The sequence below is a fragment of the Lycorma delicatula genome, chromosome 4 (genome assembly GCF_047948215.1).
Source record: "Lycorma delicatula isolate Av1 chromosome 4, ASM4794821v1, whole genome shotgun sequence".
NCBI lineage: Eukaryota > Metazoa > Arthropoda > Insecta > Hemiptera > Fulgoridae > Lycorma > Lycorma delicatula.
This window is the reverse complement of record NC_134458.1, coordinates 171,122,580-171,410,937: the sequence shown is the minus strand read 5'-3', so window position 1 is coordinate 171,410,937 and position 288,358 is coordinate 171,122,580. Positions and strand designations below refer to the sequence as shown.

At 29.3% G+C, this 288,358-nt stretch overlaps 2 protein-coding genes and 2 long non-coding RNA genes across 5 annotated transcripts; 3 read left to right on the top strand and 1 right to left on the bottom strand.

Annotated features, from left to right (window-relative positions):
- The first annotated feature begins 61,579 nt into the window (after nucleotides 1-61,579).
- Nucleotides 61,580-258,831, top strand: tnc (tenectin). The gene is made up of 10 exons (XM_075364703.1): nucleotides 61,580-62,300; nucleotides 185,152-185,316; nucleotides 230,632-230,694; nucleotides 234,218-234,427; nucleotides 235,066-235,187; nucleotides 237,587-237,734; nucleotides 239,015-239,296; nucleotides 242,181-244,133; nucleotides 246,854-250,550; nucleotides 255,813-258,831. Exons 2-10 carry the CDS (start codon nucleotides 185,181-185,183, stop codon nucleotides 255,910-255,912), a joined length of 6,711 nt encoding a protein of 2,236 aa, XP_075220818.1. The 5' UTR covers nucleotides 61,580-62,300; nucleotides 185,152-185,180; the 3' UTR covers nucleotides 255,913-258,831.
- Nucleotides 258,832-269,137: 10,306 nt separating this feature from the next.
- Nucleotides 269,138-273,560, bottom strand: LOC142324072 (essential MCU regulator, mitochondrial-like). 2 transcript variants are annotated; one of them, XR_012756209.1, is made up of 2 exons: nucleotides 273,078-273,560; nucleotides 269,138-269,689 (listed from the first exon to the last, which is right to left on the bottom strand). XR_012756209.1 is itself a non-coding variant. In XM_075364701.1 (2 exons), exon 1 carries the CDS (start codon nucleotides 273,438-273,440, stop codon nucleotides 273,165-273,167), a length of 276 nt encoding a protein of 91 aa, XP_075220816.1. In that variant the 5' UTR covers nucleotides 273,441-273,549; the 3' UTR covers nucleotides 269,138-269,689; nucleotides 273,139-273,164. The 2 variants fall into 2 exon arrangements, 1 of the variants encoding a protein (XP_075220816.1); XM_075364701.1 differs by having other exon boundaries at nucleotides 273,139-273,549.
- Nucleotides 273,561-273,569: 9 nt separating this feature from the next.
- On the top strand, nucleotides 273,570-275,002 carry LOC142324075 (uncharacterized). The gene is made up of 2 exons (XR_012756210.1): nucleotides 273,570-273,744; nucleotides 274,762-275,002. It is a non-coding gene; the product is annotated as an uncharacterized LOC142324075 (long non-coding RNA).
- A 5,618-nt stretch (nucleotides 275,003-280,620) lies between these two features.
- On the top strand, nucleotides 280,621-287,623 carry LOC142322977 (uncharacterized). Its single transcript, XR_012755985.1, has 2 exons — nucleotides 280,621-280,883; nucleotides 287,383-287,623. It is a non-coding gene; the product is annotated as an uncharacterized LOC142322977 (long non-coding RNA).
- The last annotated feature ends 735 nt before the right edge of the window (nucleotides 287,624-288,358 follow it).

Here is a 288,358-nt window from a genome sequence, read left to right as displayed (position 1 = left end):
CTTAAAACTTTGAGCGTGCACGTGACATGGTTTTCTTAGACAGACGTGTAACTATCGATGAAGCGGCATATAGTCTGCAAATTAGTCACGGTTCTGCCTACGAAATCATCCACAACAGACTTGGGTTTCATAAATTCTGTGCAAGATGGGTCCCAAAACAACTCACACAGTCGCATAAACAAACGCGCTTGGACATCTGCCAAAAACATTTGGATCGCTATGGTAACGAACGGGACATCTTCTTAGATAGAATCATCGCTGGTGACGAAACTGACGCAGGAAAACTGACGCTTACGGTTTTCTGGGACTCACAAGGCCCAGTACTAGAACATTATGAAGAAAGGAGCACGAGAATAAACAGTGCGCGTTACAGTGAGATGCTTACTGCCAAGCTGAAGCCTGCAATTCGAAGCAAACGCCGAAGACTGCTGTCGAAAAGTGTGGTGTTGTTGCACGATAATGCCCGGCCACATCATGCTGCCCACACTGCTGAAACGCTCCAGAAACTCAACTTTGAAGTACTGGCTCATCCTCCGTATAGTCCTGATCTTGCTCCTTCTGACTACCACTTGTTTGGTCCACTCAAAGAGGCATTAAGGGCCCATCGATATACCTCGGACGAAATAGTGAAAGAAGCGGTGTATTCCTGCCTCGCAGCTCAACCGAAAACCTTCTTTTACGAGGGCATCAGGAAGCTTGTGCAACGATGGACCAAGTGCGTTGAAATGCAAGGGGACTATGTTGAAAAATGATGCACATGTAAGTTTCCTATTTGTATTGCAATGAAATTTATAACTATATCGCGGATAATAATTGACTTACCCTCGTATGTATGTATATATATATATATATATATATATATATATATATATATATATATATATATATATGGCCTATGACTCTCCCGGTAATGTAGGGATTCCAACACTGGGTCATACATGTAAATCGGTTCAACCGTTGAGCTGCTACATTGAAACATTAAAAAAATTAATAAAAAAAGCCCTGTAACTGTGTTGCCAGCTATTTTTTATTTTCTTTAATTTTTTTTTAATATCTCCTTTATTAAATTTCTGTTTAATGTTTGTTCGTGAAATAGGAAAATTAATGATCGATTAATTAATGAAAGATTATCTTTTTTTATACAAAGTTTTAAAAAAGTATGGTAACACTTCTAAAATGAAGACCTTTTAAGATGTTAAAGATAAAAAAATGAAATTTAGCAAATGTTTTTTGTACATCATCTCATCAGTACATCTTATCATACTTTCAAGCTCCAATGAGGAGCAGCTTAAAAAGTTTTAACAGAAAGGGTAAGTTGTGATAAATCAATTTAAGGGCGTATAAAAAAATGACGTAAAACTTTTCGTGCCACGACAACACTTATCAAAATGGCCTTTCCCGGAACGCGGCTTTTGCCGTATGACGGGAAAATCCTACAACTGTGCTGTCAGCTTTTTCTCAAATCATTCAGTTCAAACCCAGCTGACACTTGTGATAGAGGCTCACAAGTTCATTTCATAAATTAAATTCATTAAAGTTTTTGCTTCAACCGGAAAAGCTCCACTATTACATACATATATATATAGCCTATGACACGCCCGGTAAACGTAAGAATTCCGACGCGGGGTCGTACACCTAAATCGGTTTAGCCGTTGAGCTGCTATTGTGGAACAAACAAATACATACATACACTCTAAATATATTCCACTATCTTTTGGGCAGTTTTGTAAAAAATGGAATTATGAATCAAAATATATGTCTACATTATTTTACATCGAAATTATCTATGTGTAAAGCCAAAGTTTGTTTGTCTGTTTGTTTGTATGTTCTGGCAACCGATCGATTGCTTTCAAATTTGAAGGATACAGTCGTGTTATCCCAGGGAAGATTTTAAGATATTAGCCCTAGCTTCCTTGGGGTGAAGTTGTGAATTAAAGATATTCATTAAAAAAGAAAAAAGATTAATCCTTTTTCTTCATTATTATACCACAAGATATTATGGTGTGAAGCCATAAATATGGATTAACATTTTTTGTTAGAAAATTAGTTAGCAGTAGGATTCCATAAAAAACTTAGTCTTAGGTATTCCTAAGCGAATTCATGAAGTTATTAAAGATATGGGCTATTTTTAAATTCAAAAGATAACTCAATGAAGAGGAAATTTCATTATGAATTTTTTTCTTCTTATATGACCTCTAAAATAATTCTTAAATAAATTGATAAAAATAGTTTTAAAAAAAGTTTATAACTGTTTCATTTACAGCAGTAAAATTTATAAGTAAAACTTACAAAACCATATAATAATTTTTTTTTTGGTAATAGGCATGTTTTTAAAGTTAGGTCCGTTTTGAGTTTGCCACCTATATAAGCGATGTAAACAAATGGCGCTTGCGTAGCTGTTATTTAAATCAATATTAAGCTCGTAGGGACACAATAGTTCGTCATTTTGTTTATAGTTGTTTATATCCATTTTTATAAGCTACATCTATTTAATGCAACAATTCTTGATCCTGTCAAGGTGAAAAACGAGGATTAATCTAATTTTTGATTGCAAAAATTTGATGGCCTATCTCTGTGGCAGAAAGGTAGCACCTTGACCTTTTATCCGGAGGTCCCGGGTTCAAATCCCGGTCAGGCGTGATATTTCCCATACGCTACAAGCTTCGAGCTTCTGTTGTGAATTAATTCATCAAGCTCTAAAAAAAAACCATTTCTGCGACTCAAATACACAAGCAAATTTGTAACGTTTAAGGGCCGAATATTATGAGTAAAGCTAAACTAAGTTAGTGGTGCCGATCATTTCAAAAATGAATTGCTTAATCGCTGTTATCGGAGATGAAACCTGGATTTCTTATTCGAATGTCGAGATAAAGGAGCAGTCGATTTTATTGCGGCATTCATCATCCCGTAGACCGATGAAGTTCAAATAAAAACGTTCGGTTAATAAGCTTATAGTTACGTTTTTTTTTGGGGGGGGGACGAAAAGGGTGTCTTATTTGTCGAATTTAGTGATTGCGAGACTACTGTGAATTCCAATACGTATTGCAAAACGTTAGAAAATCTTAGAAGAGTTATTAAAAACAAACGACTTGGGATGCTACCCCGCGAGATTTTATTTTATGCGTGACAATGCTTCACCACATACGGCAAAACAAACTGAGGCGATTGGAAAGTTTCAATGGAAAATCTTTAATCATCCACGGTGTACTTAACTCCCAGAAATTATTTTATTTTTCTTCACCTTGCATCACAAAGGTTTGATGATGACAACGAATTGAAAAATGGCGTTACTGCGTGGCTTAAATCGCTGGTGGAGGAATTTCTTGAAGAAAGAATGAAGCAGCTAGTGAAATGCTACGAAAAATATGCTGGAAGTTGAAGGCAACTACGTAGAAATGTAGTTTTTAGGCGTAAGTAATAAATTTTATTCGTATTTTTCAGATTTGTTTTTATTTCAAAAAGGACCTTAAAAAACACGCTATAATAATGAGAGGTACATGAGTTTAAAGCAGTTAACTTTTTGGTTATACGAAATTCAGTTACCATAATTATAGGGCAACAGAAGTATCTTTCTACACAATTTTTTTTTCTTGTTTAACCTCCGGGACCACCGTTAGGAACTGCTTCAGAGGATGAGATTGATGATTTGTAGCGTGTGTGAAAAATGCCATGCCTGACTGGAATTCAAACCCGGAACCTCCGGATGAATGCCCGAGACGCTACCGCGCCACAGAGGCCGGCTTCTACACAATCTTACATTACAATAAATCTAAAATGTAATAAATAATAAATTAATTAAACCAGGTTGATAAATTTAGAAGGATGGTTAATGAAAAACAACTAATTACTAACTAATCTCAGTAAGTCAGTGTAGTGTCAATTGATTAATTGAAATCTGTTTTAACCGATTATTAATATTACATTCATTCGATTGATTTAAAACTGATTTTAGTTTTAACGATTAAAGTAAATAACATGAAGCAATAATAATAAATACCTGGCATTATTTGATAAAATCGAAATTTACTTTTTTATTGATGTGTAAAATTGGTTAATAATTTACATACTTATCGATTATATTAAATTCGAATGCTAATGAAAAAGAGCAGACATTTTTTCCCATACTAATAGAACGTAGTAGTCGTTACCGTGTTTAAAAACAAGGAGAACGTTGGTAAAGAAGAGTATCGGCCACGAACTGGCCAAGAGTATCACGACATCCATGAACATTAGCCACTGTCAATTAAACGAAGGAGGGTATGTAGACACCTTAGACCGATAAAACACAAGAGCAGCTGCACCTTTCTTAGCTTACAGTAATGATATATATATATATATATGCATATGAGATTTTAGTTTCATTCGGTACATTTACTGCTGTTCCTATAAACAATTTAAACAACTATTATTATTATTATTGTTATTATTTGGGGTTTATTATTTGTAGGGTTAATAAATTTGCTTAAGTAAAATTTTCTCTAAATTTAACACCTCCTTTATTAAAGGCTAAAATGAAATAAGAGAAAGAAGATTTTCAAAAACTTTTCTGCAACCGGGGTCTATAATTTAAAAAAAAAAATTGCAGACATTTCTAGAATAGCTCTATGTATTCAATATAAAATTTCAAAAGTTTTTTGAAAAATATTTAAATCGAAGGGGGATAAAGTAAAAGGACAAAAAAACATATTTCAATTTTAAGAGGATTTTTTTGAAAAAAAAGTTTTTTTTTTCTTATTTATATATGCATTGTAGGTGAAAAATATGCTTTTTGAATAAAGTATTCTCTAAAATGTCTCTGAAGAAAATCGAAACTGATTTTTTCGCGTTAAAAAAAAACAATTTCCCTATTAAAAAGTTTTGAAAAGAGTAATACGATTACTATTCCATACAAAGAAATATTTGGGACTAATTTGAAGAAAATTGGGTCGGTCAATCCAGAGATATAGGTCCAAAAACAATGTGACACACGTATACACATACATAAATATGTTCTGTTTTTGTTTTTTTTTTTGGTTTAGATGAACTAATTCAACCCTAAAACGTAAAGAGTTTTCTAAAAAATCTATACCCAATTTTTGACACGATCACCATAATTTCCCTTTTAAGTACTTTCTGGAAAAGTAATTAATCGCTGTGATCGATTTTTTTTTAATTTAATTTAAATTTATCTCTTTGATAAAGCAGAAAACAATTTCTACCCTCAATATATCTTATTCAAAGAAAATAATAACCAAAATGTTCAAGTATACGGTGTAATAAAAAAAACCCAAACTTCTGAAAAAGATAAAAAATATTGAGCACCTATATAACATCTAATTTAGAGAAAAATGATAAAATGGATTAAATTCGACAGGTTAACAGTTATGTATAAATAAAGCTTTCAGCGGTGGGAACTTTTTGATAATCTGAATAATAGGCACTAATAAAGTTAACTTAAAATACAACTTCTTAAAAAATAAAGTACATTCATATCATTAAATTAAAAAAAAACTCAACTATTTTTACTACCAGTTTCACGATAATAAATAAATTCGTGTCTGAGATACAAACACACATTTCTGTGTGTATTATTTGACGTAACTGTAAAAATATCAGCACACAAATTAATCGGCTCCATTAAGAAAAAAAGAATAAAGAAACCACGGGTTACCAGAAAAATATTTGAAGAAATGGAACACCAAAGAAAATACAAGTAAAAAAGGATGAAGAAGGCTCTATAGAAAATTTAACTTTGAATTAAGAAGAATTACAAAACAAGCAAACGAGAGATAGTTTGCTGATGAATGCTCAGATATAAAAGATTAACAATGTTTAGTATTAATTAAAGTTAAAACAGTAATATAAGTGATAAGTGGAGGAAGAGTATATGGATACTACAAAAATTATCAGTAGAAATGGCAAAGTGTTATACAAAGAAAAATATAATTGAAACGTGAAAGTAATAGTTAGACAAATGCCGATTTAACATGGTGAATAGAAGATCAATTTGAAATGGAACTGGAAAAGAAGCAATCTGGAAATCGAAAGTTATATAAGGGATGAAATAAATAAAGAATGAAAACCTGTACGATAAAAATATCAATAAAAATAGTTAAATGCCTTAATGAAGAAAGATTAGAAAAGATTGTGAAATTAATGCGACCTACAATAGTGCGATGTGGTCAGAAGAAAGACTATTTTAAAACAGCCATGATACCAATTCCCAAAAAGCATTGTGCAGTAAAGTATCAAGATTCCAGAATAATTGTTTAATTTCGCATTCATCAAAGATTCTTCTGCTAATTCTAAACAAAAAACTTAATAAAGAAGTGGAGGAAACTGTTATAGAAGAACAATATGAATCCAGGAAAGAGCCCTTGCTTTCCTGATGGAATGAGGGATACATTTCATTATGAAAGAATAAGGGTCATCATGAAGGATTAGAAATACACTTAGACTAGCAGGAAGTAATGATGAGAGGTGCATACAAAGAGGTAGAGGAGTAAGTTTATGATTAATAGATATGGAAAAAGCATTCGACCGTATAAAATGTGATGGGCACTGGTTTTATCCGTTTCGGTTCTTAAATTAACAAAAATTGAAGTACTAACAACATTCAAACTTTTATTTAAAATGTATTTTACCATAAAAAAAAATTAATTATATAGAAGAGGTTCATATTTTTTTACTTTCCTGAGAGCTCATGCTTTCTAGCCACTCGCAGTTAATAAAAATTAAAACATTGCAATATTTGAATATTATATTTTTTTTTAAAAGAATGTTTTATATCTCCTGAAGAAAATTAAAAAACATAAAGTTGCCCAAGAGGTTGAGTCTTCCTTGCCTTCCATGGCTCTCTAACTCCTTTCAATTCAAAATTTAATTGAAAAATGGAGCTTAAAACCTTTTTTTCATCAAAGTAAAATCTTTATAATATTACATTTCTTAATCCAGGTTGCTCATCCAGGTATTCTTAAGGTTTTTAACATTTAAAGCAAAGGCGGTAAAGGGTTGCATAACTCTCCTTGTTTCGCTCTTGACACATCTTATTTCAAATACATCACTGGGATTTTAAGTAATAAGTTATTATTTTTACTTAAAATCGATCAAATAAATTATTAAATAAATATTAATAGGAAACAATTTTATAAATCGGTTTCTGCAGTGTTCCTAGATTCTAGCAATATTTCACTAAATGTTAGCGAAAGTACAAATGTTACCTTACATAAAAATTAATAATCCGTTATATATTTCTCTTATAAGTAAATATTTTAATTAAATCTCCAGCATTAATATAAAACCTGTTTAATAATCATGAAAAAACTAAAACATATGAAAATCTAACCTGCTTGTATATAAGGGTGCAAACTAAAAATTATCCAGGCTGAGAAGTTTATGCCTGTTATAATCTTTCCGTTCTGCTTAAAAATTTCAATCACGTCGCAACTGTTCATCGATCGATTTGAATAATGATGTCGTTTGTTTGTTGTACATAATAAAAGATTTAATAATTTATCTAATAAAAAATTATTTGATAAAACTAATATTTCCGACGATATTATCGATTCAAAATTTTAATGGCCGGCATTTAAGAATTTTCAAAGGTAAAATCTTGGAACTTATTTATTTTCTAGAAAATATTGTCGTGTATAGATATACCAAGCTTTATTAATATATCTCAATCCGTTCAGATATACATTTTATTGAATACATTTTTATTGAAAAAATTAAAAATGGCGGACAGAGGGAAAATAAAGCGAGATACGGCATTTATCAACATGAACTTTATTGATTACACTGATAAACATAATTTTTGTTTCCTAACATGCGATATATGATTTTAATCTGCTTTGTGATGCTAAAAACGAATATGCACTCAGATTATTTCTATCAACCACCGATTTTTAAAAATGTTTAAATTTTAATTAAAGGGTTTTTTTTTCATTTTTCAACATATAGTTAGCATTTTAATCTCCTATACTGTATTTTGTTAGCTCATTTTTTATTGTTTAACTTTGTTAACGTAATCTGCATGCTGTAAATAAACAATACTAAACAAAGAATTAAATCATATCATAATCACATATTATGACATCATATCTAAAACTGAAGAGTGAATCTTCATGGACAAGATTAATCATGCCTGTGCAGGTCAAAACATGTAGCTGAAAACAGAGCTGTGTTGTTTGTATTAAGCACTGGATTTAGGAATGAATTAATTTTGTTCAGTCTTATTGCTGTCTTCAGTTTGTTAACAGTGCAGTGTCATAATGCCTCGAAATTGTGTAAATGATGTGGATGCCTTTTGTTATGTATGTGGTGAGTTTATAGTAAAGTCAAATAGAAAAAGCATTACCCCTTTAATTAAAAAAAACATATCATCTGTACTTTCAGTGTAAAATTGCTGATCAGGATAAGACTAATGATCAGGATATAGTATGTAATAATTGTTCAGTATATTTAAGAGGATGGCTGAAAGGTAGACGGAAAGCTTTGCCATTTGGTGTACCTATGGTTTGGCGTGAAACAAAGGATCACGTAACCGATTGTTACTTTTGTTAAACAAGTGTATCTGGAATTTCTAAAAAATATAAACACTGTAAAATATTCTTCATTGCAATCTGCAATCAGGCCTGAACCTCCCAGTGAAATTATTCTAGTTCCTGGCTCACTTGTGAATGTATGTTTCGAAAGTAGAGATGAAGAATCAGGCAGTACTGAAGAAGACAACATTGATTTTGATTTTGAATTATCTTCTAACAAGCCACATCTTGTGTTACGAGATGAATTAAATGACTTGGTTAGGGATTTAAATTTATCAAAAAATCAAGCTGAATTGTTAGGATCAATACTGTAAAGTTGGAATTTACTTCAAAAATATACAAATATTTCGGGCTTTCGAAGCCGACAAAAGGAACTTTCTCAGTACTTTATTGACGAAAATAATTTGGTTTATTGCACAAATATTGCACTTAGGACAAGTTCATAAACTTTAGGATTGGCGCCTTTTCATAGATTCGTCCAGTATAGTTTAAAAATGTTTCTACTACACAACGGTAACAAATATCCTTCAATACCAATCGCTTATTGTATTCATTTTAAAGAGACATACGATGTGATGAAAGACTTTCTTGAAAAAATAAATTATAAAAAACATAGCTGAAACATATGTGGTGATTTTAAAGTTATAGCTATTTTGTTAGGCATGCAGTTAAGCTATACTAAGAGCATGTGTTTTCTTTGCGAATGGGACAGCCGAGCTAGGGATAAACATTATGTTACAAAAGAGTGGAAGAAACGAACAAACAACTTAACTACAAACGGGAAAAATATTATCTGTGAGCCCTTAGTTGAATCTAAAAAAATATTTTTACTCCCTCTCCACATCAAGCTAGAACAAATGAAAAATTTTGTAAATCAATGAAGAAGGATAATCCCGGATTTTTGTACATCAGGCAGAAATTTCCAAAGTGAAGGAAAAACTAAAGAAGGAATATTTGATGATCTTCAAATAAGAGAGTTGGTCAGAGATGATGTATTTGACTCGATGTTAAATTATGTAGAAAGTGCAGCTTGGGCTTCATTTAAAGACGTTTGCAAAATTTTTCTTGGCAAACAAAACTCCGCCAATTACCACGATATTGTTAATCAACTTCATACAGAGCTATGTGATGTAATATGTCTTTGAAAATACATTTCCTCCACTCACATTTGAATTTTTTCTGAACATTGGAGATGTAACTGACAAACACGGTGAACGTTTCCACCAAGACATTTCGGTGATGGAAAGCCGCTATAAAGGGAAATGGAATACTAACACGCTAGCCGATTACTGTTGGACATTAATTCGGGATATGCCTGAGGCTATTTATAAAAAAAAGCATCAGCGAAATCATTCTAACACTGGTATGGCCATGCACAATTATAAATTTTACAGTAATTAACTATATTTTCCCTTAATTTTTTTTCGAAGAGTAATTTATTTAAAACTAAGGGTAATAAAAAAATTGTGTTTACAGATGTGTACTGAAAGCAAAAAAGCAATTCAAGAGATGGCATCACACTTTTAACATTAAAAAATGTATTTTTTGTTTATCAGTGTTATTTGATATTCTGTCCCTTAAGTCTGGCTGACATCTCCTAGAAAATTCTGTATAAATATTCTGTGGGTGGAAGGGAATAGAGCACAGACAAAGAAGTGAGGTAGGAAATTTGTCCACGATCGTTTTTGCTTATTTTGCTGTCCTGAATCAGTCCCTTAAGTTTGGTGAAAATACTTCGCGGTGAAAAAATGTACACCGTGATGCTCCCTTAACGGACTGGGTCGAAAATCAGGCCAACTAGTGTTGGCCTGATGTACATCAGGCCATATATCGTATACAGTAAAAAATTCAAAATGCCGAATTTTATGAAAATTCCAATTTTTTTTGGCTTTTTCCAAATTGTAAACGTGAATTGTCGAAATTTTCTATTGGTACTGCCTTTTTCATGTCTTAGGTTTCTTAAAAACAACCTAATCTAGACAAGCCAATAAGAATTTTATTTTATTTTTAAATTATTTTTTTCTTACTAATTAAGAGCAGTATTAGTTTTGACAATTTGTACGGAATGTTAATTGTGAACCGTGGTTCTTATATGCAGATATATAAAAGATAAGATCCTAATGGAGTTGTTATTTCCCCTTTGGACGCCTCCTCAGATGAAAGATAGGAGAATGCCCATCGCATGTGATAATTAGTAGAGAGAGGACTTTGCGTGCTGAAGGGATGAGTCTGCAGCTCGGCGGTGAACAAATAAAAACACGCTGTGAATGTAACTATTTGGGAGTGGCGATAAGTAAAGAATGAAATACCTCGCAGAAAATACCACATCGAATAATTCAAGCGAAACAAGAAATAAATACAAAACGAAAGATTAGAAATCTAATTGAGAGACTAATAATATGAAACAGAAACTTGTGAAATGACAAACGCAGGTAAGCGAAGAATCGGAGCATTAAAAATGGATTTTCTCAGACGAAGTTGTCAGGGCTATCGACTGGAGCATATCATTAATTAAGATATAAAAAGACGAATAGGAGGAACTGATAAGATTCTGGATGAAATTGAACTTAACATTTTACAGATGCGGATTTAGGTTCCGATGGAGAAAAAGAGAACGGCTAGCAAGGTAGACGATGTTGAGGAAATGGGATCTTAACGGAGATGATTGTCAAGGTAGAAGAGTCTGGGGTTTAAAATTCAGAAAACAGCACAGTAGTTGTATAAATATTTCAAACGCACAAAAATAATAATAAATAAAAAATACAAAGTTTTTACCATAGTTATGGGAGGACATTCCCGTACCTAAAATTTTCAAATGATCTTCACAGCGTATAAATTGAAATTACAAACATTTTATTTTATTTCAAAAGTAAAATTTAAAGCTACGACTGCATCATCCAGAAAACAATACCACCCTCCTGGAAATATGGTAAATTCATAGTTGAACTATGAAAAAAGATCCACCAATCCTCCTTATCTTGAGCCAATTCGACCCAATCTCCGACTTAAACCCGACTTCCCCCAGATTATACCTAATATTATCTTCTCAACGTCGTCTAAATCTATCCAAATATCTCATCCCATTAAGTCTCCCTACTAAAATCCTAGCAGCTACTTTTAGTTTACCATAGCGCATCGTGTCCCGCCCAGCGATCTCAACGATTTTTAATTATCTAAATACATCTGGACTCGAATATAATCTATGCAGTTCAAAGTTATGGTGTTTACTGTTCATTACTGTACATTCGTCAGTTAAAGAACCAAATATATTTCTTTGGATTTAATTTACAAAAAATCTAAATTTCGTTTCATCTGCTAACCTCAACTATATTAAATTATTAAAAAATAATATAATTTAATATTCAAGAAGCTCTTATTTATTTGTTTATTTTATTTTATTTAGAATAAAAATTCGTTCTACTTTGTTATTGCTGTTTTCATTAGTGTTATTGATGATGATTAAAATGCAGTTTTTTCCTAAATTAGAATTATTTTTTTTAAATTTATACGAAACATTTAATATTACTTTAATGAATTATCATTTCCAATTAATTTTTATTAAAATAATTTAATTATCAGTTTATTGGATCAAAATAAATAGATTTTAATAAAAATAAGTTATATTTTTTTTTTTTTTTAATGCTCTTTTATAAGATAAGATGAGTAGGAAGGCATCCTAGTTATTTATTTCTTTGTTACGACTAATTAAAATTAATATTGAGGTTGTTAGTATACTTTAATATAAAAGGAATTAAAATAAAACGAATCTTACAATTATTATACCAGCGATATTAACCAATTTATTTTCTGTATATATTCATAAAATCGAAATCTCAATTAACACTGAATTTTAGCCTATCAAACAACAGTAGATAGTTAATTAATAATTTTAAATATAACGTTATAATAATTAATTGAGGTTGGTTACATTATAAACTATTTATTAGTTTACTTTTGGTATTCAAATTAAAACTTCAGTATTTCTTCTTTTTTACTTCCTTGTACGAAGTAAAGGAAGTATTGTGATCGGGAAAAATTTTGGTTTTCAGATTTCAACGGAAATATCCATTTTGACCACCCGGAATCCATTTTGACTAGTTTCGGCGTGACTAAAAAAATATTTATATAAAAAGGAAGATAAAATTCCGGTTGAAATTTTGAAGTAGTTTTTCATAAAAGTTTTTTTAAAATTTCTCTCCAGAGAATAAATCTTTTTCTTTTTAATTTAGAATAATTTACAATAAAATGCATTCCTATTGAAAATATACTCGAATATAAATATAAAAATAATACAAATATACATACGAATTTTATCAGTTTTTCGAAACAAGACTGTTATAGTTTGTTTTTTTTTTGTTTTTTTTTTTTTTTAATTTCATTGTGGTGGCACGACTTCTGGTATATTTTTTGAACAGTAACGTATTACTGAGTTTTTTCTCTTGTCGCTTCCCATGAACTCTCAATGAAAACAACCAAGTATTGAGGTACTTGCGATCATACCACGTTGTTTTTTTTTATTTCTCTATTCGCGGTGCCGTACATTTGCATTATATGTTGTGTATGAGTAGCAATCGGTTAAGTGCATGAAATTGTACGCATGATTGACCGTTTGCTGATCGTAACCGTAGCTTCTAAAACTGGAGTTTGCGGGCACGCCACCAATCTGAATTAATAATAAGGCCTATTTCGAAATATTCCTTTATTGCGCTCTTAATACATCACTCACTTAATCGTGTATTTTTACAAAGAATATAATTTCTCTTTAGATTCTCCTGAAAACTGTTGGGTAAGAACCCGTCTTCATATTTTTCTTTTATCTTGTCCGGGTGAACAATTTTTTTTTTTATTCCCTTACTTTTTTAATGATACTCGTACTAAGACCAAAATATGAATTTTATGACAGCACATTGACCAATTCAAAGATTTTTCATAACTCATATCGATTTGTACCACATTCTTTGCTTCAGCAATTCAGGAAAAGAAGAACTGTTATGATGAGCTTTCGACGAACGAATTTTCTATTCTTCGGCGACAATTTTTGTTTTTGGATTCCTATTCAAAATGGGTACCGATTGAAGTATATCATGTTTATTGGATGATTATTTTTAAACGTGTTTTGTTAAGGTAGTATACCAATTTTTGGGGGAAAAAATACGCGATCATATCCTTTTTACTAATCTGTATCTTTGGTCTTCTTTTACACAGCTAAAAGCCTCATTCCGTGTGATAGATAAGTACCAACAAGTACCATCAATCAGCGTTAACGTAAAATCGTTCTGCAAGTTTTGTCACAATCAGGCTTGCCGTTTTTCTGTAATGTGTAGAAAATATTTTAATTAAAAAAACAAAAAATAATATAACAGTGAATCAGAATTATTATTTTTATTTTTTTTTTAATTGAAAAATCGAGGTCGTATACCGATCTTACGAATAATGAACGCAAATTAAATTATTTTCCAGAATTTATTTTTAAATTAAGAATAAATATTTCCTTTTGTAGCAGAAGTAACTGGAATCGGCTTAGTATGAAATGAATAATTTCCTTTGATAACGGAGTTAATATGTTACCCCATTAAAAGTACGGCTACACTATTTCCGGTTGTCATAAATAAATCACTTCGTTAAATATTATACTAACTAATTGACAGCTTAATTATAAATAACCTATAGGGGTCAAGTATTCCTTTTTGGTAATATCGTTTTAAAATCGTTCGACTGAATTCTTTAGTCGACTCACGGCAGGATAACTAATTTTTACGTTTACATAAAATTATGTAACTTGAAAATAAATTTGTTTTTCTATTTAAATAATAATAAATAATTTTTGGTATGTTTACTTTTACATAACGGTACTTAAATTTAGAATATTTATTTTATAAAAATAAAACTTAACTTTAAGATGAAAACTGAAATCTTCTTTAAACAAAAAGAAATAAAAATGAAAGAAATGTTTTAGAGAAAATTCAACTACTACATGTCTTTATAGGTATCTGTCAAGAAACAAAAGAAAAATCTCCGCTTGCATATTCACTGCAATTTCTAGATTTTAACATCCTTTTTTTAACAGCTATAACTTTGTGATTCTTCATTTCTTTTTATTCAGCATTTCTTATTTAATCTCAAAAATTTTGAGATTACTTTTCTTTATTAAGAATTTTAAATTATATTCTTTAAATATTTTAACCTTTGCTATCCTGTACAGTTTGGTTTTGTCTTCCATTATTACTAAATTAACTATTGTAGGTACTTAAATATATTTCAAACCGAATCTTGCTCCAACTGGAGATACAACAAATGTCAAAATGTTCAAAAAACTCCGATACGCAAATTTTGATCGAATAAGCGTACCTTTTCTTATATCGTTTACTTTATTAGCTATACAATAAACTATGTAGCCGGGAAATTAAAACAATAAACACAAAAATTATAAGAATTAGTGTACGTATTTCTATGACAGTTATCAGTCGGTTATGTCCGGTGATCCTGGTAAAGTGCTTACAATTCTGAACATTTTTATTTTTAATTTGTTAGAAGTTGGATTATAAATCCAATATTGTATGAATAATATCTCAGTTGATGAAAAAAATAGATATGCATTACTGAATTCTTATAAAAAAAATTAATTCTACATTCTAACAAGTCTTTAGAAAATAAAAATTCTGCCCACAAATTTTATGAAATTCTGAGTTTCCTTGAAAATATTCTTTTTTCTACGGCTGTATTATAGTTTGAATTACGCGGCTGAAACCTATGTTATAATAAGGGTCATTGTGTAACAGATTTTAATTATGATATATGATACAGGTGTTCAACCGATCAAAAGCCTACTCTTTTCAACCACTGACCGATCAGAAGCGAGTATTGTTTAATGTATCAGTTTTTTATTTATTTTGATTTTAATCCGATTCATCATTTAACAAGCAGAGGTTAATTTGAAAGTACACCGATAGGTAATTAAGTTTCTATATTACACTGTTTGTCCTTTTGTTAATTATGTCGGATTCTAAAGAAGAAATGAATTTAACACCGATCGATATTAAAGAAAGGCAGAATTTATGACTAACAGTTATAACCTATTGCCACAGAAATGTATTGTTTAATGTATTTTTTGAAAAAAATATATATATATTCCATAAACAATAAATGTATTCTATCAGTGATTTAAATGAATAAGTCCAGTATTTTTTCAACCGTAGAAAAAATACGGTATGCAAATTTTTATAACGGCCATTAATGCACTTCTGCAAAGTTTACGACACTCGCCAAGGCTCGTTTCATAACTTACTTCTCACTTGTGTATTAATATCTGTCATTATAGGTTCGTTGTATAATCTACTAATGTAGTTGAAATTAAATAAAAGAATTTCATATGTCACTTTATATTCGCTGGAAATCTTTCGACAAATAAATGATTTGAAGGACTATACGTTAAAATTTAATATCTATTCAGCATCCTGTCGCAGATTGAATTACAATCTGAACTGTAAAATTTGTATTCAAATTTTCCGATACAAAATGTTTTCTTGAACTTGTTTAGGCTTCATATTTATTTTTCCAAGTAAGAATACTTCAATTAATAAATAAATAATTAATTAAGTAAAATACGCAAGATATTTAATAGGAAAGATGTTAAATTTTAATCTCTATGTAATCGATGAGAAAATTGAACGATATCGTTGCCAGCTTTTATTAATAATAGTATACGGCCAAAATGTCTGCTTATAAGAAATATGTTGTCGTTATTTAAATACATCAATATTTATTAATTAATAAATTATAAGTTATATAAAATAGCCCAAGCTATTAAAATTACCTTCATTCCGCCTCTCTCTGTCTCTGTTTTTAAATTATGAATCCCCCACCGAACTGTCATCGTTTATCAAAACACCCATTCTGTATAGGCATTGTAGGCATTGGAGGGTTTGAGTAGGAAGGGTATCGCGGACGCACTATATTACAGTGCACATCACCGCCGATAATAGAAAGGGAGTGGTGCTGCTTTGTGACCTTTGTCTGTCGTCCTACCCCTACGTCAGGAAAATGATTTTATCGGCTGAAAGGGTGACTCGCTATGTCACTGACGCTGAGTACAATTAGCAAAAAGGAAAGGGGTGGCTCATATTATATACTGTAGCCTATATGGATTTTGTAAAATTACCATCCTAAAGAACCCTTCTATATCTATTCCCTTGTCTGTTTTACTGTCACACTCCAGTAGTAATTCATCTTTTCTCGCTTATGGTCTCTGATATTATAATTTTAAATTATAAAATAATCTTTATACATATTTAATCAGAATTCGCTTTAATTATTAAGACGAAAACTGCACGACCCGTTAGTCCTCACACCACATCTTATTACCCCAAATGTATTTTTTTTTTTTTTTGCTTTTAGTAAAAAATATATTTTTTACAAAAATTATTTCAAATTTTATTTTCTCTACTTTTCGTCTTACTGAAATCGTTCACTAAAACTTCATCCACAACAAAAAATGTAAAAATGTAAAATGTAAAAAAAATGTAAATCACAAAAATATTTCCCCACAATTCAGGTTAAGACCCCCATTTTAAAATAATTTAAATCTTACTGAAAAAAAATGATATGCTATAATTCTCATCTCTTGGAAATATTTTGATGAAATACTAAGATTGTAAATAAAAAGAAAATTACCAAGATAAAATTACTACTAGTTTTTATTCTCTAGGCTATATTTTTTTTAAAGTAAATTGCATCCGGACCAAAATAATATAATTGTTTTTGCGAAAAGAAGGTAGCTCACTGGTAAAATAAATGAATCTTTATACCATTCGGTACATATAATAATACCATTATATAATACATTATAGAAATCGTGTCAGAAATAGGTAAATCATGAAGTAGATATGCTACTTCATTATTTAAAAAAACAACTGCTCTTTTACCTGGATGGATCAAAGAAACCACAGTAAGAACTTGATCAGAGCGACTTGAATTCGTTAATGAAAATTATTTGAATTCATTATTATATAAACTTTTAATGGAATGTTAAAAATTTAGTTTTTAATTATTATTTATTTATTTGCTTTTTTTAATAAGTATTATTCAAAAATTTGTCGAAAGAATAATATTGTTTCTGTAAAAGAAAATACTTCAATGGTATTTTAAGTTAATAGGTAGTACATTTATTACAAACAGCAATGGAATCATAATAATGCCCATCCTCGTAAGCCGAAGTATTCTATTCAGTTTTGCGAAAACAATTCTGTAGTCTAGTTTGTTATAGATGGTTTTGTTATTTTTTAAAGAATAAGTGGCCATTTTTTTTTTTTTTTTAGCAATGATTGTAGTTCATAAGTATAACTACACGGATAAATTAACATTTGTAATTTTCTAAATATTGGAAAATAGTTTATGTGAGGAAATAGTTGACATTGCAAAGATTGCAATTGTGTAAATTGGTCTAGTTAAAATAGATTTAATCTTCAAGTCGATTTATCGTTCTGCGCAATCTCATGTAAATAGTAAAACAAAAAAGATCAAGATAGTTGGCACAAATTAAGTAAAAACCCTCTATTAATGTAAAAAATCCTTCCCTATAGTTTTACTTGAACCGCAAAAATAACATTAAATTTTAACGATTAAAAATATATTAAATTGTTTACAATAATTTATTTACTTGCTTATAATATTTTAAGACAAGCACAGCGATGATTCTACACGTATCAGGTTCCACCATTCATAGATATGCGAGACCATGCTCGATCGTAAAAATACGTAGATGATGGTATTACTTTAAAGTAGCATTTCTCAACCTGGAGAAACGCTTGGAAGGCGTTTCTCAACACATGCTACACCACGTGGATGGGGGTCACAAAATTAGCCTACAATTTTACACGTAAACAATATATTGAAGATTTATAATAAATTTATTTAATAAATTTCATTATAATGAAATCATTATATATATGCATATAAATATATATTGGTTAACTGGCATTTCTCCCGCCACCACCCCATTCGGTCGCCCTAGAGCATAGACCAAATGTCAGTGACAAGATACGGCTACTGTGCCACTAAAACAGTTTAGCGACCTCGTTACCTAAACGCTCCTAGTGAACTACCTATCAGCGTGAACGGATTAAGCAGGGTGCTATTCACCACCCGCTTATGTGTCCCAACCGCTCACTTTTTAAACTAAATCTAGATCAGGGAGGCGCACCCCTTGTTACTAATTACTAAAAGTCATTAAAGTTAATAATAAAAGACAGCAATTTAGGCTGTCACGCCTCGGTCGCTGTATGCCAGCTAGTGCCTGTCCACCGTTTAAAGCGCTTGGAGCTTGTATCTGGCTGGTGGCCAGCCATTATCTCAGGAAAAACTTCCCACAGCGGCGCTATAGGAATCAGTATAACCCAGATTAATTTAAAAAACTCTAGCGATGACGGTTGAACTTCGCAACCTCATCGAGGAACTCCCACACGGTCCGACAATGCGGCTCTCGCCACACTGACTAGCCGCTTATGAGCGGCCAGTTTTCCCCGTGACCTCTAAGTTCCATGGTGACCCGGTCTCTGACCCCCCCCCCCCCCCAAGAGCAGGGCAGTCGAACATATGCTCGTTCAACTGGACCTCCCCGCAGACACACAACTCATCAGCCGCTAGGCGAAACCGAAACAGATATTGCTTCAAATCCACATGGTTGGTGAGCACTTGGGCCCCCGCTGCCCTTAAAAATGAATTCGTGGCATACCATCCCCCAGATCCTGTATAAACCTATACTAGGATCTTCCCTTGGTCGTGGTGTGCCATTCAAGCTGCCAGGCTTCCATCGCGAGGCTCCATAGCCTCTTCTGCTAGCGGGAAACGGGCAACTGAACGAAATTTAGATCCGGTGCATTGTGATCGCCGTTCCGCTCCGGTTCTAGCACGGCTCGAAACCGTATCTCAAATGCCTCGGCTTCCCGACCTCTTCGCAATTTCCACATTGCTGCCCGAACTTTCACCACTAAATCGATTGGGAGAGGCTTTCCCAATACGGTGGTAGCTTCGTAGGAGGTTGTTTTAAAAACACCAGTGCATACTATCAAGGCTCTGCGCTGGGCACTCCTTAAATTTTGAAGCAGTGCTCTATTTCTATCCAACCTATGCGCCCAAATTGGCGCCGCGCATGCGAACATGCTCTCGAAGACACCTCGGTACACCAAGTACATTTGACGGCCCGACAGCCCGTAATCCTTCCGAGCAATCCTTCTAAGTTTATGCATCACAGAGATGGCGTCCGCCGCAACTTGCTTAATGTGGTTACTAAAAGCAACTTGTCATCAAACATCACCTAGGTACTTATGAACCCTTACTCGGCTGATTACACACCCTTTATACTTAATATGGGGGTTACGACTGCTTGATAATTTGTCTGTACCCTTCAGCATAAACTTCGTCTTGGGCACAGAATTCTTTAAATTTTGCATGTCCATCCAGCCCTCGGCGGTTGACAAAGCCGCCTGCACCCTATTCTTTAGCTGCGGTCGTGAATTACTACCACGAACTAAAAGGAGACAGTCATCGACGAAAGCCTGAGCCGTGACCCCTTCTGGGAATATCAACCCCAGAAATCCATCAAACACCAGGTTCCACAGCAGGGGACCGAGAACGTAACCCTGCGGGCTCCCCCTGGTGACGGATTTTCCACAACAAGGTGCGCATCCTTAAACAGAGCCGTGCGGTTAGACAAGTAGTCTCTTACCACGGCCTGCAGGGCTTCGGAAATATTGCGGCATTCCAATTCATAGAGGACAGAACTCCAACACAAGGAAGGAAATGCTGTCTCTATGTCAATAAAAATTGCCAAAACGTATTTCCAGTCGGCGCTTTCCACCTCGGCAAGAGCATTTAAGATGCAGTCCTCGGTGCCAACCCCTTTCATGAAGCCATATTGGCCTCGATTTAGAAAACAGTTCATATCGATGCTTTCCCAGAGCCGTTCCACAACCAGCTTTTCCAGCAACTTTCCGAGGACCGGCAAGAGGCTGATGGGCCGATAACTGCTGACCTCACCAGGATCCTTTCCAGGTTTTAAGAGCACCCTCACCAAAGCCACCTTCCAGCAAGTCGGAAAGCAGCCCCAGCTTAGGCACCCCGAGAACAGTCTGCCAAGCGGCTCTCTTATGACAGGCAGCAGATGGTAAAAAATATCCGGGTCAAGTTGGTAAATCCCGGTGCTTTCTTCAATGCCATTCGAGAAACCACTCGGTCTATATCTTCGGGTTCCACGGTCCGAACGCCAGGGAATGGTGTTTCATCCGCCCTAACGCCGATTTCCACTTCACCCTCCGGAGCATCTGGAAACAGAGTCTCCAGGAACGCCTGGTAGGTCGCCACAGATGTTAATGTGTGGTCACGACCACCAAACCCGCACCGAACTCTGGACAACACGTGCAATGGCTTCAGTTTATAACAAGTCTTTGCGAGCTGCCACGCATCGCGTTGCAACTCGCGCACGGAGTCCTTCCAAAACTTGAGTTTGGCTTCCTTGATGGCGTGAACGTATTCATTACGGGCACGCTGGTCGATCCGAAGACGCTTAGCGCGCACGTGGTTAACGATGGTCCCCGTTAGGGGGCAGCGCTGGTACCTTATCCTCGCGAACCTCACTCTTGCGCGCAGCACGCTGTCAGAGGACCACCATTTCTTACCGGGCCACCGTCTGCGTTCCACAGACGCCCCCCCGGAAGATGGGATCATGACGGCTCCAGGTACGCTAAGATCAGCGGACTGGCTGTTTATGATCGGTCCATCCATTAGCCTAGGCCGCCGTAGGACCACATCACAGCCAGTCTTGATGGCCCGGCCGATTTGCTCCGCCATCAATTCCACCTCCTCACTACTCTCCATGCGCCACTGTAATCCCTGTAAGGCAGCATCACATACACGCCTCAGCCTGTGTCGATCCAGGCCCCTTAGGTTACAGCGACCTGAATCTGGTGCTCTTAGATCGCCTCCGTAAGCAATATCATAGGTTATAAGCCTATGATCGCTCACACTGGCCTCAGCCCAGACAGTCCAACTACTTGTCTTTCGAAGCAAGTCGCCCATCACCAAGGTGACGTCTGTATAAGTTTCCCCCAGTTCGCTGGAGAAAGTTGGCAGCTGCTCCGCATCATTAATCAAGTAGAGGTTTCTGGCTTCTGCAAACTGTTCGAGACCAGCGCCTCTGGGGTCTGTGAGTGGTGAAGCCCAGGTGGTAGACTTGGCGTTAGTGTCCAGAGCAATCAACACTCTGGTGCCCGGGAGAACGTCCAGAATCCTACCCAACTTCGCCAGCAAGTAATCGATACTCCATCCAAGCTGGAAGTATCCTGACACCAGTACGACATCGAGCGTACCCCTCGTGATCCGCATGACGGTGAATTGCTCGTCAGACCACTGGGGCATCCAGAAGACACCCAAAGAGTCAGAGCCCACCACGATCGCAGAGAGATCCCCCACGAGAATGAATCACTTTCACCCCGTGGAAGCCGACCACCCTATCCGCGACCGCGGACGGCTCCTAGACCAAGAGGACCTCGAGGTCGTACTCCTCAAGGAGCCTCATGGCCTCACTCGTGGCCGCCCGGGAATGGTGCAGGTTTAGCTGCCAGGCGCTACACGTATCAGGTTCCACCATTCATAGATATTCGAGACCAAGCTCGATCGTAAAAATACGTAGATTAAGGTATTACTTTAAAGTAGCATTTCTCAACCTGGAGAAACGCTTGGAAGGCGTTTCTCAACACATATCATCCCTACACCACGTGGACGGGGCCTACAATTTTCCTCAGGGGTCGGTTCTCGGACCGACCCCTGAGGAACACCCCTGTCAACCGCCAACTCAATCACACCGCCGTCCACCTCACATGAATCTTCTGTCTGCAAGATACGAACAAATAATTCCCACTAAATATTGTGGTATGCGAAATCCCTGTAACGCACGCCTGATCGCAACATGGATTACATTATTAAACGGATTACGCACATCAAGTGCGACCAAGACGCACATCCTCTGTTTGCAGTACTTGCGACTCGCAATGGTGCTCTCAGCTAAGCTCCTTCCTTCGCAACAGCGTCTAAAGCAGATCTGCCGGTTCTGAAGCCGAATTGATTGCCGTAGAGTCGTTGTTGTATTATTCTATCAAATATCTTCTCTGACGTATCAATCACTGACAACGGACGGTAGGACGACGGGAGCGCCAAATCCCTACCCGACTTCTGCATCAAGACGGGGCGCTGCCGCCTCCACCTCGCAGGAAAATCGCCCTCGCTCAAACATGCATTATATACACCTAAGAGTATGTCAAGCTCAGCTACAATCGCCGCTTTGACAACCGCATTTATTAGGCGGTCAGGACCAGGAGCCATCTCCAAGGGAACTCGCTGTACGGCTGCCTTAAGTTCCTCCACTGCGAACATCGACATTGTTCCCACATCCATATTTTCACGCTACAGTACAACATCACCAACGGGAAAAAGCTTCTCGATTATTCTTACTGCCTCTGAGGCATCACGAGTAACTGGAGACCTCGCTTTCAGTACCTTCTTGACTAACAAACTGTATGGTTTCCCTCCCAGGGATCCTCCTCTATCTTTTGAAGTAAGCACTTCCAACATTCTCTCTTCCTAGCTTTAATCATACTGGACAGTTCCTTCTTCTATGCCTTGTATACATCCATATATATTAACCTAGCTTAGCTGTAGTGCATCCTCATAGACGCCCGACTAGACGATAAGCACTCCCTACGTTTATGCGCGATTTTAAGCGTCCACCAGTAAATTGGCGGTGGCCTCTTCTGATATATTTTCTAGGGAGCTTCCTCTCACACGCACTCATCAACGAGTCAGCTAAACAATCGGATTTTTTCCTAGCGTTACGTGCCTTGTGTACCATCCGAAAATTTAGGCTTTCGACAAAGGCAGTCAAAGTCTCTGCCTTTAATACTCCAGCCTAACAAAGCAGACGTATCACCTTCGCCATATCCCAATTCGGCTATCCTCATGGTTATCGCCGAGTGCTCGCTAGCGTTATACCCGTCTTAGACCCGCCAGTTTCGTATTCTAGGCGCCAACGATGAAGTTGCAAAGTTCACACCAATGACCGAGCCAGATGCTTCCCTTCTGTAAGTGAATTCACATCCAACCTTGAAGTACACCATATTAAGTTGAACGCTGATCTCCATCAGGAGGCTGCCTCTATTGTCTGTCTAGCAGACACCTGTTTTCCTCCCCTCACATTCTAAAATCTTCCGTACGTACATAGACGGACCCTGTTCATATATCTCGACCTGCAGTTCACCCAAATCTCCTCCGTTGTTCGACTTGACTTGTAAAAAGATGTCAATCAACGACTGTCAGGTCAAAATCAGCTCCCGTATCCACCTATGCAGCATGAAAAATATTCGTTACCGGAGTTTCTCCTCCGTCTCCTCCAATAAGCCTCGCCACCATCCTTGCAGACAGAACATTACCGGCCCTAACACCCGAGCCGCTCAGCAACCACGCAACCCGTGGGTGCCTTGCGGCCAGACTATCACTCAGCTTGCTCTCAGCTGCCTCCTTAATGTCTATCAGTGCAAGAGTATTCAAGGCTCCCTCCCGCCTGTCTGGTAACCCAATTTTAGTATTTCTTTATGCCTCCTTGGGCGAGTTTTTCTTTATAAACTTAACAAGAGTGCACGCCATTATCAAGCCCGTCAATTATTGGGCATTCTGTATCCCTCATAGTCTGTGTGAAAGTTTCTGCAGTAGGCCACCTCTCTACAGATGTAAGAGTTGAAGCATCCACTAGCTTTCTCAATTCTTTCACAGTTACCGTTAGATCGGCCTCAACGTCTTTTGTGGCCCGCTTAACATTCTTTTAGACATGACACCTCAGTTCAAGTGACAAGCGTTCCAACTTTCTCATCACATCTTTCAACTCATGAAGTATCTCCCTCTTCCTCGGTCGAGGATTGGCAGATCTGCCGTGGCCTCTTGACGCCTTTTCTGGAGTCCGCATCCGGTCTATGAGCCACCGGGGATAACCCTTCGACCACAGGGTCCACCGTCGACACACCATGCTCAGCCTGGGTCCCACAAACTCCTTGCAAAACAACCTTTTTCTCTAACTCAGTATCCATCCGCTTATTGGCAGCTTCCTCCACACCAGAAGTGCGGACCGTAAAACTTCTTGTGGAAATGACTCACCCGCCTCGTTCCGAGTAAAATAGTAAAATATCCTGAAGGAATTGTTAAAAGAAGGAAGGGTAGTAGATTTATGATGCAGGAAAGGGATTTCTTTATAAATCAGGTAGGACTTAGAAAAATTTCCAAGTCCACATTAACAAAAATCTCAAGAAATTTTCTAAATCGAAAGTATAAACAATCTGTGTCAAAAGCTGTTTGGAATTAATGAACAGCTGATCTCTATGCGCGAGAGTAATTACTTGCGCGCCAATCCACCTAGGTTAACCTTCTTTCTTTTTCCTGTTTAGTCTCCGGTAATTACCGTTCAGATAATACTTCAGAGGATGAATGAGGTTGATAAGTATGAGTTTAAATGAAGTGTAGTCTTGTACAGTCTCAGTTCGACCATTCCTGAGATGTGTGGTTAACTGAAGTCCAACCACCAACGAACTCCAGTATCCACGATCTAGTATTCAAATCAGTGTAAAAATAACTGACTTTCTTAGAACTTGAACGCTGGAACTCTCGACTTCCAAATCAGCTGATATGGGAGACGCGTTCACCACTAGACCAACCCGGTAGGTTCTACCTAGGTTTACCTAAAATTGTTGACCAACACAATATGGCGACCGATTCCGGCCGACTCGGCTAAAATACCGCCAACTTATAAGAGCTGGCCTTAACTTATATCTAATATACTTCAGTAATGACGTCACGTTACTGGTCGTGTCTTGTTACTAACCCTATTATATTAATTTACATTTGAAAACACCACAAATATTTTTTTTAAAAATCAATTGATAATACCAGTACACAAACCTGCAATAACAATGATTACCAAATATTAATTTTAACACCAAGAGAGCACTACTCCTTCCACGAGTTCTAATGAAGTCCTGTAATAGGTCACCCTCTAGTGAAGAAAAATTCAAATAAAATTAAATTTGTCCGTTTTCCATCAGCCAAAAATTATTAGACACGTCCATTAATCAACCATCCCCTGTTTTCAACCGTCCGTGCCGTTAATTAAAAAAACCAACCAAAAAGCCTGTTAATCGCAAAGCGATTATTTAGGGAAAGCGCCTCACCAAGAAGTGGAAAGAATTTCCGGACGTGTCCTACAGGTAAACATAAGGAAACAAGTTTATATGAACACAAGTCATACAAACCTTTTGTTTTCGAATTATAGCAGGCGGAAAATTTCACTCTGATTTCTGCTCCAAGGATAAAATGAAGCTCTTCTGAAATTCTTGAAAGTTAAATTATTGGTAAATTTGATGGCTTTTCTTCTTAAAAAGTGAGTAAAACCGGTCCTAAAGTTGTATCTCCACAGATTTTTTTTTTTTTGGTAAGATTGTTGTTAAACACACTATATTATTGTTGGAGTTGGTAACATAATTTTTTAGATATGACGGGGAATAACTTCGTTAAAATTTCTAGTAAACGCATAAAATTCTTCAACAAAGTTTGTAAAAAATTTAATTATAATAGAATTTATATAAGTAATGTCAACTAAACATGAAAAAGTTAAGAAATTTAAAATTAATTAAAAACAAAACAGACCAAAACGTGGTAAAAAAATTCTCTATTATAATTTTAAACCAAAACAAGAATCATTTCAATAATGTTAAATAATTAGAAACAAAATCAATTATTAAATGTAAATAAATAAAAATGTTTAACAGAATAAATACTAAAAGAATTTTTCCTAAGATAAAAATTAGTTAAAATTTGTTATATAAATTTAATTAATCGACTGTAAAAATATAATTTAATTCTAAAAGGTTGATTTAGTGAAATTTTAACAACCAATTATTATAATTAAATATTGATTTATTTATAAGTCAATTGATTACTTGTAATCAGACTCCAGTAATAGTTACCTATCAAATAAATAAATAGTTATGAATAGTTAACTATCAAATAAATAAATTTAAGTTAGACTTAACAGTACGTAAAGAGTAGACGATCGAAGATTTGTAGGTTTCAAGATGCAAAGATAAATTATGTTACCAAGGGCAACGCCAGCATCTACTATTCGACCTCATGTTTTTAGAATTCATCCCTCAGCCGGAAACGAAGTCAGGGGAAAAGTTTTTCCCCTGAAGCTAGAAGGGTAGAATCGCGATAGCTTATTAATTGAATTTTGAGTGAAAACTGAACTGAGGCAGTAAAAAGCACTACGCTCAATTTTCGCCATCTTATAACGTACCATCTTATACCTTATGTTGAATTTAGGCAATATTGATAATCTTATAACCTTGTTATAAAATGAAAACCTTATATTTAGATTATTAAGGTGGTATTTTAAAATTATTTAATTTTATCAGATAAAGTTGTTTATCATATAGATTATGGTTATTTATAAATTAAAATTAAAAAAATATTTATTTAGACATACTGTCCCATGAAGAAACGGAGAAACTTTCAGGACATGTTCTGCTGGTGAAAATAATGATAAACATAAGTCTGGAAACGCATTGTTTTCAAGTTCTCAATTGCAGCTAGCGAAAGATTTCGCCCGTATTTCAGCTCTTCTAAAGAAAAGAAACCCTACTGTGATTTTTGGGACCCAAATTAAGGAGTAAAGTTTGCGGTTTCTTATGTAATTTGAGCCGGGGAAATAGATAAACCAGGTCCCAGAACTATAACTCCAGTAGGTTTTAAGATATCCGATGTAAAACATGTAATCTGGTGTCGAAAAACAAGTTTTTTTTAGGTTTGCAGTACAATCGCTTTGTTAAATGATTAATAATTGCGGATGATTTAGTAGCAAGACTTGTAGAGAATCTCATTGTGAAAAAAATTTAATGTAATTACAGCCAATAAAAATTAAATAGGAACTTTTAAAAATCGGGTTTTTTGAAGCCAAACAGACGGAAAATAAACAGAAAATCGTATTATTCTAATACGATTAACTCTTTTTCTGAAGCAAGATACAGCAAAAATATATATATGTATATGTATATATATATATATATATATATATATATATATATATATATATATATATATATATATTTATATATATATATATATATATATTTAAAGTAATTTTTTGTGAAGTGGAGAGTATTAAATAAAAAAATTTCGTAATTTATGATCTTGATAAAAAAATTCAAGAAGAATTTCTTGTAAAGAAACGTTTTTTGCTAAAGTGTCCCAATAAACATTTGAAATTCTATTAGGCAAAAACAATCCCATCAGTTTTTCCAATTTTAGCGGAAATCTGTTTCATTTTCCCCCCAGAAGGTCTACCAAATTTGAAGAAAATCAGTCAACGGAGTCCAGATTTATCAGACCAAATATTGCCAACGTACATGTATCCATCCGACAAAAAGAATAGATTTTTTGGACTTGGAAGCATTAGAATAATATATTTTTCACAGATTATTTACAATTTATTTAAATTTATTTTTTGTTATTTTTTTTTAAATTACTCCTTATGGTACAAAACTTGAAGAAAAAAACAGTTTTGTTTAGATATTTTTTTTGACCGATCAAAAAATATGGGTCTCGTACTCGATCGCCCGCTTGATCGTGCGTTAAGCTTCGCGGCTACACCACTCTGCCGACCTTACAAGCAAAATTTATTCTATGTAAATTGTGAAATTCCATTAGTTTAATTAGTGCCGACCGTCGCCGCTAGTACCGCCACACCCATGCGAATTAAATACGGTATGCGTACGCGTTTTGTTAGAATCACTGAAATAAAGGAATAAGTATTAAATAAAGGAAAAAGTATTACATTTAAATAAAATGATAAATATATTAAATTATGTTGTGTATGTAAGCCGTGCATCAGAAACAATCCACACAGTTGTAGGAGTTTCTCGGAACGCCGCGTGACGAGAAAATCCTACTACAGTGTTGTCAACTTTTTTTTAAATAAGTTTTTTAATGTAGCTGTTAACACAAAATCTACAAAATCATTTATTCTTATAATTCAAAAAAATGTAAATTTGGTAAAAGGAATATCGTACTTATAGAATTAAGAAAAATTAGTCAGTCATTACGCTTATACTAAGAATACCTGTTTGTAAATGAAAAAAGTATTTGTTAATTGGACTAAAAATCTTTAATTTGATTATTACCTAAGGAAAGTTATTGAATCGATTTCTAAAGTCTGAGTAAATTGTTAAACAAACTATTTATAGGTTATTGAGGGTTATGGTAAATTACTATTTTATAAAAAATACACAGGAGACTTCCTTCACAAAGCCCCAGAGGAAAAAGTCAAATAATATAAGATCACGTAATCTAGGCGGTCAATTGATATCTTTGTTTTGTGAGGTAATCCGATCTGGAAATTTCTCTGTCAATAATGCAATCATTTGGCTGCTCATAGCGTTATTCAGCTAGAAATAGACATAGGTCACGTTCATTTCGTCCAATTTAGGCCACATAAAGGCAGTTGGTAACGTTCACCAGTGCTTCCCACTGATTATAACTGCAAAATCTTGAAACAATTCGCCCCTATCATAAAATTTGTTCAAAAGCCACACCAAAACGTCACTTGTTGAGAATAGTGACAATGTCTGACAATTACTGTACGGTTTACGTATCCCCATACGCAGCAGTTCTGTTTATTTACGAGCCCATTCAGTTGGAAATAGACTTCCTCTCAACGGATAATTTTTTTTTAATAAAATCAGTGTTACCTGCATATATTTCTAATTTTTAATATCTTCGACATCGAGTATGGTCTCAAGCCTGCAATTGTTGCATCATTTGAAAACTGATTTATAAGCATATAATTAAAGACTTTTATGCAAAACGCGACATTGACAAATCTTTGATTTAGCAAATCTTGTTTTTCAGCCACGGCAGTAATATTTTCAGCAGATCTGACCCTACATTGACGGACTGGCATCTTTAAATTAGTAATGCCAATATTCTGAAACCAGCAATTAGTATTAAAATTGTATACTAGATGCTGTTTCATTACGATAAAAAATAACATGAACTCTACGTACTGTCTCCATGAAATTTTTATCATATTTGTTGTGGATTTCACAATTCTCCCTCTTGATAAAGAGTATATCGTCCCGTTTTCACCTTGTGTTGTTTTTACCTAAATTTTTTTTAATAAATAAGAGCTGTATATGTAATCATAAAAAATACTACGTAATTCAAAATGACACCTCTTAATGGAAAACCTGTTATTTTTAGAATTAAAAATTTTTTAAAAATATTTTCAAAGTGGTTGTGTACGGTGCTTTCTTAAAATGAGTTCTGTGCTTGTGTTTGTATCACCTATCATTTATCTTCTTCATATTCATGATATATACATATAACAAACGCCCGCGCACGCGCGAACACACACACACACAAACAAACAAACAGACAGATCTTTGTTTCATCAATCCCTAAAATTACTTTTTATTAGTCAGGTACGAGACGTATCATAATTCTCTATGATCGGTTGGGACAGGAAGGAGATCCGTTGGTGTTTATATTACCTTTCCGCTAATTTAAACTCTATAAATACAGATATGTACTTGTGTGTGTATTTTGTGCAAAACCGGAATTGTAATTTCATATAAAACGTTTAAGGTGGTCAAGTGAATATCAAACTGTAGAATGTTGTCCATTCCTTAATTGATGGGTCGCGCTCCAGCACCTAACAACCGGTTTCCCCGGGAAGTGATTTGGACAAGAAAAACATACCATTCCGCTAAGCACCGTATTTCATTGCTCTAAAGCGTTAAAAGTATTAAAAACATAAATAATTTGATATTTGTCTTACATGTTTCCCTTAAAAGATTAGCGTCTTTTATAAATCTTTACTGTCTTACTACCACCAAACGTCTTTAAATTTCCTTATAATTATCATACGGAAACCGTGAAATATATGATATATGTATAACTTTCCTTTACAGAAATTATTCTGTAGTCCTTTTATTAAAAAGGACTACTTTTATAACGTAGAGAAACTGTTATTTCCAATAAATATTGTGTTCGTAAGCGGTCAAGGTCAAGGTTGGAGTGTTATTAAATCTATATCAAACTTGCACTGAAGTTCAGAGACCAGTTTTAAAACCCCCCGTAACGGACGTAATTCATACATGACAAAATTTACATAACTGTAATTTTTATTACTATTTCCCAAAACATAAATCGTTTTTCATACCGTTGATAATGAATATATACTGTCAAAAAAAAAAAATTATTTCCGTTAAATTCATTTGTTTTTTCATACTTTTTATCAACGAATCTAATAATCAAATCGGTTATCGAAGTTAAAACTGACGTGTGTCGGGCGTTTCTGGTCTAACACCGAATCTGTTTCACAAAATATTTTAAGTAACTTCTGTGTAACGCTTTTCACTGGTGCTTTCTTTTAAAATTTTTCCCTTAAGTTTCGCCTACACACAACATGAGATTTTATCTCTATATAAGTTTCCATCACGAATGTGATGGAAAATTTTCTTGTTTCTTAAACAAGAAAATGTTCTTAAAGAAGATGTCCTAAGAACATGAATGTTCTTAAACATTCAATCGGATTTTATCAAACATCATCACACGATTACGCAACCTTGTTCAAAAACCAATGCTCGACACAGATTGACGATAATCAAATGTGCAGGCAATAAACAGTCCTCCCCACACCAACATCAACAGTCTTACCAACATCTTCCACATTATTTTATCCGTATCACACCAATGTATATATTTTAACAAAAATATGCATTTAGTTAATAAACTACTGATTGTTGGGGCCTCTTTTAAGTTGAACACTCTATATATGTAGAAGAACCCTATGCAGGGAAAAATTTCAAGAGTTTTTATTTTTTTTATTTCAAGAGTTTTTATTGATGCTAGTTAAGATGTTCTTTGAATTGTTTTCTAAATCGAAATGCCACATAACCCGACAAAAACCGATTTTTTTTTTTCTTTTATAAAGGAATAGATCTATTGAAAAAAGGTAGTTTGAGAGAGACAGATCTCTCTGTAGATGAAGAATACCTTTCGTATCTTTTATGCAAATAGTAAAAGGATTTATTGTAAACTACGGGAACGACTGTTATTTATCTTCACCGCTTGAGAACCATTTAATCTTTTATATATTTTTGATGTGACTTCTTCCCTTATGAATATACAACACAAAACAGTTTTATACACGTAAAATGAGAAGATCTTTGGGAGATCATCTGTAAAAACGCTCAGCACGATTAACAAACCAAACTGCAACTTCTGTGGGTTCAGCCACTGATAGCTTTCTAATTATGAAATGTGAAGAAATGACAGAATTATCATGGTCACTAACGGACGAAGAAGTGAAGTCATTATTTTGGGGGTCTAGCCATCTCCAATTTTTTTATTTACAAGGATCGAGTGCTTAGTATAAACTATGATTATTTTATTTAGTTCGGCAGCATGAGAAATAAATTAAAAATATTTAAAATTTCGACAATCAAGGATCTCGTATGAAGTTGTTTTTGTGTAGGAGGAATTAATTGTTAATTCTAGTACAAATAGTGTTGTCGGTAAGAAGAGATAATTATTATTCTGCAATTATTTATTGAAAATATTGAATATTCTTTCGGTGTAAATTACATGCGACTAAAAGAAAGAAAAACATATAAATAGATATGGCAAGTGGCGCTGTCCCGTTGCAACCAGCAGTCATGCTCATCCTCTTGCAGTAAGGTTATGAAGTACTGGATAATTTCTTGATAGACGGCAGCATCGACAGTTCTTTCAAAAAATAAGAGTTATATTATTCGCCGCAACCACTCAAAAACTCTGACAAAAATCCTATTATATAAAGATTTTTGTCAGAGAAGTTTTTTTTAAAGAAGTTATAAAATCCTCAATTGTGTGGGTAAGTTTGTAAACGCCAAAACTTAACAATCTTACGGTACGACAACATGTGAAGACTACGGATCAGCACCCTGAAGAATGGAGAATAAAGTAGGTAAAATGACAATTGCTAACCGCCAGATTTAATAACTAATTTCGTACATATCACATTTAAATAAAAAATGAACAGATAATTATAGAAAAATTATATGTTAAAACTATATAATAATTAATTTTTATCTGCGTTCTCAAAATAGTGTTACTTTATAGAATATTCTTACAAGTTTAAATATAAGTGTTAAAAATATTATATCTATTCTAGTTAAACATAGTGCTTACCACATTTTTATATTCAATTATACATCTCATTATTTATAAACAGCAAATATATACTTTTACATTAGTGAACATTTATGTATATTAATATTTGTTCTTGCTTTCATGGCCTCAAAACTAAAATTATTCAGCTAGTTTCCATATCTATTGCTGTAGTTGAATTGTAAACAAGTTTAAGAGACATAAAATATTTACCTATATTTTAAAAATAGTTTCAGAGTATTATACAAATAAATAAATAAATGATATATTTTGTAGCAAGAATTTGGTAAAAAATATCTTCAAGTATATAATTTCTTGAAATTCAAAAAAATAAATTAAAATGAAGATCTTATTCTTGAATCATTAGTCATTTAACTGGTTTGATGTTACTCTTCATCCTTTCTATTCTGTGCTAATCTTTTAATTTTATAATAATTTACGGTGTCATTTACTTGCAAACCTTTATCTTCCACAGTTTTTATCCACTAACCAATTTTAACCAAACTTGGCTGCTTTAATTTATTACTTATCAGTAGTTACTTCATCTCTTTAAAGGATTTTGCCACTTCTCTCCCCCCTTCTATTCGTCGTAAGAAATTTTCATTTCGTATTTTATCTATCCATTAATTTTCAACATTCTCTTGTAACGCCATATTTTGAAGCACATTATTCTTTTCCTTTCAGCTTTTTTTACTGTCCATGTTCGGCTACCATATAGCGCTACACTTCGCCCAAATAACTTTAAGGAACTCTTGGTAATTATTAGATACTGGCAGCCTACGTTTATCCAGAATACTCTCTTTCCTTATGCTAGTCATCTTTTTTGATGTTTTCATTACTTCATCCATCCGTTGTAATTCCATCCTTAAGTAACAAAATTTTATAACTTCTTGTATATTACTTTTATTTATCTTAATTTTTCAGTATCCCTCAATCAATCCCATTTCATTAACTTTGTGTAAACTTATTAACTCCGCTTAAAAAAAAGAATCCGTATAAGAAAATAATATGTATGGAGAAGAAAATCCGCAGAGAAATACAATACGAATAAACTAGTTTTACCTAGAAAATATTTTTGAAGTACGTTTCAGGATATATAAAAGTCCAATCCAAATTTATTTGGGTAACTGGGAGATACTTTTACGTAAAATAGGAAAAGCATGTTACCTATCGAAGACTTTTAATCGATTGATGAAATTTTAAATAATAAAAATTTTTCTAATATTTTTTTTGAAAAATTCCTCAGTGATTATTATTATTATTTTTTTAAAAATTTAAACAGTGGCTGAAAAATAATAACAACTGTAGAATGTTAAATTAAGTCGCTGATGATGGACACAAAGATGATTGAAAACGTTTTGGTCGATCAAAGTTTAGAAAAGTGTTTAAATATAGATGCTTAGTAGTTCTATCTCTATTGTATTAATTCTATCTCTAAATTAATAGTTCTATCTCTATTGTCCCTGCTAATAATACAATTAGGGGATAGTCACCAATCCAACAATTCATCCTCAACCTGGGTGTCAGCTGTGGTTCCTAAATGTTGACAAGCAATAAGTTTTTAAAAAAAATACCGTTCTATTTATAAAAATAAATACTTTGTAGAAAAACCTACAGGCTCTTAAAAGCAAAGAAAACAAGGATAAAAATGATGGATGTTAAAAGAAGCCAGATAAAGATGGAAAAATTAAATATAAAACTTCACTCAAAGGGGTATCTCAAGTTTCCTAAAGGTAGTAAGCGCATGACATCTCGTCCATAATCCCTCAGAAGATCTATTGGGAAAACCATTTGAGGTAAGACTCGGACTTCCATAAGGAAAATCTTTGCCCATCCCCGGTACAGCGTAGGTAGTATTCAGCTTAACTGATTAATTTGTTGACTAAATCTGCATTGGAGGTATATTAATCTACATACAAACCTGTTCTATTTTTACCGGGTGTTTGAGAATTATCTGATCTTTGATGTTTTATTAGAAAAAAAGTGATAATTTTTTTTAATGAATGTTTTGGCTCTCTTTAATAGGTAACTCGAAGTTTCCATCGGCAAATACTAAATAGCGCTGTGATTGCATACGTAACCGCATAGGTCAGTCGCCATTAATCCACAGTTGAAAGCACAATGTTTAGAGAGGTTTATTGAAACAAAATCAGACACACAAGTTCGAAGCAATTTTAGAACTCGGTATAACTTAGAGCCACCCTCTAGAACAAGTATTCATTCATGGTATGATAAATTTAAAGAAACTGGCAGTGTTGAACGTATAAAGGGTGCAGGCACGCCTACAACACCAGATGAAAAAATGGAGATCTTTCGTTAGTCTTTTGTTCGCAGCCCTGTGAAGTCGACTCGGCGTGCAGCGAACGAGTTAAATCTTTCGCGATCTACCGTTCACTTTGTTTTGAAGAAACGATTCAAATTGCGTCCTTAAAAATTACAAAATTATTCAGCTTATTACACACAAGATCACACTGCCAGAAAGGAATTTGCTGTGGAAATGACTGAAAGAATTGAGAATGATGATTGTTACCTTAACAAAGTTGTTTTCTCAGATATTTCACCTATCTAGAAAAGTAAACGTTCGAATATGGAGATCAAGATCAGAGAAACCACATATTACACTTGACCGTTTTAGAGATAGCCCAAAAATTAATGTTTCGTGTGGATTGCTTTCTCGAATGTGTGATTGGACCATTTTCTTTGCGGAAACAGTAGTTAAGTTAACGCGAATATCTATCTGGACTTGTTAGAAGAGTTTGTTTACCCTCAGAATTAAGAGTTACAACCCGAAATCAAATTTCAAAAAGATGGATAGCCACTACATTAGGGTTTATTAGTGTGCGAATTCCTCAACACAATCCCAAATCGCTGGATCGGACGTGATATACCGATCGCTTGGCCACTTCGATCACCGGATATAACTTCACGTAATGTTTTCCTACGAGGTTTCATCCAGGATAATTTATACAGAACTCGTATAGTGAATATTGTTGACCTTAAGCAGAGGATTGTTAATGCATTCGAACTCATAAATGTGGATATGTTACGACGAACATGGCATGAAATCGATTACCGGTTGGATATTTTGAGAATTACTAATGGTGCATACATTGAATATTTTTGATATTTTTTTTTTTAATTTCAGTTTTAATGTTTCTAAATTCATACAACCCGTTTTTGTATCTTATTGATTAATTATTTACTCCATCAATGTCAAAGTTGTTCAGATGATTCTTGGACACCCGGTATGTTAAAATTATAATACTTGTACCATAGACATATACTTATTATTTTTAAGTAAAATTATACCTTTTATTTTATATCACAAAGACTTATTTTTGAAACAATTTAACTAGTATGAAGGCGCGTGAACAGTTAATTTTCTAGTAAATATAAAATAGATAACTTACAGATATACTGTGAAGAATTATCTATACTTACTTTGCTAACTAATTCTTGTATAAATTTCTGAATTAATCATTGAATTCGAGATTCCGTCTTTTTTATAGTGGACAAAAGTTCATGTGACTAAAGAATCCGTTATCGGGAGGTTTCACTTTACATGATAACGGATAATTTGATCAACTGTTTGTAGGTATAATTATATTATATTTTTACAGCTAGTTTATCATTTTACCTTTATATCCTACTCTATTAGTTACTAAAATAAAACAGAAGAGGTCCAGACAACCGACAATCTAGTAGGCCAAAGTTATAATTATTTTCAGTTATGTTTATTTCCAGTTTTTTTTTTAGGCCTATAAATTCTACGTTTCCCACCCCTTCTGTTTCTTTTTAAAATCCGTTTCCTTTTTGGATATTACAGTGAACCCGGTAATTTCTCACGAGGTCATCGCTACTTATATTTTCCCGCCTTATTACTCTTGTTTACTGAACAATGAAGATAAACAACTGATAAACAATCGAATGTTATATATACAGTCGCTAAAGTAATTACACATAACCTTAAATTTAATAATAAATTATTAATTTAAATAATAAATATTTATTTTGCTTACATATATTCGCGTCTGAAATATAACATTTTTCAGAAATTCTAAACTAGTTATCAAGATACAAAATGGTTTGTCAGCTCATTGCTCGGGGTCCATTAGTATGAAATATGTAGATCAATATTTAGAAAATTAAAAATGTTAACTTATACTTGTGATTATAAATGTTAAATCTTTGCCAAAAATAATAGCTGCTTACTCTTAAAATATAACAATATCTACGTCACTTTTAAATAAAAACTGTTTTTGTGCAGCTCAATACAACATTTCGTCTTACTAATAAGGTCCTTTATTACGCTTCCGTTGATATTTTTAATAAATTATCGAATCATTTAAAAAATCATCCTACCAATTTAGTTGAAATATAATTAAAAGTTTTATTTTTTTTAGAAACAATTTTATTTTATCGGTGAATTTATAGGTAACACTAATTAAAAAATATATTTTAAAAAACCTTGAATTTTATTGCATCTCGATTTATGTGTTTACATTCGCGCGAGTAAATATGTGCTCAAATAATTTTTATTAATGCCTTGTAAATATAAATTATTTTTTTCTAATTTTTTATATTTTGTATCTTCTTGTATTTATTTTGATATTATTTCATTAGTTTATATTTTAAATAATATGGATTTTAATCACATCTATTATTATTTTATAATATGTTTTTCACAGAGTTTAATTTACAAGCGGTTTCAATTTACTGGAACCATAAGTAAATTTGAATATAAAAAAATTACATGCAGAGAAGAGTTTCTATTGAAATCCCTCAAAGAACGGTATTTTTATACATATGTATGCATATGAATACATATCTTATACAGTTTACATAAATACATAATGACTCCAAATTGCGTGGCAATTACTCAGGAGATGGTTCTATAACCAAAAATAAGAAAAAATTACATATAAACATAGGTCAAAAAACGGTTCCTTAGCAAGTTTCAGCTCACAATACATTCAACCTTGCTTTCTGTTCCCTCCGTGAAATTAAACCGTACTAAAATTCGTGGGGTACAAATTGAGAAGTAAATTTGGTATTTCTTTATGGGTTTTGATCTAAGAAATTGAATAAAAGTGGTTCCAGACCTCTATATTACTTAGGTTTTAAAAAGAAAGGGGTAAAATACGAAAAAGTTTGTCGGAAAATACACTTTTTTAGGTTTGGAATAAAATAGCTTTGTTAATTTACCAAATAACAAATAAAATTTTCTAGTTAACTTTGTAGAAATTTAATTCTGAGAAAATTGATGTAAATATCGTCTATTAAAATTAAACAAACATTTGAGAAGTTCGACTTTAATTATAAAAAAACATACAAACTGGATCGGAAAAGTGATACGATTTTAAAAAGAACGATTTCATCAATGTTTGAATAATATAATGTAAATGAAGAAAAATAGAAAACTTATTAATAAGAGAGAAAAATTAATAGAAATTAGGTTTAAAAAAATTAAAATCACACACTTTTTGGTTTTTTTCTAAAAATTATTAAATATCAATATGGTTATTTGAAAAATTTGCAAACATCTATTCAAAGTAGTTGCTCAATGTGACCGCCATTCTATTCAAAGCAGTTGCTCAATGTGACCGCCATTCTATTCAATGCATAGTTCAGCTTAGAGTATCCATGCTAGCCGGGAATTAGTATCATTATTACTCCCAATTGCAGCTCTATCTTCTATTATACGCTGTCTCAATTTTCTTGTGTGCCAGTACGAACGGGATAGACTAACGACTTCATCCGATCCCAAAGGAAAAGGTCCACTGCCGTGAGATCAAGAGATCGATGTGGCCACTTCATTAGTCCGTTTCGACCAATCCGTTGCTTACTAAATGTATTATTTAAATGATTCACCATGTCACGAGAGTAGTATGCGGGTGCGCCATCATTGAAAAATTACACCTACACTCTATCTGTAAGTGGAATATCTTCCAAGAGATCCATCCAGATTCAAGAGTTCCAAATTTGCTTGCAAAAAATTCACGTACCGCTCTCCACTGAACCTTGGCGGTAATAAAAGAGAACCTATGAGATTATCACCAAGAAAACAACACCACACATTAAACAGAAAAATACTTTGGAAATGACTTGTAGTAGTCTCATGGGAATTTTCTTCTGCCCAAGTGTAAACATTTCGATAATTTATAATGTCATTTCTTGAAAAACAGGATTCATCAGAATTAGAATATTACTTAGGAAATCAGAATGATGTTCACATTTTCTAATTAAACATCGACAGAATTTCATCCGTTTATCAAAATCAGGTGCTAATAACTATTGTACATGTGTTTTATGGAATGGGTATAATTAATTGTTGCTCCCGTAACGTTTGCCACACATTTCATTGCGAAAGATGAAAACGATGTGACAACTTTCTGGTGCTTGAGGTGTGAGATACTTGTACCGTATTCAATATTGCTTCTTCATCGTTGGCGACCAGCATCGAATCGTTGTGGTTTAAGCATACCTGTTTCTCGAACTCGCTTCTCCAAAGCTTGAAATGTTTCCGGTACTCTTCGAGCTGGATAATTTTCCCGGTATTCACTCACAGCCAACCCATTTTTATTTAATTTATCATACATTAACAATATGCCCGTCAACTCTCCAGATGAAAACAAATCTGTTGTATCACACATTGTGAATGACTGACCGAACAATAACAGCAAAAACACCGCTCAAATGAAAATTCAAATGCTAGACACTAAACTTAATTATTGATTAGCTGTTATTGTCAACTTGTACACAATAACAATTTTTATTATGTTTTAGAAGGATGACTTTCAAATTTATTTTTACAATTTTAGCATTTGTATGTAAACTGCTCTTTAACATCGTATCACTTTCCGATCCAATTTATGTGTTTTGTCTCTAATTGAAGTTGAACTTCTCAAATTGTGTTTAATTTTAATAGACGTTACAAACATCAATTTTCTCAAAATGAAATTCTCTACAAAATTAACAAGACATTTTTATTGGGAAATTAACAAAGTTATTTTATTCCAAATTTAAAAAGTGTATTTTCCGACAAAGCTTCTTCGTGTTTTACCACGTTTGATCTTAAAACCCAAGTGATAAAAACCACTTTTATTCAATCTCTAAGAGCAAACCCCATAAGGAAGCAACAAATTTACCCGTCAATTTGTTCCCCAAGAATTTTAGTACGGTCTAATTTCACATAGGGAGCAGAATATTGGACTAAATATTTCGCGAGCCGAAACTCGCTAACGAACCGTTTTTTGGCCTAAGTTTTATGTATTTTTTTCTTATTTTTGGCTAGAATTATCTCCCGAGAGATTGCCGTGCAATTTTAAATCACCTTATATATACTAAACATAGATAAGAGATAAGTACATACAAAAATGAGTTCAAAGTTCAGAACATAAAAAGCAAAGAAAACGCCAAAACATAGTCTTAAGAATCACTCAAAGAATAACCAATCAATCATAGAAACAGTGAAACAAATCAAAGAACCAACAAAAGTTAAATGCTGAAACGAAATGAAGAATTTTGACGATGCATAACACCCTAGGACAGCGTTGATTTACTTCAAATCTCGGAGAACTTATAGAACTAACATATTCAGTCGCTTTAGACGCCTAACGTCCTCGCTATTATTCAGGATGTTAACCGCGAGCCAGTTCACTTGTTCGTTGAGTCTCATTTTCTATTTTATATCGAATCGCCGTATCTCCTCTCGAACGGTTGGCAATTCCAGATGATTCTTTATTTCAGTGTTTTTCGCAAACCACGGCGTTTCTATTTTATTTCTCAATAGTTTACTCTGGAATCGAGGTACGACTTCGATGTTGTCTTGCAGTTTTATTTCGTAGATCCAAATCGATTTCAGGACCGCTGAGTACAGAAATTTATTTTTTCCCTAACATGACTCCTTCTTGTTAGACAGCCAGATCCAGATGAAGTCCTAGGTGTTGCACGCTGTTAACATGCGGGATGAAAACGCATTAAGTTGAATTCGAGGGAAGTCACCTATCCTCATCACAAACGTAACATGCGTAGACTTAGCCGGATTAACCTTCATATGCCATCTAGCTAGCCACTCGTTAATTAGATCCAATACAGTTTAATTTTATGATTAATTAATTGTATATTTTGGGATGGTATACTAAATAAAGTTTTGCAAACGTTTCTTGGATCCATCGTAGAAAATTCTGAGGTAGGTTTTTCTTATAATGTATTATTATGTACTGATTAGAATAAAAGATTTATTTACATATTTATGTTTAAATAAATTTTGAAAAACCGTTAATGAATGAAAAATATAATGTAATACATATGTTCTTTATTAATATTTTAGAAGAAAAATTTTTTTAACTTTATAATTAAGTTAATAAGTTTGTAATTTAGTTAAGATAAGTTAATTATATATTTAAAGAGGAAATTTTTTTCTGTTAATTTCGTGGCGTGATCATAACTGTTAGTAAATAAAGAATAAAGATTGACTGTTGAACTATTTTAAATAAATATTTAAAAATAACTCGTATTATGGATAATAATAAGGAAATTAAAACGATAATTCTTTTTATTTCCGTTTAATGTAAAATTTTGACAATTTCTGAAAAAAAATTATATGATTTTATTTCTGATAAATAAGAAAGAGATCTCAAATTATAAAACAAGTAAGCTCATTGTAGTCCTAAAGGATGCGGTCGACAATTAAACTTAAAATTAGAGTTCTTTCCTTTATTTCCATGCATTTTTATGTTTTTTGAATACATTATCACGTAATATGATAGCACATTTTCACTGGAGTAAACTCCCACTGGATTTTTGTGATATTTACAATGATTCTACGTTTAAACGACTTTCTGAAATCATTCAACTTATATGTATGTATATAAAATATATATATTAAATTATGCATATATATATATATGTGTGTGTGTGTGTGTGTGTATATATATATATATATATATGCATATATATATATATATATATATATATATATTAGTCATTTCAAAGTGAAAACATCACAAATACGGGTTGAGAGTAGTGAAATGAACAATTTTAAAAAAAAATTTAATACACTGACTGATATCAACTTAAAATAGAGCATTAGTTTGAGATTGGATTAATTTTATTTCGTTTTAAATTATATATTTTTTTTTTAAGTCTTATAGAAAAACAAATCACCGTCCTTCTGAAAAAAAAACTCCTAAAGAACATAAAAGATCAGAAACCTACATGTAAATAACAAGTAAGAAAGTAAATCCAGAGAAACGACGTTTACTACCGGCTGGACCTAAGGTTCTGTAGAATTTAAGAATATTTATATACATCGAATTTTCCTATCAATTTTCTTGAGTTTTTTGAGAAAATTCTTTGAATATTAGAACTTCTACAGGCTGCATATAATAAAAAAAAAAAATGTAATGAAATGACAAATAAAATACACTCTAATCGTACATGTAGAACAGGTAATTTAAAAAAATGTTCCATTGATGCTTTCAAGAAGGAACTTACTACGGGACCATCCGTATTTCCTCTGTGAAACAAAAGAAAACAATTGAAATTTGTGTATTTGGTAATACATAAGGCTAGAAGACGCATAATGTTGAAAATTACATGAAAAATAATTCTCTATTAATAAATTACTAAAATATTAATTTATCAAAGAGAGATGAAGGTTACCGATCAAAATTTCAAAAAATCTAATACAAAAAATATTTTCAAAAGTATATGTATGCTTTAATGTTTATTTCCATGAAATTTTTAATTACATACAAAAAATATTTTAGGAAAATGAGAGTAAATGGTTTTTTAAAAAAAATAATGAATTCAAGTTTTAAATTTCAAAAAAACTTTTTATAAAAGTTGCTTTAAATTTTGCTGTACCAATGATTTAATAAAATGCCAAATAAATACAAAAATAACAGAGAAATATTTTTGAATAAAACAGAATATCATTGAGGCGTATTACTGCATAACGTAACATTCCTTCAAATAAACAGTATTTTCAACGATGGATCAGTGGTTCGCAAATTATTGAGTAAAAACAAAAAAAAAAATATATATATATATATATATATATATATATATACATACATATCATTTCAAACAAATTAAGGAAACAGTTTTTTATGCGATAACATTATTGAAAAAAAAAATTCCATTAATTTAATTGTAATGGCAAATATTTATCTTTTATTAGATTGATTAATATTAGTTCTAATCCTGTGCTTTGTAGGGAAAAGTTTTTTCTGTCAATTTGCAAAACGTAAAGTCATTTCGTTATACTGTAATTTCGAATAACAAGCAAATCACTCTAATCTTAGTTCTGAAAAATAGCAGTGAAGTGGTTAAGTTGGTCTTCTTTTATTAGCAAGGTACACTGCAATACATAAGCATATTAAATCGACCGAAAAATAAGTTTTATTCCACCTTATAAATAACACATGCTCTGTTCATTCAAGGGTGGAAACACTTTATAATTGACATCAAAGCTTTCACAGAAAGCAATTCCAGCTACCTCTTATATTTTAAATGGTTTTTATCAGCATCTCAATCATAAAAAAAATCTGACACCTCAGTTGTGACTTTACTGTCACGCGGCTGAAGCCGCATTCCCGGAAAGTCCTACAACTGTGGGTTGTTTCTGATGCACGGCTTATACGCACAACTTAATTTAAAATAATTATCATTGTATTCAAATATAATTCTTTTTCTTTTTTAATTCAATGATTCTCACTGAAGCCCACGTGCATACCGTATTTAATTCGCCCGGGTGTGGCATTACTAGCGGCGACGGTTGGCACTAACTACACTAATGTAATTTCACTACTTACATAGAACAAATTCCGCTTGTACGGTCAGCAGACTGGTATAGCTGCCAGGCTTAACGCACCAAGTACCGAGACAACCGGGCGATCCCCGGTTGTTCGAGAGTTCGAGATCCAGCAAGACTGAGTTATTTTTCTACACTTTAAATATTATTCATTTATTTAATTCTACCGCTCACCTGTGACGTCACAATATACAGAATATTACAACAAAACGTTTTTGGGTGTGTATGCGAGTTTGCAAAACTTTTTTTGCAAATATTTTTATTTTTAATTATTAACCAATGTGTCTTAAAAAATGTGAACTTAATTAGACGAAATCTCGAAATACTTAGGGTGACATTCTTCTACGGCCTCGCCCCCTTGACCTTTTAATTTGAAATAATTAATTACTTCTTATATAGAAGTAGTTTGACCAAGTTTGGTCAAAAATCGGTCAAGTAGTTCTGGAGATATAAGGTGATTTAGAGGCTAACACTGAACACACACATGTACATACGAATATTAAGATCCGGAAAACTTCCATCCGTTTTTTGGGTTCCTTCGGTTAAAACGTCAAGATCCGGTGAAAACCGCTTATTTCTAAATTGGAACGATTACAATACTTTCCCTTGTAGAGCTGTAGCTCTACTATAGCGCTATCTAGAGTGGAAAGTAAAATTTATATATATATATATATATATATATATATATATATATATATATATATATATTCTATATTTTAGCAATGAATTCTAAAATAATTCTAAAATAAATATTAATTCTTTCTTATCAAAATATATAACTGTAATAAATAGATAAATATAAGATGCAGTGCAGTAATTATTACGTAATTTTCAGATGGCAGAATAATGAAAAAAGTCAGTTTATTAAAGGATAATAGAAATATAATATATATAAATATATATAATATAATATTTATATATATATAAATATAATTTTTTTAATTATTTCAAATAAAGAAATTTGTCTGGGTTTATTTTAAATATATTTAATGTAGGTCAAATTTAATTTATTATTATTTATTTAATTTTTCCGGGAGACACCGGTTCAAATTCAATTAAAACGGTTAATTTGGGATGAGATTTGAATACCAGTATTACAAGTGTACTTGAATTGATAAGGCCAACCGCTGAACTGTAACTGGAGCTTATTATAACTTCAACAATGTTAAGGTAGTCAGTAATCAAAATAATTTTTTTTTGGTTAAAATATGCATATGTAATATGCAAAAGTGTATTCAGAAGCGACAGCTTGAAATTATAGCCACTGGCAAACGATAGTTTATATATATATATATATATATATATATATATATAGGGTAACCTAGTTATTTATTTATTTAGATTAAAGTACATTATGTTATCTGAAATAAGTTATAAAAAAATAGTGGCATAAAATGCTTACAGTAATCTGCCTAAACTTTAATTAATTTACTTAAATCTACCCACAATTTTACTCATCTCCTACATTAAAAAAAAAATTACTTATATACACAGTTTTATCCTATTTTATATATATATATCAACAAATTATGTCAACTATTAAATAAATTTTAAACAACTGAAAATACAAAAATGAATTTTGGCACATATTCTTACTTTGAAAGATCTAATTTTTTTATATGAAACTGCAAGCACCCGAGTAGCAGCTCAAATTATTGATTGAAATGGTAGAATTGTAACACTACTTAAAAGATCATTGTAAAATGAACGTTTAAACGAAAAAAATCCTACTAAGGCAAACCTAACTAAAATGGCAGTCATTTAATATTTTTCACAGCTAGTTTCAAAAGTGGCCTACAGTACACCTCTAAATCCCTTCAAACAAAAAAGCATAATTTTACCATTGAAAAATTTGGGAAGGATGTATTCATGTCGGCCTGTATTTTCTTTTCTTGATATCTTCAGACTGGATGGACCGATTTGGATGAAATTATTATCTCTCTCGATTATTTCTCTATATGGACATTGATGGCATTTAATTGGATCACAATTGGTCAAAGAGACTGGGAGATATGAACCTTATAGGTTCCTTACTCAAACTTTTACTCAAATAGTTAAGACACACTAGTTTACTCTTTTCCGTTAGTTATCCTTTTTTTGTATCTTCAGATCGGATGAACCGATTTTTATGAAATTTTGTAAGATGGCTTTCTGGAGCGGTCGATCGATGTTATTTAATTTTGGTTATAATCAGTCAAGGGTTTTGGAGATAAAGTCACCGCGTGTCCAGTACTCCAAAGTTTTACTCAAAAAAAAATAATACGTTTTCTAGTAATTCTTTACTTCCGTATTTACATACTCTAATGTTCGATAAAATTTCATCCTAAATAGTAGTCGGTTGAGGGTGAAGCCCTCGATTGCTAAAGTACAACTTTCTCGGTGAAGGTGGAAATATTATGTACTACAAGGTATATGTTTTACTTAAGTAGGTACTTATAACGAAGATAATACTTCGCCTCGAAGGTCAATTTTTAAATGAAAAAATTGAGAATTTTTAATTAAAGAAAAGTAGAAAATTTTATATAGTTTTACACGTAACATCCTTTGTATTTCTTGATTTATTGGATAATCTTCTATAGTTTTAGATATCAGTCGGTCTGAAACAAATGCAATAAATAATGTTAAGGCACCGATCAAGAGTTGGGGGAGAAATGGTTAGGTTCCTGTTAAATTCGTGAGCATATATTTTAATTTTAGGAAATGAAGAAAGCGTATAGATTAACTTACTTAAAGTTGTAATGCAAGTAGAATAATATTTTATAAAAAAAAAATTAAATGTCTCCAAAACCAACTAATAAAACTGTTGAATATTTTTATTATCTAACGGTATGATGTATATTTAACCCATACACAATAATTTAAATTCGAAATCTGTAGTTTAAAATGGAATCGTGAATATTATAACGGAAATGTATTTCTGCTCCTTAAAAATTCCGTTTGTGAACAGATTTTATTGTACTTTGCATAAATGTTCTGAAGTGGATTTAAAGTATATATATATATATATATATATATATATATATATATATATATATATATATATGTTAGCAGTGGTAGCAGATCAACAAGAAACTCTCAATAGTAAGTACGGAAATATGAACACCGCATCAACAAAACATAAAACTTTAATGACATGCCGAGTTATATGTTCGCCTCTCTTCACTTCTTATGTTTTTATGATACCGGGTATGTTACGGTTTATATAGATGTATATAAATATATATATATATTAAGCATTATTAGATTTTAAACAACGACCTGAGTTTGCTTATGCATGTATACAGTACAATCTTCTTTACCATAAACTAGTGGAATGCCTGTTTACCGTTACATCATGACCCCTACCCCGCCGATAACGAATAATCGAATGCGGATAGTATTATTGTTATTAGTACTGTCCTTTTTTTTTATTAAGATTAAATAAGAATTTTTTTCTATTTAATTTATTAAAAATAATCCCTGCAGGCTTAGCCTGAATAATAAAATAATGGCCACAATATATTCTGTTATGTTTACCGCATACAAAGATATGTTTTCGAGACCATATTATATATAAATATATATATATATTATAAAAGCAGATTGTTTCCACAATCCCTTATCTATGGAGAAAATAAAATAAAATGTAATCTTGATTAATGTAATTAACCCTTATTTTGTGTTTTGTCATATTGGACTTCCTTTCAAATACGGTTCGTTGTAATATTAAAATGAAGGGTCAGTATTGCTGTTATAAACGACTTAATTATAATTTAATCTGCAGACAATCAAATAATAAAAGAATTAGAAATAATAAATAAATAAAATTTCACAATATCAAAACTTAAAATGCAGAGAACATCTAAGCGCTCCTTTCAAAATTAAACAAGATTAAGGCAAGGATAAGGACTGTCCAACCTTCTTTTCTACCTCATCCTGGACAAATGATTAAAGGCCTTCTAGAAAGAGGAATAAGGATAGAGTCAAAAAAAACAGCGGACCCGAGTCCGATATCTAGCCATTACGAATGATCTGACTTTCCTTGCAGAAAGTGAGAAAGAAGTGATTCAACAGGTAGAAGATTAAGGTTAAAACAGGTGGCTAAAGCAATCAGGCCTATAGATATCGTTTGAAAAAACAGAAATAATACCTGGCATTAAAGACTACCTAAAAAAGAATATCAGCGCAGAATACGGAAATCTTAAAGCGGTGTCTAATTTCAAATCTAATGAAAACAATAAAATACAACAGTACGTATTGAATGCCAATAAAATAAACTGGTTGGATACGTTACCAGTGAAACCAGTGGTACTATAGGGAGTGAATCGTTATAACTTAACGATCTGGAACCGTAAAAGAAAATAGAGAAAACACCGGAAAAATCCTAGGCCCAAGAAAACAACAGGATACAGACTGAAATCCTACCAGAACTGTACGAAGAAATAGATCGAAAAAATGATAAGAAAAAGGTGACAGATTCTAGGGCAATATGTACAGAATGGACTAACAGAGACTAAATAAATAAATTCAATAAACTGTGGTAAAAAAGACTAACCAAGTGTACCAACAACAAATGAAGGAAGAATTACAGAAACTAGTAGTCTAAGAACAGAGAATGAAAGATAGACACCTATTCAGACAGTAAGGAAGGAGAAGAAGCACACCAAAGTGAATACGCAGAAATAATATTGGGAGAAAAGAAAAAGAAGCCAGAAGAAATGATATTTGCGCGGTCCATAGTCGATCTAAAAATAAATAATTTTTTTTTTCTGTTCAGTACATAATATTATTACATAGAATGGTTGGATATGCTACTTCACAGATAAAAGTAAGGAATTTTCTCCTATATTTGCCTAAACTGATTAAGGAAAAATGATAAAATCTGGATAAAAAGTCCTAAAAAATACCATAATTGATTATAAGATAGGAAGTTGTTAAAATCAATATTAATTTTTAAAAATAGCAAATTATTACTAAACCGAATTAAAAAAAAATGGTTATTGTAATAAACTGGAAAAAAATTAAGCTTCAATAACAATTAAGAAAAACTTAAAATTTAGACATAGGTGGTCATTTCAATTATTAAATAATCATTACCAGTAGGATACTACCAAAAAATTACAAATTAAAATAAGTAACAAAATAAATAATGTCATATGTATACAAAAATGATGTTTGTTTGTTTGTTAGTTTGTTCCGTATGCGTTCCTATACCATTCATCCGACTACGATCATCCATTCCTACGATGACTACACCATGAAACTTTGGTGAGTTGTGCGCACACCCGCGAAGGTTTCTGAATTAGTTTGGACTGACTAGATTGCACTGGAGTTGAGATACTTAGAAAAATTATATCTATGGACCAACGGATTTGACTCATATTCAGAATTTATATTACTTACGTGAAAAGAAAAATTTTTGCAAAAACTATATCCGTTAGGTGTTGAGAAATTTACGAACCAAACAAACAAATATATAAATAGAATTTCTTCTTCTATATGTATAACAGGCAATGTTTGCATGTGAATCTGCTATAGATTAAAAAACTCTGGATCGACTTACGCGCGGGAAAAAGGGAAAAAAGGGAAAAGGGGAAACGGGAGAAAGGGAAAAATCGGAAAAGGGAAATAGGGAAAAATTAAAAGATATAAAAAAGGGAATAGAGAAAAAGGGAAAAATAGAAAAATCGAAAAGGGGGAAAAAAGGATAAAAAGGAAACTAGAGAAAGGAGAGGTAAAGAGAAATGGGAAAAGTTATCTAGTGAGAAGGGAAAGGAAAAAAGGATAAAGTGAAAGGTTACATTTTGTGAAGTTCCGTAATGTTCAACTTTTGAATGTTTTATCAAACTTTCAATTGTGTTCATTTAATCTATATACACACTCAAATCTGGCAATAGCGAAGCATTGACGGGTCTGCTAGTAACAAATAAAAACAATAGAAATAAAAATAAAATTTAAACAATACTGATTGTAAAATAAACAGTTCTTATGAAACAATACAAAACAAGTATTTTTAGCCGGGATTTTAGAAGAAATATTAAAGTAGTAAAAAAATAAAGAAAAAAATTGTTGTCATTTAGGCAATTCCAATAAAAAGCATAAATTTAGTTTAAAAATATCCAAACCATTTAATTCTCAGTCCAGAATGTCCACCTTGACTAAGTATACACCCATTTAAAACATTTTATCTGAAAAAAGATAAAACTTACTTCAGAAAGATAAAGAACGAATGAACCTTAAACCAATCAAAGCGATATCCCCACCCATGAACAAAATTTTAAGGGTGAAATAACTTTTAATGTTTTTATCACTGAAAATTTTAATAAAATGATTTTTAACAAATTTAAACTTCCGACTACTTTATACAGGTTTTAAAACCAACGTTTCCAATAAACTAATTTTATGATCAGTTTCCAGGAAATGCTGTGCTATTCCAATTTCTGTGCTCTTCTATATTTATAATGAGCCAAATTCTCTTTTATTCTAATTTTAATCTTTATTTTAGTTTTCCTGCGTAATCTAAATTACAATTATTGTCTTTAAAAATTAATTTATAAGCTCTCAGGGTATTTAAACACGTATGTTGTACGATACATGAGCCTATGTTGTATTCATATATTAAAGGAAGATGCACTAATTCAAACGGTTTAATTTTTTTTTATTTTAAATAAATAAATCTTTTATCTGATTGGTTCATAATAATACCTTATATAAACTTCAGCAGGAATGGGTGGATATACAACTTCAAGGGTGAAAAGATAATTAATAATAATTATTATTATTGTCATTTGACAAGCATAGACTGTTTTAAAGATTCTTTAAAATAGAACGATTTGATTTTGTTACAAACAGAATCAATTCACCATCCCAATATAATTTTATCGCCTACTGAAATACCCAAGAAATTTTGCTTTACGATCAACAGAAATACTATCGTTATAATTAATGGGAATTCTAATCACGCTATTAGAAATTTTAGGTCTTCTTGAACATCAAAATTCAACGATTTCATTTAAATTTAAATTTAGATGATTTCAATGTACCTAGCGAATTATATTTTTACCTGACAACATAGAATTTTTAAATCCTATTAAATGTCATTCTTGGTAATGGTTGTACGATTTTCAGTAATGACTAATATCTCATATCAGATCGCCTACAACCGATACGGTTACAATTTTTATTATATATATATACATAGAATATATGTGTATATATATATATATATATATATATATATTCTATGTATATATAATATATATATTCTAAAAAAGCTAACATCCATTTTTCGATAACATAATCATAGTAAAAAATTATCTGATATTGACGACAGAAACTCTATTCAGTTCACAAAATACAAATGATTTCTGTCCCCAGCTGAATTTAATGGCTGTTTTTACTTGGAAAAAAAGGTGTTAATAAAATCAAAGAGTGTTAATTATGATAATTAGTTTCATGGAAAACTAAATCAGAGAGTTTTGTAGAAGCTTTAATTTTGGTATTTTGCCAACACGCGCGGACAGCAGTTCTAGCGGCAATTCAGAGAAACTTAAAATTATGTTTCCTTGAAAAGTGACATCTTTAATTAAATTTGTAATACTTTTTTAAACATTCTGACACCATTAGCTTTAAAATTTGTGGGAAATCTCTAAAACTGTCAAATAATCTTTTAAATATGTCTATTACTGTAAATCAGCATAATTTTTAAAAAAATCGAATATGTATGCTTATGACTGCCACGAGATCCCATATAGGGGTTCAAGTAGTATTAATAACAGGCTACATGAAAAGATTTAATCGTTCCCAACTTGCCACTATACATTTTCAGCAAATATTAACTTAAGATTTTACGTAATTGTTTTTAATATCTTAAGCAAGTAATGGAATTGATTTTTATGGCTCTAGTATTCTAAACAGGTTCCAATGTTGCATGTTAGCTCTTTTATAAATTAATTCCATAAAATAAAATTGTGATGTATTCTATTAAATAGAATATAAATTATTCTATTACATTATTAATTTAAAAGAAAATTAAATACGTGAAAAAACATAAAATTTACCGAGATAAGCAGTGTAATAATAAATACATTAAACTTATATGTAAAATGTCTATTTTTTTTATTTTTTTATTTTATGGTCCGTTAAAAACAATTTTGATAAAAGGCGGAATAAATTGAGCATACTTCGTAGCGCCTTCTTAAAATACGGTATAACCAACCATATTTTCTTTTAAATTGTCTGGATGAAAGTTTGGTGAAACATTGTTTCACCAAAACAACACTTTTGCTCCGCGAGGACGGGAATGAGGTAGGCAAAACGCTGTCCAGGGTTGTCCTCAGGGCAGCGTGTTGGGTCCATTGTTGTGGGTGGTGAAGTTTGATATTCGAACCCGGGACCGGCGGAAGAATGGCCATGTATGTATTTTTTTGGGGGGATGATTAATTCACCATATAAGCTGAAAGCTTGTACATGGGAATTTGAAATGGAAATTTTGTAGCATATGAAAAGTTCCATGCCTAACCGGGAACTTCTGAACGAAAGGCCGAGACGCTACCACTCCCCCACGGAGCTCGTCAATTTAATTATTTAAATACTTATTTAAAATCGTATCCGATATTAAATATTCCAATATTGTAATATTACGATATGAAACTATGCAAAAAAACCATGAGAATCTGTGAAAAAATAGTGAACGGATTAAGTCGTATGAGTATTTTTTTTTTTAAATGACTTCGTTGTTATCTTAAAGGCTAAAGGATAAGAATAACTTAATAATAAAAAATGATTAAAGTAAACAAGGAAGTAATCTAGATGATTTTCAATAAAAAAAACAAAATTTTACTTGTCTTTTCTAACATAAAGGTCATTAACCTGGACAAAAAGAAAGATTTTCATGTTTACACGGATGTCATAACTTATAAACGACAAATAAAGGCTAGGCAAAGTTATAAAAAAAAAAATACATATATAAATTAGAAGATAGCCGATGAGATGATCGGATGTGCGTGTTATTCTGGTAGTTATGTGCAAAAAACATGCAGAAATATCGAGTATAAATATTTTTTTAATGGAAGTAAACCTACCGATTTTATTAACTGTATCTTATTGAATTAAAAATATTATATATATATTATATATATATATTTATTAATAGACACACCATGTATAGTATCAACATAATCATTATTGTGATTCTTAATAACACAAATTTTATGATTTTATACTGTTAATTTATTTTTCAACTGCTAACCGGGAATCATATTACGTTAAAATAAAATTTTCATGGAATTAACCAATTAGTTATATAATACTATAAAATAACAGATTAGTTATTTATTTTATTGACAGTTTGCGTGCTCTTAACATCTCACATATTTGCTGTTTTCTTAATACGTGGGTATTAATTATGGTTTTTTTGGTACCATATAAGTTAAAAACACACACATACACACACAAAAAGTATACGTAACGCTTCGGTTGTTTCATATGATTAGAACCGTTGTTGAATAGTTCTCCTCAAAATTCAAAAGTTATATAATACAGCCCAGTTAAATTTATAGTGAATAATAATAAAAAATATAGTCATGATATAATATTGTTGAGTTACGGTTCACCAGTAAACCTTCACCACTCTCCATCCTCTGTTACGACTATCCAGTTATAATGATTGATTGTTAGAGATGTTTTTTCTCTGGATACCTCCAATAAAAAAGCATGGTACTTTTGTTTGTTTGCTCTCAATTTTATTTTGAGTGCTCTCAATTTTATTTTGAGTGAAGCGCAGTGACGATTCGTTCGTTCAGACGATTTATACTTCTTGATACGAACGATTTATCTAAACATATATTTGTGTTATTTTTAAAAAAAAATTGTGAATATCTGTAAAATATTTAATATTCTAACAACTATGAGGATGACAAATGCGTCGGGGTCCAGGGGACGAAGTCCTCTGTCTAGTTATGAATTAATAAAGAAAGGGAATTTGAAAGGGAAGCCTCACGAAAAATAAAAATAAAGATTAGTAGAAATCTTTTTCCTATTTTATTTTAATTATTTTTTCCTAGATATTTTAATAACGGATATTCTCAGTAAATAAATCTATAAAAAAAAAAAATTTCTCCTGTCTTAGGTGAAGAATTTCTTGTACAATATTCCAAAAGTGTTTTTATAAAAATTTTATTTGCATTAATTTTATTTATTTAAATTTGTTAAAATTAAAAAATATATATATATATCCAACAGGAAAGTTGTAAATTACTGTTATCTATTTGAAAAGAAAAGAAAAGTTTTTTCAAATATTATTTTTGCCTGTTGAAAGTTTTTATTAAAATGTGTTTGTATTAAATCAATATTTTTACGGAAGAGGTGAAGTGTTTATTTATATTTTTTTTTTGTTTTCGTCAAAGGGGTGGTCCACTGGGAAAGATTTCAAGTAAACATAAATAACAGACAACTTCAAACGAGTAAATAACTACATCTGCTTAAAATATGTTCACTTTATCGGTTGTGATACAGCATGTTTTGCCGTTTATGCATAACCCCGTATAAACAGACACAAATCAAGGGATGGGCCGACATATTAACGGAGGATAAATTAAAGTAATGGGTTTATCTTGTATGAATTACCTAACATAATAAGATGACAAATCGTGATTTTACTAAATAGCAGACTAAAGTTTAATTAATATATCCAATAGACGGACTGCATATTTTTCCGATAGGAAAAATTACGCCACTCACCACCTTAAAAAAAAGAAAAAATTATAAAAAAATAAAATTTTCTTTATTAGATCTCTGATATCTAGAGTAGTAACCTTTATCAGATTTTTATAAATGGAAAATCAAAATAGAATTCCAATTTTTCCCTCTACATTTCATTACCATTCAATAACATTAGCACTTATTTCAGAAACCACAGGGAAATTTGTATCTTCCACAGCATGATTTTTTTCAACAAATCAAAATAACGCAAAAAATAAATTAAATATTTAAATTAAAAAATTCCATATGTTCTTAGTCTATCTGAATATCTGAATAAATTTATCCCTAAAACCTTCCTACATTTCAAAATACAGTGGTGAAATAATCATTTAGATATAAACTTTAAAGCGAGCGTAAATTAGACAATCTTACAGAGAAAAACAATTATTTTATATTAAAATTAAGTATAAAGATAATTTAATACTTTATAAAAAATAATATTACATTAATAATAAAATTTATGTTGATTTCGGGAAATAGATTTAGCTAAGTATTTTTTTTTTTTAACATACTTTCCCAGTGAATTAATTTGCTGCTTTACACCACTTCTTGTAATCTTTTTTATGATTATGACAAATGTAAAGCATCTGAGATAAAAGTTGTACTTAGAAAAATCGCTTTTTCTGTAAGTAATGATGTTCATTATTAAAGTGATTTAAAAAATGAAAGTGGTTATTTGTCTGAATATGATTTGCCTTTCAGAGAACTTGGTATGCTGATACTCATCGAAATATTCGGCTAAACGAAGAATTTAAAGGAACACCGCTTCCCTCCTCATTCTCATTTAAGCCTCGCGCATTATTCAGAATGGCTATTATAAATATTGCGGTTCTGACACGTAACGTACGAGCACAAACAGACATTGAAAGGAGGCCTCTTTTATTGTCGTGAGTTCTAAGGTTCAAATCCTGGTAAAGGCAGTTACTTTTATACGGGTTTGAATACTAACCCATCGGGGTGGTCTAGTGGTTAAACTTGTCATCGCAAATAAGCTGATTTCGAAGGAGAATTCTAAGCTTTAAGTCCTAGTAAAGGCAATTATTCTTATACGGATTTGAATACTAGAACGTGGATATCGATGTTCTTTCGTGATTGGATTTCAATTAACCACACTTCTCAGGAATAGTCGACCTGAGACTGTACAAGACTATACTTCATTTACATTCATACACATCTTCCTTTGAAGTAATACCTTATGGTGGTTCCAGAGGCTAAACAGAAAAAGAAGCCTCTTTTGTTTACAGTTACTTTTAATTTAACTTAGCTGTAGTAAAAATATATAGGTTTGAATGTCCCCTGAAATGAGATAGAGAAATTGTACCTTAACTTTGTATAACAGGAAATTATTTCTCTCCTCGTTTTTTTTTCTGGCAAGCCTAGTACGGGATGATTACCGGTATAGAGATGCAAATTTACACAATTTTCAAAAATGTACCTGTCATAGCATATCCCTTATTACTATGGCGCTTATGACAATACTAGAAAAAAAATAATTTTATTCAAATTTAGGTGGATATTAATGGAGTATTAATTTTTCACTCTACTCCAATAATAATTCTGCAAATAGATACAAATACATCGTTTGAATAAATCAAAGTCTGATTAAAATAATTTAAGCTACATTTTAAAAAAAAAACAAAAATAAGCTAATAAAATAACAAATAAAAGTAAGAAAGAAAGAACTATTTGGTAATGGATAAGTAAGATATAGTAATGAAAAAGGGTCAGTAAAAAAAAGGGAAAAAAAAGAATGAGCGAGCATAGAGGTAGAAGGAAAAGAAATCGGCAAAAGAGAGTTGAAAATGAGATAGTAAGAGAGGGCTTAAAACGAAGAGAAGAGAAAAGAAGAAGAGAGATCGAAAGAGGAAATGAGTAAGGAAGGAAGAAGCGAAGTGAAGATTCACTTCTTCTTTAGTGACTTAGTGTTGGAGCTGATGCATAAAGATATTAAATTATTATAACACAATACTAACGGTACCGTACGGGATAAGAGACAACTGAATTCAACTGAGTATCGGCCGGACGGCAAGTCCAATCATCAAGTAGTAAAATTTATCCTCTGTGTTGCTGTAGAAACGATAAGTTAAATTTTCAATAATACTAGAACCCCCAGCTCTTTTTGAGCTTGAAATTAATAGAGCTTGAAAATCGAATAAATAAAAAAACGTGTTTTAAATATCGTGTTTTACGTATTTTTATGAAAAAAATATATATAAGAAACTTTCTTGTTATTTAAATAAATTCTGAATAAAATTATATAAAAAATGCTAATATAACAAATGAATGCAACCTTTATTGAAATTTTCAGTAGTTAAATATGGAAAAATAAAATTTAACAAATGCTCCTACCTCGAAACGACCTGATTTTTTTTTTTTTAAATCACCAAGTTCTCAAGGAACCAGATTCCCCCCCCCCCATAACACACAGCCACTAAAAAATTTTAAATGAAAAGGAGAGAATTGTAATACACCAATTGACATGGCTTTGAAAATCGAAAACTATGAATAAAATAACGAGCTACTGAAACTCTAACCAAAAAGGGAGCTATTTAATATTTTTCCTGGCTACATTCAAATGTTCTACAATACTTCTTAAATGACTGCTTGATAGAAAAAATAATAAAATAAAATAAAATTTAACGAATATATATATATATATTTTATATGAAACCATCACATCCCTAATTACCCACGGAGAAGAAGAATGTAACTAAAAAAATTGAATGGAACAGTAGGTTTGTGAGATATCATTTAAAGGGCATTTATAAACAAAAAATTTGACATAGAAAAATTCGGAAAACGGTAACTCTAACTAAAATGGCGGTATTTAATATTTTTCACGATTAGTATCATTTGTTTGTCACGATTAGTTTCACGATTTGTGGAAACCTATAGTACACCAAAAATATTGATCTCACACCGAGAAACATACCGTTAAAGTAGTTTTATTTTCAAGTTTTTCACTGTTAAGCGGTTATTTGAAAGATATTGTTGACAACTTTCGAAGCTAGCTGTAAAAATATTAAATAACACGTATTTTGGTTATAAGTTTTCGTAGCCCAGAGGTTTTTACGTGAAAATTTTTTTATTCAGTTTATTAAAAATTACATGCATAACTTTTCCATTTAAAATATTTGAGTTGTTACTCCCTGAAGGGCCTCTGGACGCTTAAGGGTGGAGGTCTCATAGCAAAAAAATGTAAATATTTTCGAAGGAGAAGCATTTACTAAATCTCATTTTTCTATATTTAACGATTGAAAAGTTTTTAAAATTATAACATTTAGAATTATAAATAAATAAATAAGTATATATATATATATATATATACGTATGTATATTAATAAATGAAAGTATAATCTATAGTTTTTATCTATTAATGAAACTCAATGTCAGCTCTGCAGAAATAAAAAAAAAACCGTTAATCAACCTCATTCCAAACTGCAATCGCTTCCAGGGCGCTGTTAATCTTAAGCTCAAATAGTGATGTGACTAGATTGTTTCTTGGTATACGATGTTTTTTGGTAGCCCCATAAGAAGAAATCCATCGGCGTCAGATCGGGACTTCGTGGTTGCCAAGCGATGGGAGCTTCTGTGCCTATTCGGCCTTCTGGAAGCGTGACGTTGAGGGCAGTTCGCACAACTTGCTTGATATGTTGAGACTCCATCCTGCTGCAAAATTAGTCTCATCATATTTTCAATTTGGGAAAACACAAAATTCTCTACTGTGTCCGAGCACACTAACAGTCCTTCGTAGTAACAGTTAACAGTCCGTAACAGTCTCCTCGCAGATAAAATGACCCAAATATTCGAATATGCATGATGCAACCCCAGACATTTACTTTCGAGCAGTTGTGGACGAATTCCACCGATTCATGCGATTTTCTGAGCCCCGTTGATTGATATCTGTGTTTTTTTCCTAATGTGTACTTTGTAATCTATTCAACTAGTAAACAAGCTATCCCACGATTCAATGAGATGAGAATGATATGTATAACATGTAAATGAGGTGTAGTTTTGCACTACTCAAGACTATACCAGCTCAAGACTGCTGTATTAGTTTTTTATGGTCGACTCAGGCCGACCATTCCTGAGACGTGTGGTTAATTGAACCCCAACCACCAAAGTACATCGGTATCCACTTTCTAGTATTCAAATCCGTGTAAAGGCAACTAATTTTTACTTGGATTTGAACCTCAGAATATTTGACTTCGAAAATCAGCTATTAAACAGCTGATTTACGATGATGAATTAACCACTAGACCAGAAAAAATACTGATGTTCTTTGGAGCTGAAACGTGAACGATGAGAAAGGTAGATAGAAATCGAATTGACGCTTTTGAGATGTGGGTATTACGCAGGATGATAAATATCGGATGGTATAATCATGAAACAAATGAAGAATTATTAAGGAGAATCGGAGAGAATAGAAAAATGCTAAATGTGATTGAATATAGGAAAATTAACTGGGTAGGACATTGTATGAGATGAAGGTTTTATTAGTGGATGCAATAGAAGGTTTGGTGAATGGAAGGAAAGGAAGAGATTTCAAATCATGGGTGGGATTACGGAAAAGGGAATATATGCTGAAACAAAGAGATTAGCAAAGGATAGAACAAGGTGGAGAGCAGCAGCCGTGACAGGACCTGCCTAATGGGAGAACACTAGGAATGAATAAATGATGACTGATCTCCTCAAAATAATTATTTAATTTTTCTTTCTTCTGACTAGTTCACCCTTTTGACAAATAATTTTTTTGTATTAGTTTTTTTTTTGTAAATGAAGCTTTGTCATTGAATAGTTTTCAAATTTTATCACAAAGATAGGGGAAAATTATTAAATGATTTTAAAATATAATTGTTTGTTCATGTATCTACAAATACAGATTTATCTACATATATATATATATATATATATTTATTTATTTTTAAATTGGATTTTTGGTCGGAATATACTGAGGAGGTGCTATAGAAGGGGGTTGAAGGGGGTTGGATTTCATCAAAATTAAGTCCAATTTAAATCCTGACGTGTGAAACTTTTTAATTTATCAAGAAATTATATCTTTATAAATTCTATTGTAGTACAAGCCAATAGTCTGCGTTGCTTTTTCTGATAGTAATTATATTCATTCTATAACCAGTTGTTACTGTAATGAAACATGTAAGAGTTAGTATCAACTGCAATGCAAACGACGTGAAATTTTTATATACAATAGTGATTCGATGAGGAAGGCAAAGAAAAAACACTTTAGTCCTCACCTTTTCTAGTAACCGAGCCTATTATGCTTGCTATTTTGAGAATGTCTAAACATTTTCAATAACGATTTGTGACTTTTTCAAGTCGTTCGTAGCATTAAGGTTATTACAATCAACAAACATAACATACCATGGGAATTAATAACATGAAAATCACCCCAAAAAATATAAAAGTACTCCCAACCCATATAATTTTTACGGTAAAATTTTTTTGAATTTTTGAAGTGAATAGAACAACTTCGGTGGGGCGTGACTGAATAACTTATAGTTCAGTTATATGAACTGATATTATAAACTGATATATAAAACTCTGTAGATATGAAGTTCTTTTTTTGAGAGTATTTTTGTTATTTTTTATTTTTTCTCGAAAAAATAATTTTTTTTTTATTTAAGCTGGACATCACTAATCTACTGCTTACATCCTAGATAAAAATACCTTGTTATCTCGAGGAATTGTAGGTGGAATGAATGCTTGCTATTTAAAGTAAGGCCATGAGTTATCTTGTGGTCGTGGTTGTTTGTATCGTGCTAGTGGATCTCGGAGGTTACATCGTCCTTTCTTACCGACCACCCCGTTTATCTTTAATTTTTTTTTTTGAGTTCAATTGTAGATCTGACCCTGCTAGGTCCACGTAAATGATACCAGAACCTGTTGTGCTAGCTCATCCTTGATGCGATCTACAACGGGAGGGGACCTCTCTGGAGCGAATTGAGGACTCTGTTTCTTGTCTGGTATTATAAGCTTAATGGCTGAAATTTTTTCCTATTAAAATCAAGTCTCCTCCGAATCTCTTTTATAATACAAAATATCGTCTTGTAATTTTTTTTTAATTTTTTTTTAAAACTTTTCTTTAACTGGATTGGAACAATTTTTAACCCTTATCGTAAAGAAACTAACTCACCTAAACTATTAAATAAACTTTCAAAACTATTTACTATTTCAATATATGCACATTTTTTTGTTGATAAATTATATATTCCTTTCCCTTTGAGATATCTTAGTTCATAAATTGTATAAAAATAACGTAAAAATTGTATTATAACTAACCATTACTTTACATTACACGTATATAAGTAATTGAATTTTGGAAGTAAGAATAATTATTTCGTTATAAGTTATTAATAACTTTTTCGTAGCAAAAAAAATATAAAATTTAAAAAATAAAATAGAATTTTTCTTAAAGTAAATGTATTTTAATTAGAGTGAAAAACATTTTTACAGAAGAAGAGGGTAATTTTTTAATATCTATAATAGTTAATTTTAAAAACTATAAAATATATAGTGTAGTTTTTTAACATTTCATTGTTTTTAAGACAGAGTGAATACATTAATACAGAACTGATTTTTTTGCATATTTTTTATGTTTAAGTTGTTTAACAAAGTAATTCTAGTACTATCTTTTTTTAGTTAAGAAAATAAAAAATTAAATCGTTAAGAAAATAGTAAGCTTAAAAGATAGTTTTCAATTTTATTGCTGAAAGAAGAATTATAAGTAAGCTGAATGTAAATGTTGGGAAAGTTTTGCAATATTCATCTTTTTTATCGCTTTGATTATATTGAAGTTCTATAATATTCGCTCGGGACAAAACAATAAATTTAATTCTACGTTTATGAATAAAATACTCGTCTACATGAGACATGTTTAGTGTGTAAGTGGGCCTGTATACTGTATAAAGTAAAAAAAAAATACAGTTTTCTCACGGAATGGAGATTCGGCCTCTGGAGTAATGTAAGAATAAGTAAAATAAGAATAGTAAGTAATAGAATTGAAGTAACCGAGTAAGTAAAGTAAGTAAATAAGTAAGTACGTGTAAGCGCGCGCGTTGAGACATTGAAGGCGACGGCCGACCAATAAGAGGAGGAGTTCTACCCCCTCCTTGCACCGAGTCTACATAAACCTGTGCTGGAACAGAAATTCAAGTTCACTCGTGTACAGTATTTTATAGAATCTTATACGATACGACATAGCTACAATATATACACGGACTGCAGCTGCAAACGACGATACAACCAACTACCGCGGTATAGAGAAATACTATAAGACGAAGAAGAGCATAATCTCGGCCAGTACTCGTCTCGCGCGCGCGCACACACATATACACACTCACACACACGCACGCACAAAGATTCACCACCACCACCACCGTCGTAACTACTTCCACCACCACTAACACCACCGGGATAGTTCTTCTACTTCAGTTCTTGCGTTTGGCTGATTCTTCCCTTCAGAGTCTCTACGGCGGCTGCACTCGCAACGACTCTTGTCGTAACTGGCCGAGCGCTGCTATTGTTGTCGTTACTATTATTCAATACTATTAGTACAACTTTATCGGTCGTCTTTCTAAATGCACGATCGTTGTCAAGAATTCCTTTAGTTACTTAGTTACACTCAAGGATCTTTTTTAATTTATTATTTTTATATTTTTTTAAATATATAATTTAAATCATTAAAATTTAACCGGTCACGGTGGTCCACGAGTGTTTTTTAAAATAAATTATTAATTAGTGTGGTCAATCACCGTTTATAATCAACTCTTTCATCATTCGTGACGATTTACAACAATATTATATTTAGAAGACGCTAATATACATATATATTATTATTTTTTTAATACGGTACGTTTTTCAGCCGCTGTAATTATCACCAATCTAATTAGCATCTCGTACAGGTAAGTAAATGATTATAATTATTTTCATAATAATTTTTAAGGTTTGTCAATAATTTTTTTTTAAAGATCTCTTTGACTTTGTACAAAATTTATTAGATTTTTTGTTAAAATACAAGAAAACATAATAAGTATTTAATAAGAAAGTATTTTTTTTATTTTAAAAAATAATATAGCGATTTTGAGAAGTTTATCAATATAACACAATGAAATTTTATAAGTTTTTTAAAAGTCTGATGATTATGAAAATATTTAGAAGTTCATGGTCATTATGGATGATTTTTCTTATTTTATTTTATAAAAAAGAAAATAAATCAATAAAATATTTTTAAATTCAAAAATTTCAGTTTATTAGCGGTATATTTTTTGGATGATTGGTAAATTTTAAAATTTTTATTTCAGTTTCTTTCTTTATAATGTAACATAAGTTTTTCCATTAAGTACTTTTTTCTTACCATCGATTAAGGTGTTTTGAGGTTTTTGAAAAACCTCAAAAATGTTTTAAAATATGAATTAAGTCCTGATTATTTTATTTTATTATACATCTGATCCGCAGAAATGATTTACCCTTTTGAATATAAATAGTAATCAATTTTCTTTAAGATTTTCTCTTTTTAAAATAATCTTCGTCAAAGTTAAATTTATGTATAAAATATTTTTTTATGAAAACAATGTTTTCTTTATTCAGAATTTTTTTATTTAAAATTCTTCAGAGTATCTTTTACTATTATCTATCTGAAGGTATAATCTTGGTCGGCATAATGCCAATAGACTACCATTTTTCCAGTTACACAGACGAATCGTAAGTATATATGAAACTATAATTTTTATGACCTTTTTAAAAGGTTTCAATAAATATTTTGATAGAATTATTTAATTATTATCATTAAAAATAATTTATTTTTTAAAATGAAAGAAAAATTATACAAATTCCTTTTCGTTTTTTTTTTTTTTTGTAGTAATAATTTCATTGTATAATGAAATTTAGCATCAGTTCCTTTTTATCTATTATTGTCAAATTATTTGATTTGTTTTCATTGCTAGTACTTAGATAATTAAAAATATTAAACTTTTCATTTCACAAATGTAAAAAAAAACTTTTACTAAGGTAAGAAATTACTATATATGTGTATCTTAAAACTCTCTCTCTCTCTCTCTCTCTATATATATATATATATATATATATATATATATAGAGAGAGAGAGAGAGAGAGAGAGAGAGAGAAAGAGAGTATTCTTCTGGAAAAGTTTTATGCGTGACCTCGAAAAATATCGACTAAGAATCATAGATTCCAAGATTCTAATCGCTAAAATAAAACAATTAACAATAATTCATTAAAAAAATAACTTTTTTTAATTCAGGAAGAACAAAATCTCTCCACTCAATACTTAAAATTAAAATGAGATTTTTATTTAATTTTTTGTTTCTTAGTTCAAATAATAAGATTTTAGGAAAAATTAGAGAAAAATTTTGTAAATTTCTTTTTAACAATTAATTATTGAAGTTAATTTTACCAAGTGTGTTTATTTATACCCCAATTTAAAAGTATGCTGTTATAAATAAAAATAATTAAATTAGGTTCTACCTAGTATCATCTTTAATATTACGTGTATAAACCAGCAATACAAATATTATTTTTTTGCTAAATATATATTTATGACAGTCCCCAAACAAAGATCCTCTATAATATACTTGATATAATATCAATCATTATAATTGAAAATCTACATTTATGTAAAGGTTTTTTACCAACGGTTGTAAAGTTATTGAATTATTATTTGTATATGATATTGCCATATAGGCGGTACATTGCACCGTCCTTAAATCACGGTAAAATGTTTTAAAATTTAATTGATCATAAAAATTGACCAATAAACCATTTTTGTCTATACAGTTTACTCTATTATTCGTTTCACAAAGAAAGGTGATTCTTTCTATTTGATCCGTACCATAATCGGGCCACTTTTTCTTCTTTAATATTTATATTTTATATATATATATTTTCACTTATAAAAATTTGTGTTGCCCGTATTAAATAAATAAACTTTCTATTACATACATATAGATTTTTGAGAAATTAGAATCTTGAAAAAAAGTTATTAATATAATATTATGTAACTTAATTACATTTTATTCTGTTTATTTAATGTTGTCATAAAAACGTAAATAATATTATAATTCGCAGATGTTTTTTTCCTTTTTTCAATTATTTACCATTTAAACATAATATAATGTGAAGTCATTGTACTTTTAATTAATGTATATTATTACGGAAATTATTTTTATTAATTTATGTTTTCTAATTTTTTAAATTCTTTAATTGTTCAAATTTAAACGATAAAATATAACAATTATGTAAAAGCTTTCCGCACATACATTGTTTAATTAACAATCACCATTTTTAACTAGTTATTAATCAGAGATTAATATAGTTGTTTAAATAATGAAACTATTTCATACCATGATGTTTAGTATTTCATATTTTATTATAAAAATTCTTCAATCAATTACAAACAATTATAGAACACAAAAATAACTTCATTTATTGTATGTCACTAAATAAAAATTTTGTGCTTAATATTATAATTCTGAAAATATTACAGTGGAATTTTAAATATTAAAAATATTATAAATGTTTTAATTACAAAAAACCAGCGAAATAATATTACCTAATTAAATTTAAATTAATATGTAAGTTTTTTACAACTTAAAAATTCAAAAAGTTTTTTTATTATGATGATCAATAATAAAAGTTACATAAAATATACTTTTTTTTTCTTTTAACATGAATTGAACATCAAAAAATAACATATCCTATATAATTTTCAATAATTATATGTTTTCTAACAAAAATTGAAGATAATTTTTTGTAATTTCATATCCAATATTGTATATAATTTGTTTATTCGATAATTTTATATAAGATATTACGTATAATTCTGGTTAAAAAAGTTAAAGATAAATTAATTCGTTGGTAATACATCTTCTTCATTAAAATAGAAGTGTTAATAAATGTCCGAGGTCGTAATTATAGTAATAATACATAATAAATTAAAGCTATGTTATAGAATATATTATTTTTTATAAACTGGTAAAATAACAAGGAAATGGGTCTCGGTTATTTTGATAAAATAATCTTTTTTTCATTAATTTTAAAGACATAGTCTCATCAGTGACTGAGGTTTTTTTTAATAAAAATTGTAATATCTATTATTTATGGATTATGGAGATTTTAAATGTATATTAAAAGTTCAGATAATGTTAATGGAAAGAAGTATGACCGTATGGTCATCTTCTTTACCAAATTTTCAATAAAAAATTAATTGTTTCAAATTTTATTCATTGATGTTCATCAACGTTAATTCAAATTAAAGAAAAATAAGATTACAAATTTTAATGAAAAAAAATATTTTTGCAAAATTAAAAGCATTTTTTTCCTCCGTGGATAGGCCTTTAACAACCACGTAAATATAATTTCATGCAGTTTCTTTCTTTTTTTTCCAGAGGTTCTTCATTCTTTCGGACTGTTTATTAGCTCTTTTTCTTAAACCCATTCTCCTCTGTTGTTTTTTCTTTTCACTTACAAGAACTTATTTCGATGTAGCCTTTTTTTATAATGTTGAACTTTATAAGCTCTTTTTTCATCTATTTAACACGGCCACCTTGACCTTTGTAGTTCCAAAGTTTGTTGAAAATCTGTTTGTTTAGCGTTGATTGGTTCATTCGAATCATGTGTCCATAGAATTTTAGTTTCTTTTTGTTACTTCCAGACCCTCAATTTTAAAATATTAAAATTTTAAAAACATTAAACAACTTTAAAATATTAAACATTAAGAAAATAATAAAAACAAATGTTGAAAAAATCTATTTTCAAATTAAAAAAAAATTCTATTATCTTTTCTTTTAGCAGTATAATATTGACCTAATTTATCGAATATCAATATTCTAAACCTTGTTGCTCTTAAATTATACGTAGCGACCAATTCTAATTTAATAAAAAATGATATTTTTACCGATTACCACGTTATCAATACATTAAAATCCGATATTCGAATTCATTTTATTAAAGAATAACAGTAAACAAAATGTGAAAGAATGTATTTTTAGGAATAATCTTTTAAAATTTTGGGTGATTTCAAAACTTCCTTTCTTTAGACAAAATTGTATTTATTTATATAATACGTCACTTACAGTAATTTTAATTTATTTTTAAATTAAGGAAAAGAATTATTGCAAATAAAATTTCAAACAGTTATTGTAGGATCAAATTTACAAAATTGTTACCTTCTTTTATTAAATAAAATAGAAGATGGGGTAATTTAACTGTTTATTTTATATTAAAACGAAATTATACTACATTATATTAGAAAGAATTGAGAGATGGGTCTTAATCGGATAAGCAACTCAGTCTTAGGTAGGCATTTTGTACAGTTACCGGGTCAGGGAACGTAGTTCCTTGAGAGGAAAGTAATCAAGAGTCCTCTCTATCGAACTGCACAAAAGACCCAGTATTCTAAAAGTCTCCTCAACTTTAGAAAAGATCCTCTGAGAGTTTACCTAAAACCCAAGTAACACCAACAGGGAAGAAGAAGTCAAGGATAAGGGAAAGGGGTGGACAGTAAGAAAGGAAAAATGTATCCGTAGTGAGATTATAAAATGAAACAAACCCCCAAATTGTAGTACTTGAATGAGTAACGCAAGGCGACGACAACAAACCCGTTGATAATCACTCGCGACATCAATACATTCTTATCCGGTTTAAGGGAAGAATATTATTTACCGATAATTTTAAGGTGAACAGCTCAGATATACGTTACAAAAAATTTATTTTCCTGGAAGATACAAAAAGTGACGTGAAAAAGATTCTGTGTTCCCTAAGTAAACACCTTCACCAATTCCCAGAAGTTTATGTAATGTGGAAATATACATCTGAACTAAATACTGTAATTCTTTAGCTAGATCCTCCTCTAAATGGAAATATGACGCAAGTATATATATATATATATATATATATATATATATATATATATATAAAAACTCGAAAAACCCGAAAAAATTTCAATGGAGACCAAAGAAATTTGGGGTTTTAAAAGAATTCTAAAAGAAATCTGTACTTTTTGTCTGCTTTTTGGACGTCAAACATTTTTACGTAAAATACCATTTCCTGTTTATCGGTCCTTTAAGAGTTTATTTATAAATCGTTTTTAAATATTTCATATTAATTAATAAAAAACTTTTTTAAAATCATTAATTTTTCGATGGATAAACTTAAGCTAAATAATAAATCGGTTTAAACTCAGTTTCAACGATTTTCTTTTGTAAATAACTTTTAAAACGAAAAAATAAAAGATAAAATGAAAATATTAGTCATCGACTTAACGCAGTCTACAAAAGCTAACGTAGGTTTAACATGTAAATGTAAAATCGGTTCACCTTCATTAAAACCAGTTTATTGTATTCGTTTTCTGTATTCCAGTTAAATTTATGTTACTACTAAACAACTGATATATAAACTAATTAATTAAAAAATACTAACGGTTTAAAATTCATACAGGATAAAGTTATTTTCTAATAAAATCATCGTATTTTCGTGAATGTTAAAATATTTTCATTTAAAAAAACAAGATAATTTTTTTTCTGACTTGTTTCTGTATGTTTATCAAACAAAATAAATACAATTTTTCAATTTACAATTATTTTTTTGTTGTCTTTTATATACATTGGTCTAAATAACAAAATACAGTGAAATCATCTTGATGTCAGTTACATTTACATTGTCATTTCATCGACTTGTTGGATAATAATGAAGGTCAGTTGTTCTATTTATTTTACTTTAAAGAATCAACTTTTATCCAGATAATACAATAATTTTTCATATTTATTTACATGTTTTACATTAAGAGGTGAATTTATTTTAAATCGATATTCAGTCGGTTGACGAGTTGGTGTAGTGGTTAAAATGATTATTTCTTAATGAGGTAGTCTTGAGTTCGATTCCGGGTAAAGGTCCTGGAGTTTTTTCACACTTCTTATCATTTATCTTAATTTCCTTATAAAAATGCATGATTAAATCATGATGCATGTGTCCAAAGTCGGTAATAGTTGTTTTATAAATAAAAAATTAAAACTTTTATCGAAAAATTACACCACCCTGTTACCCTTATTATTCGGCCGTTTTTGGTTTTCCTTCCAAATGTCTGTATATTATTTTCCTCGTAATTTGAATACAATTTGAATATCCCACTATAAATATATTCCTTTGATAATTTGAATTTCTTTTTAAATCAAAAGGCTGTAAGTAACTTAAATGCTGAATTTTATTAATAGTTTTTGTTTAATGAGGTATTGTAATTTAATTCAGTTATTTTTACTAAATTTTACGTTAATTATCCTTAAACAGTTATGTTAATTAAATCCTATTGATTAGTGTGCAAAATTAATTTGGACCCTTTCAATTAAATCCAAATTAGTTATACAGTATATTTATTGAACTTTTAATTCAGGAGTCATAAGTGAAATTAATAACAGAAATGGTTATTAAAAAATAAAGTGTCAAATTAAAAAAAGAATCGAACCAAGAACTTTCAGCATACTGTTTTGTTCGCACCATAATTAAACTACAAATTTCTTTACATATTTATTTAAATACAAAAATAGTTAAACCTCAAGTAATTTGAAATAATCTTTACCCTTCAAATTTCAGATATTTTTTTAAAAGACTAAAAATAGTATACTTTAAGTTTCTTCAAAACACCATTAGAACCCCATTGAAAAAATTTCAAAAAATAATTTTCTAAAAACCCCTAACTAAAAAATTGGCTTTTATAAATGTTATTCTATCGTTTGATTTTTTAATATTTATCTGAAATTCTTTTAAAGTATTTTTCAAAAACCTTTTCTTTATTAGGATGAGAATAGATTTTAAACCTATGAGACTGTTATAGGTATTAAACGACTAACTTCTAAATTAGTTACTTTCGGGTTCAGTTCCCGGGTTATTATTTTCCACGTATCATTTTACCCATTTTTTCTTGTTTAAATGTGTGTTTACTTGAGATTATAATTCAAAAAATAAAAAATGAAACCCCTAATTCTAAAAAATAATAGTTCTATAAAGGATTTTATTTTTTTAAATTTATCGATATGAGACTTAGATTTTTTTTGAAAATACATCGGTACCAGCATAGAAATAGTTTACAACTTTTTTCAAAGAAGTAGAGGGTTAATTATTAATATTCTTTTTTAAATATATGTTTTTTTTTTTTCAAGTAGTTCAAAATACTTCCTTTTTTTGTATTTTTAACTATATTTTATGACACTTAAAATATAGTGCTTTAACAAGAGATTAAATTCATGCTAATCTTTAAAATATTTCACTGTTTTTTAAAAAATAATTTTAAACCATGTTTTTTTTATTAAAAAAAAGGAAAATAAAAGACCCAAAGGTAATAATAATAATTTTAAAATTTATTACTGGGAAAGGGGTTAAATTTTATTTTTTTAAATTTTAATTTAATTTTCCAATTTAGGAAGTTCATTGCTAACTTCTGCCCTTAAAATATGTTTCTAAGATTTATCTTAAATAAAATGAAATAAATTTTATTTTTTAAAATATGAAGAGAGGTAAGGAAGTTTTGGGAAATTTACAATTCAATTATTTACAAATAGGCGGCTTCAGATCAACAACTAATTAAAATTCTAATAATTAAAAAATAATAATTATTGATTGCTCTTAAGGATAAAGTATGTTACTTCCCCTCTTTTCTTTTAAATTTTAAATATAAAGTAATAAAGAAGGGGAAAGCAAAAAAGAAAGAAGAAATCTAAAAACAAATTTCCTGTTTATGTGCACCAAAAATAACCTCCTGATGGGAATAAATCGTTCTCATGGGGTTGTTGCGAGGAGGCATTACTCCTTTTGCTTCTTTCTTCCTGATATTTAATTTTACTGTCATGTTATGCAGGATATTGTATTTTTAAATTCAGTCTAAAACAGTGTTTTCATTTACAGAAATTTATGCATTTCATAAATAATAATAGCTTAATATGCCATTTATATTTAAAAAATTATTAGATTTATTATTTTTTTGTTCTTTATTGTAATTGTATAAATGAATATTATCTAAATTATAATAACTTGATTATTTTGTAATTAATATTAAAAGAAAATAATTAACTTTTCGAGACGTGAAGGAAGTTTGATAAAATTTCAATATCCTTGAGCACAACGGTTTTCTATCGACAGTACTCGGTTATTAATCATTTATTTAATTATGTATTCTCTAAAGAATTGAAAGAATAAAATAAAATGTATTTAAATAACTTTATCCGAATTACTATAAAAAATCTCGAATTATAAACCTACCTTAATGACACATGTGCGCACGCGCGCGCGCACACACAACACATACGAAAAAACTGAAAGTAAATTATTTGAAATGGATTATTGAATCTTTATTGATTAATTCCCATAATCATCCAGAATTCTTCCTTCAGGTCAACTAATACAACTTTATTTAATTTAAACCATCGTTTGGTTATATCCTTGATTGTAGTTGCATCCTTTGATAATGAAGTAAAAATAATCGTACAACTTACATTAATTCCTAAATTAACTAAGTCATAATGTGACATCAGTTTGAAAACTACGATAAATAGTGGTCAAGATATATAACCGAATAACGTAGAGAATTTGAATTTAATTCATCAATATTTTTTATCTTTTAATTTTAAAATAAAAGGTAAGCGCTTAATCACTGTTCTACACTGATGGGCTAAATTCCGGTAAATGTCCCAACATCAACATTTAATAATATTTCTTTCATCTTTAATAGGAATAAAGTAAACTAAAAAGATAATGAGTTAGCAAAAAAGAAATAAATAAAAAATACAATCAATTTTTTTCATAGTTAACCTCATTAATTATAGTAAATTAAATTTTTATCATATAAAAAATAGTCTATTATGAAAAAACTTTTTAATAAAAGTCTAGCAAAATATTAAAATTTGTAAGGTCTGTTTACACGAGTTAAGAAGCACCAGTAAAATATTTTTCGTATTTTAAAATATTATACTCTATAATATATACTATTATATAGTTTTATGTAAAAACCTTTTGTTATTTTTTTAATTTATGCATATTTTTAGAGAATATATGTGTTTATTCCGTTTATAATTATCCGAGAGAGAACTATCTAATCTACTTGAAAATCATATTATAAACAAATTAGGTTAATAACATTATTTTTTAGGAGTCGTGTTTTAGATTAAAAGACCTTGTATTGAACATAAAATTATCAGCCAAATCATTAACACGTATCAAAGATAAGGTGATGCGGCTAGCAATAAGGGGCACACAATTCCCTTAACTGACAGTATTAAATAAACGAGGTAATCAATACGGCTAAGATCGCTATAAAAGACTGCAATTTGTTAATTATTCTGATCTGGATTTGGAACAGCAACCCTTTAATTAGAAAGCTTGTTATATATCATTACATAAATAAATATTTAATTATACACTTTCAGAAAGGGTAGGTAAGTACCTCCAAGAGGAACAAAATGAACTAATATGGTGTTTGTCTGGAAAAATACTCGTAAAATAAAAATGTAGGGAAATCTCAATCGTAAAATTTGTAAATAATATAACACGTGATTACAAATTTTATTAATTAAAAAAAATATCAATCATCGGCGAATGAAATATTTGAAGTACGAATAATAAGTAAATCGTATAATAAATTAAATATTTCGAAGACTTAACTAAAAATAATTTTACTTTATTTAAGTAGATGTTCATCCTGGTCGCTTACTAATCTCTTCTTTTCTATCTACCAGCAGAGTAGTATTATTTTTCTTAAACCATACTTTTAATTTCATTTTAAATAAATTGATGGGAACATGTTTTAACTAGACTTTTTCTCTCTAATTCTAATTCTTACTGAAAACTACTTCTGTTTAAAGTAGATACTGTTACTTTTGTAGAATAAATTATTTTTCTTCTTTTAACATGTTTACAAAAAAATAAACTCATTATAATTCTAATTTATTAAATATCGGTCAAAATATCTCGGTAATTTGTGCTGAAGTCCTAGATTCGAATCCCAGTCAGGCATGGTATCTTTTCATACGCTACCAATCTCCACGGGCTAAGGACCATTGTTGACAACCATTCTTACATAAAATATATATATCTGAATATTTGTAGTTTCATTTTTTTATCCTGAAAATTCATTCCCATTTTACAAAGTAGCAATCATAAATATTTATGAGCTATATAATATTTATTAATTATCCAATAAATGAGCAATTACGACCCATAAATATTTATAGGAAGAAATTTATAAAAATTTGATTAAAAATCGTTATCAGTTAAGATGAAAGTTTAATAATAGTTTTTAACATTTTTTTCTCATTTATTTGTTTAGTTATTTTAGAATTGAGTTAGAATTGAATATTTATATCGGTCAGAATTGTGTGTACATATTTTATAGGTCTATGCGGCAATGAAACTTAGCTAAAACTCTGGCTTTATATTTTTAACATCATAACAAAAGCACGTCTATATTTTGAAACTCGATTCATTTCATTTCAGCCTCCCTCCCACCTCACCGCACCGTAGATGTATATTTGTGTGTATATGTCGGCAAAAATCTCTCCCCTAGTTTGTAGAGAGAACTAAATCACCCCTCGGTATGGAGTACGCAACGCATCGGAGGGAATCCGGTACGCACCGGGTAGGGTGTGGTAGGACGGATGGCGCTTCCACCCCTATATTTTCTCTCTAAACTCAGACTTCTCAGACCGGGCTGCTGCTACTATATCGCTACTTCTCCGTCAGATAGAATTCATTCGGTAGGGGAAGTCGTTTACTCGTGGGCAGGCTGCCGACGCCTTATGTTTGTGTCCGTGTTTTAATATAAAATATAGCTTTTTCTTCTCATCTTCTCAGTGCCTTTATTATTTTGCCGCTTTATCATAATACAACAATCTACACTCAAATATTACTAAAAATCTAGAGATTTTACGTTCCATTCGAATGAATTTAAATACAATATCGTTTAACAGCTAATCGAATTGCGGTTTATTAATAAGATATTCGAAAATAAATAAAAAAAGACGCGATTAATTCTAATAATTATTGTAAACATTAGTATTTTTGTTTTTGTTTTCCAAGGAGCGTAGAAACTAATACACAAGTAAGTATTTAGCCGAAAAAAGATTTATTAATAACGATTAGTGTATAAAATTATAGGCTAATTAAATAAAATTATATTTAATTAGCGAACTGGTAGTTCTACAAATAATAGAATTCAATACAGTTAATTATTTAAATTAAAAATAGATATATTATTATTATTTTTGGGTACATTTATTTTAAATTTAAATTTTAACTTTTAGTTTTACAAAAATGATTGCAGAAAATAACTCAAAATAAGACTGTAAATCATTGGGTTTCTCTCTCTCTCTCTCTCTCTCTCTCTCTCTCTCTCTCTCTCTTTTATTTCACGATGTATTTTCTGAATTATTGAGAATATCATAAAAAAATATTCAACACTTTTTTTTAAAGGTTTATGAAAAAAATTAAAACGACCAAAATTTCTACGATTAATAATTTTATAGTTATATAGATTCAAACTTAAACTAACAATTAACTCAAATAAATCATTACCCTATTTTACCTTGAAATTCTACCTACATCTCAGACCATGTTAGAGAGTAATAACACTATAAACTTAATTATATAACGAAAAATTTATACGTTCTTTCCATCAATATTACGTATGTCCTAAATCGTATTACTATTTCTATTAAAAAAAAAGTTATGATTTAGAGGTTGAGTATTTAACAAACAATTATATACATTTTTCAACAAATTTATTAATAATTATTATTTAAAAATTAACAATCAATTGACATAAATTGTATTACTACGTCACGGCGTCGTAATGAATTTTGTTTATATTTCTCGCATTATTTACACACAGAATAGATTAAAAAATCTAAATTTACTAGAAATAATTATTCTATGTTAAATTAAAAAATCCACCTCATTAGATGAATTAACAACATATTCTTGTTTATAGTGGTTGATCTTCGATTTTATTTCATTATACAGAAAGCTTCAAGGTTGTCTTCATTCATAATCGTTCGTGTTCATTCGTCTCATTTGAATAATATCAAAAAGTGTTTGGTTATATTTTAAGATATAAAGCATATATATATACATATATATATATATATATATATATATATATATATATATAAAGAAACTTGACGACACAATGTTTATATATACTGTACCGATTTTTTTTTTAAGATAACCTTGAATATTTTTATTTAATAAATTTTTATGGTAAAGTATGTACAGATTATTCCTTACATGGAAGTCTCCATTTCACAATTAACTCTAAACATGACAAATGCTATTTAAATTAGTTTATGTCTACTGTATTTACGGTAATATACATATATATGTACCAACCGTTAATTTATAAATAAATAATCATAAATTTTACAAAGATTAAAATATTTTCGTTTTTTTAATAAAAATGAAATAACAAAAAAAATTCAACTGGAACAAATTACACAATATATCTTTGATTTAAGATCAAATGAAATAACCTAATTAAACTAGTTAACGTTAAAACTTACAGATTATGTTTTACTACCCACCGGGTTGGTCTAGTGGTGAACGCGTCTTTGCAAATCAGCTGATTTCGAAGTCCAGAGTTCCAACGTTCAAATCCTATTAATAACAGTTACTTTTATACGGATTTGAGTACTAGATGGTGAATCACCGGTGTTCTTTGGCGGTTGTGTTTCAATTTGCCACTCATCTCAGAAATGGTTGACCTGATACTGTATAAGATTACACTTCCTCCGAAGTAATACCTGACAGTGATTCCCGGAAACTACACAGGAAAAAAAATTATTTTGTTATTTATAAGATTATTATATTATTTATGAAAAGCCAGACCTTTAGGGTACGGAACCAAATGGAGGTCGGTACCTCTGTCGCTGAACTGAATAATATTTTATAATACATTAAGGCAAAATACCTTCACATTGGAATTTATTTCCATCAATAATTACTTATTCTTTACGGGATTAAAAACAGTTGATACAATTACTTCTCTTTCTTTTTTAATTAGAAAATAAATTTTTAAAAAGAAAAGAAATTTTTAACTTTATGATTAAGAAAGTAGTTGATTTTAAAGAAAAGGAGTTTGAGTTTAATTTGCTACGATAATGTTAAGGAAAGTTCAGTAAAACATTAGTTATATATTTTATTTTTTTTTTAAGATCACTTAATATATTAAACGATTCACTTTTACTAACGAATTTTTTTTATTATTTAATTTTTTATATGACCCTGTAGATGGCCTTCTTGTCGCCATCGCCAACATATATTATTGTTCGTTTTGTCTTCTAAGAATTCTTGTAATGTCATTCTTAATAGGATTTTTTAAAATTACTGTCATTAGTATTAAACCTTTTTAACACCTAACATCACGTCAACTTTTAAACATTTATAAGTTATTTCAAAACAATAAACATACTAATAATTAAGTTCATCTTCGACCGGCATTTACGATCAGTTAATTAGACTGTCTAATAATCAAATCGTCTGGATAATCGGCATAATAGTTATAATTAACGATCAAAGCCTGATTATTATTCAAATTACAAACGTTATATCTGATTAAAATAATCATAAATATTCCAGGTAGAGTTATTATTTTCTTGGTATAAAATATTGAAGTATAAGGTTTAAATATTTTAAAGGAAATTGTTCGAAAAATAAAAATTACTAATAAAGTAAATAGAGTTCCAGTGTTCTCATTTTGTCACATATTAAAGGTGGAATTATTTTTTTTTAATAAAATTATTTTTGGATACTAAAGTGGAATACTCCGTTTTACATAACTGCTTTTTTCTAATCATTGTAAGGTTTATTTTAAAAACTTTAGGATTTCCTTTACAATGTTAGTATTATTTATTGTTATTTTTATAGTCTATTAAAAAATAAGAAGTTAACAGCTATGAAAAATTACGTTTTGATTTTACAATTTAATTATGTTTTTTTTTGTAACAATTTTTTAAAAAATCAAAATTTTCAATAAAAAAATTTGGTTCGATTTGGCCTCCCTTAATCAGATAAAGATTTACTTCAATTAGTCGGTCCAATTTGATTCAATGTTAATCAACAAGGCTAAAAAGAATTATAGATTACGAAAAAACAAGATATGGGTACAGCGCTGCCCTATAGGGTCGAAAATCAAATCAAATCTGGGATATATTAGGCAAATATTGACCGCAAAGTTGACATTTTTTTAGTCAACGGGTTTACGAGATTGAGACAAAACCTGTTTAGAAATAATGTTGAATATTCCCCACCCCTAAATCTTATCTACTTAAAACTTAGAAATTATTAATAGTTTAATAAGAAACATTCATTAATAAACCTCAATCTTCTAAAATTCACTACACAAAAAGTTAATAATTAAAACTGCCGAAAACTACGTCTCCCCCTTTTTAATTTTATCCAAAATACAATACCAATTTCCTATATATGTGGTAATGTTTTATAAATATGTGGTATATGTTTCGAGCAATTTGCAAAGAATTTATTCTCAGCCGGTCCGGAGATAGTAATGAAAATACAAGCAAACACATGTACGTACAGAAGTATATACGTTCGTAAATTCATCTTCCGAATTTTATATAATTTATTTGTGTTTTTTCAATTAAAGGTCTCTTGAAAAGATGACATTTTCAAAACCCCTGTTACCCAAACTTTTGACCGTTCGCTATACTTTCCCTTTGTAGCTATGCTGCTGCATCAGTAGCATATACGACCGGGAAAGTAGAAATAAAAAAATAAATAATTTACAAATTATCCCACACAATAAAATTTACAATATTTTACTAAAAATTTAAGTTTTTCTTTTAACTGTATCTATCACATTTAATAATGCATTCGTACATCTGCTATAAATAATTTCTGTTTTACTGTCAAAAAGCAATTTATGGGATAAGATATGCTGTTGAAGTTTTGTTGTACGGTATAATTAAATAACTGTACGAAAAAATTGTAAACAGCTAAAATATGGTTCACCACAAAGTATTTTTCATAAATTATGCCACTTCATTTATTGAAACACAAAAGAAATTGTTTTTATTAGAAAAGAAGTAGAATTAAAACCATATGATTTCTGATTCTTTGATTTATGTGATTCTTTAATATAGAAATGAGTAAAAAAATTGTTCAGGCTAAATAAATATTAAATTAAAGTTTAGTTTTGTCTTTTTTTTAAAAATAATAGACATATCTCCTAGACAATACTGGGGTAGATAAAGTATTCTTTTGTTTTTTTTCTTTTAATTTTTTATCTTTAGTTTTTCAGTTTAGAATTTTTTCGCTGAATGATAATCCCTATTTATTATTATTATTTTTATTAATAATAATATTATCTTGAATATGTTGTTTGATGATGTACGGATAAAGTAATAGATGAAAAAATTACCATATTCTTTACAGGAATCGAACCCAAGAATAGGAAACTAGAAGCCACTTTCTAAATATTTAACTAGCTTATCTATCAGTGACGTTTGAATTTAAATTTATTATAAAATAGCTATCTATTAGTTTTATTGCATTACAATTACTTATTAAATTATATTAATATTTATATTAAAATTCTTGTTAATATTTATTATTATTACTAATAAATTGTGTGATTGTTTTAACGATTATCAAAGAAAAATTTCCTATACTTTAATCATACTGTCATATTTTATCTAAAAAAGAAAAAAAATCTTATTAAAAAATGTTTAATAACTTTTTATTAACTTAATAGTTTCTTTTATAAAAAAAAAATGGTAATTTATACCGTAGATTATTATCTTAAATTAAAAAAGGAAATCCTGTTTTACAAAAAAATCCCGTTAGAATATGTAAAAAGATAAATAAATCTTATCCAGTCAAAGACTTAAAAAAAAGAAGTGAACTTTATAACCAGAAAAAATTTCGTTTTTGTTATTTTGATGCGTAAGTGTTTATTAATATGTTAGTTACACGTGGGTATAAGTAGAAAATACACATTGTGAGTATTTGTTAATGAATTAATTATAGTTAATTTAAAACATAAAATATATTATGTTAAAACACTTGTTTTTCGCTACTGAACAAACAGGTGCAGTTATAGCGTAGAGTACTGCTGTATAGTGCATATGTTGTATGTTAAAATTCCCACCGTAAAGAAAATTATGTTAATTCTGCTACAAAGGTATAATATTATTTCTATTTTTATTATTATTATTATTATTATTATTATTATTAGTACTGAATTAGAGTTCGTGTGTATGCTTTTACGCGTGCGTGCAGATCTGGTTTTATACGATGCAATTGTGATGGTCAAGCTGAAATATCTCATCATCATCTTAACGGGATTTTACACCCAACACACACATACACACATATTCATATATGAAGTAGCATAGCGGTACATATAGCACATCGAAAAAGATGCATAGATTAAGTTACAAAAATCGGTTGCCTCAAAAAATGTAGATTTAAAAATAAATACAGTGTACCTCCCACCTACAGAATTCTAATTTAACGAAAAAAATCTTACAATTTATCTACGAAAGATAAAACGTTATAGGCAATATTTACGTACGGTTTCATGTAACACAACAAGTAAATTTTGTATTTGTAGCGAGATATTCAGTCTCCACTAAAATGACTAACATCTGTAATTTTTCACCTTCACCTCTGTAATTCGGATAAAATTAGTCTTTTAATGGAAATCTTTATAAGAAATAAATCCAGGCATATAGGATATAAGGTTCAGTTCATGTAAAAAAAATAATAATAGTAATAATTCCAGTCCTGACAATAATATTAAAAAATAATTTTTACTGGCTGGAACAAAATTCTCATAAAGTTTGAGCCATTCCTTCAGTGCATCTCCTTATACGTTATTCTATTTATCTATTATTCTTATATTTTATTAATAATTTTTAAATATAATATTATAAAAGTTTTCACACAAAATTTCATGAATACAGGTTAAAAAATCCCTGAAATACGAAACCAAGATTTCAACACACACAATTTTTTAGCCATAAATTAAGTATTTATGAGCATGGGGACCCATAAAATGCAAATATACTGAATCTGGATCATTAATTTAAGGATAACATTACTTTCTGGGGATAAAAAGCAGAAAGTATATAACAGCCAAAAAATTAAAGGAACCTACGTCAGTAAAATATATTAACAACTAACAAAAATAAATTATTAGTTTAATTAACAATTATACAGAGCGACCATTTTATAGTGTACATCATGATACTGCACACAATATTCCACTATGAACTATAATACAGAGATACTCATATTTGATTTAATTCATGGGATGTAGTTATGCACAACTGGTAATGTCTTATAGCAAGTGTTGGAAATGCCCACCATTTTCCTGAAGGCATGTTCGAACACTTCATACCATATTTTTTGAGATGAATTCCATTAGCCCTGATGTCCTACGAAGGGTGTCAAAAAATACGGTGCGAAGGTTCGAACCTGCCTTCAGGAAAATGGTGGACATATCCAGCACTTCCTGTTTTAACATTAACAGACATTAACAGTTGTGCTTAACTACATTTCATGAATGTGAGTATCTCTGTATTATAATCCATAATGGAATTATATTGTATAGTATCATGATGTCAGCCCGTCGGGCTGGTCAAGTGGTTAACTCGTCGTCATTGTAAATCAGCTGATTTCGAATTAGAGAGTTCTAAGATTCAAATCCTAGTAAAGGCAACTCCCTTTTACACGGATTTGAATACTAGATCGTGGATACCGGTGTTCTTTGGCGGTTGGGTTTCAATTAACCACACATCTCAGGAACAGTCGACCTGAGACTGTACAAGACAACACTTCATTTACATTCATACATATCATCCTCAATCATCCTCTGAAGTAATACCTTACGGTGGTTCCGGAGGCTAAACAGAAATAGAGTATCATGTCATAAGAATATCAGTCATCTATGAATGTTAGATTATTTTCTGAATAATAATAATACGATCTAAAATAATTCTAAACTGCAAAAAGTATTTGAAAGTAAAAACCATTTTTTTTTTAATTGTTTTTTTAAGGAATTCCCAAATCAGCTGATTTGGAAGTCGAGAGTTCCATTGTTCAAGTCCTAGTAAGGTCAGTTATTTTTACACGGATTTGAATTCCAGATCGTGGATACCAGTGTTCTTTGGTGGTTGAGTTTCAATTAACCACACATTTCAGGACTGGTCGAACTGAGACTATACAAGACTACACTTCATTTACACTCATACATATCATTCTCATTCATCCTCTGAAGTAATACCTGAACGGTAATTCCCGGAGGTTAAACAGGAAAAAGAAAGAAAGAAAGTTTTATTAAGGAAATTTTAAAATTAAATTTAAAAAAAATTAAAACTTTTAATACATACCTTAGTTTATTTTTCGACATAATCCTTGTCAATACTGAGGCATTTATATAATTATACACAGTGAATTAAGAGTTTAAAAATATTCCTCATTACATATTAATATCACGTTAATCCAAAAATTATTTCTTACCCAAATAAACTGTTTGAATCTTTTCAGACAATTCTAAAAGTCTCTCGAATCTTAAACCAAAGTCATAAAACATGTGATGTGAAATTTCCCTTTAAACGATGTGCTCCAGTTATAGAATGTAGACACCCATCACCGATTAGCAACACGTGCCCTTTATCAGCATCCCTTTCCAATTTTTAACAGCAACCTACTACTATATAATTCTTCCGTAGAGTTTCCTAATAATCTTAGCATTGTGTATTAGTCTTCATTACTTTAGCTGATTACCAGGCACCAAACTATTTCCAAAAGGTAGTAGCCATTAAGTTCAAAGCCGACAGTATTTATTTACACTTCTTTTAATTTTTTTTTTATAACTAAGAAAAATTCCATTTAAATAAATGAAGTGGATTGTCCTGGTACGACACCAAATTTTCTTCGCCGATAAGAAATTTATCTCATCCTTTCTGGTAAAAATTTCAACAAGAATTTAATTTGTATTGTATTTTAATTTTTCATTAAAATCGTAGTATCCAACAGACATTTTTTACATCATAAATTTTTATGGATGATTTTACAAAGTAATTCTTAAAAGCCATCGGGAAAAATTAATTCCAAATCCGAGATGGTTAATCGATAACATATTTATTTTATTAACTACGTATAGTCTTATTTCAAAAAATCGGTAATGATTGACTATATTCGGACCATGCTTCATTATACATGTTCCTTTTAACATTCCAAAACATTTTATACCACTTTCATACATTTCTTTCATTCGTTCGTTCGTTCGTTCATTGCAACCACCAAACAGAGTAAATTATGGATTTTAACGTATTAAGTTTTTGCTTTTGCTGAAAAGACATTATATATAATACAGAGCTCCCGATAGAACAGATACATTAATCTGTTTCTTTCTTATTTTTGTTCCATTCTTTCTGATGATTTTACAACATATTTATAACAGCTGAAAAAAAGTGCACTAGTGATCGCTACAAAGTCTCTGTATTGAGTGAATGAGTCACTAGTTAAGCTGAAAGCTTATCTATAGCTGATTTAACATTAGTTAAGGGTTTAGCTCAGTGAAACCAGTTCACTTCTCATTACTTTCCCACGTAAACCTAACATAGAATCCTATAATTTAAAAAAATGGTAATTTCTTTTCTTAAAAAGTGAATTTTGTCTCGTATCAAATCATATACAACAAATTTGTGGCACCTATTATATATTTAATTTTGAAAAGTAAAAACTTATCAATTTCCAAATTTCACGGTCGGCGATTATATAGTTTTTCATAGTTAAAACTTTGTAAACCATTTTATAAATAAATACTTGGTGAAACGGCAAGTGGTACGCTGTAAAAACAATGACATCAAAATCAGTTCACCTTCAGAGTCCCGCAAGTATGTCAATCTCTACAAACGAAATTATAGTTGGAAGAAAACATTTTTCTTAGAGTTTTTTAAAATCCTTTTCAAACAGTTGGTCTACCAATTGATATAGTAATTATAGATTAGCTTCTAAATTAGAAAATTTTGGATTACCTTCCTGGCAAGATTTTCCACTTTCATGTTATCCATACATTTTTTCGTTAAAATACGAGTTAAATCTTGTCACTGGTCGTAATATTAAAGTTAAAGAACTTTAACTAGAATCATATAATGCGTTTTGTAGAATAAATATCATTATAATATATATATATTTGCTCATAATAATATCTTATTACAAAACTGCAATAATATGAAAAAATAAAGCTTTTCTTATTGCAAAATATTGCAAAACTATTCTTCATTAACTTCCACTTATTTGTTCATACGCTTCATCCATAGACTTATTTCAAACCATTTTTTTTTTAAATCATTTACTAATTAAAATTTAGTCTGTGAAGTCCCAAAAATTTTTACAGCTGATTTCAACAGAAATCGGAATTTATTTTTGAAATCCAAATTATGTTGTGTGTTTTTTGCTTTGTTATTTTATTTTGTTACTAATTGTTTTTTTATTATATTTATATACATATATATATTGTTTTTTATTCATAAGTATGAATCATACAGACCAATATATTTAGAAAATGGAATATTTCACTTTATACCATTGTTATATTATAACAATATTAATATATGTTTATATTTAGAAATGTGCAACCTTTGATAAAAAGAATGATCACTTATTCTTTAAAAATGGTTATATCTACTACATATCAAATCAGATAAAAAAACTTTCATATACTCGTATAACAATATAATACTTCCTTATTAGAAGAGGCCTTATCATTTTTCTACCGACATTTTTAATAAATTACCAAACCATTTAATAAACTCTTCCAACCAATTTATTTCAAATACAATTAATTTTTTTTTACAGAAACAATATACTACCAATGAATTTTTAAATAATAATACTAAACACAAAATTTTAAAAACCCTGGATTCTCTTTACTTCATTTAACATGTACATAAATATGTGCTCAAATAATTTTCATCAGCACCTTCTGAATTATTTATTTTGTAGTTATTTTATGTATATAATGTCCTCACTTTAATATTTGTATTTATATTTTAAATAATTAATATGAACATAAATTACTTCCATTTCCTAATATGAACGTTGCTATCTGTTCAACTAGTAAACAATAAGCAACCCCCCCCCCCCACCTATACGGCCCAATGAGATGAGGATGATATAATACATGTAAATGAGGTATAGTTTTTTACAGATCATTCCTGAGACGTGTGGTTAATTGAACACCAACTACTAAAGTACACCGGTATACAGTGTCTAGTATTAAAATCCGTACAAAAATTACTAACTTTTACTAGGATATGAACCTCAGACCCTTTGACTTCGAAAATCATCTGTTGAAACAACTAATTCGCGATGACGAGCTAACCACTAGCCCAGCCCGGTGGCAGAAAAAATATTTTGATAAAAAATAATAAAATTACTTTATATAAAACAATCTGTAAAAATAAAATAAATAAATAAAAAATGATAAAGAACAATTTTTTTTATTTTAATTAAATTTTCTTTTTTTTAAATATTCAGTTCAATTAAAATAATGCAATAAAGATATTGGTGGTACAAAGTCCCCTTTAAATAATTGCGTGAAAAAATTTAACTAAAATATCCGTTAGTAAAGATGGAAAAGTTATAACATTAAAGCGAAACATACTGCATTGACTACTAGACTGTTTTAATACACAAAGAAAATAAAATTCACTTCCAATGATTAAAATTACGCATTAAAAACCACTTCAGCCCAGTATTACCAACTAATTATTATTGAAACGAGTAAAAAAATAAACAATGATAACACAGTTGTGCCAATATTAAACAAAAAAAATTAACCGGTTAAATTATAAATAAACATATTACTCAACACACGTAAATAATCGCAAGCACTCACACCGGTTAATATAATTGACGTCAGCTTAACCTATAAGAAACGAATTAGTTACTAAAATAATTCAAAAATATAAAAATTTATATGCTTTAAAAATTTTATTTAAGTTAACATAACGATGCAATTCAGCAGTAACGTTAATTCTTAATTCAATTAAATTACAAGGACGATTTCTTAAAATATTTTTTTATAATATATATTTTTTTTTTAATTAAATCAGAAGTGAGAACTGTCATAAATGAACTCATTTAAACATCTGTAATAATAATAGTATTTTTTTTTTTTTTTTTTATAAACAACACTTTTAAATCCTTTCTTTGTAAAGTGTTTCTAATAATCTAGTCTTCATGAAAATACCATTCTGTAGTTACTGTTCTTCATTCCATCGCACAATCTTCTCTTTGTTAAAAAAGTGTACGTGAATGTGCACTCATCCTAAGAAGTATGTAACTGTTTTTTTTTCTACAACCACATTACCTTATATAAATATTATTTTTATTATATATATATATATATATATATATATATACATATAAGGAGATAGGAAAATTTATTTTAATACAGGGTAGTTGTTTTTAAGGGTCTAGGCCCTTAAAATACACCATCGAGCGGTTTTATTTTATGAGCTATTGTTAGTGAATAACTACATTAAAAATTTACTTAATTGTAACCGATTTTTCACACGGTTTTAGAATATCAAACCAACGTAATAAGATTACAATATAATTATAGAGAAACCTGAAGTGGCTGGCCGAATCCGATTATAATTGAGCCTGTATTAACACCTCTTACCAGTTGTGAATACAATCGACTGTATTGTATAGAGTAAGAAAAAAATCTATGCTTTGAGTTGTTACATGGACTACACACACAGGTGGACAATTTAATCTATTTTCAACATAAAATCATAAAAAAGAATGTTTTAAATAAAGATAACAAAGCAATTACTCTTTTTCGTTGTTTGATTAAAAATTATGGAATATGAATACTTATAGAAAATAAAAGAAAATAAACAAATTATAATTTGTTCATTTATATTAAATAATTTATTCTGATTGATATATAATAGTACAAGATATAAATTAACATCATGAATACAACGGTTAAACAAAAGAACCTGATCCAGTATTTACCTGGATGAATCAAGGGAAACCTAGATCAGAGCAGTATCAAAAAAATAATAAATGAAAGTAACCGATATCCATCTTAATAAATTAGAATAGAAATAATGAAAAACTTGCATATATAAATATTGTAAATAAATGAAATAGTTAACAATAGTATAATAAATAACAGTTAACTATGATAATGAAAATTATTTCTACTCATATTCCATCATCATCATCATCAGATCCTTCCTCTCAAGTCTAAGATCTGGTGACCAGATGCATATCCCGCTGACAGTTTCCCGCCGTAAACTCACGGTCCTCTACTATTCGAATCAATGTGCCAAACGTTTCTCCAGTCGCCTCTTCAGTTTGGCCTAGCCATCTTTTGGGATTTTCCGCGTAACTGCTGCCCTCCAAAAAACGTAGGATTCGCCTGAAGAATAATATGGATAACCTCTTCTGTATATCCAACTCGTTTATAATCGAGTTGTTTATCCTCTTTTCCGTCCACGCGACGCGGAGAATTCTTCTATAGGCCCACATTTCGAATTCGTTAATTCTTCTCCGGTCTTTCACCTTGATGGTCCAGATCTCAACGCCATACATGACTACTGGGAAGACTAGTACCTGACGCATTCTCGGATTTGTATTCCTCGTGATCGCCCTATCCTCCAACATAGTTAACTTCGTAAACGCCTCCTTCGCCAAGATAATTCTTCTTCGTATTTCGGACGATGAGCCCCATCTTTATCTACCGTGGTTCCTAATTAACGAAACGGTCCATCTTTTCGAAATCATATTATACGTAAATGTTAAAAGGGATGCAGAAAATTTCGTTTTCTTTTTTTTTTTCTTTTTTATTAGTACTATTTAAAACGTCATCAATAGAGTAACATTATTTCGATAAAAAAAAATCTTTTAATTTTAATTTACAAAAACTGATAGGAAGCTTTTTTAAATGAATGAATAATTAATTACAAATGGCAACAGAAATATAAGATCTTTTTTTTTTCAAAATGTTATCGCGAATTCGATAAAAAACGTTTTTGTCTGGTTTTATTTAATGGATATTGGTGGATTTTTTTTTTTATTTTTAGAAAAGTGGCTGTTGTTATTATATTCTGGTAAAAACCAATCAAGATTAAATAACAACTTAAAAATAAATCGTAACAGAACCTGTTTCAAAAAAAAAACATAAGTGTAAAATTTAATTTATATTTAACATCTTAATATATTTTATCTAAAATAAATTAATTTTAATACAGGCAGGATATTGTGTTAAAATAATTTAATGATAATAAGGGACAATATTTTATCTAATGTATATATACAAATTATTAAGATAGCAATGTAAAAAACGTATTTTTTTTTTTGTATAACTATAGAAATTTAATTTTTTATCAGATAATGCAGCAAAGGAGTACGAAAGTTCCTTTCTGTGTTATTTTTTTGTAATTTTGAAAAATGTGCAAAAATTATTTTAAATAATGTAGTGTCCACATATACATGTGGACCCGGCAATGCTTCGCTATTACCAGAATGTTTACCACATTTCAAATCTCACCAGTTTCACTACTACATAAGTCATTAAAAAGATATATAAATAAATAACCGTAACTTCTTTCATTAATTTTAATGTCATTGCATATATCGAGAGATATTGTCTATATCGATTATCATTATCTATATCGATCCTCGTCTATGTCAGTTTCGACATTCTCGACAGTTATTATTTGATTAAATATTATGTTATATTATTAAATATTATGGAACTAATAACATGTAAACACTCCCGGAACAAATAATAATAAATTTTCAGTAGTTCAGTTAAATAGTTTTTGAGTTACTAGGGCACACACAAAACGAAGATTGTTTTTATATTTATACCCACATATTTATGGTTGTGAGACATGTAAATTATTTGAAATACAAAAGAGAAATAATTCAGATTTGAATTCTTTAAAGAAATGAAGACTGACCCTTTGGTGAATAAAACGAAGATATCACTTAATAGAACTAACAATTTGGTTTGGTGGACTTGGATCCTGATTTTCAAACTGTTATATATCTTTGACTCAGTAAAAAAAAAGAAGAAAACCGCTTCGTCACTCAGTTTCTTTATTAAGCCTGATATGGAATGATTATTACCTTGTTTTATCTCATATCAGGTAACCTAAAACATTTTTTTTGGTTATGGCCTTTATATATATATATATATATATATATGGACAGTTAATAACTCAATGAGAAATTAGTAATTATATTATTACATATTTTTATTATTAATTATAATAATAACAATAACAACAGGAAGAAAAAGTCGGTGATACAAGATGGAACTGAATTGTTTAAATTTTTTAGCTGGATTCAAAACTAAAGACGATCAGTTATGAAACTGTCATTAATAATACCTTGTGCGTTATTAAAGAACTGGATTAAAAACTACCCAAAATTGCATAATGGCTTAGACTAGGGTTTCCTTTTTTATAAGCGGTGAATTAAATTATTGTTTTTTATAAAAATATAATAATTCCAATTAATAAATAATTTTTGTTTAAATATATTTATTGTACATAATTATAAACACAAGGAAAAATAAAAATATATTTCATTTTGTGTAAAATTTGTATGATTTTGGTCGATTAAATGAAGCAGTCGATACCGACCTTACAGACCAAGTTTGTAATGGACCAATTTTTTTAACGATTATCCCTTCTGACTACATAATCCAACGAAGACAATCTTCGAATCTCAGTATAATAAAACAGTATTTCAGACTTTTGAAATTTTAGTATTGGTGAGAATTAAAACTGTTCAAACGATCTATCGTTATGTTTATCGATCTGTCGATATTCAGCCTATTCAAATGAATCCGAAATAAGAAATGCTGATCTCTGTTGTTATAAACGGAATCCTTGTTTGCGATTTAAACATTAAAATAAAACAACTAATGATTGTATTGTGAGCAAATTATGGTATGTTTATTTTAACTTGTGTTCAAGGTTAACCCGTAGATAGTGGTTCTGTGATTGTCACAACTGGCAACACATATATATATATACAACATCATAATCATTTAGTACAATTATTATTACTTGTTCTTTTTCACTCTACGTCTAATGACATTTCTAGGCCGGTAATTAGCCTTTAAAAGATAACTCTCCTCATTAAGAAATAGTAATAAATATAATTCGTAATACGTGGATGATATGAAGAAACTTAACCAGAATTGCCTGCATTAGTTATAATGCATTTGTGCACACAGACTACTCGTACTTGACTGTGCTAACAGTGTTATTAATACAATAAAACACCTAACTGCAAAACTATTTGATGCGGTTATTAGATAAGTATTTGTCTACCGGCAACATAAAAGAAAAACACTTGCAAACAGGATTAATTACGTTACAACATTCATGTAATACAAAAAAAATGTGTATATATATATACACACACGTTTTTATATACACATATAATTTATTTTTGTGTAAATAATTGACAAAATTACATTTGTAATAGAAAACCGTTACTAACAAGAAAATTGTAAATTAAAAAAATTAATAACTTTTTTTATAATTACATGTTTAATACATACCAGATAACGTGTTCAAAGTATCGTCCTTCTGCCTTTTTACATTTAGGACAGCGTTTAACCACTGAATTACGCATATTTTCCAATAAAATTTTGTAAAATCAATTGAATTTTTAATTGACATCTTCAGGAAGTTAAGAGGATATGGATTTAAAGAAAATATTAAGTCTTTCATAATTCCAGAGAACAAAAAATCGAAATGAACGAGGTAGCCATTCAATTGTGCTTCGACGTCCATTTAGGAAAATTTTGATCGAGATAGTGTCTAATTTGAAGAGACAATAGAAGAGGTTCTCAATGTTGTTGCCAAATATCAGAACGACCTATATCAAACACAAAGTTGTTTAACAACTCGGTAATAACAACATTTCATGATGTGATTTTCTCACTACTATATAGACAACGTCTTTTTCATTTGTTCCCGGTAAAATTAAACTACTGAAACGATCACCACAAAATTTTAACTATAGCGGAATATTTACCGCAGTTCAAATCTTACTATTCTTCCTACTATATAAATCATAAGTAAGAAAACGTATAAATAAGTAATCTAGAATTTCTTTTACTAAATCTAATGTAGTGGTCTACATCAATTGATTTTTATATCAATACTGGTTTCTTCAGAGAGTAATTGTATGATTTACTAACTTTAAAATCACTGTCTAATCTGGCGAACCGTTTTTGTTATCGCACCGTCACTTTTTTCACTTCTTTTGATGCAACATCTTCAGATTTCTTGAGAAAATGATTAATAACGTTTATTTAAGGTCGAAAAAGTACATTTTTTAATGAAAAATTAAAATTATAAAAAACTTTAGATTATGTTAACTCGTGTACTGATGAATCGTACGTATAATTAACTAATTAGACGAGGTTAGCAAGCGAAGCGTAAGTTATGTTTGGTTAGGTTATGTTGATATACGTACGATTTGTCAGTACACGAAGTCAGCATAATCTAAAGTGTTTTCTAATTTTTATTAACATAATCTACACAAACAACCTACACTCGATAAAAGACATATTTTTTGTTGAATAGATTGTAATAATACGTTTAATACTTTTTTTTTACAAAGAAGTTGCATCAAAAAAAATGACGGTGCGATAACAAACAATTACCAAATTATATTTTTTTTTTTATTTCAAATATTAACAGCGATCGGTAAATTGATATACTACACACTCTCTTTCACATCAGAACGAAGCACAGCATGATTTATTTATAGTTAATGATGCGGTTTAATAGTGTGGTAAGGTCAGAGATTATGTGATATGTAGGACGAATATAACATACTGACTGACTGTTAGTGAGAAATGAAGAATCCTGACGTTAGGTCAGGTCAAGATACAATAATATTAAAGATCGAAGACAACTAATAGATAGAAGATTTATAAAAATGAAAGAAAGAAAGGATAGTTTATTGGTTACGATAAATTAGAACGGCTATCGACTCGGTTAATACATAGGCCTGTGTAGCGGTATGTGGTTTATGAGATGAAATGATCTACTATCTATCTATCTATATATATATATATATATATATGGTCGTCGTGTAGTCTATGTAGAATTCTTTAAGCGGGAATACGAGTAAGAAAGAGATTGTCTTAGAAAAGAATAGACGGATAAAACGAGTAAGGAAACATACTATACACATACACACACACACACACACACCGTATGAGAGCTTAGAGACGATGGAGGAATCCCAAGCGATATGACGTTACGGTGCAGTTTGCAATTTCTGTCTGTTGCTGATTCTGTAGTCCTGCCTACACTACACCGCTGTATTGTGTGCTTTAATATCTAAGTTATAAATACGTAAGACACACCCTTGTCTAAGTACTTACCTTAGATAGAGCCCACACAATAATATGGGACATCCAAGAAATAATGGATACGACTTTGCTTTCATTCTTCTACAATAGCCTCTTCTTCTATAAGAAATGAACGCCAGAAGTTTTTACCATCCCTATGTATCTTTTTACTAATATATATTCACTAGCACCTTTGTGTACTCGTAGACCCATTCTTATTTAGTTTCACGTTTGCCATCTTTCTTTTCTGAATTAATATACATTAGTCTAACTTCTAAATACGATTAGTACTCACACTATATCTGGATAATATTTAATGTTAGCGATAATATTTATCAAAATAAATTTACAGATGTATCACCTTCTTTATTGACTTTTAATGTTGTTAATCAGGTATATTATTACTCGTATATAAATAAAGCCTTCGTATAACTCTAGCCAGACTTTAGTTTATCTTTTACACACTGGTATAATGACTTTATAAAATCTAACAAAAACATATCGCCTCTTTTAAGTAATGTAATTTACTGTATAAGATATTTGTCATTAACTTTTCTACAATAAATTATAAATAAATCATTGCTAAAATAAAATGTTCATTCTTTTTTCAACATAAAATCAAAATACTTTTGAAAATTTTTCATTTTTATTTAAAAAAAAAAAACAATTAGTTTTTATTGACTTCACTTCAGTAATCTAAGGAGGGTTTGTTTTATCATTATATATTTAATCGTGTGACAAATGTTTTTACACAACTGGCCAAAAAAAGAGTGTAATTTATTTAGGGTGTATGTATGTATGTCCTACCGTAGCAGCTCAACGGCTGAACCGATTGTCACCCGCACGCTCTTTCTGTAGTAATTATCCTATATTAAAGAGCAATGTTTGTCAGCAATTTGTTTTTTGGCAATCGCGTTTTAATTTTTAATATTTATCTCTTGTTTCGAACATATTTTTTTCTTGATTATCTCACCACATAAGCTTGAAGCTTTTCCGTGGGATAAGGAAATGGAATTTTGTAGCGCATGAAAAATGGCATGCTTGACCGGGATTCGAATCCGGGACCTCCCGATGAAAAGCCGAGACGCTACCATTCCGCCACAGAGATCGGCATTACTATTGTACTTTCTATTAGTATTTGATAACATTTATAAAAGGATATTTAAATAGATTATGTTATTTTTATTTATACGATAATTTAGGAATATTCTCTGAAGTTATGTTCAAATATTTTAATTCTTTATACAGCAATAAAAATAATAAAATTACATAAAATTTAGAAATTGAATTTTGAAATTCTTCTTTCTTTATGAATTAGATCTATAAATCTCTATTCCTTCACTCACCTTTACCCCGGTCTATCTAGATTTTTTTTTTACATTTGTTCTAAAATTCAATGCTAGTAAAGACTTACTTCATCTTTATTCAATAATTAAACCATTTTTCCCGTTCTAAGTTAATCTTTTATTAAAAAATTAGTTGAAATATTTATTTTAATATTATTTCTTTCTGGATAGAAAGAAATAATTAATCATTGGATTACATGGATATTATTTTCAATCCTATATGTTCTCTGTTAATCTTCTAATTTCAATATTGCTTGATTTTTTAATTTCTCAATTAGTTTAGGCGATATCATCAATTATCTATTTCATAAATTCCAATCTTTATTTTGCTTTACAGTTTTTAATCCTTCTTTTATCGTATTATAAAGTTAACTAAACCTAGATGTCTTATATAGCCCACCAGTCTAATCCATCTCTTTACCAAATTTCATATTCAATCATTTGTTATTATTTTATCTATTCTTATGACTTAAAAAATTTCGATTTATAAATAATTTATATGTAGAAAAAATTAATTTTCAATATGTTTTTTTACAAACTGCAAACTGATGATAATATATTTAAAAAGTATTATTGATTCTACATTGTTGTTACTCAGATGTCGTAAACATAATTGTTGTAGGCGATCTGACATGATTCAAAATTTATTCCTAGAAGTGGTTTGTTTATTATAAATTATTCCAAGGACCCTGATAGACTTATTAAAAAAAAGAAATAATTACCCTTTGACTAATTTATTATATCGAGTGAAGTGTTAAATATCATCGCACCAAACCCGCAGAAATATATATTATATATTTATATTATATAAATATATATTTATTATATTGATGTGTGTGTGTGTGTGTAAATGACGTGTCCAATATTATTCACCAGACTGATTGTTAAATGAATATCGACTTTGAGAAATTAAATTTGTTTGGTTCCCCTTCTACTTCAGTCGTTTTATATGCATCACAATCTTAACAATGACTGGTATAAATAATTTAATCATGAAATTAATGCAATCTTTCTTTTTAAATAATGCTTTATACACATTTAAAATCAATAGGGATATTGTTAGTTTATCATAATAATAAGCATTATTAAAAACTTATTTAAATGGTATTAACTATTTTTAATGGTGTTTTTAATTTTTTTTTTTTAAATTACACTTTGAAATTCTGCAAGTATAAATAGTAAATCAACTTTTTTTTAAAAAAAGAAAGAATATTTTTATACAAACAAAAATTTATCTTTCTTAAATAAGTACACAATTTTCTATTGAAAAAGGTTTTTAATGATACTGAATGCTATGATTTTTAATATTTGTTAAATCCCTATTTTCATGTAAGTGAATGATGATTTATCATCTTGTATATTCGTTTTTAGACTAATTTAAAAATCTATATTCTTAATACAAAACCTTTCACATTGAATTTAACTGGTTCCATAATTATTTTATAAATTTTAGATATAAGACCCTCTGTAAAAATCCGGCAATGAATTGCAAATGTTATGCAATCAATTCATTTTTAAAAATACTTTCTGGATTTTTTAATAATCCTTTTTTTTTAATAATTAAAATATTCACTAAAATTTATTTTAAATTAATTAAAATTGAAGTTTTGAAAAATATTTTTCGATTTTTAAATTTGATAGTACAAATTTATTACATACATACAAACGTCCGTCTGATAAAGATAGATTTTTTGGACTTGGTAGCACTGGAATGAAAAATTTTTTCGTAGATTATTTATTTATTTAAATATAAATAAATAAATGTAAATATAAGTGCTTGCTATAGCAGAATTTATCGCTACAGCCGGGAAAGTAAAAATTCATTGTCCTCTAATTTGAAAAAAGATTATTATAGTTTCCGTGACGATTAATGATGAAGATAATTCAAAAAATAAATTTTTAATAAATCGAATCAGTTTAATTATATTTTGAATAATTTTTTTTTTTCTTATTAAGAAAACTTTTTAGTTAAAAATTATTTATATTAGAATATCAAATTTATATATAAATTCAAGAAAGATATAAAGTCATATAAAAACATCTACTAAAAAAAAATTATATGTAGTTTTTTTTTTTTTTAATCAAATAAAGACGTAATTTTATTTCTTTATATTCCTAATGTGTTCATGTAATCTTTTCAACCAGTAAATAATATCTCTCTATGGCCCAATGAGATGATGTACAATACAATGAGAGATATGTGTGACCTATTAATGAGATATAATCTTGTACAAACCCCCGTTCCTGAGACGTGTGGTTAATTGAAATCCTACAAAAGTACATCGGTATCATAATTAAATAATTAAAATAAAATTATCATTACAAAACTTTATTTATTTTTAATTATTTATATCAAGTTGATTATGAATAATAAATAATAATAATTATAAATTTCTAGCTTCGTGGAAATATAAAAATAGAATAACTATTATTATTACAAATAGAAAGTTTTAGTGCAGCTTTTATTTTTACACCACAACAGTTAATCAGGACTAATTGAGTAAAATTTCTTAGTATTATATATTTCCATAGATAAAAATATTCATTTATGCACGTACCACACAAAAACATCAAAGAAATAAAGTATTAATAATTTTTTTTTTTTAAAGAAAAAGAAACCATAATAGAAAAAAATGATAAAATTCCTATTTTTTTAAGCTGGGCGATTTATTACCGTATCCGTATTATACCGTATCTAATCTTCTGATAAGATCTTTAAATTATTCTCACCATGATATTGATTCATTTATTTAAAAAATAATTTTAAAAATAGGTAGTAAAGATTTAATTCAGTCGGGAAATATATTACTCCTTAACCTTCTTATATTAATATTAAAAAAAAACTTTCCTGTCTAGATAATAAAATTTTATTGAAAACATAATAATAATGTAATTGTCGATATGTTAAATTTTTTACGCATGAAGGAATTTTTGAAGTGAAAACTTCTTTAGGCGCGCTGCGTACTTTTAAATCGCATTGAAAAAATCTGATGCGTCAGTTTCTGAAGAGAATCACTCGTTCGTATAAATTCGGGGAGCCGAATTTAACCGAGCGAGAGGTAAATTGTCTGCTGGGTGGTGAATAAATACGATCCGTAAGACTGTTGTGATACGTTCATTCGGGAAATTTCGGTGGAACCGTATTTGTCCGATGAGATAAAAACAGCAGTTGTGCGTGGCTTCTGTACTTGGCTGTGTTTCGTTTTACATTAAATACGTCTATAATAATTGTTGTTCGGTGTACGTGTAACTACTATATCTATCTTTCAGTGTATAGGTTTAGTGCATCGTCATTCTGTTACTGAATAAATATTGTTATTATTATTGAAGAGTAATTCAGCCATTAAGTCTGTAAGTAGATTTATGTATTTCTCATATATGTAGGGTACGACAGTAGAATATTTCAAAGCATATATTTTCATTATATTACTTTTCAGGATAAATATTATATATTTATCCTGATTCGTTCAATTAATATAATTCATAATAATTAATATAATGCATATATTACTTCGAAACGACTATGATCGCCATACAATTTTTCACTTCATGGCGATCTTAAACACAATTTTTTATTTTTTAATAGGGATGACATTATGTTAATGTATGTATTAAGGTTCGCAGTATTAAAACCAATCGTTTTTTTTTTTTTTAATTTATGCAATTTTTTATTCCAAACAAAAATAATTGTCAGCACTTTTCTTCAGTGGAGACAATTCTACTGAATTAACTCGAAAAGTTTATAGGTAGGTTGTTAATTTTTTTTTTTTTAATTTTTAAATATATAAGATGGTATTGCGTTTTGTTTTACTTTCCCGGTGAATATAGCTAGAATAGTTATATTAAAGGGGAAAGTGCACGGTGATCGTGTCAAAAATGGGGTATAGGGTTTTTTTGCAAATCTTTACCTTTTACTCTAAAAAACCATATTTACGTACGTATGTGTGTCGCACTGCTTCTGGCCTTATATCTCATGATTGACTGAACCGATTTTCTTCAAATTTAGTTCAAATATTTCTATGTATTTTGTACCGAAACGTTTTTTGAATATAAATCTTGGCCGATGATTGATTTTTTGTTATATTACTTTTATTAGACTTAACAGTATTTTCGTTAATATATATATATATATATATATATATGTGTGTGTGTGTGTGTGTGTGTGTGTGTGTGTGTGTGTGTGTGTGTGTGTGTAGTGTGCGGGCGCGTGTGAGTGTATATGTGTTTGTATAAGCACATCCCAAATTTTAATACTTTTATTACGTTAATGTATTAATTAACACTATAATCACCTATTACAATTAATATCTTCTGTTAAACAATGTGTTAATGAGAAATATCTTCTAATAAGAGATAAATACTTACTAGTATTACTTTCACTTTATTAAGTAATTTAGTAACATAATGATGAGAATTTTCCATATTAATTATTTAAACAATTTATAACTTTTGTTTTTGCTAGTTTTATGTAGACTTAAGTAATTTTTTTAAATAAATATAACTAATTACTCCAAAATTTTTATTTATTGGTCATTAGTTTAACACCAGGCAGCTGATGTATAAGTTCTTATGCAGCTCTGGTGAAAAATTTTATTAGGTAGTCAACCTATCGGTCTTCAGAAATACATTTTATAGAATTGATCCATTTGTTGTAAAAAAACAAAATGAGATCTGTCGGTCGAATAGTTTTGCCAATATGAAAATAAATTTTCAAAGTATATTTTAAGATATTTATTGTTAAGGTCATCAAGCAAAATTATGAATAATATGCGTTTCTTCATGCATGTTTTTTGATGCCTTTACACCGCGTTTTATTTCCAGCTAACCTTTTGAGTTATCGATTTTTTCCCGTTTTCTTTTCGATCGTCAATCATTTTTAATCTTTTCAATCTTCTCTTCTTTGCATTTTTTCTGATCCTTCTAGTACTGTTTTAATCAATCTTTCTAATCCCGTGATATCTCCCAGCCAATTATATTTTTTATTTTGAGTTTTTTGATTAATCTTCTATTCCCTTTTAACTCTCATCATTTATTTTTATTCATTTTTCATTCTGTCCATTTAATATTTTTTCCAACTTTATCCATGCTTAAATTTAAATGGCCTCCGTGTACTTTCTTTTTCTCTTTTATTTTCTTCATGTGTATTTACTCGATCAAATTAAAGCTATACGCAGTACTATTATAAATACAAAGATTTGTTATAGATTATTTATGAACTTATCTTCGAGTTAATAGTTGATCCTTATTTTACAATATTTTATTTATAAAATGTTTACCGGCATAAATTTCAGATAATAACAAACCAATCGTTCATTCATTGTGTTCTGCTATTAGGGCAGGTCTGGTTGTGCCATTCTCCACTCTATCTTGCGACAATCTCTTTTCGTATTTTCCATTTTCATAATCCCATCCAGCATTTGAAACCTTTTTCTTCCTCTTCCTTTTTTCCATTTACCAAACCTTCCGTTTCATCCATCATTAAACATTCTCTTCCCATACAATTCCCCAGCCAGTTCCTTTTACTGCTGTCAATTACATTTTACGTTCTCCCGTTTTCTTTTATTCTTTTTTCCTTATTATTCGTTACACGATCTTGGCATCTGACATTAATTATTTTAACCCACACCCACGTCTCAAATGCCTCAGTTCGCCTTCTGTCCACCTTCCTTAGTATCTACGTTTTAACTCCATATAGCATGACATTCCAAATATAACATCTTGTCAATCTCTTTCCTAAATCCCAGCTCAATTTTCCACTCAATAGTTTTCTCCTCCTCGTTTCTTTCCGTACCAGCCAACGGAATTTAAAATAAAATATATGTATGTAATTAATTTATTATTCAAAAATAACAATATGTTTAATTTTCATCAAACCAGGCAACAGAACTATTTTTTATTTATTACTTCTAAGGATTAAAATATTCTTCCATTGCTATTTTTAATAGATTTCCTGATTGTCTAAAATTAGACTTTCTGTCTTAAAACTTTAAAAATAAATAAAAATTTTCCTTTAACAAAACATTTAGGCTCTGACAATTAATTTTTAAAATAATAGTTTAAAAAAATACACCTTACTTTTCTATATTCTCTCTTATGATCAAGTAGAAGTAATGTATACTCAAATAATTTCAATTAAAGTTTTATTAGTAGATTTTTTGTACTAATTTTATTTATTTATTATTTTCCTAAACATAATTCTGGATTTAGGCAAATGATTAGGTAGTCCAGTTTTTTATTCTTTTATAAAATGCGTGTAACTATGCATTGATTTGAATGAAATGTTTATTTATGTAGTATTTTTAATAATTAATTGTGGATTAATTTCTATAAAAATTCGATAATTTATATCATTTTTAACCAGTTTTTACTCTTTTAGTAAAAATTAATGAAAATAGTAGTTTTTTGTTTTAGTTTTTTATCATTTAATAACAATAGATTTTTTATAAAACGTATTAGCAATTTTATTACAAAATAATTATTATTAATTTTTATTATCACTGTTCTGCTACTAAGCTAGACTTCTTTCTTTTATGAACTCCTTAAATTGTATTCATTCATTTTAATTTATCGAGTGGGAGTTATTATGAAGTAAATGCACAAATGGGAGTGTTTTTGACAACAGATTTAGTAGTAGCTTATAGCTTCCTTACGGTATGTCAAGGATGAATTAAATTAAAATTTATAACAAAAATAGATTTGATTTATTAACCTATTGTAACATGTAGACAGTGAAATATAATGGATATAAAAATAAAAATATTTTTATCCAGGATTTCATCACTCGTGTATCAGTTGACCACACACGGAAGAACGTGTTTGTTAAATCATAATATTTTATAATATGACACTTAATATTTGTTTTTCGATATTTTTTTTTATTTATAAATGAGAGATAAGAATAGGTGTGTAAAATTCATCTGGTATTAATGATATATTGTTTTTTTTTTTGTTTTTTTAATGTATTGTCTAACTTCTTGGCCCGTTCACGTGATATAAAGAAAAAAATGCACTTTGGTAGTAAATAAAATATACTGTATTAGTTGAAATCAACTTTTTCAATTGATTTTTTCTAATAATCTTTGAGAAAATTAATTAAAAGTTAATTCAAGTTTTAAATACTTTGCGTTGTTATATCGGCCTTTTATTAAAATAATGAATCCATAAAGAAGAATTGTCAAAATTAGCTTATAAATAACTTACTGAATAAAAAGTACGGTTAGTTTCTAATAAGTTAGCTCTTTCTTAAATAGCGTTTCGTCCTTCCATCTGGCTATCCCGGATTTGAATTCCGGTTAAGATAGGCATTTTTCATTAAGCTACAAATCTCCATTTCCATATCACACACACAAGATTTTCAGGCTTATGTGGCGATGTCATCAAGCAAAAAAAAATTATAAAATTTTAATTTGGTAATCATTATGACTGCATTCCTACTGATTTTAATATTGTTATCGGCAATGAATTTGTTCAAAGAAAATGTTACGCAAACTATTTAGGTATTATCATTGATCAACATTTCAGATGGGATTGTAAATTTCGAATAAAATAGAATATATCGTTCTCGTATTTTCTAAATTAATCAAAATTCTTACTGATCAAAATCTATTTTCTATTATGTATGGAATTTATTACAATATTGTTAGCTAAAATATAACTCACATGGGTGTCAGCTAATAAAAATCAAATAAAACAATTAAAAACTATTCTTAAAAAAAACAAATAAAAATATCAAATTACCATTTAATTTATTTGAAAAATATATATTAGAATCTTTGAGTCATCATTACAGTGAAATAGCCCTAAGCTGTATAAACACTCATAATTTCTCTTAATACGAGATATAAATCCATTCAATCTTTGAGAATATATAAATTGGCAGAAGGAATCATAAATATACTGCTTTGTATTATTTTAATGAACTGCCTCTTGAAATTAAGAATATTTCACATTGATTAATACTTAATTCACTGTATTGGGTGGCTTTGTTAATTTATTAAGTTTTTTTTTGTATTTTTATTACTTGTATTCTTTTTTTATATTTGTAAACCTGAATGCATAAAGATGCCTCGCATCTCTGCAGAGTACCGTTGACACAATGTCTCTATACTGGTGTTACTACGTAACCGGGTATTAAATAAATAAAATAAAACTAGATTTAGGTTGTTTTATATGAGAATATAGATTGCTCTTTAATTATTTTTAATGGAAAGCGTTAAATTGAATTTTTAAATCAATTTTCATATGAAAATAGAGATTTTTATTTTATATTACTCGTCGTCAATGCATAGAAATGTCAGTTAACGCCCGCAGGAGGGTTGCCAGACCGACTACTACTTCTTCTAGCGGTACACTACTTCTTCCACTGTACTATTAGCAGTGCCATCACTAGTTTAGGCAACGCACGTAGAAATACTTTGCATTATGTGTTTACTATTTCTAAACTTTGGCAAATATATTTTTAAGATATTTATCGATTTGAAATTAATTCTATTACAGATTTTTTTGATTTTTTAGACTTTTCTGTGATCTACAACTCAAAAAATAAATAAATAAATAAAATTGTGCATGCAATGTTCTATATGAATGCACTTAAACAAGTGAATATAAATTTGGTTTTTATTATCACATAAACGGTTTAACTTAAAATCATGAAATCTGATACAGTAGGTTTTGTAAAGGAAAAAAAATCATTATGTTAATGTAATTAAAAATATCAGATTTGAAGGGATTTATTTGTTTTTTGCATTATTATTACGAACTCGGATTTATTTTCATTTTTTTAATATGATTTAATGAGATGACTAAATGACTGAAATGATAATTAAAAAGATATCTACCCGAGATCTAGAACCCTATTAGAAGTCTTTTAGGCTTTAATATTATATCACTTTAGTAGGATGACATCAGAATAATCAAAAAATTGTACGGTAGCAAAATTTGAGTGCTTTTTAGAAAAGAAAAGGAGCGACTGCGTGAAGTGGAAATGAGGTTTCTGTCACAGAGATGAAAGGGTGCAGATTGTATGATAGATTAACGAATGAGGAAATAAGAACGGAATTGAATATTTTTACTACTGAAGAAAAACAATTAATGTATAAAAGAAACTGGTGTATTCATTTAGAACGTATAGATGAAGAAAGTTTTTCACTGCAGGTGAGAAATACAAACCCGAAGAAGTGTTGGTCGAGCGATGAAGAGATTGATCCCGGAACAGGCATTGACGTGGTGAAGAAGAAGATTATCAAAAAAATATATTCATTGAAAATAATATAACAAAAGTTTTATTTGAAAAAAAAAATTCGCTGAGAATGTTATTTTTACATCTATTTTTTAAGTTTTATATATCACCTTAAATTATATTTGTCAAAATAAGGCAGGCGTTTGATAACGCCTGATCAGTTTTAAGAGATTGTTGTGTAATTAAATAGTAATAAAATACCTCTCTAAAACTAGGAATTCTATACCTTTTTGCTAACTTTTATTCCTTCAACTTAACGAATTAAAACTTTTTTTAACTAGTCCTTTTCAAAATGACAGTAGTTTTTACCTATTATCATAAAGATAAAATGTAAACCAATTTTTTTTTTTACATATTTTTCATAAAGAAATACTTGAGGAAAAATTCTAAACACTGTATTCAGTAGCTGTTCTCAAATTGTGTTTTTGATTCAATAACAAAAAAAAAAAGATAAATTAAAAATACAGTAAATATTTATCAGTTCCGGAAGAGGGTGGTATATAAACCAAGGGTGTAAAAATATAAGGCTAAATTATCCAGCACACGTCCGGTTGTCACTTATGTTATCTAATTCTAAGAGATCAAAATTTAAAAAAAAATATTTTCTATCAAATGTTTTTTTTAAAGTTTTATCTACTTTAATTCTCATTCGTTAACTTATCCTCAGCGAACGCATTTACAAAAAAAGTACGTTTCTATCAGTTAAACAGGGGAAGGAAGAAACTTTGTTTCTCATAAATTTTATTTTTTTTAGTTTTTTTTTTACCAATAAATAAATATATTCTATATATATTCTCTATATGTATATATAAAGAGAGAGAGGAGAGAGAGAGAGAGATGAGTTTTGGAGTTTGAGCAAGTAAATCAAATAAATTGGAAAGTAAAGGGTGCATTGTAAATAATTAGAGTTAAAAAAGAGTTTAAATTTCAATCAGGATCACAATAAATTCATTGAGAGAGTTCTATTAAAATCAGTTTGGCTTGATTCCAAAAGTTTAGGACTAAGATTTAGGACTTATCTATTAAAATTATGAAATAAATATTACCTATGATTAGAAAGATTAGTAAAGTATACAAAGAAAATTGATTTAAATAGCTTATTTTGATTCTTAGTATGTAGGCGAGGAAACGCAAAAAATTGATCACCAAGGTAGAAAACCAAAAATGAGTCCTTTCTCAATTATTAAAAAAACGTTCGTTACCTTTCTCAAAAATAAAAATGAAATATTACACCATATTAGGCTTACCTAGATAGTAAAAAATTAAAATTTCCCCTTGCTTTTTTGAGTGAGCCAATATTCTTTTGTTATACATTTTCACTGCAGATAATTCCTCTAAGTAACATTCTTACTCTACCTACAGTCACTTAAAGAGCTTTACAGTCATTAGAAAACTGGGACAGATAATATAAATCAAAGAATCAATAAATATCTTTGTATTAGGAAATAATAGAGAACATAGTATCTTTGTTCAATAGGAAAAAATAAATATATCAAAATTACTTTGTGATCCATGAATTCAAAATACTGAAGGAAAAAATCAAAACAAAATTCATCAACAGAGGAGCAAAGCTCTTATCAGAGATCTCAAAAAATATTCCAAACAAAATATATTTTTAAATATGTAGGCTTTAACGTTTATTCTGGTAAAACATAAAATGAACAAAACAAAAGCTAAATTGTTAAATTGTATGTGTCGAGATGCCCACGATCATTTTAAAATGGTACATAACTTATCAATCTATTTAATAATAAATATTTTTCCAACAGTAAATTTTTCGTTCAGATCGGATCAGCTGTTACAGTCTGTTAGAATAATAGGTATACGAAAACTTAAAAGATGATCGAAATCGTATTCCAGAAAAGAAAACCTTTAAAATTTAAAACAATAAAAGAGAGCACTATACAACTCAATATTTTTTATACATAGCTTATATACTATTGGAATAAACTGTAAGACAGGAATCACGACTACAATAAAGCCGACAAAGATGGCAAAACTTAGTAGGGTAAAATGGAACGAGAGAGGGTACCGGACCTGAGCAGGATAGTTCGCATGCGCTGCACTATGGTTCATGGTGCATGTATCGTTGCGTGTGAGACTTATCCATCTCGTTTCTTTGGAATTCCATCCTCCGTCGTCCGTGCCTTGTTGATTCCACACCGCGCCATTGCACTCGACGACGTGTCAAGACGAGAGAAAAGACGTCGTCCGGCACAGGCAGACTAACCAGAGACATACATGCTACACACTTCATTACCTTTCCTCTAGTTTTGTTATTATAAATTTCTAGGTTGTTGTTATTATATTTCAACAAATTAAACCTTACATATATACAAATTTACAAATAATTTACCCTTTCTAGAAAGTATGTGCTACCAGTATGAATGGAAAATTTGTTTTTTTTTTTTTTTACAAAAAAAAGTTAGGCCTACAATTAAAATAATATACAATTATTTTGTGAAAAACAATTTTTGGTTGAAATTGGTTTAAAGTTAAATACAACTATAAATAAAAATAAAAACTCCCATCCAATTATAAAAGATTTTTTTAATAAATAATCAAATACATGGATTAAAATGTTGCATCACAGTACACCCCAATGGCTTCATACTAAAAAATAAATTGTTTTGAATTAATAGCATTTTTAAAATTTTATTTTTTAAATTTCAAAGGTAAGCAGTTATTTAAAAGGTATTGTAGACCACTTTCAAAACTAGATATAAAAACTATAAAATGGCCCCCATTTTTCATTAATATTTGTAACGTTTTTATAACAATTTTTTGTTTGTTTTTCAATCCTTTTAAAAATAATATACATGTCAAAATCCTACCATTTTCATTAAAAGTTTTTGAGTTCCCCCCCTCCGTGGAGGCTAGAGGTTTAATAGTAACCTACCGAAAAAGAGTAGATCGTTTTGAGCATTTGTGGAATTTCATTTTCTACATTTACAGTTGAAAAAATTATTTAAATCCCATAGTTAATTAACCCTTTTAAACATATATACGCGTATATGAATATATATATATATATATATATATATATATATATATATATATACACACACACGAGTATATTAACTTTCTGATCAGTACTTTTTATCGTATGGTGTGTGTGTGTATTATTTTTTACTAAAAAAAAATATATATATATATATATAATTTTAATTATCACTTAAGCATACATTTATCATAGGAATTTCCTACATGTTTCGCCGCGTCAATGTATTAGCATCATCAGGGAATGGAAATATCCATATTTACGTTTCGTCAGTTTTCATTCAAAATACATAACATTACACACCTTTATAAGAAGTACGCAAGCAAATGCCGTGTTATTCGGTCTAACTCTAGCTCTGAACTGAGTACAGATTTCTTGTAAATATATACTTTAATGTGTAATGTTGTGGTGTGATGTTATGTATCTTTGTATGTAAGACTGAGGAAACGTACTTATGGATATTTCCATTCCTTGATGCTAATACATTGATGCGGAGAAACATGTAGAAAATTGAGTCTATAACGAATGTATGCAAAGATGATAATTAAAATTATGCATGTGTTTTTGGTAAAAAAAAATATATATATATAAATGGTAAAATAAAGACTGATAGTCGATATAATATTAGAAAACTCCAATTTGAGTTAAACTACCTTGGCTGATTCAAAACGGACTTCACAACTTTAAAAGCATATATAAATTTATTGATATAACTTACAGATTCGGTTGAGATCTCGTTTCATGGAAAAATACATCTAGTTTGTCATGCAACATTCAGTTTGGTTCAATATGGCTTCCATACGTAATGTGACATACACCCCACCTGAAGTCCATTTCATTCCAGACTACAGCCAGAAAGTCGGGCGTTATCTTTGCAGCTTAATTCGAATTCTTAGCCTAAAGTAATCAGTAGGCAAAAGTGGTACGTAAACCCGATTTTTAATGAAACCCTTCAAGAAAAAAATCTAGCGGGGTCATATCTGGTGAGCTCAGTGGCCATGCAGTTGGACTTTCACGACCGATACACCGACCTGAGAATTGAATATCAAGAAAATCTCGGACTTCTAGGCGGTAGTGAGGTGGTGTCGCGAAATTCTGATAGTAATGGTGTCCATCTTGGTTCCTCATTTTGTCCTCTAATTCCTCATCCTCTGAAAGAGGAATTAGAAAATTTTGAATCATGTCCAGAAAGACGCTACCGTTTACGGTTCTCTCCTGGAAGAAGAACGGGCCGTGCAGTCTTTGTTTGCTTAGGGCACAAAGAACATCGAACTTAGAGCTATCACGAATGTGCTGCAAATTTTCATGAGCGTTTTTGCTATTCGGCAGTTTTGGGTATTCACCTTGCCGCTGATGTGAAACGTTCACTTATCACTAAAAATTACATTATCTAAAAATGTATCGTTTGCAATTCTATCCATTTTAACACAAATCTGCAGCCGAGCAACCTTTTCGTCATCTGTAATGTGTTGAACCAAGGTTAGTTTGTACGGCTTCAAGTGCAATCGTTTACGTAAAATACACGCCAAACAGTCGTTTGTGGAATGCCAGCCTCACGTGACGCAGGTAGAGTTGATTTCTTTGGTCTACGTGCAAAGCTTGCTCTAAGTTGTTCCACAGCAGCTTCATGGACGTGTGGGCGTCCTGGTGAGTTTGTATGTTCTACAGAACAACCTGTTTCAACGAAGTTTCGGTGCCAAAAGTAAAGTGTATGCCTACTAGAAGGCTCCCTGCTGTACTCTCTACGAAAATTACGTTAAACTATAATTGCTGACTGCAAATCGCGAAACCAAAACACACAGAGAGCACATTCCGCACCAGTAAATTAATCCATTTTTAACAACACTGGTGATAGTGCTGGTGACCAAATTCGGTACTAATGAACTACCCAAGTCAAAACTTGATGTGTTTTACTATGAAATGAGACCTCAACCGAATCTGTAAGTTGTCTAAATAAACTGTTATATATTTTAATGTTGTGAAGTCGTCCTTTTTGAATCACCCGGTATAATAAAGCTAATATTTATAAATATATCGATATTCTAATCGATGATTTGTTATCTAAAATATTATCAATAGTGTAAATGTAACACATTATTTAAATGGAAACGAGGAAAAACGGGCATTAATTTTCATAATAAAATTGTATAATATTACGTTTAATATAACTTGTAGAATACTAGAAAAAGAAAAAATATCTATTTATGTGTAAATAATAAAATGTACTTTGAATTTATAAACCACATCGTTGTGATGTATTGTCACACTCAGATTATTATCTACTTGGCGACAGTGTGCTCTACTATTCGATACAACTGGCAACACCGCGCTCTATTTAACCAATATAAGAATTACATTCAGATAAGCATCAGATTTAATGCGACGACAAACGAATATATATATATATCTACATATATTCGTGTATGTGTATGTGTCAGTAACACCATCGGTTTATGCGAATCGTGAGAATGAATCCCGAACTAAACTCAATTGATATGTGCAGTGTGCATCGGACGCCGTTATTGCTATTCCTGACGAGACACTAGCACCCACATATAAGCAGCACAAATACCATCACTTGTTTAGTCTCTCACGACACAACCCCAATCTAAAGCATTTCATCGTGCAGCATAATGAAGCCACTAACATACGGTTAAATAACTTCCATCATCTCTAATAAGACTATTTACTGATGATATATATAAACTGGCTATTCTGCTTCGCCCGGGAAATTCATTCCATCAGCCCCTATGACCCAATTCGTGCTTTCTTACACGAATTTTAAATATTGCTGTACATTAAATATTGTGTAGAATTAACTGAATATCAATTTCATTTTTAATTGATTTTTTAGCATAAATATCAATTTTATTACAATTATATTCATTAGCAAGCTTATATAATTTATGCGTTTAAATGTACTGAAATTTAATTTTATCTCAAGTGCCATTTGGTCGATATGAATATTTTTTTATTACTCCTTTCGTTTTATTTTGAAAATAATTTAAGACAAAAAATGTTCAGGTAACTTAATTAACGGGTGTTCCGTATGGCTTAAATCAAGAGTACATTACATTTTAGTGTTTTTTTTAAATTTTTTTAGAAGTGATATTTTTGAGTTGTTGATTAGAGTGACGTATTCAGTTTTATAATTTTCCAGTAGAAAATTAGTTTTTAGATTTTTCAGTAAATTAAGTACAATATTAAAAATTAGATTTTTCAGAATAATATAGTAGATACTGCAGAATTTTTTTTTTTTTTTAGTTTTCAATTAATTAAAAACGGGAAATTCATTTTTAAGACGCAACTGATTTAACAGTTAAAATGATGATTGCTTTGTTAAAATATTTTCTTGAGTCGATAAATGTAATTTTTCATATCCAATCATATTTATAAAATTGATTTATGTCGTTTACTTTGTTATATACGGTTTTTTAATAATAACTTTGTATTTAAAACGCAAATTAAGGAAACATTTAAAATAAGGTATTTTAAAATAAATTTAAGTTGAATAATTTATAATCTTTTTAAAAATAGTTAGTAAAATTAAAGCTTAAAAAGTAATAAAATCAAATTTAAAAAAAAATCACCCGAAAAAGTAACCATCCATCTCTGTAAAGGGTACAGTAACACATCCTGACCTCCGTAGAGAAAGACCCGGCCTTGTGACGACCCCGGTCGCCACACCACCCCGCTCCGTTCATAGCCCTGATGGGCTTTACCGGAGATCGTCTTTTAGACTCTAAACCTGATAACGCATCACAGTTATCAGTTTGGCTTTTGTCAAGATGCCACCGATGCAAATGCCTCGGCATCACTGTATTTACACAACCTATTATCGTACGGCCTCTTCCAACTACGACTACCTACCGTAACTTAAAACTCTGAACTATCAAATTAACCAATTTACGGAAGCGCGATCCCCGCGCCTTCCTCTAACACCGAAGGTTTCACACAGATATGTTCCTGTATCTAATTCGATTAGACTATACATTCAGGTCATTACTTGATTGAATCTTTAAACACCAAAATACTATCCTCATACCAACAAAACAAGTGTTAATCGCAACTTTATTTTAAAATGCGTATGTATATTTTAATGTTATCAAGTATTTTTTAAATTTATTTCAATTGTTTTTATGGTAACTCTTAAATTATTTATCAACTTTTAAATATAGAAAAATAACATGTCCTACTCAAAATTATATATTTCTTCAGTATAAAATAATTAAAACCCAAACATCTATGAGAAGTTAATTCAAATTCTTTAAATTAATACGGTAAGATTGTGATAGATCATTTTAAAGGGTAATGAAAAATAAAAATTTTGTCCTAGAAATCTTCAGATTACAGCAACCTTGATACATAAATAACTGCTCAACAGATAAACATTAAAAAATAAAATTTATCAAATGCTATTCTATTTCAAAACTATCTTTTTCACGGTATAAAACCACATTTTGGGATGCACTGTAGCCCATTTCTTGAGTCTAAGTTTGAAAAATATTAAATGGACCTCATTCTTATTATCTAAAATCTAAATTTCAAATCTAATTTATTTCAAATATTTTGTTTTTCGATGTTCTTTAGAATGAGGTTTTACAATTAAAATTTCCTTTCCATTTAAAATTTCTTAGTTTTCCCCTACATACTAGATGTTGGGTTGAGCTCCTGCAGAAAATAGATAGTTCCAAGATAGGAGGATTTGCTAAATTTCATTTTTTTTTATTTAACTGTCGAAAAGTTGATAATTTTAAGAGCATATATTCGTATATAAGGTAAATAAAAAATCAGCTCAAACTAGATGATCTTTTATAAAAATTAATATGTTATTTATCAGATGTAGATATAATGTAATTATTATTATTAGAAACAAATACTTGAATACATGTGTAAGGAATGTTGTACATTCTACTAGTGAAAAATGAACAATAGCAAAAAAATAAAAAAATATAGAGAAAGGCTTTTGATATGTTATAACATAGGAGGATGTTGAAAATCAGACATGTCACAAGATGACAGAAGTTTGTGGCAGAATCTTCTAAATGGACGAAATGCCGGGTCGTGTACTAAAATATCAAGATCCATTGTTTAGAAGGTAAAATCTGTGGAATAAGACAAAAATTGGAATATAAAAATAGATAAATTTACGATTAATACAAATATGAAACGAAATATATTACTATATTCTATTTTAAATTAATTTGTTAATTATTTTAATCTTACAACGCAATTAATTAGATAAAATTTTGATTTTTCAGTTAGAGAAAATATCTAATGGGATTTTGTCGCGTATTTGAAATAATTAAACGCAATTACTTGATACCTCTTTTACGAAGATCGGTACAATCATTCTGATGTTATTGTAGGATAAATAAATTTACAATTTTTTTTGAGAAGATGAGTAAAAATTGTTTACTTATAGAGAGAATTTAATAACAGTGAAAAAGCTTTTGCCGGTTGTTTAACCATTACGTAAAATAAAAAGTAAAACTACTCGGTATTTTTTTATTTTAATAAAAAGCAGTTTAAAAATGCGGGCTAAATTAAATTCTTTCAAGTATCGTAAAATGAATTAAAAATAAAAGTACTAGATTGATTTTGTAACTTAAAAACCTTTTCTTTTTTTTTAAGCGTTGTATTCGCAATTAAATGTTAATGTTTTCTACGGAATTTAATTAATGCTAGATTGCAATGCGTTTCACTTAATGTAATTTTTATCACATTGCAACATCTCATTATTATTATAAAGTACATGTTATATTGCAACCTAGGGCGTTAAGAAGACGTGGGAATGATTTTGTTATTGTTATTTCTATTGTTATCGTTGTTATTATTATTATTATTATCCTATTTTTTTTTTATAAACCGCCGACGAATTAAGAGTCGATAAACAACACAGAAATGAATTTTCAAGTCGTTTAAGTGTAGAAAAAAAAAGGAAAACGGAGGTGTCTGATATAAACAAGTGCATTGAACAATGTAGCGTAGCAATACGAGGACGTGAATTTGAATTAACAGTAATAACTACTTTAATGGTCTGGTTGTTAAAAGTAGACAAAGGGAATCGATTCCAACTTGTAATTTTATTGCAACATTAAATTGTTTTTATCATAATTATTATTAAGTTACACAGAATATGGAATAATTAAATTTATTTTATACTGTATATGTAACTTTTTTCTCTGTGGAATGACATACAAAGATGTTTTTCTTTGTGTACTAGTAAATAAATTACAAATTATAAGTATTACCGAGTAAAAAATGACTCTAGTAAATTTCATTTATTGTTTTATGGTTGTTACGTTAATGAGAAATTTAATTCAGGTCGTTCGATAAATGGTTTTCTTTTTTTTCAGTGGTCATTATTTTTAATTTTTTCAAAAAAAAAAAAAAGGTGAAGAAGTTCTTGTCTCGATCGGTGTATATTTTTTATATATGTTCAAGCTTTAGTCTTCCAGTAGTTGACCGATTTAAATGATTCCTTTTTTAAATTTTTTACAGTAAGTCCTGTGGTAATATCATCATTTTTCCAGAAGGTTTAAATGGTTTAAAAGATTTAATATTTTTTCATGTGTTTTTGTCATCATTGCTTTTTTCTTATTATTCAAACATAGCCTGATATAATTCAAATGTTGAAAGAATTTACACGCGAATACAAAAAAATTAATCGGAAAGGATTTAAAAAAAAAAATTAATTGAAAAGGATTAGGATAAAAACTATTTAATCCAGAAATCCTTAACTCACACACGTTAGTCCTATCTATTTATGCTTACTTTCACCCAAAGGCACAAATGTAAGAACTGCCTGTACGTTTTCTGCAAACAAATTTTTTTTTGTAGGGATATCATTTTTTACAGGCCCCCATTTTAATTAAATCTAAAACTAAAAAATAGAAAATATAATAATAGTTATTTTTTTATGCAAACATAATAAATTATCACGGCAAATATATAAAAATACTACATAAAAATTTCAGACTTTTTAAATGTGTTAGTAAATTGTTGTTAGTTATTTTTAATTTGAAGCGGATTACAAAAGGTCGAAATTTAAAAAAAGATTTAAGAATAACCTTTTTTTTTTAATATTTATAGGATTTTATTTGATTTCCCTACTAAAAAAAAAAATTAATTACTTTGAAATTTTCCTTTATTTCTCGAAACTTTCACGGCCTCTTAGTCCAAAAAACATAATAAACAAATAAGAATTTTTTTTTTTTTTAAGAAAATATTAGATTTTTGGTTTTTTATACGTCAAGAATTAATTAACTGACAGAAACATGAAACGTGTTGTTGAAACTTGAGTATTAAGAAGTTAGATTCTGTTTAAAAACAAAATTGATAATAGAATCTGAAAATACTGAGGAGGAATGTTTTATTTTGCATACCATTAATTATTTTTTGATGAAAGAACCACAAAGAACTCTAAAAAATATTTATATATAAATATTTTATTTTTATTTCTTTTGTTATAAAAGAGCAGGCGTCAACAGCTATCGTCATCAGACCGGTGGAAATAAGTAGCGTATGAAAAGATGCCACACCTAACTAGGATTCGAACCCGGGATTTCAGTATTAATTTTATTAGTTTTTTAAGCATTTACGTTTTAATATTCTTCCCCTTTAAATGAGATGTTTGTGCGGAAATAGTTTTCATGTATTATAAATTTCGGGGCACCGTAAGTATTCTGTTATCCCCTAAAAATGAGACTTTTTTTTTCATCTGATCAATTTGAAATATTTTTCTTTTGTAGACATTATTGAGGTAGTATTTTACAACCTTTAAAGCGGTATTAGAGAGTAAACTAATTCTCTTCTTTTTTTTAACAACTCAAAGTAATTTCATTTTAATTTTATTTTAAATTGCATTTTACATATCTTAAAATACAGTTTAATTTTTATGAAAACATTTCATAATTTTTTATTCATTTTACAAATCTTTAAGAATATTTTCCATTCCATATAAAAATAAATAAATTAATAACTAATAACTAAAAATAAAGTTCAATACTCCAATAATTATTGGGTAAAAGACATTAAACTAAAAACTCCGTTTAAAAGCCGGAAAAATTTCAAAGAAATCTTTATTTTTCTTTCACTACGATACAAATAGATCAATTGTTGCTAGCTATCTTAACAAAGCTAATAGACAAATAATAACAGCCTAATTACATCATTTAAAGTAGGTAAAAAACATTATTTATCTGGGACAACAGGAAATATACTTAGTTTCTACACACACACGCGCGCTCGCATATATATATATATATATATATATATATATATATATATACATACAGACTCTGTGTGATTCGCTTACGGAATTTTCAATTAGTAACATATAGTTTAGCATTATTATTATTATTTGTTCAATGGAACATGAATCAAGTACGTACAACAGTCTTTACCCCTCTGCCTTACCCAGTAGTCCACCTGATAACACGTATTTATACGTGTTCATGTAGGTACAATGAGTTAGTAACTTATGAGGTTTACTTTAGTTAAAGGTTTTATTATTATTATTATTATTATACGTAATTTGATATGGCGCCGACCCAGACATTTATTTTTTATCCATTGCACATACATGATAAATAACTAGATTAAATTTTTTAAATGAAATATATTTTACACGAAACTATATTAATATATTCAGTTAATTTTTTTATTGTTTTCTGTTTATTTAAATAAAAGATTGACCACAAATAACTATTATGTAAATATATTTATATATAGGGTATATAATAGTTAAATGAAATAATTTTTTGTTTGAAATTATGGTATCGGTGTCACCGAACGAGTGACCTTAATGTTAGTATATAACACAAGTCATTTATAGTAAACACCGGTAATTTATTTATTTATTAAATAGTGTTAATTGTTTAGCGAAATCATACCTTTATATCTATACGCTTAAAAATTTAAACTGATTAAATTCTAATTGGTCCTTTTTTTATTATTATTAATTTACAACAAAAATATTTAAATTTTATTTTGGATATCATTATATCTATAAATAATACATTAATAAATTGACAATTATATATATATATATATATCTTTTTAATTGTTATATAAAACTAGAATCAAATTAAAAAAACATGCACATAAAACACATAATTAAACTTAAAACAAAAAAATTTAGCAACTATATTAATGTTTTATCTTTTTCCAGATTGGTGTAAAATTTTAAATATTAAAATTTCCATCAGAGATAAAATTAAAACTCATTATTACTCCTACATTTTTTCTTGTTTATTAATTATTAATTATATTATTATTATTATTAGAGACGTAAAAAGTGATAATTATAACGAAAGGTTACTGAAATTAATTTTAAAACATAAAGTTCTCAAAAATAAATATTAAAAGAAATAGATTTAAAACTACTTTATTTTATTAATATTATGTTGTTTTTTTTTGTTTTTTTTTGAGATTATTTATAACTGTTACTAACATAATGTTAAGACGTTTAACACAAATAGCCTGGACACGGTTTTTTATACTTTTAAATGTAACCTACTACTTTGAAAATAGTCAGTTTATCTCAAAATTCAACCAACTTTTTTTTCCATTCAGAATCACAATCCTGGTTTATTTTAACCCGGTTAAAATAAATAATAATCGTCATAAATTTGAAAAGCCAGTTTTTTTGTGAATGATTTTTGAGAGCTTTCATGTCTTCAAATAGATGATACCAAATAACAAGAAATAATTTTCTGGTTGTGAATTTTAAATAATGATTTGAATGAATAGGCAATAAGTAAAAAAAAAATAAAAATTAATACAGTCTCGTATTAAGATTTTTTTTAATAAAAAAAGAATTATCTTCTGGGAAAAATTAAGAATTAGCTCCCAGAGGAATGAATAAACAGTAATTAAATAATAGTTAGAATCATCGAATTAAATAAACGAAAAAATATTATAATTAAATAAAATTGTAAATATTTTAAATTAAGTTGTGTGTGTAAGTTGTGCATCAGAAACATCTTTGTTGTAGGAATTTCCCGGAACGTGGCTTTAGCCGTGTGACGAGAAAGTCCTACAGCTGTGTTGTCAGCTTTTTTTTTTTAAATAATTATTTGTAAGTGAAATGAATGTTATTTGAAAATTGGAATATATATGGAAAAATACTGATCTAAAAACATTAAAATCGGTATAAGAACTGTTATAATAAATTATTTATCAGATTGTTAATAAATTAGTGGATATATTTTTGAATTTTTTTCTTTCGCTTTTAATACAAATATAAAGTTAAATTGGATTAAAAAGTATTACAAAATATATTCCTTTATTTTAACTTTAGGTTTTTTGAACAAAAATGTCAATAATAAAATGAGATTGCGTATGTTAAAAGAAAAGTGATTCGAGAATAAAATAGTCACCCTTCAATGTAGAACGAATAATTAAGCTTCAAATTTATCAGCAAAGATACATGTATCACAACTCAGTATAACACAGCTACTTATGCGTATCGTATTTATTTAAATAATCAAGGTTACATTATTAATTTAACAATAAAAATCATGTACTCTATACCTGATTTTTATAAAGTGATATTGATCAGTGTAAATGGAGTTAAAACCGACTTAAACAGGCTATAAAATGTATTAATACTATAAAGTTTTTATAATAATAATAATATTAATTGTCTTATTCATCGTATAATACAGTAGGTTAGTTACTTAGTGTAACATGTAAATGTACATAAATATGTTGACTACACAAACTGGGTTCACCTGAGTGTTATAAGACAATTTAACCTCCGTATTTATTTTATATATATATATAACATTTACACATACACACACAAAATTATATTTACAGTTATGTTGTTTTTGTATTCGTTTTTTTGTTTACTTATAAAACAAATAATAAGTAACTAAATACAACAACATTCCACAAATGGATTAACCTGTGTATTATTCATATACAAGTAATCCTAGGTAAGTCGGAATTGAACTTCTTGAAACAAACATAAGAGTAAAAAGCTGTCCGTGTCACTCGGTATTATAGAAGACTCATACGGCTTGATCTATCTATAACGGACAAAATTGTGTTTATATAATTATGTATTTATTAAAGAACATGGAATTTTTATTTACGCTTTATTTTTTTATTTTTTATTTTAGTCTTTTTAAATAATTTTTAATCCAACAAAGTGAGGTCAATGGTTTTATCATTTTTTTAACTTGTCTGTATTTCCGTTCTCTTAATATACATTATAATATTATTAAAATAAAAATCTTCTTTTTGTTTGTAACCATTAATATGTCAAGAGTTTAATGTCTTCTTAATATAATCGTATTTTTATAATATTCGAAAATGCTTAATATTATTTTAAACAGATTTTTTTAAAATAATAATATAAATTTAAAGGTTTAGTAAATTATTGGAACCTTTAAATAAATTTTTAACTGTTAAACATAGAAAAATTAAATTTACCAAGTACTCCTATCTTGAAACGATGTAGTTTTTTGTAAACCTTTCCAGAGACGAAGGAACTGACAAATTTTAAATGCACAGGTTAGTTTGAACAAATAGTATATTCATTTTTACGAACTACATTTTAAAAAGACTTCTGTAATAATTACAAGTAACCGTTGCAGAGGGAATGATGTAGTATTTGAAAGTTTTTTAAAAACGTTATATTATTTGCTAAGGAAAGAAAAAAGTACGATCTATAATAATATTGATTATACAAAGTATTATATATACAAGGGCAACCCATAATTAATCCTTCAAAAATATAGAAAAATAAAATTTAACAAATAATATAGAAAAACAAAAATTTTTTTAAAAATAATCTGTAGTACCTCTCAAATATGAATTCAGCAATTAAACTCAAAATAAAAATATTAGCAAATACTTTTACCTCAAAAAGATTTATTTTTTTGTATTAGATTACTATTTGAAGTATACTGTAGTCCAGTTTTGAAACTATTTGTGAAGAATGTTAAATTTTTTCCCTAATTTGTACACTGCAATCTGTTCAACTAGTGAACAATAAGTAATCTCCCCCCCCCCCCCCGACGACCAAGTGTTGATGAGGATGATACTTATGTAATGTTGAATGCTGTCATTCAGAGATATTTATTTTGAAAATTTTTTTTTTTTAATAATTGAATAACTCCAGTAACTGTTTTTGTTTTTTTTTAAATTTATAATAAATATATTTGGTAATTTTAATTAAGAGTTCTCTTCCTGGTAATAGATAAAAAAATCTCTAAAGAATACTGGTTAGTTGCGTATACGTATTACTTTTCCATAGTATATACCTTTTTAAAATCCTCACGTAATATCAGTCCAATTAAACATAAGGAATTTTCACAAATGAAATTTACTTATGTATTATAATACGCTCGTTCTTTATACAAGTAACTTATTACAAGTACAGAATGAGATGAATTATAAACAATAGAGGCCCTAGGCAGGTATTCGTAATTTTTTGCGACTAATAATACATAACACTATGATTATGTATCGTGCGGGAGCTAATAAACTGGATCATTTGCTACTGTATGGTTTTACTGTGTATGTTGGTAGGGTAACATAACAGTAGTAATACTAATAATATAATAAAGAAACAAAAACAAGAGTAAAACATAACAGAGCTGGTGTTATTTCTTTATTCTCATTTCATTTTTTATCATTATTATTATTATTTAAATCATTCGCATGTCATACTTATTTTCTCTCTTATTATATAACATAACTAAATTAATACTCGTATTATAATACTATGGGTAATTGCACGGAATGTAAGGGAAAAAATAATAATGAGCCTCAGTATTCTTTATCAGTAGTCATATTTTTTTATTAATCTTTTTCGAAATATTTACTGGAAAAACAACTAAGAATAGTGTAACTTTTAAGTGTCATAACCAAAACTCTGCGAAAAATTAGAAAATTTTGATGCATGTCCAGGTAAAAGATACCATTTACGGTTGCCTCCTGGAAGAAGAACGGGCCGAACAGTCTTTGTTTGCTTAGTGCACAAAGAATATCGAACTTAGGGCTATCACGAATGTGCTACAAATTTTCATGAGAATTTTGGGTACCCCATATTCGACAGTTATAGGTGTTCACCAGGCCACTGATGTGAAACGTTAACTCATCAGTAAAAATTACATTGTCTAAAAGCGTATCGTCGTCTACAATTCTATCCATCATTTCCACACAGAACTGCAGCCGAGCAACTTTGTCGTTATCTTTAATGTGTTAAATCACGGTTAGTTTGTACGGCTTCAAGTGCAATCGTTTACGTAATACGCGCAAAACAGTTTTTTGGGGATGCCAGTCTCACGTGACGCACGTCGAGTTGATTTCTTCAGACAACGTGCAGAGATTTCTCTTAGTTGTTCCACAGTAGCTTCATGGACGCGTGGGCGTCCTAGTAATTTTGTATGTTTTACAGAACACCTGTCTCAACGAAGGTTTTGTGCCCAAAAGTAAATTGCATATTTACTAGGAGACTCTCTCCCATACTCTACGAAAATTACGTTGAACTACAGTTGCTGATTGCCAGGTACATACTAGAATAAATAATTATGGATTAGAGGTAAAGTGGAAAGGGGAAAAATTGTATAAGTGATGTTAAAGATAATGTGATAATCGATACTTAAAAAAAAAAACATTAAATTGGTTCGAAATAAAAATGCCTTAAATCAAGTTGTTGAGGAGAGAAATGTATGACCAGAATCTCATAAACAGTTCGTCTACGTTGGTTACCTGTATATCTTAATATGCAAGTTTAATTAATTTCATAATAGAGAAGTGTAGAAAATTTGAAGCTATACAATCAAAAAAATAACTGAAAATTTAATATATAGTAATTATTCTAAATTTCTGTGTACGTATAATATGTTTTTGTTTAATATAGAGCTGGAGATAAGCAAAGAGGTTTATTTCCCCATCTGTGTACTAAAAGTAAACTATATAAAAAAATAACTGCTAAAAATTCAGTTCTGGGACCTATTTTTTATATAAAATTAGATCGGATTTCATACAAAATCAGTAAAATTTATACCTTAATTTGGGTCCCAAGAATTACAGCCGACTTAATTTTACCGAAGGCGCAAAATCGGGCGAAATCTTTCTCCAGCCGACACTCGCTAACGAAACATTTCCGAATTTATATTTAAACAAACTTTCTTCTTTATTTTCACCAGCTGTTCTGAAAATTTATTACAATGTATTATAATAAATACAGTGTGAATCACTCTGTACGTAATTTTATTCTTATATTTTATCATATATAAACAAAAGGTATCATGTTGCATATTTATAATGATGAAAATATATCATACTCTTTCTGGAAACCGAGTCCAGAGCAAACTGAATGAGAAGCCTGCATTTGAATGAATTCGGAAAAACAAAGTATTCTTCGGTACTTAGATTTCATTCAAGCATATTGATTATAGTTGCAGTATCGTAAAACGAAAGTTTTCTTAATAAAGATTTAATATACACGCACATCTCATTTTATTATTCGTTAGTAACATAACTGCGATAATTCATTGTGGTACAATAGAATGCAGTCTCATTCCATTTCGGTACAAGTGAAGGGAATAAAAGTGTGTATGTGTGTGCGCGCGTGTGTGTGAACGAACGCAGTGAGAGATGTTATTACTCGGAATGTACAATACTGTACTGTATTGTATACACCTTGTGTAGCCGTGAAGGGAATCGCATTATATTACTATGGCTAGACGACCAGACTCAATACTCACTACTCGGTGTTGGATGTAGATGGCCTCCACCACAACAAAACATCTTAATACAGTGGAGGCCTACATATAACATATTACATTCGCTATATTGTTCAATAAAATCTACTTATCCCATACATGCAAATTTCTAATTTATTTCCAATCCTTTTTTGACATGCACTTTAATCTCTTTTTTTAGATTCACTTCCGCTTTTCTTACAAAAAGAAAACCGCTTACTTTTACGCTACTGTTCAAATGAGTCATGATTTTTCCCCTTCTCTTGGGCCCCAAACCTGCGACTTATTTAAGACAAAAAGTTCATCCATGTATGTATCCGGAAACGCTTTGTTTTTTTAATTACGTCTAATGTAAAATTTTGCGTTGATTTATATACTACTTAAGACAAAATAATGATGTACTAAAATTCTTGGAATTCAAATGGCATCGTTTCCACTATAAAGCTGCACGGCTTACACTTTTTCCTTTTTATAATGTCGATATACGTACGGTTCATCAGAACACGGAATCAACTAAATCTAACCAAACATAACCTACGCTCGCTAACTTCGTCTAATTAACGTTACATATACGGTTTATATCAAAAGTAAAATAAATACAATAATTATTAACGGTATTTAAAAAAAGCGCAATAAATTCAGTAATTACTTCTTTTAGTCGAGTTATTCCAATACCCGACTTCTACAAAAAAAAAACGTTTAAAGCCGCGCAGTCCTATAGTGAAAAATATCCTTAAAATGATGGAACAAAATCAGTGGTTTTATACGAAAAAATATCTTAGAAAAGAAAATTGGTCCCAGAAGTCTATTTTTAGTAGTTGCTGAGAAAATTATTTTTAAGACTAAAAATTGAGTAGAAAAACACATTTTTTTATTTAAATATAAAATTTTCGACTAATTTAAGTGAAAATATTTTAAATATTAAAACATAACTCTAAACTGTATAGAGTTATCAGTAATTCATATTATATCTTAATAATTCAATACTATTTTAAGTGATAATGATGACAGTAATGCCATTAATATTTATGTCAAATATGATGCAGTAATTTTTGTACCGAAATATTAAAGAGCTTACAGTACAAAATAAATCTGTTCATTTGGTCTGGCAGAGTAAGGAAATTATTAATTAAAGAAAATAAATTAATAAAATCATAAATTAAGTACCTCCTACTTTTTCTTCGAATTTGGATAAAAATTATTATCTTTTTAAATTATCTTAAATCGGTTAATTGTTATTTTATTTCAATTCGAAAATATAGAATCGCCTAATATCGGAAATCTCTTTTAGTAAAAGTTTAGTTTTTAACATGTAACATTTAATATGTACTCCACGATTTTATCTATTGAAATTTTTATGATAATTAATAATATTTTTTAAATCTTAAAGACAGTAGTCAACAAAAAAGAAAAAAAAACAAGTTGTGAAAATTATATAACCACATGTTGCTAGTTTTACTAGCAATAGTATTTCCGTATTCAAAATCAACAATAATTTATATAAAAGCGTTTCATAATACTAAACTTGAGCAGTTGGAATTTATCGTTGACTCGTATTTTACAGATTTATAAACGCATAATTAACTAATATATTAGAATTATTGAATATTACTAATTACCGTACACAAATCTTTGTATACATACATCTATAATTTATGTGTAAAAGATCGTGACCTGACTGATTTATAATCAACGCCCATCAAAAACTACTGAAGATAAATTGATGAAAATTTGTTTACACGTTCTTACGGTGTAAGTATACACTAAGAAAGGATTTTTGTTAAATTCCGAGTTTAAAGAGTTAAAATGGGATAACATTTTTTTTTTTTTTTTTTTTTTTTTTTTTTTTTTTTTTTTTTTTAATTTCTTGGTAGCAAATGAAGTAGTTCAACTTGAATTTTGGTACAAGTATTTTTCGTGTAAATACATAAAAGCCAATTTCTAGATTTTTTAAAATCGACGTTGAAAGGAGGTGAAGAAAGGTAAAAAACAATGATTGCAAATTTTCTCCATTTCCGACAATACTAAACGAGATATTCACTCGATCTGGGCCTGTAAATACTCTTCAGATAAACTAAATAAAATACCATTTCGAATTTTTTAAATTTTGGTAATTTAGGAAGTAAAAAACTTAGATTGCTTTTTAAATTTTTACCCTTTTATACTAGCCGCTGTTAAATCAGTCTATGAGATTTGATAACATTGTGATGGTAATTTATGTTTGTAATTCTGATTATTATTTCGCAAGAGAAGCCGCAACGGAAAAATCTAAAAACCAGTTAGTGGGTCCTGTACTGACAAAATTGTCGCTCTGAAGCAATTATAATAAATTGATAGTTTTTATAAATTGAACAGGCAAGGGTGTCCAAGGGGCAGAACCCCCGACCGGCTAAACATCCCTTGATCGCGACGGGAAACAAAAGTAACCATACAACGCGAGCGAAGCCACGACGGGGATGCTATTCGTGCGTGCGCTCGCGTGTGTGTGTGTGTGTGTGTGTGTGTGTGTGTGTGATCTTTATTTGATATATATAACAACCAGTATAACATAAATTTCAATATCATATTAACAGCTTTTAAACAGCTAGAAACTAAGTAATAAAAATGTTCGTTATAATAAAATTTTCGTAGTAAAAAACGTCATCCTAGTTTATTCCAAAAATAAATAATATAACAGATATAATTATATAAATTATTTGACAATTTAAATATTTTTATTGTAAATGTTTACAAAAAAAAAGTTTCTATGATTTAAACCTACACGATATGTTTTTCACAAATATACTTCTTTGGTTTTTAATTGTTTTAGCCTTTTGATATAATTTAATAAACGTGAAATGCGTCCTTCAGTTCCTTTTAAACAGACTTTTGATCGTCGCATTAAAAATGTAAGTTTTACTACAGAGTAATAAAACACGAGTATGTACAGAGTGTCGTGGAAAGTGCTAGCTAAGTTTGAGGAACTGATTCAGGACATCAAAAAATAACACAAAAAAGCTCATATGAACAAATGCCATAACCCGTTTCATTTTATTAATAAAGTAGATAAAAATTTATGTAGTTTGACCATTTTTGTCCTGTTTTTCACTTATTTCCTAATTTGATTAAAAATAATCAATTATAATTTCTTTTATTAGTAAAATAGTATTAATAGTGAAGCGATTCAGGGCATTTGTTCATATGAGCTTTTTTGTTTATTTTGATAACCTGCAATAATCTTTTAAGTTTGGCAAATATCTTTCTTTTTCTTTTTAGCCTCTGGAACCGCCGTAAGGTATTACTTCAGAGGATGATATATATGAAGTATAGTCTTGTGCAGTCTCAGGTCGACCATTCTGAGTTGTGTGGTTAATTGAAACCCAACCCGGTGGTTTGGTTTCACACCGATCTATTACTCAAATCCGTATAAAAGTAACTGGCAAATACGTAACGTGAAGGGTGGGGGGGGGGGGTGTAGACATATATTTACTCTTCGAAAAAGAATTGTCAACAATTATTCTTAAAAAAGATCAATATCCATTTTTACCAAATCAGACAACGGAACTGTTTTCGTACATCTCAATACAATATTTCGCCTTATGAAAAGGGCATTATTATATTTTTGTCGCCATTCTTAATGAATTTCCAAACCACTTGAAAGATCTTTCCACTGGCCCTGTTAGTGTATCTATAAATAATAGTAATAAAAAAAGTATGTTTATCTGATCCCATTCAATATGTACATGAATACGCGCTCAAATAATTTTCAATAGCAGGTTCTGTATTGCGCATTATTTTGTTGAAATTATTTTATATTTAGTATATTTCCTTAACATTATTCCATGTCTCTGTATTTAAATAATTGATTTAGATTTCAAACAAGTATTTCTTTTGCCTTATAATATGTTTTTTATATTTATAATTTATTTAACATAAACATTATTTATATACTGTACTTTTATGTTCCACTCAGAATAGATAATATATGAATTTAATGTAACGACAAAATCAAAGTATTTTATTCCTTAATAAAACTGTTAAAAAAGTGTAAATATTAATGTTATATAACTTCTGTGATGTGTTTTTATTTATTGTTCATTTAAACGTTAAGCTAGTGTACGGAGCGCACGTAGATACTGCAGGTAGACACCTCTCTCATCGTTGAACAAGAGTGAGAAAAAAAAATTATAGAAGAATTGTCGGTCTTTGTTGCCGGAGATGTAATTCCCGTCATCCATTGTATATCACGCGTGTCGTTATCGGATTCCTTCACGCTCCCTCTTCCAAGCCTTCTCTATCCTACCGGGGCCTATCCTCCATCGGACTAGATAAACGGCTGACAAATTCTATTCTGCGTCCCTTGAGATAGAAATTTAGATTCCTCCTATCGGATACATTTTATATAAACTCGTAGTTAGAAAATATTGATTCATCAAAACTTTTAATGTTTTATAACAAAAATAATGAAAATATTCTGTAATATGAGCAGATTTGATCCGCTTTTATTCCTTATAACTTTATCGAACAGATATTCTTTATAATCAAAAGTTTACATTATATTCTATTTCTAAAAGTTTACATATTTCGAAAAATATTTTGTTAGATATTTAAATCTGTATATATTTGAACCAATAATTTACTAAAAAGGTTTTTTTTACAATAATGGGTAGAAAAAAGAAAAAAGAGTGTAGATTCATCATTAGTATTCGAAAATTTCTATGACAATTATTTATTTACTTCTATTCAAATCGTAAAAGGTTTTTGGCTTCACCGACCAACGTATATACGTACATTTTGAATATTCATTAATTCATCAAAAAAACGGTAACCCATTACTCAATCAAAATATATTTTTTTGTATGTGTGCGGTTGGTACATATACTTGTCTATAGGTGTGTAATTTAATACCTAAGCTTAAGTTATATCATACAATAGTTTACATCAGTATGCTTAGGGCAAATATCGTTAAAAGTTCCAGGAAGTGAATATTTTTTTTATGTTATCATAAAGCCATATTAATAGAGTGTACATCTTGTATAGTTAGTCTATAATAGACATACCAAATACATAATATAACTATCTATAAAAGAAAAAAATAGATAAAAAACACTTGTTTATTGTCTACTACAATAAACGATAACAATAACAATATAATGTACCGATGGCAATTACCATCGCATTGCGACATAACATAGGCGTTTAATCTACAGACGAAAGACAAGATGGGGGACCCTGGGCTATAATAGTAATAATAACTACGGCTAATAAATATAGTCCCTCGTCTATCTTAGCTTAAGAACGCGGTAGACTTTTATTTATGTATGATACTTTTTTTTTTATTAAAATCCACCATACAAATGCAGTTTCATGGACTAATTTAGCGAATCAATAGGCTTAAAATCATCTTCTAATTCACTTTGAGGTAATTAAAAATAAACAATACACTAATTATTATTTTACTGTGTTGTTGTAACTTAGTTGGTTACAGTAGCCTCTAATTGTATTCATTGTTGTGGTAAAAGAATATTACGCGTTGTTGGAGTAGCCGACTAAATTGGCGGCAACCTTCGCAAGTAAATCATTACGTATAGAACAGAACAACAGTTCAACTTCCTATCTTCCCATTTATTTATTTTTATTACTTTATTAATTACATACATTCATCTACGTTCTTTAATCAATAACCAATTAATTATTAATTTATATCGTAAACCTTTGATCTATGTTTATTACTTTATATGATAAAGGAATTTAAAAGCTGCAGGCTACAGAATATAAAACTCAATAGAAGTCAATAATTATATTATTTATTTACCCAGCCACTGCTAAAAATATTAATATATATAATTATATATATAATTATATATATATATATTATATTATATTATTCAGATTTATCTTTTAAAAAGTTAATTTTTCTTTTTATTTACCTGATTTGTTTGGATTTTCATAAGTTTTATTTCCTTTTATCGGCTGTATTTACATTAATTTTCTCAGAATTACCAGGCAAGAAACTACTAAACAAAATACAAGTTTTGTTACTAGATTTTCCGAATTTATGTCATTTAACAAAGCTATTGTACTATAAATCTTGTTTTTGACACCGAGTTTTGTGTTTTACGTCGGATATCTTAAAAGCTATTAGAGTTACAGTTCTGAGACCTATTTTATCCTATTTCCCAGCTCAATCTACATAAGAAATTTACAACTTTACTCCTTAATTTGAGTTCCAAAAATTACAGTAGAGTTTCTTTTTATTAGAAGAGCTGCAATCGGACGAAATCTTTCACCAGCTGTATCTCGAAAATAAAGCGTTTCCAGGCCTAGGTTTATATGAAATTTTTTCATTACTTTCACCAGTAGAACATGTCCTGAAAGTCTCTCCGTTTCTTCGTGGGACACCTGTATATATATATATATATACACAGTTTTAATATATACTGTTTTATGTATATATAAATTGGTGTGGAAACGCTTTGTTTTAGAGTTAGGGTTAGCGAAAGAGGTTTCCAAGATTTCCGATTTAAAGGTAAAAAAAATACCTATACACTAAAATTTTACGGGCGTTTGAACAACAAGAAATGAAATTGTATTTCTAGTTGTTTCCGAAAAAAATTAATATAAAAATGTAAAAAAAAATAAAGCTGAAAAGGACGTTTTTTTAAAGGCTTGGCGTAAACTTTGTTAATTTGTTAGTAGCCAAATAAAACTTCAAAATAAAATTTATATAGAATTTAATTCTGAGAAAATTAATGTAATTTTTAAAAAATCCATTTTTATTGAAAATTAAAAAGTAAAAAATATTTTCAAAACCTTGCTCTTTTAGCAGAATTTGATCTTAAGAGTAGAAATCTGGTCGTAATCTTTCGCTAACCGTAACTTGAAAATAAACCATTTCCAGACATATGTTTATATGAATTTTGTTTCATTATTTTGATGAGAGAAATACGAGTATAGAGTATGGAAGAAAAATCCTGTGTGCATGTGTATCTATATATATACATATATACAAACACGGCATATAGACAAAGGTATAGATTTAATTATTATTCAATTTACTATATGTCTGGTATCATAAAATATAAGTATTGTCTAATTCATACGCAACTATTGTCTCACTTCTCTTCTAAAAAGCGCTGATTTCTTTTTATCTTTCTGCCCATAGGTTTATAGGTTTTTACACCGTATCTTGTCATACGCATTTCGAATTTTAAATTAAATGAAATAAATTATCATGCATCACCTTGCGTATGTCAGTTTATAATTCTCAAGTCTGTTTCTTCCTTTTAGGAGGATATAATTTTTCTTCAGTTTGTTTTCAGACATTTTTTTTACAAGAATAAATAGTTTAGTAAATTGAATATTTCCTCTTCAGCACTGAAGAAGATTGGAGTTAACGAAATAATAGTACAAGCTCGAGGAAACTGGCTAACGTGGTCGGTAAAGCCAAAAACCTTTTGAGATTTGAATAGAACTAAATAAATAATTATCATAGAAACTTTTGAATACTAATGATGAACTTATAATTTTTTAAAAGATTTAAAAATGTTGTCGTCAGACCAACAAATAATTGTATTACATGTCGGATATATTGGTGGATAGAATAGAACTTATAATTTTTGTTTTATCATTATCATTTTTTTTACGGTTCTTATAATCAGTTTCCCATCTAGAATAGCTCTGAAGATGTAGGTCAGTCTGTTTATAAAAAAAATTTAATGAGACACCATAATATAATTTTGTAAATAAAAATTATACCGTTTTTATATTTCTGAATTTTCGTGCATCGATTTATTCCCGTTACTTTATGTAGTTTCTTTACTATTAATACTAGTACATAATAGTCTAACAATGTAATAAATAAGTTGATGTAATCTTATTGTATTACATATAGTTTAATGCAACACAGACATTCATCATGCGGTCGATAATATAACTACACGGACTCTTGAAGAAAGCTCACGTAAATAATGTCTATGTGTGTGTTTGTGTGCACGCGTGCGAACTGTGATTGAGAAGAGCAAAAAAAAAACAAGAGAAAACGTCTCCTCTCCTAACATAGTAAGAAACAGAGAGAAAGAGTGAGAGAGAGGTCAGAGGCCATTTCTCATTATAATATCATCATCGTTAGCCGGGTCGATCCCTCGTTGTCTGCTGTTCATTTAAAATTAGATACTTTATATTTCCCCCTTAGTTCTTCATAAATAACGGTAAAACTGCTTAAGGAGATTTTTCGTTTCCAATAAATTTGTGTGGTGAGTATGTGTATGTGTGTGTATGTATATATAAACACACATATTCAGAACAGGAAATTTGTTTAACCGTTCTTTTAAGACTGTTATAATAGAAGGAAATAAAACGTGCACACCGGCTATTTTGTGCGAATTTTGTTGGCTTTTTACTTTTTATCCTTTATTGTTAAACTTTTTAAATGATGAGAAATGTTTTTTTTTAAATATTTACACGATCGTTTATCGTATGTAGCGAGATGGGTATGTTGAATTTAAATAACTGTAATCAGTTAGGTTATATATATATAATCAGAATGTCTGTTTAATAATCTGAAAAGGTTTCTATGGTAACGCCGAATCAATTTTAATCTTTTTTTTTTCTATTTTTGAGACACTCGCATCGAATTAAACTGAAAACGTTACGCGTTAACAGTCTTTTATACGACACTAGACTTTTTGAAACCTATGTAGTTTATTGTTGTTATAATTTCCACCAAAGAATTATTAATTTTCTATTTGTTTTTAATGTTTTTATATTTATCAGCCTGAATAAACTTCCATACTCTGGATAACAGAAAAAGTTTTGTCACGTAATTACAAAAAAAATATCACCCCTCTAAAAAATAGTTCTGTTTTTTAATAATGATTGTCAAAGTATGATTGGTCAAATCTTTCTACTTCGGCTTATCATAATTGTAGATTTTAATAAAAAATATGGCTTCTGACTGGTTAAAAGAGATTATCATGACTGATTAAGATTGGCCTAAATGGAAATGTTTATAGATAATTAAATTTAATGTCTTCTAAAAATTAAATTAACGGGGAAAAATTATTTTTCTTTTTTTTATCATATCTTATTGAATTTTAATAGCATTTTATTTATAATAATAAACATAAAACAATAATAAAGCACAACAATTGTGAAAAGGTCTTTTTAATTTTTATTATATAATGGTAAGTGAGGAAATTATTAGCAGTACCTGTTTTATTAAAAAGTAATGTGATTTTACCATCATCTTTACACAGTGTAGATCTACATTTTACATGAATAAATGGTATTTCATTAATTGTTCCAATAAGATATAATACGTGTAAGTCAACGAAATACTTTCAATAAACAATAATTATAAAGTTTTGCGAAAGTTCTGAATCGAATGGAAATTTATTGTGAAAAATTCAGGTGTCATGTGTTGGATATACAACACACACACACACACACACACACACACACACACACACACACACACACACACATACACACGTATATATATATATATATGTAAGCGAGGATGTATAACAATTTCATTACCTCTTTTTCCTCCTTACCCTATTATACAGTAGTAAATTACAACGCGTTCTGTGACACTTGAGGTATTTTAAAATCGCTGCCGGTGCAATTCCATCGTGTAAGAATGCGGTAATTTTCTGTTTTGCGTGTGTATTTTATTAAGACGGTATGTGTGACGTAGGTAATTTTAACTTAGACTTGGTAAACTGAGTAACATAATATAGGATGCGTAAAGGCGAATAGCGATGCGGCGGACGACCGCATGCACTTAACGGCGAAAAATTTCTACGACGAGGCCGTTGTTGTCGGTCGTCACTCTCGGTTCGGGTTTTGCCCGGCCGCTGCTGGATTCCATCGAGCTCGTTGTCGTCGGGATTTCTCTTATTTATAGCTGAACGGAGCAAAGATCTGTTCGCTCGCGAAGAGCAAAAACTGGCCCCGGAACGACTGTTCACTTCATCACCGACCGCGTCCTTCTTACATCTTATACCGGTCGCGACCGTCATGTCATATCTCTTTCTTTTTCTTGACCTATCCCCGTTTCTCTCTTTTCATTGTAGAATCTACTTCTTTGTCTTCACCCTTCCTGTGTTAATTGAAGTCTGGCTATTACCGTAAATATGTCCGTCACTATTACCGCCACCACGATCGTTGCACGGAGTCAACCGTCGATGAACTATGAAAAGACATGCATTGCAGATTGTTTTAAAAATTTATCGTCCTTCTTTTAATTCTTTTTCCTGAACTCAAATTTATATCTTTTTATTCAACTTTATAAAATTTCTGAATTAACATATTTTTTCCTTAAAAAGAAATTAATAATTAAAACATAGCTTTAAATTTAAGCTGAAGCCTATATATTTTTTTTTACTCTAGCGTAAATTAAAAATTTTCAAGAACAATTTTAAAGTATTTTTTAAGGAATTGTTTAAAATTTTTTTAAATATATTCGAAATTTGTATTTTTTTGCTTTTTGATTCAGGTTACCTCCAAAACTTTAAGGAAATCGTAAAAATAGTTTAATAAATAAAAGATATCTTTAATAAAAGATATCCTGCAGATTTTTTTGAAGTTTAATTTGCATCGACGAAAAATTAATAACAGTAAAAGAAAAGAAAAATTTTGATAGTAAATTTGTTTTTAAAATCCAGTCTCAAATAATTAATTTAAAAAATGTTAAATGAACTAAGGGCATACAAATACAATTTCCTCAGTGTTTATAACTTTTTAATCGGTTTAGAAATTGAAATTAGATACAATAATTTTGCAAAAATAAATTCTAAATTTTGACTCTGGCTGAATAATTTAGTTGTATAATTCCTTACTCCATACGTTTCCAAGAATGGGCAAGATTGTTCCCCTGGAACATTTCGGGTGGCTCTTAAGTTTTCTAATAAAAGACCACTTTTTATTGCAGAATAAACTTATGTCGGTGAACATAGAAATGTAAATAAATAATGTTCTACTCGAATCCTGAGTGATTCTCATGATCTCCCGAGATTGTGTGCAGACGAAAGCGTTCACTGCTTGAAAGATACTTTAAATATCCCGTGAAAAGGGAGTGTTTATTTTACACTGTGAATCCTTCTTTTGTTAAACGCCCTTTCTCACCATCCAACGATTTTTCTATCGTTAGTTTGTTCTGCCTTATTTTAGACTCTGTATCGAATGGATTTCTGTGTCTAGAAGAATCATCTTTTACAAAAATTCTGAAAACGTGAGGACTTGCACTCCCTTGATATACTTTAATAGGAGGAGGGGGGCGACATTTGCATCGATTTGATAAATTAATTATGGCTGCATAATAATAAATCTTTATAAAGTAAAATTGGCGTTTTCTAATTTTTTATAAAATTCAGAATATTATTCTTAATAGCTTTACTTATGTGCAAGGTATACTTTAAGAAACCACTTTTAATTAATTAATCTCGTAATAGTTCAACTTTTCAGAGTGAATTGAGTGACAGAAAAATAATAATTCTTCAATTTAAAAATATATAACCTGAAAATATAAAACAACCTGAAAATAAAAATTATATATTAACTTTTCTTATTTTTACTAATAGATTTATATTTATGAACCGTTAGGAAATTCAATTGTGAAAAATTAATTGCTTTAAGCAATTCCTCTATATTTTTGTATAATTTATGGTTTAATACTAAATAAAATGACGTATATTTAAAACAATTAAGTAGCCTTTTTTAATCACTAAAAATTTAAAAAGACGAGTCGTGTGTAAACTATATCTATATAGATTAAAACAATAAAATAAAATTTAAAAATAAACGCTTTCTTTATCAATATTTGATTTAAAACGTAAATGTATCACTTAATAAATTTTAAGACTTAATTGACTTAAATAGATTTATTTAAGTATCTAAAACTTAACGGATCATCGATAATATTTTAGGATTTATATTAATTTATTAATGGTGTATTTATAAACAGTACTATTAAAAAACACACACATACACGTATAACTCTAGTTGTAGACAAAATGCAAAAAAGGATGAGTTCACATGATTGATTGTAAAAAAGTAATATCCAAACAAAAAAATAATAACATTATTGGAAAAAATAATAACATTTCAGTTTAGGAATATCTAGAGAGGTTGGTGAAACGATGAGTAGACTGTATACTACAGCAAAGTTATCTTCGTTAAACTCAAATACAAAAAGAATTACACGTTGTTAGACTATACTTAGTAACCATTATCAGTCCTCTATAACTAAAAATGGTTGTACGTTAGACTTTACACTATCGGTTTTCCCAGGCAGAAATTTTTAAATGATTTTTAAATTTTAAAATGATTTATAAATCGATTATGTATTTTTATTTATTTATTTTTTTATTTTATTTTTTTTTTACTTATAAATTAAACTAAAACTTGATTGTAGTTCTGGCTTAAAAAGGGAAATAATTATAAGTCGTTTATATCGTATATAATATCGTTATTTTAAATCTTTTAATTAATAAAATATAAAACCTGATTTAAAAAAGCCTTGAAATATAATATCGGCAACAGAATATTTTCCTGTTATTTCTTATTAATAAAGATGGGTTAAATCGAGAAATATTTTGAAAAAATTTGAAGAAAAACTTTTAATTTTCAGTGAAAAGCAATATGCCAAATTATCTTTTTTTTTAATAATATGAAGTTAAATGTTTATGCCTCTGCTCTAGATTGCGGTGAATGAGAAAAAATCTCGGTGGTGTATCTTCACCGCTGGTTATTCGATAATTGAAAAATAAATAAATTTAAATAATGTTACGTGGACGACGACAACAATAACTTACAATATAACGAAAATTGTGCTAGGCTGTTTTTTTTCCGAGTAAATTAATAATATACATTTAAATTGTTTGTTAATCAAATGGTAAAACTTCATCAATTCCTGTCTTAGTTAAAGAACGTAAATTATTATTTTTTATGTCTACTGGTAATAAGATTATTGACTATAATAGTATTTTTGTCGTCCCGGTATTGACGGAGGCGAATTACTTTTTTTATTCCTTGCAGTAGACAGGATTATTACTTAACGAATGCGAAAGCGTTATCGTTCTTGTGTTCGAGAAGAGACGTAGTGAGGAGAACACCGTGCAGATCTTACCGTCTAAGTACCGTGTAGCGTTAAGAATTTTTTTTCTTATTTTTCATTTTATTTTTAAAAGTTATGACGTAGCAGGGAGGGTAAAGAAGAAGTAGGATGAATTACTGTCGCTGTTTTAAGTAAACTTCAAGCCTCTCGACAACAGAGTAAAAGTAATTAAACGAGAGAAAAATATTGCGGAACTCTTTATATTGTGTTACGTGCAGCGTCCGTTGACCTTCCGCCGGCAGCCCAGCCGCTGCCTCTTCGTACAACACCGCTCCACCATTTCTATTTCTTCTACTTTTGTCTACTTCATCTTCTATATTTTTACTCTTGCACATTCTTCAAACCGATAATGTGCATCGATTGCCTTTATAGATATAGGGAACTGTAGACAAGTCACAATACTTTATCGACACACGATAATACATTTCTGTTAGAATAGTCACCAGATCTATTTGATGTTTGAGGCATTAAATATTTAACAAATTTCTGTATAACAAAATATTTTATGGCAGTTTTTCCTTTTTATTTTTACCCTTATAATGTATATTTAAATAAATATATAATTGTTTATCCGTATAACCAATCTAGCTCCTATTTTAATTAGTTTTACCTCCAGCTTCACGTAAAACCTGTTTTATAAACATTATATAAACAACGTTATATAAACATCACGATAAGGATTTGACGAAAAAGTTGGCTAAATTTTTTGTCAGTATTTATGGAGGAGAAATATATAACAAGGAAAAATTACGATGAAAAAGTGTTAGTATGGTTGGATATGAAGATAAAAAGGACAGATGAAGAACTGTTGAACAAAATTAGAGAGCGAAGAAATTAAAGTAATGAATAAGTAGTGATTTAACTGGGTAGGGCACTGGCTATATTGAGAATGTAGAAGCTATGATGTAAGAAAGAAAAAGAAAAGGAAGAGAAGATTTTGCCTAATTGATGATCAAGGTAAAATGGAAGTATGGGCAAACAAAACGGTTAGCTGAGGATGGGTTGGCGCAAAGTTTGGTGGCTATGTGTTGAAATCTGTCAGACTGTAGAACATTTATCATTATCTAAATTTATACCTTTACTTTCTGGCTTTCCTATTTTTCTTATTTCCCTCACATTCTGGTGAGGAAAACCCAATTTAAAAATCTTCCAAACAATTTATTTAAAATACAACTAAAACATCTTATTTTATAGAATCAATATTCTATCGATGAATTTTTAAATAATATTAATATTAAACTCTTTTTAGAACCTCTGAATTTTCCGAATGTACGTACTATATATTTAAATAATCTTCAATAATTCCTTGTGAATTGTGATTTACTTTGTAGTTATTTTTTCATATTTAGTATCTTCTTGTAGTTGCCTTAACGTTATTTCAGTGTTTATCTATTAAATAATTAAAATGAACTTTAAACAAATCTTTTTTTTAATTTTATAATTAATTATGTATTGTGTTATTGTATCTATCAAGATTTTTATCACGGAAAAATCCTTTGATCAGTCCAGAAAAATCCTGTAGCAGTTCTTTTTTTCAGTAAAGTAACTTATCTATCCATTCTTGACGTGATCTTTATAATGTATTAATTGCACGAACCAGAATAAAAAATATATTTTCAACAAAATACTTTAAAAGAAATCCTGTTTTTTAATGTTATTTTTAATAATTATACTCATTGTAAATTCTAGATGGTCCAGAGTGTTAACTCCCGTGCATTAACACTTTGAGGTCTAGATGGACCAGTTTGATTTAACGCTTGATACTGTTCTCTAGCCCCACTGTTCTGTTAGTGGGTTCAAATAAACAAAAAATTCTGACCCAGGCAACCAAATTTATGCCAGTCTATACAATATTTCGTTGTCTCCGTACAGAAACAAGTCGAGTTGTGAAGAAACATATCATGTCTCCTTAGGGGGACTATGTTGTCTACGAAACCTTAATTCAACTACCATAATTCTTTCCTCTACCTTACAATTTAGACCCATCGTTAGGACATGCGACTCCCTCCGGCGAAGGCAGTGCATTGCATTCTATGCATTCTAGTATAATTACACTATAATTCTATGCAATGCATTGCATTCTAGTCCTATCGGTTCTAGGGGCCTTGCTGAAGGCCCCTAGCACCGATAGGACTTTAGTAAACGGACTGAAGGGCAATCGCGTGTCGGGAGAAAGACTTAAATACATTGCTAGTCTTCCAAGTTTAGCCCAAGTAAAAATTCTCAAATTGATCTGTAAGGATCGGAACGAAACCCACAATTCCGTTCATAATCAAAAATAAAATATACCCGACATTAAATAAATAAACAAATACTTGCCCGATAAAAAAGAAAACTCCAGCAGCAGGGATTGTTGTCCAGGTTTTGCGATTAGTAAGGAGAGATAAATCTCCCGTTATCCTTACGTTCCGTTCCGTTCCCGGGGACTATGTCATGATAATCCTACAAATGACGATCAAAAGATTTCAAGTAACGAAGACACCTGGCCGCTACAATATAAAGACCACCTACGAAATTTTATTCTTGAAGACAGCAATGAGGATTAAAAATATTTTCTATTCTATTTGTAGTATGTATGTGCAATGAAATGAAAGTAATTTTTTTATTTTTATAATTTCATATGAAATTTTTTATGTTTTCTTAAGTTACATGACTTATCTTATTTAAATAAAAAAACTTCTTATTGCATATTTTTGTTTTTGTAATTAAAAACAAAAAACTTCAGAATCTAACCTTTTTTTGTATTTAATGAGACTCTCGTATAACGCAAAGTTTCTGTGAAACCTATTAGCCTCGTTAAATGAGGATTACTATATATATATATATATATATATATATATATTATATATATATATATACGCGCGCGCGCGCGTGCGTGCACACACACACACACACACACACACACACACACATACACATCAAATGACAACTATGATTAAATTTATTAAAGGTTTGTTTTAACATGGAATTTTTTTCTTTTTTTTAGGTAAGAACTGGATGCTGTTTACATTATTAAGAAGTCTATTAAGTTGTAAGTTATCTATTATGAGTTTCTTTATCAAATTATACCAAATAATATTGGGAAAAATATTATCAGACTAATAGAAAAAATTACAATCTAATGTATATACATTCAATTAAAATTGTATATATTTGTATGCAAATCAGTTTGTATTAGCCTTATACGATATATGCATTATATGTTGTAACATATATAGATTTGATTTCAATCATATTATACATGAACTGACAGTACATGTATATGTACTGTCAATATACATGTACTGACAGGTAGAAAATTTCAACACTACATTAATCTAACGTAGAAGTTGTTAATTATTATTATTATAAAAATATCCATAACCAATCATTCACCGGTTGAAAAATCATATAGATTTATAAATACGTTTAGAATCGATCATCGAGAATGCGCGAAGGTAGACAAAATACTCTAAAGTAACATTAAAAAGAAGATTATTGGTACAAAATTAATTTTAACTTTTACTAATCTATAAATTTCACAAAAAATTTCAATAAAAAATACTTTCAAACCATGGTAAAACCATATAGAAAAACCGTTGATTTCAACGTATAAAGACCCGGGTATGTTTTAATAAATTGAATTAACACTTTTTCTTTGAATATATATTATTATTTTTTTTTTTTTATTTCACCCTATTTATAGCAATATATGGGTAATACATAAAAAATAACTTTTCTTTGTACATTCGTTTATTTGTTGTTGAATATTTAACTTAAAACTAGGTAGATGTGTGCGTATGTATAAACTTAAAGTTATATGTAAGATGAATATTATTAAACGCGCATCGGTCTCACGATATTCTCAGACTCTAACGTGAGAATAATGTTTTTATAGGATAGGTGTGTGTGTATATATATATATATATAGGGTGTATTGCAGAGTTGAAAGTGGTTGGACCATTAAAAGTTGTACCTGCCAGGTACGGCCTGTGCTTGCGATAAAACAAGAGACAAAGACAGTTTAAGAGAGAGAATGAGATAGAGCATGTTATTGGTGCGCTGTACTATTCTATTGGCAAGCTGTAGTTACAGCTAGCTACCTCTCTCCGATTGAATGCGGAAACTTGACCTGGCCTCATCTGGTGGTTTGACTTGGCACCGCAGCCAACCGAGCACTCTATGGTCGTTCTATAGATTCAATAGATCAAGAAAAATATGTTCATTCCCGACAACGTTCTATTCTTGTATATTATGACTGTTATACGTCTGATTCCACTTCCTTTTTCTTTTATTTTTACTGGAAAACGAGGATTTAATGGTTGTTTTTGAGAGTAGTAAATGTAAATAAATAAATAAATTGATACTGTATTGCTTTTTTTTAGAAAATACCGGCTAATCACTCAATTATAGTCTTAGTGAGAGATAATTTTAGTAGCTTGTGAAAAAATGCCAAGCCTGTCTGAGATTTGAACACAGAACTTGCAGAATGAAAGAAAGAGATGTTATCATTTCACCAAGGCGGTTAGCGGAATAGCTAATCTATAGGTGAAATACCTCTTTTTAATGATTGATTTAAGTTTACTAATATTTTTTTTAATTGGTCCTTTACTTTTATTTATAAGAATAATTAGGATAAAAGTTGGAATTTGGGGATAATTTCAGTTTTTTAATTAAGTACAACGTAAAAATCTAAAATAAATAAAATAGATTTACCCTTTTTTGTGATGTTCCTTGCTTAAATTTCGAGGGGAAAATTTTTTCAACATCAGTAACCGTGGAATATTATTCTGAGTTTCGTTTGAGACTCCTCAAAATTTTATCAAAAGCGAATGCGGTATTAAATACCGCTTTCATTTTATAATGTAATTTATTGTCCCTACCTCAGTAAGTCAGATTCATGTATGAAAAAATTTCAAATCATGTATTTTCAAATTACTGAATTTTTATAGTTTGCATTAAGAGCATTTTCCCGTTTCATTCTTATCAAAATGTTTGTTTATTATGTGTGTGTGTATATATATATATATATATATATATATATATATATATATATATAATGAATGGGTACTATAAACGATACATTTCAGAAATCTATTCAACTATGCATCATAAAAATTTGAATAAAGAGTTATAAAGCAAAAAATAATTTCCACTCCGCCAATACCATTTTATGCCGGAGTGGTAGAGCCTTCATTTTATTGGAAAGATTCTGCGTCCTAATCCCAGACAAACATAGAACTGTTTATACGTATATACAAACTCATTTTTCATCTATCCCGTCTACACAAAAAAAAACCCCCGTAACTGGGCAATCTGATTGAACACTTGTTAAGAGATTACTTAAATGAATTAATTAAATCTGGCAAGAACCTTTGCTGTTTATTTAAAAAATATACAACCGTTTCATGTATATCTGAAATCAGTAATTTTATTTGCCTGAATACTACTCGCCATTAAAAACAGCATTAGCTCACGCTATTGTGGGAATTGTTTTACGGTGAGATGAAACAAACTGACAAAACTAATTTCTTTTCTAACAAAAAATCGAAAATTCTAAAAGATTTAATGGAAATTTATCTTCTTTCTCACCCCTTTACCATTTTGTTGTAATGCAGAAATTTTATACGTAATATACAAGCATTTGCTTACTATTAAAACATTATAGTTCAATACAAAAAACATTTCCTGTCTTTATCGGGGCCTCAGAATTTTTAAATGGATATTTTACTGAAACCTTTTGGAAAAGATACTTTATAATCAGTCAAATAAAAAAGTTATGAAACGTATTTGAAATAATACTAATACATAAACAGCCTATGAATTAACGAAGTTTAATGTGGTATACAATTCAATTTGTTTTTTCCTTCGAGTGATTCATAGAACATAACTTTTCAAAGACAAGGTTTTCTTTCTTGAGGACTGCTTGTATAATTATTACATATTTGTTCTATTATACAGCAATGTATTCATTTTCTATTGTCCTACGCATTTTACATAATTTTAAAGCAAAGTAGTCTGCCAGTCGATACAGTATGATGTGGCAGTTAACTAGTGTGAACTTGTTTGTAGACTTAGAAAAAACAAATAATGTATTAAATGTACGTGCACGTGAAAGATGGTGCGTGGGTGTGTGCGTCCGACATTCAGTTGCCAAAAGGTCTACTTCTCATAATCAATTAATATGAAACACTGTTACTCACTACATTTAAATATTCTGAACACAATTCTTACATTAGCGCCAGCAGAATGTTTTTTTTCCTTCAACTTTATTGTTAGTTAAATAGTTAATAGTTACTTTATGTATTTAGTTTTTTTTTATTCTATCGTTGTTTTTTTTTTTTGTTTTTTTTTAATTTTCAACACCTGTTCACGATGGAATTTTAATTGGCTAAAAAGTTTTTATAACAAAAACATTTATCAAACATTAAATCAACTACTACTGGAAGTGAAAACTTATACCACTTGAATCAGTATGATTAGATTAAAATACGTAATTATTATACGTTTATATAAAAACAATATATTGTTAAAACGTTTATCCTATCGATATATAAGGGTACACAGAGAGTTAATAAAGTATTGGAAATTAAATAAAATAACTTTTGAACCGTTAAATATCGAAAATCAAATTTACAAAATTCTCCTATCTAAAACGATTTACTTTTTCGGTATAAGATTCCCAAGTACCCATGGGGAGCAAGTCAGAAATTTTAAGTATAAAGAACAGGAATGTGATAAATAATTTAAATGTCATTAAAAACAAAAATATAAATGTAAAAAACATTAAACTACAACAATCCTAAAAAAAAAAGGAAGCTATTTATTATTCGTATTTTTCACAGTTGGGTTGGCAAGAAAATGATTTCATTTTCAAATGAATTTTTTATAGTATGAAATAAAACACAGTTTTTTTATACAAAGAATGAACTTTTAATCAGTTGTATATTTTCCATTTTATCCGATAACCTTTTGCGATCTTTTTGAAAAACTTCATGATTCCGCGTTCATAAAACTTCTTGTTCACATCTGCAAAAACCTGAACCAAGTGCGGTTTAAGGTCATCATCATTAGAGAAAGTTTTACCACTCAAAGAGTTTCACAAACTGAAATAAATGATAATCCGATGGAGCAAGACCAGGGCTGTATGGGGGATGAATCAACACTTCCCGACTAAGTTCCAATACTTTTTCACGGCAAGGCTTCTTGGTGGAATACGATTGTTTTTCGATTTACCAATTCTGGCCGTTTTTCTTTGATTGCTTCCAGTAAACATCTGAGTCGATAGTTGGATTTCTTGGAAGCAGCTCAAAAAACCCACCAAATTTGATAAGATCTTTTTTTGATGCAATTCAGATTTCGATGTGGCTAGTGCCGATTCATCACGCTTGGACCATGATCGTTTTCGACTGATGTTATTGTAGATTCATTTTACATCACCAATGTTGATTCGTTTCAAAAAAGAGTTGATTAATTGCGTTTGAGATGCATATCGAAAATATCGATCCGTTGTGTTAAATGAATTTCTTTCAATTCATGCAGAACCCAAATATCGAGATTTTTAAACAGTCCAAAACATTTGATGTGATTTCCAATCGTTGTGATTTATTTAACCTGTTTACAATCTCTCGCACAGTTATATGACGATCTGATGCAATTATGGCTTTGATCTGGGCTTCATCGACTTCAGTAGGTCGATCAGACGTTGGTCATATTTGAGTGAAAAATCTCCACAGCGGAAGTTTTTAAACCGCTTTTGACACGGGTGTTCTGTTAGGCGAACAACACCATTAACTTCACATATCTCACTTGTGAGCCTCAGTAGCTTTCTTATCTTTACTGAAATAAAAAATAAAAATATGTCAAGAATGTTCTTTTCTGTACATCATGTTAAAATTGACCATAAACTAACAGGTACAAACAAAATTACACGCAATTTGCTTTTAAAGTATACTAAGGGTCAGCTATCAAATGCCAAAAGTAAAACATCATAACATTAATATAAGTCCTTCAGAACAAACATAAAGTTATATATTGGTGAAAACCGAAATTACTTTCTTAGCAACCCAAGAAACTCTTGAATAACTATCTCATAAATAGTCAACACTTAAATAATATAAAAGAAAAGCCATTACAATTTAGAAAATGTTCGTACCTCAAAACGACCTTTTTTTCAGTATCAGACCACTACTTTTTGTCACTATGTTACTTTTGAAACTACCTGTGAAAAAAAATTAAATGGCCACCAGTTTGATTAGTTTTATCGTAATTTGAAGTTTTTTACGTCAATTTTTTTTTTCAGTGCCTTTTAAATTGATTTGTCACAATCCTACCCTTTCCATTTAAAAAAAATTTAATTCCTTTCACTCGTTAGGGACTTAGTGTTTTGATTTTCTCATACCAAAAAAATAAATCGTTCGAGTAGGAGCAGTTTATTAACTTTCATTTTTTTATGTTTAATGGTTGAAACATTAATCAGTATTTGCATTACTTTATTAACATTATGTATGGGTTTTTTTTATTCCTAATGTATACGTTGCAATCTGTTCAACTAACAAGCAATAAGCAAACCCCCCCCCCTCTACGATCCAATGAGATGAGGATGATATGTGTGACACGTTAATAATGTGTAGTCTTGTATAGACTCAGGCTGCCCATTCCTGAAACTTGTGGTTAATCGAATCCCAACCACCAAAATACACCGGTATCCATTGTCTAATTTTCAAATCCGTATAACAGTAACTAATATTTACTAGGATATGAATTTCAGAATCTTCGACTTCGAAAATCAGCTGTTAAACCACTGATTTGCGACGATGAGTTAACCATTGGTCCAGTGCGGGCTAACACTACATATAATAAACTGTTTTGAATTTATCTAGAAAGTTTGAAATAAGTAATAATGGAAAAAAGGATGATTAAAATATGAAGAATTTTTTTTTCTTATATTCTAAAAAATCAAGATTTATTATAAATAGGCTACAATTCATTTTTTTTATAAAATAGGACTTAATTTTTTTTAGTGACAGTTGGAAAACAGACTGTAAAATCTTTGAGGTATTTTCGATTTAAATAATCGGTACCATTCATTTTCCCATTAGGTAAAAGTTATTTAGCCATTAAAACTTAATAAGTATCGTATTTTTTTAATTATATGTATGAAAAAAACAATTAAATATATGTAAAAACAATTAAATTACATAATAATCTAGAGTTATAATCACTTCGTTAACCCTGGAAAACTATTTCACTGACTTTCATTAATAGTTTAATTTTAGCTTTCCGTTTCCGTGTTAATAAGGTTATGTGTTAATTGAAGAGTATTTTTCTCAGGGTAAGTTTGAGGGACCTAGAAAAAAAATTCCGTTTCGGTTTGGTTTCCGTTTAATCCTAATTACGATAAGGTCGTGGAGGATTGTTATACTGGTTTATATTTTTAAATATTAAATAAATTAAAGTTTTTTTTTAATCTGTTATAACTAAATGTTATTAATATCAAAATTATTTTTCATATTAGTGATTTAATAATTTTTTATTTTAAAATAATTGAAATTTTAAGAAATAAGTTGTACAGAGTTGCGTACAGAATTCACTTAAAATCATTTTCTGTTAGCATCCCACAAGGAACTTAAGATTGGTTTAAGGAAGAGACAAACACTTAAAAATAAATGAAAAAATATATATAAAACACGAACAATTTTCTAAAAATAAACTGATAAACGCACATAAATGAAAACGGAAAAAAGAATTAGCCGCGTGTTTGAAATAATTTTTAACTTTTATTTATATTCTATTATCAGCTAAGCTATTTCATGGCTGCGTCGCGATGCTCTGACTGGAATCGTGACCCATCCTGTTTGACATCCGGCCTTGCAGTAAATTAAAAAAATTATTCCGTTCTTGCATCCTCTTAATGTAATGAGGTTTGCTTTCCTGCTCTGTTTCATTCTATTACTACTTATTTTATATTTCTTGAACAGTTTTCATCCGATTATTTTACTTTATATTTTTTTTTACTTTCCCTGGTACATCTATATTGCTACTGCAGTAGCATAGCTGTAACGCGAAAGTAAAGCGATCGGCAAGAACTTTGGGTTTCGAGATTTTTGCAAAATTTCTACTTTCAAGACCCCTTCAGCCCAAAAAATATTATAGAAATTTATTCAACAATTGCTCAAAGAAATGGCACTAAATTTTTTGCGGTATTGAATGACTTTCACGGCTATTAATAATGAAAATTAAAAAAGTTGGAGAAAAAAACAAAATATATATTTTTAGTGGTGTGGAATAAATTTTAAGAAATATTTTTCTAAAAATATTCATATATAGGTTAAGCTTAACAGATTTGCTTAAGTAAAGTTTACTCTAAATTTAACACCCCCTTCAATAAAGGGTAAAATAGGAAATTTCTCAAAAAACCTTTTCTGCATTTTAGGTCCGGGATATATCATTTAAAAACAATTGTAGACGTTTCTTGATAGCTCTATATATGAATTACAAACTTTCAAAATCCTTTGAAAAATATTTAAACCGAAGGGAGATAGAACAAAAAAAAACATGTATTTCAGTTTTAAGAGGTAGGATTGATTTTTTTAATTATTTATATATGAAATGTTGGTAAAATTTGTTTTAATAAAACTTTCTCAAAAATGCCTCTGAAGAAAACCGAAATTGGTTTTTTCACGATATCCCCCCACTACAATAATGAATTTTGAAAAAAAAAATAAAACGATCAATGCCCGATCTATATAAATATGTAAGTCAAATTTGAAGAAAGTCGGTTTGGTCAACCCTACATAAAACGGCAAAAGCAGTACGACACACATACATACATATGTATTTTTTACGCTAGATGAACTAGTTGCACCCTAAAAAGCAAAGATTTTCAAAAAACCTTATACCCCCTTTTTACACGATCACCATACTTTCCCCTTTAATAGCTATTCTAGCTATATTCGTCGGGAAAGTTTTAGCTATTTTGAATTTTTTTTTTTTTTTTACTGTGGCATTAGAAAATTGAGTTTTACTTCGATGAAAATAATTATTAGGTTGTTTAAAATTGCAAAGTCTTAATTCAATCGGATTTATTGGTGGGAGGAATATAAAAAACTATTTCTTTACAGTCTTTTTCTCATATCTCGAAAATCTGTTGACAAAAGAAGTTGAAATTTGGCGATATATATATATACTCGTATATATCCCAGCTTCTACCTGATTTTCCACCCGCTTGGACAAAGAAGCATCAAAGTATTCGCATTTTTTTGTAATAAACTATAATTCTTTTAGCCTTGATGAATAACATGGCACTGATTTAGATCAACTTATTGAAGTTTACTTCATTACCTGAATCAGTGGGTTAATTATTTACTGGGGATAATTATTTATAATTATAGTATTCAACTTTTTTTAAAATAATTTCTTATACTTCTGTTTTTCAAATTATGACTCTTATTAGAAATGTTATACGAGGTAGCTGCCGAGCAAGTGAGACAAAGGGGGGCCGAAATTTCTTAATAAAAGTTTTTTTAGCAATTATACTCTAATATAATTTTGATTACAAAAATTTAATTTAGTCAAAGATTTTTATTAATCTGCTATAAATATACCTTTAAATGATCAAACTATAACATTAATTTTAGGTAAACTCATTTAAATACTTAATCTTTCCCTCTAGTTATCAGGTCTTATTTTGTACTCTGAAAAGAAATTCAGGTAATAGTTGTTAAAATTTCAACATATTTTTTATATAATAAGGGTTCAAAATTTTTTATTCTTTAATTATTTTCTTTGATATTTATTTAAGTACTTTCCTAATATGAATAATATATCAACAATTTTATAAAGAAACAGAGGAAAGCCGATTTGAAACAAAAAATTTCAAAGGAAGCAAATGTTATATTAGTATTTTATTTATTTTTTAATAAAATGCTATTTGAGCGAGTAAATGACAAAAAAAATTATCTAAATAATACTGGACTTTTTTTGAAGAAAATTATTTTAATCTTTTTTATAAAAATCTATTCAGTTGTTTTTGCTTGATGCTATTACAAACAAACAAAAATGAAAATATTTAGGTTATTTATCTTTACTTTTATATAAAATGCTAAGATATCATAAAGAGATGATTGATAGTTTATCTTTGGACATCATCCAAATAAAATTTCAATTTAAAGAACGGTTTTTACATTTAATGAGGAAGTTTTTAATTCTATTAACGATTAAAATTAACTGTAAAAGCTTCTAAAAAAACTTTCTTTTTTAATAATTTTAAATAATCTGAATTTCTTTATAATTTTTTTTTTTACTGTATCTGAAGTAATTTTGTTATCAAAATAAATGTCAGTTTTTATGTATAGTTAAAAAAAAACAACGGGGTTTCTATATAAAAAAATGACTTGCATTAGTGCTCCGTTGACATTTTAATTAGCATGATAAAATTTATTTCAAAGCATGTAATTCATTGTTACTTTGTTGTAAATTTAAAACAAAGATTAATAAAAATCTATCCGTTAAAAATGCATTAAAAAAAACACAAATAGAAAAGAATTTTTAAGAAGGTTAAAAAAATGTAATAAACGCAGGCTTACTCATTATAAATCTTACTCATTGCACAGCTCATTATGCCTCGTATTTTATCCCGTGACCTTGTAGTCATTATAGATGTTTAATAATTTTTAATTAATTAATTCATTAAAATCATCTCATTTATTTCAAAGTTTATTTCCATTATATTTTAATTTATGCTTATAAATTAAATATCTATATTAACAAAAACGGAAGTCTGTCTTTCTATCTGTCTGTTAGATCATTACATCAGAATCGCCCTATCGAATCTGATGACATTCACAAAATGGTTCTATTTTGATCCCGGTTGGATTTTAAAGCATTCAAAATGTTGAAGTTATATTCAAGGCTACAAAGCGGGGAAAAGTTTTAAATTTAATAACTACAGGACCGATTGATTTTAGTTTCTGGTATACGTATTCTGTACGACCTACATAATCGTTGATTATTGCACTTCGGACCCATCTAAGATAAAATATTGCTATCAAATTATGAAGTGATTTTCAAAATTCAAAACTACTGGACCGATTATTTTAATAACACGAATAAAATATATCCAAATAAAATACTCTCCTTATTAAATTTATCTTAATATTCGATGTGAAAAATTTAGTAATATTTGATAATTTACAAATTATAATTTTCAGGCAGGTGAACTTAAGAGTAAATTTGTTATGACAGAAAGGTTGATTATCATCTGTTACTTGACTTTCTGACCGTGAAATCATATTCAAAGTTTTTATTCAAATGTGATTAACCATCCTAAGTGAAGTTATTATGACATCCATCAACTTCAGCCCAGTTTAACAAGAAAACGTTTAGGAATTCAAAAAATTCAAAGCAGTATTTGGGGTATTGGGGTATAGGTGACGAATAACCCGTGAAAGCCGGTTACATAATTAGTTTTATTTTTGAAATCTGAAATGTTTCTTTGAACAATATTCATAAATTTCCAAGGATTAGATACATTCTTTTAAATGATTCTTCTTTGTATCTGTTGTGAATTAATTTAAGATTGGTTTGATTCTTTGCGTAATGGTTTGTTTTTAAATACTTCTGAAACATTTAACGGATGTATTTCCTATTTCATTATTATTTTCCAGAATTGAATGTAATCATGTAGAAAAATTCTACTTGAATTCACTTTTTTAAGTGCTTTTTTTAATTTAAACTCTGCATTTTAATTTTATAACCCGGAATATTGAAATTTTTCTTTTTTTAATTTCCTGTACAAGTGTTGCTTTTTTTAAATATTTGTTTTGCTTTGTTTTGTTTACGAGAAAAGAAATTGTTTGGAAGTTTTTATTTTATTTTTTTAAATTTTTTTACAATAAAGAAAGTTATATGATTTATTAAAAAATTAATAAAAATATAACAAAAAATCTTTTAATCGTTTTTGATTTTCATAGAATAATAATCAAAAAACCCTTTTTTAGAAACAAAAGTAAAATATATTTATGAATAGTATGAAACAATTCGTTTAAAATAAAACTCTACAAAAATGTAAAATAATTTATACTTAAAAATTTTTAAAAACAATTATAAATTATGTTGAAGTTCAAGTTCAATTCATGGGAAAAATATAATACCCACATTTGAGTTATATAGATTTTATTTATTTTTAAGTATAGCAACGATACACATTGTTGCTATATAGTTCAGCAACGATTAACGTACTTTTGCAGTTCAGTATATTGAAAAGTGTTTTGAACTGGAAATTAAATCTAAAACTTACTAGAAGAAACCTACCGAGGAAAAAAATATTATTTTTTAGTTATACATTTTTTTACATTGTTTAATTTGCAATCGGTTCCAGTTTAACAGAACCATATGTAAATTTGAATATCAGAAAAAAATCACATCCAAAAATGACAGTTTTCTGAGGAATTTCAATGAAATCCCTCAGAGAACTGTGTATGTATACATATCTTATACAGTTTTACATAAATATATAACAAAAATAAATAAATATATATATATATATATATATATATATATATATATTATATATTATATATTATATATATATATATATATATATATATATATATAAGTACGCACAAAGATGAGTCCAAAGTATATTGATAAGTTCAGAACATAGAAAGCAAAGAAAACACCACAGAACAGTCTTATCAATCACACAAAGAATAATTAATCAAACAGTGAAACAAAAGTAACTGCAAAATGAAATAAAGAACTTTGAGGATGAAAAACACTCTAGGGTAGCTGATTCACCTCAGATCTCAGAGCTTTCTTAATTATTACTTTGTATTTTTATTTCATTATTTTATAGAAACGGATATTACAATAACTGAAATAGTTTATAAAGGCGATGAAAATGACCTCCTCCAAAATCAATACATCATTCCACAAGTTTTCAAACGCTTTAAATTTCTGTTGCGATACACTGCTTGTGTCGGTACCTTCTGTAGAAAGTAATCTGAGGGAGTCAGATCGGGTGCAGACCACAAACCCCTCAAAATTTATCGTTCACCAAAGATATTTCGTAAAAACGTCATCGACCTGTTAGCTATGTACGCTGTGACGCCATCTTGTTGGAACCAACCGTGATTAACTTCCACTTCTATTAAATGGAGTTTGTTAACACAGCACAAGTAATTGTATTTTCAAAAAAAGATTGAACGCGCCACAATGCGCGTTCACTCACACCGACCAAGACTCTAATTTTCGCTTCTTTTAAAGATTTTTCGTGTAATTCATGAAGGTTAGTTGTCAACCACTGTCATGTATTTTGTGAACTAATATATCTTCCTAGATGAAACCACGCGTCATCTGTACAATACGTATTGTCGAGGATATAAGTACGGAATTTTGGTCAATAAAACTTTTAAATCACTGACTATAATTTAGTCTTTTGGCATGATCTGGAGGTTTTAGTTCTTGAACATTACATTACTTTGTAGGGGAAAAGTATTAGTTCTTTTCTTACAGCTTAATGTGCGGTAGCAGGTCCCATATCTTGCTGCTGTGCTAACTTACGCCTTGTCTTTGATGGACTTTCGGCCATAGCATCCGAAATATCAAGCAGCTTCTGTTCATTTAGTTTAGGTGGTTTTCCACTCCGATTAGCATCTTCAACAAAGTTATTGCCCGATAGTTTTCGATAAGAGTTCGAACTGCATTGCAGTGAGGAACAAGAGTATTTGAAAACTTTTCAGAAAACTTGTGCCTCACTAAATCAGTATAACCGTCACCTTCACGAAAGATGTGTTCAACGAGAAAAATCCGTTCCTTTACCGAAAGAACCATTATGTTTCTCGCAACTATTGATTCCGATAAACGAAACAATTTGAAACTAAACGAAACAAGTTTAATTACAACTCAACAACTGACGTCTTGACACAGTAGCGCCCGAGGAACACACAGGGCAACCAACCTAACGCCAAAAGAACAGAATGCACCATATAATTTTGAAACATACTGCACTGTACATGCAGTCGCTTTAGGCGGCTAACGTTCTCGCTGTTATCTAGGAGGTTGAACGCGAGCCAGTTTACATGTTTCTTCAGTCTCATTTTGTATCTTGTACTGATTCGCCGTATCTCCTCTTGATCGGTTGCAAATACTAGATAATCGTGTATTTCAGTGTTTTTCGTAAACCACGGCTTCTGTTATATTTCTCATAGTTTGTTCTGGAATCACTGTACGACTTCGGTGTTATTCTTGCTTGTCATACCCCATAGCTGGATTCCGAAGGTCCGAATCGGTTTCAGGACCGCTGAGTACAGCAACTGCTTGTTAATTAATGATAAATGCGACCTGATTTCCAAGTAACCAGTACATCTCCCTGAACTTAATATTAAAACTGCGTATATTAAATAAAATTATTTAACAGTTGTTTTGTGTATAATAAAGTTTAATATTGCCTGAAACATGAACCTTATAGCAAAATAAATACATAACTAAATAAAGTCTTATGTATATATTACAATTTTTTTTATTAATTCAAAAACTCTGATTGATAGTAAAATAAACTTCAGTAAAATTTACTGGTAAAGTCCAACAAAAACGTTTTTATAATACATTATAAGTATATACCTCCTGCTTACGTAATTTGATTAAGTTTACGAAATACTGTATACCTTAAGTTTTTTATGACCTTAATATAAAGATTATCACAACCTTGAATTAATATACCTTCAATTATATAATTTTCATTTTGTTTTTTTCAATTAATATTTTTGAAGATATCAGGAAGTAATTTTCAATTTTTATTTTTTATTTTTTTCTTTAGATGTGTTAAATTTGTGATTAACATGTCAATTAACAAACGTTAGGTAATAAGTAATATAATTTCAAGGTTATTATTCAGTCAAAAATAAAGTAATTTTGAAGAAAACATTAAATATACAGGAACAGATATCAAATTTTAATTATATGGGTTATTTTAATTTACGAATAAAACCTGGAAGTCAATTCAATATTAAATTAAATAAGATTCCATTAGTTTTCTTTATCTTATGGGTAAACTGTAGTTTTAAAAAGAAAAATATATTTCATTTTATTTCAATATACAGGTTTTAATACTTTTATTCTAAAAAAAATGAGTAGAACAATTCTATTACACTAATTGATATTTCCCTTACCTTAGTCTATAAAATTATAGGAAAAAATTTTTTAACGTTCTAAATTTAAATGAAGGCTTCGTTCCCTCTTGGTAAAACTATATATTTTTAATTTTCTGTTTAAAATATAATTTAAACAAAATAATAATTATTATTATAATGTAAGAATTAAATAATTAAACTGTTTTTTTCTAGGAGTTTTAAAACGATATTTAGTAAAAAACAAAGATTTTTTCTACATACAAACAAGAATTTTCTTTTTACAAATCTTATTTGCAACAATATGAAGTTCTTTTAATTTTTAAATCCCTTATTCCATTAATATAATATTCCCCTACTTAACCTCTAAAGAAAGAATGTGGAATGGAAGTTTTTAAGCATATAAAAAATGCCATGCTAGACCGGAATTTGAATCCGAGACCTTCCTTGTGAAACGCTACCATTTCACCTCAAGGAGTGGTGATTTAATTTTATTTTTATGTTATCAGAGGATGTCTTAAATTTTTTTATCACACTGGTTAAGTTTAGAAATTACCCCGTCCCTTCAAAGATCTTTTTTCAGCATTCATTTAACCGATTTGATTTTTTCTCTATTCCTTTCTGTTCTGCGATAACTTTTTAAATTCAACGCCCTTTCTCTTATTACTTACTCTAATTACTTATTTTTAAATTAATTTTTTTTTTTTAGATTTTACTTCTATTATATATTCCTTTATACCCAAATCAGTTAAACTTTGGTGAAAGATCATCCGTGTTTTATTATCTCATCCAATTTTTAAAATCATCCTGCAACGTTAAAATTCAAACTTTCTCTTGCTTTCAGCATAATTTTAAGTAGCTTTCATAAGGAAGTTACCTATTGTAATGGGTACCACGTTTCGACTTCCGGAAAATTTCTACATATCTTCGCGTTTCACCTCCTCCAGACCTCAAAACCACTGTCAGTTGAAAAGTTTATACATTTATATATATATAAATTTAACTATAATATATTATAGTAACTAACTGTAATATATTATAGTATAATATATTATTTTAACTATAATATATTTATATAATATATAAATTTAATTTATATATATATAAATTTATATATATAATTTTTTTTTTTTTTTTAATATGTAATGGAAGAATATATATATATGCATATGTATACTTTCTTGTGGATACGATAACTGCCGTGATTTTGCCCCAATCAATTTCAAATTAATACTTAAAATATAACGATTCAAAATCTCGATCGACTTTGTTAATGGGAAAAATCGGATCATGAGGGTAAAAATGGGGGGGGGGGCTTTTTGAAAAAACAAAATATCGCTATAACTTTTTTATTAAGTAAAATATCAAATTTGTTTAAAGTTCCTGCTATTCTTCAGAAGTTCCTAAAATGTATCTAAGTAAAGTTTTTTGATATCAACAACCATTGGCCCAGGGGGTGAAAAAATGAGGCTTCAAAGACAAAAGAAATCATACCTCTCTTAATAGGCACAATATCGAATCGGTTTAAAGTGATCGTTAGTTCTCTAAATATTACCTAAAACATTTGTATGAAAACATTTTTGATATGACCAACCCTTACGGCAAGGGATGACCAACGTATTGCTGTAATGGTAAGATGAGTCTTGTCCTATGCTAAACATGTGAAACTTTTTTCACATGCAACCATTGTCGTATTGAGTAAATTTGTAGTTTTTCTTAACTTTAAAGAGGAAATCTTTTTTATCCCTTACTTAGAACCGGTGAAATCTACCTCCGCTTTCCGGCGTGCCGAAGGGTGTTTTTTTACATTTATTACTCTAATTATTGTAAGTTCATTTAGCAACAAACCTTTTAATTCGTTTTTAGTTATCGATATCAATTTAAACTAGCCGATTAAGTCTAGTGACACTTTTTAAAAGAAGCGTTAAAAAGTCTAAAAAAAAACCTGTTAAAAAAATTTATCGGTCTTGCTTTGTCTTATGCAGAAATAGTTTTCTTATTCGTAAACAAAGTAAATAGAAATTAATAAATTCATTTAACGAGGTAATTTTTGTTTTTAGTTGTAATATTTTCTAAAAATTTAAAGTTGTGTCCTGTTACAAACCAAAATTATTATCATTACAACTGATTTGACCGAATCATAATGTAAGTAATTCCTGAACATGATAAAAGAATAAGAAGCATTACATGCAAGGACTATTATAGAAGATGCGAAATGAAGCGATTTCCCAAATCCTACTTCATTGAATCAAACATACTCTTTAATATCCAAGCCGTTGAAATTCAGCTGATAACCACTCCCTAATAGTTATATATATATATATATACACACACACACACACACACACACACACACACACATATATTTATATAAATGTATAAACTTTTGAACTGATATATATATATATATTTTTTTTTTTTTTAATCATCATAGAAAATCCTGGTACTTTTTTATTTAAAGTGCTTCACATGTATATTTACCACAAATATAAAAAAGATTTGGACAGATAGACTAAAGTCTTACTGTCTGTTGAAAAAAAAACCACTACAAAAAATAATTTTCACTCAGCGGACAGAAGTAAAATAAATTGCTATGAAAAATATAGAAAAAAGTTCAGTATAATTACTGATCAAATTTTTTTTTTCTGAATTCGTTTATTGACAATCAGCTTCCATATTGAAGCTATAAGTAAGTTTTATGTTACATATTACTTGAAACAGGATCATCCTAATATGAATAAACACAAAATAACTAGTAATTATCAAACAGTTTGATAATAATTGATAGTGTTCGAGAGTATAGTTAAATGAAGAATTAATACATATCTTCACACCATTAATCAAGTCGGATACATAAATGGAACAATAAATGAAACATTAACTTTAAGATAATCATAGATAAATAATAATTATAAGCAACCATAAATTTACATAATCGATATAATGGTATATATATATTTTTTAAATCGATTAGAATATAAACTTTTTAATATATTTATTGAAAAAAATCGGTTACTTTCCGAAGATAAATGTTAAAACAAGATAGTCTGAGAGAGACTACGGTAGCAGGTGATAAAACAAATTCATAATAAAAAGAAATAAATTGTTAGACTTACCGTTAATAAATTTTATATATGAAAAAGAAAAAACAAAATTATTGTTTAATAAAACCGTTTATAACAATTCCGAATGGTATCTTTTTTGTTCAATTCCCTAAAATATGGCATGAAGGTGAACAAAAAAGACAAACGCAATTTATAAGTGACCCTGGTTTATACATGAAATATTTGCAAACAAAAACGGTCGCCTGATGTTCTATAAATATATATATATATATGATTTTGTTAGTGTGTGTGTGTGTGTGTGTGTCACCCAACTGTTTGTTTCAAATGGAACGCTTCATAGTTATCCTGCAAAGGAAGAGCAGCCGATCTCTTGCTCAGGTCGGGTCGGGTCGGGCGGCCCTTCTTTTTCTCCTCGTAAATCCTGATCGAAGGCGACGGTAAATCATTGGACCGTGACCGATCGTCTGAAGAAGGGGGTCAGACGAGAAACGATGAGGGGGAAAAGAGAAAGAGAACGAGGGGGGTTGTATTCTGCCGGTGTTGGTTATCGCATTTCGGGGAAAATGAAAGCGATTTGGCCGCGCGGCGGTAAACTCTGAATTGAATGGAGCGAAAAGAAGAAGAAAAAGAATAAGAAACGGGTGGTAGGCTAATAGTAGCAGTTAAAAAAAGGTCGTAGGCCTGAACAAGGTCGACGTCGCTGTTACCGCTCTCTCTCTTTCACGTACAGTATTTTGCCGGCCGGCTGGACGGTCGCGGCGACCGCCAACCGTTCCCGTCCCCCATTACCCCGCTGGTATTCTCCCACACTAGATGGATGACGTGGATGTATCGACACGCGGAATTTAAATTCAGTTCTCTAGACTCGTTCATAAATACGCACTTCTATTAATACACGATAAACGGTAAATCTATAATTAGTAAAAAAAAATCTTCGCGGTATATGTAAAAATATACAATAAATATTTAACATTAATATATTGGCAATGAATGATGTTTCTGACTTTCTTGACGATTGATTCCATAGAGCTTAAAATATAATCATTCTTCCACCAGTAACAAAATTGAAAATTATTATCGTTATTCTTATTTCCTTATTTTTATTTTATTTTTAGCTTATGTAAATCTGAATGTCTTAATACAGGCCCGTTCGTTTCCTAGTAAAATTTATTTATTTATCTAATATTCTTAAAACCATTTCATTTTGTGTTTAATCAACCAAACTTATTTTCAATATCTCCTGCATATCATATTCTAATGTTACTATAAATTACCTTTTTGCTTTAAATAAATTCAATATTTTGCTATAATAATTTGCTACCCTTCATACAATTTTTTTTTGTTTAAATACTTTTCTTATGTTAAGATCCATATTTTATAATAAAAAGTTGAAAAATTAGTGTAAATTTAGTTTAAAGTATGAATCCCACTCACATGATATTTTTCAATGAAAATATTTTTTACCTTATCTTACCTTGTACACGGTTTTATAGCTGTCAACAGCCGACTTCCACACTCCGTAGCCCAGCTTTTTCGGTCTTTTCCTCCATGTCTCTCCTTTCCATAGCCTCAAATACATCCTGCAACCATTTCTTTCTCGGGCGTCCTTAATCCTATGAATTCTTCCGTAATGTAAAACTGAATTCTTCCTGTAAATTCTTAAAACATAAGCTTAATACACATAAAACCAAACAATAATATAAAATAGAAGTAAAATAATAAAAGTAAACATTTATTACATAACCTTGTGTAATTAGGTACCCACTATAGTAATAACTATATTGGAGGTTACCATCCATTATTTTTCAATAAGTAAAATAATTAACTTATCATTTATTGAAAAATGGTCAGGTGTGGATTTCCAAGTGGATTTCGTAATTAATTACATGATTCAAGTCTTGCAGTACTAAAATTTTAAACTAGTGGCAAGGTTATACGTACACACAGATTAAATAACTGAGAAATATATATATGTATATATTTCAGCATTGGATTTGATTTTCTAACCCACTGAACAAGGAGCATCATTGTACCTACGATTTTTTTTTTTTTTTACTATAATTTTTTCAGCCCTGTTGAATATCATTTCACAAAACTAGGCAGACCTATTAAAGTATATAATTATTTCAATACATAAACTTTTAAGCCCCAAAAAAACAACGGAACTAAACGGGAACTGAACTAAAAATATGAATTTTTTTTAATTTTAATGTTCAAGATTAAAAATTCAGCTGTACCTAGTGTTAACATGGACGAAGTGAGGACTTTTTAGAAAAGGAGTCAATAAAACCCGACCTTAGAATATTTACAATTTTTTATTTTTTTATCATTTTGGTACTTATCTATTTTTCAAGTCTGGGGGCTTTTATTAAAATGTTATACGTAGTAGCTGCCGAGCAAGAGGTCAAATGGGACTCAAATTATTAATTAGCTATTATACTCTAAATACAGCATAATTTTGTGATAAAAAGATAATTTGGTAAAGGAGGTCAATTTGGGAACCAAAATATTTTCTAAGAATTTTTTCTCAGTTAGTTTTTTTTCTCTCAGTTATACTTTTAATACTGCATAATGTTTAAAATAAAAATGTCACTTGGTGAAGGAAGTCAGATCGAACCCAAATTTTTTATTGAACATTTTGACCTTTTCCCAGTATTATTCTAAATATTGCCCAGTTAATAAGTCTTTAATATTTAAAAATATTACAGCGTATCTGAAATAAAATATATATCACTAGCGAGGACGGGAAACCTTAACCCTTTGTCGAGTTTTTTTAAATTCACAAAAAATTATGTATAGAACTACTACATAAATGACCGCATATACATTTACATAAAAAAATTCCATACGTAAGTTCTTCAAGGTAACAATAAAGAAAAAAAGAATTGATTCATTTGAAAGTACTTGTACTTTTTCTGCATCGATCATTTTTAAGAAATTGTCTATTTTAAAATCCCAAGATTATAAGAAATTCTTCGTTTTTATGTCTAAAAATTAAATAATTAGCATCACAAAGTTAAGATATATTATGAAATACATAGAAAAAATGTAAAATCTATATAGGCAACATAAATATGTAGAAAAGCGTTAAGATAAATTTATAAAGCGACGCAATAAGCACAGACTAGTTTATATGTTGTGTGTACAGCTACACATGAATATATAGAGTCGAAGAGGACATTGTATTTTGTGTCGCCTACTTTTATTTTCATTTGGTATTATAAATTATTAAATATATTTTACATCTTCCTACGTTTTTACCGTATATCGTATCATACGAAATCAAACAATACAACGACAATACACCCACTTTTAAGAATACACTTAAGTCTCGTCTATGTATAAGAAATACCACGATGAAATCACTTTCGCTTGATAACTTTCCAAATAAAGTTGGCCATAATCATAATGCATGTAACAAACAAAACTGGTACTCTATCACAATGGCCGACAACCCCCTCACTTTGAGATGTACACGTGCATGGCACGTCTATAGTATGTAGATTTTCCATTTTTGTGTGAACTTAAATTTTAAAATGAGTATATCTTAAGTAAAAATTTCGTAATATTAGTCATAAAAAGGATGCACCCTAATATCAATATTAATAGAAATAATAATAATTTAGTTTCCTTAGCGTATTTTTCTTACTTAATCTCTTACCAAAACCCACACAAAATAAATTTTGTATACAAATATGTTATTTTTTTATTTATAAATATTTTCCTTATAGCTAAAATAACTTACGCCATTTACAGCAATAAATAGAAGAAAAAACCATTAATGTGTAGCGATAAAGTGAAATATTTACCAGCACTAGTACTTTTACATTGAAGTAGAGAGAGATAATCTTATAAAGAGAGGTACAGTCGTTTTTATTGTACATGTACGATCAGATTTCATCTTATCATACATCATAGAATACGCAAATTTATATCGATTGTATAAAATAATTGTAAAAGTCATATAAAAATATATGATTTTATATTCTATATGATATTTTATTAAAATAAAAAAGATTTGTTAAAATTAACTCTGTACAAAAGATAAAGAATCCCTTCATATTTATCTTCCCCTACATTCGGAGTTTTTTCAAAAACTTTCCGGTATGAATTTTCTTTTTTATTTTCAAGAAAGACACTTTTAAAATTTAAAAAAAACTTATTATGAGGTACGTTTTTTGTTTTAAAACTTAAGAAATTTGGGTGTTGTTAATTTGATTACTTTTGATTCAAAACCTTTAAGATAAAAATGTTGTACTCAAATTTGCAAACTATTTTAAAATATTATTTTAATATTTTTGAATTGAATATATTTTAAAGCTGCGAAAAACACAAAATTTAGACAATAAAAATTTGATCGATAGTAGGTCCTTTTTGCTTTCTCATATTTAAGTATATATACTTAAATATAGTTAGTTTATTTAAATGTACGAGATATTTACCCAGGAAATAAAAAGTTTAAAACAATCTTAATAATAAATAAAGAAAGATATTTTAAAAATTAAATGAAATTATAATCTCTAAAAGTCGATCTACATCCTACCGTTATTTAAGCTCACCTTAAATAATGGATCTTATTTTACTTTTCCCTTCAAATGAGAGAAGTGTGCATATCATCAGGCGGTTTTTGTCTTATCAATTCAATTTATCCATCCGATCCAGAAGGGGCAGAGTGTATAGAACATTTAATGTTGTTTGCTGAACAGAACAGAGGTTGTGAGAAGAAATTGGCGAGAGGGGACCGGTGTTAGCGACCCGCAGTTTCCAAATAAGGGAGATTGTACAACGGTTCCCGAGGTCACGGATAAAGTCGACCGGGACTTTATATATATATATATATATATATATATATATATACACATACACACAAATACAGAGACGTACATACTCTGATTGTGAATAGCAGTTTAGCTAAATATAGGAACATCTACCTCCAGCCAATAAAACACACAAACACACACACACACACACACACACACATACATACACACAGATTCTGAGATAATTGCAGACGCTCTCTAACAATCCTCCAAGAACACGATGAAGAAAAATTTTATTACTTATGGTAGAAGAGAATGTGATTCCAACTAATGAATCGTGGTTATGCCTAAAGTTTATACTCAATCCCTCTCGCTCTCTCTCTCTCTCTCTCAATCTCTCTCTCTCTCTGCCTGTCTCTCTCTCTCTAGAAAGAAAGAAAGAATATTATCATCACTAATAATTTTTTTTAACATTACACGCCTTTTTTTCTATCTTATTTACATTTATATATTAATTTATTTATTTTTTTATTTATATTACGAAAAAAATATTGTAATATTACGCAAAAATATCTTTTATTTTTAATTCTTAAAAAATTAATGAGTATGAAAATTAATAACTCGATACATTATAATTACTATTAGAAAATTCGCTAAAAAAATTTCATGTTTGATTAAAACTTAACTAGTTTTAAAGTTTTCATTTAATTACTTATATAAATATATAATTTAGTAAAAACGGCATGTTTTCATTGCGAATTTTTCTTTTTTTCGGAAAAAGCCTTCCACTCAAAAAATAAAAAATAATTTTCTCCTCCATTTTCTATAAAGAAGAAAAAATAGGTTTTTGCGAATATTTTCGGAAATACATAACATACAAAAAATATATGAATAAAAAATATATAATTTATTTACTTAAAATTTGTGTATATCTTGCGTAGAAACAGAAAGAATCAGAATGAAGCTTTCACGCATAGGACAACTACAAGTGAAGTTGTCTTTTCTCTCGAAAATTCGACATGATGTGCGGATTTTATTTAAATATAATATTTTTTGTACAGCTGTACATCAGTACTACACTAGCGCTCCTTGTGGTGACAGGGTTACTATTGACGCAGTATACCCACTTAGGCACTAGTTTAGAGTGTTTTTTAGGTGGGGGTGCGATTTTGAAAAAATCTTTCTGGGAAATATTATTTTTTAATTGTTAAAAACTGTTTTTAAGAAAAATGAAACCTTAATTAGGCGAAATTGTAGATACTGAGGATGACCTTGCTCTACAGACTCACTCCCTTCACCTTTTAAGTTGAAACTTTAATGGCATTAATGCCCCATGTACAAAAGTAATCTGACGAAATTTGGTCAAAATCGGTCCTGTAGTTCGGGGGTATAAGGTGTGAGACACCGAACATACACACGTACAATACGAAAATCCGGAAAATTCCTATCCGGTTTTTTGGTTTCTTGTAAACCAAAAAATCCTAATCCTAGTAAAGGTAGTTATTTTTATTCCGATTTGGCACCTACGGAACCGAAGAACCTACGGATCTTGGGTTCCGTAGGTGCCAAAATGTCAAGATGCAGTGAAAATCGCATATGCCCAAATTGGACCGATTACAATACTTTCCCATCTACAGCTCTGCTATAGCGCTAGACGGAAAAGTAAAAATCAATGTTTGTATAATCTTATCTATAGTATGCTATTAAAATTAGGGGAAAACAGATTTATCACAATTGGTAGATTAAAAAATATAACGTACCTACATTTAAAATGGATAAAATTCTATTAATAGATAAACTAGTATAAACAAGCAGGAACTTAAAAACTAAACATAAGAGTACATTTTTAGGGATAACTATATTAAATTATACAGTATGGCTATTAATAAATATTATATTCAGTACGCCTTCATTTTACACTAGGAGCAGAAATTAGAGCAAATGTTTTGCAAATTATAATCAAAAACAAAGCGTTTTTGTGTCCACATTTACATGTACTTTTTTCTTATTTTTACTTATAGAACATATCCTGAAATTCTTTCCTTTTTTTTAAATTTAAAAAACTTTCTAAATGACGGGATAAAAAATCTTATTTTATAAATAAGGAAACCTCAACCAGGAAATTCTCAACTCTGGAATTTTTAGATATGAAAAAATGATGGAGGGGTAAATGACAAAAAAAATATATGTTCAATATTCTGAAATAGTAAAAGTAGATTTTATTTTCTGCATAATAAACGAGTACACTCGCATGGTTCATTTTAATAATAATAATAAACCCACCGGTGTAGAGGTAATATAAACTCGTCATCGTAAATAAACTGTTTAGAGTCGAGAATTTTCAGGTTCAAATCCTAGTAAAGGTAGTTATTTTTATTCCGATTTGAATTGTAGATCGTGGATACCGGTATTTTTTTGGTGGTTGGGTTTCAATAAACCACACGTATCACTAACGATCGGCCTGAGTTTGTTCAAGACTACACGTTTACCAGTACAGTTACGTTACACTAAGTCGGTAATGATTTTAATTGTTGATGCGACTATAAATAAAATTACTTAAATATAATAATAAAATAAAAACTTAATTAAAATTTTAATAATTTTATACATAAATTTCTTAATTATAGTCATAAATTAATGCCTGTTGAATATCAAGCAAGAAATAAAATTAAATAAAAAAGAACAAAGCTGGGAATAAATTATAAAAAAATTACCAGTTATTCTTTGCACAAATATGCACAAATAATAACAAAGAATGTTAAATAATTATTATTGTAATATAACATAAACGAATAGCAACAAAATATTCCCACAAAACAAGTTATAAAATAAAAATAAAAACAGTGGGGATACAACGGTACATAATGAGATGATACTAATCATAGATAGACAAAAAGATTACTGTAATTATTTTATTTATTATTGTTTTAAAAGATTAAAATAACTAAGCATTTTATGAATAAATGTTTAAACTCGTCAATTACAGCCGGACAAAAGATAATAACAGTACAAGAAAAATGACAATGCATAGATAAATGGAGTTATTTATAAAAATTAAAAACGGCAATCTTCTTTTACATTAATACAGCTATATAGTTAACTGTCGTTAACGGTAGTCTGTTGCATATTTTACTAAAAAACAGTTTTAAATAGTAATAAAAAAAGAGAAAAAGACTGGCTTCTGACACTGTTATCAATTATTATTATTATTATTATTAAATTAAATAGTTCATATTCGAAATAAGTAATAACAATCGTACAAACTGTAGATTTAAAATTATGTTTATTTCTCTTTAAATAATAAATAATTTGCCTACGATGTTATTGAACTTTGTCAGTACTTTCATAAAATTTAACTTTTCCATTAATGACATTTTTTTTCTGTTATCTCTTAACTTAATATAATATATTATATTATATATATATATATATATATATATATATATAATATAATATAATATATGTTTTCTTAACTGAATCGTTAACAAAAAAATTTTATTAAAATATATGCAAATTTAATCTTGTCAATAAATTACATCAAAATGCCGTTAAAACAGAAAAAATATAATAAAATTTTGAGATATTGAATAAATAATAACAATTCTTTTTAAATAAAATTTAAATATTTACTACCAATCAATGTAGGTGAAAAAATTGTGAACTTTTAGTTCTAGTAAATCCATCCTTATTTTAAAAAAAAAATTCAAGTCAGTAGATCAAGACAATTTTTTTTGTCTCAAAATAAAACAATCGCCTATAAAGAGGCTTCCATTGAAGCTCCTCAAAAATTACTTTCAAATATTCCTATACACAACATTTAATGTAAGTATAAATATGAAGTTAGATCACATAACACTGACACTGATAGTTCAACACGAAATAAAAACAATCATAAAAATTCATAAACAAGAAAAAAAGATGAACATAAAACTACAATTAATAATCAATGAATAATAATCAAAATTATTATTTTAATAATAATAATAGGTGAAATATGATATGATAACACCTTAAATCACGTAAATTCACCAAGGTCCAACACGTGGGAGTCGGTTTAGCCTTCTAACGTCTTTACTATTGTCTAGAAAGTTAATAGCCAAATAGTTCAATCGGTTAAGCCGCAGTTTTTGTACTTTCTACCGAATCGCAGTATTTCTTCTCAAACATACGTTAAACCCAGATATTCATAGATTTCAGTGTTTCTTACGAGCCAAGGCGCATATGTGATGCTCCTAAGTAATTTGTTTTGGAATTGTTGTGTTATCTCGGCGTCGCCGCTGCTTTCCCTCGGTGTTTAAAAATTTATATCTTTTTCTGTACTCTTTTCGCATATTTATCATCATGCAGGCTTGTTAACCTATAAAATATTAACTATAATCTCGTTGTCGGCTTCAGAGCACGAAAACGAGCATTACTGACCACTACAAACGCTGCTTAAATAGGTGAACAATAGCCGACGATGAAAGGTTATTACCAAAAAGATTCGGCAAGAGCGCAGAACAAGCGTTCAAAATGCTCGCCGGGCGGCTAAATAAGCAACAATAATAAGCAAAATCCAACCAACGCGAATGAACGCTGAGTGGTCAAGGAAGTGTACCGGACAACCGATGCATTGCAACCGATTGCAAATAGCAATGTAAAAATAACTGCTTGACGGAGTGAAAAGTACGCTGGAGGGGTTCCAACCCAAGACCTAAGTTTCTTTCCTGGCAACCCTTTTCGTTTCTTGCTTAAACTATTTTTTTTTAAATGGGTAGCATTTTTTTTAGGTCTATCAATATTTTAAATCAAATCAGATTAAAATAAAAGTAATTATAAAACAGACTAAAAAAGCCGCCCTAAAAAATAATAACAATTTTTCAATTGTTTTTTTTTAATATAGAAATTTTTAATTTGAGGCTAATTGAGTTAATTTTTTCAAAATTATGGAATGTATAAAAAAACATTTGAATATAAACTATTTTTATTTTTATTGTGTTCCTGACGTAGACGTTTATCTTAATTAGACGTTTAACACCAGACGAAATATATTAGATTGAACTAGTACTTTTATTTCACAGCAGCTGTAATTATCTTCACGTTACACTAAGTAATGCACATGTCATACATCAAACGAAACTATAACTAATCTTGAATTTATTTCAATTAAATATAATTAATACTCATTAAATATAATGCAGCGGCTCGATATGCTTATAGTCATTTAACGATAGATTTCTTTGTGTTTTAGACTTTGTATAAAACATAAATCCTTGATGATACAGAAATTTTTAAATTTGTAAACGCATTGACCTTGATCCGTATGGTTATAACATAAAATAAATTAAATCTTTTAATATGGAATTGGAGTAAAAATTTATTTTTTTATAAATCTTAAATACTATAATCGAGCTTATTCTGTATAGATGACAATTAAATTACTATAAACAAATATATTTTTAATTTTCTAAAATAAATTAATGAAAAATTAATCTGACAGAATCAAGATAGGAATTTTTAAAATTGAGGATTTATCTTTCTTTAAATATATTAAATTTTCAACAACAAAAAAACAAAGTATTATATGACCATCATGGCTATTAATAATAAAAATTAAAAATGTGTTAACAAAAAAAAAAAAAACTAAAACAGAATATATATTTAAAGAGATGGGAAACAAATTTTAAGAAAAATGTTTCTAAAGATATTCATATACAGCTAAACCTTAACAAATTTACCTAAGTAAAATTTTCTCTAAATCCAGCAACCCCTTAAATAAAGGCTAAAATAAGAAAAAGAAAATTTTCAAAAATCTTCTCTGCATTTTAGGTCCGGGGTCTATAATTTGAAAAAAAATTGTAGTAATTTCTTGATATCTCTATATATGAAGTATAAAATTTTAAAAATGTTTGAAAAATATTTAAGCCGAAGGAAGATAGAACAAAACAAAAAAAAACCATTTATTTCAATTTTAAGAGATGAGAGAGGTTTATTTTTTTGGATTATTTATATATGCATTGTAGGTAAAACGTTTTCTTTAATAAAGCTTTCTCTAAAATGTCTCTGAAGAAAACCGAACGTATATCATCTTAATGAATTTTTAAAAATGATTATATGAGTAACGTCCCATGTGTTACTCATATAATATTTGAGTCAAATTTAAAAAAAAAGTCGGTTTGGTTAATCCTGAGATATAAGTCCAAAAGCAGTGCGACACACAAACATACTCGTATACTTTTTTTTGGTTTAGACGAACTAGTTGGGCCCTAACAGGTACATTTTTGAAAAAGAAAACCGATACCCCAATTTTGACATGATCACCATATTTTTCCCTTTAATATGGCCATTATATCTATATTTGCCAGGAAATTAAAATAGTAAGGCTGCAATAAGTCTGAACTATTTTATACAGAATAAAAATAAATCTGTTAAGTTCTGATGGGTACATAACACTACGTAAATCACATCAAGAATGAATAAAGATGCTATTCTACGGATAAAAGAAAGGAACTGATCATTTGTTTGGATGGATCAAGAGAAACCACGGTAAAACTTTAATCAGAGGACCTTCATTGAATACACAATTAATTATAGAATAAATGTTGGATATGATTAAAGTCTATATTATCTATTTACAAAATAAACACGTATTGAGGTAAATGTTATCTGAATATACTAAATATTAAAAAATAAATAAAACGATTCTCAAATTAGAAGGCGTTAATGAAAATTATTTGAGCACATAATTATGAACAAGTCAAACGGGATGCACAAATTCGGGAATTTTTTAAAATTTGTTTATTAACATTATTTAAAAATTCATCGATAGAATATTATTGCTTCTGTAAAAAAAATATTTTTGTTTTTTTTAAGTAAATTGATGGAAATATTTTTTAAATGGTTCAGTAATTTATTAAAAATTCAACAGAAGCGAAATAGGGCCTTCCTCGTAAACCGAATTGTTGTGTTAAATTATAAGAATAACAGTTTTGATTATCTGGTTTTCTCGAGATAGATATTGTTATTTTTTTAAGAATAAGTAACTGTTCTTTTTAAGAAAAAATTGCACATTTATAAATATAAACAGAAGGATTAATTAATTAACATTTAATAATTATTCAATTTCGATGATTCATATGCCAAAAAGTGCTCTGACAGTATATTTTTAAAAATTCGTTCTAACTTTTTGAGATAGTCTCAATAGATGATATTAAACTTTGGACAGAATATAAGAACCATAATAAATATATACTAATGATGACAAGTTTACCGTTTTGTTTAAGAAAAAGTAAAACAAAATTCCAGATTCACCTGATTTGGCTCCCAATTATTACTTCCTCTTCTCACACCTGAAGAAATGGCTCGCTAGACGTATACCCACTTCAAATGACGAGATCAAAGCTGAGACGACAGAGTTTGACAAATCCCGTTATTCTGCGAGTATTAAAAATTGGGGAAAATTGTTCTTTTTAAAGAATCAAATTGCAAAGTGATTACAGTAAAAAATAAAAATCTATGAAACATCTTGTGTTTTTTTGTCAGGCCAGAAGTTTCCGAACAACCCTCGAATTTTCATCAGATTTCTTTGTTGTCTGTTCATTCATGTTTGCTTACCTCTGAACACAACACGATATAAAAACCGTTTCTTTTATATATATATATTTGTATGTGTATACATTTTTAAAATAATAAATAATGTCTTGAACCGTTTAAATCACAAAACTAACAACTGCTAAATCATGATTTTGGCCGGGTGAAACGGTAAAATAGGGTGCAGCCGATAAACAGCCCCCCTTCATGTCACTGAATTCATATGGAAAAATAAATAACAAAGGTCAATGTGAGAAATGGGGGGAAGCAAAAGAACAGAAATCAGTTATGTAAATTAACAGTCCCTAATACCCCCTTCCAAAAAAAATGAATCTCATTTATACCTTTAAATTTTATTATATTATTTCACTATTATTTTATAGAGAAAAGGTGACCTTCGATGCAAAAAAACTGTGTAAAAAAGGGGATAGTTGAAAAAAAGGCTGTAGTTATTCCATGTTAACATTCCATAGTTAAAAAAATACATATGTACAAGTAGTGTAGTGTGAATAAAATGTCTAAGGACTCCGCCTTTTCACGCTTCGTTCACCAGTCTGTTGAACTGATCGGTCCATCTTATAATCCTAATATCCCAACACTGGTTCATATAATTTAAAAGTTTAATAAGACGTCACTTCATAATGAAAAAATAAAAAAAATAACCTTGTAATGATGTTACTTAACTTTCTTAACTCGACTTTTGAATAGAGCTTAAGACACTCTTACCTCAGTAATAAAATAAAAAATTATTTAGATCTTATTTATTACTTTTTTTTTTAATCAAAAGAAAAATAATTTTAAATAATACACATTCCAAAACGATTCATAAAACTAGTAAAACAATTTTAAAATTTAGCACAAATCCTATCTTTTGCTAAGATGATAGTTTTCCCTCAGCTACGATAAAACGTAGTTTAAAATACCTTAAATTACAATATTTTTTTTTTATGTTTAAAAAAATACTAATAACAATTTATTAAATTTATTTTCTAATCCTTTATTCCAAATTAAAGAAATAAAGAATTGTTTTTAATTGCATTTTTTACATTACTCTGGTACATTAATCAAATATAATAATTAAATAATAATAATATAATTACAATAATAATTTAATTTAATTAAAAAACTTAATTTAATTTATAATAATATAATTAAATACCTTAATCAAATATAATAATTTAATACATTAATTTGTTACTGTACCTTCTTCCAATCTTTCTTATAGTTGTAAAGTATCTCCGGTAGAAGAAATACTAATCAGAGTAACTTTCTCTAAGAATAGTGATGTTCATTCTACAACCAATCCCTGTAGTTAGCTGAATGACTGTGTGACATGTAAAACGGAATACCTCCTATAAATCGGTCAGGTTTGCATACCCAAATGCAACAGGGTACAGGGAAGAAGGTATTTAAGAAACAACTTTATTTCTTATTTTTTCTCAATCACTCTGGCACGGCATACTTATCATTCTTTATTCGGTGAGCAGTTCAGCTTAAACAGAGAAGTATACTTTACAACGTTATTTTTCGTATAATAATATTTAGATAGTGTTGGATCAAATTACATTCTGCAAGAGAACATGTTCTACAACTGAAAATAAAGAGAAACGTTCATGTAAACGTGGGTTTACATATGTTTTCGAATTATAACTTTCCAAAACTTTTACCTTAGTTCCAAGAGTAAAACTCAACCGTACTGAAATTAATGGAACTTAAATTAAGTGGTAAATTTGAGGGTTCTTTTGATTATTGACCTAAATAATTTAATAAAATCGTCCCAGAATTTTATCTCTAGTAATTTTTTTTTAAAAATGGAGTCGCGAACAGTTTTTTTTAATTTTGATGTACAAAACATAATTAAATTTCCTGAAAACAAGTAAAATTTTTTAGTAAAAAAATTTCTTGAGTATAGCAGCAGTTTTTTTCTGATAAGTTTCACGCAGTTTGATTTTCATAAAACTCAATTTTTTTTAACTCTGTGTTCAATTGACGTTACTTACATGTATTTTATCAAAATTAAATTTTCTAGATTTACCCGATAAAACTAAGTCATTAAATTTACCTTTAAATTAGATTCCAAAAATTTCAGTATTACTTATATTTTCCCCTCGGAAAAGAAATCAGAATGAAATTATTTTCGCAAGCTATTACTCAAAAATAAAAGGTTTCCAAACTCTTGATATATAAAGTTTTCCTTTACTGTCGCTTGTACATCAAAGTCGTACAGCGATTCCAGAACAGTAATTGAGAAATGTAACAGTAGCGCCGTGGTTTGCAAAAAAAAATACTGAAATACACCATCGTCTGAGATTGCTAATCGTTCGAGAGGAATCTCGGTGATTCGGTACAAGATACAAAATGAGACAACAAACATGTGAACTGGCTCGCGGTTAACCTCTTGGATAACAGCGAGGACGTGAGACGCCTAAAGCGACTGCATATATTAGATCTGTAAGTTCTCCGAGATTTGAGGTGAATCCGCTAGCCTAGGGTGTTGTGCATCGTCAAAATTCTCCATTTCGTTTCACCACGTACCTTTGTTGGTACTTTGATTTGATATCAAAAGCTTAGTTGAATTAAGAAATGAGGTAAATACTTTTTTTATCAGCAATTGGTATATGCAAACTGTAGAAGTATATGAACAAATAAAGTTATTTGATTGAGTTTGTATGAGATTTAAAAACATAAATGAACCTGAACAATAATCCGACAAAAATTCTGTATAGATAAGATTAATTATACTGATCATAACTAAGGAAAACAATAAATAGTGTTAAGAGTATTTTTAAATCTTAGCGACTTTTCAAAGAATATAATCCAATGAGTAAGTAAATAATATAATAATGAATAGGAGGTATTTGAACGATTATATAGTTATTATTGCAATCGCTATAAACTTGCTATTTATTCTAAGCAGTTAGTTTCTGCGAAGCTATATGTGGTTTTGCGGTCAATGTTTATAATACTGAATTGTAAACAGCTGCCCGCTGAAGCTACTATGGTAAAGCACGTCGCCTTTACAAGCAGAGGCCGGTGGCATATGATACTTATAGAATTCCATGCTGTTAGCATTCCACAATGATTTAGAATTTTGATAAATTTCTCTGCAAAGAATTAATTAACATTAATAGGTATTTATTTTGAATTAATCGGCTGTTTAATTAAAATATAAAACAGTGGAGAAAGATTACTATCGCTTAATAAATGGCCCTAACCAGTAATATTTATTACGCAACCATTAAAGTACACAAGTAAAAATTCTAAAATATTGGTTATGAAATTCTTACGTACGCATGTGTGTATATTCGATTTTTTGATGCATTATGTGTGTGTTTGTGTGTACAGAGCCGGGTATAAACAATAAATAAATAAGACTAATAAGTCTAAGGCCCGTAATTCGGAAGGACCCGGTTTCAGTACTTCAGAATAGGAAAAAATAAATAAATAAATTTAAAAAAATATATATATATTATTTCGTCTTTAATAACAGAATATTATTTTAAAATAATACAAATAAATATCATAACAATAATTATAATTGACAAAGTTATAAAACCAGATTAGTGCCACTGAGGGATCAAATGGGGAGCCATGAAGGTTAACATGGTGTACTGTTTTTTTTAAATATAAAAAATAAATAATACCTCTGAAATTTAAAAAATGCAAAAACAATCATTTAAAAAAAAAATAAAATACAAATATGAGAAGGCGGTCTTTTTTTTCTGATGCCAAAAAGAAACTTTCCCGACTATCTTTCATTTTTGTTTGAAGTTGCCCGCAACTTTTGAAAATGGACCCCCAAATTTAAATTTTATCTCGGCTTAAATCCGGTACTGTGTGTGTATTTGATTATTTGGAATATAATTAAGAAGTTTAATTAACAATATAAAAGTTTGTTTTTGTATAACAAATTATGTATTAGAATTGTGAATAAGCTTTTAAAAAAATAAGTTACGCAGTAAAAATGATTCCATTTTCATGATTTTTAAATTTAATGATTTATAGAAATTTTTTTATTAAAGCGAAGTTTTAGACTTTAACATTTTACCTTACTTGACAATAATATAATATTTAGAATACTACTGCTTGAGATGTTGCAAGTTTTTAAGAACCATCAAACTGCAAAAAAAAATTTAGTTTACTCATATATTTCATTATTTTTATTAAATGAAGCTTTGTTAGTATGGGAACAGTCTTAAATCCTCATTAGAAGATTATGGTAACATGCACTAACCTCAAAAAATTGGGATTCTATTTAAATAAAATATATTTGTATCTTAAAACTTCGTCGTTGAAACCTTAAGATGTTTTTCACTTTACCAAATAATGTTTGCCCTCTCGCTATCGACTCATTATTTCATCTTCCTTAATTTTCTTTAAATCTTTTTAAATTCTATTTTGATCATTCGGGTTCTTCATCTTAAATTTAATCTTCCTAACTACTTGGTTCCTTTTATTCTTCCGTAATATTGCATGTTATACAAAGACTACAGTCTTTGTATAACATGAATATTCTTCTCTTTTTTTTTGGTATATAAGTCCAGATCTCTACAATTGTTTATGTAAATACTTGTCGACTTAATTTAATTCCTACAACCTATATTCCGGTTATTTTTGGCATTTTTAACTTCGTTTTATGTAACTTAGGATAAAGTCGTTTTAACACATTGAATTTATATTAGTTATGAAACTTTCTTTACTTATGTGATAAAAAATTTCAGCTTTATCAGTGGATAAATAATTCAATGTTAACCTTTGTAAAGTTTACAAAAAAGTTCAACAAAATCGTTGTCAGCTTTTAACGTTTTATACATATTGAATACGAAATTAAAATAAACGCATCAAAACGCAATTTATTTGGGATATACATTAAATTGATAGATTTTTTAAAAACTATTCTTTTTGGGGGGGGTACGTTTGTATTTAAAAACTTTAAATAACCCACCAAGAAATTTTATCAAATAATCTTCCTTTTTGGGGCAAACAGAAATTAGTTAATAACAAAATAGATTTGGTTATTATGATTTATTAATAATTCTGATATAATATTCAGTCATAATTTTTTTTTTTTTTTGTTATTAAAAGTACACGAGTATAGCAAAACGTTTTTTTATATCCTTTCAAAAATTACATCTTTTTAGATTTTACCGACTTACGTTTACTATAAACATTACCTAATCATCATCATTTACACTAGCAGTCCTCGTATTTTATTTGTCTACTGTGTGTGAGAAATTTTTTTTATTCTCACTTGTCTATTACAGAGCGGTTGAGTGCACTGTTCTGTTTTAATTATAAATCGCGTGAGAATAACAGAAATAGTCTTACTCATTACCTTACAACAAATTATTAACTATAGTGCAGCATAGTTCAGATTAGAGAATTTCGACTTAAAAAATACACGACGACACTAATTGCAATTATTACCACAATTATTACATACTAATGTTAAAAAAGAAGTAAAAGAAAATAAAAAAGAGATAGTCAAACAAGAACTAAAAACCCGTTGAGTTGATTTCTCATACCAACTTAACAGAATTGTAAATTCAACGCAACGAAAATAACAAACTATAACGTATATTTAAAATTATTTCTTCAACTATTATTACTAGAAAAAAAAGGATACTAGACGTAGCATATTTTTTCATTCTTCGATGTATATATTTAGGAACTGTTTATTTTTTATTTTTTATTTTTTTAATTTGGTTGTTGATGGGTCGGAATGGGATGGGAAAAAACCACAAGCAGAAGATGAAAAAGAATAAAACTTAAAAAAAAACTGGTTCTTCTTCTTTTTCTTCGCAGAGTCAGTGGAACAGAGGCAGGTCCCCCTGACCCCCTGTCATCAATAAACTTGTCCCCTCCTGTTTTAGTCACCGTAGCGGCCGTTAGTCCTGAATTAATACCTTATACCGTTACATAAACGCTCACATACGCACACGTGTGTGTATGTGTGATTATATAAAAATACTACACATGTATTTATTATAAAAGCTACTCAAAATAAGATTTAGATGGATTACAAATTATTTATATAATATAATAGTTTCCTCCTGTGCAGAGAAATATAATGTAATTATAATAAATGCGTAGTAATAAATAATCCCTTATATTCAATCGTTCAACAAAAACTAAATTTTTTTGAAAATGTTCAATTTAAAAAAAAAATTAAATTGTTTCAGTTTATTCAGAACTTTACTTAGATAATCTACCCAAAAGGGTAGATCATATAACTGTGGAATAAAATAATACAGTTTGATCATTTTTTATTTTTTTTTATTTTGTAAAATAATGTAGTTGCTTGTAATCGATGGCCCCAACCTCTTCCTAGAAACATATATCTCTACAAGAAAATTTCCCTGATATTTTCTGTGGCAGTTCAACAACATGCGATCGCTGCTAACCTTGGGACGCAAACAAACTTAATAATACTAATTGTAATTAACTTTCATCGATTGATGAAATTTATAAAAATAAATTATTATATTTATTAAAATATAATAAATTAAATTTTATAATTTAAATTTAAATAATTTACAATTTAAATTTATTAAAATATAATATTTATTATTATCTTTATTAAAATGTATCAGCAGATACATTTTAACAGAGTTATAAAAATAAATTTGAAAAAACATATATTGAGTAGGAATGTGGAGTTCCCTTTCTTGTTAAAATTTAAAAATAAATTATTCTTTGAGTAACATTTGTTTTAAATTTTACTTTCGTAATTGAAAATTATTTCTAAAATATATTCTGAGCGTGTAATTTAAAAAAAAAAATTATCAAAGGGAATTCAGTTTAATCTTTTCTTCCAAACAATTTTTTTTCTTTTAATTCATTCTGACCTGGAAAAGGCAAAAAAAAATCATTTTTCATCAATAATGAGAACAGTCACTAAAAATAGTCTAAGTGAAAAAATGTTTAAAAAAATTACTAGAAATGATTTATTAGAAAATAAAATACCATTAGTTAAAATATGGTGATTTTTAAGTGGTATTTTCTGTTTTCTCCCACAATGGTTTTTTTACGTTATGTATTACGTATTAGTAATTGCTCATGTTATAATTATAATTATATGGTATTTGGATGTATTTTAGATTACAAACTTTTAGATTACATTTATAATTATAAGCATATAACTATAACATGAGCAATTACTAATACGTAACGTAAAATCCATGGTGGGAGAAAACAGGAAAGACTCTCAGTAAAAAAATGTATGCCATTTATACGTAATATCATATAAACAAAATAATTAAAATAAAAATTATATATTTTATAATAAAAGTCCTTTTCCTTTCAGTATTTTATCAACTCGAAAATAAAGCACACTAACAGCACCAGCTAAGGTGCAAAATATTCATTTATCTAAAAAAAATTACGATGTTTTCGATTAAATCATTTGATAAAAGCTCACCTGATTTGTAACGATTCTTAAAGTTTTTGAAGCAAAATCTAATGTTTTACTGAAATTATTATATGTAACCTAAATAATTTGCTTTATCATATAATAGTGTTTGTGTTTTTCAGTAATTTTCTCAACATTTATTAGACATGTAGTTCTGAGACTTGTTTTATTTAATTTTTTTACTCCCTTAATTTAAATTCTAAGAATTTCAGTATAGCTTCTCTTTACTCTACGATCAGAAATCAGGAAAAAATAATTCGTAACCTATAGTTCGAAAACGTTTCTAGAACCACGTATATATGAACTTTCTTCTTTATTTTTACTTACGGTATAAATGCTAAACTTCTATTCTTTTCTTTATGAGACGTCCTATAAGTACCTCTTACAGAATATACGAGTAATTTAGTCAAATATTCTATCAATTACCACATGAAGAATAACGTTACAAAGTACACGGTCTATGTTTAAGCCTTATTGCTCATGAATAACGGAATTATCTGAATAAATTTACACTTTATCTTCAAATTTCAATAAAAAGCATTCCATTAAAAATTATTCAGTCTGTCCAGCAATTCTTGAGAATACGAGTATATATGTTACGATGAAAGACAGAAATTAAAGAATGTCAATATTCTCCGGTGAATGTCAACACATACCAATTACGTCGGTGAAAGACCGAAATATTTGTTTATATACATTCGGACCTTCGCCGGTATATGTCGACAAACACAGATAAGCTCTGGCGGAGGTCGAAACGATAGCTAGAAATTTAAAAAAAAATTACCAAATACCAATCTCTAAGGTAAATAGCTTATGAGAAACCCTTGTAAAAAAAGGAAGATTAAATTTAAGCCAAATATAACCTACAGTCGCTAACCTCGCCTAATTAGCGTTAAATATACAAATTATAGATGTTATTCTCCAACATAGACACAAACGCGTGCGCACGCATGCACGTGCATTTTGATTTATATATACTATAAAGTAGACAGCAAGGAGGAAAGTAAAAATTAGAAAGACCGAAACCTGTTTTATTCGTATATCAATGTGATCGGATCAAATGATAAATTACATTAAGAACGATGGACATATAGAAAAAATAAAAAAAATAATGACATAAGAGAGAATTACAGGAAGAAAAATGACGAACAGTTATAATGAACGTATTAATCTGCACTATTAGCCTAAATTAATTACATTTTTTTCTCGATAGAATTCAATATTCTTTCATAACTGTACTTCTTTCACAAAAAAATATAAAACTGCGTATATAAATAATTAAATCAATCTTAAAAGTATAATTAAATTAGATAATTAATTTATATATAGTTATAGATACATGGCCTGGTCAGAGAAAAAGAAATGTGAAGACGTGTTTTGTAATTATATATGCGCGTGCTTGTTTTTTTATTTTTTATGACAGGATCTGGTTTGTTTATATTTTTGATATGTCCTTTACTTCATATTTTTCTCCGTTATTACGGTAAATTCGGGTTTTTTTTTTTTCTTTATCCGCTTATAATTTCCTAAACTACTGTAAATGTCAGAATAATAATTATATATTAGTGTTGTTTTAGATTTTAAGTAGTACTCCAGAAGCATCTGATTTATTTTATTAATTTAATTGAAATTAATGTAATAACATTTGATGTTAATAAATCTTTATTATATAATTGACTGTCTGTCTATCCTCCTTCGTCTTTAGTTTACTATTCCTTCATAAAAAAACTTCCCGACGTCATAAAAGATTAAATTTGTTTTACATGTTGTCCTTAACTTAAACTAAGTGTATTAATCTAAAAAGACAGTCTACAAAAAAAAATCTTATAAAGATTAAATATTTAAATCTTAACTTTTTTTTAGAAGATTTTATTTACGAAGATCAAATAGTAATCCATCCGATTTATAAAAAAAAAAAATAATAATAATAATTAGAAAATAGGAGTTTATTTAAATGAAAAAAGCTGGCGAGAGTTTTACTATGCTATATTATTCTATGGCTTTGTCCTCGACAAACTTTGAAGGAAAAGTAAGTGGAACCCTAAAGTGTATAAGAATGCACGTTAAGAATTATGTAAAAAGAGCTGATAACAAAATTGTTATATTTTCCTGGCGTTGATTATTATTTATTCTAATACAGTAGAAAATAATGAAACATGAAAAAATTTTTTAAAATTCCAAAAATTTATATTTTTAAAATTTGATCGGCTCCCAAAGTATTTCTTTTTTTGGACCACTTTCACTACTACTGTGCTTATAAAGACATAAAAAATTCGATTAAAAAATATGCAGTGAATAAAAAAATATCTTTTTCAATTTTTGAGGAAGTGGGAGATTTTGGGGGCAATCTTTTTTTAATGGTAAGATAAAAATGCACGCATACTGGGGTTATGTTAGCAAACTTTTGAGAAAATTAACACTAAAAATCTATCTACCCCACTCTCTGGAGATATTAACCGCAAACCTTTATCAACAAATTGTCTCAAATACACGAGTCTGTGCCAAATTTTTCAAAATCGATTTATCCAGTCAAAAGTTAAACTTCAAACACGCCAACACATGTACATACGTACGTACGTACGAACATTACTCCCCACTTTTCTTTATTTTTTTGGGTACCTGGGTCATGAAACGTCGAGAAATGCAAAACAACTCATTCCTCATTTTTTTGACTGATTGCCATACTTTCCTTCTTACAGCGTAGCTCTAGAGCTATGATGGTTAGAAAGTAAAATAATTATTCTACTCTTTGAGTAAACAATTAAGATGCAGGAGATTCATGGTTATAAACTATATGGTATGCTGTAAGAAGGAAAGTATAGTAATGTGTCAAAAATGGGATAAGGGGTTTTTTGCATTTCTCGACGTTTCATGGCCCAGGAACCCCAAAAAACAAGAAAATAGTGGCGGACAATTTTCTTACATACGTATGTAGGGGTGTTGGCGTGTTTGAAGCTTAATAACGTTTGACTAGATATCCTGATTTTTATGATATTTACACAGAAACTCGTTTATTTGGGGCAGTTTGTTGGTAATGTATTGGGTCAACATCTTCAGGGGGTGAAGTACATAGTTTCTTTAAGGTAAATTTTCTCAAACTTTTGCAAACATAACCTCATTTTATATAATCTCTACTTTAATCTCTCCACCCCTCGACTGATTGCAACCAAGGTTAAATAAAATCAATGATTCATATTAAGAAGACACCGTACAAAATTTCACAAAAATCGGGTAATCCAGTCTGAAGACTTCAAGCAAAACAATATCTTAATTTAACGATATTTTAACTTAAAGCCCAGAAACGACAAATATCCTTTTATTGGGGGTTTGAATAAACACCAAACACCATAAAAAAGTATTCTACCTAAGAAAGAAATTATGTAAAAAAAAACATATGCTTTTCCTTTTTGTAAAATGTTGATATAAAAGATTCATAAGGTCCGTAATAATCTTAAGGATGAAATCATCGTACCAAATTTATCCGAACGCTCCACCCAGTCTGAAGATATCAAGCAATAAACTGACGAACTTACACATATCTTTAGGAAATTTTTCAATGTTAATATATTTTTTAATTAGAGGGAGTCATGATACTTCAAAGAAGTACTTACAGAAGTTGTATTTTAGATAACTTTTTCCCCTTTTTGTAGGACATACATAAAAAATGCCTTTCCGAAAATATTTTTCCTCACCTTACTTGATATTTTTTTTAATTAGGTCTATCTATGCAACTTAAAAAAAAAATTCGTAATTTCGAAATAATTTTTTTGATATAATTTTTTTTTGTGTTTGATTCATATTGTTAACCGGTTGCAACATCAGACTTGAAGCGAATGAAATTCATATTTTTTTTTTATTCGCGAATCCAAACCCTTTTTTTTTTCTTTTCGAATAGCCCATTAGAGGGCACGCTTATCAACTTTTTAGCCCATGCTTCTTTCATTTCTCTAGAGTGGTGTTCTTTGTCTTCTTGAGTCCATTTTCTCCCTCTTCTGCAAGTGAGTTTTTTCCTCTCCTGAAACTTTAATTCCTGTATTGTCTTTCTGAATTTTGCTCTGTCTTTTAAAATCTCTGAGTCTATTGAATTGTTTACTAGGTCATTGTCTATTTCTTTAAGCCAGGTTATTTTGTTCTTGTGAGTGTTTAGTAGGGTGAAGGTCTGTTTTGTTAGTCTGGTGTTCTCCATTCTGTATATGTGTCCATAGAATTGCAGTCTTCTTTTCCTGATTACATCTGTTATTTTTTCTATTTCGTTTTATTTTTAATTTTTTTTTTTGTTTTCTTAAAAGAAATCTTTGCACATTTTATAAATTAATTTTGACTATTTTTTTCAAAAAACATTCTATGTAGAAGTATTTTTACTTAGGTTTTCAATTTTTTTTCGAAATGGGTTCTTTACCTTAGTATTTTATACGTTCACTGTTTTTTTTTTGTTTTTTTTTTTTTGTTAGAAAATCAGACTTTGAACATGATCTTTTTTTTTAAATCATGAGAAAAGAGACAATATTTTTCAATCGTCAAAATCAATGATTATTAGTATGTTTATTGTTCCTTTTTTTAATATTGATTAGCGTGATTTTTGTAATATATTTTTTCCCTGATGAATGAGGGGGAATTATGAACGTGGTAATGGGAATGATTTTTAATGACAACATTTTTTTTATAAATAAAATTCTATTCAAAATTATAATTAAAAATGATGAAATGATGAATGTTGAAATAGCCTTACTGAGAAAATTGAATACTTTTTTTTTACAGTGGGTTGTTTTCTTTTATTCTATTGGTTTTCTTCGAATATACTAACATTCTAAAGAATAATTGAGAAAAAAATCAAGGTTTAATAAAATTCAATTCTTTCCATCAATTCGTTTATAAGATTTAGCACTTCAAAGACAAGCCTTTTATTTCGTGACGTATATTAATCATGAGTTATATTTTACTGTTATTGCTACTTAAGGTACGGAACCTAAACTACAGATTTCACTAATTATTTGTCATAATTTTAATTATCTTTTTTTTTTAATTAATGTTTCGCGTTAAATTTTCAACCAGTTACTCAATAAAAATAAAACTAATTATTTACATAAAATATGTCGGTCAGGCGATAAGGGTTGTGCGGAATACTTCTGAACATATTTACAAAGTAACGTACTCTACCATAATGTCGGTCAAGGTAGATTTGTTTATTTTCCATCAAGATGAGCTAACCGGTCGATAATTGTAATGATACAACTCTGATTAAATTTCGTTATTACATGTTATCATCATCATTACCATATTATTATATAATTTAAATTATTAATTAACTAAATTTATTTCTACAATTGTTGGGAGTTTAATTTAATTCGTGTAATTATTATTACTAAGTAAAGACTTGTTTGTAAAATAAATTCATGCACCGGTTTACCTAAAAAAAGGTTTAAAGTAGTTTTAATGACAAAATTATAAAAAATAATCTAGAAATTATATTTCCACTCTTTTTTTTTAATTTTTAAGTTACTAATTTTATTTTTGTTTATTCTTTAAAAAAAAATTTTTGAGGAAAAATTAGTAGGCAAAGTTTAAGTTAAGATAAGTTTTAGTGAATGAGTAGATTAATAAAACAGCTGCTGGCAACAAATTGTTGAAATTTTACAGAAGTTATAATAGAGTTAATTTTTTTTTTTTAAAGAAGACGATTGAATTGAGACTGCTACCTGAATTGAGAGATTTAAGTATTTTTACGTTAAACTTACGTTTTTTTTAGATTACCTAAAATATCATCAGTTGTTTATAATCTTTATTCGTATTTTTTTAGCTAAATATATTTCTCTTATTGTTTCTCGTCTAGTATTCATTTGTCAAATAATATTTTTTATTTCTTCCTACATCTATTTGCTTACTTATTTTCTTATAATTTAATTCTCCGTAGTTGCCTATTAATGATTCTTTAAAAATCGAATGATCATTCAGATTTTTTAGATAACTAACATTTTTGTAAATCTTTTTTCTTTGAGTAAAAAGAATTTTTTTAGAAAAATTAGCTGTATTCATAAAAATTTACAAAAAATTTGATTAATTCTTAAATATTATATCAATGCTTAAACAATGGAATTGACAGTCCATTTTTACTTCCTTGTACGAAGTAAAGGAAGTATTGTGATCGCAAAAAATTTAGGTTTTCTTATTTTAATAGAAATATCCACTTTGACCATCCCTGAATCCATTTTGACTAGTTTCGGCATGACGTCTGTACGTACGTATTTACTATGTATCTCGCATAACTCAAAAACGATTAGCCGTAGGATGTTGAAAGTTTGGATTTAGTACTGCTGAAAAATCTAGTTGTGCACCTCTCCTTTAGATTGCGATCTACTGGACCAAAAGTGTCCAAATAATTTTGGATTTTGGCTTTTTCTTAATTGCAGTAATAAGCCGTCATTGATACCTTTTCAACGATATATCATATGTGGTACTTATTTTCATTGGTTCTAGAGTTATAGCCAAATAGAGTTTTAATTAATGAAATATTTGGCTTACAAGGGAAAGGCACATCGGTTCGAATCCGACTTCATCTCCTTTTTTTTTAAATTTAAATATATTTATTTATTAATAATTATTAACCTCTGATTGTAAAAACATTTTTGCAATAAATAATAATTCAATAATAGTAATAATAATTAAAAAAATATGAAAAAATATAAGAAGTTATTAATGAAATAAAATTTGATGTGCTTTTAAAAATGTGTATATGTAATCTAATAGGCATACAGGAAGTCATGTGGTGTCCACGTCAGATTTCTATTTATTACAAACTAGCTGGTGAAAATGATTAAAAACAGACGATGTATTTTTAAACAGCTGTTCAAATTGAATAAAACAAGTTAATAATTAGTCATAACCATGACTAATTATCCAACTGTTTCTAATTTATAGTTCTAAGTAGAACAATAAAAATTTAAAAAAATTATTTCTCAGGAACGGGTAAACCTACTTTAATTAAATTTGGCAAATCTAAGGCTAGTGTCTTATTCTACAAAATTAAAAATTTTATAAACGTCATCTTCAAAAATTTCAAAATGGAAGCCATCTTAATTTTTGAATCTTCAATATCTTTGTAATTACTTGTTTGACCAAACTTTTACTTATTAAAAAATTTACTAAGCATTTTATTTTTAACAAAATGACACCTCGTTTGTAAATATACGTTTTTGCTCATTTTGGTGTCTTGAATTAGTTCCTGAAGTTCGGCGAACACGTCCCGGATCACTCTGTATATCTGTAAATAAATTTTAAAACTTTAAAAAAAAATTATACTATACACAAATAGTATGCACAAAGTTGTCACCCGCACGCTCCTTAATTATCCTTTATTAGTAATTATCTTATATTAAAGAACAATGTTTTTTTTTTTTTGGTAGTTGCGTTTTTTCATTTTTAATATTATCTCTTGTTTTCTTTTTCTAGATCGACCCTTATTTAAAATAATAATAATAAACATAATAAAACCTATTAGCTAAAAATAGTATTTTTCAAGTTTTTTTAAAAATTTGATTCTTCAAATTCATCAACAAACTTAACAATACGAGATGACCAATTTTGAGATTTTAATTTGGCGCAAATTTCATCAAGTTCAATAATATGTATTTTATATATTTTAGATATTAGATATACTACACCTCATGGCAAATAAGTGTGACAAAATAATTGCGATGTACTTTTGTCCTATTTTTAAACTAACATTATGTCATATTTTTTACTGAATAACTCACGGAATACACAAACAAGTTTTTATTTTAATACGATGAATTATTACTTTAATAAATTATTATTATAATGATAAAATTAAAGATGAAGTGTGATTATTGTGAAATGCGTATAACCTTTCATTCTAACTATGATCATCTACGTAAGTTTGTTGGCCGTAGTTCTTTTCCATTTTTTTATTCTTTTTTTAGTTTTAACGCAGGAATAACGGATAAATAATAGTAATAATAACAGATTCTGTTGCTATAAGAAAAGTATAATTTGGTTATTTCGGTGAATTTAATGTCGGGTTAGAAAAGAAATGGATAATCTGAGGCAAAGACCTAGTAAGTTATACTTGCTCATAGACGAATGCACGTTCTTTTTTCCATGTAACTTTTATTTCTTCCTTCTTGTAATGTTAATGCATCGTATGTAGTAAACCTATCATTAAAATTAGTAATTGTATTTTTCTTTTAATTCTTTTTAGTATATTTGTATATTCTTTAGTGTCATTAAGCGGTTACCAATCTTTCTTTATATGATTTTTGTTTGTTTTTTGTAGCATTGTATAATACACTTAATTTGTATCAGTAACATTACAGTCGGTATAAAAAAAGAAAAATATACTTGTAATGTATTTCAGCCCATGTTGTTTATTAGAATCAATTAAACATAACATTTTATACTGCATAATTTTTTAATAAAAATAATTTTTTCGTTAAAATGAATTATTTGATGCTTAAAACAATTTTCTTTCAATAATTCAATTTTCTTTCTTTTAATCATAATCTTATTTCTATAAATCAGTACTAATAATCTTCTTTTTTTTTGCTGCAACGTTTAATTTACAATTGGTTCCAATCTACCGGAGCCATAAGCAAATTTCAATACAAAAAAAAAATAATGTGGGAAGAGGGGTTTCCATTCAAATCCCTCAGAGAATTGTATATGTGTAGATATGTATACGTATGCATACATATCTTATACAGTATACATAAATATATAATAAACCTAAATAAGTATATACAAAGATGAGTCCAAAGTTCAGAACGTAAAAAGCAAAGAAACCTCCATAAAATAGTCTCATTAATCACACAAATAATAAATAATCAAACAAAGAAACTATGAAACAAATCAAAAAACTAACAAAAGTGGCGAAAGGAAATGAAGAATTTTGACGATGCCCAACACCCTAGGCGATTCATCTCAAACCTCGGAGAACTTGCAGAACTAATATATGTAGTCTCTTTAGGCGCCTAACATCCTCGCTGTTATCCCGGAGATTAACCGTGAGCCAGTTCATATATTTGTTCAGTCTCATCTTGCATCTTGTACCGAATCGCTGTATCTCCTCTCAAACGGTTCGCAATCCCAGATAATCGGGTATTTCAGTGTTTTTCGCAAATCACGGTGCTTTTATTTAATTTTTGAACAGTTTGTTCTGGAGTCGCTGTACGACTTCGATGTTACTCTCGTTTGTCCAACCCCACACTTGGATTCCGTAGGTCCATGTCGGTTTCAGAAATTTCTTGTTAGATAATGATAGCAACTATCATTATCTAACAAGAAATTTCTTGTATTTCTTCCCTCTTGCTAGGCGAGGGCCGCAACGGCCCTCGCCTAACAAGAACTACATGTCCCTGAACTTAATGTTAAGCTGCGTTCTTTTCTACCAGGCATGAATCATCCACTTCAGACGGCGATCGAGATGCAGTCCTAGGTATAAAATTAAATGCTTATCAATTTTTTTTTTATTGTTAGTATTCTCTTTTATAATCTTAATACAAGATTAAGGATCCCTAAAAAGTTAATTCATTTATCGTACAACTATTAACAAGTATACTTTCCCAGAATTACTTGGAAGTGTCCAGTGAAGTAGTTTCCCGTTGTCATTTTTCATTGAACCGAATATATAATTCCATATCGGAATACCAAACTCACCGAAAAGCAGGTAATAGTCAGCCCTTGAAGTGACAGCTTTACTCTGATCACCACAGAATAGCATTATTACTTTCACAAAAAGCAGCTCTGTTTGTGTTCCTTTTAACTCGGGTACTTTGTATATGTTAGTCATAAGATAAAAAAATGGAGTAGATAATTTGTAGAAACAATTTAAATTATGATATTTAATTTTATAATATTTTTTTATTATAATTTTTAAACAATTCATTTTTTTGTGTAATTGTCCTTCCAAAAGATTTTTTTCGTATTATAAGATGTTTTTTTTTTTGTTATTAATAAAGTTGCATTTAACATTCATTCCGTACAGCAATACTTGTAAAAAGACTTCTGATAGTATAATAAATCCTTACAGTTATAAAACTTTTTAGAAATTAAAATTATGTAAAAAAAATAAATAACTGTTTTTTTTTTTTTATTTCGTCATACTGATCAAAGATCACACAGTTAATTTCATAATCTTTGTCAGACGCCTACTTATGCTATTTTGTTGTTTAAATTGACCTTTCGTTTATTCTTTGCGACCATAGGTAACATCCCACTAATAATAGTGTTACTCATTCTAGGATATTTATATTTAATTTATATCCTCACTGTATTAATAATGTTGACTCTGTGGAATTTCATTAAAAGGGTATAACTAGTAATAAGATAAAAATACATTAATAATAATAAATTATTTTAAATTGTATCATTTCTACTGCAAATTTCTGTAGATAAATGAACTTTATTTGCTAATATTATTATAATTTATTCACAATATAGTTATTTACAGTTCATTTGACAAAAATAACATTAAAAGCTTTTATTATTTTAACATAATTTTTTCAAGTTTTTTATTGTAATTAAAATTATTTCCTATCAAAGAGAAAATTTCACTTTTATCGTATTATACATGATCTTTTGCTATTGGCTATTCCAAAAGATTATTGAATTTCTTCTTTTTTCTTTTTGTGTTTCTCATCCTCCTCCCCCCGCCTTCTTCTGCTTCACCTTCTTCTTCTTTTCCTTCTTCTTGTTCTTTTTTTCTATCTTCTTTTGACTTAGAGGGTTATTCTTTCTTCTTTCATTTTTTTTATCCTCTAGTAATCTCTCTATTTTAATCATGAACTTTCTTTCCTCTTTCCTAATCCAATCCGAAAGTTTAACTCTCCCTCTTCCTCTTTCCACCCCTTTTTATTCTTTATAAGCGAGTATTTCAGTGGTATTTCAACTTATTTAAAGTATCAACTCTCCCCTTGACCTCTCTTCTTTTTATAATATCCAAAATACCTTTTCAATAATTAGCAACTTTTAATTGTATCTTTTTTATCTCTTCCTACACTTTTTAACTTCTTTACCCGTCAAAGTCGATATATTCCTATACTACATCTTTGTTTCCTTTTTATATTCCGTTCATTTCCCAGATTTGATCCTATGTTACGTAAATCTCTCTTTCTCTCTCTATGCGCGTGCGTGTGTGTGTCCAGAATCTTTCCATAAAATAAGAGTACTAGAAAAATATATGAATACTCTTTGCCTTTTAACTTTCTATTTTATGTTTGTTTTTGTGATTAATCCCCAACTCATTACGTAAGCTCGAAGTTGTCCCTTGGAAATGTGAAGTGGAAATTTGTTAAGGTATGAAAAATGCCTTGCCAGACCTGAATTCGAACCCGAAACCTCCATATGAAAGGCCTAGATGCAACTACTCCGCCACGGATACTGGCAAAGTGTAAAAGTTTAAAAAAATTAAAATTTCTTCTAAGAATTTATTAAAAAAACAATAAGGATAGATAAAAGACATATTATTATTACAGCAATAAAAGGAATCATCCTGGTACCTCAAAATCAAAGCTATTAAAGAATGAAGATTATATGAAGATACTGAAGTAGTACAAGAACAAGAAAATGCAACATTATTGCAACGAACCTATAGTGTTAGCCATTGACGCACGTGTGCGAAGTAAATTACGACATGAGCCTTGGCGAGTGTCGTAAACTTTGCAAGAGTGCCTTAATTTTTTCTACGGCTGAGAAAATATTGGATTATTGATTTAAATCAATGATAGAGTCAATTGTTTAAGGAATATTCTTTTTTTAATTTTTCAAAAAATTCATTAAACAGTGTATTTCTGTGGCAATAGTTTATTAATCATAAGTTTCGCCTTTTCTTTAATATCGATCGGTGTTGAAGACATTTCTTCCTCACAATCCGACATAATTATCAAAAGAATGAATAGTGTAATATAGAAACTTAGTTACCTATTGGTGTATTTTTAGATTAGCCTGTGCTTGCTAACTACCAAATCCGATTAAAATCAATGTAAAAAAACAATTGATACGTTAAATAATACCTGCTTCTGATCGGTTAATGTTGAAAATGTAGACTTTTGATCTGTTGAACACCTGTATCATTATGACACAGGTTCCAGACAAATAATTCAAACGTTGTAATACAGCCGTAGAAAAAAGTACATTATGGTAGAATTATAGGTTAAGTTAGTGATCGATTTATAAGCAAAAATCAGGTATATACTTTACCTAGCTGAAAATTCGAATAGTTTTACAGCAGTTTATTTGAAATTCACAACATTACCATATGAAATTCGCTCATCTCGTCATTACGTACCATTAGACACATATGACTGTATTTTGGCATAAAACTGAGTAAATATCACAAATTTATTACCATTTTCATTATCCAGGTTCTCAATCAACATGGTTAACATGAACATCATGGTTAATCACGGTTAGATCAACATGGACCTATCAGGATCTCGCTACACCTACGGAACCTAAAATGGAAAAATAGTCGTAAAAGATAAAGAAAAGATGTGGATGGTAAGAAAAGATGTTCTACCAACATAGAAACTCCAGAACAAGACATCCTTCTAGAGTACAGCTTAAGATAATTTTCTAGGTATTATGTGCCACTTCGCTCGAAATCCCTGCTGAAATGGGAATATTTTTACCCAGGATAGGAACAGCATATTATGATAAAAGTTTTAATATACGGTGCAAATAGTTCATTTTCCTCTATTCATCCATCCCCTTTGAACATCATAGATACCCTTTTATTGTGCAGAACATGTAGAAACGTGCGAGTATCTAACTGAAATAAAACTATTCAGCCAAACACTTCTCCTATATGGTGTAAAATAATGCTAAGTAATTTACTTCTGAACAATCCTATTATTAAAAAATAAAAACTTTTAAAAATTACATTTAAATTATTATTTTGTAAAATTTTTAAAAAATTATTTAAAAAAATGTTGATAATATATTTACAATTCATAAATTAATGAATTTTGTTTATTTTTATTCAGAAATCTGAAGACATCAGAAGCAGTACGCCATGACGGCGTCCTCTGACTCGACGGTGCGCCAAACAAAAAACAAAACATGCCTTAACAGCAGCTGTTATTTTAATGGAATTGTTTTTCAATTATTCTGTCTCACAACGATTTTATTAATCGACACAACTGTAGCCGGTGAGTAGTTTTACTGTTAATTTATATTTTATAAAACAAAAGACGTATCTTTTCTTTATTGTCTTTTTTTAACTTCGGAACCAGATATACTATTTTCCTTTAAAAAATAAAAATCTAGTCAAATTTTTTTTTTGATGTAGGTAATTCTATTATTATATTTTATTACATAAATACAAATGTCCAAAAAAAAATTATTCTAATTCTTTTCTAGTTTTTGCTTAAAAGTTAAAAAAAAAATTAATTGTTCCCAGTAATAAAGTATAAAATTATTATTCTTACACTTTATATTTTATTTTATTATTTTTATATTTATTTCTTAATTAAAACATTTAAATAAAAATCTAAAGTACTAAAATTTATTTTTTTACCCGCTAAATAGTTGTAAAATTTGCACAGATTTAATGTTTTAATTAAAAATATGTAATTGATAAACTGAATAACTTCTTTAAAGTTTTTCTTTCTTAATGTATAAAACATTTTTTTTTAAATTTACTTTATATCTCTGTGGTCAATTATTTTTAATAGTTAATTTTTCGATTTACTGCTTTATTTCATGTTTAATACTTTTGCGAGCTCTATGCTTCTGCAGGATTTTTCATATGTATAATTAAATTAAGCATAAATTATAACATTAGAGAGTTGTACGAGTATAACTATAACTAACTATCTTTGCGGTAAGCAATAAAATTTTATATCAATTATTGAAATGTTAGACATACCTCTCTACATCTCTTTCACTTTAGTTTATGTTTTTTAGTTTCACATAAAATTTATGAAGCAGAGATCTCTGCAAAATTATTAAACGAGGAAGAAAAAACAAAACTGTATCTGGATAAGTTAACTTTAATAAATAATTATATTATGATCGAGGATGTAATTTGTAAGATTATTTATTAAATCGGTAATAAAATTTTAAAATTGCTTTCGCTTTATTTCTAAAAAAAAAAAAAAAAAAGTTATATATGTGCAAATAAAATGTTCATTTAGTTCAGCTCTCCTCAGAATAGTAACAGTACCACGAAGGTGTCCCGTGTATTTTTAGATTTCTCAACCCTTCATCCGATTTTTCAAAAATTTAATATAATTAATTCCAATACAGAAGCAAAAAATGTTAAATAACCATTTAATCAATTCTAAATCAAAATACAAATCTAATGCGTACATAAATGGGACAGTAAAATAATGGTGGAATTTCAAACAATTATAGTTTTTAAACAAAGAGAAATGAAGAGAAACTGTCCAAATTTTTTATACGTAACAAATCTTAGAATAATGCCCACTGTATTACAAGTCAGTAGCCGCATAAAGCTTGTTAGCCATTATGATAACGGTGCAAAGGAAGGTTCGTGTTTTGTGGCTTGCTAAGTTTGAGTCCGTCACCTCGTTAGGCATGAATACCATCGCATGTTCAATGAAGAACCACCTCATGAAAATAGAAAAAAAAATCAGCGCGAGCTGTGTCTGAGCTACGGCCGCAAACCTTTTTAGAACGTAGAATACGTTACTTTTAGTGTAGAGTTGCTAGTATACTACGAATAAAAGTGAACGGTGAAAAATTTAGTTTTAAAAAGTGCAAACTTTTATAACAATATAATCACATGAGTTGTAATATAATATATACAATATAATATAATCAATACGTTTTGTGGATGTGTTTTGTAGCTAACTCCCATGTTTTGGTGAAATCAATCGGTCGATACACTTACATCGTCGGGTGCGCTTCCTCTCCAACCCGACTATAGTATTTACTTCTATAACTTCCACTGCACAATTTTTGAAGTTCTTTACGTTATTTCCGTCGTACACTCGCATACAAACATCAGCAGCAGCAGCAACAGATGTTCGTGGTTGCGGGTACTCGTTTGCAGCGCGCGACGCTCAACTGTAACATTTTGTCTTTCAGACGTTGTCGGTAAACCCTCCGAAGTTCGGCATCATTGTATGTTTTTTGGATTTGCCAAAATCTGTTCTATTCTCCAGTAGGTGTTTACGATACTTTTGAACACGTTTAACACCCATATACTGTGACATTTCGTCTAACAGATATTTTTTACAACTTTAATTACGATTATTTAGACCTTTTAACAATATTACCGCTATTATAGTACACTGCATAAATAGAATTCGATGAGTCAGTTTCAACGATACCTCACTCAACGTTCTGTCACATCGACGTTCAGAGATACTAATTTTAGGTTGCACCGAGCGGCGCAAAACAAGCCTGTTGTTCCTCCCATTCTCCTCGTGTTGGCTGACACAATAATGTGCTCATGTTTTACAATTTATAACCTTTGTTCCTTCATTTGTCAAATTTTTTATCGTAACCGTGGATGTTTTATCGTTTAGAATATATTCAAATGTTACATGAAAATGCAACACTTGATTTTCTGGTCGGAGGGGCCTACTGCCGGCCTAAAAGATAAGACATATTCTACGTCAGAGTTCACCGAAAATTAGAAAAACGTCCAGCCTACTGAAGCGATCACGTCCAGAATGATCATTACTATCTGACGAGACCATTAAACGAACAAGTTATTTGTCTAGCTCGAAAAAATCAGTGCGGAAGTGTTGTGTAGAGTTAGGAGTTACAAAAAGAACTGTTCACAACGTTTAAAAACTCAGTTACGCTTCACCGGTTATAAAATCCGGTGTTACATAAAACCTATCCTCAGGATAAAATGAAATGATTTCAATTCGCTACAGATATTCTGGATACGTTAAATCATAATTGGGAGTTTTTAAATGATTTTATTTTCGCTGAAGAAGTAAAATATATAATGGAGTTACTTTAATTCATGTTTCGGGACTAGTATATAGGCAAAATGTTCGAATATAGAGTATTGTACCCACGCATCTCATTGTGGAACATCAAAGTGACAGCCCAAAAATTAACGAGTGGTGCGTAATCGGACGACACGGACTTATTCCCTTTATAGACTTTATTCCCTTCATTTTTACTGAAAAAATTATATAGATACAACTCCCCGGATATGAAGAGTTTATTAGAAGAGTTATACTCGAGTAGAATAGTTAGAAGAGGGTATTAGAAGAGAGGATATTAGAAGAGTTTGCGGTACCCTGAATTCTGGCGGATTCCATTCTCAAATTAGATGGAGCTCCTTCGTATTTTCCCATATTTGTGCGGAATTACTGAAACGAAATATTTCGTCAGCATGGATCGGAGGAGAAGGACTCTTTACCGACTCGAGACGTTACCCCTACGGAGTTTTATGTGTGGGGTTATGTAAAGACACAAATGTTCTCTGTATAAATAAAAAATTAGGACCATTTAAAATAAGATATCACTGAAGCTGCTTCGTCTCTAATACTGGATATTCTCCATCATGTATGACGAGAGGTTGAATGTCATATTGATCTTTACAGAGCAACTAAACGATCTTTTAAATAGGTAAGATTGTTGGAGAATTTCTCTTCATTTTAAAGTATATTTCATGTCTCTGCCGTACATTAGTTCAAAGTTGTTATTGTTTTATAACTATGCTACTATTTTACGTATAGCCTGTATAAATACACATATATACATACTTCTTTTTTTCAGCAAAATTTTATCGTGATTTTTTCGAGGGTCTCAAAGCATCAGGAAATAGGAAACCACTGTTTTTTTGTTTGTTTTTTTAATGATTTAAATGCTTTCCTTCTGTTAAATCCGCGGATAGAAGAACCGGGAAATTAAAAAAAATTTTACTACGTTAGAACATGTTTCTTTATAATAATTATTTAATCGACTTAGTATATGCAAGACAAAACTTTCTACAAGATTTAATCCCATCTCTTGTTTTTGCATTAATAGATAATGTTATTTAACTTCCAGCAAATACTGTTTAAATGTGTATATTTTATTAATAGACTTTCATGAGTATACTTATAAACTATCTGTTCACTACAACCTTTCAATTCACCTCACTTTCAATTTGTATTTAATGAGATAATATATGATATATTTCTACGTACATCGTCACCGGTTATATACTTATGTACATAAATATTACATCCGTTGTGACGTAACTCCATTATATATTTTTACCTGTTTCAAAGGGTTGCCACGAAATGCAAGGAAAGTTTTCTTAAATAAAATACAAATTTGTAGCTACTTTGCGTGATATTTAAAAAAAATATATAACTGCTTCACAGAATACCAATATATTACAGTTACATATTGATATAATTATGGTAAAAGAACATTAATGATTTAAATGGGAGTAGTCTAATGAACACTTAGTTGTTGCTCACAACTTAGAATATTATCTAGCCAAAACTCTGTGTTCACAATTAATAAATAAATAAAAATTTAGACACGTTTTTAATAAATTGTAACAGAGATTAAATAATTTTAATCTTTCACTATTAAAACGAGACTAATTAATATAACAATATAGTTTAGCACACTGCATAAATGTGTCGATTAAATAATAATTAATAAATAACGAAATTTATCAATTTCTATAAACCGGTCAATTTTACAAATCCTACAGGCTACAGTAGCTAATTTTTATTTTTAAAAAAGAAAGAAATTTATAATTATTGAATAGATAGCGAAAACTTTCATTAAAAAATGAAATACTCATCTCTTTTGATAAAACTGAATTAAAACCACCAGATTCTTACAAAAAAAAAGTGAAATGTTCATTAATTGTTTAACTAATTTAATTTTAGTTTAAATTATAAATAATTGTTGAGTGTTTTAAAAGCTTTTTTCTACCTGATGGTTTTAATTGAATTATATACGCTATTGTATGCAGGATAATGCATTCTTATTTTTTAGATGCCGAAAAAATTAAGATATCAAAAAATGTAAAACTGATAAATTAAAATTTATTTTTTTCATTTTTACACCTTTGCAAATGATTTTTGCTAATATATTTAAATAAAAAGATCTTAAATTTGTAAAATAAATCCCGCGGAAAATAAAGATATATCATTTGTAACTGTATACCGAATTTCAAAATAGTAAAATTGTAGCTCGTGCTGTGGTAATGCCTTATTTAAAATTAAAATAATATCAAATTGTAAAATTTTTAAAGTAAGAAGTCAGAAATAAAATATTAAGTCGCTAACAAAAATAAAATTTTTATTTTATTTTTTATTAAAAAAATTATTTATTTATTTATTATTTATTATTATTATTATTATTACTTATTTTTTATTAAGGGTCTTTTTCAAAAAAATTTTTAATGGCATATTTTCAACGAAAATTCCGCTTAGTACTTTTTTTAATTAACTAAAAAAAGCACACAAATATAAAAGTTCATAAACTCATCCCTTCTGTTTATTGTATTCCATCAATATCTTCCCGTACCCTTAAACCCATTTCTTTAAAAGAAATAATAGATTTGATCCACCGAAAACGTGAATTACCAAATCAAATTTCATTTAGACAGGTGCGAGTATAGGTACACAATACACATATAAATATTCATCATTACCGAACTTTTATAACAGCAAAACTTTAGAATTTTTTTACTCAAGGCAACTTAAACCATCGAAAATTGGCAACTACCATCCAAGTACAATGAGTGCTTGAAGTATAGTAGTCTATTATTATTTGCTAACAAAAATAATATTTAGCAAATGCATCTATCTCAAAACGAACAATTTCTTGGTTTGGGACTACTACTTGGGGGTGTACTGCAGGTCATCTTTGAAACTAGGTGTGAAAATATTAAAGAGACTTCATTTTAATTAGGATTGTCGTAACCCAAAATGTTTTACATCGAGAGTTTTATATTTTAATTCTCATTAAAATGTTATATCATAACCCCACCTTTTTCATTTAAAAGTTATGTGTTGCCGCCCCCCCCCCCCCCATGAGGGCTTCTGGCATGAGCGCTTGGGGTGTAGTGGTTCCTTAACGAAAAATAGATAGTTTTGAGGTAGATTTTCTAAGTTTTATTTTTCTATGTTTAACTGTTGAAAAGTTATTTAAAGATTTCCATTACATTAAGATTTTTCTTTCTTTAATACATTAATAATGAAAAGTTAAACATGAAACACCTTGTAAATAGCCTATTATTAGATAATACGGGATGAATGACATATTACACAATACATAATATGCTGTAGTTTTAAAATGATGTTATTTAAAACCACTACAAATATATTTATGTCAAAATGACAGCTGCAGTTATAATTAACCTAATAACAAAGTAATTAACTAAGATTATATAGGCTGTGACTGCGAATCTCCACTATAGAACTGTCCTCGCTCCAAGCTTAAATATAAATGTCAATTGTAAAATTACTTCAACGCCTGACAATTCGACCCTAGAAAACAACTAAATTGTTCTGTTCTTATAATTATAACAACTTACACCGATGATAATTATTATTATTGTATATAATTTTTACTTAGGTTGTGGAGAGGGGAATAAAGAAGGATAATTTGTTATTCGAGGTGTTATTATTCGACGAATCTTTTTTTTATTTCTTTCTTAAAAAAAAGTTAGTGAAAGGTAGACCGCTCAGATAAATGGAACACGAAAGAAAAATTATGAATGGCGCCATCCGTCTGATTACTATTACAATTTGTTGTCTGTCTGTAATGAAGGAAATACGGACACGCGTTTATGTTTGCATGTATATGCTTTAGATAATTGCTATGTAGAGTATAAAGTATAATCTACACTTTATGTTATATTGCTCTTATTAATCCATTAATAAACACTATTAAAATATAACAATTTTTGCGGATTCGTACTAAAACCTTTCTTCCATGCACTCCCATACACATATATATATATAGACCACCACTAATAAACCTCGCAAATTGTCTTGGGATATTAGTAGAATAAAAACCACGTCATATATAAATAAATACACGAAAATATTTTCTATTTGTCTGTCTTTCTACTTATTTTTCTTTTAACAGAAATTTGTATTTGAGAAACAAATAGAAATATTTTACTAAACTTCTACTAAGGGTATCTGAAATGTGATACACAGTTGCTCATAACTCGCAAATGAAATAAGATAATCCAATGAAGCAAATATGGCATACATTTTATTTGCTATAAAACTTTTGTTTGTTTTTTCCACGTAATCACTATTTACAGCTATACGTTTATTTCAACGATGTACGAGTTTTCTCATTCCTTTAACGATGAATGCTGGCGGTCTTTAATTGATCCATGATCTCACTGAAATTCATCATCAGTAGTGAAATGAATACCTTTAATTGCGGAAAATTTTACTCTTTAATTACGGAGAAAAGTGGAAATCGCAAGGCACCAAATTTGAATGACAATTTTAAAATAATGAACATAATTTCAAGTTTTGGCAGTTTAAAAATAAATTAAATAAATCCAGTAGCATATTTTTTTTATTTTCAATCAATAAAGTGAGAAAACTAATATGAATAAATTAACCCGTCAGTTTAACAACAACTGTTAATTGTCGTAAGTTAACTTAAAAAGAAAAATTATTTTCAAAAATTCAGAATTCTTACAAGAATTCTAATAAAAAGTTGTATTTTCTTAAAACTTTAAATTTTAAAGTTGATAAGTTTAAAAATTATAAAATCTTATTATTGTGAAGAGCTGAAACCTTTAAATTCTCTCTTGTATATGTTATTAAATATACCCTAGTAAAAATAGGGTTATTAAAAATTCCGCTAACAGAGAAACAAACAAATAAATTCAATGGAAAATTTCCTTTTTCTTTAAAAATAGGGAATTTCAATTCTTATCATTCAATCGTTAACGTTTTGAAAAAAAATTTTTAACGAATTTTTAGAATCTAACAGCAATCCTATTAAAAGATTTTTATTTCCTAAAACTTTGACGAGTGAGAGGGTAGTCATATATCTCATATATATTGTAAAATTTGCAGTGTTTGGGAATCCTTAAATAACTTTTTAACCGTTAAATATAGATGAATGAAATTTACTTATCATTATCGTTTTTTTTTTTTTTTTTTAAACTACATATGAAAAATTTTAATTACAAGATACCAAGTTGGTTAGAGTTTTCGTAGCCCGATTTTTTGTAGGGAAAAATGTTAGGTTTTCAATAAGTCCACTTTAAACCTACGTTTTTCATTTATATTTTTGAATTGCTCCTTTCTGGGAGCCCTGTAGGTGATTGGGATGGAGTAAAGTCCAACCAATAGCTTTTGGTAACATCTGCTAGATTTAAGAATAACAAACACACACCACATTATTTAAGTGTTGCCATATTTTGTTAACACCCATATATATATATTAGAGAAATGGTGATAAAACTAATTTATTTTAATTTGTTAAATAGATTTAGGATGAGAAAAAGGTGTGATGCTGATTCTATGGGTCAGAGCTACAGTGGTGAGGAAAGATGTAGCTGCACCACATTTGTTTTCTGCTCTTCTAACGCATAACGAGCAAAAAATAAAAACGACCATAAAAGTTTAATATGATACAGTTGTGTTTTTTTAACCGAGTTCAGCTCATGTAGGCTTCTCTATCATGAAAACATAGTTTCGTATATACATGTGCGCGCGCGCGCGTGTTTGTGTGTGTGTGTGTGTGTGTGTCATTAACAAACTGTCTCTCTTCGACCGACCGCGGTTTTAGTTCGGTCAGAGATATTTTCGATTACGTATATAGTTTTTTTCTTATTTATAGAGGTCATTGTACGGTGTTTGTTGTAACCATCCGTTTTGTCTTTTTTTTCTTTCTCATTATGCTTTCCTTTTTCTAATGGACAAGTTTGATACGTAACTTTAATATTTTATTTTACTCTCTAATAAGGTTGTGCTGTAGATGAGTTATTTCGTTAGCTATTTACCTTGCCGGTAGGCTTTTATGTATATATATATATATATATATATATATATATACTATATGTGTGTGTGTGTGTGTAAACGTGTTTTTGTTGGCTTTTTCTTTTTCTTCTTTGCTTTTTTTTATGAATCCAGTTATATAGGTTTTTGTATCCGCACATCAAGCTCATCGACCGATTCAGAGGTTCTCCTCTTCAAGGTCAACGGGAAGTTAAGCGAACGATCTAATGATGAAGATGATTTTAATGATAATCGATCCTCTCAAAAATTCATCGTTGTCGTAGCCGTTAATGATTATTATATTGAGTCATTCGTTTCATTTTTGGTGTTTCAAATATTACTTTCTAGATGCCGTTCGCTTACCTTTCATTTATATTTTTTTTATTCTATTTTTGTAAATAAAACCCGGTTCTATGTTATTGAGATCATAATAAAGCCTATATAGTATGAAGTAGTTTCCTTTTATCTTTAGTTATTTTTTTATATTTTGTTGATACCTATTTCTTTTCTAGTAATCGTGTTAGCTGTTAACGAAAGGTTATTGCTGAGATTCAGTATAAGACAAATTATTGTGATAGTGCTGTTAATTGAATCGTATTAATTAAATTACATCAGCAATACAGACATTCAAATCCAATTAGAAGTAACCACCTCTTTCTTCTTAAATTGAATCAGGGCCCTGCAGTATTACATTGCATCTAGGCAGTAATTTTAGTCAGTCTACCGGTAGTTTTTCTCAATAACTCAATCCAATTTTTCTTAAATATCTTTAAAATTGTTTCATTCTACATTTTCACAATGCCTTCTCCAACTTTATAAATATCGTTTAGCCTGTATTTATTTATCTTCTTTAATCCTGCTATCTAAGATTAATCTAAAAAGCTCAAAACTCATATTTTATTTAAATTATATATATTTTTAATTAATATTCAAAAACATTTAAAAGTGATTTTTTTCAAATTGTGTTAATTTAGATTAAAAGATTTTAAAAATTAATGTTGAACTATATCAGAATATATGGTTGTGTACCCCTTTTAAATTTCCTTCAGACAAGTATCTATAAAAATTAATAATTTAAAAATTGTCTAGAATTCATGGCTCCATCCTCTTAGAACTGTAGATTTATATGCTGAGCGAATCCCGCAACGTAGACGCAAAGGGAATTTCGGTTGTACTTTCAATATTTTATATATCTTGTCCATATTACTGTTCATCAGTACAATATTTCCAAAGTTTGTGCTCCGACATACGTAGTATTAAAATAGTATTTAAATTCATTTATACATTTTATTAATATATTTACCATTATACTATATGCCAGTTAAGAATTAGATTATAATCTAATTATTAATTATTATTTTAGTTCTATGTATACAAGAACTTTTTTTATAATTTCCTTAGAAACGAATGCATAATAGCAGATTTGTTATTTATCACTTTTCCGGGTATATTCACATTTATGTATATATATATATATATATATATATATATATATAAAAGTATTAAGTATATGATGTAGACTTTTTGTGTGAATGTGTATATGTGTTGCTAGAGGTCAGTAACCTTCAGTTGCACGACCAGTTCTGCACACAACAGATGCCAGTATAAGAGAAGATGAATGAATAAAGACAGATAAATAAAAGTAAAAGAGGGAAAAAAGTTAAAGATAGAAATAAGAATATAAAATAAGTATTGAGAAAGAAGGAAGGATAGATATGGGTGAAAACTGAGGTTACATGAGAGTATAGTTAGACTACCTCGATAATCGATAAAAAAAAAAAATAATAATGATGAACACGCCGAAGTTTAACCTTAGAATTGTTATCACATGATACACGTATATTTCCACTTGATCGTGGTTATACTAAGAACAGTATAGGTCACTCAGTAAAGTAAATCACGGTAATTTGTTTTTAGACAAACATAAAAGATAGTATTAAAAAAATTAATAAAGCTGAATTCAGCAATCAGAAAAAACAAGCTGACAAATGATGATGATTTTGTCGTCAGTTGCATGTGCTTGAAATTTAACCATTCACCCAGTAATAAATTTGAAAATTACTCTTATCACCCCACCTCCAAATTTATTTTAAACATAACGTATTTAAATTAATTTATACACTCTATTAATATATTTACCATTATACCGTATGCCAGTTAAGAATAATAATAATTTTATTATTATTATTTTAGTTTTATTTGTACAAGTAAGGACTTTTTTTATAATTTCCTTAGAAAAGAATTCATTATAGCATATTTGTTATTTATCAGTTTTCCGAGTATATTCACATTTATATATATATATATATATATATATATATATATATATATATATATATGTACGTGTGTGTGTGTGTGTGTGTGTGTATAAAACGAAAAAAACTGTTAAACATAATAAAATTGAAAAATTTTATCATATCAGGCCATTCTTTTTAAACAAAATTAATAAACCATATGGCGTATTGATTAGAATGCTGCCATCTAAACCAGCTCGTCTCTGGTTCGATTATTCCCATTAAGGTTTGGAAATTTTATTTGCCATTTCATCTTCCTCAAAAAAAAAAGAAGCAAAATCACTGTCGGAGATAATAACAACAAACTTGTATCTTGTATTAAAGCATTTTATAATAAAATTTTATTTAAATTGATTAAAATTTACTAAATTTATTGTAAGTTAAAAAAAGCAAAACATGCAATTAGAAAGAGTTAAAACGGCGGTCTAGTAAAACTGTGGACTCGTCTTCTTTCAATCCATTACCGAGCTATCAGTTTTTGCATGCGATGTAGAGAAACATTTTAAAATTCGAGTTAAAAATAAGAACACAGTAAACAAGAGGTAGAAGATAATCATTTTGTTGGCGACAGCGACTGCGGACTTGGATTTAAAAACCAGTAATACTGTTATAATTGGCGAAGGTGCGGCGCGTGCATTTAATTGTTTTTGGCGCCGATTACATTTACACCTTCAGTAGAGGAATTATTTTCCTATACCTAAACAGGATTCACTTTTTGAAATCATTCCGTCGATCCGTAAGTAAACTAATTTACTCTGTCAAATCAGGTCTGTGGATGTCAAGGTTGGCCCTCTTTTTCGATAAGCGGTTTTGTGTAGAATGAAGACAATAAAAAAAGTAATTATCTTGACGTTTAAATTTGAAAAGCTCATTTTGTATTCTCATTATGTTTTATCAAGTTCTCACACTAGATGCTTTTTTTTTACGTTTAGAATTATTTATTTTCGTTTTACAAAGACATGAAATTCATTTTAAGTGTCCTTAAATAGATTAAATATTTTTCCAGCCCCATTATGTTGGCAACAAAAATAATTTATCCAGCCTAAATTAAACATTTTATCAAACCATTCCTCAAGCTCCATAATATTCAAGTTACTTCGTGTATTTCCGTTTCACAATCATCATTAACTAATTTATCTACACTACACAAAAAAAATTACGTTCGAGAAAACTTGAAACCGATCTAAAGTGTTGCTTATAACTTAGCCACGAAAATAATTTATTAAAATTTTCATGCGGTGATTATTTTATCTTTGGTCAAATTTATTCTGAAACAAAGATGAGATATCCTTTCTAAATTACTGCTAAAGCTGGAATGTGAACCGGGCCTAATTACTTTCTCATAGTAGCTGGTAGTTACTTCCGTTTTAGTAGCATGCAGTATATGATTTTTTGAAATTCTGGGAGAATATTATAAAGAAAAAGAATTATTTCAATTATAATATAATTGTTTATATTTTAAAGAGATTTGAAATAATAATTACAAATATCCAAGTGCGTAGAATATTAAAGAAATATAGAATGATTCTGACCAAATACGGACTATATTAAACAAAATGGTACTATAGCTCTAAAGATTATTTCTAAAATTATTAATAATAAATCGACATCAAGATATATTATATCAAAACAAGTTGATTTTTTTTCAGATGATTTTTTAAATACTTGTCTTAGTTTATTTGTTATCTAACCTACGAGAATCATTTGTAATTTTAAGTGAGATTGACACAATCATTATTTGAATAACAAAAATTTTATCTCATAGTTCAATTTACCGTTGGTAAATGAAACTAAACACGAATTTATCAGAAAAAAAGATTAACTAAATTTATTCCCACTGAAGAAGATAAAAAGGCGTAGAATTTTTTTAACAAGAAGAAACAAAATTTTTAATAATTGAATCCTTTTAAATATTGTAAATGTTGATACATTTTTGATCATGTTGTTAAAATGATTATTACCACTATTGATTTATTACTACAAAATATTTAATTTAATTAAAAGTAAAGTACATAATTATTTATTATTTTAATATAAAATCTTTAAGGAAAACAAAAAGTGAATTGGAATTTATAATTTTATCTCTTGATGTAGCTTGATAGGTTAATATTAGACTAATTAATGATAGCATTTCATTTTCTTTTATTTCCACCGTGTTTCGTCTTTGTTCTAAATTTTGTGGTGGATCTGACAAACATGGTGGAGTTTTCAGCGGGATAGTAATTTAACTGGATTAAATTATTTAATAAATGAAACTTCGATGACAATAAATGACTGTCAACTGGCAGTAATGAAATTTAATAAACTGAATTTAATTTGTATTTGTGATTTACAGACCTCCGAGTGTATGTTTTATAGCGTTATTTTTATTTCGTGACACCTTAGAAGTTGTTTTAAGAAAATTAAACAAAAACTTTACAGTTTTGTGATGATTTACATATTTTTCTCATAAATAATACAAATTATTATTTTTTAAATAAAATAATTTTCGTAAATCATTTGGTTTTAAATTATAAATTCTACCCGGATTTAGATATAAATTAATGTGTTATTATTAATTTGAACCATTATTTTTCTGATTACGATTCATTATTTTGTAAACTCAAGTAATGTTAAAGAACTAATGATTAAATTCTTGGATCAGTTTTACTTGGTTATTGGCAGATTAACTAATAATATACACTATATTCGGGAAATACCGACATAAATATAGGAGAAATCATTTTATAAGTTACTTTTTTAATTATTTGACCATCATTTTCTTTTTAAATTAAAAAATACCTAAATAATAAGTGCAATGAATATAAACTGTACTGAAACTATATTTAAGTAGTTATATTTCATTCCCAGATTCATCGTTCATAAAATAATCCTGTATTTTATAAGTGATACCCCCGACTACTGCATTTATCTGCACAAGAATTCTAAGCTAACTAAAACTAATTACATCATTACTAAATTTGAACTCCGGTCCTTCAGTATCATACAACAGGTGAATGAGGTGACAACCATAAAATAAATGCTAAAAAATGTTGGACACATTTCGATTTTAAATATATAAATATATATGCTGTAATTATCTTTGGTCAAATTTATTCTGAAGCAACGTTGAGATACCTTTCTAAACTACTGCTAAAGATGGAATGTGAACTGGGCTGAATTACTTTTTCGTAATAGTTGATATATATATATATATATATATAGAGAGAGAGAGAGAGAAAGAGAGTGTGTGTGTGTGTGTGTGTGTGTGTGTGTGTGTGTGTGTGTGTGTGTGTGTGGGTGTGTGTGTATTATTTATTACTTTGAAGCCTGTTTCAGCCTTTAATTTTGACATTATTTGCATAAAGTTTGTCATCTGATCATTTTTTCTGATAGTAGCACGAAATAGAATCGTTTTAACTCGTTTTATTAATACCGTGATTTTTCAGTTTTTGCAAATTTGATTGCTTATAACTCAAAAACGAAGGAATTTATCGAGAACTAATTTTCCCCATCGTTTTTCTCGTAAAACTTTACTTTAAAATCAATTTCTACATGTCCACATTCATATTATTTAAAAAAATGTTTGATTCAATGTGGCGGATTCAAGATGATAGATAAAAATCTCGAACAAATCATAAAGTAGTAATTTTGTAACTATGTAAATCCGCAATTATTTGTACTTCCTAGAATCCCTAATATCCAGTTTTGAAATATGGATCCATTTCCATAATTTATTATCACCTGTATATATATTTTGGGTTTTTAATTAATTAATGTTTATTATTAATTGAGAATAAACACTTTTAATAAAAATAAAGAACATATTACATAAAAGTTTTCCGATCTCCTCGGCGGAGTGGTAGCGTCTCGGCCTTTTATCCGGGAATCCCCGGGTTCGAATTCCAGTCAGGCATGACATTCTTTCATACGCTGCAAAATTCCATTTCCATTTTCCGAAGTACAAGCCTCAAAGCTTCTGTGGTAAATTTATGAAGCAAAAATATTAGAAAAAAGTTCAACAATCTATGTATGAAAATTCATCGGAGAATATTTAAAAAGGAAATGATGTGACGTCTGGCTATTTTATTGTAAGAAATTCTATAAAAAAGTTTATAGGAAAAAAATTTATAGAAATGAAAGTTTATAGAAATGTGCAACAGATATATCTTTATTATTATTATTATCGCCTAATTTGAAAAACTGGGAGAAAAGTTGTGATATTTTATCACAACTTTTTAACGCTCCTTTTCTTGTATGTATTGATGAAATATTTAAGTATTTTATAAAGAGTTACAACCTAATTCATGTTTTTTTTTTTTTTTAAGCATATTCTACGACTTAAAATAATCATTTTTATAAACATAAACATATATCTCTATATGGATAAATGAACATATATATACTAACACATTGTTGTATAGATGTTAAATGTTTGATCTACATACTTATAAACATAAGTATGCGCCTTCAGATTGCTGTTTATGCAGTAGATTAACACCTACGCATCCAAATTGCATAAAGAGATTTCACTTTCCCTAGTTTCAACTCATTCTTATATTTCATTTATTGTAGGCTGTGTGTAAATTTTCAGCAATTCCATAAAAATTCCAAATTTCTTTTATTAGTATTTCCTGAGACCGTATGTTTTTTATATCATTTCAAGGAGAAATCTTTTAATATAGAAGAAAAACTCTTCTTTAAGCTAAAATTTAAACAAAAATTAATAAATAAAAATTAAGTAAAAATTATCTACTCGGTACTAATGATACCAAGAATAATACATAATTAATTAAATAAACACGTTATGAAGTTATCTGCAATTGCAAAGAACAGTAAAAAAAAATTCCATAATTTAAAACAGTATCGCTTCAAACAATTTTATTTGTAATATAAATTCCAAAGGAGTTAATTTTTCCAAAACTTATAAATTACAACATAAGTATATAAAAAAATTAATAAACAAAAAGAGTCAGATAAAGTGCAGTCCAAAATTAAACAAAAAATGTATTAGAAAAAAGATGTTAAAAAATATGTTCGCTTTAATTACTTTCTATCGTGAAATATTTTATAGAATAAAAAAAAGAAATAATTTAATGGAAAAACCATATTACATTTTTAAAAATGGCCGAAATTCGACTCCAAAGTTTTTAGAAGCATTTTAGATGAAAGTTCTTGGAAATAATATAGGTTTTAATTTTTTTTACTTTCCAAATTTTTGACAGAATTAAAATAAGCCAGAAAACTGTAGAAACCGGTTTTGACAAAGAAGGAAGAAATGTTTTTAAGCATTTTCATTATATATATATTAACTTAAATGTAAATTATTTAAGTTTATTTTCCTCTTAATTGGATAGAATTAAATATAATAAAAAAATAGATTTTACTTAAAAATATTACCTTTATTAATTTCTTCAACTATACAAACTTATAAATTAAATGCATGTCGTGTTATAATTAAATAATAATACATACATATTGTATTAATAATAATACATACAATATATATATATACTATACAATACATATATGCAATAAGTAGGTAATTACATACATACAATAGAATCTGTTTCCAACTAATAATGAAGCATTTTAATAGAAATTTTAAAATTTCACTTAAATTTAGTTAAATTAAAAGCAGTGGTTTAATTTTTTTATTTTTTTGTCTTTATTTTAACTAGTTTGAAGCACTTCTCAATTCTATTTTCTATACTAACTTCTTATCCTTAATAAGCCTTTTAAAATCGACATCCTTGATTAGCTATTTTACATATTTTAACCCTTTATTTTTTTCTTATAATTTATGTGTATTTCTTAAACGTAGATGTGGAAATTTTAATCCGTCAATATTTTTAAAATATTCTGCAATAAATTTCTCTTTTATTCAAGTTATTGTAATATCTCTTTATTTCGTACTTAATCAAACCTCTTAATTTTACTCGATTCTTAAATTTTTTAACAAAGAAAAACTTAGATAATTTTTTTTAAAAATAGAAAATCTTTCTTAAATCTCTGTGTGGTAAACGAAAATAACTAAAAAAAAATTATTAAAACCGATGCAATTAATACGTTAATGGGACTTATATTTTATTAATAAAGATTTAATTAATTTTTATTGTATGATAAATGAGAAAGATGATGTGGGCAGAATGATAAGATAAGGATAAAATGCTTACCTGTTAAAAAAGACGAAATTCACTTGATAGTTCTAAATCAAACCACGTGTTTAATTTAAAACATCTCTTTTTAAACATTAAAAGGAAGCAATTTCAATAGTAATTTTAACAACCTCGATAAAGTAGAGAAATTTTGTAGAGGGTTATTTTGAAATAAATACATATATGTTCAAGGACGAAAAACTGTTCAAATTAAAAAACACAACTGCCAAAAAATCGTTGCTGTTTAACATAATAAGATAATTAAGAGCGTGTTGGTGACAATTTTGTTTACAGTATAATTTTTTTTCAAACTTTTTTTAATACTTTTATTTATATTATAGTATTATATATATTATAGTATCATAATATATATAGTAATATATTATAGTATTATATATATTATAATATCAAAAATTAAAGTCATTAGCGACTTATCAGTGTAATGTAACTACACCGGTAAAAACCGGAGTACTACACCGGTATAATGTAACCGGTAAAAATGTTTACCGGTTAAATTAATGCGAAATAAAAAATAAAAATGATGAAAGTCCACATAAATATTTGAAAATAATTTTACATGAAGTAATAATAATAATAAAAAATATGAAAAGATGGTAAATAAATAGAATAAATACAAAATAACCCCCTACCACTACTTTATCGAGGTTGTTAAAATTACTATTGAAATTGCTTCCTTTTAATGCTTAAAAAGCAATGGTGTTTAAAAAGCGATGTTTTAAATTAAACACATGGTTTGATTTAGAACTATAAAATTTTAAAAAATGTTTCTCCTGACACCCACTTATATACTCAAAACACAGGTGTGTAAAACCGACATAAATAAATTAGATTTCTTTACCTGAAGATCAGTCATCTGACTTATGGTATATAAATTTGAAAAAAATAATAAATTTACCGTTCAACATAATTATTATTCTTAATTTAAGAAATTTTTTTGAAAATGTAGAAATATAAAACCAGTTCTTTTGCTACAATGGTTATAAAATTAATCGGTGTTCACTATTAATTTATTAATTAAAAATGTCGATTCTGATCCAAAAATAAAAATTTAGTTTCTGTTATTAAACGATCATAAATTTAGATTAGAACAATAACAGTGATTAAATGCAAATAGATATCACCCATACTTTATCCCAGTTTATGGTTGGATATCCTACCGTCAACTAAATCGAAACTGAAATGATGATTTTGATTTTAAAAATCTATAGAAAAGAGTATAATTTATTTTTATTCTGACCAGTATATACGCGTAATAAACAAGAGGTAAGTATTCAAAATTAAAAAACGACTGCCAAAAACCATTGCTGTTTAACATAAGATAATTAAGAGCGTGTTGGTGACAATTTTGTTTACCGTATCATTTTTTTCAAACTTTTTTTTAATACTTTTATTTATAGTCGCATCATTAATTAAAGTCATTAACGACCTATTAGTGTAATGTAACTAACTGTACCGGTAAATTTATAGTCTTAAACAAACTCAGGTCGACTACTCCTGAAACGTGTGGTTAATTGAAACCCAACCACCAAAGAACAACGGTATCCACGATCTAGTATTCAAATCCAAATAGAATTAACTACCTTTATTAGGATTTGAACCTGAGAACTTCGGCTTCGAAATCAGCTTATTTACGATGTCGAGTTTATCACTAGACCGACCCGGTGAGTTACTTTTTAAATTTATTTAACCATATATATATTTATTAATTTTTATGTAGCTATGACACTACCGGTAACGTAAGGATTAAAACGCGGAGTCATGCATCTAAATCGGCTCAGCCGTTGAACTGCTACAGTGGAACAAACATACATACACATACCCTAAATACATTACACGTATGAGATACGAGGTTTCCGAACCTCGTATTAGGATCAATCAAATCGAATTTACCAGTATCAACCAAGGAACTTTGGTCAGAGCTGAGTTACAAATACATAACTGTAACAACAAAACAATGTATAAAAATTAGAAATGATAAAAGTTCACATAAATATATGAAAATAATTTTATATGAAATAATAATAATAAATATAGGCGATTTTATTACTTTTTAAATTAATATTATTTAAAAACTTATCAACATATTGTTCCTGTTATAGGAAATCTTTAAATTTAATTTTAATTTAACTGATGGTAAAATGTTTTAAATAGATGGCTTCTAATTCTAATGACTTAATTTATTTTAAAAAATGACAGTGGATGCATAATAAGGCTCTTGTAAACCCAATTATTCTACTGAGTAATATAAAAAAATTTTTTCTCTGGTTTTATAAAGGTAAATATATATTTTAGAGTATTAAATATATTTTAATATATTTTAGAGTATTTTTTTTTTTTTTAGCAAAGATAACAATCGTAAAAATTGGTCTGTATGATTCGTATCTACGGGGGTTAAATAATGATCCAACTGCCCCATTTTTATATCTTGAATATACGTTCTGATTTTTAAAAAGGAGCCCTCTCCTTCAAAAAGGAGTTTGAGATATACATATTAGCATACCAGTCGCGGCTTCGTCCACGCTATACGGTTACTTGCGTTTCCCGTCGCAGCAGGGGATATTTGGCAGGTCATGGCCACTAGGAGATGACCGTACTTTGTTTCTAATTTTTTTTTAAATATTCTTATTTTATGTTTTTTAGTCAAGTAACCGGAGGCAGGTGTAGCCAGTCGCTTCGTACGTACAGTTGCAGTGACTGTATTGGTTGAGCCGCCGCGCCGTACTCCGTCACACCGCTTAAAAAATCGAAATTCAAAAAACCCAAGCCCCAATTTAGAGAATACCTCGTTTATTATAGTCGTAAATGGGTAAAAAAATTTGTAATCATTATTCAAATTTTTTTAGCCTTCTTCACTTCTTCCAACGGCGACTTTCGAATAATCTAGAAAGTGGTATTTAGATATTTACATGAAAATTACACACATAAAAAGCAAGTTGATATCTTCATTTGTTACCAAGAAATTAACAATAGTAAATTTCATTGTTACTCCACTTTTACTTTTTAAACAAGGAATTTCAAAAAATATTTTTTTTTAATTTGCATTTACACCGTAAGACGAACATGTATATAAAGTTTTATTAATTTATCTTCAGTAGTTTTTGCTGGGCGTTGATGAATCAGTCGATCAGTCAGTACAAGTTGCTTTTTAGGTACAGATATACGACGTCAGATCAAAAAATAACTAGAACTTTTTAATCGCGTGCTGTATCTTGTCAATTGAGTTGATCTTTTTTCCGATTATCGATAGAATTGTCAGTGACGTATGTGTTAACCAGCCAGTTACAACGCTTATTTTGTGTCTGGGGAACGCAAAAATAAGACGTACTTTACTATGATCAGTGATTTTTTAAGTGGCGAATGACGAATCAGAGAATTTTTCTGAAATTTCGCGTTAAAAACGGAATAAATTGTAGAAAAGCGTTTAAAATGTTATAAAAGACATTTGGGGACAATGCTACGTCAAAACCACGAATTTAGGAGTGGTACGAATGCTTTCAGGAAGGGAGACAATATATTGAAGATGACACGAGGTCTGGGTGTCCTAGCACATCAGTCGATGAAAATGTCAAAAAAAGTTAAAGAGATTGTGCTTGCTAATCGCACAATCACCATTAGAAAGGTTGCCGAAGAAATAGAAATTTCATGCGGCTCATCCGAAGCGATTTTCACTAATGTTTTGAACATCAAACTGGTAGCTGCCAAATTTGTTTTGAGACTGATAAATTTTCAACAAAAACAGCATCGCATAACCGTCGCTAAAAAATGCCTGCTGACGACCAAGATTTGCTCAAATGCGAAATAACTGGTAACAAAACGTGGGTGTATGAATACGGCGTCGAAAGGTTCAATTCTCCCGATTAAATTTTTCTGAGGAATCAACACCAAAAAAAATCACGTTAACTCCGGTCCCGTGAAGGTCCTTCTAACAGTTTTCTTCGATTACAATGGAACTGTTCATCATGAATTTCTACCGCAAGGTGGTACAGTCATCAAGGAGAACTAGCTAGAGGCTTTACGTAGTTTGCGTGAGGTACTCTGGAAAAAACGACTATCTTATGGATTTTGCAAGCACACCACTTCATTTATCCAACAGTTCTTGGCGAAACATAACACCGTTTTGATGCCGCAACCACCCTATTCTCCAAATTTGGCTCCCTGTGGCCTTTTCTTATTTCCCAAACTTAAAAGGACATAAATGCATAATATGAAAAGGGGATTACTTTGAGAGGGACGGGATAAGCATTGAAGATTTAATACATACTTTCAGATAAAATTAAAAATTTTCGTTACTTTTTGATCAAACCTCGTGTGTATATATATATATATATATTTCAGACTGGAAATATAATAACAATAATAATGACGATAAAATTAGAATATTATTAAAATACTTTAAAGCAAAACCATGCTGTTTAATTTTGTTGCAAATGAAATCAATTTGATGGTCTATGAGAATGTATCATCTAAAAAAAATATCCAAAAGTTTTATTTGTAATTAAAATCCGATTGTTACAATTAATCATGATTAAAATTTGTCTCCTAAGTTTTAAACGATCAAACCTATCGAGAAGTATATTGTTTAATGTTGCATAGAAATTTCATTTTATAGCTAACCGAACACAAATGAGAGATGGTTTGATTACTTCCATATTCTATTGTCTTTAACTTTTCTTATCAATTTAGACGAGAAACTCATTTTAATCAGGTCGGTCGAATTTCCAGCAAAAATATCCCAGGATTTTATTATTCAAAATACTAACCTTTATAGATTATACAGTTCCTTTAACACTTTTATTTGAATGTATCTCTTTTAATATAAAAAAATTGTGTAATTTGGAAAAAATTTAAGCAAGTATTTCCTGGAAGACAACAATAAACGTATTAATTATTTTCACAAATAATATTTTTAAAAATTGAACGCTTGTTTTTAAAAAATATGTATATACAACTTATGTTTAAAAAGCTCCTTAAGTTTAAAAATAACTCATTTTATTTACATTTATATAAATGTAAATATCGGAATATTTACATTTATATATATATATATATATATATATAGATAGATAGATAAAATTCATAGTAACTAGAAAGGAATACGTTATCAGTTAGGATGTACGTGTATATTCTCCCTTCTTTGTTATGCTTTCTCTTTATATATTTACAAGAGTTGACGAAAAGAAAAAGAAATATTTGAATATATTTATTTTTAAAAAGACCATCATACTAATTGTAATCAATGATCACATTTAACAATAATGTCCATAAATTTTATTGATATTTATATAGTTATTTTAATTAACCTGTTTATATTACTAGATATTCCTTACAAATTTGTTCAAATTTTTTTATCCTTTAACATTAAAAATAAAAGTAATAAAATATGAACGTAATAAAAACAGAAAAGGTAGTACAAAGTTCACTATAATCGATCATAATGATAAATGTTTAAGAATTCAGTCTTTAAATTATTAGCAGAATTTCTTAGTCCGTAGAAACTTAAATATGAATAATTAGGATAAAAGGATTTATCAGAAAATTATACATTATCTGTAAAAAAAAATAAACGGTTTTATGAAAATTAGTGATTTATTGATCCATTTTTTTCGGTTCTACAGAATAATAAAAGTTATTTTAAAAAATTTACTACTTATTTGTATTAGTTGAGAGCATATATCATTTACTCCGTTTAATTAAAAATGTATTATGATATAATCATAATACAAAATTAAAATAATATAGTAAAAATCTATAGCGAAAGTTTCTTGAAATTCGTTTTGACTAGATTTTGTTTTATACGGAATAAAATATAAATCTATTGAACTGCAGTGTACATGTTAAATTAGTTTTTCCTAATGTGAACAGTAATATGACAGGTGATGTAATGTTAGTGAAATAGAAGTGGCGTTTAATAAAGCTCTCGTATCCATTATAAGATTGTAGCTCGAAGGCAACAACTATGAAAAGAGTGTCTAAAGCCTAAACTACTCGCGATGAGACCACCGGCAAGAATGTTTCGCGTCTGTAACGCAGAAGAATAAATATGACAGCATATCAACAAAAATACAGACATGCGTTTTATAAATAGATAAAATAAAAATACTTTCGTGATTTATTCTCGGTTTATTTTTAGTTATGAGTTCGTTGACACGAAATTAATAAACAAGAATTAATTCAGAAAACGTGAAGCGGTCTACCGGATTAAAAAGGGTGACATCGTCGGCTGTCGTAGCATAGAACAACGGCCGTTGGTTAAGATTGACCGAAATATTCCGAGGTCAACCATGCGAGAAAGAATAAGAACGGTGGTATGCAGCGTGCACAAAACAGACACAAGTCTACCGCGCCGCCAACCATTGACCGAAGGTCACGGCCGAGCGTATTCTCCACTCAGCCTCCACCACTAGTCCGACCGCTCCTCCTTCGCACAGCTAACACGAGTGAGGCTTCCGTCCGTTCCCGAACTGCACTGGCGGCCACTCCTCTTGTGTTTGCTTATTTGCCTACCTCCTCGTCGATGTAGCCGACAACCACTATTATAATAATAAAAATAATAATTTGTCAGTTAATGCCGTGACCTCAACAGTTATATCCTATGACTAGTATGAGACACAGATCACTCAAAAAAAAATTATAGAATTTTACACACACACACACACACTAAAGAACAACAAATATCCCATATCATACAAGTGACGACTATGGTATATTCACGTTGGCATCTCACCAAAATGACTATATTTCACAGCAGAAGACTTAGCCTACTAATGTTGAAGTGATACTCAAATACTTTTATTCCGTTTATTTCAGAGAATGGACTTTAATACTCACAGAGAAATCAACTCGAATTTATGAATCTTCATTCTCAAAAGCTTTATATGCTTCACTTAAAAATGAATCTTGAAAAGAGAAGTGTAAAGAAAATAAAATTACTGTACTATGATTTATGGATTTTTTTTCATTCTCTATCCGTATTATAATTTCCGAAATCTTTCAAGTAATATTCGAGATATTTAGAGGGTTTACCAGCAGCGTTTTACAACCCTGGGTTGTTTGTTAAGGAACTGTTGTTAAAAATATTACAACCCACCAGATACGATATATATACAACCAGATACAATATACATTTTTCCAGCAGATAAAATGTAGAGAAGTTGGTAATATTAAAATATAATTGATTTGACTTGAGCTTCAAACTGTCGACCCGTCAGGACGGCTAAGCTTAAACACTATTCTTCAGATCTGGCAAGGTCTTCATGTTAGTTCAAATCAAAAACAGATTCGTCTTACTTAAAAGTTACATACATTTAATATACTATTTCTATTTACATTTACGGTACTTAAATATTTAATATCATTAAATTTATTAAAACATTTAAGAAATTCAACATTTCTAAATAGACAAACCAAAGAATATTTGCGAGGCAGACAATGTTTCTGATAAATAAATATAGATATAAATATATTATTTAATCGTAAAATAATCAACCATGTATTACAACTATATTAATCTGATTCCGAAAAAAATTTGTAAATTTGTATATTAAATTTTTAATTTTTAAAAGCCTATTTTCCATTCATTAATGCATGTAATGGGCTTATCAGTGAGGAAACACTGGTTTTATATAGTTGTATTTTCTGTAAAATACTGATAGAAAATTAGTTTTATATTTCAGTTTCTTTGACCTCTGTGTTTAGTGGTTGTATCTCTTCCTTTCATCCGGAAGGTTCTGAGTTTGAATTTCGATCAGGCTTGAAATTTCTCATACGTTACAAAATTAATATTTCATAGATATTTTTAATTGATTCGTTAGCCTGTAGTTGCTTAAAAAAATATTATTTTTTTTTTTTTTTTACTTTCCTGGCATCATAACTATAGCTATGCTGCAAGAAGGAAAGTATGGTAATGTCAAACAATAGAGTATGGGGTTTTTGCATTTGTCGACGTTTGATGACCCAGGGTCCCCAAAAAACAAAAGGTGGGGGGGGATTAATGTTCGTACGTACTAACGTTTTACGTGTGTTGACGTGTTTGAAGCTTAATAAATTTTGACTACATAAACCGATTTTGATAAAATTTAGCACAGAAACTCGTGTACATGGGGCATTTGTTGGTAAAATTTTGAGTCAAAATTTCCAGAGGGTGGGGTAGATAATTTCTTTGGGGTCAATTTTCTTCCAATTTAGCAAACATATCCCCACTTTATGTAAACCTCAGTACATGCGTACATTTTATCCTATTTAAAAAAAATATTTTATCTAAATTCTCTCCTTCCGCAAAAATCAAAAAGCTACCTTTTTATTTATTGCATATTTTAACCAAATTTTGTTAGGTCTTTCTGAGCATAGTAGTAGTGCAAGTGGCCCAAAAAATTACTTTGGGGCAATATTAGGGGTGAGGGAGCCGAAAAAATTTTAAGATATCGATTTTTTTAAATGTTTTAACCTTTTCATGTATCATTATTATTATTTCACTATATAAAAATAAATATAACACCATTGTTTTCAGCTTTTTTCCTTGAAATTTTTGCTAAAAAAAAATCATTTTACTGGTATGGGCCGATCTGTATAAATCAAAAGTTCTTAATACTGAAGAATGGATTATCTCGTTTTTAATATGTATGGACATATTTTTTAAATACAATAAAAAAATACCACAGTCTAGTCTAGACCGGTGGAAATATTTCTGTTTTTATTTATTTATAGAGTAGACCGGTGTTTCTGGCCCAAGCAAATTAGACTACCATTTATCAAATAACTCATACGAGTTAATTTTAGCCTGCACCCCTCCAGTACTGGTCATTACATAAGTTTAATACGCGTGAATGTAAGTGTGTGTGTGTGTGTGTGTGTGTGTGTGTGTGTGTGTGTGTGTGTGTGTGTGTGTGTGTGTGTGTGTGTGTGTGTGTGTGTGTGTGTGTGTGTGTGTGTGTGTGTGTGTGTGTGTGTGTGTGTGTGTGTGTATGTGTGTGTATATATATATATATATATATATATATATTATATATATATAATATGTGTATGTGTATATATATGTGTGTGTGTGTGTGTGTGTGTTCAGTATTACTCCTTTTGAAATATGGATTATCATTACAAAGAATAAATTACAAATAAGATTAATGGTAATGTAATTTGCTGCATTCATCATTCGATGTTACGAAGAAATCTTCTATGTAGTCTATTAGGCGACTATAATCTCAGCTCAACCCGACTCGACCCACCGAAAAGTATGCCGCACCGCGCCGTATTAAATACAGGCTTTCTGTATTGGAAGGCAACCCGCATTCTTGCGGGAGGAGTATCTAGTTGGACTTGGACCTCATCTATTATTCTATTAGTTTCTAAGTTAATATATTATAGTAACTCGGGACGGAAGCTAATGGTTTTAATTTTTAAATCGTACAACCCACCTTCTATTTAAGCAACTATAATAGCATTTTGATACTCTTTTTAGTCTCTGCTTAGTTTTATTATTATTATTATACCCAGCCCCCCCTTTAATTTCTTATTAAATTAATAAATTTAATTTAATGTAATAGCAATAATCGCTTTAAAGGCACCAACATTTTCTATTAATAGAATTCAGTCCACCCACAGAACTAACTTTAAACTTTTAATGTACGAATCTAAAAATAACCTGTTTATTTACAACGCCATCCGTTTATCGTGCTGCCGGCATTGCTAAGATCAACGTCTTTTGAGTCTGCTGTCGTTATAATTACGTGAAATTTAAAACCTAATTTTAGTATTTTATCCATTTATATATACATTTAAGTCGCTATGTGTAATAAATAAAAGTCAATCTGTCCGTTAAACATCACACCTTAATGGCTCATCCATTTTTAATGAAATTTTCAGAATAATTTTGTTTTAACTCCGATTAAATTTTAGACTAAATATATATACAAAACTATATATATATTACTCCAACCAGTTTGCCGGGTCTCGGTGTGTGTATGTGTGTGTATAGGCAGATGCAATTACCGCTACCGGCTTGCCAGGCCTGACGTAGCTACAATGTAAGTGTAAATATACCGGTAAACATGTAGTCTGTAACAGAGTCAGGTCGACCACTCCTGAGACGTGTAGTTAATTGAAACCCAACCGCCAAAGAACACCGGTAACCACATTCTAGCATTCAAATTCATACAAAAGCAACTGCCTTTATACATTTTAGACTAAGTATTTCATTTTTACTAAACTGCTCTCAATTAACATCTGGCTTTAAAAGATCGACGTTCTACAACTCATCAGTACAAATTAATTGTAAACCAAACAAAACAAAAACGGCTTCAAAATATGCATTAAAGTTTGAAAAAATAATTTAATTTGTTTACTTCAATTATTTAAAATCGGCAGCATGTCAAAAAATAATAAAAACAACAAATTAGTAAAACGTTTTTATTGATAAAATATGTAAATACGTAAAAATACTCCGATTTCAAAATGTAGAAATTAAAAAAAAAATTTATATAGTACAATATTTTATTTTTTTAGTGAGTTTTTGAAATTGGTTTTACTTTCCTTTGTTCTAAGTTTATTTAATTTTATCCAAAATAAATATCTTGGCCTACAAAAAAAAACGCCTTTTTTATTTAAAAAAAAATTGATACAAGAAACTCAAAAAGCATGCTAACGAGCAATATTATATTTATCAGCAAAAGAAGATAACAGGAAACCACTTAACTACTCACTTAGTAAACTTGGTATTGGGTGTTTGTTATTCTTGAGAATGGTTACAACACTTTTGCAATCGAATGCTTCTCGTGTCAGTTAACCTAGAATTCTGGATAACATTGGTAGAGTACCTCGATTTTTTCCCAATCAGAAACAATCTGTTGTTTAATCGTCAATTTTCTCTTCCGATCCTTTTCTATTATTCCTTCTTTTTTTATTAGTGCCATAGGTACTAGATCACCCACCACTCTATTCCATATGTTGTATCATGCTGACACATTTGATTATAGTCAGCAGGAAGGCATTTCTTTATTACGGTTCCTTGTTTATTACCCCTGGTATTCTCGGAGGAATAAATACCCTCTCAGAGGTTATATAAAAAGTCATACTAACAGTCTAAGTGCCTACTGGGCAAATTTAGGCCCCATTCTTCATAGATTCTAATCGAGTGAACCGTAATCGTTTGGTTAAACCATTTATACAAACATAGAATATTCTATACATCCTGACTCTCATAGTGGAAGACATCCATCTTGTGATGATACCGGTCGCCACATCACCCCTCCGTACCTGGCCCTGATAGGCTTTACCAGAGATCGTCTTTTAGACCCTCTAAACCTGAAAATATAAGACAGTCATCAGTTTTGTCTCTGCCAGGTGCCACCAATTCAAATGCCTCGGCAGACATTTCCATCATATTTACACAGCCTATAATCGCCTTCGTATGGTCTTCCAACCGCGACCTGCTACCATAACTTACATCCCTCAACTATCAAATTAACCGATTTGCGGAAGCGCAATCCCCGTGCCTTCCTCTAACACCGACGTTTTCAAGCAAACACTCTTCCTATATCTCACTTCAGATTAATAATATCATATAATAAGCAATCATCTCATACAGTGATATAATATTATCATATAATGATTAGCATATCATTAATTGATTGAGTCTTTAAAGACCAAAATAATATCCTTATACCAACAAAACAAGTGTTGATTACAACCAATCCAAATTGCAACCAAATTTTGTCCAACAATTCAATTTAGTCAAAGTCCTCCTAATTTACTTAAAAATCAAGAAATAGATTCATTCACAAATTAAATAACCCTCTAATCTCTCTCTGGTGGTCTGGTTCGCTTTCGGAAGTGAGGTCAATGCCTACACCCTCCCACACCGCAGTTCCATCTCAGTTCTCCATACATCAATTCTCATATATCTAAGCTAACCGGGGCTCCATGCCAAAACGCCTGTCTTGTAGAAGTAAGTACCCAGGCGGGCCACCAGCCACCCGGGTTGCTATTCTCTCTATACATCTATAAAAGCATCAGATCTTTCAGCCGTCCTCCGCAGGACTAAGAATCTAAGGAAGCCAGAAACTATTTTCCATTCCCTTTTGGTTTTCCAATAACTTGCAGATCAAAACCAGAGTTGATCCTCACGAGCTCTCCAGCTACTTTGGTACGATACAAGAAGTATGTGATGATAAATTACGGTAAATAATGATAAATAAATTGGATGATAAATAATCGTTTAATTTAATTTTAAATTCCCGAGCAGAATGTTCTAAATAAATCAGAGCCACAATATCTAAAATTCGGAATAAATTATTTTTCATAGGACTAATCTCTTGTAGATTGGATGATTCTTTGATGATAAATTTTAGTGACACGTTTATTCAAATACACCGTTTTACTCAGATATACCTTTTTTATGGTTGATCTACATATAACTTAAATATTGCACTAATTTTTATTAATTTATTGATTAAGATTGAAGAAAACTTTGTGAATTAATAGCGAAGAAGGAGAGAAGATAAATTTATGTGCCGCATTCGTTAAATTTTAATGGAAATTACTGCTTGGTTAAAAGCTGTTTAAGTGTTTTAGTTAAAGTTCTTTCGATCTTCATTCCATCTCGTATAACCTCGAATAAGTAAATCGTAAATTAGTTACTCTAAGCTAAATAATTTGTTTTGTCTTCACACATTTAAATTCTTATTGTTTCCTGTATATAATAAACTGAGCAGTTTAGATTGTTTAATTTAAATGTAATCTCAAACAAAGTACCATTAACATAAAATTCTGTACGAATTCATTATCGTGTTGATGGTTTTTCTGTTTGCTATTATAATCTTAGAAATTTATTTACGTAGATTTATATTAAGAATAAAAAATAAAGGTATTAGTGAATGTGTAAAAAGATTTTGCAGAGAATTGAACCCTAGACTATCTGATTATAAATTAGCATACTAAAAAAACATTAAAAAAGATATCCAGTTTTAGATTAAAAATCTAAAATTCTTTTTACTCTTAAACAATCATCATCAGTAAAAATTAATAAGTATAATAATAATAATAATAATATGTAAATATTTATCGGGAATAAAAATAAGATTATAAATAAAGTACTAAAAATAGTTAATAAGTAAATAAATATTGCTTATTCTTATAAAAATTTAATTAAGAATACTTATCAGCTAAACTTGTAGTACCTGTTAACTATTAAAATAACGTTGAATAAAAATTACCAATGAAAATAGTATATAGTGATGTATAAAACTAGTAATGTAGTGATTTCAGTTTTAAATAACGATAGAAGGACAAATATGTCACAGCATTTTAGAATTGTTTTTTGATGAAAGTTTTCTATAATAAAAAAATTAAACGATTATCCCCTCCACATAAATTTTGTTTAAGGGAGAGGATATTTCTTTAGTTGGTTTATGATTCTTACCATTTTAATTTTTATTAGGATTAATTTTAATCTTATTCAATCGTATATTAATTAGTATCGGATAATCTGAATCGGAAATTTCAATTGTTTATGCTGATTTTACTCTTTCGACTGGGTTTGCCTAAAACAATATTTTTATCATTTTTAATGAGATGTTATTTTTAATTGTTCATTTTTATTTAATAAATAGAATTGTACATATATACATTATATATTACATATGTCATGGTTCCTAAGTTTTATTTTTTATTTAATATTTATTATTTAATTTTTATACGTATATTAATTAGTTAATATCTACTGATTATTGTTGTGTAAGAAATGAGATAGCCATTTAATTTTTAATATAAAATATTTCTTTTATAGATAATTTTTAAGTTTATAAACGATTTTATTAATTTTTTAATTTAATTTAATTTAAAAATCTATTACTCAGTTTTGTAATGAAATATTTGCAGAACGTTTTTAATAGTGTATTAGATCATCTCTGAAATTTATCTTTAACTGATTTCCATAGCAATCCACAGCAAAAAAAAAAAAAAAAAAATATTAACATCGTTATAGTAATTAGTCAAGGGAAAACTTCAGTGAAAGTCTAACAAATTCTACTTCATCATGTAAAACATATAATAAAGCCTGACGTCGAAGCGAAGGATTTCATCAGTGATGACTCAAAACAGAAGTTTCATTTGTAATTCATTTTAAATCTTTCCTTTTCCTTAATTAATTAATGTTCAATATCAGATATTAATAAAGATACAAAAATATTTTATTTTTAACATAAATCGACTTTGAGAACTTCTTATATCAACTTATTTTTTATAATAAGCTGAGATAAAAATTTTATTTTATTTATTTTTTATTTTAACTTAGATAAAAATTATTACAAAAGAAATAAATCATATATAAACAGAAAAATAATTAATAGAAATGATATAAATTTTTGAAGGATTTATTTTTATTCTTTCTTCGACAATTAAAAAGCCTATGCCTAATTACAACTAACTTAGCCTCGTTTTAATGATGAGAAATGAGTATCACTGCTTGTGCAAATTCCAAGATCGATTGGTATTCGAACGAACCCAGAACATTTCAGATAAAAACCAGAGACGCTAACACTCTGCCACGAAAATTTACCGACCTTCTTGTAAATATCCCTTGCTCTCCAGAATAAGGAAGTAGAATAAAATTTTTAAATAGTTAAATTGTTTTAAAAATTTAATTTATTAAAATCTATGATGATGATGATGACAATAATAATGAAATGTAATTTAAAGTTTAGAAAAATAAAAAAACCAAATATGAATAAACAACTCAACTTTTAAAATGTATGAGAAAATGTACTTTCTGATAATTTTTTTCGGATATTTGATTGACTTCTTTTTCGGTATTGTGTTTTAAAAGTACGTAAATATATCGCACTTAAACGACTGGACGTTTTATAAATTCCCAGGTAGTTTACAATTCCCCGGTTTTGGTTCACTGGCTAAGCCGATCCCACCAGTTAGCACATATACCAGGGAAATGTACAAATAAAAGTCGCATGACTTTGAAAAAAGATCTGAAAATCTGGATCTGTGGATGAGTAAGGGTTTTCCTGTAAGAAGCTCAATCCTGTTGTTTAGTGGCTCTGATATGGACTGATTTAATTGGTTACGGTGTATACTTAAGTTAGTTCACAAAAAATCATTGTAAGTTGATGTTTCCATCCTGGGGATACTTAATCTAATAATCCCTATGTTAATCGCAGGTGAGCATGGATAATCAATGGTTGAAGGGGATCCAGTTAAAGATTTCTCTCTCTCTCTCTCTCTCTCTCTCTCTCTCTCTCTCTCTCTCTCTGTGTGTGTGTGTGTGTGTGTGTGTGTGTGTGTGTGTGTGTGTGTGTGTGTGCGCGCCGTTCTGTAAATAGAACACTTTTCCCTTACCCTTGATCTTCCATGCTCAATCTGTTCAGTGAGTTTTGGCTAGACGCCCACTAGATCTGTACTAACAATGTAAAAATCTGTTTCAGTTACTGCATCCTTTGTGATTGTGTTGTTTAGTGAGAATCCGTCAACCTATAAATCTAAATACTATTTTTCTTATCCGGTGGAAATACAAAAAAATAACATTTTTTATAATACGGTTACCTCCTGTAATAAAGTGGTTCATAATAACATGAAAGATAATGAAAATATAAATGAATGAGTAATTTAAACATTAATTTATCTATAAAAAAAATTTGCTCTCTTAGATTATATCTCTTTCTTTATATACTTGGAAAATATTTTTTCGATAAAGAATGAAATATGATTCCCATTAAATTTTTTGCTCGCAATATTATTTAATTATTATTAGAAAAAGGTAGGGTAGGCCTACCGCAAAAATGTTACAAGGTTTATGTTTCATTACACATGATTTTTTTTAATGTTTTTGCCACTTGTAACTAAATAAAGTTCATGAATTTAGCGTACTAACAACAAAAACGTTTACAACGAAAAGCTTCAAAATCCTGAACAGCTGTTTCTAGAGTTGTGATTTTTTAATTCGGCTCTAATCCTAATGTTTTTTTTTCTTTTTTGTCCCCAAAATACAAATATAATTTTAAATTATATTTTTCAAAAAATTACAACAGTAATGAAAATCAATAATAAAAAGAATTGCAAATATTAGCTTTATTTTTTCAACACAAAAAAGGAAATTCTCCAAAAAAATAAAGCAAGCAAATGCAGTTCGCTACTTTGTTGCATTTTGCCAAGAAGCACTCCATTCAAAATAAAAATGTGAGCACATACAGCAAACAAAAATTTTATCAGCTGAATGAGTTGTTTTTGAATAAATCGCATTTCAACGCTTCTTTTTGAACGATTTGGAAACCTCGCTTCATCTGTATAAATAAAAATGTAAATGTTCGTTTGTTCAAAATCTTAAATCTCCGAAAGTTCTTCATCGATTGCTTTGAAATTTTGTCACGACGTTTCATTCTAATACGCGCGTGTTTTTATAAATAGTATAGCGCGTGTATAAATAGTAGGTTCATCCTACTATTTATATACCTAAGATATCATACTTGTGACAGATAAAAACATGCTTTTTTTAAAAAAAAACAGCGCTATCTGTTGGATGTAAAAGCAACGCATACTATACTAAATATTTTACGATTCCATTTCAGTGTTTCCGATATGTGTGTCCGCTATAGACTAAAAAATTACTGGGCCGATTTACCACGAGGAAAAGGGAGAAGGGAAAAATAGAAAAAAGAAAAAAGGGGACAACGGGGAAAAGGAAACGAGGAAAAAGAAAATTAAAGGGGGAAGAGGAAGGGGAACGGGAACATAAGGGAACGAGAAACGGGGAAGGAAAGGGAAAGGGAAGGAAATTGGGGAAATGTGGAAAAGGAAGGGTAACATTTGGGAAAAGGGAATATGGTAAAAATGAAAACGGGAAAAATAAAACGAGAAAAGTAAAATGGGGAAAAGGAGAAAGGATAAAAGGGAAAGGTTAAATTTTTTGAAGTTCCGTAATGTTCATTTTGTTAATATTTTATCAAACTTTCAGTTGTGTTCATCTATATATATACTCAAATCTAGCAATAGCGAACCATTGCCGGGTCTGCTAGTTCAAAATAAAAATCTGATGTGGACACTACATGACTTCCTGATACGGCTATTAAATTACATATACATATCTTTTGCTGCACTTCATTTAAACTTACTTCATTTGAAAGTAAGATACGATCCTCAAATTCTTTAAAGTGGACAGTTACACAATTTCTAAAATATTAGTTTTTATAAATATCAAATTTTATACAATTATTAATTCAACAATCTTACATGAAATATTAGGATTGAGTAAAAGTCACTTTATTACTCGTATTACTAGATCGTATTATTCGTATCTTTGTGAGTTGATTAACAAACGTTTCAGATTTCTGATGTGTTGTATAAATAAAAGTAAATAATAATTAAACTATTCCGTTTAGTAAACTCCTGTATACTGGTTACAAATGTTAATTTCGATCTTACGGTGTAAAATATTGAGTTTTTATTATTGGATTATTTGGTGAATCAAAATTGCAAAAGAAACAATCAAACAGGAAAGAGAAAGATAACATGAAGAAATATATCTCAAAAAAATGACAAGAAGATGAATATGAAGAGGAAGAATATGTTAAGAACAAGAAAAGAATAAAAAAATTAAGAGATGATAACCATAATGAGGAAGAAAATGTTAAAACTAAAGAAAGAATAAAAAGATTAAGACAAGATGATAAATATAAAGACAAGGAAAATATTACGACCAAGGAAAGAATAAAAAGATTAAGAGAGGATGATGAATATAAAGAGATAGAAAAAACAAATAAACGAAATGATGATCATCTCCGACTTAGGCAGAATATTATCCGACAATATCAGAAGAGTAATGAACTAAAAAGATAACATTTTGCAATTTATTAAAGATCGGGCATGCATGACTCAGTGTATATGTTATTCTTGTGAGGGTCTATTTTTCAGTCAGTCACGTTAACTTTAATGTAGATAAAATTAAACAGAAATTCCAGAATAATTAAATAAAATTAAACTAGAAAATCCAAAAATAATACGATAGTAAATTATAATTTTCAATTAATATTAAATAATCAGATGTTTCACCAAATCTATTACATATACACATATGTAATGCCTATTAAATTACATTTAAACATTTTTAAAAGTACATAAAATTTTATTTCACTAACTACTGATTTTACTGATTTTTTCTTTTTTTTGTTATTGAATTATTTATTGTAGAAATGTTTTTACAATCACGGGTTAATAATTATTAATAAATCAATATATTAAAATTAAAAAAAAAGTTAAAAAAAAAGGGGATGAATGCTAATTAGAACCGATGTGTCTTCCCTTGTAAGATCCAAATACTTCATTAATTAAAATTTTATTTGGGTGTAATTCTGGAACCAAGAAAATAAGTACCAGTTATGATATATCGTTAAAAGCTCTTAATGAGGGCTGATAACTGCAGTTAAGGAAAATTCCAAAATCCAAAAACATTTCGACTGGACTAAACTTTTTTAGTCCAGTCGATTACAATCAAAAGGGGAGGTGCACAATTAGATGATAAAACAGTGCTAAATCTAAAATTTCAACATTATACGGCTAATCGTTTTTGAGTAATGCGAGATACGTACATACATACATACATACGTACGTACGTACAGACGTCACGCCGAAACTGGTCAAAATGGATTCAGGGATGAACAAAATGGATATTTCCGTTGAAATAAGAAAACCTAAATTTTTCGTGACCGCAATACTTTCTTTACTTTGTACAAGGAAGTAAAAATGTGAGCACATACAGCAAACAAACCAACGCACCATGCTTCTTCATCTGGTTGATTATTGAAATTTTAATAGCCTGCCAGACTAGTCTAGTGGTTAAGGCAAATCACAGTTGTTCAACAACTGATTTTCAAAATCGAAAGTTCTTACTTCAAATCCTAGTAAAAGTTATTTGGTTTTATATGAATTTGAATACTAAATAATGCATTCCGGTGTACTTCATTGTTGGTGATCAATTAACCACACGTCTCAGAAATAGTCTGCCTGAGTCTGTACAAGATTACACCTAATTTAAATGACATACGTGACATCCTCATCTCGTTGGGTAATGGGGCGGGGGGGTTGCTTATTATTAACTAGTTCAACAGATTGCAACGTACACATTAGGAAAATAAATTTACAAAGATAAAAATAATTTTTAATGTTTCTGGTGAACGAAAAAGTAGTGATATGTAATCGATCAGTGAGATCGGTTCATCGATGTTATTACATTATAATTTGTCATCCGTCGAGTAGATTAGAGAGGAATGTACTTTTTTAAGAAATCTTTAAAAATAATAATATAAATATCCATTTTTCTGTGAAAAGTAAGAGTCCACATTTGTTACATCATCACAATAATCTACGAAGATGTTATTAACCTCTGATGTACTCCGTACTACAACACGTTTCCAAAACGATATTATCCGCATATCTATGTAATCCGCTCGATAATAGAATATTATATTCTGATGACGTAGATAATAATATAAGCTATTACTATGTAAAGATAAAATAGAAAACGAGCTGTTCTGTGGAAAAGAAGGGGGAATTGGAGGTCCGCCCTCACCCCGCCCCATCAACGATGTCCATCGTAGTCGATGGTTCACATTTTTCACGCATATTTCAATTATGTGTACCGTCCGATGTGTGGATAATCGGAATCGATAGTTCGAACACGAAGAACATCGATCCATCAAAGTTGATGGCCGGTGTTTAGCCGTGGCTGTAGCCGCAATCGGTGCAGTGCAATGCTCCTCCGATAATCTTCTGCGCTTCTCCACGTGTGTGTTCCCTCCGCTCTGCATCTACCTCGCACATCGCGTTTCAGCCCATTGTTATTGTTATTATTTTTTATTTATTTTTTTTTTGTAGTAATTCTGAGAATAGTACACCTCGCTCAGTTGAATGCTTAAGAAAAAATAAAAACTATTAAAGAAAAATATATGTCTCATTGTTTCAGTAAATGATTTTAAAAAGTCCCTCTCTTTTTTGGATCAGACTAAATGGCATTGATTAAAAATAATCATCGAATTATATCAACGGCCAGAATGATATACATAATAATTTTGTTACACCGTTTAAAATCCGTTTTATTTTATTTTTTTATTCAAATTACGGGGTGCCCTTTCGGCTACATGTAATATAGTTATGAAACAAATTATGAGAAAATTGAATTATGTACCTAACCTGTAGTACAAACTATGAATTAAAACTGCTGTTATTTATTTTAGCTAACCAAATACTCTTTGAGGTAAGAGTATCTGCCAAACGTTTCTTTAAGAGGTTCTGTTAAGCAGTTGTTTAAACGTTGCTATAGACAGCTTTTGAAATTAACTGTTAAGAACAAAAAAAGATCATCATTTTCGTTAGGATTTCGTAGCCCAAAGGTTTTTAGGTACATCAATTTTTTTTTTTTTTGATTTACGTTGAAATGATGAGTTACAATCCCACCTTTTCATTTAAAATTTTTGGGTTTCTCTCTCACGACTGGTTGGTGTATGATGATCTCATACGGAAAAATTAATCGTTTCTAGATGGAACATTTACTAAATCTAATTTCTCTATGTTTAACTGTTGAAAAGTTATTTGAAGGGTTCTCATACTTTATTAATGTTACATATAAAACACATGTTTATGTTATTAATGTGGTATAAAGATATATCTATGCTAAATAATATTAAAATAAATTTAAAAACCGCTCAGAAGGTTAAAAAAAGTTATTTTAAACTACATAGTAATTTCGATCGTTAAATAAATATCATCAATATAAATACTGACAATTTTTATACATAAAGAATAAATAAATATTTAATAAAAATAAAAGAAAGAAATAATAACTAAATAAATAATGTTTAAAAAACGTTAAAAATTGAGTACATGTTATTGTATTTATAAAATTAAAATATTATTTTTTACTAAAAATTATTAAGTATCGTTTCATATATTTTCCGTCGAAAGCGTAAAGATAGTTTTAAAACAGTAAAAAAACTGAAATATCTAATCACAACTAAACGTATGTTAGATACATATTCATTTTCTGGATAAGAAATTTATTTTAACGCAACAAACAAAGAAGTTTCATTTGAAGTAGCATGTATTAATATGACGTAATAAGTACAGTACAATATGTAAAAATTTTATTAGGTAATATTTTTCTTCGTGATCTGTGATAAATACTTTAACAGAGTATTCGCGAATTCATATAAATATTGCATTTCTTATAAACAAGAAGAATCTATTAAAGAGGCTTGTTTTTTAAAGAAAGGTCCATTTTGAATTTCCCGCCTGGATACGCGATGTAAACATATGGTGCTTGCGTAGCTCAGTTATTTCAATCAATAGTCAGCTGTTAGCAACAATAGTTTAATCATCTTGTTGTTAGTCTTTTATATTCATCCATTTATAATGAGTGCTACAATTCGTGATCGCGCCAAACGTGACACTCGTACGATGAATAATCCGATTTTTGATAGCAAAAAACAATTCTGCGGCTGAAATTCACTGGCAAATTTGTAACATTTACGGACTGACTATTATGAGTGATGCTACTCATAACGAGAATATTATGAGTGATGCTAAAATAAGATAGTAATGTTGTTCATTTCGAGAAAGGCGAACGAGCGAGTTCATAATGAACATAGCGTCCGCTCGCGGTGACAATAATTGATAAACAAATAAGAGAAAATTGCTGTTTCACAATTGTATTTGATGCTTCACGATTTTTTATTTATAAAGCTTTGAGCTAAAAAAACGTGTGTGCAAGATAGATACCGAAGATGTTAACCGACATTCGCAAGGAAAAACATCTTGCTGCAGCGCATGAATTTTTGAGACTTTACGAAAATGAAGGTGATGAATTGTTTAATCGCTGTTATCGGAGATGAAACCTGGACTTCTTATTCGAATTTCTAGATAAAGGATCAATCGATTTTATTGCGGCATTCATCATCTTCTAGACCGAAGAGGTTCTAACAAGTACGTTCGGTAAAGAAGCTTATGGCAACTGTTTTTTGGACAAAAAGAGTGTTTTGCTTGTCGAATTTAATTATAGCGCAACTGCTGTGACTTTCTATACGTATTGTGAAACATTAAAAACGTTTAGAAGAATTTATAGAAGAGCTATATAAAACAAACGTCGTGGGATGCTATCTCGCAGGATTTTATTTCTTCATGATAACGATCGACCACACACGCCGAATCAAACATTGAGGCATTTGGAAAAATTTTGTTGGAAAATCTTCAATCACCCACCCTGCAGCCCTAACTTAGCACCTAGCGATTTTTTTTTTTTTCACCTTAAACAGTAGCTTGCATCACAAAAGGTTATCAATAACGACGAATTGAAAAATGGCGCCTACTACATGGATTAAGTCACTGGTGGCGGAATTTCTTGAGGATGGAATGAAGCAGCTGGTGAAACGCTATTGGAAATGTGTAAATACGAGGTCATCTATGTAGAAAAGTAAAAATGAATGCAGTTTTTAGGCGTAAGTAATAAATTCTATTCATATTTTTTAGTTTTGTTTTTATTTCAAAACAGACCCTACTTTAAAAATATGTCTAGTTACGAAAATGTATTCGATGCGATCTCCATTTCATATTTTGGGAAAAATATTTTATTTTAATTAAGCATTGTGAATATTAAAATCAATAGAGATTTATTACCAATGGTCAACCCTTCTCGTCCACCATTTACTTCCTGTATGTTATTACCATTTTTAAATTTTATTATTTAAAAAAATTTATTAATTTTAATTTATTAAAAGAATTATTCAAAATTGAATAAACTAAGATTTTTTCCTCCATCCATGTAGACCTAAATTTAGAAAAATTAGATAGGTTTACTTATCCTTGTGTTTATATTTATAGATGTACAATCCTTGCTAGAAAGAATGGTCAATCATTGTTAAACAAAAAAGCTGACAACACAGTTGTAGGACTTTCCCGTCACGCGGCTAAAGTCACGTTCCTGGAAAGTCCTACAATTGTGGGTTATTTCTGATGCATACACACTCAACTTAATTAAAAATATTTATCATAAATATAATACATTTATTTTTATTTATTTATTTTTATTTAAATATAATGCATTTTCGTTTATTTAATTCAGTAATATTAACTAAAGCGCGCGCGCATACCGTATTTAATTCGCGCGAGTGTGGCGATACTAGCGACGACGGACGGCACTAACTAAACTAATGTAATTTCACAACTTGCATAGAACAGATTTCGCTTGTACGGTCGACAGATCGGTGTAGCCGTAAGGCTTAACACACCAGGTACCGAGTCGACCGGACGATTGAATTCGAAACCCAGCCAGACCGATTTACTTTTTTTTAATTTTAATATTATTAATTTATTTAATTCTACCGCTCGCTCACCTGTGACGTCACAACATAACAGACGAATACAACAGCTGTATGTTAGTGCTACCAACCTTTGAAATATTAATTAAATTAAATTAAATAAATAATTAATATTTAAAGTGTAAAAAATAATTTGGTCGGTAACCCTGTGGAATTTTTAATTTCCTGATCCAAGAGGACGAAGGAAAGGGGAATTTCCCACAGAGAAAAATGGAAATTCCAAGATGGCGGACTGCGGCACTAGCGCTCCTTGTAATGACAAGGGATACTATTGACGCAGTATGCCCACTTAGCCACTAGTTAGAGCATTTTTATGGTGGGGGTGCGATTCCGCAAATTTTTTTTCAAATATTGTCATTTTTTAATCGTTAACAAATACGCTTAAGAAAAATATGACCTTAATTAGGCGAAATCTCGAGATACTGAGAGTGACCTTGCTCTACAGCCTCACCCCCTTGACGTTTTAAGTTGAAAATTTAATGCCATCTATGCCCCATATATAAAAGTCAGTTATATAGAAGTCAGTTCTGACCAAGTTTGGTCAAAATCGGTCCATAATTATGGAGATATAAGGTGATTTAGAGGCCAATACCGAATACACACACGTACATACCAACATTAACATCCGGGAAATTTCCATCCGGTTTTTTAGGTTCCTTAGGTGTCAAAACGTCAAGATCCGGTGAAAACCGCATATGCCCAAATTAGACCGATTACAATACTTTCCCTTCTAGAGCTATAGCTCTGCTTTAGCGCTATCTAGACGGAAAAGTAATAACAATATCCACCTTTGCCAAACCAAACAACGGAACTGTTTTCATATAACTCAACAAAATACTTCGGCTTGCGAGAAAAGTCTTATGCTTCCGTTGTCATTATTAATGATTTGCCGAACCATTTGAAAAATCTTCCCACTAATTTAGTAAAATACAATTAAAAGATTTTCTTTTGTAAAAATATTTTTTCTGTCAATATCTTTTTATAATTCAAAAAAATCTATTTTTTCTGCATCCCGTTTAACGTGTACATAAATATATATTCAAAATCATTTTCAGTAGCGCCTTCTGAACTGTGAATTATTTTGTAGTATTTTTACTTTCTCATCTAGGTAGTGCTATAGCAGAGCTATAGCTTTCGAAGGGAAAAATTGTAATCGGTCCAGTTTGGACATCTGTGGTTTTCACCGGATCTTGACGTTTTGACACCTAACACCCAAAAAACCGGATGGAAATTTTTTTTACTTTTAAGATATTTACATTAACATTATTTCATGTGTTTGTATTTAAATAATTAATTTGGAATTTAAACCACCCATTTTTTATCCTAATTTATTTTTTATTTATATTATATTGACGAGTGATCTATATAATTTATTTCTGTGTTCCGATCAGAATAGAGATTTATTTTTTTATTCATTATTTCTCATAAGATGGATTATTTCCATTTTTACCTCCAAAGAAGAACTGTAAGAAAATATCTATAAAAGTTTTCATTTTTTCTATTACATTAAACATAATCTACGTTATTTTGCTTGTAATCTTATTAAAAACTACTTCAATCTTGATTTTAGACTACCGGATCAATTCATTAAAAAATATTTTTTGAACCTTTTAAGTCGCCCCGCTATTTTTGAAAATTGTAAATGAGTGGATACGGTATTACCTTAAAAAAAATAATAATTTTAACGACAAAATAAAAATAAACCGAAAAATAGTTGAACGCCAAGTGCATATTTCATTCACATCGTTCTGTTAGCTAACTACGTGTACCAAAGTTACAATGAAATGATTGCGTAAAAGTGCCACTATTTTTTTTTCTTTTAACTTCTTAATTCTATCTACACACTACTTTATACATAATTTCGGTTAAAAAAATAAATAAATAAAGATAAAAAGTAAACAAAGTTAGCAGTTTATTTAACACTTTTACCAAACTCACTAATGGATATAGAGGCACGTCCGTTGTAAAACTACGCGATGTAATGCACAGTTTGTTTTAGCGTGTATGTTTTAAGTGAGAGTAAAAGAAAAAAAAACATGTTCTTTTGGTATGATGTAACAACTTTATTAACACTTCTATGCTTTTGTTTACAAGTATTCTTATTGCGTTTCACAATTAACGCTTTTTTAATATTGTTACCATTAGTGATTTATTCCAAAGATCTATATGTTCTGGTCTATTTGCGTACTGTATTACTTCTTATTTAATTCATTGTCTTTCTTAATACAATGAAAGCTATTACCAGAGAACCTTGAATTTTTCTTTTTAAATCGTTCGTTGATGAGAAATGTACGCTAAAGCATCGTATACTTTTAATTACGAGCAATAAAACAGGTACACTGTACAATTAAATGAAAAATATACATCATATTCTAAAATAATTTAACATCATTATGTGCATAGTCGATTCATAAATCAATGAAATGATATTTAGTGTTCAACATTCGTTTACCTCACCGACGTAAATGTCATAAAAATTTAATAAATGGATTGTAATGAAGTTTGTACTTTTTTATGATAAAATATTTTCTTGTTCGCTATAAAAATTGTGATATAGAAAATGTTTTCCAACATATTCATAGATTAAAAAATTCAGTATAGCTTCTTAATTTTTTAAAGAAATATGATCTGAAGAAATTTCACAGCAAACTGTCACTTTTTATTATGAAGAGACTTTTGATAAAAGATTAATGGATTCTCTGTACCTTGGCAGTATGAATTTTGTTTGTTAATGAAGTCGCTGAGATTTAGTTTGACATCCATAATTTATTGAAAAAATCTGGAACAGCATTATTTAATATGATAAAAATCTGTTCTAAGCGCTGCTAAAAGTTTTCATCAGAAAAATGTTATACGGGTACCTTCAGATGTACAAGATTTTCTTTTAAGATGCGCTGTTACAACAACTACAATTTTATCTTGAACTGAGAACAGTAACTTTGTGTTGATTTTCTGCTGCGTGAACACTTTTCACTACACGCTGGATGTTTTTAGCTGGTCTCTACTACTACTTAATGGTCTGCTTTGTTTTCCAGCATCTTTCATTGACCCAATAAGTTCAGATTTAACCATTAATTATCAAACAATAGATTTAGAAGGAAGATTTCTTATATTAAAAATATTTATTGAAGCGAAGCTTTTTAACGCATGCTTCGAGATAGGGAATCAACTGAGAAAAAAAAAACGAGCGTCACGAAAAAGCGTCACGCTCTAGCTGATGACACAGTTCATTCAAGAATCGTGTTCATAAGATGATACTGTTACTCTTTTGTGAATGTTTTTTGATTGCGCTCATATTTAAATATTTCAATTGGATTTAACCGTTGACAGATAGGATTTCATTGTTAGTTCATATTTCTTATTAATAAAAAATGTTATCGTTTGCTTATATTGCTTATACTTTATTTTGCACCATTAATAATTCATATAATATTGCATGAGAAGCTTCGCTTCCGTAGTGTGTCCACGCACACACTCATTTTAATTTTTTATAGATTAAGTTTGTCAGTCTATATGGCGGACTGGTAGCTTCTCAGCTTTTCATCCAACGAGTAGGACCCAGATTTTTTTCATATACTACAAAATCTTTCATACCATACTGCAACACACAAGCTTTGAACTTATATAGTAAATTAATTATCAACCAATAAGAAAAGAAAAAACTGATATGGTCACCACATGACTTCCTTGTACGCCTATTAAATTACATACACACATTTTTAAAAGTATATAAAATTTTATTTCATTAATATCTTCTAATATTTTTTCATATTTGTTTTTTTTTTTTTATTGTTATTGAATTATTATTTATCGTAAATTATTTTTACAATCAGAGGTTAATAATTATTAATAAATCAATATATCTAAATTAAAAAAAAAAAGGAAATGAAGTCTGATTCGAATCGATGTGCCTTCCCCTTGTAAGATCCAAATATTTCATTAATTAAAATTTTATTTGGCTATAACTCTGGAACCAATGAAAATAAGTATTACTTATGATATATCTTTAAAAAGCTCTCAGTGAGGGCTTATTACTGCAGTTAAGAAAAAGTACAAAATCCAATTTTGGGGGGAGTTTGGGCTTTTTTGGACACTTTTGGTTCAGTCGATTGTAATCGAAAGGGGAGGTGCACAACTAGATGTTACAACAGTCCTAAATCTAAAATTTCATCATCCTACGGCTAATCGTTTTTGAGTTATGAGAGATACATACAGACATCACGCCGAAACTAGTCAAAATGGATTCAGGGATGGTCAATATGTATATTTCCGTTGAAATCTGAAAACCGAAATTTTTCGCGATCTCAATACTTCCTTTACTTCGTACAAGGAAGTAAAAAATGGTAATGCTCCCTCCATTATCCAATTAATTCAATACAGTTTTAATCATTTCTTAATGAATTGTTATCTTAATTTTCAAATCTTAAAAAATTGTTAATTCTGAAAAATTCATAATTTGTTTTTTACTCTGAAATAAATCAAAAGAAAGAAATGTACAAATTATTTAGTGAAAAAATGTATTCCAATTTAAAAAGATAAAGGAATGTTTATGCCACTTTGTATTTAATACCTTTTCTAACAAGTTTCATTAATTTTTCTTATTTATTTTTTAACTGGATTTTTCTTATATTGATTAAAACATGTTATTTAGTATATCTTTTACATAATAATTATTGTGTTAACAATTTCAATATGATTATGGAGAACAGTACTAATGATTTTTTTTTTTTTTAGCACCGTTATCTGATGATCTGGAGACATCACATCAATCTCAGCTGTCTGATTATTATGGAGCTTGTAAGTATTATCATTTTTATATAATACTAGCTTAAATAACTGACATTGTTCAGCTGTATATTTTCTTCCACTACTTTTTTACAAAAATTGCCATAACTTTCCACAACAAATATAAATCTCCTTTGCATTACTTGTTCTATGTAACCTTTGAAATCTACCCTGTTTATTACCCTACAATAGTATGGTTTGAATGAAGACACAAGTAGTTCGAAGAAAGAATATGTATTTTAAACTTTCAAACACTACACAGTACAATCACTAACGCAACTACACAAATATGTATTTAATTTAATTTTTAATTTGATTTAATCTTAACTAAATTCTCCTAAGTTTGGTTGAAATTGGTCCTGCGGTTTAGGAGCAGATGAGGAACAAACATCCATACATATTTACCCACATCATACATACATATAATGATTTTTATTTATAAGTTTTATTTGAATGTTTTATTATATTTAAAGGTTCTTATCCCTCACCCCTACTCCAGCAGTTGTGGTAGGGATGGGTAACATCCACAGTATTTTTACTAAGTTAGTAAGTAATAATTTTCCTAAGTTTGATTGAAATCAGTCCTGTAGTTTAGGAGGAGATCTGAAACAAACATGCATACATACAATGACATATATTTATAATTTATATTCAAATTTAATTTAGTAACTAACTTTATATAATAATATTTCTTTTGATGATGCATATCCCTAGTATTTTATTGGCCATATTGAATGATTATTAAGTTAACAAAAATAATCATTTTACTGCCATATTTTTAAAAAGATATCAAATTATTGTTTTTTTTTTTTTTTTTTGTTTTTTTTTAACAAAAAGAATTTGATTAGAAATGATTAGTTCAGTGCTAGATGTATACATCTAAATTGTGGATATATCTGTTTTGTTTCCATATATTATTATGGGCCTGACAGATTAATTATTCTGACAAAGAAAAATAATTTTTTTTACGTTCTAGATGGTTTAAATTTTAAAAGTAGGTTTATTTTTAATAATAGAAAAATCATGGTAACTGAAAATGATGAATTCTCAAAACTCATTAAAATTAAGTTTTTAAAAAATCAGTTAAGATGTACGATGTACCATTACAATCAGGTAAAAACTAGTAATTCAAAAAATTTCTTATCAAATATTATTCTGCTCAATAGTGGAACTGTTGGTAATGGTGTAATAGAAACAAGAGTGTCTTTAGAATAATAATAAGCAGTATTGTACATACTGACTTTTCCTTACGTTAATCTTAGAAATTCTTAATAATGGAGGAGATACAAGTAATCAGATGACTTTTCCCCACAATACAAGTAAAACAAAAGAAACTATTATAATTACTATTTGTATAGTATAAATAATACTCAAATGAGAACAAAGTACCATTATGATTCTTGTACTATAAAAATAAATTATATTTTTATCTTATCAGACAAAGAATGTAAGAAGTATATTATACACGTTTTTTTTTTACTGTTTATTGAATTTTAAAAAGACTAGGAATCCCAGATTTATCAGCTTGACTTTTTTGTGTAATCCTGGGAAAAAATCAGAGTCCCTGGATAAACAAAAGGCAGAGTTGTCACCCCACTGAGTTACAATAAAGAAGTAGCTCTCTTGCCAATTACTAGAAGATTCTAGCATGTTACCACAGATGTAATCAGAGCTGGCACAATCCCATGGCACTTATCCAAAGAAGAAGGGTTGAAGGGAAAAAAAAGAAATAGTGTTGTAGCTTCATTGTAGAGGAATGGATGATCAAACTGCAACTATTTGTGATTAATAGGACATGGTAGTTTTACTGTTTTGTATAGAGACATTTTGTCATGGTACATAATTTTACTCACTTTTTTAAAATTTATTAAGGGTTTAAATTAAACACAATGATTAAAATATTAATACTGGTTAAATATAACAGCATTAATTTACCTGTTATTTAACACTGTTGTTTAAAAATTATGCATTTTTTTGATAATTTTTTTTCAAGTTTTTGATAATCATGGAAAACATTCATTACCGCAAAACTAAACTTATGATAAGGTTGTTAGAAATAACTACAAGACAGATGTTAACATTAAATAAAAACATGGCATTCTGTGTCATAGTGTTCAATGTGATTTTCATACGCTTGACAGTTAGTTGCCACAATGATATAACAGTGTATACTGAACAACTCTGCAGTGTGAGGTGCCATGATTTTATATATTAACAACACTGTGTTATTTGTTGTTAAACATCTAACTACCTTATCATGAGTGACAATATTTTAATGTTTTTTTTAACAGTCCTGATGATGAAGCTATGTCTTTGAAACATCCTTTTAAACTGTAATAACAATAATGTCATAAGGCAGAAATGCAAATACAAGTAAATTTGCAAATAATTATTTTCTAATCATTGTATTCATTCATGACTAGGAGAAAAAATAAATAAAAATAAATTATATTTTTTATTACTGTGATTAATTATATTTTAATAAGACAGCGTACTACTGTAAGACTGTAAAAAGTTCATCTCTATACAGTCTGATGTACATATCAGTGGATATCATCCTGAAATTCTTTTCTATTTAAAAAATTAATAAAGTTAGGAATAAAGCAAGATAAAATACCAAAAACCAAAATAACATTTAATAAGCTGTTTAACTAGATCACTGAATTTAAATAACATTGAATATAGTTTCCTTGGATCCTTTTATTGGCAATTATAAGTAGCTAAGATCAAAATAAAATAAAAAATAATAATCATAATTCTACCTCAATCTTTATTTTTTCTGATAGTTTATATGACTATTTTCAATACAAAAATTAATCAATCGTAGTCATGTATTATGTCTGTATCCCTTTTCTAAACCATTTTTTGGTGATTGGGGTTACTCAGTTACTGCATTCACAGTAAAGCTTTCAATGATCATTCTCTTAATTTTTCATGTATAAAGTATATTACAAACTGTACCCTGCCTTCTAATATTTTCATTGTAAATAACTGTTAATCTGAACAAATCTTTATCTGAATTCAGATTATGTTTTTTTTTTTAGTTGAAACTTTTTGTATACTTTAATGTTGAACACAATTTAAAATTATGAAAAATGTAGATGTAAAAGAAGGTAAACTTTATGGGGGTGATTACAATTCTTATTTATTTTTGCATTAGAAAAGTTCCAAAGGTTCAATGAGTTCATTGAGTACGAACTAAATTTTCATCCGTTAATGTATATATAAAGATTAAAGAATGTAAAGATAATTTATATATATTAAAAATATAATAAAACAACTATATACTTGTGTGTGTATATATATATATATATATATTGTTTTTTTCCTTTTTAACATAAAATATTTTATTTAACATTACTGGATTATGATGTAATTATAAGTAGTCCATCTGCTGATTATGCATAAATAAAGCAGCATAGAATGACTATTTACATGATTAATATTTGCCTGCATGCATAATTAATTATTACTAAATAATTTTTTATTACTAACTTTGATTGTTTTATTAATTTTTTTTTGTTTGTTAATTTAGCACCAGATTCTATGACCTGTTATTATAATTTTCAACATTATGAGGAAGGTGACAGAATAGTGACTAATGAGCCTTGTTTGAACTGTACATGCCACAAACGAATGCTTATGTGCTATCTCCGTGTGTGTCCATTCACAAAGGCTGTCGGCCAGAACTGTACAGTAGAGAAGAGACCTGATCAATGTTGTCCTATTATCACTTGTCCCGAAGGTTAGTAACAATAATTTATTAATATCCAATTACTACAATCTCTTTATATTATGCATGTGATGTTAACCCAACAAAGAATAATTTGGAGTTGAAACAGCTAGTAATACAGTGTATTACTACTTGATATAACATAGATGGGTTTGATTTAATATAGATGGATGAACAGCTGAGGTAAATATGTTCATCAAGACCCATTTTGTTTCTGTCTATTGAGAAGAAGTGCAACAACAAAGATGAATGTATTAGTATACTTTTACCCTTGTCTTCATTTTTTGGTTCATCTGTTTATACTTTCAAAAACTGTTCTGATGGATATCATTGATTTCTTAAGTAGGAGAAATTAAATGCTTGAAACTAGATTAAAGCTAGTCTTTTTTTGTACATATTCTGAAAGTGAAGGATTTTATTCACTTTCAGATTTGTTAATTCAATTATATCAATTAGTTGATATTAGCAAAGAATGAATTTCTATGTATCATTATGTCTATCAGTTTATCAGAATTAATAATGAATTTTTATAATCTCTTGGTTGCTTTATTGGTAGGGATGTAATCCAGGTAAACCAACATGTAGAATTAATACATTAAGTAAATTGACTTATTATGAATTATTATTTTCTAACATTTTATTTTTATTAGTTCCAGTTCAACTGTTGACAAGTTCAACTACACCAGCAGCTCCATCAACACAATCAGCTGTTGCTCCTCCAGATACATTTGGTTGTATGCTAGAAAATGCATTCTACCCTGATGGAGCACAGGTAATAATTTTACTCATAAATATAAAAAAATTATTTGTATAATAATCTTAAGAATGGGAAAACTGAGGCATTACACAACATTGGTAAGACCCAAGGTACTATAACAGTTGAAAACTATAAAAAACAATGAACTTAATCAGAAGGCAGATGAGCTGTCAGATGCAATTAATAAATGCAGACTTGCCTTTTATGAACACTTGATATGAATGGGATAAAAAAAGATTAAACAAGAAAATTTTTAACCAAGGAAGCAACAGAAAGACAACTACCAAGTAGTTCGAACAGATCAAAAAAATTTAAAAGAAGCAAAGATAGAAGCATGTGAAATAACAAACAGATACAAGTTCAGACAAACTCAAAACACATGAAGGATTCCAAAAGAAAATAACAAGAACAGAATGAACCAGCTTGGGTGAGAAGAATTCTCAAGCAAAATGAAAAAGTACAAGTACATAAATATGAGTACAAAACTGAATAAGTATTCTAGTCTGTTAGTGTACCAGCTACATTAATAAACTTCCGTTAAGGTGAATAAAAGTAGCAGTAGTGCTAAAACACTAAACACTACTACTACTGCTTTTGCCAAAAAAACCTGAAGTATAAATAAGGATATTTATCAGTAAAATCATTCTAATAATTTTTAAAATTTGCTTTAAATATTAAAAATGTCAACTTACATTCTAAAAATATGTGCTTGCAAAAGATCTTTTCAAGTTGTAATGCAATTCTTCCTTACTTGGTGTTATTATTATTTTTTTTCCTTGTAGTGGGAGGGAAAAGCTCTGTCAGCTGCACTGACGGCAGTGCGAGGCTCTCACCCGCTAAGCAAACCTCCCCTCCTATCATGCAGGGGCTGGATCTAAGCCATATGGTATGTACAGCCCCTGCATGACACCCAGGCACTCTACTATCTGAATCCGTGTGACCGGAAGGCGTCCCCAGGGGGTGATTGACGAGCGACGACTCCGAGGAGCCCCCACAGCCCACCACCAGAAGCTGGCCTTCCTTGGTCACCCATCATCGAACTCCAAGTCTCCATAGATTCGCATCTACTCAGCCTGCCGTCGCCTCTCTTCATTAGCCTTCTCTCCTATCATTGATGTGATCATAATCGAGACACTCCCATTTGTTGCTATTGCTGAGCATCACCTAGATGATATTGTTGGCCCCCTCCACACCCTGATCCTCGAGCACTATTAGTAAGTTGCGCCATCTAGGGCAAAAAAATACCACATGCTCTGCTGCATCCAGTCTGCCGCAATCGTCACAGCGACTTGTATGGCATCTGCCCATCCTGTACAGATAGTTCTGAAAATATCCATGTCCAGACACGAACTGGGTGAATTCGTAGCCAGTGTTACCATGCTTTCACTCCACCCAGTTCCTGACGTCGTTTATGAGCCCATAGGCCCACCTTCCTTCACCACATTTTCGCCCTTTCTCGCCGCCTCCTCAACATGTATAGTAAAGGATCGGCTCTTGTCCAGCCACACGCCTAAATACTTCGCGGCTGGACTAGGGTGGACTACCATGTGTCCCACTCTAAAATGCAATGGATGTATTCTGCGTCTCCCAGCCATAACAACCACTTTCACTTTGTCATACAGCAAGCCGTAGATCATGAGCTATTAGCCACCTCTTAACCATGTCAGCCGCTTCTTCACCGGCCACCATCAGTTCTTCTGTTTTGCGCACAATCACAAGTGCCAAATCATCGGCAAATGCCACCGCAGTGACGCCCGCCGGGTAGCGCTGCCTTAGAACATCGAAAGCAATGCTCCAGAAGGCCGGACCCAACACTGAACACTGAGGGACACCCCTCTCCACCGGAAATTTCGTTTATTATTGTTGTTGTTATTTATATTAAAATGATAAGAAAAATTGTTTAATAAATGATCAGAGTTATAAAAATGAATTATTATTTATCTGCTGCTCAATTTTTTTTTCTTTTCAGTATTTTTAATGCTTTCAATAAGGTCTGTGCTTCAAACAAAATAACGTATGAAAAATTCTGTGCCTGACTGGGATTTAGACCCGGAACCTCCAGATGAAAGGCTGAGACACTACCACTCTGCTACAGAGATGGGCAACCATGTGGATTTCATCACATTTATTTTTCATTTTACAATTAACTATATATTTTTTGATACTTCTTTCATTATTATTTTCCTAGATCCATGCAAGTGAATGTTGGGGCAGTTTCTTTTTTCCTTCATGAAGTAGTATTTATATTCATTCCTGATGTGATCAATATAATGTATTATTAGGTACCAATCATAATAAAAGATTTATTTATTTACTCTATGTATCATGTTGTCTGTAAATACTGTATACTACATAGATGTTAACTACAGTAATTCTATGAACACAGTAATTATCATATTTAACTTCACTTATAGGTACCATCTGATCCTAAGAATCCATGTGAACTGTGCTACTGCATAAGAAATCGTACTGCATGTGTATTACAAGAATGTACACTGAATGTTGAAGGTTGCAAACCAGTACATCAATCAGGAGTCTGCTGTCCTGTTAGATATGATTGTGGTAAGATATTGAAATGTTTAATCATTTTTGTAAAGACTTATTTTTACAAAAACAGAATAAATATTCAGTTTTTTTGTTTTATAAGGGATTAGCGAGATGTTAGATTTACCTGATTAGTTCTTCAATCATTAGGCTTATTGTGTAGCTTCTGGATAGAAATAATTAATCAATCGTACAGCTATTGGATAGGCAACCACCTAGCACCAGATTATATAAAAGATGGATTGGCTCTACAAATCCCCATGTCCTTCATGTGAACCTAACAGGACCCACTGTATACTTACCAAAATCAAAGTTGGGAAAGGATTGTAAAAATGGATATTGAAAAAGGGTATATTCTACCTGTGGAACAGCACAAATAGTCTTACTCAAAGAATAAACTTAGCGCAATATATTTTCCTTTTTTTTCTTATTTGGACTTCATTAAATTGGTTTTTGTATTAAAAAAAATGTTTACATAGGTAAAGGAAAAAATTTTACGATTCTAGATGGAATCACCAGGTGTTAAGGATTAGTATTCATATAAATAATTTGCTAATTGACACAATTTTTAGTTTTTGTACAAGATGTTTAGTGTAGTACAATAAAGAACTCATGTACTTTGTTTTCTATTTACAAAATCACAATAACTTGCTACAAGTAATTAGCAAGTTATTAGGGTGTTACAAACAATCAGTGTCAAACATTAATAAAAATAAAATTAAACAATCTAAATTCTGATTTATTATGAAAATCTGGTAATCCATTTCAAATATGCCCATCCTTAAATTGTATTACATATAATAATGGATCCTTTACTAAAAACAGTATGTAGTCTTTAAAACAAAGAAATTAAATAATGAAGGAAAATGAGTAAAATTATTAGTAATTTTCATTGTATTTAACTATAGAGGAGGCATTATTTGACATTTTATTTTATCACAGAGGTACCTGTTATTTAAAAAGAAAAAAATGGTTGTAGAAGGATAAAAGTAGCATATTCATGATCACTGGGAAATATATTAAATGACATTCCTAAAAACCTGATGATTTCATACACCTGGAACATCTCAGGGAGAAAATGCTAATGTTCAAAGCCATATTCAGTGAAACAGTACCCATAAGTCATCAAAATTTAAAAAAAACTGAAAATAGTACACTGCATGCTGTAGATATTTTTCACTGACTTATCACCGTAGTAGTCAATTCCATTCTAAATAATAAAAAAAGAAACAAACAAATTCATCCAGCAGTAAAATTGAGATAGTCTTTTTAAAATAATCACTTTAATTTAATTCTAGATTATGAAGAAGCTTCAACATCATCTGAGACAGCAGTCGGCACAGGTTTACTTTTGACGACTACACAATCACCTCAGCAATGCAATTATCATGGACAGATGTTTAATGATGGGGAACTTATACCGCTTACGCAGTCAGAAGGAAAATCATGTGAGCGGTGTTATTGTATGAGAGGTGAAATTGTCTGTGCTGTTCAAGACTGTGGTAATCCACTGGAAGGCAAAGATTGCGAACCAATTCCTCCGCCTAGCGGCCAGTGCTGCCCAACAACATATATGTGTGGTTAGTAGTTTTATATCTAAAAAAAATTATAGTATACTTATAAATCCATACTTACACCTACATTCTAACATCGGTAAAATCTAGTATATTATTTCAAGTAGTTAATAAATAGATGGTTTATTGATAAACTCAGTACCTCTCTGCTTTGGATCACCCAACAGCATAGATAGCCAGTTTCTACCTAGAAAATGTTAATAACTTTTTAATAGCAAGCAACCATACATTTTATAAAAACTAAAATTAACTTAAAAACTAAATTTAGTACTAAGTTATGATATTAATCATTACAGAGTGAATATAGCCCAGACTTGCATCACCACATCAGCAATGCATCTATCTCCCTCATCTTGCAGCTAAACATTTTTAAGGTTAATTCATATATTAAGGTTAAAATTTAGAGTAAACTAAGTCTAGAGTAAACTCCTCTTATAAGGCAGTTATAATGGGTTGTTCCTACTTCAACCATCATTAATCGTATGATCACTAAAGGCAGTAAGCATGTACAGCATTACATTTATTAAAGTAAATTTTTAGTCCGTGACTGGGTCCACCCACCAGAGCTGAGGGTTCTCTATTTTATTCATGAAAATTAGATATAATACTTTATCAATAAACTCCCACATAGTTCATTACTGAACTACGTGAGAAACCAGTCTTTGTTTCTCTTTGACCTTGAAGTTCCACATGATATAGTTTCTGCCCCCTTCCACAACAATAGGGAAGTTGAATTGGACCTTCCCTTGACAGACTAAATCTTTCAAGTATTGGACATTTATCATGGTTAAACAGTGAATGAGAAATCTTTGCTCTTATCCAAATATTAGAAGCATACCATTCCTCTGAGTCTGGAATAAATTCATACACAGAAATTTCTTTAGGTCAAGTATTCCTCACCAAACCTTTTTTCTGTCAAACTTCCAAAGCAAGTGTTTGAATCTTTTTTTACAGGATATACTGTTACTCTGAAGGATATAATTTTCTTTTAGTTTATCTTATAAAATATTTGTCAAAATTCATCCTAAATATGTAAATCACAGAAAAAAAATCAGTTTCATGTAAAAGAAGATCTTCCACTTCAAAATTAATTTTTTTTTTTCTTAATTTTGATCACTTAAGATAATATTCCAACCTCTTTCAGTTCTTTCTTCTTTGCTATTTTGTTTCTTTCCAGTACCTTACCATTCTCTTTGCATATTGTCCTTTGCGTTTCTTTTTTGAATTCTCTTTCCTGGTCTTTTGTTCTTAGAAACCAACTAACATCATAATTTTAGTTTTTAACTTCTTCAACCCAGTTTATTTCTATTTTTTTTCAATTATAGAAGAAATCAAAAAAACTAAAAAATATTTTATTAAATTTTTTTTTTTTTCATTTTATACCCATTAAAATCTTTTGCTAAATTGCAGCCAAGGGTACTAATCACAAAAATAAAATACAATTTTTTCCAAAAATAGAGTAGAACGCACATTATTTTAAATATTTCCTTTTTATGAAATAAAAGTTTTCCTGAATAAAAGTAACTAAATTTCCCTAAATGTTTTCCTTTTAGGGAAATGGTAACTTGAAAAAGTATACATAATAAGAAATTTTATATTTTCAGGTTAACAGACTCCTACAAATCCTGCAAATGTTTTAAGTTAAACATGGCTAAAATTTCAATCATAGTGCAAGTATTTTAATCATTTTAGCCAATTTTGGTGTACTCATTGGTTGACCATACAAATCAATACTATAATCCATACTGTAATAGGCTAACAATTGTTCAGTTTTATTCAAAATCCAAAGATATCATGAACAAATTTATTCTGAGCAATATGCATATTCGATTTCAATTTTGTATAAGTAGGAATAGTAATATTTTGTTTAACCCTATAATTTATATACTAATAACTTTTCAAAAAGAAAATTATGGTTCTCTATTCAGATTAGATTAGGTTCACTTGCAGACAAAGTTTAGTATAATGGTCTAGGTTTATTCATTAATGATCAATGAAGTCAAGTTTTATATAAAGAGAAATCTGTTTTTATACTTATTTCTTTATTTGTCTATCTGTCCTTGGTTATTAGAAATGCCAATTAAAATACTCTTAACTTGTTACTTAAGATATTAAAACTAAGATATTAGTAATCATACTACTACATACAGGGCTGATTAATTTCTTTTAAAAGTATATCCACACCAACCTAAATCTTGGACTACTTATCATCTTACAGTTACAATATTTATTTGTAGCTAATCACCATACCCACCGGGTTGGTCTAGTGGTGAACGCATCTTCCCAAATCAGCTGATTTGGAAGTCGAGAGTTCCAGCGTTCAAGTCCTAGTAAAGCCAGCTATTTTTACACGGACTTGAATACTAGATCGTGGATACCGGTGTTCTTTGGTGGTTGGGTTTCAATTAACCACACATCTCAGGTATGGTCGAACTGAGAATGTACAAGACTACACTTCATTCACACTCATACATATCATCCTCTGAAGTATTATCTAAACGGTAGTTACCGGAAACAGGAAAAAGAAAGAAAGAAGCTAATCGCCATACATGTCACATATAAAGAAATTTTTATGAGATCATTTGTAGATAAGTAAAGATTTTATTTGAAAAGGAAAATATTTTTAACACTAGAATTTGCCAAAATTGTTTGTTCTCAATTTTGTCTTTTCTTTTTAAAAGAGTTTTTGAGGAGAGAAAAGTAAAGAAAATCCTATTAATAACTATTTTTACTAAGAACCAGTAGTCTAAATTCTGAACAAATAATACTTTTTGAATTTAGTATTTTTTTCTGTCTGATTTTAAAATATGTGAAAAAATGTTTTGTAATTAGTTTTTAAAAAAATTTTTAACTATTTTTATTTAATTTATTTATTAATCTTTCTTTACAGCAAATGAAACTGTACCAGTTGAATCATTATCAAGAGTCTCCACACCTCCTCCAAGTGTAAATGATTTATCGACAACAATATCTTCAACTGATCAAGAAACAGAAGAGCCATCTCCCAGTAAACAAACACTTGAGAGCGATGAACCTGAAGAACCTGTTAATGAAGATACTGAAACTGATCCAATGAAAAGTGAAGAACAAGAAACCGCAGATAGCAAACAGTCTGGAACTCAAGTTATTCCTGAAGGTGAAATAACTAAGGTAACATCTGTGGCTGAAACTCATACAGAAATCTCAATTTCTACAAAACAAGATGAAGGCACAGAAGTTGCAGTAAGTTCAGATACAGAACTTACAACACTTAAACCTGAATCTGAACCAGAAAAAAGTGTAGATTCTATATCTGGACAAACTGATGAGACTACACAACATTCTTCATCAGTTTCAGTAGAGATGGATGAAGAAAAAATTGCTGAAAGTACAGAAAAAGTTGTATCATATACTACAACAATGAAATATCATAGTGATCCTTCTTCTGAAGATGCATCTTCAGAAGAATTACATGTTGAAATGCCTCATCCAATAGAAATAGATGAACCAGAGAAAACATCAGAAGAACATACCACAATATCCAGCGATAAAGTTAACATAAGCACACCTGTTGAATCTGATGAAGCAGATCAAGGCCCTCTTGTAATCAGTGATAGAGAGAAAGACTCAACAGAATTACCAGAAGAAACTCATATTGAGACAGAATTACCAGATAAACATTTTCCTACAGAATCTCCTGTTGAACTAGGAGTTAGTACAGATACTGATAGGGATAGTACAGAAAGTTCTTCAACTGACAGGACTATTTCAAGTACAATATCACCAATTGCAGAAGATAGTAATGCTGGAGCATCAATTAATTCTGAAACTATAGCAGATAAAAATGGAATAGAATCCATAACGACACAAGCAAGTGTAATGACCAATCAACCAGAAGAAAATGTAGAAGTAACACCTCAATCAGCTGAGACACTGGCTCCAATTACATCATTATCAAATGATCAAGATGAAACAAAAGATCAAGACAAGACAAAGGATCAAGATGAGAAAACTACTGTGTCAGTTGTGGAAGAAAATCAGACCACAAAACCAGATGTAGTAACTGAAAAATTACCCATTGAAGCTAGTGAGCGACCAATAGAGGCTGATCTCCCAGAAGAAGATGAAATTAAGCCATCTGTTGTTGAGCCAGTTGAACCACAAGCACCTGAACTACAGGTAGAAAATGATTCAGTCGATGAATCGGAAGATGAACCTGAACCTGTCCCAGCTACTGATAAATCCCCAACAGCAGAAACTGAAAAACCAGTGGAAGAAAAACTCAAACCAGTGGCAGAAGATGAAGTACATCCAACAACTTCACCATCAATTAGTGAATCTGAATCAGAAAAGACTATTACTACAGCACCTGTGGTAAAAGTTGATGAAGAAGATGTTAAGATATCAGAACATGAAATTACAACAGCCAGTGTTGTTCAATCTAGACCTAGCGAAGATCAAACGGTCTCATTCAGTGAAATTTTGAATGGAGAATCACAAACAACACCACACACAAAAGTTGAATTTCCATCAGCAGAGCCGACCATCAGCAATGAAATATCAAATGATGTGGACCACCAAACTTCGGTACCACCACATGAAGAAGAAATTCAATCAGCTGTTACTCAAGAAATTACAATAGAAAAAGGAGTCATTCCAGGGGAGGGAAGTTGTCTTGTTGATGGCACAACATATCCAGATGGAGAAATAGTACCAGCAACTAATCCATGTCATACGGAATGCAAGTGTCACAGCAGTATAATCCAGTGTAACATGATTGACTGTCCACCTCCTCCACCACACATGAAGAATTGTATGCCAGTGCAGCACAATGATGATACATGTTGTCCAATGTATTCATGTGGTATGTATCTTCATTTCATTTATCATTTTCATAGAAACTGTATTTTGAGTGTGAGGTTAGCACCATGTCCAATCAACTGTTATGATGCAACTTGATTCTTACTAAATTTTGATTAAAAGAATAAGTTTTTTATTAATGGATTTAAACATTGTTTTTAACTGTGGTTATTTCATTTAGGTTCATGACCTTATCTAAGGACTATTCTGCCAGACACTACCAGACTGATTGCAAAACTTTAATTTAAGCCTATTGTATTTTAAGGTGGTACAAAAAGAAAGAATTTCTTCTACCATTCTTTTATTGTTTAAAAGTGATAAAACTACCGTAGGTATCTATAGGGAAAAAGTAGTAATAACAAGCATACAATTATATTAGATTAATCAACTGTCATGATTTAAGTAATTTACATTTTTTAAGTAATGGTTTTACATTTGGTTTAAATTATAAAATCATTATTTTAAAAAAACTGAACCTTATACTATCATTTTTCATACTAGGAAATAATACATTTACAGTACTGATTAAATTAATAATGTATAAAACAGTCTTCAGAGAAATTTTTGTAATGTTATTAAAGGATTAAAAATATTTATGCCATATTTATAACAGTAAGGGTACATAGGTAGTAATTATTTTCATAGTAAATTTGTTGTTTTCTCTTAAATTGTGTTCAACTGACATTTCAGTATTTATGAGGATAGTTTGTGTGTGTGTGTGTGTTATGTAAAAAATAATCTGAAGAAGAAACTACAAAGTTTAGAGTTTTCCTTTCACTTGATATCAAATCTCAAATCTATCCAAACTTCTTACAATTTATATGAACTTAAATCAATGATAGGAAGACTTTGAAACTAGGATTTAGGTAGATTTCATTAGAAAGCTACCTATTGTAATGGGTACCATGATTCAACTTCTGGAAAATTTCTACATATCTTTGTGTTTCACATCTCCCAGACCCCAAAACTACTGTAAGTTCAAACGTTTATATATATATATATATAGACTTTTATATATATATATATAAAGACTTTTATATATATATATATATATATATATATATATATATATATATATATATATACATACTTTCACTTTCTTGTGGACACGATAACTGCCTTAATTTTGTGCCAATCACTTTCAAATTGATACATAAAATATAAAGACCCCCAAAATCTCAGTCGAGTTCATTAATGGGCAAAATCGAGCCATGGGGGTGGAAATGGGGGAGCTTTTTAGAAAAAAAAAATATTGCTATAACTTTCTTATTAAGTAAAATATCGAATTCATTTAAAGTTCCTACCATTATTTGGATAAGAACCTAAATAAAGTTTTTTTTATATCAGCAACCATTGACCCAGGGGGTGGAAAAAAATGGGTTCTCAAAGACAAAAAAAAACATACCTCCCTTAATAGACACAGTACCGAATCAGTTTAAAGTAGTTGTTAGTCCTCTAAACATTACCTAAAACGTTTGTTTGAAATAATTTTTGATATGACCAATCCTTACAGCAAGGGATGACCAAAATGTTGTTGGAATTTTAAAAAGATGCTTGTCAGAAGAAGGGCTTGTCATATGCTAAACATGTGAAACTTTTTTTCACATGCAATCATTGTTGTACTGAGTAAATTTGAAGTTTTTCTTAACTTTAAGGTGGAAATCTTTTTTATCCCCTACTTAAGACTGGTGAAATCTACCTCCACCTTCTGGCATGCCAAAAGGGATTTTTTTAAATATTTTATTTAAAATTATTAAACATATTACCAATGAAAACTTAATAAAACATGAACATAAAATACTCCTATAATTGCTTTATGTAAGCAAAACTGTATTTTTATCTTTTCAGTCTGCTGACAATCTTTTTTTAATTTAAGAAAAAGACAAAAGTAGGTAGGAAAAAAATTCTGTAATTGTTATTCCATGGCTTATTGACTTTTATGAATTCAAAGAATTTCTAAAATAAATGAGATTTTTTTTACATTATTCTTAAAGATTTAACTTTCAGCTAGCTTTCATTTGCTATGATCAGATAAAACAATAAAACACACATGCGTACACAAAGTGTTATTTCATAATTTATATAAAAGTACTCTATGAAGAATAAATAATATTACTAAAAAATAACTATAATTCTGAATTAAATTTTATATTGCTTCTTGTTATATATCCAAAAAAGTAGTAAAAATATATGTGCATTCACATCCACAAGCATGTCAGTATAGTTCTAAGTATGATCTAATCATGCACATCAGTTTAAGAAATATAAATCAACTATTTAATTTTTACATTTTTTAACGTATTGCTCACGACTTAGGAGATTTTCATGAATGCACAAAAGTTGTTATCATATAAGATCTGTGGGTTAGTTTAGATGACATTCTTACACACTTTGTAAGGTTAATACTTTTAATAAATGAGATTTATTAAAATATAACACTTCATGAGACAATATTAAATAAAAACCTAATTTTTAAATGTAAACAATTCTTTTCAGATCAGAAATTTGTTAGGTTACATAAAATTATATTTTATTTATGGTTATGATTCCTGAAAGTTGTCTAATTATGTCATTTCATTTCACACCTTTTATGAATATTTAAAAAAATATTGCTTCACAGTTGATAGTTTTTGTTAACATGATGATAATTATAATATTATTGCCTCTATAACTATAAAAAAATAATAATATTCAAATAATTTTTTTAAGTTATGATTTTTGCAGATGGTGAAAAAGATCATCCTTCTCTGGAGAGTGATAATCAGCTAGGAAACATTGACACAATCAATAATAGAGAGAAAGAAGAAACCCCAGTAACAGAAGATGAAAGCAGTGGAAGTTTTCTTCCTGAAACAGTTCAAACTATCACTACAACTTTAGTACCAGCTGTGGATGACAAACCATCTGAAGTATCAGTAATACCAGAAAAAGAAGTTTCAGCTGAGGTCTCTGTTACAACTGAGAAAGATTTTATTGCTCAGGTAGAAGATAAAAATAAGCCAGAAGCTGGAATTATGCCTGGAATAGTTTCTCCCCAGTTACCTGGGTCAATTGAGCATGATGAAGTTTCTTCTGAAGAATCACCTGATGAACATAACACACCAGGAATTGATGCAAGTGAAATAACTGAATCTAATGCTGTGGAACCAGCAGATATTGAAAAGCATGTAACTGAATCACATCACCACATTGTGAGTGAGGACAAAATTGCTACAATATCTCCATTTGATAGTAGCACTGTAACTGAAAAAGAATCAGTTACACATACTGATGTAGGTGAAGTAGCTGTACACTCTGATGTAGGTGATGCAAGTGCACATGCTGCTGTAGGTGAGGTAGGTGCAGATTTTGATGTAAGTGAGGCAAATGCACATTCTGATGCTAGTGAGGGAGATACACATACTGATGTAGTCGAGACAGGTGCACATACAGATGTAGGTGAGGTAGGTCCAGATTCTGATGTAGGTGAAGCAGGTCCAGATTCTGATGAAGCTGAGGCAGGTGCACATACTGATGTAGGTGAGGCAGGTGCAAATACTGATTTAGGTGAGGCAGGTGCACATACTGATTTAGCTGAGGCAGATGCACATACTGATGTAGGTGAGGCAGGTGCACATACTGATTTAGCTGAGGCAGGTGCACATACTGATTTAGCTGAGGCAGGTGCACATACTGATGCAGATGAGGCAGGTACACATACTGATGCAGATGAGGCAGGTACACATACTGATGCAGATGAGGCAGGTGCACATACTGATGCAGATGAAGCAGGTACACATACTGATGTAGGTGAGGCAGGTGCACATACTGATGTAGGTGAGGCAGATGCACCTACTGATGTAGGTGATGCAGGTGCACATACTGATTTAGCTGAGACAGGTGGGCATACTCTTGTACCTGAGATTGGAGCACATACTGATGTACCTGAGGCAGGAGCACATACTGATGTACCTGAGGCAGGAGCACATGCTGATGTACCTGAGGCAGGAGCACATATTGATGTACCTGAGGCAGGAGCACATACTGAGGTACCTGAGGCAGGAACATATACTGATATAACTGAGGCAGGTGCACATTCTGATGTAGGTGAGACAGGCACACATACTGATCTAGGTGAGGCAGGTGCACAAACTGACATAGGTGAGGTAGATGCATCTACTGAAGCTGTGTTGAGTCCTGATCAAGAAGAAGAGCATATTTCACAACAGCAACATGGTAGTGAACCAGCTCCAACTACTGCTGAAAGTATAAAAGATTCAGTTGAACATGATGAATCTCATGAATCTGGCCACACACCTGAAGAAGGAAGTTCACCAGAATTGGTTGTTCACCAAGAAACAACTGTAGCTCTTTCAGATGTGACATCTATTCCTGATACAACATCAAAATTTGAAGAAATTGATATACCAGATTCAACTTCTGTTCCAGAAATACTACCTCAAGAGATTGAGCAAACAAGTACAAAATTGTCAATTCCTTCCATCATAGAAATAACTACAGAAGATCAACCTTCTATTTCATCAGTAACAGTTGATCAAACAATAACTGAAAGCGCTTTAGAGGAAGAAAAAGAAAAAATGCATGAGCTGTTAACAACAGCACCTATTGAATCAGTATCTGGCATTCAAGGTAATATTGAAGAACAAATCCCAGTGACTACTCAAAGTCCTCTAAAAGACAAGTTAGAAAGTACAAATAATGTTTTAGGACCATTGTCAGGATTACCTGGTGGAACAGAAGATGATTCATCCTCTGAAAATGATCAAGTAGAATCTCAAGTTGATACAGAAACATCACCTCAGCCAGATGAAATAAAATCTCAAGTTGACACAGAAACATCAGCTCAGCCAGATGAAATAAAATCTCAAGTTGATACAGAAACATCAGCTCAGCCAGATGAAATAAAATCTCAAGTTGATACAGAAACATCACCTCAGCCAGATGAAATAACACCAAAACCTGCTGATCAAGAAATACCAGCTGAACATGCAGCATCATCAGAAACTATTGTTGATCGAGAAAAGACTGAGGATGAAGAAGTAGAACATATTTCTCTGAATACTGATATTCCTGTAGTTGTAGACACTACTGAAGCAGTAGGTGGTTCTATTGAAGACGATAAACATCATGAAATTGTAACAGAAGACACTGATAATGTTATAACACAACAACCTGAAACATATATTGAAAGTGAACCAACTCTTAAACCTCAAGATGAAGTCTCTTCATCAGAACAACTACCTGCTGAAGAAATAACAAGTGAAGGTGTTGATGATCACCAAGTTGTTCATGAAATCCCAGAAGAATCATGGGGAGTCACTTCAGATAAATCAGAAACTGAGAAACATGTAGCAGAAGAACATACGACTGAACCTTCACAACTGAATCAAGAACAAGATGGAACAGAAAAAAATCAAGAACATGAACCAGAACAACAACATGAACATGAACCAGAACATCAAGAACGACCTGAACATGAACCAGAACATCAAGATGAACATGAACCAGAGAAACATGAAGAACATGGACTAGAGACAACCACTGAGCAGAAAGATCATGTTGAAGAACAATCATTGATTCATGATCATACATCTGATGAGTCTACTGTAGTAGCTTCAGAAAAGACACCAGTAGAGAGTAATCAGGAAATGGAAGGAGATAAAAAACAAGGAACTGAAGCAGAAGCAACAAAGCCATCAGTAATTAAACAATCTTCTGAAAGTAATGAAAGTTTACGACCATCAAGTGAAGAAGAGACTAAACCTGAGGAAGTAGAAATACGTACTACCACTAGCAGCAGTACACAGAGTCCTTTTGACTTAACAACTAAATTTATACCACTTATTTCCTCAGAACCTATTGGAATAGTAGCTGGTGAATTACCATCAAATACTTTCTCCCATATGCCAATGCCTGGATGGACACAGAAACCATTCAGACCTGAATTGACAACTGAAGCATCAGTTTCAGAAGAAGAACAGCAACCCTTCCAACCAAGTGGTGGCGATTTGGAATATGAAGAAGAAGAAGAGAGTTCTTTTGGTCCTGGTACTTGTCGTTATGGAGGAAAAGTGTTTGTTTCGGCTCAACAAGTTCCAAGAGATAATCCATGTGATTTCTGCTTCTGCTTCCGTGGTGATATTATATGTTTACAACAGAGTTGTCCACCACCTATTCATGGATGTAGGCAAGAATCAATTCAAGGATTCTGTTGCCCAAGGTATGAGTGTCCGGTTTCCATGGCAAACTCTCTTAATCTGACTACAACAACGACAACAACTACAACCACTCTTCCTCCTCACTTCTTTTCACATGCAGCATATAGAGGCGCTGCAAGAAGGTCTGGTTGTCAGGTTCAAGGTCATGCCTATAAAGTCGGAGAAGAAATCACTTCAGCATCTGGTCCATGTCTCCACTGCATGTAAGTATGAATTTAGTTAAACATTTAATTTATGGACAGTATCATGCTTTAAAGAAAGGTACTACAGTCTTATTAATTTTATTTTGGAAATATAATCAACACACAAACTCTGTTAAATATGTAGAAAGTTTAAAAATTATAAATATCTTTTTCATAAATTGTTTTGTCTTCAGACTTTTGTATAGAAAATTGTTTATGTTTTCAGTAATTGATTTCAACTAAAATTTTTTCTTTCTAAGTTTCTATTATTTTCATTTTTTAATATTTTATAAAACATTTTTTTAATAATTTTGATACAATGCTAGGAGGTGTTAAAAATATTGGATGGCTTCTTTTCACTTCCTATAACTATAATCTCATAATCCATTATTATACCCAGTAAGATACCATAATCCCTAAGCAAGGAAGCAGGGAAGATCGACCTAACTATGAGAATAAGTGCAGCAGAGCAGTAAATTAAAAACCTTAATTTTCTGCTCTAACCTAATAGGAAGTTGGGGAACAAAATTATATTTATATCTAAAAACTAAGTCACACATAAAATTGTAGCATTAATTTTAAAACTATCAATAAAAAATATACCAACTCCAAATTAGATTTAAAATTCTTTTAATTGCTATTCCCCTAAATAAAATAAATACTAATGTCAAGTGTGATATTAATTGAGTGAAAAATTAATTAATAATAATTAATTCCTATGCAGTAATAAATATCTAGCCCATGCAAGCAGTCAGCCAGTTGATTATCAACATAATTACTAAGTGTTAAAAATATGATATTCTACCTAATAAACGTGGATGATTTTTTTTTTAAGTGAACAATTATATTTAGATATTTTTCATTTTTGGTTATCATCATTGCATAATGCTGGATTGAAATATTATATTATATGTAACAGAATGAAATTCTAATACTCAAATTACTTCAAAGAAAATTTAAAAAAATAATTGTTAGAAAATTTATATAAAATAAATTACAGAAAACCTTAGCTCATACCACTTAATAGCATACCTATAAGATTCTGTATAACTCCATGCAATTCTTTAGATATTTTTATAAAGATCCTTGTTTCTTGTCTGCATTTTTTTCTGAGATATTTTTGTTTAGGAAACTTTTTTTAGGCCTAATCCTTATTTTAAATAAAAATAACATTTTTTAAATGTGAGTATAAACTTTAAAAAATAACAATAAGACTGACTAAAAAAACTTCCTTAAAAGTAAAATAATAATTTTTAATCCTTTTATAAATTTCAAATTTTTGAAAGGATATCTATCATATTATATATTATTAATTAGTTTATAGTTGTTTCTAACTTGAAGCTGACTTCTGAAAACTATATTTTTTTCAAAAGGAATGAAAAAGATTTATTTATTTATTTACTTTTTAGGATTTTTTTGTTTGGATTCTTTTTAAGTTAATTTTACCATTAATTTTTATAAAATTATATTTGTGAAATTTAACTTTGAAATAGTAATTGTGCCTAACACAAAAAATAGTTATTATCTTTTAAAAATCTGCTTTGAACTTGAAGAATGTCTTTTATTTGAATAAGAATTATAAAAATAAAATAATATTAATTTTTATAATAACGTACAGACAGGTAAGTTACTTCAAAAAAATAATTTTTAAAATGTCTTATATTGCTCCCTGTCACATACTTCAACACACATACTTTAAAAGATCATCTTCCATAATTGGTATTCCTAATCTAAAACAACATGGATGTAGTCAGTGTTTTTGTTACATGTCATGACTTGTTACACGCAAATGAAGATAATTTCAAAACCTATCTGTACAAGAAGAAAATATTATAACATTTATCAGATAAAAATTTGTAGTAAGAAATATCTAGAAGTTTTAATTATTTAAATAAAGTGTTAAAAATATATAAATAAAGGTGAACAAAAAATATATTGGGGTTTTAATCTGTTATGATATCTCTTGGATGAGGTATACAGTATTGATTTAAGGCTAGAATCAAAGCGCAAAGCAGATAGTTTTAGTTGCGCACTTGGCAGTAGATTGATTCCTTATTTTTCTGCTTGACAGCACTACTTGCAAGGATGTTGACTTCTGAACACATACAGTATTCTGTGTTTTGCAGTTATCTAAATGTGAATCTGTAATTAAAGTTTAATTGTAATCCTACCAGTAACAGTAAAATTTGTCCATAATGTAATCAGTTTGAAACGAATGGATGTCTGTGTAAAGGAAAAGGTACAGAATGACCGAAGGTATCTTAAGAAATTGAACGTATCAGTCTTTACTGCACAGTCTTTAAACATTTGTTAGGAAGGCCAAGTGCGAACTACCGATGCCGGTGATGACAACGCGGAAAATTTTAAGGAAATGCTTAAATATGCATTTATAAAGTTAACAGCTGTTATTGACTACGCTGTACGTGACTTCGCAATCAAAATGTGGGAGCATGAAGATGACTTTCTTGACCTTATTGCTTTTAATGATGTCAGCATTTCATCTTAGTGGATAGGTTAACTCATATAATGTCCATATCTGTAGGTCAGAGAATCCCCATGAATAAACACTAAGAAGGAAACTCTCCAAAATGTTTTGTGCGATATCCTAACGATAAGTTTATGGGCCGTTCTTTTTCGCTGAGACAAACAGTAACAATAGTTGCTTGTTTGAGTACGCTGTGTACGTGGTCCTTTCCTCAACTGAAGAATGAACCAGAGAATATTTGACAAGATTCGGTTGAATGAGGTTTTCCACAATGATGGGATCAATCAGCCTAGATCTGATGACAGAACTTGCTTGCGGTGGCGAAAAAAGGTTCCCCATTCTAACTCCCATGTGTTGTTTTTTTTTGGGGGGTTTATAAAGATCTTGTTTATGAGACCTACTGATCTACTCGATTTGAGGTGGATTGAAACAGGTGTCGCTTCCATTACTCCAGACAAGCTGTTTAAAGTATGACACGAACTCTTGTATAAGTTGAATCTGTAACAAAAGGTAATCACATAGAACACTTGTAGGGTAAAACTACAAGAGTTACTCCTTAATTTTATTTCTGCAAGGCAAAGTTAAGAGATATTAAATAGCTTTAAAACCCTGATATTATTTTTTGTACACTCTGTATTATCTAACTGAATAACTTCATACATAAGATTTCATTTTCATGTTTGAGTATATTCTTTTTTATAAAGCATTTTTCTTAACTATTTATTTTTAAACTCTTACTTAAAAACATTTTAATTTCCATATACATAATGGAATGTACATCACAACTGTAGTAACTATTAAATTATATGTTAGAAAGATTATATTTTTTGTTATTATATTATTTTATATTATGTATTAGAAATATTACATTATATTTTTCCATGCCCTAGATAACATTTTATCTCTTCTGTAAGATTTATACTATGTTGTAACCATTGTCAAAATAAATTTTACTATTTATATCTGAATTGTTTTAATTAACTAGAATATTTTTATTTAATAGTACTTTTTAATTATAATTTGAATAATTCCTATTTTTTTAATGTATTTGTCATTTTTTATCCATCTTTATTGTTATAATTGCCACACTCTTTGGCTGAGTGGTAATGTTTCTGCCTTCATCCATAAAGTTATATGGTTTGAATTCAAATCACGCTTGGCATATTTCACATGCTACAAAATTAATTTCTTATTACAATAAAAAGAATTTAGAGTAGCTGTAATTGGGAATGGCCTGTAATAACCAGAGAAATGATAAATAAAAATAAAAAATTTTTTACTGTCTTAAAATAGCTATAAATTTAGTACAGTACTGTCGATCAGGATATTGAGACATTGACAATTGAGAATGTTTATATAATTACAATTTATTGTTTTAAAAACATAAGTAAAACAAGACAGTTCAATAATAATAATAATGACCATAATAATAATAATAAAAAACAACAATAATAAAACAAATAATAAGTATAAAGTTTAATAATAAGTATAAAGTTAATAATAAGTATAAAGTTTTTTTACTGCAAATACCTTTGCTGTTCACAAATAAAACTACTCTAACAATTTATGAATGAAATTTAGTACATTATCTCTTTCTCTTATAGTCTAATAGTAACTCACCAAACCATTTCTTGTTTTCATGTACTGTAATTACTTGTGACATCATCTTAATCGCGTCGAACTCACATAATAACTCCTCTATCATAGCACTGTCGCTGACTCTTCACAGACTCGCATCTCACAGAACTCACATCATAACGTTCGGCTTAGACTGACATCATAATTTTTCACTTAGACTGATTTCAACTGGTCTTTTCCAGAATATTTGTATTTCTATATCTTCTTTACCTGCTGAACTGGACCCAACTTGAACCATGAGAATAATCATCCACCCTCACACATTCCCATGAAATTCCTACCCTGGTCCGGTAACCCTTTTCATCGAACAACATCTGTTTAGGTGTGTCAGTGGGCAGTATTATAAAAGACGATTGTTAAACAGACTTGTTACCTTTACTAAAAGGGTTTCTTTTAGCCCCTTTCTGGATTCCTCCCATTATTACATTTTCTACGACTTTCTTCTTAATTGGTAGAAATCTGTTACTCAGGTTCATTGTACCGATCTTGTTACAATACTATATATTTATTTTAAAATGTTATTTTTTATGTTCATAACTTTTTTTTATTTTACATATATTAGAAAATCCATCTTCAAATATTTTCCTTCTAATGACCTTGTAACCTAAACATAAATTGGAAATCTTTCCAATAAAATACTTCTTTTTGTAATAAATCATATCAGTGCACCCACCCACCCAAAACACACACACACACACACACAGAGAGAGAGAGAGAGAGAAAGCATATTTATAAACAGAAATCCATGTAAAATGTCCATAAAAATATTTTTAACCTAGATTTCTGTTTTTTCCTCCCAGAGAATTGATTTTATGAAATAAAAACATTGAAAAAATAAAAAAAATTAAGATATTTCTTCATACTTTTTGAGTATCTAGAACATAAAAATACAAAAAGATAAAATCTATTAAAGTTGTTCATTATAAATTGCATAGAAATAAAAAAGAAATCTCTCTTGGTTACTCTGACTTAAAACATTTTAATTTAATTTAATTTATTTTGGTCATGTGCTGGCCATATTAATGTTCTTTTTAATAGTGTACAAATTACATAAAATACTATAGTGTGTATATGATATTATAGAGCTTTATATAATAATTTTTTTTCTTAATAGTAAATAATATAAATATTTCATAATAGCGTATAATTTGATATTTTAGGTGCGGTGCAAGTGGTCAAATGAAATGCGATCCTAAAGTATGCAGTCCAGAACCAATGTTAAGAAAAATGATCGAAGCTGCTGTTCGCCGAAGGAGGTGAAGTAGTTTAAATAATGGGTATAACATATATACACATATGTGACATGATGGTAAATCCAATCGTGACATGAGTGCCAAACTCAAAAAAAAATTTAATAAATAAACAACATGCCTCTTCATTATACTGCAATTAATAATCTATGTTATAACAACATTAAGTATGTTGTACATTTTGTTTAGAAGTTTTTTTAATAATGAACTGTACATCATCTATAATAATAAATGATAGATAAATAATAGAATGTATGACTTATATGAATGGATGTGAAAGTGTGTATGTTGTGCACACATGCATGTGCACAGATATGTTTATATGTTTTATTGTAATAGCATTAATTAAAATTAATAAGTCTTGAAAGCTGCCATTATCGTTTTTTATCATTGTCTGATATTATAAATATTTTTAAAATATAATTTTGTAACTATTATTATTATTTTTATTATAATTCTCTGCTCAAATATGCAAATTATATAAATCATTAGTGGTATAATTATATCTTGTAATATTAAAAGAAAAACAAGAATATATAGTACTTGTGTGTGTATGAGCATGCAGTATATTTATGTATGTGTGAGAACAAAGCAGAATTTTTTTATAGTATGCAAACTTACAATACAACTTTAATTTTTTTATAGCCATAATTTTGAGACAATTAGAAAATCTTCTTTTTTTAGTTAATTCAGTCATATTTACTTTTTTTTTGCTGAGTTAAATAATTACAGGGCAATCTTGGATGGTTGAAACTTACACAATTTGCATATATAACAAATACAGATAAAATTGTAATTGATATGATTACAGATATAAGTGTATAACCAGTTAAAAATTTGAATATATTCCAGTAAATAGTTTAATCAAACATAACTTTAGTAAAGGTACTTTAATTTTTAATTTTAAACAATTCTTTAACAAAACTAAATTTCTAAACCTGTTTCTTAGATGAATAGTCCTCATGAATGACCAAATATTATTGCTGACTAACTGAAATTTTTGAGATAAGACATAGTTTATATTTTTAATCTCTTTAAACATTTTGCTGTTTCAAAATCTTATAAAAAAAATTAAGTCTATAATATCCTTTAGTATTAACTGAGGGCACAAATATCATGGATATAATCATCAGGGGAAAATACAATTGGTAACAGCATTCTATCAATGTTGAAGGAATACAATGAATCTCCTTTCTTTAATGAAAGGAGAATTTTTTATCAATTTATGATTTTAATCTTTTTAGCAATTATTAATTATTATCAGTAATAATTATCACATAATGTTTTGTGATTTTATTTAAATATCTCATTTTTTTAAAAGATAATTTCTGTAATACTTTGAAAGTTTTCCTTATTAATTTATTTAACACTTGATTGTAGGTGTTAATTAATTAAACTTTATCTAATATTTTTAGAAGTTTTATCATAAAAAATGTATCAGAATAAACATACTTAATGGTGCAAAGCAAGACTTGCCTATTGTGTGTTTGCATGCGTGTATATATACATATATTTCAAAATCATATGATAGCAGTTTTAAATATTAAATTCTGCTGCCACTCCCCATCCTAAATTTAAATTCCAACAGCAAGCAATGCAGATTAACTGTAATTTGATTTTTTTCTCTTCGTTTTATTGTATTTAACTGGATAATTAAAAGCACTTTATATACTCTCAGATCCTAGAACGGTAAGGTTAACCAAATATAGCGGGTTGGTAGGACTGCACTGTATATGCATAGCATATGTGAAAACTATTGTAATTATTATTCTTCACTATTTTTAATGTTTATTAAATCATTCAAACATTTATTAGTTTTTTTTAATAATTAATATTAAAATTTTAATTAATACTAGATTCAAAAAATATATTTATGCAGGAAAATTTGGTGTTTATATTTTATTTAAACTAATATCAAATTAACAAAAGTTTATGATTTATCAAATTATGGTTATGTATGTGTGTAGTGAATTATGTATGTATGTATGTATGTATGTGTGCTCATAAAAATGTGTCAATTTAGTAAACATTTATTGTATGAGTATAATTTAATTATCAGTTTTAGTTTATTATTATGTCAACAAAATTAACTAAAACTGTAAAATAATTTAATATAAGCTATTATAAGTAAATTAAATATATATATATAGATTTATTATTATTATTATTATTATTATTATTATTATTATTATTATTATTATCTAGGCCTGGGTAGTTTGACTGATAGAAGTGTTATTCTTATTATTATTTCAGTTTCATTTTTATTATTACTTGTTTCAAGTAATTAATTATTTATTATTTATTTCATTTTTGAATAAATTTCTGTCTCTTGAACATTCAGGCCGTATTAATAATTAATTTATAATTAATTTAATTATAAATATAATTAATTATATTAGTAAATTAAGATATTATTTATATTATTACTTTTTTTTTATTATTGCATTCTAGATATTAGTGTACTTACATAAAATTACATGTTATAATTATTATATAATTGCGAGAAGTAATTAAAGAAAACAGTAACGAATTGTGATCTTTGAGTCGAGTATGTTATGATTTCTTTCAATTTGAGTGTCTGTCTATTATTGTGTGAAAGGTTTTTTCTAATGGACATTTTATGGATATACATACGTCATTTTTTATACAAGGATATTTTTAACTAATTTTTTTACATTTATAAAAAAAATTTATATATATATATATATATATATATTTATAAATAACTAAATAAAAATATTTTTAAGAAATGAAATTAAGCTAAAAGCAATTTTTGGTAATTTTTGGTAATAATTTTTTTTTGTTTTAGTTAATTTCTCGACAAGTTTTAAAAAAATTATAATGTAATAGTTTGTATTTTTGTGAGTATAAATTACTGTTATAATAGAAATAAGAACCAACTTATAAAATATAAAATGCAGAATCTAATATTACAGTACTATACACAAACTGTTTTTTTTTATTTATTTAAAATTTAATACACCTTAACTCTTTTATCATTTTAACCTTTACTCACCTAACTTTGTCCAGGTTAAAACAGTTTGGAGCTACGGCTTTTTAGATTCACTTCTTTAATCCAGTTCCAAAACTTACTTTCTACTTCCCACCACAACCAGCACGGCCCATCATAATTATTCCTCCTCTTTAACAACCCTAGATAGTTAGTTGTATGCAGTGAAGATATAGAATTATTAACGAAGTCCCACACTCCTGAGGTAGTGTGGGACTTTGTTAATAATTCGTTAAGAGGGTTAAGTAACCCTCCTTAACCCTTCCTTTCAGCAGTACTTCAGAGACATTTGCTGAAATAATAGCATGAGTGACAAAGTGTTATAATTGGAAATTGTTACTGTGTCTTGAAGACATAATAATAATAAAAAAAATAGAGATATAACTCTTGCTAAAGAGCAAGTATGCTTGTTCAAGGATCTTTTATCACAAACAATAAATATATAAATACTTATAATCTAATTATACAAGAAATGTAATGCACACTAGAATATAACAGGAGAAAAATAAGTGGCACAAAGTGATAGTGCCACCATCTTGTAATTTTATTTCCCTACTAACATTTCAAAATTGGTTGACCCACATCCTCTAACTTTTCTGTCAGTTACCACTGTTATGGAGTCAAGTACATCAGGTTTTACTAAGAGTATCTGTAGTGACTGAATTTTTAACAGCAGAAAATGTGAGCGCTAGTGACATTCATCATTGTCTAAGTCATTAATGGTGATGAAACTGTTGATCAAAGTATTGTGTGTAGGTGGACAATAAAATCTTGTGCAATAGAACCCAGTACAGGAATGAACCTATTAGTGGTCAATCTGTTTGTGTGACTGATGAGAGCACTAGAAGTGATGGATGAATTGAATCAAGCTGGGTTGACTCTAAATCCCACTTGACACACAGAGATATAAAACACCTTAAAAGACTGTTGTGTTCAACAGCCACAGAGCCAATAATTCTGCAGCATGATAATGCTAGGTCACACACTTTGCATATAACCAATGAGACTCTTGTCAAGTTGAAATTTGAACCACCTATCCCATATCTTCCATACTCACTAGATTTGGTGCCCTATTATTTTCACTTGTTTCTGCAATTAAAGAGATGTATTTGGGTAATCATTTCACGATATATGATGACCTGAAGGACACAGTGAGGTTATAGATCACAAAAAGACTGCTAACATTCTTCATCATTCTCCCAAGAAAGAAAAGGCCACATCAATCTCCCAATGATTGGTTCATCATTGGGTTGTTTCTCATTACATGAGATGACTGAAATGAGAAAACTGGTTCATTTAGGAACAATCTGTAGCTGTGAATGGTAACTACATGAAATTATAAATATAAGTTTTTGTAGCAAATAAAATGTGCGTTTACGTCATATTTTTTTCATTTGAGAGTTATAAGCAATTGTGCGTGGCATTTCAGGCCACGCACAATCATACAGAATGATTTAGGAGGAAAGGGAAATAATTTGGAAACTGATTCTAGAGCTTGAAATAAGGAAAAAAGTTCATATAAAAATATGTTCAAAAATCCTTTGTTATCAAGTTACAGCTTGCAGAAACCTTCACCGAGACTTCCCCGGTGAAATGACATCATACTGAAATTTTTTAGGCATTATATAAGAAGTAATCATGTTTTTTGACCTGAAAAATCGAATAAAATAGTTCTCAGAACAATATCTCCCGGAGTTTTCAGAAAAAATTCATCGACAAAAAACACTCTTTTACATTTCAACATGACAAAAGTGTAAATTTTATTATCCAAACTTGTAAAGAAAGTAATTCAGAAAAAACTAATTTAATAAAGCCTATGAAAACAAAAAAATCAATTTTTATTATTAAAAACAAAACAACAGAAAAATGTTATGAATTTGTTAAAAATTACAAACAGCTTTTTTAATACAATAAATTAATTTATTGTAATAAAAACAACTGTTATTATTTTTTTACAAATTCATAACATTTTTCTATTAAGTTTTGTTTTTAATAATGTAAGGTTATTTTTTCTTTATTTTCAAGACTTTATTACATCAATTTAATTAGAATTAAATTCTCTACATCTTTTTAAGATTTACACATTTTTTAGTCATTTAACAAAGTTATTATACCTCAGACCTAAAAAAACATGTTTTTCGTTGAACATCATAAAAACTATGAGAGGTACTAGTTCTGGGACCTGTTTTATTTGATTTTCCAAATAAAAAAACCATAATAAACCACCAGTTTTACCTCTTATATAACCCCCTAAAAATTTTACTATGACCTCATTTCACCAAGGGAGAACTAAAATCATGGGAACATTTTTCGGTAGCTATAACAAAGCGTTTTCCGTTGAGCCTGAAAATTATTTTTATTAATTATTTCCCTTTACTCCTGAAATATTCTGTATACTATTCAATGTGTAATTAATAAAAACTATGAACATACCAGAATGACAAGGTTAATATAATCTTAGAAATTTACGTAATTAGCTTTTAAAATTCAGTATTCATCAGTGGTTGTAGTTGATCCCGACTATTAATTTAGTTACTAGAAATTATCTCAAAACTAAATTAAAATTCCGAATAAAATAAATATTATTTCTGGAACAAATTAATAATAATTTGTAAATTTTATCAACACGTTGCCAGCACGGTACAACTACTCATAGTAATATCCACATTTCCTCCTATACTACTAATCCAGAATGAATATCACACCATAGCTAAATCTGATCAAAGGCATATTTATCAACCAACCCAAATAAGCTAACTCCCACGAGTACTACTCATACTCTGTACTTGATTAAAAGTTACTTTTTCCATAAAAAAAATTATTTTTATTTACTGTATATAGGTTTTATAACTGTAATCAAATTACAGCATGGAAAATATACCTTCCAATTTTAGGTTTGAATTTTTTTAAGTTTTGCTAACAAAATATTTTTATTGTTTATTAAACAATAACTCTAATAAATAAATAAGACTGACATTTGTGACCGAGTACAGGGGAGTTGGAAGATAATACTTAAGTTGCCACTGTTGCTACTGACAGATATGAAAATTTATTTGTTGATTTATATGAAGATTTAAACCCATATAGAGAACATTATCTTTGTTTCCACAAAGCATAAGGCAATATAAATGAATAAGTATTAAGATAACAACATACGAATTATTAAAAAATATAAACTGTATGATAAGCCAATAGTAGATTCATTAACTCCTTTTCTCAAACTTATATTCTTTCCCCCACCACTGAGTCTATTTTATTATAATATAATATACAAACTGGCAATTCTGTATGTCTGCCTTCTCAAACACCATTACATTTTTTTTTTTTAATCTATGAAGTATACTACTATCAATATATTTTTATCTGTTATACAGTTAATGTTAATGTACATATTATTACAAAGTATAAATTATTTTAATAATTTGGATAAAAACGTCATCTAATGGTTAAGTTACTTGTAATTACGAACCATACACGCTTTTCAGCTTAGAAGACTATGTTTAACTGAATGTAAATAATATTTTCAACATTAAAAAAAAATTATATGTATTTTAAATGTGTTGTGTCAGTGACCAGTCAGACACGTTATACAAGAGTCTTTGTAGCGGCATAAATATGAGTGATTGATATGACAAAAATGTTTACAAAAGCAAGTTTTTTTAAAAAATATTAATAATGATTAATATTAATGATTTTAAAAGGCAATAAATATATTTACAATTAAACAAATAATCATTCATAATGGTTTTTTATGTATGAATTATTTGAAATACTTAAAAATTTTTTTCTTCTTCCTCTCTTCCACCCAAAGATTTGGGTTGAAGAGGGGTTTCTCTTCCAAACCAGCTGTTTGATTTGGTAATATAGATTTCACCCTTTGATGTTGTCCAGGAACACCATTTGTAGTAATCCTCTTTCTTCCTTCCCCTTTGCCCATCCTTCAACCAATCAATTGCACAGGATGAATGATGCAATAAATGATTTTCTTCTATTCTCCTCAGGACCTCATCATTTGTTAACTCCACTAACCCAGAATACGGTATCACATTTTTAAGACACTTAGTTTCATATCTTACACCTTCAACTGTGTCAAAGTTTTTAAACCAAATATTCTCATTCCAAAAAAAAGCTTTTTATAACATATTTTCTCGTTGAGAATGAACATCTCGATAAACTTTTCTACTTATTAAATGCTTCTTTGCCTCAGGGATCCAAGATCACTTCTCTCATACACCTTCCATCAGACATGAGGATTCTCTAATAACCAAATTGGGGCCGTTCTCCACTAGGCTAAATATTAGTAATCAATCTCATGTGAATTTCATTATCTTTGTTTTCATTTTATTTATCTTCATATTGCATCTTTCCTTCAGAAGAATATTCATTTTGTTTAAAGAAGTTTTAAGATTGTTCACACTTTTTGTTATTAGATTAATCTCATTAAACCATACAGTTGTCCCTTATTCCCTTTTGTGCTTCCAATTTCTATCTTTCAATTTATGTTGTTCAATTCTAGTAAAACTGGTAAATGATTTTTCTATTGCTGTAATCTATTTTTACATATTTAATAATACTGGACACGATTGCTCAGGAATCATTTTAAAATATGCAATAGTCAAAAAATTTGGATATACTTTTCAAGAAATAATTTTTTATATTTTCAGTGAATATTAAATTAGATTGCTCCAATTTTCTGATGATGAACAGGTTTCGTCATAACCTATTTGACGAAGAAGAGGAAAAAGCAGTAAGAAAATAATTTTAATTGTACTCTCCCAGTCATAGGTTCTGTTTTGATACACAAAGTTCCGCACCTTAATAATGACACAGACTAAAGCTAAAAGAATAAAAAAAATATGAATGGACAAAAACTACTTTAAGCTGAAAAAATAGGATTAAATGACCACACGTTTGAAACCTTACTAGATATTGATGCCATTTTTTAAATACTGTAGTTATCAACTGTTTTGAGTAGAACTGCTTAAAAATCTTCAAATTATACTGTTATAATTTTAATACCGATTACACAGTGCATTTATATGATTAATAAATTTATTTCTTCTGGTAAAACCAATTAAAATCTTCATAATTAATTAATTATATTTTATAAAAAGTTATGTTATTTTTATATTATTTATTTATATACTTTTTTATGTCATTCATAATTTATTATAATTTGAAGCTGTTTTTCATCTTTATATGAAAATTATTATATGTACCAGTTTGGTTATAAAACAATTTAAAACATAAAAAATGAATAAATATGTATTCAACATTAGTTATAACAAATAAAACCTATTAATGTTAAATATCGGAGAGGTATCTGTTGAGAGCCAGACTAAGGAATGATTCCTGAAAGAGGGCAGCAGCTCTTTCAGTAGTTGTTAGGGGCGTGAGTCAGGACGACTTAAACGGCCGTATCAACATCACTCAGTCCTCTGAGTACTGCGCAGCTGAAAGCAATGGAAAACTACAGCTGCTTTTTTTCCAAGAAAATGTGGCTCTCTGCATTTTCACATAGCAATAATGGAGGCGCCTTCCTTGGTAAAATATTCCGGAGGTAAAATAGTCCCCCGTTCGGATCTCCGGGTGGGGACTACTAAGGAAGGGGTCACCAGAAAATTAAAAAATAACATTCTACGAGTCGGAGCGTGGAATGTTAGAAGCTTAAAAAAGGTTGGTAGGCTAGAAAATTTAAAAAGGGAAATGGGTAGGACAAATGTGGATATAGTAGGAATTAGTGAGGTTCGGTGGGAAGAGGAAGGCGACTTTTGGTCAGGTGATTTTAGAGTAATTAACTCAGCGTCAAATAATGGGCAGGCAGGAGTAGGTTTCGTGATGAACAAGAAGATAGGGAGGAGAGTGGAGTATTTCAAAACGCATAGCGACAGAATCATTGTAATAAGGATAAAATCAAAACCTAAACCGACAACGATTGTTAACGTCTATATGCCTACAAGCGCCCATGATGATGATGAGGTAGAGGGTGTATACGAAGAGATTGATGAAGCAATTAAACACGTAAAAGGAGATGAAAATTTAATCATAGTTGGAGATTGGAATGCAAGCATTGGAGAAGGCAAGGAAGGAAATATAGTGGGTGAATACGGGCTGGGCAAAAGGAATGAAAGAGGGGACCGACTTATAGAGTTTTGCACGAAGTATAATTTAGTAATTGCCAACACCCAATTTAAAAATCATAATAGAAGAATATACACTTGGAAAAAGCCAGGCGATACTGCAAGGTATCAGATAGATTATATCATGGTTAAGCAAAGATTTAGAAATCAACTCGTTGACTGCAAAACTTACCCTGGAGCAGACATTGATAGCGACCATAATTTGGTGATAATGAAATGTAGATTGGGGTTTAAAAACCTGAAGAAAAGGTGTCAGATGAATCGGTGGAATTTAGAGAAGCTTGAGGAAGAGGAGGTAAAGAAGATTTTTGAGGAGGACATCGCAAGAGGTCTGAGTAAAAAAGATAAGGTAGAAAATGTAGAAGAAGAATGGGAGAATGTTAAAAAGGAAATTCTTAAATCAGCAGAAGCAAACTTAGGCGGAATAAAGAGAACTGGTAGAAAACCTTGGGTTTCAGACGATATATTGCAGCTGATGGATGAACGTAGAAAACATAAGAATGCTAGTGATGAAGAAAGTAAAAGGAACTATCGGCAATTAAGAAATGCTATAAACAGGAAGTGCAAACTGGTGAAAGAAGAGTGGATTAAAGAAAAGTGTTCAGAAGTGGAAAGAGAAATGAACATTGGTAAAATAGACGGAGCATACAGGAAAGTTAAGGAAAATTTTGGGGTACATAAATTAAAATGTAATAATGTGTTAAACAAAGATGGTACACCAATATATAACACGAAAGGTAAAGTCGATAGATGGGTGGAATATATTGAAGAGTTATACGGAGGAAATGAATTAGAAAATGGTGTTATAGAGGAAGAAGAGGAAGTTGAGGAGGATGAAATGGGAGAAACAATACTGAGATCTGAATTTAAGAGAGCATTAAAAGATTTAAATGGCAGAAAGGCTCCTGGAATAGACGGAATACCTGTAGAATTACTGCGCAGTGCAGGTGAGGAAGCGATTGATAGATTATACAAACTGGTGTGTAATATTTATGAAAATGGGGAATTTCCATCAGACTTCAAAAAAAGTGTTATAGTTATGATACCAAAGAAAGCAGGGGCAGATAAATGTGAAGAATACAGAACAATTAGTTTAACTAGTCATGCATCAAAAATCTTAACTAGAATTTTATACAGAAGAATTGAGAGGAGAGTGGAAGAAGTGTTAGGAGAAGACCAATTTGGTTTCAGGAAAAGTATAGGGACAAGGGAAGCAATTTTAGGCCTCAGATTAATAGTAGAAGGAAGATTAAAGAAAAACAAACCAACATACTTGGCGTTTATAGACCTAGAAAAGGCTTTCGATAATGTAGACTGGAATAAAATGTTCAGCATTTTAAAAAAATTAGGGTTCAAATACAGAGATAGAAGAACAATTGCTAACATGTACAGGAACCAAACAGCAACAATAACAATTGAAGAACATAAGAAAGAAGCCCTAATAAGAAAGGATGTCCGACAAGGATGTTCCCTATCGCCGTTACTTTTTAATCTTTACATGGAACTAGCAGTTAATGATGTTAAAGAACAATTTAGATTCGGAGTAACAGTACAAGGGAAAAGATAAAGATGCTACGATTTGCTGATGATATAGTAATTCTAGCCGAGAGTAAAAAGGATTTAGAAGAAACAATGAACGGCATAGATGAAGTCCTACGCAAAAACTATCGCACGAAAATAAACAAGAACAAAACAAAAGTAATGAAATGTAGTAGAAATAACAAAGATGGACCACTGAATGTGAAAATAGGAGGAGAAAAGATTATGGAGGTAGAAGAATTTTGTTATTTGGGAAGTAAAATTACTAAAGATGGACGAAGCAGGAGCGATATAAAATGCCGAATAGCACAAGCTAAACGAGCCTTCAGTAAGAAATATAATTTGTTTACATCAAAAATGAATTTAAATGTCAGGAAAAGATTTTTGAAAGTGTATGTTTGGAGTGTCGCTTTATATGGAAGTGAAACTTGGACAATCGGAGTATCTGAGAAGAAAAGATTAGAAGCTTTTGAAATGTGGTGCTATAGGAGAATGTTAAAAATCAGATGGGTGGATAAAGTGACAAATGAAGAGGTATTGCGGCAAATAGATGAAGAAAGTAGCATTTGGAAAAATATAGTTAAAAGAAGAGACAGACTTATAGGCCACATACTAAGGCATCCTGGAATAGTTGCTTTAATATTGGAAGGACAGGTAGAAGGGAAAAATTGTGTAGGCAGGCCACGTTTGGAGTATGTAAAATAAATTGTTGGGGATGTAGGATGTAGAGGGTATACTGAAATGAAACGACTAGCACTAGATAGGGAATCTTGGAGAGCTGCATCAAACCAGTCAAATGACTGAAGACAAAAAAAAAAAAAAAAAAAAAATGTTAAATACAGCTTTATTAATTTTTTATGTTTTAAATTGTAAAATCCAGTAGTTTGTGAATATAACTTGACCACTTAAGATCTATTCAAACAGCACCTGCACTAACATTCTTGGCAGATATAATTTAGGTAACTATTCACACACATCAATATATTTGCAACGAATATTAGATTGCTCCAAAAAGGCCCAATTTTCTGACAATGAATAGGCAATCATAACCTACTTGATGAAGAAGAGGAAAAAAGCAGTAAGAAAATAAAATGAGTTCATGACGATTAAAAAAAGAAACCGAAGGAGCATATGTTACAAGTTATAAAGAATTTATTGTTGATGAAGATAAATCTTTTGAATATTTTAAAATGCCTTGTTCATTCAATTTATTTCTAACTAAAATAGAATCTCATATGTAAAAAATATATCCACTGGATACAAACAATGCCACCAAGGAAGCAGGTAGCCAGATGTTTAAGGTAAGGAAATTAATGTTTTTGAATAATCATACTTACAAAGTTGAATTGTAAAACTTTAACATTAAATGTCCAAAGTTTGAATAAAACTCATTTGTATAAGCATAGAATACCATACAGAATCTTAATTTAGGAACTGATGTTTCTATTGAATCACCAATTACAATTACTTTCTTGCTTCCACAACAATAAATGCTTCAAATACGATTGTTATCGGTAATACTATTTAATATTATTAAACAAAATAATATTTTTAATAAGCAGAACAGAATAAATGAAAAAAGGTGTTTTTATTTGTAAAAAATAAAATGCAAGATTAGCATTATAAAAAAATAAATTGTTAGTGCAAGTAAAAAATAGAATTATAAAAATTCCACTTCATAAATCAAGACTTTTCTTATGTAAATTAAGACATGTTGTCATCTTTAGAATAACGCTGTAAAGTAAAATTGTCCAAATCATGATTAGCACTTTTAACTCATCATAGAATTATATAACTGTTGCTGATAGATTACGCTGCACTATAACACTATTTGTAGGCAAAACATTCTTCTTCTTTAAAACTTAAATCATATATTTCTCCTTTCCTGAATCATGAATTATAGGATGTCATCACACTACTTCAATCAACTGTTCATCAATTGTATTTATTAGTAATATTTTGAATGTAGTAAATAAATATATAAATAATAATAAAAACTCAAAAATATAAAATTATTTAGGAAAATATACAATTTAAAAAATAATAATAGAGCTAGCATATAGTATAGTGAAAACTGCAGTGTACAATAACAGTAAAAACTAACTTAAATAGATTTTATTTTCAGTGTCGCCACATATTCTTTGCACTGTTACGGATCAGTTCAAATACGCTAGATATAAAGCAAGATTACATGTTCTTATTATTTTCTTTATTATTGACAATGGTAGAATTTTAGTGTACTTTAAGAATACATCAATACCTGTTTTATCTGAATAAACCTCTTAAGCTTCTGAAAATTACCATTACAGAATATTTTGAAACATACTTGTTATGAAAATAAGTGCATAAACTATCTTTGGCTATTGTTTTTTTATTTTGTTCGGATTGTATAGATTACGACACATTTAATGTATACTGACTATATCAAGATCTGTATTTATTTTAGTTTTGTTAGTTATATTGGCGCACTCATTAGTCTTTAAGGTCATAAATCCTTTAAGTGTGATTAGGTGTACTCTGGTAATTGTAAATAAATAACAACATAATAATAATAAATTATTTACTTACAACAAAATCAAATTAAATATTTACAAAAATAACTTGAATTAGAAATAAATAAATACTTACAATTAATAAATAATTAATGACATAATCTCTGAATGAATTTCATGTAACGAGAAAATTGCAAATAGCACTAATGATTAAACATTACACTGAAATGTAGCTGGATAATAAATAACATATGTATTATGTATATACATAAATAGTCCTATATATATATATATATATATACAAAACCAAACATATATTATTATTATTATTACTATTATATCTTATTTTATATATATTTGAAATTCTGAGAGTATTAACAATGTAATAATAAATAATACTAACTGTAATAACATTCATAAAAACTACCATAATAAATTAATTTATTTATCTGAAGAAGAGACTCAATTATTTCAAACATATCTCGTTTATGAAGGTTAATAATTAGTTAATGAAATGAATTTATACTTAGAAAAACAATCCAAGGCAATTATGAATTGGCCAAAGTTAAACAACAAATTTAATTTTTAAATGTATTATAATTTCACCTGCAACAGAAAAAACATACATAAAATATTAGAATATTAAATTTTTAAATAAATACAAAATAATATAAGAATAAAATACCTAACTTGCCTGTTAAAACAAATTCCTATCCAACAGGTCCATGATACACAGTGGGCTATAAAAGTCAGTTTCCACTGTATACAGATTTGAATTCTGAAGTAGGAAATTTTGCAGGGAGATTTATTTACTACTCAATTATTTTTTTAAGTTCAATTTTGTACCTGTATTCTTTCAACAAAAAAAAAGAAAAAGAAAACAAGATATACTTCAGAAAATAAACAGCATGTAGAGAGCTTGGTAAAGAGCTTCAAATATCAACCAGAAAAGCTTTCATTAAGCTGGAAATACCCAGAACCAAGTCCCTGAAAAATTCTAAAGGAACTGAAGTTTAAATGTTAACAGAGATGATTTTGACAAGAGTAAAATTTTAAGGAATATATTATTTATGTAATCTGTAAAAAGATCTCTTCATTTTTAAATCAATGTTATGATTTGTTGAAATATGCTTCAAAACCTAGTAAACCATCATAATTGTATTTATTAGATAAATGAAAATTCTCACATAATTATGAAGAAGAAACTTAATATATTTGGAGTTCACATTTGGTGAACGATCACAAAAACAGAGTGTTGGGACCTTGCTACTTTGACAGAGATGTAATACGCAATTCATATCTTGAGCAGCTATTATACAAGATAGATTAAACCATGTGTTTGATGTTTGGCCATCTGTATGTTTAGCAGCAAAATGGCCTTCACACTAATTTTTTTAAGTTTAAAAGACTATCTCAATCAAACTTTTCCTGAAGGAATAGGAACCCAAGGAATAATGGATATCAAAATTAGACTAATCTCTTGCAGTTTTTCGCAGTAGAATCGGAAAAAACATAACACTTTCTTTAAATCCAAATGATCTGACTCTGCTCAAGCCGTTGGATTGAAAACTCAGTTCATTTTAAACATCAGGAAAACTATACAGGTAAAAATGTGTAATTCAATAGTCAAATGCATAAGGAGTGCGACGATACTTTGAACAATTTCTTTAATGTATGTTAAACACAAAATAAAAATTTTTTTTAACTTTTTTTAATAACCACTGCAATATTTTGCGTGCATTAAACACTTCTTCTGATGTGTATTAAAAATTTAATAATAAAAGAATTTTTTTTACTTTTTTTATTAACAATTTTCTTATTAGTAATTAGGGAATATGAATTTTAGCCCACCCAGTACATTAATAGCATAACAATACACAAATAGCAAAAGAGCACTCTTTTCATCAACTTTACGAACAAAAAAAAAAATAAAAACAGTCATACTCACCAAACAAGTACAAACTATACTGCTCTAGTTGCAAATTTATATATGAATAAATTTACTTTTTGCTTTTGAATGAAATACAGATTTATTCTCTATTGCTTTCATTCTTTCAACAGTAAATATTTTTTTTATGAACTAAAGTAGAATAAAATAATTTATGAATTTACTATACATACATGAAGAAACCACATACAATCATAGCACAATACAATTCTGCTAGTGTTAATGAAGGTCACAAAAACAATTGAGAATGTAATGATACATGACAAAGAAAAAAAATTATTATATTACATATTTTATTTATTTTTTTCTTTCTTTAAATAAATTTGGTTCAGTTTGTCATTAAATACTAATTTTTCCAAACAAAAATGAAATTATTACATCATACACTTTGTTATCTTTAATTGCCCAAATTAGATAAAAACAAGGACCTAACCTCTCAAAATAAAAATTGTAATGAATGTTCCGGCACATTAATCTAATAGGTCTTCACTCAAACTATAGTAAGCAACATATACAAGCACTGATTTACATTACATAAACTTCACTTCTGCACCTCACAAAAGTAATAAGTTCAAATACAAAACCAAAATTAGAAATACTGCATGCATTGCAACATATCGACCAAATTTAAAATAAAATATTATGAAAAATAAAACATGTATGGAAGAACTTAAAAACAAACATTTCAAATATTCCAACATGTAGGTTAAATCTGACAGTTTAAGACGATCAACATAAATCACAAATCACTCCCAGAAATTAATAGTAACCTTCAAGAACAATATGCCTCATACGAGGCTTACAAAGCCTACAAAAAATTGGTACCAAAGAAAGCATTACGATGGTGTCTCTAGTACCTTAAGTGCCTTATATATGTCACATGCAAAAGAAAGACCGAGATAAATAATATAAAACTATAAACTCCTTCATAATTCATTAATTAATTCAGTTTCAAAACTAACTTCTCAATGTAAATGTTATAGTTTACAATCTGTACAATTTGTAGTTTACAAAATGTAAATTTGTAATTTACAATTTCAGTTATTAAACTGACAAGCTAAACTTTATGATTTTAGTTTTGACACCACTGTCTCATATAATACACATTTAAACATTGTAAATGAATAAAATTGTGAACTGCACTGCTTAAGAAAATTGGAAGGTACCTATAAAGAAGCAGAATTTTGTGTATCTTGATTTCCAACAGAAAAAAGATTTCAATTAAATGTTACTACTGACTATTATATTATATCATCTATATTGATCAGTACTGTTCAAAACAACTGATAGAAAACTATTAACTTTCCATACACTGAATATAACCTATAACGATTTCATACAGTATTTTACTGTACTATCAACTGTTTTTTGTATGAGCTAATAATAACAAAAACAATACCATTTTTCAATAGGCTTATAAAAATCTCAAACAAAAATCCATCATATGAAAATACAGTAAATCTTGATAAACTGCTTTTAATTCTTTATGGCCACAAATGAATGACAAATATTGCAAATGTCCGCAATCCATTATTTTTACATCCTGTGGATGAGTTTTTTTTTACCTTTTTAATGACAAATAATAACAAATAAATGTGAAACAAATATCTGATAAAATTAACTTGCAACACTCATAGCAACTCTAAATGACATTAGCTTGTTTTTTTTCTTAACATGGCACATGTAAATTCCCCAAAAACAACACAAAAGAAATTATACAAATTATCACAAATCACATAATTTCCTCACTATTCTAAAACATCATCTACCAGTAAAAGTTGCCCATCAATGTAGCTGATAAAGAAACTACAACATATCAAAAAGACCAACCATACTATAGTACAACACTAAATAATAAGACTTAATTTATTTTCAAATGTATTACCTAACTTCAACATAGATAACATAAATTTAAGTATAACCCACAAATTATACGAATACACTGCCTAATCTGGACGAAAAACATAAAACATGTTTAAAAATTGAAATTCTCAAGGTTTTGTTGGGGAAAACAGCTCTAGTTAAATTAATTCATTATTTATCTACCTCAAGAATTATTACAAGTTAACATAGGATGCACAAAAGTAACAAGTAGTATATTACGAACGTAATGCTTTTCCTAACGCTTTCGTTTCAATCATCGTCATCATCATCATCGGAAGGTACAAACAAATCGTTTTCTTCAAGGAAACTAGCGATATTTTTACTGATCATTGCGCCGATCAGTAACCCAGGAATAACAGCACTCACAACGCCTACCAAACCGAAAGGCGTTCGTTCAGGCTCTGGCAATAAAGCCCCACTTGGATACGTCGTTTTACTTCTACCCCAAAACAGTTTTTTATCTTTAGCAAATAACATACTATTAACATTTTTCATATAATTACACAGCCGATAAGCAGCCATCATAATTTATCAAAATCCGAGACTATTTATAACCTCACACCACTACTTAAACCTCCACTGAGATATTACGTATCAGCTGGCTGTTAACGTAGCAGTCAATAGCCAAATTCCTTTCACCTATGCTGTACTACTTATTTTATTATTTTCTAATATAGATAAATATATGACCTTAATCTGAAATTAACTTGAGTCCATTATTTATTTTTACAGAAAGCAGGAAATATATTTGAACTGGGTAGATCACCCAGGAATACGAATTAACTCGCTAAATAGGTGAAACAGCGCTAGATTTCAGTGGTTAATATTGGTAAGTTTGTAAGAATGATTCTGGTGGCTTCACGTAATTTTAACTCGAATAATGAAGGTTGTTCCACTGTACTAGATTTAATTTTAACGGAAAATCCGATGCTACACGTTGAAATTTTAAGAAGTCGGCATTGTTTAGTTTTCTTAATTACATAATAATAATTTTTAGAAGTTGTTCTATATATGTTACATATATTATAGAACATATGTGTGTGTATGTATGTAGTTTTTTTGCATTTTTGAGAAAAGTTTCGACCAAGGAAAGTGATTATGATACGATCTAGTCGGCAGTAAATACCTCTATTGTTCAAAACGACACAACAAACTTGAAAATATCTACTTATAAATAAATATAATGTATTATATAATATATCGATATTTAAAACACTTCTAAACAATACTTCTTTCACCATTGGTAAATAGTACTTCTTTCATCATGTATTTATGAAAGAAGTACTATTTACAAATTGTATATATATTTATGAAACTATTTTATAACTTCTTTAAAACACTTCTAAACAATACTTCTTTCACCATTGGTAAATAGTACTTCTTTCATCATGTCTTTATGAAAGAAGTACTGTTTACAAATATGAATAAAATAACATGCCTTTAAATCAGCTTAATACATTATATTAAGTAACTGTAAAAAAGAAAATAGAAGTTGGTTTGTAATTGCCCAAAATTACAAAATTTGGATCACCTTATGTTTGGTTTAAATTTATGAAGAAATTATCATTTTGCTTAAAAACATACAATAAATACTAATTTTTAAAAACAGTTAAAATAACTTTTCATTGAAAAAATGTATTTACTAAATCACCAGAGAATAAGTAATAAAGGTTTTACAAATATTCAAGATTCTATAACTCATCATATTCTTTAAAACTTAAAAATATAATGACAAACTTAATCAAATTGTATAACATGTTGGCTGCTGTATTGGTTATGCATTTCCTGTACAATCATTTATGGCGAGGCATAGTTTTTGTTCCTCTATTTCCTTTCTGTGTTTCAGGTGTATTTTCAATCTATCGCCATTTAATTCTGCATTAGATTACATCATTTGAATATAAAATTAACAAATAGTTCATCAGTGACTGACAGGCAGCATAAGCAGAAGAAGCATAAGCCTGCAAGATATGGTTGTCTTGTAATGCACTAGTACTAACACAAATACTGGACAGACTTGTCTGAATAAAAATGATATGCATTAAAAATAAATAAAGCCACAGCCAACATGTTCAACAGTTTCAGAATGTTTTTAACTTATTTAGAACCTTTATGGTTGGTGTCATTGTTCCTACCCTGGTCCCATAACATTTACATTTTAACCTTGTCAAAACTTTCTTTTTCCTGTTTAGCCTTCGGTAATTACCGTTCAGATAATACTTCAGAGGATGATATATATATATATGATTGTAAATGAAGTGTAGTATTGAATAGTCTTAGTTCAACCATATCTTAGATGTGTGGTTAATTGAAACCCAGCCACCAAAGAACACTAGTATCCACCATCTTAGTATTCAAATCTATGTAAAAACCTTGTAAAAACTGAACTGTTATATTCTTTTTGATTCAGTAGAGTCAAAATTTACAGTATATTGTACATATAATTTTAATTGATTTTTCGCCTAGGCAGGTCTTTTTTTTAAGTGAGATGGTGTATCCACAATACTGTACATAGAATTTATATATTGGCCATATATCTTGATACATTTGTTATAGATTGAATATTGAGTGTTCGTTGAAGTTATGAGTTACATGTTGTACCAACTGTTTTCTTGTAATTGTTTATAGTTATTATCTGGTAAATAAAGGAAGTGTTTGAATTTTCTTGTTTTTAAGTTACTGGTTGTTGTGTATAATAATTTAGTTGTGACATTACAGCTTTATAAAATTTTTAAACTTATTTTGAATTTGATGAACAGTATACTGTACATTTCGGCTAACTAAGAATTCTTCTGTAAGTACATTTTATTTTTGCAGTGAACAAAATATTTGTTCACCAGCTATTTTAGGAGATGGAAATATGTCTGAAATCAAGGATTTTAGTGATGAGAGGGAATGGGATGATGTAGGGGAAATATCAAACCTTGATCTACATCCAAGAATAGACTAAGATTATTTCATCCTGAAGATGAAATAATTATTGACATGAATAATTTAGGAGAACCTTCTTTTGATAACACTAATGCACAAAAAAAAAAAATTTTTAATGTTTCTCTTAAGTGTGATACCATTTCTTGAACTGCTTTTTTTGTATACATTACAGATCTGTAAATACAATTTTTCTATCACCCTTAGTTTTAAATAAATTACACTTCAAAAAAAATTAAGGGAAAATATAATTTAAATCTGTAAAATATATAATTTTGCAATCAATTAAGGGAACAGGTTTAAATTACCATTGTTGCGATCAACACATTCTGTAGTATGCTTTGGTACTGATTAGACTCATTCAATTTCAATATAAGAGACATTTACAGTTACTTATAGTTAAGTGTGTACTAGGTGCAGGTTTCATGCTTCTGCAAACTCAGCTAGTTCAGAGAGCAACAATGTAGGACAGAAGAAAGAAGCCTGCAGCGAAGGCAAAGGCTGAACTAAAATTCACTAATGTAAATTAGGGTCAAAAGATGACCTCCATTAAATCCCATTCGAGCTATGAACTAGAGGGGTGAGTGGCAACCAGAATCACCACAAAGTATTCTCACTACATGCCAGTACCTGTCAGGGATTGGGATGTGGTGAGATTAAATGCACTGTCACTGACAAATAAGTACACAAAAACAGACCAAATCTCAACGTTAAATATTTAATGTTACTAAAACACAATACAATGATATACTAAATGAATAGTCATAATTCAAATCCAGCACACTTTTGACCACATCTATTTATGTCTGCCTAACTCAAAAACATGTGTGAGAACAGCAGAACTATTCACTTAAGATGATGGCAAAGATAACTGGAAATGTTTTAATTTTGAAAATTATTCTCATCACTATTCATCATTGACAAAGATATATTATTGTATGATATATGAATTTAGTAATCTTCGATGCTATTATATAATTCGTTATTATAATTAATTGAAAATAAAATTAGAATTAAGATTCACAAAATTCTAATTTCTTTTATATTAGCTCTTTAGGAGCAGGATAACAAAAAGTTGTTATGTATGTGTTGATGAATTTGATTACATTCATATGTTTTAAGTTTTTTCATATATTTTTAACACTGCCTTCAGTAGACATTGTTTACTTCTTATTTCCATGTTATTTTTTTCTTCTTTTTGCCTTAAAATTATAAAAAAATAGGTAAAATTTCTAATAAATGAGATTTTCACAATAAAAAAGGCAGAAATAACATTTTTTTTTAAATTTAATCAATTAGGCCTTGATAAAATACAGAATTTAATTACATTCATATGTTTTAAGTTTTTTCATATATTTCTGACACTGCCTTCAGTAGACATTGTTTACTTCTTATTTCCATGTTATTTTTTTCTTCTTTTTGCCTTAAAATTATAAAAAAAATATGTAAAATTTATAATAAATGAGATTTTCACAATAAAAAAGGCAGATATAAAATTTTTTTTAAATTTAATCAATTAGGCCTTGATAAAATACAGATGTACAGATAGGCCAGTTTGTTTAAATGTTCTTGCCAAATATCAATAAAATTCTCTTTCATCCCTTTATATCTTCTGAATATTTCCTCTGATAATTATCAATAATATATGTTTTAAAATCAATGTTCTTAACAAAAAAAAAAGTTTACACCTGTCACAGAGAAATGAAAGTTTTGAAAGAGCTACAACATTCTGAAAAGTAGTGTAATAATTGTTTACCTAATACTAGAAAAAAATTGTTACATTCATTATTTTATTTATTATGTTTCTAAATTTTTATTTTATCTTAATATTAAAAAAAATTTAGATTCCAGTTATTAAATTTAGAAATAATTAAATGTTAAAATTGTGAAAATTTCCAATTAGCCTTTGCAGCAATATTTAAAATTGTTAAAAAAATGATTAAAAGTACAAATTCTCTGATGTTTTATGAAAATAAAAAAACAAATTAAAAATATTTTCTGAACTAAGTTTATAAAAAGTACAAAAATTAAAATATTTTTGAAATTGTGTTGACACTTAATAAAAACGGTTTGTAAAATACATATAATTTGCAGATGCATGACGACAACTGAAAAGAAACAATAAAAATAAAGTAATACTGAAATAGTAGATTAGGGCACAGTTAAAGCAACATGAGTTTGGGCTACTTATTATGCCTATATTAAAAGGGTTAACCATTAATTGTGTTAGCCATTATAGAACTAACTCAAGTTCAAGAACTGGCAATCAATTATTTTCACTACGAATAATGATGTTCATTTACAATTAGTTCCAATGGTTAACCCAGAGTGGTGTCACTCTTACAGTTGAATATCACCTTAAGTGGTTTTTTTTTAACTGATAAAAATTGTTAAATTAACTGATAAAAATGTTAATGTTCTTTTTTATCATTATGCAAAATAACACTATAATCTGTGATTCTTTAATTTTTTTTCTTCTCAGATAGTTAATTAATTCACAAAAAAAAGTAAAAGTATAATAAAAAAGTAAAGTAAAGTAAGTAAGTAAGTAAAGTATAATAAATGATAATGTTTCCTTCAGTTCCTACATTACTTTATATATACACAAATTAAAGTGATAATTCTACATTCTCATTTTACTGCATGAACAAATTTTACTGTTCAAATCAATAAGAATAATTTAACATATTTAATGTTATACTCATCAATTACCCACATTATCAGTTACTAAGATGCACTGCTCTTTTTTTAACTGTAGTAAGATGGCAGACATTAACCTCTAAAATAACTGTTCTTCGAAATAATTCTCAGTAAGTATTTGGGATCATTTTCATATACTGCTTAATTCACTAGATCTTTCTCATTGAATTGTATCTAAATATATTATTATGATTGTAATGCATATTCCTATTAGAAGGATTGATATTCCTCATTTTTTTAGAAAATCAAATAAAGAAATGATCAGAGATATGATTTTGAGTGGGGTGCAATAGCTTAAAGAGGGGTGAATTTCATTAGTCTATTTATTTATTCATATTATTTCCCCACTCCTAAAAATTTATAATTATTAATTATTATTATTAAATTTGTATAATATTAAATTTATATTAATAATAATTAATATAAATTTCTTAAATTTTAAATTGTGAATTTTAATAAATGGATTTATCACTTTTTAATTATTTTATTAAATTTAAATGTGTAATTATTAATTAAATTAATTATTAATAAATTAATAATAAAATACTATCCTGAGTATTTTATTTAGGTAAAAAATACTGGTCAGACATATTCATAAAGGAATAATATTTATATAAAAAAGTAATTTTTTGTTCAAATACTCAGGACAAGAATCATAACCTTCCCCTTTTTATTACTAGTAACACCATAACTAGTCCAAAGAAGGAAGTATTTGTTGGCATAATAAATATTTAATAATAATTACAACTTTATTAATTGATTAGGATGATTTAAAGCCAATGAGAATGGTTTAATATTGTTCCCAAATAGTATCGATTTGCTCATTACATCTCACAGAAATTTATCATGTTGCACGACACTTAAAAATTTTACTCTGCAGGCAACAGAAATACTGTTATCATGAATGAGAATATTATTCATTTAATTAGTAATGAAAGGCTACCAGCAATGATAGGCAATCACATTGTGATATGACTTTATTTCTATTTAAAGTAAAACAGCTGCAATCCATCCAATGAGTGATTTATTAGGGCTGGTAGTGCAGAATTTTCTAATTCTATTAATTATCAATTGATATAGATTTATCTACATCATCTACAAAGAAGGATTAATGGTACGATAATAGTTAAGGAAGATCATTTAAAAATATTAAGAAAAGTAAGCAATCAATGATACTCCTTGGATGACCCTTTGTATAACACTGAAGAGACAGCTTATAGGTTCTATTATGGAAAGATGAAAATTCAATCTCTGTTAATGGTTAATAAGGTATGACTTAAGTGACCCACAAACCAGAGGGTAGACATGCTCTAGCAAAACCATGTAAAAGTAACAAGCTTAATGCTGGATGGATTAAGCTGCATTATATTAATACTTGTTTGAACAAAGAATGCAAAGTATCTAAAAATATTGTTATTAATAATGGTTTTGCGCATACTTTAAACCATACAGCAGAACAGATACCTTAGCATAGTATTGAATTTGTACAATTTTTTTGACTACACATCTAATTCAATCTAATTATTATTATTTTTTAAATAAGAAATAAGTTTAAAAATAAGAATTGTAAGGTAATAATAATAATTTTCGGTTCATGATTTAAAGAGGGGTTAAATTTTAAGTTCTATACAAATGCCAGGAAAGTTTAACAAAGTTGTTACATGCTCTTTTGCAGCAATTAACCACAGTGTGGTTAATTGAACCACAGCCTTAGTCTGTACAAGACTACACTTTATTTACATGTTATAGTATCATTCTCATCATATTCGGCCGTCAGGATTGCTTATTGTTCTCCTGTTGAACAGATTGCAACGTACATATTAGAATAATAAATTATTTGTGAGTACACTTTCACTGCAATTGCATGTATCATTCTTTGTTGTTAGTCGATAAATTTTTCGTAATTTGGTGGAAGGTTGTTTTAAATAATTTAATTTAAATTGAATTTACGTGTATTATTAAAGAAACGTAGAAGAAGGGGTCAAATATCGTATATTATAATTAAGTAGTTAAACCAGTCATCATGAATCTACAAGTGAAACGATAAAAAAAGGCCTCCTTCGTTTTCCCGCTTTCTGTATCTTGTAACTTACGTCGCTTTGGTAACGTTCATAACAGTTAACAGCTGACTTTGTTCGGTTATTCAATTGTTTGGAAGTGACTGTTAAGTACATGTTTTATTTTTGTTACAATTAATTAAAATTTTCAAATTTAACCCTCGTTTAATTAATAAACAATTTTAATGTAGTTAAGCTCTTGTAAAAGAATTGTTTAAGAGTGAAACGTGTTTACAATTATTTTCAGTTCATTTAATGAAGAATGGATGAATTTACTTTTAAGGTACTGGTTTTATATATAACTTAATTTAAAAAATCTGCATTAATTGATGGTTGTATCAATTTGTTAAGAAGGTAATAGAAATATAACAAGTATTTTTCGTAAAATATAAATGTATATTTTGCAATTTTTGCACATACAAATATTACTGATTTGAATTTCTTTATTGTATATAAATTGTTGAATTTTCTATATCAATAATGCCAATTATAGAATGTAGTTTAATACTAAGCAAAATATTACTTAAATCTATAAGGTTTACTTGATGCTCAAGTGATTTATGCAGTATTTGCCTGAATATAGGCTAAGATTTTTTCCAAAATTTTCTCCGATTAAATGGTGGTCGTGGAGGGGACTGATTGATTTCGACTAGGCCACAACTTGTTGTTGCATACTTTATATTGGTTATATATTCATGATGGAGGACTAATATTACTATATATATTTATAGTTATTACCTATTAATAAAACTACCTAATTAAGAATTACTTATTTTCATAAAGATATTGACTTTTTAAATTTAAAACATGAATTACATTTTCAAACTTTTAAAGAAAAGGGCTGATTAAATGAGTATGTAACCAGTGAATATTTTAAATTTTACAATTTCTGCGAAACAATGTTTTCTTTTCAAATAATAGTTTATTAAATATTTATTTTTGGTGAGTATTTGATAATTTCTTTTCTATCTTGATAGAGTAATTCAATACAAGGATTAACTCTGACATAAATTAACATAATAGCTGACATAGATTAACTCTGACATGTACCTTTAAGGGTTATGAACAGTTAGGATTAGAATGTGCAAGAGAAATAAAGGTACCCACCGAGTTGGTCCAGTGGTGATACGTCTTCCCAAATCAGCTGATTTGGAAGTCAAGAGTTCCAGCGTTTAAGTTTTAGTAAAGGCTTTTGCACATTTGAATACTAGATTGTGGATACCAGTGTTCTTTGGTGGTTGGGTTTCTATTAGCCTCACATCTCAGGAATGGTCGAACTGAGGCTGTACAAGACTACACTTCATTTACACTCATACATATCATTCTCATTCATCCTCTGAAGTATTATCTGAACAGTAGTTACCGGATGCTAAACAGGAAAAAAAAGAAAAATAAATAAAGGTGTTCTTTACATAAAGGTTATTGCATTAAAATTCTGTCCATTAAAACAGGTTTCACTGTAATTCATAACAGTTTTTTTATTGTTTTGTTTTTATATAAGCTTTGTTTTCATTCTCAACTCATCTTTAAAACTATTTAGCTTGAAGGTATCATCCCGTTTTAAAATAGTTATTTATTGTAATTTTTCCCCCAGAAATGAGTAAAAGCATAAAAGATTTTCGCCAAAATTTTGATTTGAAATTTAAATTACAAGTAATAAGTGAAGATGAAAAGTCTAATAATTGTAATGCAGCCAGAAAATAAGGTGTCAACAAAAAAAATCACTTTGTTGGAGGAAGCAGAAAGACTACTTACTCACTACAATATCCTCATGGAAATTTTTCAGAGGATCACATGTAGGCTGTTTTCAAGAAATAGATGATTTTATTTGCCAAACTTATTAAAGAAAATAAAGATTTTTTTATTACAAGAGATGCAATCATAATTAAAGGCCATGAAATTGCTGAAGAGAAATGGTGTAGAAAATTTTAAAGGAAGTTTGTACGCCTACATGATAGGCGAATGAAAAGTTATGGGCTAGCCATAAGATTGTTCAACATTAGCGCAATGATTACCAGCGGATTACAAGCAAAAACTTATTGCTTTCCAGACACACCTAATTTAATTAATTCCTGTTTTTTTTTTGTTTTTTTTTTTACTTGCCTGCAAACAGCAGTCAATGCAAAAAGGTGTTTTGTTTAATTAAAACAAGTGGAAATGAAAAAGCATGATTAACTGTGTTATACTGTGTGTGTTAGCTGATGGATGATCTTGATCCATACCATGATCTTTTTTTAAAGAGGAAAATGTTGCCGAAAGAAGCACTACCAAAAAACATTATCGTACGAGTACATGAAAAATGTTGGATGGATGAGTCTTTGGTTAAAGATTGGCTTAAATTGTCTGGTCTAGAAACTTAGCTCTGAGAAGACATGAATTCATTTTGCTGAAAATGTAAAATCAGAAGTAAAAAAACTCAACATTGATTTAGTTACAATACCTGGTGGTATGACTTCATGGTTAAAGGTTTTGGATATAGTTGTGAACAAATCTTTTAAAGATATTCTTAAAAAAGTTATAATTGTTGGATGCAAAGCAATACTCTACAGGTACCCCCTACTGGAAGAATAAAAAACCTTCTGTGAGCTTACTTTGTGAGTGGATTATTAAGTCATGGAACTCAATAACAATAACATTACAGAAGGATTTAAAAAATGCTGCATTAGCAATACGTTAGATGGAACTGCAGATGATATTCTGTGGGAGAAAGAATCAAATAATGAAAACCATTTTATTTTCAAATGCCAGTAGTGATGATAGTGTCTGTTCAAGTATACCTTTGGTGTGAGTAAATTTTTTTTTTAACGAAAATATAAAAAAAACAATTTATATAAAAATTTTGAAATTACCATCATTCTTTTAAAAATATTTTTCACTAAAATCTTGTATACATTTTTAAATCTTTTTTATTATGATGATAAATAATTTGTTGCTATTTAGATATAAAATTTCAGGAAGTATGTAAAATATTATAAAATAGTATAATAAAATACTAATGTAATAGTATAATAAAAATATGAATGGTATTATGTGTAATAAATCTCAAAATTAATGTATTATTGATGGAAAAAAAAATATCTACCAACATTTTTCCTGAAACTTAAATTCAAAAATGGGAAGGGGGTCGATGTACAGGGTAGCGCAGAGAAATTGGAAAATTTGATTTTGAGAGCCCTGAAGTTATACTATAAGTGGGAGAAAGAGTTAAACTGTAGAGCAGTAACAGACATTTAGTTGTGATGGAGCAGTGGAAAGGTGTAGAGCGTGCAGTTGCTGGTGTTTTATTGACAGTGTGACAGCTGCACAAAGAGTGTTTCAATAACGTTATGAGATCCCGCCGTGCGTTTAAATTCCTTCTTTACATACAATCAAAACTTGGGTTCATAGCTTTGAAGAGACTGGTTCAACTTTGAAAAAACCTTTTGGGTGTGTATTATCTGTATGTATGCCAGAAAACATTGATGCCATGAAAGCTATAGTAGTAAGGAGTCCTTGTTGTTCAGTGCGGAAAATTGCCTCATCATTGGAGCTCAGATGTCGGAGCATGCAAAAAGTACTTTGTAATCTGAAATTTCATCCTTACAAGATTCAATTTGGCCAAAAATTAAAACCTAATGATTTTGTATTGCATCTGCAGTTTTGTGAAAAACTGTAGTCTAAAATCAATGAGAATGCTAACTTTATTGATAATCTTGGATGTCAGATGGAGCCCATTTTCACCTCAAGTGGATACTAGGCACAAACAAACCCTCTCAGCTTCACCAGTGTTCATTACACAGTGTTAAACTTAGTATGGGGTGCAGTTTCGTGTTGCAGGGTGATAGGCCCTTACTTCTTTGAAGATAAAAAGGGGCCTCTGCGGTCACTGTGATATCTCAATGTTATGTCGACATGCTAAAAGTAATTTTTGCTCCTAGGTTCCATTCTCTTCCAAATCTTGACTATCAGCAAACCTGGTTTTAACAGGATGGAGCCACCTCACACACTGTCAGATAGTCTGTGGCAGCAGTGAGACATTTGTTTGGTATCGCATAATTTCAAAGACTGCTAACATTGCTTGGCTGCCCCAGTCTTAAGACCTTTCAGTCTGCGACTTCTTTTTATGGGAACATTGAAGAGTGTTGTGTACCAGACTAGACCAAGAAATCTTACCCAGATCAAATCACAGATTGAAGAGAACACATTGCACCATGTTATGCAAAATTTTCAGAATCAATGTAACTCAATGTGTGCTCAAAAATGGACAGCACTTAAGTGAAGTAATTTTTAAAAAGTAATGTATATTTAAATTTCCACTATAGAACATATTTTCAACATCAAATAAAGGTTGGTAATTTTACTTCATTTTATGTAATTATTTTAAATTTTCTCATTTCTCTGCGCCACTCTGTATATTAAAACAAATGGTACATCAGCTACACCTTTATCATCAAGGATACCTACTTTAATTATTATTTCTTTCTGAATATCTATTCAAACTACCCAATACATCTGGAATCTTAAATTTAAGATATTGTAGTACCAATTAATCTTAACAAAACTTTGAGCTGTAACTAACATGTTTATCTTTCCTGTCATAAGTAAAATAAATATTGTCATCATGTTACTTTTGTTTTTAGTCTAATCAATTTCTGTTGGAATAGTTGATTACTACTTCGTAAAAATTTAACCTATTTTCCGAGATTTATTGTCAGGAAAATCAAATCATGGATTTTTTATTTGATATAATTTCCATTTTTTCTTTCTTTGGCTAATTCATCATATAAGCTCGAAGCTTGTACATGGGAATATGAAATGGAAATTTTGTAACATATGAAAAATGCCTAGTCCTACCATAAATAAATAAAAAAGGATTTGAACCCGGAACCACAAGGTGAAAGTCTGAGATGGTATCACTCGGCCATGGAATTATTTCTGTATTTCATTCCTGTATCACAAATAATTTTTATGTTGGCTGAATTTGTTGAAATCATCATGAATACTAGAAATTTAAAAGGATTCAGAAATTTAAAACAAATTTACTGCTATGGTGCTATCAGTAAAGAGATTTGTTACCCATCATATAAACATGCAAATGTATCTTATATGAAGTAAACCTATTTATTATCTATTTATTATCTATTTTTGATCAGACTATTTATTATCAGATTTTTGGTAAAATTTTATTACTTGTTTGAATACATTATGATTACACTGATTACTGTATTACACTGATTAAACAGAGTATTACTGTATGAGCAGAAGCAAATGTAATTATATTAAGTTTTTTTTTAAATAAGGGAAAAAAATAATTTTTAAGTGGTTTTATTTTAAGTCTAAATTGAAATTAAGGTCATCTGCTGTAAGATAGCACCATTTAATATTAGTTGTGTGGTGGTAGTGATATTAAGGTAAAGTGATATTGAAGTAATTGAAAATTTAGTTAGTAATTTAGTGATTTATACTCTGTCAAAATATTACCTGACAAAAGAATCTGAGTTCTTTTTTGAATTTACTTGAAAACCTTTTAAATAAAGTGTATGAAAATTTTGATAAAATATAATTAGAAAGTGTTAAAGTAAACAACAAAATTGTCATGTACACTTTTATTGAAATTTAACTGCCCACTTCAAAGATATTTATCCTGAAACTCAACTACACATAAAATTTAATGTGATAGTAAAAACTTCAATTAATTTAAGTTACAAATACCTACTTGCATAACTGTTTGTTTTATTTTTAAAGAGATCTATTAGCAGTTTTCTGAATTAAAAAAATTATTCTTAAATTAGAACACAATGAGGTATTTCATAAAAAAATATGTTAAGTTACATAATGAAATTTTGATTAACTGCTTTTTATAATGTCTTTAACATTCAATATAGGATTTATCATTTTCCAGACAGTAGTTTACCACGTAAGTAATAGTCTATTAATCTCTTGTTAAATAAATATTTGATAATTTTTAGAAGTTTGGCATTAGAATTTTCGTTAGTATATTTTTGTTGGATGATTCGTATGACATCTTATTTACAGAATTATTAAATATTAAAATATTTATTAAATTCAATAAAATATACTTTTTTTCTTTATCAAAACGACACAACAAACTTGAAAATATCTACTTATAAATAAATATAATGTATTATATAATATATCGATATTTAAAACACTTCTAAACAATACTTCTTTCACCATTGGTAAATAGTACTTCTTTCATCATGTATTTATGAAAGAAGTACTATTTACAAATTGTATATATATTTATGAAACTATTTTATAACTTCTTTAAAACACTTCTAAACAATACTTCTTTCACCATTGGTAAATAGTACTTCTTTCATCATGTCTTTATGAAAGAAGTACTGTTTACAAATATGAATAAAATAACATGCCTTTAAATCAGCTTAATACATTATATTAAGTAACTGTAAAAAAGAAAATAGAAGTTGGTTTGTAATTGCCCAAAATTACAAAATTTGGATCACCTTATGTTTGGTTTAAATTTATGAAGAAATTATCATTTTGCTTAAAAACATACAATAAATACTAATTTTTAAAAACAGTTAAAATAACTTTTCATTGAAAAAATGTATTTACTAAATCACCAGAGAATAAGTAATAAAGGTTTTACAAATATTCAAGATTCTATAACTCATCATATTCTTTAAAACTTAAAAATATAATGACAAACTTAATCAAATTGTATAACATGTTGGCTGCTGTATTGGTTATGCATTTCCTGTACAATCATTTATGGCGAGGCATAGTTTTTGTTCCTCTATTTCCTTTCTGTGTTTCAGGTGTATTTTCAATCTATCGCCATTTAATTCTGCATTAGATTACATCATTTGAATATAAAATTAACAAATAGTTCATCAGTGACTGACAGGCAGCATAAGCAGAAGAAGCATAAGCCTGCAAGATATGGTTGTCTTGTAATGCACTAGTACTAACACAAATACTGGACAGACTTGTCTGAATAAAAATGATATGCATTAAAAATAAATAAAGCCACAGCCAACATGTTCAACAGTTTCAGAATGTTTTTAACTTATTTAGAACCTTTATGGTTGGTGTCATTGTTCCTACCCTGGTCCCATAACATTTACATTTTAACCTTGTCAAAACTTTCTTTTTCCTGTTTAGCCTTCGGTAATTACCGTTCAGATAATACTTCAGAGGATGATATATATATATATGATTGTAAATGAAGTGTAGTATTGAATAGTCTTAGTTCAACCATATCTTAGATGTGTGGTTAATTGAAACCCAGCCACCAAAGAACACTAGTATCCACCATCTTAGTATTCAAATCTATGTAAAAACCTTGTAAAAACTGAACTGTTATATTCTTTTTGATTCAGTAGAGTCAAAATTTACAGTATATTGTACATATAATTTTAATTGATTTTTCGCCTAGGCAGGTCTTTTTTTTAAGTGAGATGGTGTATCCACAATACTGTACATAGAATTTATATATTGGCCATATATCTTGATACATTTGTTATAGATTGAATATTGAGTGTTCGTTGAAGTTATGAGTTACATGTTGTACCAACTGTTTTCTTGTAATTGTTTATAGTTATTATCTGGTAAATAAAGGAAGTGTTTGAATTTTCTTGTTTTTAAGTTACTGGTTGTTGTGTATAATAATTTAGTTGTGACATTACAGCTTTATAAAATTTTTAAACTTATTTTGAATTTGATGAACAGTATACTGTACATTTCGGCTAACTAAGAATTCTTCTGTAAGTACATTTTATTTTTGCAGTGAAC

Bases quoted from the DNA above. Each gene is read 5' to 3' on its own strand.
- tnc (XM_075364703.1), top strand. From the start codon at position 185,181: ATGACGGCGTCCTCTGACTCGACGGTGCGCCAAACAAAAAACAAAACA. The intron at 185,317-230,631 runs GTGAGTAGTTTT...TTTTTTTTTTAG, and splicing joins AATCGACACAACTGTAGCCG to CACCGTTATCTGATGATCTG. The intron at 230,695-234,217 runs GTAAGTATTATC...TTGTTAATTTAG, and splicing joins GTCTGATTATTATGGAGCTT to CACCAGATTCTATGACCTGT.
- LOC142324072 (XM_075364701.1), bottom strand. From the start codon at position 273,440: ATGATGGCTGCTTATCGGCTGTGTAATTATATGAAAAATGTTAATAGT.